The 270,295-nt window shown below is 43.0% G+C and overlaps 6 protein-coding genes across 10 annotated transcripts; 2 read left to right on the forward strand and 4 right to left on the reverse strand.

Annotated features, from left to right (window-relative positions):
* The first annotated feature begins 11,047 nt into the window (after positions 1–11,047).
* On the forward strand, positions 11,048–18,193 carry XPA (XPA, DNA damage recognition and repair factor). Its single transcript, XM_027748074.2, has 6 exons — positions 11,048–11,311; positions 11,729–11,863; positions 13,961–14,066; positions 15,653–15,818; positions 16,459–16,576; positions 17,933–18,193. Exons 1-6 carry the CDS (start codon positions 11,134–11,136, stop codon positions 18,079–18,081), a joined length of 852 nt encoding a protein of 283 aa, XP_027603875.1. The 5' UTR covers positions 11,048–11,133; the 3' UTR covers positions 18,082–18,193.
* A 4,506-nt stretch (positions 18,194–22,699) lies between these two features.
* On the reverse strand, positions 22,700–54,037 carry NCBP1 (nuclear cap binding protein subunit 1). The gene is made up of 23 exons (XM_027748096.2): positions 53,833–54,037; positions 53,613–53,698; positions 52,937–53,037; positions 51,612–51,768; positions 50,427–50,534; positions 49,912–50,033; positions 49,339–49,408; positions 47,626–47,841; positions 46,618–46,715; positions 45,349–45,412; positions 42,240–42,350; positions 40,942–41,006; positions 40,139–40,201; positions 38,423–38,497; positions 37,301–37,404; positions 36,350–36,472; positions 35,009–35,111; positions 33,578–33,671; positions 30,967–31,070; positions 30,525–30,639; positions 26,495–26,638; positions 25,986–26,099; positions 22,700–25,087 (listed from the first exon to the last, which is right to left on the reverse strand). The coding sequence occupies exons 1-23, from the start codon at positions 53,864–53,866 to the stop codon at positions 24,974–24,976; spliced, it is 2,385 nt and encodes a 794-aa protein (XP_027603897.1). The 5' UTR covers positions 53,867–54,037; the 3' UTR covers positions 22,700–24,973.
* Positions 54,038–54,144: 107 nt separating this feature from the next.
* Positions 54,145–68,269, forward strand: TSTD2 (thiosulfate sulfurtransferase like domain containing 2). The gene is made up of 9 exons (XM_027748097.2): positions 54,145–54,235; positions 54,320–54,609; positions 55,573–55,681; positions 57,357–57,482; positions 58,655–58,760; positions 60,429–60,547; positions 61,174–61,332; positions 62,278–62,416; positions 63,742–68,269. The coding sequence occupies exons 1-9, from the start codon at positions 54,176–54,178 to the stop codon at positions 63,999–64,001; spliced, it is 1,368 nt and encodes a 455-aa protein (XP_027603898.2). The 5' UTR covers positions 54,145–54,175; the 3' UTR covers positions 64,002–68,269.
* On the reverse strand, positions 67,737–93,317 carry TMOD1 (tropomodulin 1). The gene is made up of 10 exons (XM_027748100.2): positions 93,280–93,317; positions 83,739–83,902; positions 81,734–81,890; positions 78,250–78,369; positions 75,467–75,556; positions 74,881–75,011; positions 73,245–73,352; positions 71,559–71,702; positions 70,709–70,853; positions 67,737–68,698 (listed from the first exon to the last, which is right to left on the reverse strand). Exons 2-10 carry the CDS (start codon positions 83,856–83,858, stop codon positions 68,634–68,636), a joined length of 1,080 nt encoding a protein of 359 aa, XP_027603901.1. The 5' UTR covers positions 83,859–83,902; positions 93,280–93,317; the 3' UTR covers positions 67,737–68,633.
* A 5,459-nt stretch (positions 93,318–98,776) lies between these two features.
* Positions 98,777–144,414, reverse strand: TDRD7 (tudor domain containing 7). 5 transcript variants are annotated; one of them, XM_027748089.2, is made up of 17 exons: positions 144,268–144,414; positions 139,514–139,738; positions 132,307–132,448; positions 130,981–131,194; positions 125,720–125,805; positions 124,334–124,551; positions 113,280–113,860; positions 109,435–109,621; positions 107,726–107,837; positions 106,668–106,870; positions 106,398–106,532; positions 104,630–104,713; positions 104,335–104,469; positions 103,885–103,995; positions 101,962–102,452; positions 101,477–101,637; positions 98,777–99,250 (listed from the first exon to the last, which is right to left on the reverse strand). In XM_027748089.2, the coding sequence occupies exons 2-17, from the start codon at positions 139,718–139,720 to the stop codon at positions 99,030–99,032; spliced, it is 3,288 nt and encodes a 1,095-aa protein (XP_027603890.1). In that variant the 5' UTR covers positions 139,721–139,738; positions 144,268–144,414; the 3' UTR covers positions 98,777–99,029. The 5 variants fall into 5 exon arrangements, with proteins under 5 accessions (XP_027603890.1, XP_027603888.1, XP_039242752.1 ...); XM_027748087.2 differs by having other exon boundaries at positions 144,240–144,414; XM_039386818.1 differs by having other exon boundaries at positions 124,334–124,527; positions 144,121–144,414.
* Positions 144,415–160,331: 15,917 nt separating this feature from the next.
* Positions 160,332–255,692, reverse strand: DGKQ (diacylglycerol kinase theta). The gene is made up of 23 exons (XM_027748065.2): positions 255,494–255,692; positions 230,397–230,476; positions 220,830–220,929; positions 215,655–215,740; positions 214,833–214,958; positions 213,301–213,454; positions 208,738–208,806; positions 200,471–200,571; positions 198,782–199,005; positions 197,868–197,958; positions 193,168–193,222; positions 191,933–191,994; positions 191,530–191,680; positions 190,712–190,750; positions 188,939–189,054; positions 181,031–181,182; positions 179,533–179,681; positions 178,785–178,966; positions 177,224–177,324; positions 173,089–173,235; positions 171,413–171,524; positions 170,090–170,242; positions 160,332–168,919 (listed from the first exon to the last, which is right to left on the reverse strand). Exons 1-23 carry the CDS (start codon positions 255,690–255,692, stop codon positions 168,821–168,823), a joined length of 2,748 nt encoding a protein of 915 aa, XP_027603866.1. The 3' UTR covers positions 160,332–168,820.
* Between the last annotated feature and the right edge of the window lie 14,603 nt (positions 255,693–270,295).

A 270,295-nucleotide genomic window follows, 5' to 3' on the forward strand; every position in this document is an offset into this window, starting at 1 on the left:
ATTTTGGATTCACTGGCTGTACACACAAAAAATAGGCCTGCACATGTGTCGTGGTTGCCATTCAGGATGAGTGGATATTGGCTGTGCCTTCAGAGATTACTGCTGCATTACACAGCACTACTGTTTGAATAGTGTACCAGACACTGACAAACAGCCCAGATTCTGGTTTTTGGCCTGGACAAAATTTCTGCATGGGAAAAAGGGGACTTGCTTAGAAGTCCTGGTTCTAGAGATACTCTCCAGATACTGAGGTCTCCAAAATTTAAGAAAGGCTACACTGAAATTATACGCATCCTGAGTGGTTGTCTGCTTCTTCTCATAAGCTGGACTACACACTGCTAATCAACTAAGCTGGGGCATGAAGCGAGACAAATGACGCATGACAATCCATGAGGGAGACACTTTCCATAGATGATGATAGAAGGGTTTGGAGTTTCCCTCAGGGGAGATATTCAAGAACTGTCTGGACAAAATCCAGAGGATGACCTTGCTTGAGCCAGGAGGTTGGACCCTTCCAAGCAGACTCATTCTGTGATTCTGTGATTTTAATGTAAGGATTCCAAGTGAAAGTTAGGATCCTGTGAGCCAGCAGGAGGACAACCAAAGGAGGCTCTCTTTAATTAATTGGTTCCTTCCTTCTGACAGGTATCCAGAGATTTTTACCAGAACTATGCCCCTAATCTTTTATGTGGTCTTGTAGCACCTTGCTAGCACCTGTCTTCACTGGTGGTGATAGACACTCCCAACAGAGAGATCATGGGACAGTCATCACTGCCAGCTTGAGAACACTGAATTATGTGCCCATGACTTACACAAGACTTCTGTGCTGAATGAAACTCGTATCAACTACAGAGGGGCACATCACTGCTTGCCCTGGGGAGTGCACAGAAAGGATGCACTTCGCTCATCTGTTTGTGTAGGTTTTAAAATATTAGTAAGAAAGTCTGGGGAATATGCTTCAAAAACAGAGCTGTGGTTTGGGTTAATTCGGCAGCTTTCAACTCAGTTGCTGTGCCTCTCAGGGCTGCCTCCTTTCAGTTTCAGAGAAAGAGAGAAAGAACCAGCCAGAAGCTGGCTGCCTCATTCAAAACTGCAGAGTGTGACTTATGGCGGGAGTAAATCTCACCACCTTCAACTTCTACTGAGGCAAAAATCTCTTTTTTTAGTCTCGATGCTCTTTTGTCAGCAGCATGAACACACAGAAAATTGCATGTTGCTACCATTTTTGGTCTATTGTTCTATAAACGATAGATTCAGAGGAACAGTATTAAAAAAAAAAAAAGAGAGAGAAAAAAAAAAAAGAAAAAAGCGTCTGTCAACTGTGCAAAATGCATTCCTGCACTGCAGGGTGGGTGGTCTGCTTGGAGGTTGTTATGCTGTCAGCACAGACTGCCACAAGAGGTTAGTGATGTGTGTGCAAATACAGCAGCATGATCTCTGCATTTGGAACCAAGTGTATTATATATACCTGTGTATGGAATCATGTTTAACACACGCACTCCACTCACTGGCCGTCAAGTGGGAAGTGCCACTCTAACATCGCTTCTGCTCTCTGTCAGGAATTTCACTGGCATTTTAAAACCAAGCTGGATATACTCTCATTTTACACACAGGGAAACAGAGGCATAAAACTCACAAAAGAAATGATAGATTCTGGGACCTGGAAAATGAGGTGTCTTTGAAAAAGCAGCAGCAAGTTACTTGTCCAATTTCACTGATTAAATTACTAAGAAGATGGAAAGCCAAATCGATGCCTTTTGCAATAGGTGGCTCAGTGCAAAAATCCAACTGCAGCCCTTGCAGTACCAAACACTGAAATTCTTTTTCTTTTTTGGAAAAGACCTGGACGTCTTTTCATTTGGAAATTGGCTTTTGTATCAAATACTAAACATTTTATTGTGTACTTTGTAGGTGTGAGACTTGTAACTAAAGTAAATGAAAATTCAAAATTCTTGCTATTCTTACAGCTGTGTTAATGCAAAAAAAACCACACATTAAAGAGAAGCTGAAGATATTGTCAGGTTTAGCTTCAAGTTAGAGGAAAGTGTATTTGGGTGGGGATTATATGACCAAGCGTAATGGTCAGTTTCAAATAACTTAGCTAGATTCCACTTATGACTAATTCATTTTATTTTTTATAAGCGTTAAACTTAGTTGTTCCGTTGATTCTGAGGATGGAAGTCCAACGGCACTCACGGAACAGTAATTAAGAGCACCCTCTTGTGGTCATTATCACGGATGTTAATTTACTCTTTTATGGTAAGCTGTTAATGTATCTGCTTTGTCATGCCAACACTGTGCCCAGAAAGTTTATTTAAAAATGCACATGAAGGTGCTGTACGTTATTCTTGTTATATCTGCCTAACAGGCACAACTGCAAGGTTTTATCTCGCTTAGTCACCAAAAATTCTATGCAATTGATAAAAATATTTTAACACTTCATGCAGCTTAAGGCTGCCATTTTCAAAACTGGCAAGGAAACCTTCAGGTAGGATACAAAAAATGATAGAGCAGTAAGTCTGGTCTCCATACCAGAGAACTTAGCAAAAACTATTACAGAGGATGGAATTAATGTACAGCTGCATAAAGCTCTGTTGAGACAAATGCAGTGTGGCTACTGTAAAAATGAGTAATTTTTTACATTTTTTACAGATCTGTTTCACTTCTCTGCAGCAATGATGAAACATGAAGACTTCCCATTTAACCATAGCTTAAGATTCCTAAGTATAGCATTTACTAGAATAGAGAAATTAGTATCTGATAGTCATTAAACATAAAACACCATCAGAACACAAGTAGTAGGGGGAAATGTACGCGTGACTTACGGCAGCTTCAGTCAAATTAGCTTTAGTTAAGCTATATGAGAGTTATAGCATGAGAAACTGTCAAAGATAAGAGACAGTTGGATCGAGTCTTTACAAAAGCAGATTAGGAAGAATATCTTGAGTGCCAAGTAGCCAGCAAGCATGCTTTGTCTGCATTTAATTTCCAAACACGCCCCCCAGACATGTACCACAGCACAAGAATTTGCCATATCATATTAGTTTCACACTGATCTAAATTTAATCATCATATTGCATGATCAAGTTAGTAACTAAAACTTGTTATCCGCTACCACGAGAGCATACTACTTACCGGATGGGCCCTCTGGGATTTGCCACGTAAACGTGTGAGTCAAGAGAACCAATGTCCCGTATGAGGAAATTTGCAGCCAGGATTCTGCCTGAGTTAGGACCATTTTATGTTGTATACAAGATTACTGCAGTGTGTAATTCTGAGCAAACGCTTTGGGAAAAGTAAGAAGTAGCGCTGTGAAGTCAGTTAGTGGAATGATAACACAAAAAAGGAAAGTATGCAGATTATCAGGGTATTAGGGAAAAAACTGAGGTTGTACAACACAGCACTAAAATGTCCTAGAACACCACTTCTATGGACAACAGCAGGGACAGTCTCAGGAAATTAGGACATTGGTTATAAAGTATTCCAGTACTTTCGAATGTACCATGAGAAATTACATTGTTCAGAGAAGAGATGGAGTGGCTAGTGCAGATAAACAGTCCAAGTCCAGGGATTTTTGAGATGATTTGTACAGGCACTTTCAGACTTCAGTAGGACTCCGAGGTAGAAGTTAATGAATCTGTGAGATGATGCTGGGACTTCACCAACTCTGCTTTTTTTGCTTTCTCAGAAAAGAAAAGAAAAAAAAAAAAGGTGAAACTCATGAAAATATTTCAAACATAATTTAGGAAAATGTGGAACGTTCAGAACCACAACCCCCACCCCCCCAAACTGGAAAAACAAGAAATGAAAAAATGGGGCTTGAGGAAGATCCAAACTTTGACAGATAAAATTCAAGCTGGTTGAGTTTAACCATGCTGACACACCCTAGAGAAACAGAGCACATGCAGACTCGTGAGAGAGTAACACATCCCACCTGGCATTGGACTGTACCAGTGGTGCATCAGCTGCAGTGGCTGGCAGGTGAGTGTGTCAGATCTCGGTCAGGGAACAGTCAAGTGCTAGACAGGATGCTTTCCTAGACAGGTGAGGATACTTTCATTTGATGGTGAACAGTTTCATTGCCTCCAAATTCAGAGGGGATGTTGAAAACTGGGAGCCGTTGACCACTGTTGTAAAGTAAACCCTGGCTGAGCAAAAAGCAAAGAAGTGCAGTCTCTTGCAACAAAAGTGCCGTGTCACTAGATCACTAACTAGATTCCAAAATCACTAACTAGATCTTAAATCTGGTCAGAAAGAGAAAAAACTCTTTATTTTTCTTCACAAAGAACTTCCCAAGCTATGAGCAATACGTGGACATATCACGCTCTTCCAAAAAAAAAAAAAAAAAAAAAAGTACTATCGAATGGCAAAGCTCAGTGTACCTATGCTAAAAAGAAAGCAAATTCTGAAAGAGAGCAAACCAACCTCAAAAACAAAAGGGAGTATCTGGCTTTACCTTGCTGCTGCTACCCAAAAGTTTGACTTCAACAGCTTACCCAGAAACATTTGGATGAAGGGGAAGTAACACAGGAATGTAATAAATGTCTCAAAGGGGCATCAGCAACTCTTTTTATTTTACTTCACTTATGAACACTTTCAAATTAATCACAGGTATTAAAACCTTTGGAATCCATTTTTCCCCGTTCCAAAAGAGAAATCAGTTAATGTCACATGTTAAATTGCTGTGGTCATTGTTCTTCTTTCTGGAAAGGCTTTCCTGTGGTGGGGGGGAGGGGAAGCAAAAATAAGACAAGAAAATCAATTAACTGAAGAAATCTAGGTAGCAAGTGAAGACCCTGATCAGAAATTATTTTCTGGTCATGCTGAGAGGATGCATCAGGATTATGTTCAATATTCAAATTCTGTAGATGGCCCAGTCCCTCAGAAGCACCTCCCACTGGTCCTGCATTCCTAGGGGGCTTAAGCCATATGCTGACTCTGTATTTCTCTCACAGGGAGGTTGGTGTGAACCTAAAATGCATGGTCCAGTCATTAGGATCAATTCCACATTCTCCTTCTCCTTTTGTGCTTCAGCAGCCTGAACTGGTCACAGGCCTAGTGGTGCATATGGACAACACTGTGAGATGAACTTATCATATGTATGCAGCTAACATTAGGGAAACAAATTGGAAAGAGAGATCTGATCAAACCTGTGGACAATGGCATCAAAATGTTTTGTAGAGATTTGCAAGGACCAGAAGAGACTTATCTTGCTTAAATCCTGGTAACTGGGATATGATTTTCTTGCTACATGAGACTTTGTCAGCTGTTTTATGGTTCTCCCTTCCAGCTACTCTCACAAGGAACAAGTCAGGCTGCCTTGGAAGCAACAGTAAAAAAATAAACCTCTTTATGGTATAGCTTACAAAAAAAAAAAAAAAGTATAATACACTGAATGATATAAAGCAGAAATTTGAAGTATTTCTTCATACGTACTTATCTTTCCCATCTCCTTAAATACTTCGGGAAGGCCAGAATTTTACACTTTTCTCCAGAACACTCAGTCTTTCACCCTCAATACAGCTAGAGCTCATGTCTTGGGGATTAATATAACAGATGATGTACCTATTTTCTGTCTCGCAAATGCTCGACATCCTCTAAATAAAAAGACAAAGTGACAAAAGCCTTGGGCAAAGTCTCTTAATGTTTCTAGTTGCTACAGGAAAGTTCTTGCATGGATTAAGTAACTGTCCGGATAGGAATATTGAGAGGGAGAATAAATCTGCCAATATATAGATTCCTTTTACGTGATACGTGACTATTCCTACACATGATAAGCCTTGCACATTTGAAAAAAAGGCCCCAAAACCTGAATAGTTCGACTTTATTACAGTTGAGACAGGTCTTCAAAGCCCATTTCTGGTGGGGCAAGAATAATCCCAGTACCTTAGTTTCAGAAAAAAGGAAGTATTTTCCTCCAGTGGTTTTATGCTTTGTATCGAAGATACCAAATCGTCAAGGCTGCCGTGCCACAGTTACAGAACTTGTTTGCTGTTTGGACACGGTTTCCCACTCTTTGTGTGCATGGAAGAGAAAGATGAGTCTTTTCTGGTAAAATACTGAAAGAGGATATCTCTTTCTGGATTGCCAATCAACCACAAAAGTGTGTAGCCAGCTTTGTAGCAATCTCTGAAACAGTAAAAAGCAGCACTTTTTCATCATGCCTTGACACTTTGCTGTTCACAGATATGAAACCAGTGTTTTTTATTGATATTAAAAGCAAATATATTAAAGTCCTATTCAGTAAAGAGAATAAAACAGAAAAGTCACGTACAACGCTAGCAAATAAAAGATATTTACACTTTAATTTCACATTCTGTCATCTCCTGTAAGGAGAAAATGGTAACAAACTTGCATTAAGATCTCCTGTCAGAGAAGAATGCCGATTTTTGTCTCTAAACATTTGCACTTTGGTTCTTGCCTACCTGTTCTTTTCAGATCTGTTGCTCAGGCATTCAACACTTTAGGTGTTTACCCCATTATCTGTCTGTTCAACCAAGATTACATACATCAATTGGGGTACAATAAATGGAGCGTGAAGACAGGTCACATTACTAAGAAAATCCCCTCCTACAGGTAGTGAGCAAAGGAGAAAATCTCACGGAGATATGACAAACTTAATTTACTCTGCATGTCCCATTCTGTCCAACAGGATGATTCACTGTGTATTTCCTGATCCTCGAGCTACAGCATAGGTGAATTCAGAGAGAGAACGTACAAATCCAAGCAGGTGCACTGTCTGGTTTTAACAAGTTCACTCCATTTTTCATAGGTCACGTGCTTCTTTTTCACCAAGAAGCCAGAAATACTTCTCCATTTATTTATTTAAGGTAATGTAAGAAATGGGTGTATGAAACCAAAAACCTGATGAGAATAAAATCACAAAGGGCATGGTAGTTTTTTGTCTTACATCCCTAAGGACACAATTGAACTGTTCTCTCCCATTCAAAAAGCATTTGAAATCACTGGACAAAATCCAATGCCTTAGTCATGCTAAGAGGCAGCAACCCAACAGCCTGTGTGTATTAGCTGGTCAGTTGCTGGCTACTGAATTCAAGTGTGGCTAAAACTGATGCTATCACCTGAACCATCAAACAAAGGGAGAGGGAGAGGGGGGGAGGGGATAAAGAGATTTTTCTTCACAGCTGCTCCTTCAAAAGAAAAACTCACAGAAAAGTAAGACCGTTAGGTCTGTTCCTCGTGGAACAAATGTTTTCTACCGAGGAAGGACAAAAAGATGGTTTGGTTGTAGGTATGCAACTGCAATGCAACTGTATGCATATTGCTACTAAGACTTTGTGGACACAGAGATATAAGTGTATCGTGAGGCAAAACAGAAATATGTAGCCCAGCAGTTGCTCTATAATACTCTGGGTACAGATGAATATTGAGTCTGGTTTGAAAGAACCCCATCACACAGGCTTAACGTTATTATGTGGCTCCAGGTGTTTCAGCTTGATCCTCCATGAATACAGAGGAAGAGGTGCATTGCCTCGGATGAAGAACTCATTCAGTCCAACATCCTGTTTCCACCACAGGCCACAGGCCAACGTCAAAGGAAGAGGAAAAGCAAGGCAAATACATGATATCTTCTCTGCAACACTCCCACAGCTTCCAACTGCTTTTAGCTCTGGGAATTTCCTGAGTGTGAGGGGGTGTTCATTCATTAACTCTCAACACAGCCTCTTCCTAATACTTGTCCAATCTTCCCTGCACTGCACCCCAGAGAAACACCCTGTACCCAACATGCCATTCAGAAACACACTGCAGGAAGAACATCTCCTTTGTTTATTTAAGGCCTGGCTCCCATTATCACAAATCTGGTGGTTTGTACTCAAAAAGTCAGTCACTATCCAACCTCTCCAAGTTACTCAGGATGTAACAGGCCTCAGGCGTCCTCCCTCTTGAGAGAGAACGCCAATCCTACTCAACTGTCGCTTTCAAGGGACACAAAGTCAGACAGCTAAGCATCCTTGTTATTCTTTTCTAGTTCCAGCATTTTCTTTCTAAAAAGCAGGAAACCCACCAGGGAACAGTGCTCATCATGCAAACTCAGCACAGACTTCTGGACTGCCATAAATATGGTCCTTCTTTTGTTCTCTGTCCCTTTCCTTAAAATGTGCTTTTTCCAAACACCAAGCTGATGTTCATGCAGGCCACACATACTTAAAAGTCTCACTCCTGGGTGGCAGCAACCATTGTAGGTATTCCTATCTTTTACGTGAAGTTAGGACTGGGTTTCGGCGCACACATCATCTTGCACTTACCTACCCTGTATTTAATCTATTTTTTACTGCTTAATCACCCTCAATTCTTTACAAATGACCCTCAATCCTGCTAACTTAAAAAAGTTTTGCAGAGTCAGCAAACTTCTCATCTTGCTGCTCGCTGTTTCCTCCATGGGAGTGATGAATTGTGAAGCACTGCTTAGCTGCCTTCTTGTGCTCGACTACTCACTGGTGCTGGTCTCTGTGGCTATGAAATAATGCATGTCTATGCTTGCCAATTAACAGTCTACCTTTTAATATATGGCTACTAGCAGCCAAGCAATACTTGGTATTACTTGGCATACAGCACCCGAAAAACTGTGTAAAACACAGATACCATTATGATTATTAACTCATGTGCACCTGTTAAGCCACGTGTGCTTAATATTAAGCATGAGTATTATTAAGCATGACCAGAGCAGTGCATATGAAATAGTTTGTAATGCCTTGCTAATACATAACTATTAGTTTTATTACCTTCTCATGACCGTGAAAATTAGAAGCGCTGTATTTGATTCATTCTGATCGGAAGCAGAGCTGGGGAGAATATTCTCCTTTGATTGCCCAGTCACACTGATCCCGTGAAAAAGAAAAAAATCTCAAACCTCTAGTATATGTTTCTAAAACAGTTTCACTTAATAAAGCATTAACTGCACTGCTTAGATAGTTGCACCCCACAGCCAATTTTATTTGAATGCCTTGCCTCTGAATTTGTTTTTGTTTATGTATTCTGATTTCCTTTTAATCCTAATTCCAGTTTGGTTGCATAACAACAATGTCCTTCTGCCCTTAAAAACCCTTCCACAGGGTCTCATACTTGGCTTTGCTTTAATGCAGTTTTAGTTTGTGAATGATACAGAACTATTTGTTACCCCACAAGCACAACTCAAAAGTTCACTCCTCCCTAAATGTCTGCTCCTACAAAACAAGGAAAAAGAAATTGACATCAGAATAATACAAGGAACACAAGCATATGCGTGTTTGCTTTTCGAGCAAACAATCGCATTTCCAAGTCATCTAGTAAACACTTTTCTTGAATCTTTTTATTTCACTTATTTCTAATGTATTTATTAATCTGTTTGTAACTCCACTGTCACTAAGTAAGTCCAAAGGAGGGAGTGACGAGGTTGGAGAAATGTATGCTCATACTGTATAATTGCATAAGCTACTTCCTGTAGGCTGGGGTAATGATTTGCATTTTCATCTATTAAATACCTTGTGTTCTAGATCCTTCTCTCTGACTGTGAAAGGTATTTGGACATCTCCATTGTGGCACTTTTCCAACTTTATACAAACACTGGAAAGCAATCTTGCTGAAAGCAGACGGTTTAGTATGACTTGGCTATTAATTTTTAAGGAAGAGGCTGTGTGATCTGCGACAAGAGAAGTATTTTAATTGATGGGAGGAACTACATACCACTCGTGCAAGTATTAGAACCACTTAAAATGTCTTCATCTGCATTTCTGTACATATATGTAAATATATAAAAATTTCCCAGAAGCAGGATATTCTTTACACAGCGTTCACAGCACACTCTGCTGGCTGTTGTCGAAAGTTAATGCCAAGCGAGGACGACATGCTAAAAGGAAATAAAATGTTTCAGGACACGGGAGAAACCCAATCCGTGCAGGTAATTACCGGGCGTTCGAACGGAGAGGAACGGGGGACAGTACTCTGGGAGCAGCAGGGAAAGGCTGGCAGGAAACTAGTTTAGTTTCGCGGAAGAGAGAGACCTCTTGGGGGGGGGGGGGGGGGGAGGGAATGGGAGGCTTCTCCCTGCGCTGTGAGGTCATCCCGATTCAGCATGGAGGCAGGGACCATGCATCTGTGCCAGTGCCTCCATTTCCGTTCCTTCAAGGACAGGGCAGGCGCTGCCTGACGGGCGGGCGAGGATCACTGGCTGCTCGGCATTAAGTGGCTTTACAAGAAGGTGGCTTAGAGCCACATTTGCATGACAAAGCCATTTGCGCGCCCCTCGTCTATAGGGAAGGCTGCAGCCTCCATTTATCCTGCGCCGAACACGCGCGACCATGAAAGGCAGGGACGGGGATTTCGGTCGGAAAGCTCTCTTTCCCGGTGCCGAGCGAGGCTGGGACCACCGGGGGCTGCGAACAGCGGGAGCACAAACGGGGACAGGGATCCAGCAGTTTTCTGGGCAGAAAACGTGGCCGGGGCCGTTTCCGGCCGGGTACCAGCCCTGCGCAGGGCTGTGGCGGGGCCGGGCCGGGCGGACAAAAGGGGCATTGCTGGGTGACGCTGCTGAGGAATTCCTGCCGGGCGGGGCGGGATTTATGGCTTTTTTTTTTTTTTTTTTTTTTTTTTTCCACGGGGCCGCTCGGGCCCGAGGCGGGGGACGGTGCGGAAAGCGCAGGGTCATCATCGACTCCCCTCCCCCAGTCCCCCCCCGCCCCCCCCCCCGTCCCGTCGGTCCGCCATGCCGGTCCCAATCCTGACCCCGATCCCGATCCGGATCCCGGGGCCGGTCCCCGCCGCCCACCCCCGGTCCGATTCCGGGCCCCCCCCGGCCCCGCGAGCGCACCTCGCCCCCCCCGCGTGCCACGCGGGCCGCGTGCCCCGCCCCGCCGCCGAGCAGCGCGCGCGGCCCCCCCTCCCCTCCCCCCCCGCGCGCCCTCCCGGCGCGCCCCGCGCGGCGGCGGCGGGGCGGGGCCCCCGCCCTGGCGGCGCGCGGGGAGGGGGCGGGGCGGCGGCTCCGCGCCTGCGCGGGCGGCCTCGCCCCTTCGGTGGCCACCCCCGCCCCTCGCCCTGCGCAGGCGCAGTGCGGCGGCGGCTCGGCGAGGGGAAGGGCGAGAGCGGCAGCCGGAGCGGGGGGGACCGCGGGGCTCCGCCGCTCCCGCCGCCGCCGCCATGGCGGGCGCGGCCCCGGCCCCGCACCGCGACCAGGACCACGACCAGGACGCTTCGGCGGCGGCGGGCGAGCGGCCGCACCTCTCGGCGGCGGCGCTGGCGAAGATTGAGCGGAACCGGCAGCGGGCGCTGGCACTGCGGCAGGCGCGGCTGGCGGCCCGGCCCTACCCTGCCGCAGGTCGGATGGCGGCGGCGGCGGCGGAACGGGCGAGTCCCCGCGCCCCTTTTTCTCCTTTTTCAGGGGGGATTTTGGGAGGGGAAAGGCGGGGAAGAGGTGGGGGTGGGGGGGCCGCCGCTGTGCTTGAGGCGGCGGGGGCGGCGTGGTGGTGGTGGGGGGGCGGCGGGAAGAAGGAGGAGAAGAAGAAGAAGAAGAAGGTGGTGGGGTGGGGGGGGAGAATCCACCGCCGCCGCGGCGCGCGAGGGCCCCCCCTCCCCCCCACACGTGTGGGGGAGGGGGGGGGCCCTCGCACGCGCGCGCTCTCCGCGCGGCCCCCCGCCTCGCGCGCGCGGCGCGGCGGGGGCGGCCGCGCGCGCCCCCTGGCGGCGGCGGCGGCGGCGCTTTAACGCAGCACCCGCCTCGTTTGTGCTCCCGCAGGCGGCGGCGGCGCGCGGGCGCGGGCCCTCCCCAAGGTCGTGGACACGGGAGGGGGATTCTTCCTGGAACAGGAGGAGGAGGACGAGGAGAAGAAGGAAGAGCCCGGCGCCGGCGAGAAGATCGTGCACACACCCGGTAATAAAAAAAAAAAAAAAAATTAAAAGCCTATAGGGAGCGGCGGGCGTTTGGCGGGGAGGCGGCGGGAGGAGGCGTCGCCACCGCGTGCGCGGGGCTGGCGGGGGAGGGCAGGAAGGCGCGGGGGCGACAGTGAGCCGGCTCCGGCCGCGCCAGCAGGGCGGGATGGATGGATGGGCGCCCTTTTTTTTTTTTTTTTCCCGGGCTTTTTTACCTCCTTTCCGTCTTTTTTTTTTTTTTTTTTTTTTTATTTCGTTTTTTACCCTTTTCTTTTTTTCCTCTCTTCCTCTTTCACACGTTTTTCTGGATGTGCTCGATTAGTGGCGCGTCCGATTCTTTTCAGCATTAAATCGGCTATAGCATTAAATCGGCTCGGTAATTAAAAATGAAGAATTTTAAGCCGCGGAAGTGGGACACAGCCAGTGCCCTTGGGTATAGCACGTTTTTAATTTTTTTTTTCCCCCCTATAAACGTTATTTCCATTATATCTTTCGGGGAATTAGAATTTTTAGACCGACATTATAGTAAACCTGCGCGGCTTCGTCGGTTCTGGGAATTTTGGGGTTGATGTGGTTTGTGCCAAAACCGGAGCGCTGCTGCAGTGCCAGCTTTTATCGTTATAAAACGTGCTGGCGCCAAGTTACCGATCGTTCGGTGGAGAATTTCAGCACATTGCCTTGCGATATTCTCCCCTCCAAAAAAGCAAATAGAGAAGTAAGGGTCCCAAAATAGATCCACTTTCTTCTCTGGGATTGTCTTTGTCTTGCTTTGTTCTGCTTGAATCAGCTGCGGGGCTGTTGGTGCAGTGTATCTCTTTGTTAGAAATCAGCACCAGCTTTCATTAGCAGTGTAAACAATTAGCAGCCCTGCTTCTTTTGATGGGCTAACGTTTAACAATAAATTAAAGTAGATCTGGGATGCCTTTGCACGGGGGGTATTTTTTGCTGTGTAATTCATAACGTCATTGTCTTAATAAAATGTCTTCGTGTTCGGGAGCACTGCCTTAAATGATGGAATGTGATGTAAGAGGATGAAATGACTGTGTGAAGTACTGAGCATCCGGCTGTCGCTAGTAGGACGGAATTTACATAAAATGTCGACTTTACTGGATCGGATCTGCTATAAATGCAAACGCAATTAAAATGTATGGTGCTGCATGTCAACCATTAATCTTCTGCTTCAGGTGTTCTTGAAATTCCACAGCATTGCCTTACTTTTGGATCTCAAAACTGTATGGAAATGTGAATTTTTTGCTAGAACTCCGATGTTACCGTTCAAAGAATGTTCCTTATAGCTGTTGTTCTGTGAATCGGTGTTTCTTGGTGTCCCATGGAACATAAAGCAGATGGTGATGACGCTGGAGGTGATCCGCCCGTTGAGGATGCGCCCAGAAGTGATGGCTGGCGCTGAGATGAGTCTGGGCTTGGAGCAGTGCTGAGAGGGCTTGGGGAGAGGATTGTAGTGGAGCTCCATCCCCATTCCACTCCTAGCAGCTCTCTGGCCATCCACCTCCGTTTCTGCCAGCTGGAACGGACAAGAACCTTGCCAACTGCCCCAGGCCTCCACTGAGCACATTTAGGGAGAGGCAGGTGTGGCTGAGCTAGGAAAAAAACTGGAGCAGGGCTGAGAGAACTACAATGCCGGCGCAGCTCCTGTAGTTTCCTGCTTTAGCCACCCTCTTTAAAATGCATCCCTTTCTTTGCTTCCTCATGTTCTTACCCGCGTGTCCTCTATGAATGAGGACATATTTTTGGGAGGGTCAGAACAGAGGAAGTGGAAGGAGGGGATATGAAGTACTTAGTGGGGAAATGGGATTTTTTTTAACAATGGCTAAGTTAAAAACAAATGTGTGAATTTGAATGTTGAAATCAAGTTCTTAAAACTGAACTCCTGAACGAGAACAGAAACGTACCGGCAGAGATGGGATTGTATGGTAACAGGTTTGAATTTGTACTGTATCATTCTGGAAAACTTATTAGAGTGAAACTAGTCTGTAACATGCTATAATGTGAATTTTAGTAAAATTGCCTGTAATACCAATTCTAGATGCTTGTTTTTATCATTGTAGTCCCTTTAAAAAATATTTTTTTCCATTAGCACCCGTACTAGAATTTGACTATCTCATCTGTGGAGACTGTGGCAAAGAATTCATGGACTCCTACCTTATGCAGCACTTTGATTGGGCAACATGTGATAATTGCAGGTATTACAAATAATCAGGAGAGAGAAGCACTATTTTACATAAAAAGATTTCTGGCCATAATTCAGTGAGTTACGGTGTTTATTAAAAAGGCTGTCATCAAAAGAGACATTTCGTAACTTGGATAAAAAAAGTAAGGTTGACTGATGCCCTGTGTATTTTCCATTATGGAATTAAAACACAGCAGTGTCTTGTAAGCCTGCCTTAGCATAGGGGACATCAGTGGCTTTTCATACGACATGTCGTAAGAACGGCTGGTGCATTTGTCAGTGTGAAAAGTTATGTCTGGCTGCACATTACAGCCTGTTGAAAATCTGATGGAACACAAGTACCTGCTCTCAAGTAAGACATTGGTTAGGAGGAGCATGTTTGTGGTCCTAGTGATTTAACCTGAGTGGAGTTGGTACTTAGTCAGCAGGAGCCGGCTGGGAGCACAGCAGCCAAAGGGCAGAGCCCCTGTGCGAGGTTACTGGTTGGCCTGCAGGGTAAGCAGAAGTTCGACCTTGAGCGGAAGGTAGTCTCTGTGCTCTTATCTTTAACACAGAAAATGCTCCAAAGGCCATCAAGATAACCAGGGCAATGAAACCAACTGCAGCAGCGAGCCATCCATGTGTGTAAGAGTGAATTGAGTGAATGAAAAAAAAAAATGCAGCTTGGAGTTGGTTCTGGGAGCCAACCCCTTTACTGCAGGGAGTGGCTGGGCGCGTGCACATGGTGTAGACAGTTCACAGGCGTTGCAGGCTAAGTGGTGTCTCTGGAAGTTACAGTGTAAAGGACAGGACTTAAAGCCTTGGGAGTAGTTTTCCTTCCGACCTAAGTTCCTGCAACTGAACAGCTGAACACTAGAGTCTCCTTGGTGAAGTAGCTGTTACTGTGAACTTTGAATTCTAGTAAAGCTACGTTTACAGCAGTACTTCCTTGATGACTGTTGTTAGCACTTAGCGTTTGGCAGCTCAAGCAATTCAAGTTGCACTTCAGTCAGGATTGCGTAAAAGTAATTTTTTCCATGAACTCATAAATGCTGCTGTGGTTACAATTTTTCATTATCTGTCTGGTGAAAGCTACAGTCTTTTAAGGTCTTTCTGTTATGGTTCCTCTGCCTACTGTCTTGCATTATAGAAACAAGTGCTCTGTGTTGCTAATCAGTTTCTAGGATCTAGAAGCATATGGAGTGTATATTCTCAGGTGATCTGTATCACATTACACATTCTTTCTCTCTTGACCATGTGTCAGGCTGATACTTATACTTTTGTCCTCTTGGATTGCGTCTGGGTTAGGTGAATACCTAAAATTATTCATACTAATTTTACGTTTCAGTTACTCCCTCTAGTAAGAAAGTTGAAGAGCCTTTCTAGAAGAGCAGGCTTCTCAGCCAGCGTTTGCTCAAATGGGAGAATTTTCAAACAGTTCAGTAAATCTAGCCTGGAGTTTAGCTAGACTGTCGGAATCCAAAGTTATTTGCATGCATAAAAACCAGAGGGAATTAGGGCTACCTGTATTTCAGGAATGTTGAAAGGGATGGGGACTTAGGTGTTAATAACCTGTGGTTTTAGGGTGTAGCTTTCTCATCATTATTTTACATCTTACAGAGATGTTGAAGATAAACATAAGCTTATAACAAGGACAGAAGCAAAAGAAGAGTATCTCCTTAAAGACTGTGACTTAGACAAGAGGGAACCGGTGCTCAGATTCATTGTGAAGAAAAACCCTCATAATTCACGATGGGGTGAAATGAAACTTTATTTAAAACTGCAGGTATAGAAACTTACTGGATTTTAGACCTCTTTTTACTTTGTACAACTTTGGTAGCCAAAATGGTGTTACTTGCTGCCTGAATGATTTTGTGAAAGCTGTGTGTTATGCATAGCTTGTTAGAGTTAGATGGTTGTGGTCCAAATTTTTGAAAATGTCTGCGTTTGAGAGCATTTTGAAAATGCTCATGGAGCGCAGCTTCAGTGGGTTGCACAATTCCAAGTCATGAAGCACGTGGCCTTTCGGTGCTACTCTGAAGTGCATGGGGCAGCTGCTGCTCCCCTTGTAGCTGTGTTCACAGCTCTGCCCTCAGAGGCAGCAGGAAAAGCAAGTGAATTTTCGGATTTTCCAGGACTCTTGTCGTTTCTTGTTTGCTGCTTTTATAGGAATGCTATTGCTTTAGTGAAATATGTGCTAAATTAGAGCTGGGTTTAACTTTATCATCAGTCCTGCCTAACCGGGGAGGTCCCAGGTTACATCCAGCTGACACTAAAAATCAACGTTGCCTCTTCTTGTGGAAGGAATGCAGTATTTTGTTGGTCAAGGGCAAAGGCAGAAGAAGATTGGGTTGGCAATTTGCAAGTTAGAGTAGTTTACTTTTATCATTTCGGGGGGAAAAAAGACATTTATGTCCATCCTGTAGGTAATCAAGCGTTCACTTGAAGTGTGGGGTAGCGAAGACGCATTGCAAGAAGCAAAGGAGCTCCGCCGTGACAGCAGAGAGAAGATGAAACAGAAGAAGTTTGATAAGAAGGTTAAAGGTAAAGGGTTAAAGTTATATACTGCAGTACCTGAGATTAAGTACAGTTTTGTTTGAATCTCTGTCTGCATCTGATTAAGGTACTGAGAAAGTCTTCAGGGTGGCAAAATGGAGTTTTTCAAGAACTAGATGAGACTAGAGCGGTCTGGTGTGAGCTCATAGCTGACTATTTTGGGCAGAGGGTTGGACTGTAGGATTGAGATCCCTTCCAACCTGAATTACCCTATTGTCCTGTGGACGTGATGTGACAAATCAGTTATGATGGTTCATTTTGGTGTTCTAATTTTTTGGTATGACCCAGAATGTGCCATGGATTGTTCCTGTTTCTTTTGACTTGTGGAGGACGTAGGTTTTTATGGCATTTCTGTCATAGATAGGCCCTTGGGTGGAGTGACCGTAAATGAGAGTAGAAAATGCCTTTTCCCAGCGTTGCTCACTTCATTCCCCACCGCTGTCTTTACTGCACATTATCCTTGGGTTTTTTCCCGAGAACTTAGTATTTAGGAGAGTATTTGATGGGTGGAACTTTTCTTTGTGACCTGTAGCATCCCTGTTTCCCTCTGGGTCCACACCTGTGGGGGCAGAAAGCTCCAGCTGGGTGTACTGGTGTTGTCTGGAGGAGGCAGAACTTGAGGCTGCACAAATAACCCCTCTGGGCCATTGGTGTTCCGCGCACAGACGCACTGGCAGCAGGCTGTAGCCGAGGTGCCAGAGTTCAGTGCAAGTACAGGCCTTAACGTGACGAAGTTTGCAGCCTGAATGGCTTGGCTCAAAATGTGACCATGTTTTGCTCTTCAGTATGCTTGCCACCCGCTTGCAACATCCGGAAGATATCTTGGGCTCTGCTGCCAGCCTGTGCGCTCTGGAGAACCTGCAGATTTCACTGCAGATGCTGCAGAGGCAACTCATATTATTGGGCATAAAGCTTAGAGAATGCCAAGTCATTTGGGAGGCTCACTGTGACCTGAATGAAAATGACTCTCTCTTGGTCATGTAAAATAAATGAGGTGTTCTATAAAAACTTTTCCTTTGCATTTCACCAACTCCTTTTGGATACCTTTGAATGGCTTCTTGTAAAAAGGCAGTGAGCAACACGTCCTTAGTCCAGATGGAAAATCTTTGCCTGTGAGATCCTATGCCAGTGTACTTCTTAGCCTTGAAAACAGCAGACAAGGTGAGGATTGCCAGGCAAGTCAGAGCTTGTTCTTGCAAGAGCAGATACTTGCCCAAAATTTATGGAAGACAGGCAGCAAGCGTTTTGTCATCTGTAGGCCTCAGAAAGGTGGTTAGCTTGAGTTTTATTAAACGTTATTTAAGATTTATTAAAATCCTAACATTTTCTTGTATATCTCTTTAGAACTGCGCCGAGCTGTGAGGAGTAGTTTGTGGAAGAAAGCAGCTACTATCCATGAGCATGAGTACGGACCAGAAGAAAACATAGATGAAGACACATATAAAAAGACATGCACTGTATGTGGCCATGAATTAACTTACGAGAAGATGTAGTGTTAATCTGGGTTTTGGGGTTTTTTTGGTGATTTGGTTTTTTTGTTTTGTTTTTAATGGTATTTTGTATTAAAGTCAAATAAATGCTAATTATGACCAAGCTGTTGCCAAATTCTGTAAAGAGTTACTTTTTTCAGTTGTAAGAAGCGCTGTACAGAACAGTAAGCTTTGGCTTTTAAGCTAGATCTTAGGGTAGAATATAACACATTTGCAACAGTTCAAAAATTGGTATCTCCTAGGCCAAAAGATAAGTTTGTATCATTGTACTTGATATGCTGATGAAATGAAGGTGAACATTCCACTGCTGGTTTGCTCCTGTCAGAGGAGGAAGACTCCATGCTCCGTATTTTGTCCTGACTTTTGTCTGTTTTTTCAGTTACTGGTCATGGGTGGGCAGAGGACAGTGAGCTGATAAAGCAGCACTTAGGGTGGCTGGAGGCTGTTGAGGCAGGTTCTCCTTTAGCTTGGAGACACAACTCCATGAAGGAGAAAAAGAAAGCTGCCTGCTCCTGGGGAGGTTCTGAAATGTGTCTACCATATTTCACGGGGAGAGTCCCTAAGGATATCCTCTACTTCTTTTTTTCTTTTTCCCAACTTTCAGACCAGAGACCAAGGCAAGGATAAATACCTGTCCTCAGGGGCAAGGGGGGGAAGGAAGTGCCATTCCAAGGTGGAGCTCTCTAAGTGCACCTGAATGACGTTTGCTTTCAGTAGAGGGTGGATTTACTTGGATTTACTTCCAAGTTCAAATCTTCATTCTTGCAGCGGTTGAGGAATGCATGTGGAAGTGGCTGAAGGGCAGGAACATGTTCTAGGTAGTGGCTCTGCATTTGTTAACCATGGTAAATATGGTGGATCTCAGGGAAGTCTTGGGAGACTTCTCTGGGGAGCATGGGCCACTGGCTGTGCAGAGAGCTATGATGTATTCGCCATCACGGAAATGGGGGATGAGTCCCACACCAGGAGTGCTGCAGTGATGGTCATAAGCTCTTCAGAAGGGACAGACAGGGAAGGAGAGGGGTGGCGTGGCTCTGTACTTCAGGGAGCGTTTTGACTGCAGAGCTCAAAGACAGTGATGGTAAGGTTGGGTGCCTATGGATAAGGATGAGGGGGAAGGCTAACAAGGCAGACATCCTGGTAGGAGTCAGTTATAGACCACCCAATCAGGATGAAGAAGCAGAAGAAGTATTTTAGAAGGAGCTGGCTGACATTTTGTGGTTGCTAACCTTGGTTTTGTGGGAGACACTTAACTTGTGGGATGTCTGCTGGTGAGGAGGCAGTCTAGGAGGTTCCTGGAGTGTGTGGAAGATATCTTCCTGATGGTAAGCAACTTGTCCTGATTCCTGCCAGGACAGGGTTCATTTTTGCAGTATCCAGGAGGGGCAGGACGAGGACCTAGACACCACCTCAGTCCATACACAGGGGGACAGGGGGTGGGCGGAAGGGGGTCCCTTCCAGGCGGGATAACACCGTGTTCCTCATGGTGAGCACTCGTGGGGGAATCGCTCGTCTCTCTTGCACACTGCACACTCTTACTAATACTGGCGTGTTACTGTTCCTTTCAGTTGCTGTTGCTGGTTCCAGTAAATTGTTCTTATCTCAGCCTATGATCTTTACCTTTTGTGACTCCAGTTCTCCTCTCCATCCCAGTGCAGGGGGAGGGGGAAATGAGTGAACTGTGCATGGTTTGGAGTGTTTCAGTGGAAACACAATTGGGGAACATCATTCCTAAACCACAACATGAGCCTACCAGTGGTGCCCCACTAGACGTGCTGTTTATGAACAGAGAAGGGCTGGTGGCAGATGTGATGGTCAAAGGCCATCTTGGGCACACAGACCATGAAATGATAGTTTTTGATTCTTGGTAAACTAAGGAAGGGAATCAACAAAACCTCTACCTTGGACTTCTGGAGAGTGGACTTTGGCCTATTCTGGACACTGGTTCAAAGAGTCCTTTGGAAAACAGTCCTTAATAACAAAAGGGTCCAGGAAGACTTGATATGCTTTAGGTAGGCTGTCCCTATGTGCTGAAAGATGAGTTGTGGAAGAAGACAGGCCTGGCTGAACAGGGAGCTTATGCTGGAACTCAGGGGAAATAAGAGAGCTTATGACCTTTAGAAGAAGGGGCAGACAACTCAGGAAGAGTACAAGGATGTTGTTGGGCCATGTAAAGAGAAAATTAGGTGAAAGTTCAGTTAGAACTCAATCTGGGCATGACTGTGAAATATAATAAAAAGTGGTTTTATTACAACAAAAGGAGGGTCAAGGAAAATCTCCATCTTTTATTGAATGCAGGGGGGGACATGGTCACCAAGAATGAGGAAAAGGCTGAGGTACTTAATGCCTTCTTTGCCTCAGTCTAAGGAGAAAGACCAGTTATCCTCAGGGCCACCAGCCCCCTGAGCTGATAGACCCAGGTGGGGAACAGAATAGACACCCTGCAATCCAGAAGGAAGTAGTGACCTGCTGTGGCACTTAAGACACTCACAAGTCTCTGGGACAGGACAGGATTTATACCTGAGGGTATTGAGGGAGTTGGCAGAAGAGCTCGTCAGGCCACTTTCCATCATTTGTCATCAGTCCTGCCTAACCGGGGAAGTCCCAGATGACTGGAGGTTGGCCAATGCGATGCCTATCCACAGGAAGGGCTGGAATGAGGATCTGGGGAATTACAGGCCTGTCAGCCTGATCTTGGTGACTACTGGCAAGTTTATGGAACAGATCATCTCGAGTGAACAACCAAGGGATCAGGCCCAGCCAGCACAGATTAGGAAATGCAGGTCCTGACTGACCAACCTGATCTCCTTTTACACCAAGTGACCCACCTGGTGGATGAGGGAAAGGCTGTGGATGTGTCTACCTGGACTTAAGTAAAGCCTTTGACACTGTCTCCCACAGCATTACCCTGGAAAAGCTGGCAGCCCATGGCTTAGACATGTGCACTCTTCTCTGGGTTAAAAACTGGCTGGGAGGCCAGGCCCAGCGAGTGGTGGTGAGTGGTGTCACATCCAATTGGTGTCTGATCACTAGGGGGAGTTCCCCAGGGATCAGTGTTGGGCCCAATCGTGTTCAATGTCCTTACTGATGATCTGGATGAGGAAATCAAGTGCACCCTCAGTGAGTTTGCAGACATCCAGTTGGGTGGGTGTTGATCCAGAGGTTAGGAAGGCTCTGCAGAGGGATCTGGACAGGCTGGATTGATAGGCTGAGGCCAATGGTGTGAGGTTCAATAAGGCCAAGTGACAGGTACTGCCCTTGGGCCACAACAACCCCATGCAGCACTACAGGCTGGGGGCAGAGTGGCTGAAAAGCTGCCCGATGGAAAAGGACCTGGGGGTGCTTGTCAACAGGAAGCTGAACATGAGCCAGCAGTGTGCCCAGGTGGCCAAGAAGGCCAGTGGCATCCTGGCCTATGTCAGAAATTACGCAGCCACCAGAACCAGAGCAGGGATTGTCTCTCTGTCTTCAGCACTGGTGAGGCCACACCTCCAGTGCTGTGTCCAGTTCTGGGCCCCTCAATTCAGGAAGGAGACTGAGGTGCTGGAGAGTGTCCAGAGAAGGGCAACAGAGCTGGGGAAGGGTCTGGAGCACAAGTCCTATGAGGAGCAGTTGAGGGAGCTGGGGTTGTTCAACCTGCAGAAAAGGAGGCTCAAGGAGAGACCTCATCACTCTCTATAACTCCCTGAAAGGAGGTTGTAGCCAGGTGGAGGTCACCCTCATCTCCCAGGCAACTAGAGATAGGTCAGGAGGACATAGCCCCAGGCTGTATTAGGGGATGTTTAGGTTGGACATCAGGAAGGAATTTCTTCACAGGAGTTCTTAAACATTGGAATGGGCTGCCCAGGGAGGTGCTGGAGTCAACTGGAGCTGTTTAAGAAAAGACTGGATGTCAAGCTGACAAGCTGGTCAGAGGTTGGACTTGATAACCTCAGAGGTCTTTTCCAACCTAATTGATTCTGTGATTCTGTTAGAGGAGGAGACAAGGTGTCTGGGAAGGGCAGATGATGGTTCCAGTAATAGGTCTTTACTTCCCCAGTGCTTCGTTTGCAGCTCCCCAGTAACCTGCCTTCCCGCTAAGCACAGAAGGCCTTTGGGGCCTTGCAAAGCCTAGGAAAGTGGCATGAGGGGTTAGCTGGAGGGCAGATCCCAGCAGGGCTTTTGGAGGTAGTCCTCCATGTCACGGTTTCGTTACCCAGTGTTGTCTTGGGTCCCTAAACTCCTCTCCGGGGCAGCTGGGAGGTGTGCACTGGCTACTGAATAACCTGTGGGCACGCTGCAGCAGCCCTCCCCTCAGCAAGCACCACCAGTCCACACCTTCCTGACTTCCTGTAGCAGCACCTCCCCCTGCCAGAGGACAGGAGGTGGCAAGAGGGAGGGAGAATGTCTGCGTGAGCACCCCCTGGCACCTAGCAGCACATATGTTTGCCTCACATGGCTGTGCAGGTGGGGCAGTGTGTCAGACCAGCCACAGCACAAGAAGGTGAAGGCTTGTGTGTTAGTCAGGACACCAGCACAAGTGCTGGGACAAAACTCCTCCAAACCCCACTGCATTTAACACCAGCATAACCCAGCATGACTGCTTTGTTTCAGTGCCCCCCAAAACAGACAGGACAAACACTCTCAGTAGCAACCTGCTTCACCTTCATTTATTTTTGTCTTTAATTGTGCATTTTTTTCCAATCACACCACATTTCTACAGCATCTTTACACTACCCGCCACCACATGCTTCAGGCAGTTCCAAGTCAGGTGTACACCATTAGACCTTAAAGAAGGTGAAGGTGTCCAACAGGCTCAAGAAATGTAATCAAAGCCCGTGGTCAAACCTTGGCATGATTGGAAATTAAATCAATTTCAAAAGACATTCCTATTTGGTTTTATAACATACGATTACACTCAAGCATTTGCAACTGTATCCCCAGCATCAGTATTTGTCAAGGCTCAAAGAAAGTTACAGGTTTGCAAGTTCTAACTGCATTACAGTTTAACAGAAGTCACATTTATAGTCAAAACCCCCACCATTAATTAATATCAGAACTCTGATACTGACCCAAGCCAGTGAAAAAACTATTAAAATCCAATTAAAACTTCTAAAGTATTAAATGTTTCTTAAAAAAAAACAACAACCAACAAAAACTCCTATTTGATTACTCAAGAACATTAACAGAGAAAGATCTGAAGCACAAGTCCGTGCATGACTGACAAAACTCTTGCATAAAGCAAATTTACAACAAATAACAGTATACTCTGAAAGAATGGAGGGATCAGTCAAGTCAGAAAGGGCAAGCAGAAAAAAGCAGAAGTAACAGATCTAAGTCTATGAGGATATATTCGATTGCTACAGGCCACACAAACTTATGTCAACAGTAAAAACAGAAAATTCTGGTTTTTACCCTCCTTGCTGCATCAGGAGGTCATTGGTCAATGCAATGAAGTGCATTTCTAGGCATAATACTTGAAATAATAATTTGTACAGGAACAAAATTACTCAAAGCCTGTAATTTTCTAAGCTAAAACTAAAATAGCACTGAGTACGGAGTTCTTCTGAACGTTCACCTGCAAAATGAAGAGACCATAAACAGGTTGGAAACACTGCACACTGACGGCAGCTCCTTTGCCACTCACCACTGACACAGACCACTCTGGTTTGGCCTTTAAGTACGTAGTGTTACTTGCATAACTCAAAACTAAGGCTACTCTACTTTCAGGTTGTGTTCTCCCAGTCTAAGTCTCCTCTAACATATCACTTAATTCAGCATTAAAATGCTTTCTCAAGACATGGGAGCAATGTGCTGTTGTCACATATTAAAGCGAGGGGGGCAGACGCAGCCACCGCAAAGCAGTTGTTACCAAGCCAGATGAGGTGGGAGCACTCTCTTCACCCACTGTCACTAACCAGAAAGATTTCTGACGTCCCTGCAGGCCTGCAGGTCCAGCCCAGTGCAAATGTGACAGCCAACTAGTTAATGGCTGAAAGGAAAAAAAAAAACAAGCCCAACACTGCATTGTCCTCTTCCCAGCATCTGGGGCTGGAGCTCCCAAAATCCAGGTAAGGCTTGCAGTATGGAAGTCAGAAGTTTGTTTCACTCCAACTCTTGCTTACTGTCTATCAGTGAATACTGCTACCAGGAGCAGTTCATTATTTTTTGACCACACTGAAAAAAGGATTGCATTTTTCAGAAGTGGTCCATGAAGCTTATCTACTGTTTATAGATACTGTAATAAGACACTAGACAATACATTTTAAAAACAAAATTCAATTGAATTACATGTTCTTTTAAACTGTGAGAATCTATCTGGCTTCATAATAAACAAATCCATAAGCTACTTTGAAAATGTGTTTCACGTGCCCAAAGTTAAGACAGTCTTCCTATGCCATACTAGAGAATTTGCTACATGGGTCACTGAGAAGGTGCATTCCCTTTCCTACTGACAAAACACTATGAACTGTTCTTCATTTCTGCAATTCCTTTGACCTTAAGGGGTAGGCAGAGGTTAAAAATTCTGTTGTTTGGGATTGTTTTTTTCCTGTTGTTCTGAGTTTGGAATTTTTTTTTGGGAGCGGTACAGGGTTTGTGTCTGATTTTTATATAGGCAAGAGGGGAGAAACAAAATTACTATCATGAAGCAAAGAGTCATACTAAATTAAAAGACAATAAAAAGAATTCATACATTACTTCACAAATATCCCCTATAGATCATATCTTTTAAGGCTTATGATGCTTACACAGTTCGTTGTTTTTTTTTAGAGTACTCTATTGTTTTATATAGGAGCACATGAAAGCCAGTTTTACTCAAAAAATTCTTCCATCCCCATGTTAAGTTTTGCCATTAAAAAAAAAAATTAAAATTCATTGAAGTCCTGCAGACGAGACTCTGTCCATGAACAATCCCTCAGGCCTGCAGAGCGCAGAACTGCTGAAACACAGCCAGTATATGGTGGTCCAGTTCAGCTGTAAACAGGAGGTTCTCTAGGGTCACCATGTACTGCTGGATTATCTGGTGGTGCTGGCAGATAAAAAAAAAAAAAACAAAAAAACAAAAATAAGACACATACCTTTACTGTTTTCCTTTATATTTATATAAGAATAAGCAGAGAAGTCAAGACATGTAAGAATCACAAGCCGAATATTTTCATCGGAATTGTTTAGCACATCTCATTTCCACAACACAGCATAACCCAGAGACACTACCAACCACAAGAACACAGCCTGGACCGAAATCCTGCCTTGAGCAGCACTGTGCTCCCTCCAATTCCCACATCCTGAGCTGTGTGCAGGGCACAGGTGTTGTGTCACTGCATAGGAGAATCATGGTATTTCCTTTCCTCTGAAGACACATCTACTACCAGGGAAGGGTTTATCCCAACAGAGAATTATACCCCCCCTCCCATTCTTCAACGTATCTTGTGCTCACACAGGTACAGCTTCCTGTATCTAATCACTTTCATCCAGCCACCTGTGCTTGTTAACTGATTTAATACGGAGCCAAGCATTCAGAAATTATTTTTAATAAATGTTTATGCGCCTTATTAAAAGGAATCCTGCAATAGTTTTATCCACTCATTTAAAATACATCTATTTTAGCATTCTCGTCCGTTCACAACTTTGCCCTTACTATAAACACACAGCTAAGCGGAACTCGGTGAAATTTATAGTCACATCTTGAAATATTTTTCCAGTGTGCTTTCGGTCAGGGAATTAGTCAAGGATCAGTCACTCCACCGGACTGTGGCAGAGGTTTGGCCAGAGCCAGCGCTATGACCTGGCCGCACACCAGCCTTCAGAGAAGACGTGCTGCTGCCACCTACTGCTACTCCCATGCAGCGCTCTTCTCCCCACCCACGGAGCTCTCCCATCCAGCACGGCCCTGCCCACAGCCTTCCAAACCGAGAAATGAGACTTACCTGCAGGAAGATCTGCTGCAATCTCTCTATACAGCTCTTGTACCAAGGTGTAAATACATCGATTCCACCAGTCTCGCAGCGCACCAAGTGCTCCGTTAACAACATAATGAAACGCTGCAGGAGAGGGAAAAATACCCAAACTTACTCAGTCTCGTCAATTGAAAGCAGAATCCTAACCTCAGGTAAGAGGATCTGGGGGCCAGACACTTTGAACACTTTGAACAGCAACGTGAGAATAATTATTTTGCTTGGTAAACACTGAATTTAGTAAGGAAATAAAATCTGGTTGTTCAGGAAACAATGCTAGCAGAACTCCTCTGTTCCTAAGCACTGCTCAGAAGCAGTCTTTGCAGAAGGATGATCTGGATTGACTCTAACCCACAGTAAACCAAACAACCCCTTCCCATATTCTTATCCCAAGAAGATGCCCAAGATGCAAGTGATGCTGAAAGCTTATAAATCCAGTAACTTCAAAACCTAAAGTAAGAAGAGACTTTGCCCATCATTACCTGGAATATAACGAGGAAGAGATTCTTCTGCTCGCTCTGGGCTGACTCTACCTTTTCCTGCAAACGCTCTATCTGCTCTTCTAGTGGTCCATCCTCCCGATCAGTGCTTCGGTCATCATCATCGTCGTCATCATCACTGTCTCGCTGTAAGGGACAACAACACAGGATTAGCCACTAATCTGACTACCTGTGGATACTGTCAATGACCTCTACTTCCACAGGTGAAAAAGTCTGCAGAGCAACTGAAGAGCAGCACAGAATTCAGGACAGAAATTTGGAAGGAAAAATGCCAATACTGGAAAGCCCTGGAAAAAATAAAATAAAATCAAGATTTCAAAGAAAGTAGAGCAAGCCTAAAGATTTACCAGAATTCAGGGGTGTTCCTCTAAGATGGTGACAGGCTGACAGCCCAGCTGGGGTGCCTTTGCACCAATGCATGCAGCATGGGCAACAAACAGAAGGAAGCCACTATGCTGCTGGGAAGTTATGACCTACTTGAATTACTGAAACTGAGGGGAGGAAGGAGAGGGTTGCCCTCTGCATCAAGGGTTGGATTGAGTGTGAAGAGCTGTCTTTGAAGAACAGCCATGAGCAAGTTGAAAGCCTGTGGGTAAGAATGAGAGACTGAGGCAACAAAGGGAACCTTTGGATTGGTGTCTACATCAGGCCCCTGATCAAGAAGAGCCTGCTGAAGCCTCCTTGCTGCAGTCACAGGAGGCATCACACTCACAGGCTCCTTTCCCACTGGGGGACTTCAATCACCCCCACTTATGCTGGAAAAGTAGCTGCAGGCAATCCTTGAGATTCCTGGAAAGCATGGAGGATAACTTCCTGACCCAGGTAATACACATCCCTCCCAGAGGGGATGTGTTACTGGACCTGTTGGTCACCAACACAAGTGAGCTAACTGGGGACATCAAGATTGGAGGCAGCCTGGGCTGCAGCAACCGTGTATTGGAGGAGCTCACAGTCCCAGGGGATATGGGTCAGGCAAGGAGCAAAGTTAGGCCCCTGAACTTTAAGAAGGTAGACTTCAGCTCTCCAAGGAGATAGTCAGTGGGATTCCCTGGGACACTCCCTGCCCTCGTAGATGAGGGAGCAGAACAGAGTTGGCAGATCTCCACAGAGAGCAAGAGCTAGCAATTCCCAGGAGTAAGAAATCAGTCAAGGAAGGCAGGAGACCAGCATGGCTGAGTAGGGACCTGCTGATCAAACTAAAAGGAAAGAAGACAATGCACAAACAGTGAAAACAAGGACGGGTAACCTGGGAAGAGTATAGAGACAAAATGTAGTTGTGTAGGGATGGGGTGAGGAAGGCCAAGGCAAAGCTGGAACTGAACCAGGCAGGGGACACAAGGAATAACAGCAAAGGCTTCTACAGGTATGTTTACCAGAAAAGGGAAGGCCAAGGAGGTGTGTCCCCCCAATAAGCAATGCTGGTAAACTGGTAACTATGGATGAGAACACTGACTGAGGTCCTCAACAATATTTTTACAAGTCTTCAATGGCAACACCTCTTCCCACACTTCTCGAGTGGATGTACAGCAGGACGAGGACTGGAGAGGCAAAGTCCCTCCCACTGCATGGAAAGATCAGGTTCATGACCACTGAAGAACTTGAACAGACACAAATCCATGGGACCCAGTGAGATGTCCCATAGAGCCCTTAGAGAGCCCTTAGAGTCCTGAGGGAATTGGCTGATGTAGTTGCCAAGCCACTGCTATATTTGACAAGACATGGCAGTCAGGTGAAGTCCTGGGTGACTGGAAAAGAGGAAACACTCTATCCCTTTAAAAAAGGTAGAAAGGAGGACCCTGGGAACTACTGATCCAACCCAGGCCATTCTGTGAATCCAGGATTTGAGGGAAACACAAGTGAAAGGTAACTAACTTTATCATTAGCAGGTAATGAACAGCTTTTTAAAAAAATATGGCAGAGATTTTTTCAAATTGCATCTACCGCAGCAGGGCAGACAATTCACTGAATGAAGAGTTTTGAAGTCTCAGGGCTCCAAAAAATAGTGCATAAACTCAAATCAATCCACCTGGTTAGCACAGAAGGAAGGCTAAAGACTGTTGCCAGTGTTGTTGAAGTGGGGACTCCCTATATTCATAATCAAAGAGTGTACTCAGACTAGAAAGGCTCAGCATGGACCTACCTGGATAAACTACATGGATATACTAAGAACATGGCATGCTCTCACTGTATCAAAATCAAAACACAACACCATCAGTACCACCCACAGAATACACTAAAGTACCAGCCTTGGAACTTCAGGTAACTAAGTCTTAAACAAGACAAAAAGGCATATAGGAGGAAAGGCAGAATCTGATGCATTATTGTAAATTCAAGCACAGATAATGCCTCAGTCTCATATGATTGTTTCTATGCAAAAACATCCATAAATTAACAGCTCAAAACTTCAAACATTTGTAAAAGAAGCACATGTAACTTGTGACAACTATAGGGCCGTGTGTTAACTCAACTACTGCATAGGAAATGCAGCTCACAATCAGAAGACAGGTATAGCTCCAAATTAGCGCAGAAAATGAAAATTACTTACCATAGCAAGTGACAATTTAATTTTATTCTCTCTATGGGAACTTGCCTTTCCCCCATCTACAGAGGTTTACTGAACTCAAAACACTAAAGGTCCAATAGAACCCAAGAGAGAGGACCATAAGCCTTGGACTCATTCCACAGTAAGGCAATCCACCTCATGCTGGAGATATCAAAACTTGACAGCTTACTTCCTCTAAAAGGAATGGTCATGCAGCAGAGCAACAGCCTGCAGAACTACTCACTGTTGCATACAAATGTTTCTTCCTGGCATAATACTCAATTAAAGCACTAAGTAATATAGAGCTGCAGCAAGAGACGAGTACAGAAATTAAAACACTGGTATATTTAGAGTTGCCAAAGAAGCTCTTTGCCTCATAGTAAGACCAGTGACTACAGTTAGGTCTTCACTAATCATGGGCATTTATTAACTGCTCATCAATGTAGGCTGAGGATGCAAGCAACTAGGACAGTTGTTGCTGTTAGCGGAGGAAACAAGATGAAGGAGCTGGGATGAACTGACCCTGGCAAACTGTGAGTTATTAGCAATCTCTGAACAGAAGCTTCTGGACAAATGACTGACTTGTGCAGGTCTGTTCAAAAAACATCAGCCAGCTTCTGTCACGTTTTGACATTAACCTCACTCAAAATTTTGGAGCTAGCTAAGGGTTTTATTCAGGTAATCACACCCGCAGACCTCAAAGAAACACAGAAATTCTCTCTTGCTTTCTGCAAGTCAGTATATTTATGAACTGACTTAATTCTGTCATGACTAAGTTCTGCATTCAGCCATGCTTCCTTGGGACCCATCTCTTCCAGCTGCCATAGAAGACACTCACTCGCCCCACTTTATTGTCCCTCTTGGGACAACAGAACACAACAGCAGCTGCTTCCTCATCAGTTTGCTCTATATAGTAATGCAAGATCATGCAACTGTATTCAGAAAAACAAGTTGGAAAAAGGAAGTGACATGCCAGTGTCAGAATCCAGCAGCATCCACCAGAAGAACAGTAACAGCCAATTCTCAGTCGCAAATAGCTGTTTCTGTGCACTTCTGCATGGAAGCCACAAGAGCACTCTTTAAACAGAACTTACCACAAATAATTTTGTAACTGTTCTCATTGTTATCTAATAAGGTAATTGGAATGCAGATTAGAAGGCAAGCGGACAACATGCTCATATTGGAAAAGAAACTTGTGCGAGAGAACTTGAACAGAGCAAATACATATGAACTCCCTTAAAAGATTTTACTAAATTCTTATGTTACAGCTACTGTTAGAAAGGTGGACTGAGAATATGCACCTGATTTTTGATATCTCAGTGCTAGAGATGAACACACGTCTGTAGAGAGCCTTCCCGAAGAACCACATTTATTTGGTCCTCCCCAGAACCAACTGTGTGTCTGCCTGTCTGCATGCAGGTTTGCACATCTGAGTTTAAAATTATTAAGATTTACAAACAAATTACTCACTCTTTTGTGCTGCCTGGCCAATCTTGCCTTAGTCTCCTCCAGTTCTTTGTGAATCTTCAGGACATGCTTATTCATCTTACGAATTGTGGAATGTAAGATCTCCCAGATATAAAACCTAGGAAAGACACAAAGCTCGAAACACTATACTACACACCACCCCAAGACGGTAAACTAAACATAGCTTCTTACAGAAAACTGTAACTGGGAGAACTTAAACTTAGTATCACTTAAGACATCTACCAGAGTGAACAAACACTCGGCATATAGAAAAGCATACTTGTAGTGCAAAAAAGCTTAACAGTTAAAGTATGTATTTTGTAGAAAGAGCAAAAGCTTAATTGCACCTTCTTCTGCTACTGAGTTTTCATAGATTAAACAATGTACTGGTGACCTCAAATAGCAAGTTAGAGATAAATAACAACCCCAAACAAATTCTTGTTACCTGGTAAAATCATGTGCAAGCTCTGAAGAAAAGATCCAGTTTGCTACTGCAGCACAGTCAACAATTTGTGTCCGAATCATCTTGTCCACAAGCACAGCAATCATCTATATTTTGTGAAAGATGATACACACACAGTCTGTGAAAATATTCCAGCCTCAGACAAAACTAGAGATGCTTTGATGCAACTCTACATCAGTGGTATTAGTGGGTAATTTCAAATACTTTAGGAAGCTGGGTAGTCTAGCCTAAAAGATTTCAAATGAGGGGACCCATATCAATTACATAAAGCATTGTTACCTTGTTAACAACATTACCTACTTTTGAAAGTGAGCACTCTTTGTTAACATACCTACTCCCATACAAAAGCAAAAAATACAAGAATCAGAGTTGGAACTGAGGACTTAGAGACACAAGTCTTTGCATTTGGCATCAAAGTACTCAAACCCGAGCATATATACCTATCAGATCACCATAATGAAGGAGCTACTGTTAGCTACTGTTAGCCCACTACCCCTGAACAGTGACGGCCTTCAAACGTGACACTAGAGCTTTCCTCTGAGGAGCCTATTAATTTCAGGGTGGAGCCAGTACCGTGTATCAATGGAAGGGCTTACTTGGTACGGGCACTGCCATGATTCTGGGGGAGTTGCAAGCAATGCAACAAGCAACTGCAGAGGAGAGTTACTGACTACAGAAGTTGCAAGCTGTTCAGAAAAAAGGGCTCATCTTAATTACTCATGTGTTTGAATGCCACAGTATCTAAGAACTGCAGCCTGCACTGTATTTATCTTTACAACCACCCGTTGTCAAATAAGGAAGTGTAACAAAGTTCCTTTTAAGGAAGGAAAATTAAAATAACTGAATGAATCATATGGAGGACTCAGCACTCAACTTTCAAGTCCCAGGATAGCATCCTATGTTCTATTTGTCTTTCTGCATTGCCAGGAAGAATTTCTGATTACTTAGCCTGATCTTCCAAAAAACACACATCTAGGATTTTGAGAAAACATTTAATGTCAAAGCTTCTCTTCATGAAGTTACCACCACAACCTTGCTTATAAATCCAGGGACTACTGACTCCTGTTGTTAAATCACTACCTGCAGCACAGATCAGTCATCAGTGCTACATGCCTTGCGAGTACTGGTGGTTGTCTGAACCAATTCAAAGGACGTTCCCATAGACACGGGAGTGGGGTGAGCAGCCTAAAAACAGACTCTGCCTGCTGTCAAGGCACCATTCCTTCTGTGTGACAACCTCCTTCCTGAGGTTGTGGACTCAGGAATGAAAAAAAAAGGCAAGTGCTAGATCAGAAGCAAAACACTGGAGTGCGAGAGAAGAAAATTTAACTTCCACGGTCAAGTAGAACAGCAGACCTTCCTTACTTTTATACTTGACATTTTTTAAAGTGATCTTGTTTTATTCGTAAAAGTCTAACATGACTATTTAGTCTGGGTTTGAAACCTCCATCTCAGTTTGGTTATGCTGCAATACAAAGGAACGAAGAGGAAGTGGATACAGATATTAGACTGCAGTAATGAAATTTCTTCTGATCCAGTTAAATGGCAGTAAAAAGTAGGTCAGACTGTAAATGTCACATTTTCAAGGTCACTAAACTGGGTAGTAACTTAAATATATGAAAAAAAAATCCTCCTTTTTTGATGTTTTTAAGAGAGGTAACAGCTTGCATAGGTATCTTCTAGGTGCTAGGTTTTTTCCACTAGGGAATGGACCACACATCTAGTAGCAGATGCAAGGATTATCCCCGGTTCTCAGTGGCCTGGCTTCTTAAAGTCTGGCCTGTGCAGCTGCGAGGTACAGTCCACTTTCCAGCACTGAAGTGGAACACAAACACACCAGTAACGAAGACATGAAATAATTAATGCAGGCAAATTCAGCCTGAGTTCCCTATTTATTTCTATTTATAGAAAAATGACAGCTGAGGGAAAAAGCAACTGCTGTGAAGAAACAGAACAGTTTATACAACTGAGGCATTTTTTTACAGGTCTTTTAGGGTGTTATTTCCACTGGCTCAAGAATGAACATAATCACAGCACTGTCAGACTGATCTGTTCTGAAACAGCCACTACTGCAGCTCTACTCACCCTGCCCACACACAACAGGGACTCCAGCATGAGCTTAGTGTAATAAGTGGATGGCTTTCACTAGCACTTGATGAAAAAAAAAAAAAACGACACAGCTCTAAAAAACTCTAGGTTTCCACATCTCTAGGAATGCAGCCTGCTTTTGATATGAGACCTACATCTTATTTCAATTTACATATCTACGCTGTTTTCCAATTTTGAACAAAAACATGATTTTGGCAGAAGTTATTCTCTTGTACAACAAACAGCATAGTATGAATCTGAGCCATAATGAGGCCTTTGCCCTCTCACAGTGAACTATTGAGGAAGAAGCAGCATCACTGATGGGATGTATTTTATGTTCAGCCTTCATTTTAGGCACTAGTAACAACATTAAATACAACCTGAAATTTCCTTAAAACGACAATACACAAGTTAGAGGATATAAAGCAAATTGTACTTTTTTTTATTTACATACAACCTCTCTGAGTTGAGACTCACAAAGATACTTGACATTCCAGCCTCTTACCTGTGGATGATTCTTCCAAACCTCATATACAACTCTCAGCACATGGAGTTTCCCCTCATCACTTTCAGCAAGTGTTTTGAAGACTTCATGAAACCTTTTAATAGACATAAGTAGTCTATTAGTGGAGAGGTTGGGATCAGGTCAGAAGAGCAGCAGATATAAGGCAAGTGGTTTAGATTGGCCAAAATAAAATTTTGTGACTATCTGCTGCATTTCTTGGACAACTGTTCCCAGGAAAACATAACCATCCTTAGTCAAACAGACTACAAAGACATGGCACCCCCTAAAAGTAACTTACATCTTAGTGGTGAATCTTCTTCCTGAAGCTGAGCTATGTTTCTCATGCTCTTAAAAGCAAGAGGCACTTTTCATGCTTCATGTGCTTATCTATACACAGCTGAAGCAAAATTTGCTGCCTTTTGAGCCCTTCCTCTTGACTTGTGTTTCCATAACTTTAGACACTTATCCTAAGTGCCTCTTTTTGAAGGAAATGCAGCTAAAAGCCTCTATTTTAGCAGTTAAGCTGACTGCTAGAGAGCACTCACAGCCCGGCTTATTGTAATGAAACTGTAAAGAGTAAGAGGCTCTTTTTTGATCTCATGGCTGCCACTGATGCGTGTGCAGCAGTGAAAATACCATGGGTCTAAGTATTCGTGTCACCCTGCCTCCTGCTCTCCTGACTGCAGGTTACTACCTGCAGCTTCCTATCGACATTGCCTCTGCAGAGCTCCCAGGCACATGTTTTTGTAACAGCTTTATACATATTTAGGGACAGAAAGAAAAATACCTCATTAAGATGCATGAGACTACCTTTCAGGCAACAAAAGACTTGAAAGCAACTCCGAAACAAAAAGGATTAAAAATGTTATTTTATCTTATTTTGCTAAAAATGGTGCAGTAAATTCTTTACAAGTTCCAGCATATCTTTAAGGGATGAACTCTAAAGTATTTTAGGGTGGATTTTACTTTGCTTTGGTAGACAGAAGTTTACAGCAGACTGTCTTGAAGTTTCATGTTTTCTTTTTCTTTGTTTTTTATACATAAGTAACTGTCCTCAAATCATATTCACAGTCCAAGATATTGTGATGCAGCCACCCAGTCATTCAAATGTAAGAAGAATCCCTTGTTCATCACCGTAGTCAGCAAATAAGTAATTCTAAAATGAAGTAATTTTCCCAACCTGTCTCATTTGTTTGACTTACATCACACGGCTGTAATGTATACATTTCTGCTAATTCCATTCATATATATATAATCTAGGATTTACACTACCATTACTTCAGTAAGCAGTGTCATTAGTTCTCCTAATCATATTGCATTGTGGAGCACCTAAAACACTGCTAACGCTTGCAGTCCATTTCTTTTATCATGCATGTCACTGTCAGAATTAAACTGTTCCGTAAGTCCCAAAATAATGCACATCACACTTACTTTGCCAGGGCACTGAAGGAGTGGCTGAAAGACTTGGCAGCTAGATGGAGCAGCGTCTGAACAAAGACTTCTATTTTCAGAGGGTTGAAGGAAAATCCTTCACCTGCAAGTTATTTAAAGTTGAAACTAATAAGTACTTCGAGTAGAGCAGCGTGTAAGCTACAAAAAACCCCTGTACAGATAACTTCTGGTTTTAGCTCATTTCACAAAAGAGTTCCAACAACAGGGTTTTGGAGGGCTGAGCAGGGAGCTAGTAAAGAGTCTTCCAAAATGTGCAGGTTTTCAGGCTCCCATTTCACCATGGAGAAATGGGAGCCCACGCAGAAAGAATTCCAGGTCAGTGAAGAAGCTATCAGAGACACAGCCACCCTACCAACATACAGCAGTACTGATGGACTGCAGCAGAGAAAGTCAGCACAGGAAACTGCAGTTGTCCACCAAGATGAAGGCCTGGAAGGCCATAAAGAAGGGGGCATGGACAAGGAGAGAGGAAAGTAAGGACATCTAACATACAGAGGCTGACCATTCGGGATATGGAAAGGTCCAGCAAGCATGTATAGCAAATGTGGGTACTAGGATGAATGGTGTCAAGTTCTCTCCTGTACCTCTAGCTACCTTGCAGCTGAAGACAGGTAGAAGGGAGAGCACTAATTATTGGGTAATGCCCAAAGCAAATCAGGAAACATGACAGTGGATCCCAGGGCAAAAAAACTCCACCAGATGGTTGCTGCTCTCTGCCCGCATGACAGAACACTTGCAAATATTAAAGAAACAATGAAGTAGTCCCCATTGTTTAGATCACTTCTAATTCTCTCACACTCCCCATTCCATAAAATATGCAGCCTTTGGGAATCAGTGCTGCCCGTGGCTGCAAAGCTAAGGAGAATGTGAGTGGAGTCTCATTGTGAGTTTTTATCTATGAAGATGACAGTGGCAGGCTGGCTGTCTTATCTGCTGTGAGACTGCACTGAGGGGAGGGATGCTCTCAGGGCAGAAGTACTGAACTTTAGGGGTGAGGATGACAGCATGAACTGCCCTCTGCTGCTGAAGGCAAAGGGAATGTTAAATTCTTTCATTCTGTCAATACTCGCAAGAAAACACACCCGAAGCACCAGGTTACTTGTTCGGTTAGAAAAAACGGGCCTGACTCACCATGTAAGATGTTTACAAAAAAAACTAACAATGGTGTATTATCTCTATTCACTGACAAATTGAAACCAACTACTAGAAGGAAAAGCATACAGTTCTATTAACCACCACACTCACAGCTCCAAAGTGTGGCAGATCAATCTGCCACAGGATAAATTACAGCCTGCCAGAGCCTAACAGAATATATCTTACCATCATCGTCATCCTGGTTTGGATTAGGCACATCTTTTAAAATGCTGAAGATTTCATCATTGCTTGCCTTATTTTTAATGGCAATTGTCAAACAGAGTGCCACAGTATATCCAGGAAGGGACCCTGAACAAAAACAAAGAGGTCAAAAATATGTCAAGGCAAGTAAGTGAGCATTTTTAACATCAGTTTGCCTCTCAGAGAAACCAGTGTACTTCCCAGCTACACCTAAAACTAGCTGTTTCCAATACCACTGTCCACAGCAATATTCTATAAAATCGCTCAACAATTTTCTGGTCTTCACATTAAATTCAAAACTTTGTGTAGAACCTTCAGAGCTGAGGTCAGGTAACCACTTTCCTGACTAAAGCTCTACTTCAGTTTCCACCACTTTTCTAGAAATGCAATACTTCCTTGTTTTTCCTCACTGTACCTGTGATGATGACACTTTTATGTTTAGGTTTGTATTTACACCGAGTAATAAAAGGAATGATAAAGCATCTCTCAATCTTTATGCTGTTTGCTCCCTCTGTATGCTTCATTAAATCAAATTTACTGGTAAAATACTCTACTGCTTCATGAAGTTAAAAAAATAAACTCTCATTATCACTTCAAATGCTGCCTTTGGCATAGTATAGTGGCCAAACAGGGAAAATGGATGAATTGTCCAATTTTAGACTTCTGGTAAATAATACTGCATAATAACACAACCACCTCAGCAATAGTAACTTCACGTGTCTGAAGTTTCTTTTCTTCATAAGTAGCAGAGAGGGTTTCATTACAGTGATCAAGGCTTAATATGTATCAATTGCCCATGTGAAGCACATTCACCCAGATGAAAATCATGCACATTTATTTCAGCTCATTATGAATACAACTGACATTACAGTCAATCTAGTGTGCTCCCTTGCTCTGAAACACTTCAACTTGACCAGTAGTAACTTCAATACTTACTATTACTTTCATCTCCATATTTGTAAATGCACACTGGATTAGCAGGACTGAGGACAGAAAAACTTGCAGGAACGATGTCTATTATTCGCTGATGGTAGGAGAGCCTGCAAACAACAAGTTTCATAGCATTAGAATTAAAATGAGAATAATAATATGGCTAATTTTAATGTGACTGCTGTATAATCACTTTCCTGTACTTAACTTCCATAGAACAAGAATCAGGATGTTTACACAACAGAATGATAGTTTCTGCTTGATAGTACGAGCTAAGTCAACCAAACTTACTAGTAGATGCCTTCCATTTGAACTCCATGATGCTTGAGTTTCATCCTCACACAATTAATTTGCCTTGTGAAAAGGCTGCCTGGTAAGAAGTTTTATGCAAAAGCCTATAATGCACTGCAGAAAACTAGCAAGATGTTGGAACTCAAAGCAGAAAAAATATTAAACTGGATGTCTTCATTTTACTTTCCAGCTTCATTTCACTCCCACAAAGGCTTAATTTGCTACCAGAGTTTTTAGTGAAATGGAAGAGCACCACATAAAAATTGCATTCATTTTGCAGCACACTACTTTCACGTTTCCTATAGAGAATTCACCCCAAACCAGACTGTTTTCATGTAGGATGCCCTCCTATCTCAACAACTTTAAGTCCAGACGCTGATTACCTAGTCTTGTTGTTGGGTTTGGAGATTTTGTTTGTTTGTTTGTTTAAGGGAAATGAACATCAGAGAACACCTAGAAGAACCAAGACTAGATTCTCAGTTTTTGGTATATTTAATGGTCAGTTCCCTCTCTTTCTGTGAATGCTGAGTACTTTCCAAGAATATAGCCTAAATTCTTATTTCTTTCCATGCCTATGGTGAAGCATGTCTTTTTGTAACTACAGGTGTGCATAAACAGCTCACTACCATCTATCTGCATTACCCGTTCCTCCCTCTCTCTAGTGTCCTACAGCAGGTAAACCAAGACAAAAAAAATCACACAAAAACCAGATTCAGCTCTTAACCAAAAATGAATTGTAAGAACAGATGCCTTAAGACCAAAGTCAAGTTAAAAGGACTCTTACAGTATCCAGATGAAACTTTGCCTTGAATGCAACCATCAAAAGACCTTACTTACCGCATGCACTTTTCCAAAACCTCTCTCACAAATTTGGGTTTGGGTTTTTCAAGGTCCTGAGTAAGACAATCCGACCTATCAAAGAACAGAATGCAAAGGCTTTCAGCAAAAGAATTTATGCTTTAGTCTCTTTTTGGCTTGGTCTAATAGGTACAAAACAATCACAGTCTAAAGACAATTGGAGCATTTGACATTTGAGAGTGCAGGCAATTTTAAGCCATTGAAGTAAGTTAATCACTACTTCCTTATTGGCAATTAGCACTCTTGGAATCTCATCTCTCTGTGATACATTTTCAAGTAACTTCCCTTCTCCTACCAGATTAAAAACAATTTGTGGCTATGGTTAGCTGGCCTTTCCTTTCCTTAAGAAAGCAACCTTGTGTGATTTCATGGTCTCTTCCTCCCTCATTGGAATTTTTGAACTTCTGGCTGATTTCAAACGCATTCAGATAAAGAAAAGCCCCAAATACAGTCATGTGCAAGATCTGTGAAAGACAGATCTTTGAAGACTGCTGCCTGGTCAGTTAACATGGATGTAATAACAGGACAGCCATCAAACACTTAACTCCACATAAGGACAATACAAGAAAGGTAAGAAAAGCCACAAAACAGTATCAGAAGAAGGGCTGCACCCCTCTCCACATGGATTCTTGGGCAGATCACCTATAGAAAGCATGCACACTAGCAGGCTGTGGAAGCTACTGCAGGGAGGACTTAACCTCAAGTTGATCTCCCTTGTTACATGGGTGCCTGGAACGGAAAGCTTAGGGAACCTGGGGTTAGACACTGACTGAGTCCAGGGAGCTCCTGCTAGAGATGCAAGTTCAAAACATGGCATGGTAAAAATGGATGGCAGGGCAAGCTCTGATGGAACTTCAGGCCCTAGGATTTGGCAGGTGGGAAACAGACTACAAGGTCTCAAGGACAAAGGTTATATATAATGAAAGGTTTGGGGCAGGACACGGAGAAAAACTGCAGAACGAACACAGGACACAGAGTCAGCACAAACATTAAAAAGGGAATCAGGGAGTCATTTTGAAAAATTTGCTAACAACTGACTGAAAGTGCAGGATACATTAAAGAAATCACATTTCTGCTTCCCTCTTTAAGGAATACTTATACTGGCTTGAGATTTGTCACATGTTCACTAGGGACTAAAGAGATTATCAAGATAATCTACTGCTGAGTGCTGGCGAACAGATTAAGAACAATCTCTGAAGAGCTAGAGGAAAACAATTAACAGGGCCACTATGCCCTTATTCTTCCTGGATAAGTTTGAAATTTTAAGGGTTTTGCAATATCAGGTTTCAATCAAAAGGAGAAAAACTTACTAGTCATTTCACTCCCAAAAGGCTTAATTTGCTACCAGAGCTTTTAGTGAAATGGAAGAGCACCACGGAAAAATTGCATTTATTTTGCAGCACAATACTTTCACAGTTCCTATATGGAATTCACCCAATGGAAGATGCTGAATAACATACACTTCCAGAACATTTTGTTCTCTCTCTCTCCTATATCCCCCTTATCAGCTTTTAGTATAACTAATGGTCGGATCTCTCCATTTCTGTGAATGCTGAATACTTTCCAGAGATATAGCCCACACTCTAATTCTTTCCATGCCCATGGTGAAGCATGTCTTTTTGTAACTGCAGGTGTGCACAGACAGCTCACTACCCTCTGCAATATCAGGTTTGAAATAAAAGGAGAGAAACTTACCAATCTTCCCAGCTCCAACGGAACTGAAAGTTGCTCAAGTGGTGAGAAAACCAGTTAATAAATCTTTATTAAAAGAAAAAGAAAGGTCCATTACATGTCAGAAGTGCAAGAAAACTTTCACTTGAGCTTTTCTTATAAATGCATTCAACTTCTGAAAGGTAAGCCTAAACTCTTTAAGCTGTTACAGCATTAAACAGGCATTTATGTTGACAGATACAAAAGACTGAGTTTCGAAATTCAGAAAGAAGCTTTTATGGGAAAATAGTCAGCTTGTCACGTTCTGTCATTTCATATAAAGAGATGACGTATTAAACTAACAATTAAAATGTAAACTTACTGTGAATATGCAACTTTCACAATTTTCATTAGTCAATAACTGCCTTCCTACACAATGGAGACATCACTGAGAAGGCAAAATCGCCACCATTCTCCTCCTTTGGGTGGCACATACCCCACTAACTCCACTTCCAAAGTGCCCCCCAGACCACTATGGAGCAGGTACCGTACCAGGTAACAGAGCAGTATATAACTGTGGACAGCTCTGGACACAGAAAAGCTGCCACCCATCTGCACTGTCCTGTGTTGACAGACAGACCCCCAGGGGAGTGTTCCTGGCAAGAGGAAGCAAGCTGCCAATCCTCCACGTTTTCTTTAGACTGTTCTAAGTTAGAGCCCACAAAACATCTTGAATAGCATCGAGCGGTTCTAACAAGGGTTTCTGACTACTCTTTCCACAGCCTCTTCATTTTTCCTCTACACTGGACATTGAGGAATGTTTTCCATTATCTCCAAAACATACTTACCTGTCCACACACGTTGTATTCATTGTATCCAAGCGCATGTAGAGCATTTCCGTGGCTTGTGCAAGCTTAAAGTTTCTTATTAAGGTTTACAGAAAAGCACTAGATAAGTCAGATGTTATTCCTTTAAGGTTTTTAATAGAATGTCATCAACCTTTCGCACTGAAATCTCCCTAAGTCTACTCCAAAATCAGGTAAATCCAAAGTGGAAAAAAAGAAGAATATTATGAGTTCCACCCTTTAATCCCAGCCTATTTTTCTTCCATCATTGCAACAAGACTGTTGGCTTCCTCCACAGAAAGACAGAATTCACATCATGCAACAAGCAAAATTGCACTGACATGAACAGACAGCAACATCCTTATGGAGTACTTCTGTAATCTCACCCACAGTTTGGCTTCACAGGCTCCTGCTTACATACACTCAATCTTTAATCATCATTGAAGGCTTGAGAAAGTATGTCTACACGGGCTCTACCCCACAAGGCCTTTATCCTTCTTACAGTGTCCCTATTAACATAAAAAACTTCATGCACGGACATATACCCAATTCTAGGAAGAGACTTGGTTACTCTTTGAGATTATGTGATTTTTCAAACAGTGGGTGGTATCATGAAGTAGAATGAAAATTTTGGCATGAAATTACCAGTGGATAGACATCTTTTGACTGTCCTCCATTCTTAGTCTATAGCTTTATCTAAACCAATGACCTAAGGTGATATAATGGGATGGTCAGAGTCAGTTGGAAGCCATGTCTCTTTTCTCAGCATTTAGCCACCTTTCTGAGCTCACAGATGATTATTGACCTTTTGAATGCTCCACTGTGAGCACTAAGTGGGAACTCAGGCAAGTTCTTTTAAATCACCTGCTACACTTTTTGCTAAAAAAGGACAAGGAGCACTCACACAGCTGTTAGAACAAAATATCAAGTCTGTCACTTTCTTTCCTTCTCAGGCTTTAATGTGTCTGTGACCATGCCACAAGCTGTCCAAACCTAAAGAGGCTGCAGTGACAAACAGAAGTATTGTATTTTACCCCCTTACCAAGACAGCATTTCTTGGGAAGGTTAGAGGAAGTACAAGAACAGTGCAGAGAATGCTGAAGAGTCTTGCCCACTTGGCAAATCTAGATCTCTGCTAAGTGGGCTGTGTTTTTCTCTCATGCTCATGTTACAGGCAAAGTTTTATGCAGCTGCTGCAAAATACTAATACAGCCAGTATTTACTGATATCCCATCAGCTACAGAACAAACAAAATAAAGGCTGCATTTCATAAATGCTCTTCAGCAGCACAGAAAGGATACAACTTGTGGTAAAGAGCCAGGCTGAAGTTTGCACAGTTCAATCAGGAGCGTTGTGTACATGACTTCAATGTGTGGTGGAGATGGAAGTTGAAACAATTCTGCAAATATTACCTGTAGGAGGGGAAATCACAGAATCAAAGCACAGTCAAACATGGCCTGCACAACTCTCAGCTTCACAATAGTGGCCATCAATCTTAAACAACTATCTATCCCAAAAGACCCATATTGTTCTGTCAAATGCATGTTCCAGGAAAATAGAACCATACAAAAGGTAGTGGTAACCCTACACTGTACTAATAAAGTCCACTCTAACTGCCCTTACCATTTCATACTAATACAACACCAGCATTATACATCTATTATGCCTAACAGATATAGCACATAACTGTAGAAATGGAAATAGTTATAATGTGACCTATTGCAGTGATACCACACGATCTGAGAAACACACAAATAAACTGATCCTGTTCAACAGTAAATATCAATATCAAATATATGAAAGGAAGCCTAAGCATTTAATATGAAAGACTATTTGCATTAAAATTACATCTCTATCTTTTCCATCATGTCCTCTCCTCTCCTATGCAAAACCTTATATAAATAAAGCCACAACTTTCAACTGCAAATTACAATCAGCATTTCATACAACAAAAATATATGCTCAATACTTCTTGGTGGAAGGTCCTTCCAAGACAACTGAAAATAATCCTGCCATCAGTATCTGTGCTTTTATTTTAAAGTTTGCCTCTAATAACAGCATGTCAACCCCTTGAGGACTACAATAAAATCATCTCTGCACAACATCCACCTCTGGGTTTCTGTTTTCTTTGCATTCCATTCTCAACTACATTTAAATAACATCAAAGGAATTGGGAATCTTCGATTCATTATAGTTGATCAGTTTCCTCTTTAAATAAAGCTTAAAGAAGTAAGCTTCAGAAAAATCTTGCTTAAGAAATCAACCTCCATTTATAGACTACAAAAACAGCACATGAAAGCACATTGACTAGAACTTGTTTATTCTAAGGAAGGACTTGAAAGCAGAAAGAGACTGTAAGATGCTGGAGAACCCTTCTGTGTCAGCATAATTTGGACATACTGTTAAGACAGATCTGACAAAAACGTAGGGACAACTTTGTTAGGTTAGAAAATGGCTCCACTTCTCAAGATAGGAAATAATAACTGGATGATCAGTTGCTTTCTGTTTGGGATACTGCATAAAGCTGTATTTCTGATACTCATCACATGTTCATTACCAAGTATTCAGTTCAAGTATTTCAAACTGTCATACCATACTTTGTGAAGAGTTCAAGGCCACAAGAATGATCAGGACACTGACGCCCTGAACGTCTCAACTGGGTACCAAAAGCTGCGGGAGCACAGCAACACACAGCAATCCAACAAGCCAATGAGGCTGTCCAGACATCCTCTATTAACAGCTACCAGAAACACCCATAGGTGTGTCTGGAAGAAGCTACTGATGGAAAGGTGTCACATCTCAGTGTTTCACACGGGTTCCAGGCGGCATGGAACACCCTGTGCTCAGAGGGGCCCACGGGGGCCTTGGGACACTTGGGAAGGTACTTACAACTAGTTCCAGGTTAAATTTACTTCTGCCTAACTGTTACGTTCTGAACTTCAAACAACATTTTCCTTTATTTGTTAGACCACATTATTTCTACAGTTCTGTGACCTGCTGACAAAGTCAGTAAAATTTCACAGATTAAACTATTGTTGAAAGCAACATAAAACCAACGTGACTGTTGGTGAGAGATTGTCAGACAGACCTTACAAGGAAGTAGTAGCAAGCAGAATGAACAGAAGTATGAAAAAAAACTATGCTAAGCCTTACAAACACTGAATCTTCATTAAAAGTAAGCAGTCAGACAAATAATAAAGTGAATATCCTAAAGTAACTCAAAATTGCAAGAAAAAAAGGAAATTATTACTGTTAGTCAAAGAATCTGTACGTTAATTTTGCACTTCTTTTCAGGAATTCCACCACTTTTTACAGCACTTCAAGATACTGAAGGTAAAATCACTGAATATAGTTCAGTGTTAAGGCAGAAAATTACTTCTCATTTTAATATTCCTCTGTTCTGAATTCAAAGTGCAAGAAGAATAAGATGATCAAATCTCATGTAACTTTACAGCAATCCAAATATCTGGCATTTTGGTGCAAAAGGAATTCTCAATCCCACTTTTATGAAGAAAAATCTTCTACATAACATTACTTGTCAAAATTAGCTCTGAAATTCCTACTTGCAGTTATTTCTTCACAAAACCTTTATAAGTTGCTATAGCTGAAATCTGTTAATCCCTTTCAAGTTTTGATGAAAATCAATGAAGTTTTACACAGTTCTACAACTTGAAAACAAACTTTCCAGAGAAGGCAGCAAAACAAAAACCTATGCTGCTCTTCTGGTACACGTTACAGTTGCCTAAAATTCTCTAATATGGAGAACGCCCCAGAGGAAACACATTGCTATTTCACTGAAAGTTCTTCTGAGGGCTAGTTGAACAAAATAATTTAGAAGATCCAAACATAAAATGATACAGAATGGCAGGAGTCTAAATGGAGATCAAGTCAGCAGCCCCCTACATAAGGCAGTCACCTAGAGCAAGTTGCTTAGGGCTGTGTCTTGTTATGTTTTGAACTTCTCCAAGGGTACAGACTCCACAAGTTCTCTGGGCAAACTCTCCAAGTGCTCAATTACCTCTGAATTAAAAATTGATTTTTCTTATGTTTAAATGGAGGTTTTTTGTATTTCAATTTGTGCACATTTTCTCTTGTATTTTCACTCAAATTTGTTTTAAACTGAAAGTGACTCAAATGCAGCATCATATGTATAATTTTAAGTTTGAGAAATGCCACAACCCAGATTACTAGTGCATTAAGAAATTTTGGTATTTGATCAAAGCCCCAACGTTAAAATGACAACGAAAGCTCAAGACAACCCGCTCATTTACAAAATGTTGCTTCAATTCAACAAGGTTCTGGCTGATTCCCAAATCAACCTGTAATTTAATGGATCTATAACGGAACTAACTGGGACATGTTACTCATGAAATAATGGAGCTACAAAGAGGTGATACATAAAATCCATACCTCTACGATGTGGTAGTTCAACGGGATCTTGTTATTTCCTGGATAGCTCAACAGCTGTGCAGCGCTGCAAAACCACAGATACGTTCAAACATAACTTAGCAAATGTCATGTAAAGATCAAGTAACATAATTACAGATAATGCTTAATTCTAGGCAAGAGTTCCCACAAAACCAGCACCAAACGCATCAATAATGCTTCTAAAGCCTGTTCATTAAACCAGAGTATTTAAAAAAAGAAACAGCACAAGAACACAGTAGCATTGCCTAACCTATGACCTGTAAGAATTGTACTTTATGTAGTGGTTACACTGCTTTGCTTAAAAAAGTCACTGTGATATGCAATTCTGGCATAAACACATGAAAAATGGAAAGAAAAACTACCCAAACAATTAGACGTTCAGAATGACTTGAAAGCACAATTAAGCTAATGGGTTATGTAAGAAACTCTCATGTTTCAAATGCTTCATCTTTTAATCAGGTCGTTAACCACCTATCATTAGTGTAAAGCAAACAACTAACCTCTCTGGTAGTCCTAGTCTTTTATTGTCTCTTGATAATTAACAAAGACTATCCCAGTAACTGCAACAACACTGAATTTCTAGTTTCTGCTGAACCAAACAGCTGCAACCAAAAAACTTTATCACATGCCATCACCAAATCCAACATTTCTGCCGATTTTTTTGAGTACTATACAGAGTTTGGTAGTTTTCGTACAGAAGTCTGACACCTGTGGCAAACCACCTCGGTTATCAATTACCTACATCAAACATTGCCCAGGCAGAAATGAAGGAAAGTGCCCTGACTGCATCCTGAATTGAATTGACTGCACAGCTGAATCGAAAGTAACGAAATCTACTGGCCCAGCAATGGCTCCCCAGAGCTCAATTATCTCTGCCATGTAATTCCCACAGGAAGCCCAACACAGAGCTGTTCCATAAACACCAAAGCACTGTCAGCTGCAGATGAACAAGCTCAAGGCTCACTGCCCCACCCAACAAATCAGCCCCCTCAATACTCTGGGAAGCGCAACACAATCACACTCTCCATAGTGCTCCTGTGAAGAATAGGGTGTGTCTGCACACTTTTTGCAGCACATTCCATATTATCAAAGGATTCCCTTCTCAGAAGCCACTGTCCCCCTGGATCATACAGACTCTGTTATTGCTCTTGCCTAACCAGTGCAGGACTCTATGCATCCCTGCTGGCACCAAAGCCATGGCAGCATTTAAAAAGTGCCAGGGCCCCTTAAAAAGTGCTGAGCTCCTCCTACCAAGTCTTTCTCTCCTTCCAGTGTGATTTGATGATGCAGTGCAGGTTCTCTTCTATTACAAATCGTTCAACGGAGTGGCTGCCAGGCATGACAGGACCCTAGTAAGAAAGAATGAAGACTCATGAAGATCACTGCTAATGCAGTGGTACAACAGGTAGCAAGGTACCTTAGATACATTTACAGGTGAATAAAAGTGGTCCAACCTCCACATAAACTCAGTGGGGTCTCAGCTGTCCTTTATCCTTCAGGACTGAAAAGGTGATGTGACACAGTTCAACACAAACATCAGACTCATTTTTAAAACAAAATGAATACTAGGACTCATTACAAGAAGAAAGAGGAACAAAACTAGAGAACATCATTCTAAGTTCATAGAGCATCTGCTTCTTCCTTTGCTTTGTGGAGTCATTGGGCAAGCTACCACCATGCAGCCCAGAAAGAAAAATCACAGTTGAGCTAGAACATGATTAAGAAATAAAGCCATAGAGTAGAAAAATATATATTCATGTGTATTCTTTCTTGTTCACTGCAAAAAACAAAGGCCAACAAATGAAGGTAAAAGGCAGCAGACTTAAAGGAAATGGAGGTATAAAAGCATTTGGGGAAGGCAGTACATATTCTTTTCCTGCACTCCTTTGTTCCACAATATGCATCAACAAATTTTAACAGATGATAAACATTGCAATAAATACCCAGCCTGGAAAAAGACTCCAGTCACCAAACTTTTGGAAGCAAAGTCTAACCCTGTGAATGTAGTTTTACTAGAGACATTAGAGAATTCAGTCAATATTGTCATTCTAAGCATCACAACATCTAAATTGTCCTCCCCACAAACTTGGCTTTTACAGTAACTTGGTAACTTCGTTCATTTCTGCAGAAATACCAAAGCAAAACTGTCTTCAAACCACTCGCTATCCTGGGAGAGGGGACATCACATTTGACCAATATCAACCAGCCCAGCAATCTTACAGTGAAATCCACTTGCCATCTCCCACAGCAGTCACATACCTCAGGGTCATCTGTGTAGTCAAACATCCTAAAAATAACCCTTGGCATCGGGTATACTGAATCTTCAGTATGAGGTGGAGGGGTGAACGGAGGAAGATTGTGTTGCAGAGCTTCACAAAGAACGCTGTCAAAAGCCAAGTAGGGCCTCAGAATGTGTCGCTCCTGCCAACGGTCTTTTTTCAGCTTCTGAATCTGAGACCAGAGGCAGTCTAAATACTGAAGGAAAAGAGTGAGAAACATCAGATGCGCCGAATCTTGCAACAAAAATGGCAGTTCCCTGAGCTATCCGAAATGTATTCCTTAAATTCCATACCCCATTCTGAAAAAAAACCCAGTTTCTTAAACTGCTGCTTCAGTAAACTAACAAATAATTTAAGAACTCTAAATACTAGAGCTGCTCCTAGCTTCACACAATGTTGTGTTCAGTAAAATTTAACTGCTGGCAGTTTTTTAAACACCAGCAGGCAGCTCAGGAGTCCCAGTGGAGCTACAGCAGTGAACATCATGTCAGTCATTGCTCTTTGGTGGTATTAAAACAGACATATCACCATTAAAATGAGAAAGACATTCTGTAGGACTGCCATGCTGATCCCAGAGCAATCAAAACTATCAGCTACTGCATATTCAATACATATACAATATTATCAAATATTAAATACCTTTGCCACGGTTTTCAACACAATTTTGAGTCCCAGCATTGTCACAGAGATAGCACAGACATCTGTGCAACTGGCAATAAATAGTCTTGCTTTGTTTACTTACTCCAGGAACTCTGGAGGCCTGTGGCCTTACTGAATGCAAGTTTAAAATTATAACTTCTACATGGAAGTCCTTTGCATTTACTGAAACCATCACACTACAAAATGTGAACATTACAAAACTGGTAACAACTAGCACTTGAAGTGCACAGTCATGTCTGCAAGTATGGGTAACACATGGTCTCAAATGCAGTCAGCTAATCTCTCTACTGAACTAAACAAGAAAATACTGGGCAGGTAAAATACTCATGTAGACAAATTAATCATAATCAGAAAGCCCATCCCTCCAAATTATGATTAATAAGATAATTGTTAAGGCTGTGATTTAATCGGAACAGTGAATACAGCGTAAGAGGGCCATGCTCCAAAATATCCCAGAAAATCAATTTAGATACCCAACATTTGTCCTGAAAGTTAGGGGAAAGAACAACCCTCAACAATATTCAAAAAGGCAAATCCCACCCTAAGCTAGCCAGATGCCACCTCTCCTCTCCATATTTTCGGCTTAATTGTGAGAGATGGCATGGTAACTGCTGCACACAGTTTCTACATATTTGTTTAGCATTCCTAAGGTTGAGAAAACAAAGTCACTACAAATGGAAAACATTTAGGGATAAGTAAGAAATTACGTTCTGTTTTACACAGAAAGTCTTTTAATGTGTCCTGCAACCTGCGGTTCCAAAAAAAACCCACTACAATCTACAGCCATTCCTCACTTCATAACATTTCTTCAGGGGCCTGTCAGCACACAACAAAACACTTCTTACTCCATACAACCTCATATTCTGAACCAATACTTGGAAAAGAATTCCCCCCACACAACTTATTGGAATTAATGTCAAACAGCAGACAATTCGTACTTTTAGAAGTGCTTTTTAATTTAGTGATAAAAGAACACCTTAGTACAAGATTGTTTTTCAGACTTTCTGAAAGAAAGCATGTAAAGTCCAATCACCTCTTCTTGTGGATGTGGTTTATCAGCTGTCCACACCTGCAGCATGGGTACATGAATCTTCTGGCGGCGTCTGTTTAAACAGGAAAGAAAACCTGACTTTTAATGGACTGGTTTAGGGCAGCAATTTTGTTTTTCTCATGAGTGTACTACTACTTGTTCTTTTCAGCTGATGAAGTCTACAGTATATAAAAAACAGGTTTCTGATTACTTAAACTATCAGTACATCTTGACAACAGCATTAACCTGAAGCACCCAGACAGAACGCAGTGACACTGGTTAGCACTAATGCAGCAGTTGATCAGTGTTCACACCACCCTTACAACTCAAGCTGCTCCAGCACGAGCAGAACAAGACCTATAACATACTCTAGAATTAGACATGACAATAAAACTTTTCAAATTCAAAAATCTCTCCACCTCACGTATTTCCAGGGCTTCCCCTCCCCCCCAGACAGTTCAAACCTAAGGCTTTAGAATACTTTTAAGTGAGCAATAATCAAAGCTATTAATTCTTACTTACTTAAATATTTAAACAGATATTTAAACAGAGCATTTCTAATGGGTTACAACTTACTTCAAATAACTTTCTGTCTGAGACAAGAGACGATCCATTTCAGCGTCCTTTTTCTCATATAACTCCTTTCCAACCCAAGGCAAAGATGACAGAAATGCAAACATATACCAGTCACATCGCACCTACAGGAAGGTAACATACAAAAATCTAAGTATACGAGTGAGCTCCAACAGATTTTGTACGCGCATACATTTAAATTTGAAACATCGGCACATTGTTTTGGGGGGACGTAAAGACCAGCAGCTGCAGATTGAAACATCTAATTTTTCGCTTGAACTGTGATAAGCCAACCGCCAAAGTAAGGTAAAATAAATTCACTTCAGCCACTTCACTGGAAAGGACCATACTTTCTTACTGTACGATGCATTTCCCAATTGCCACGGGCTCCTTTTACTAACGCTCAGGAATTCAGTTTGCTGTCTCTAAAAACTTCCTGTTCTAAGCATAAGTACAGGAGACACGATACAGACAAACTGTGAAAACAGCCCTAGAGAGCCCACAGATCTTTTGCTTACCTGGGGTACATCCTCCTCCTGTGTCACACTCACAAAGTTCTCGAACATAGCTACCATGGAAGGTGCAGCTATTACATGACAATTCACAAGATCAGACAAAAAACGAACCTAAAAAAGGAGAAAAAAATTGTTTTAAATGAATACTTTTTAAACTGGCTGCACAAGAACAAATAAACTTTACTGAAATGATTGAAAAAGCCCATCAATAACAGTATAATACCCACTGAGTACCGCCAAGACCGAAATACTGCACAGTGTACAGACCCACCTTGCAAAGCTAGAAAACAAGTTTCATAAGTGCTGCCTAATATATTGTTCACTATAATGTCTGTAATCTGCTCCACTGCCACAATACTACAAGGATAATATTCCTGACTAAGGAGTGATGGGGAACACCAGTATGCATTCTAAGACATGCAACCTGATATTACAGAAGAAAACTCTTGCACTTCTATCTACTCTATACCGTATCAGATCACTAAAATAACAGAAATTCCAGCAATTAGGTCTTATTAGAAAAGTGTCCCACAGTTGAACAGCAGTCTCTTGACTGGAATCTTTATTTTCACCGGTGAGGTTCAGAAGAAGCTGGGAACTTGCCCACCAGTGGGCTTCTAAATCAAATGCTGCTGAAGTTCTAATACCTTTTAGCAGACAAAATCTGTAAGCAGCAAGAATGGAGCCAATGGTTTCAAAGACAGGTAGCACTTAAAACTGCTTGTTTGATCTTCATCTCTCATAAGCAGAATGAAAACAGCCATCAAAAACAGCTTTTAAGAACCAAATTGTTCATTTTCTTTTCAGTTTTTTTCCAAGAGAGCAACAAGACCATTGCATACCTCTGAACGCAACAGAAGCACAATGACTTTCATTCATCTTTTACATTTGACTGAAGAACAGGTGGAGAGAAGCACCTCTTTACCACAAATTTAATTTTTCACCGGAAAAATATACAGTTGGAAGTAAATTTTGCAACTGTAATATGATTTGCTCTCCCTTGAGGAAGGAAATACTTCTCAATTAACACAAACTTCCTCTTGGGAGTATTTACAGTGCACTGCACGTTGATGGCAAAAGAGACTGTAACATACACTGCAAGGCCCAGCTCTTCTGGAACGAAAAGGTAAAGGAGGAGAGGAAAAGGATGAGGAGAAATGCAAAACAAATAGACAAAACTCCACTTACCAAATGCACGGCTTCGTTATACATATTTACTTTCAGACATTCTTTAAGCTGACGAATCATGGCTTCCACAAATTCTCCACCAAAATTGTAGTTCCTGGCATTCAGCAAGCCAACCAGTGTGGTGTAAACAGTAAGCTTTTCTGGTAACAGACGTGCACTGACACAGAAAAAGAAACACTCTGTTAGTTGTTTATTCATCATGTGCCAACTGCATTGCATCTTAGAACCTCCTTCTCTTATTTCATGAGGAATTAAGAAAAGATTGCTAGCACGATCTTACAGTTTTATCCCACAGTTAGTATCTTACAGATAATCTTTTCTGTTTTAACCGCAGCCCCTTAAAAAGGCACGTGCCATTTTCAAGTATGTTTATGGTATTTGCTTTTTATTTTTATCTAATTGTTGAGTATTCCAGAGGGTTGGTCAAATAATGTATGTGATGGAGTTTATGCAAGGACGTAAGAAGTTGTTTTAAGTTCACAATTTAGAAAGAATTTTATTACACAACACAGGGAAAGCCAGGCCCTACCATAAAGAATTAATTTTCCTCAGCCATTTTCGTATGCATGAAAGCTAACCCTGTACTTTCAGAAGTGTCTTATTGCTACAGGTTAAAGAAAAGAAAAGGCCCTATTTGCCTTTTATTAACAAATATTGCTACAAAAATAGATTTTAAATACTTGCAAAACCAGATACTTTAGTGTAGGCTACAGTCTCCCCTACACCCTTCTTTTGTACTTGTCTTACCTCCTACCTTAGACACTGCACAACCCTGCCCTCAGACACCGCTCAGTAACCCTGACATAGGGCACCTCTGCTCCTGCACTTTGCAAGGGAGAGTAAGGAGAGCTGTCAGGCAGCAGAGAGGTTACTTTCTGCTCCTCATGTTTGGGCTTATAAAGACACGAGCGAATCATTGTCAGAGAAGAGGAGAAAGCAGTGAGAAAACATCACAGACAGTAAGACTAAATAAGTGTTGGCAGTCAACAGCTTTGGTGGTCATAAGCACTTCATCTGGATACAGGAAACTGCCCAGCATTGCTGTGTTCCCACAGCTACTGAAGAGCAGCTCTGAAGTTTCTTCTATCTGCTTTGATCCTTGTACACATTTCAAGTCAGAGTAATGTAAAGTCATATTTTACTTGAATTACGCCTACTACGTAACTAGCTTATTCCTCTATGTCTTTCATTTGTACTAAGACAAACTCCATGCTGTGACAGCAGCAAGGAAGTAAAGCCACTCTTGGCATTCAAACTACCCTAAATACTTAAACTTATGCACAAAGAAAACACTTCCCATGTTCCCAGACCTCCCCCATACGTACACAGTGCACAGTATTCTTAGTATCTTGCTTTTGTAATTCGGCAGATCAGCTTCCAAAACACCAGCTAGGCCCTCCAAGTTGCTCTCCAAAGATGAATTACTCTAAAATTAAAATATAAAAAAAAAAAAGTTTCATCATCAACCTGGCAATACAAACCAGCCTGATGAGATGTCACCTCTTTTTTCAGGGCAACAAGCAGTGATAAACTGCTCTCCTATGCCTCAGAGAAGGAGCAACTACTCCTCAGAAGAGTTGCACCTCACCAACCTCCCCCCCCAAGAACTCCAGTAACCCCCTCTTCCACTAGCCCCAAATTCTGTCAGGACTGGAAACTTGTGCCACAGGCAGACCAAGTTTATTCCTCCACATCCTTGGTGGAGTGGGACCACCAACACCCGCAGGCACACAGGTAACAAACTATTCGCTGGCTGTGTATCCCTGCTCGGGAAACACCACGCTACAATTTAAGCACTTGCCCACCACGTGACTTTTCAAAAACCGACAACTTTCAACGTATCGCACAACACACGTGATTTTTATTTTGGGGGGAGGGGAGGGACGGGGGGTCGGGGGGGGGGGGGTGGGGGGGCTACTACAGACGAACCGCTACCACATGGCGCACTGAAGGGGAGGGGGGAAAGGGGAATAAGGCTTTAACTCTCCCGAGCTCGCCTACCTTCTCTCCCACCCTGCAGATGAGCGACTCGAGCCTCTCCTCGATCTCGGAAGGCTCGGAGGTCCTCCGCCTCTTGTGGGGCTGCCCTGCTCCAAGAACACACCGAGCACAGCGTTACCGACGCCGGAGAAACCCCCCCGCTCCTCCATTCCCGCCCCATCCACCCTCCCGGCCGCCCTCGCCACCCGGGGGGATGAGGGCTGGGGGAGCGGGGGCTCACCATCGCTGTCGTCGCTGTGCCGCCGCCGCGACATGGTGGGGAAGAGCGGCCGGAGGGAGCGTTGGAAAGCGGCGAGAAGCCTCGGAAAGCGTCGGGAAGCGTCGAGAAGCACTGGGAAGCGGCGAGAAGCGGCGAGAAGCCCCGGGAAGCGGCGAGAAGCAGCAGGAAGCAAAGCACCAGGACGCCTCTCGCGGGCCCAGAGCAGCGCGCTCCTTCCCCGCCCGCGGCCGCGCTGTTTCCGGGGCGGGCGCGGCACCTCCCACCCGTTTCCGGTCCCTGCCGAGCGCTTCCGGGGCGGGGCGGAGGAGGAGCAGAGCGGGCGCTTCCCGGCGGAGAGGCGGAGATGGTGCCGGCCGAGGCCGGCGCGGCCGGCAGGAAGCAGCGCGCCCTCGCCCGCAGGAAGGTGGGTCGGTGCGGGGCCGCGCAGGGCCTGGGGCAGGGGTGGCGCGGTGACCTCGGTAACGCGGGTCCTTGCGGTGCCTTCCAGGCCTTTTCCCTGTTCGTCAAAGCGAAGGAGGTGCCGGCCGCGTCCCGGTGTCCCGGCGGCGGAGAGGGCGTGCGGTGGCGGTGCTGCCGGCAGGCGTTCGAGGAGCTGCCCGGCATTCACAGGCACGTCGCTCTGCACCACTCCGGGGACGTCGGGCGGCAGGAGGGGCTGGATGCGGAGCCGGCTGAGGCCGGAGGGAGCCCCGCGGACGTCCCGGCTGCTGCGGGCGGCCCAGAGATCTCCTGGGCGCTCCCGGACACGAGCCGCATTAACCACGATGATCCGACAAGGTAAAAAAGCCCCTCGTCGGTTTGCAGGCCCAGGAATGGGCTTTACGTGCCCATCTTTATGCGATCATCTGCCAGTAGTACCTTTTGTGAAATTCAGTCAAGCAACACTTTTAAAGTACAAAAGTGGTCTTCCCCGATATTCCTTTAGCTCTTCGAAGTCTTTGGATATCTTTTATATAAAGATTTACTTCAAAGTGTGATCTTACAGGTTTTTTACAGTAAGAATAAAAAAGTACATCTTACAGTAGGTGCACTGCAGGTTTTTTGATGGTAGTTCAGTCTATTTAGGACACTCACAGAGCTTTATCATCCCATACTGTTAAAGCTGACCTATACAGGTGCTGCTGGACAGCTTGGATCTGTAAGGAAGGAAGGACCATAACAGAAAAGAGCAGAACAGCAGGATATGCTCTGCACATGTTCCTTTTCTCTGCTCATTCAGGTACATTAAGGGCTTGTTAGTTATAAAGTAGATTCACAAAAATGTTCCTGCCTGTGAGAGAGTACGGCTTGTGCTGCACAGGATGCAGGCACACACAGTCTCACTAAAGGTTTTGTCCTTTTAAATTTAGATAGCTCAAGCACTTGAATTTTCAAGTGCCAGTTTGGCAAATTGAGCATTTAATGGGACACCTGTGCACACAAAAATGAGCAATTCTTGTGTTCTGTGTTAAGAGAGCACATGTAGGCTACTGGCAGAAATGCCCCATGCATCACAGATAAGTTCATTTTGTACCCAGTCCTGAGAACTAGAAGTATGAGCGCTTTTTTAGTTCCTTCTCTGTGAAATAAATCAAACCCAGTAGTGCTAATCCTCCAAAGTTTGATTAGTTTTTTTTCTCCATATAACTGCCAGAACAAGATTGTCTGCTTTTTGAATGTTTACTACTAATAGTATGTTTTTGTTCTTTCAAACCCTAACATCCTTTTTCTATTTGCCCGTCTTTACCATGCTATGGGCAGCAAGGTGGGAGAAGTACTTCTGTATTACTGTTATTGTGAGGTGAAGGATCCAGAGAAACTCTGTGCTTGGCAAAAGGCTCTGTGCCAGCATCTGCATCTCACTGGCAAGGTAAGGTTTTAAGCAATGAGTGTATTCTTTAGCAAAAAATCTTTGCTTACTGCAGGACAATGGGGCATGTGGAGAATTGGGTGTTTTGCACCAGAAGATGCTAATCTGTTGCAACCCCATTAAGAGAGGTAGTCAGACTCTGTAAGGTATCTTTTAGAATTCTGCCCAAGAGCTGAGGCTATAAAGGAAAAAAAATACGGATAATCTTATATTTGTGTTGGTGCAGGGAGCCCTTGGCTGTGCAACATCCAGCCAGCCTCTGATCCACACACAGTACATGGTGCAGGCCCTATTCTTGCAAAGGTTACCCCATTTCTGTCGTTTGAACCATTACACATGGAAGCAGAAAAACAAGTTCTTTTATCATTCCTGCTATCAAACAGAAAGTATATTCACGTGAGACCTCCCTGATGCACTTACAGATAAAGGCAAGGAGACAGAGGTGGCATAATCACTGATGTCAACAGAGAGCTGGATGCAGGTGTCTCAGTTAGCATTACTAGGCTGGGTTTTATCCTGTGGCTAAAGGGTACTGCAGCACAACACAGCCTGAAGGCCAAGCTGGACATGCAGCACTGTGTAGTGTGCAACTGGGCTTGCTCTGCTTCATGGTCACATGTATCCTAACTCCTCGGGGCACAGTGATCTTCCAGCCCAGTAACTACACCAACCTGTAATCCATACTGTCAGGAATTAGGTGAGAGCAACTGACATCTTAGACCACACCATGGGAGAGCAGTGCTCATTCCTGCACAGTCTTTGTTCTCCTCATTCCTGGCAGGCCAAAAAGGATGTGAGTTGCTTAACTAGCTGGCCTCTTGAGGCTGTGGGCAAAGATGAGTTTTAGCCTCATGAAGCTGATGTTGCTGTGGGGAGAAGGAGGACAACTCAGAGGAGGAGACTCCTTTTGTCTTGTCTTTGACTTGTCTTCCTAAGTAGGTTCTTTCTATCTGCCCATGGTAGGCACCTTCCCTGTCGTACATCAGCACAGGAGATGTGGGGGTGAAATGTCCTAATGCATTCACTTCTTTTTCTGCTCAGCTCTCTTGCCCCTGGTGGTTGGTATTTTTCTCAAATTTCTTTTCCTTTCTTTTTTTTTTTTTATCTCATCTCTGAGGCAGGTACAGCATTGAGCTTCTTAAACACTTGGTTTTTTCCTTACCTCTTATATTTAGTCTTCCCTCCCTCCCCCTATTTCAGCACTTTTGTTCATTTGTCAGTGCTGAAGATAAAATGACTCACCCTGAAGTTTAATATTAGATATGATATTATGCATATTCACATTTTCCTTTTAGCTGTGTGAGTCATGGGGCACAAGCCTATTGTTCTTACTGAGGCAGGCTTCCAGTGGGAATTTTAATGCTGACTGCAGGATTTGCAGACAGCAATTTCTCTGTTTAGACAGCATTTCTGTTTATTGCCCAGACTCTTCTGACCATCTTGTTATGATTCTTTTGAAATGGCTCAGAAGTGATTACTGGGGGTTTTTTTCCTATTTACTGTCTTCTTTATGTTCAACTTCAGTATAACCATATTTTCCTTCCTTATTCAGTAGTCTCTTTTCTGAACATGCTCTTGTGCCTGCCTTTTTCATCCAGTCATATTTTGCTAATTTCACTGTGATCTGCTTTGCTGTTTCTAAGGCTCAGCCCCAGCTTCTCCTCTTGCCTCCTAGGTACGAGTTGCTTCAGAAGGGATTAATGGGACAGTTGGCGGAAGTAAAGTAGCTACCAGTCTGTACATTGAAGTTATGCTTTCCCAGCCTCTGTTCAAAAACATTTTGTGTCAAGAGGATTTCAAGGTATGAAAAAATAATTTCTACCTAGACATTGTTAATGCAGGTCATTTAATTTTTAAGAAATAAGCACATTCTTCCTGACAGCATTACCTCTGCTGTAGCACCTCTGCTCTGCCAGCACTTACCTAAGCCAAGGGTTCTCAACCATACTTTGTTTAGATATCTTTGCTGGCTTTTGCCAGTGTTAGCAGTTATCATGAGCAGTGACAGCAGCTGCTACAAGCTTTGACAGCTATGGGTGCAGCTGCAAAGCCCCCCATATAGGTGAATAAGGGAGAGTGTTTCAGCCCCGTCATTCTTCAATAAGCATTTTCTCCAGCTTGAGTAGGCATCACAACATACTGTTAGGCAAGGAAAGTATTTCCACACTGTCCTCTTCACCCTGATTTGAGATCCTTGACTGGACGCCTGCCGGTTTAGGTTCGCGGAGGCTTTGGTGTCTGCATAGGTGCATTGTCAATTCCCTGAATTGGATATCCTCTAGAGAAAACACACAGGCGCAGTCAAGAGGTTTCTTCCAACTCCACTTAGTACCTGGCTGGAGGCAGAGGTGCTAACTTATGCTTGGGCCTGAGCATATGTGCTGATGGCTGTCCTGGGATGGTGAAGGCAACTGTGGCTGGTCCACTCTGTGGCATCCTGGTAGGCTTTGGCTGCCCCAGCACTGGAGGTGCTGGTTTCTCTGTGAGGGAGGAAAGCTGTTGCTAAAGCAGAAGCTATTCTTCACACAGTTTTACTTGCAGGGAGAGCTATTTTTTTTCATAAGCAACTAGACCGAAGGAGTCAGTGAAACTGTGAAACTCAAATTCCACATAGAGCTGCAGTGATGATTCAGTCTTAGCTTTTTAACTGTCTGTTGTGCTTGGCTGAATTTCAGGAGGAATTGCATTAGGTACAGTCATATGTAGATGCTAAAACAGAACAGGGATGGAATTTTACTCTGATCTTCAAACTCTCTGGGCATCAACCTTCATGCATGAGTACATTACAGTATTTTCTGTATTTGCCTCAACCTCAGGATTTAAATATGGATTTCAGCAGGAGAGACATTTCTTTCTCTCAGCCACCAAGACATTTTCATGTTCTAATGAGTTGTAGAAATTGAAGTGAGTAGCTAATTTTAATCTTGACACCTGGCAAATGTTGGTGAATTGTTTTTGTGTTTGATTACGTAGAGCAGTGCAGGAGGAGCTCACTGTTTCCCAGACCTTCGAGTTGGAGTATTTAAAGAAATTGTACCTATGGGCATTGATCCAAAGATAGTGTCTTATAAAGAAACTGGTAAGTTTATTTGATGAAAACTAAAGCCTCTCACCCAAGTGAAGCGTAAGTGAAGAATAAAGGAATAAGCGTTATACATTTCCCTCTGCACAATGGCCAGGACACAGGAGAAACAGATACTGATTTCTTACTGGTAGTCGAAAGCTACTAGTACAGAGAATTTGCTGGCCCAGATTTTAGTTTGCTAAGTGTTTAGCTGCCTCAGAAAACTTAATATTAAATATTAAATTCCCATTTTGTGGGAAACAGTTCAGATGACATCAAACCGTTACCTTGTTGTGGGACAGGGACATACCTTGGCTTTAGTTAAGGAGTAAGTCACTGGACATCTGCTACAGGCAGATGTAAGAGGAAACTACGTATGATGGTTAGGAAAGACATTTCTATGCATGAATATATTCATATTTGTTGTAAGTATTCTGTAGGAGTTTGAGACTGCTCAGAAAATAAATCATATAAAGAGCTCCAATGCTCTTGTTGGGGTTATCTTGCAGTAAGAACCAAGCTGTATAAAAAGAGATTTTTCCGTGGAGTTGCCTTGGGGATCCAGTGGGCTCTGGTGTTGTGGATGCTGAGAGCTTTTTCTTTTTTAGAAAATGCTAGAATCGCAGTAAAGCTTCCAGTTGAGTATATGCATGTTCCTGTGTTGTGGACTGCTGACTTGGCTCTGCTCGTTTTGAAGCCAAGCTCTTTTAGTGTCTTTTGCACTAAAGCAAAGCCAAGTTCTCCATGAGGTCAATGCCACTCCCCTAAAACAGACAGCATTTGTTTTGTGCTACCTGTAGCTGCTTAGCATTGATTATGCCTGATAAGATATTCTTGGCTGTGCAATTGCTGTGAGGATGCTTATATAGGTGGTGAGCAGGAGCACAGCAAGTGGCAATTAACTGAGCAGTTTGGGCTTTTTTTTCCACTGAGAGGTTTTATTGGTGCCAAACTTCTACAGCATCTTTTTGTGGTTTTGGGAAAGGATTATTTTTTATCCCCATTATTTTGTAGTTTGTGGGATGTATGTTTGGATATATCTTTCCTTTTTTTTCCCTTTTCCCTCCTATTTTACAGCATTTTATGGAGATGGTTCCTGTTACTCAACCAGGTTGCTTGTAGGGGGTTTTAAGATAAGGTAAAGGATTTTGCTGGGAGATTTTTTTTTTTTTTGTTTTCATTACATTGGGAGTCTTAAGTCCTGAGCAACCTGAAAGCTGAGAAACTTTCTGTAAATTGAAGTTGTACTGAAGTTAATACGTCCTTATGGAAATTTTCTATTTTTATCAAGAAGAGTTTCACTTAAAAATTGCATTTCTGTGTGCTTCTGCACCTCCAAATATAACGACAGATAAGCAAAGGGAAGTGAAACATTTTTCACTCTTTCTTTTACAACAGTAAGAGGTGCCAGGAGGATGCAATAAAAGACCACAGAGACAGGCTTCTGCTGCTTCTTTGTCACGTGGGACAGTGTTGTGTTTTCTTTCATTTGCCAATAGGAAGCCAAAGATGGATAAACTTGGCTGATTGAGTTGGGATGAAAAGGCTGTGAACAATCAAAAAAATCTTTTGTTTGGAAATCTGAGGACTGTCTGGATCAGTGAGATCTTATGTAACATTGTTTTGTAGTTCTGCTTCTCACTTTTCTTCTCCCTTTCTCTCCCTTATTTTTTTGTGTTAAAGGAATCCATTTATCCCCTCAGGAATTTCATAGAGAAGTAGAACAATATTTGTCTCAGGCCAGTCAAGGACAAAGCGATACCATCTTGCTGGATTGTAGGAACTTCTATGAAAGTAAAATAGTAAGTGTTGTTTGCCTGCTTCTTGCAATGTGTTGCAAGTGCTGGCCTGAAGCATGTACCGTTGTGAGGGTGTAACCTTAGAAGAGATGCCATATTCCAGATTGACTGTAATGTGTACCAAGTTTAGTAGTGGATATTAGACACAAGCAGTAGAGGACTTGCTCACAACTCAGCCTGAAGCTTGCCTGGCTAAGTGCTTGTACAGCTTGGCAGGAAGAACACAAAGTGATCCATACAGCATTAGCAGTGAACGTTTCAAGTAAAAGTAGCATAATTTGTAAGGATGTTTTTCAGCATTTTTTGCCTTGTCCCATGTGTAAAAAAGAACAAGGGCATCCTGCTGTCACAACCACACCCCTCTGCATTGTGGTTTGTCCTCTCTCTGACAGTGCTGTTGTGCTTAGCTCAATCTTTTCTGTTTGGATGAGGAGACATGCTGTGTCCAGAATCCTCCTACAGTTTTTAATGTGTTTTAATGCATAAATTCATCTGAGTAGCTTCCTAAAATGGCTGCAGTGAGATGAGTGTTCTGGGCCAAACGTTTGTTACTTCCTCTAGTTTGAAGTACAGACCTTACCAGTAATACTGCTTGTAACCAGTTGCATGGCCATCTGTTGTTATTGCAGGGGCAGTTCCAGGGCTGTCTGGCTCCAGATATCAGGAAGTTCAGCTATTTTCCCAGCTACATAGATGAAAACCTGGAGCTTTTCAAAGACAAGCGTGTCCTGATGTACTGCACAGGAGGGATTCGTTGTGAAAGAGGCTCTGCTTACCTAAGGAGCAAGGTAAGATGTTGTTCTGAGGCACAAGTGTCGGGGAGTTAAGACTGCTCTAAAGGCACCTGTCTGTTGTTTTGCTGGTAAATTCTTACTGTGCACGAACTGCCTAAAGCACAGGTGAGGAAATAAATGCCTGTAACTCGTGCTTGCCTCGTGCTGTCTCTCAAGGATGTGGATAGTTTAATGCAGCTCAGTATAATCTGCATGGTCTAGTGTCACAGCAGTGATTGCTCTGTGAAAATAATTATATAACCCATTTGTTGATAAGAGGTATTTTTATGTCCACTGTTAGGAGTGTTTTAGGAGAGCTTGAGACCATTCTGCAGTGTTTCCACAGACTCTGTCTAGGTTATGCTCTGTGGTCATTACTGCACAGCTTGAGCATTTCAGAGTGATGAAAATCAGCCAGTCAGTGCTTTCCCAGTGTTGTGGAATTAAATCCAGCACATTGCATTGTTCTAATTGTGCTTTCCATCCCACTCTTCTCCTGGATCCTTCCCTCAAGGATCAAGGGAACAGAACACATAAATGTTCTCCAGACTTAAACCTTGTTTGTTTTTTCTCTGCTGCATCAATGTGAACCCTGAGAAATTCTGCTTCTGATAGCAGTTAACTACATAAAAACAGAATAAGCGGCAGTTCATGGAGGTTTAAAAGCATTTGATCTGTGATGCAGCAAACCTCCCTCAGGTGAGGAGGTTACCAGCTTCTTTTGACTGTACAATTAAATGCCCAGCTGGGTTCATGTCAGCAAGCCAACGTTGTGGAGCTGCCCAGTAGTTCCTGATGGCATTGCCTAGAGTTGTGGGTGCATGTGGTGCCATCTGATGGTCATTGGGAAGCTGCTGCTTTTCACTGACCCCTGGCATTTACGACATTTGCTTTGGGAACTCTGGCACACCACCACTGCTGCGGTCTCCTTCAGCTTTTCTGCTAATATGCTTTAAACAGGCAGTGTGCAGAGAGGTTTACCAGCTAAAAGGTGGAATTCACAAGTACCTGGAAGAGTTTCCAGATGGATTCTACAGGGGGAAGCTGTTTGTATTTGATGATCGTTACGCCATTTGTTCCAATGAAGATATCATCTCAGGTAGGACTAGATAACGTAAGTGCAGAAGGATGGGAAGCTATTGCAATCATTTCCAGAGGTGTGCAGGACAGGGACAGCCAAACTGGTCTACGTAGTTCTTCCTCATACTTGGTTTGATCTTTTAGTGCTATCACTTTTCATGATGACTATAAACTCTATGGCTTTAACACATAAAACAGAAATGAGAGAAAAGCGGGTCACTAAAAAGAGTTCACTAAAACTGGAGCAGTGAAAGGAAGTATTCCCTGCAGAACAGCTGCTGTTATGAGCCATCTGCACCTATGGAGAGATATATGTCAAGCACCACTGCTGTTACCTGCTTGTTGCCCACAGTGCTGATCAGACTGTGGTTGGCCAAATGACCCAAGTTTTAAGTAGTTCTCGTGCTGCCAGCAGTTCTCTGCTCCAGTAATTTCACAGAATATCAACACAGGCTACCAGGCACTGCAAGAGTAGTGGCACTGTGCACTACAGCACTTTGTTGTTTTCATGCTTTAAAGTTTTCTGTAGCTGGTAGAATTTCAGTGACCTCTAGTAGAAGTTGTTAAGAACATAGCTTGGTCTTCTGGCTGGGATTGCTCTTCAGTTACTGCAGATGAAATGATCTGCTATCTTGATATCTATATTTTTTTTTTTTTTTTTTTTTTTTTTTTTTTAGGAAGCAGTGCTGTTTTTTTCTCTGAGTTAGTAATTTTTCAAGCATAACTTCTCATTCCTCTGCTGCAATTAGGGTATACATCTTGAGGGAGCCTGACTTGGTGTAGAAACAGAACACACTCTGGACACATCACAGCCATCCCTCCAGAAGTTTCAAAGGGAAGTGTGGTGGTGCAGCTAAATTGGGCTGTAGCTTTCAGGTAGAGAGTTAAAAATTCTGATGTTGTGGAAGGACTCCACCAGGACTGCAAATGACACCCTGAACAAGCCATTGCTTGTAGATGGAAGGAAGTTCCATGGCACCCCTTCCCCAGAGGCAACATTTCTGTGTACTGGCTTAGTTACCACCTGCATATCTTTCTTCTTCTCTTGGCATTAAGAACATTAAGAATCTTTAAATCTGTCTATTCAGAACTAGAGGAAGGACTAGTGAGTACTTTCCTCTTTTCCTGAGAGAAAACAGTCCTAATTTTTTCACATCAAAAACAGAAGTTTGAAAATTAACTAGATTCTAGAAGATCAAGCTAAGCAGGACTTAAAAACCTGGAAGACAATAGATAGCCACTTAAAAGAGACCTGGCAGCCCCCTGGTGCCATAGCAAGCTCTCTTCGAGGAGAACAGCTGGAGCAGTGTGGGTGTTAACTTTTTCTTTTCCTCCTCCCTCCAGCATGCAGATACTGTGGGGCGCTGTGGGACCAGTATAAACTTTGTTCGAGCCAGCACTGCCGGCAGCTTGTCCTGACATGTCCAAGTTGTTGCAACAAAGGTCTTACAGCTTGCTGTCCTGTTTGTCAAGAGAAGGAGCTCAAGGTGACTTCAAGGGCTTCAGGACAGACACTTAAGGAGGAATGTGAATGCACAAGGAGACGTCCAAGGGTACCTATTGAACATGTCTCACAAAGGATGCTGGACACAGGAAAAGATTAAGCTGTTTCATTGGCTGATCTGATGCGTGCTGATGTGAAGGGCTTCTATAACCAGATCCCTATCTGTTAATCAGTTAGGTTTGGGAATCATGAAAATGTGTTGGCTTGGAAAGTCTTGTTCATATGCTGCCTTTAAACCTAGAGTATGCCCTGAAAACCATCCATTACTTGCCTGTATATTACCAGAGTGCCCAACGCGCCACCAGCACTGCAGGATTCCTCTCCCTGGGGACAGCCTTGTAGTGTGGCCTTTACCATGGGGATTTTGGAGCAGAGTATCTGCAGTGTGACAGAGCTGCTCACAATTCAAAAGAAACTTAAGGGACATAGGAACAATTCTGTTCTTTTCTTCCTGCATGGATATCAATCTGTCTGACCTCTCCAGTGATCATGCATTTGCTCCAACAGCTGGTATTAGGGTGTGCAAACTGAAGATTTGATGTGGGTATATGACTAGATTACAGCTGAAGATATTTTCCATGTGCATGCCACCTCCTGCATCTCTTACTTTAGACCAGTGAGAAGCAAGGGGTAGTTACCTGAAGTCGCTGACTTAACTCTTGTGTAAAACTGGCTGAAGGCAGCATAACTCCTTCAGCCAGTCCTCCTCTTGTAACTGGAGCAAAGGCCCAGAGATAGTCTGCCCAGCAATACTTGTGTGATCTGTAGGATGAACAGCAAAAACCATCCTCATTCCAATGCTCAGTCTCCCTGGGAACTGTTGTTTCCTTCAACTTGTCAGTATATGAAATATCCAGGGCTCGGCTCTGCTTGCACTGAAAAAAACCTGACAGCTTGAAGCACTTTGAAACAAGCACACAAAAAGGGAAGCACAGAGACTGTCAAAATACTGGCATTATGGCACTGAAAGTGATGCATGTGGGCATGAATGTCAGCAACAGCTATAAGGAGGTTGCAAGATCCCTTATCCAGGTTAAATAATTCAAGATCTGGGGAGCATTTGTGCTTTTTAAACATGGGTTGAGTTTTTTAAAAGCTGCAAGATATTTATGCAATTTCCAGCACCTGTTAGTGGAGAAATTGTCTTTGAATTTGAAGGAACCTACAGCAAATGAGCTCAAAATACTTTCCCACATGCTGCTTTGTGTGCCTGACGCTGTACAATGTACAGAAAGGATTTATTAATAGTGTAGATGTGTCTTGACTGAAAAATGTCTTTGAAAGGCACTGTCATTCTGGGAACTAAACAGCAGTTAGTCATTTGGGGGTTTTGAACTGGCAACTGCTTTTAAAAGCAAGAAAACAGTTCACAGTTCTGCAGTTGCTTAATAGCAGTTAGGGCTATGTTGTTTTCATACAGATTGTAACTTTCTCCCATGGTGCTATTAATTCAGTAAGGCCTCAAGTTGGCTTGACTAGCAACTTAGATACATGGACATTGGTTCCATGGCAAGCATTTCTTCTTGTTTCCAGTATTGCCATGGTGAAATAATGGTTCAGCAACTGTCTTTTTGACAATTCCATTAAGGAGGCCAAACTTTGAATCTTACGAATATTTCCTTTGAGAATCTTTCGAGGATAGCATTTAATAGTAAATCTGTGAAAATTCCCAGCAGTAGACACCTTCAGCAGAAGTCTAAGCAGTACCAATGTTTCCCTGACATCTTGCCTCCCAGTCTTTGCTGGCCTGTTAACCTCTGTGGTTTTGAGGGCTGGAGTATTTGTGGAGAAGCATGCAAGCTGTACTTGCAGGTCTGGTCTAGAGCACTGATGGGGAGCGTTCCAGGTTGCATGGTATGCTCTTCTGGTGTTAGGCTAAAAAGAAACACAGTTTTGTAATTCAGTCTGTCAGCAGGTCTGAGACACTGTAGTCAGTTCATAAGGCTGTTTCAATATCACCAGTACAGAATGGCAACAACTAGATTTTATATGTAAACTTTTGAAACATCCACGATGATAAATAAGCTTTAATGCTTCCATTAGAATTTTTTTAAGTACTGCACAAATACACTTCACCTGTTGTGTTGGATGTGCTTGATTCTGCCAAGGTAAATGCTGAAGCCAAGCCAGTCTGCCACATGGTAGACCTGGCTACAAGGTACAATTCTACTGAGAGCTCCTGGCAGCTGGAGATTCTACCTCAAAGGCAGAGGTGAGCCATGAGGCCTCTTCTGGTCCTTGCTGTCCTAAGGCAAGGAAGGAGAAGGGTTTGAGATGTGTAGATGGAGTCCCATAAAGTCATGTTCCCTCTGCTACAGAGAACGAAGAGAGGGGTAAGAGACATCTGTAGCCTCCTTCTTGCAAGTTAGCCCATAAGCTGCTCTGTATCCTGTTTTCTGGATTAGTTTTGTTGGATTAATATAAGTAAGGACTTGCCATGTGAAATGCTTTGTGGTAGGATCCGGGCATCTCAGTGGTAGTGCCTGAGAGAAAGCACATTAGCTCCAGGAGAGGGAAGACTTTTCATCAAGACTGGCTGTTGACTGCCAGATGCCGTAGTCACAAAATGGCTTTTTTCCCCCCTTTTCCTGGAGAGCTGCTGGGACAAATACTTCTATAATAGTGATGCATTTGCTCCTAAATACTACCATTTTGTACCTCCCTTGCTGCACAGCTTAATGCCTTTCACCACAAGGCCTGATGCCTCAGCACTGTCTGTCTCTGCTGCACAGCACTCGGCTGTCGGATGCATCTTGCAGCAAAGCGGCTCTGTGAGGATCAGCTGAGGAACCTGGAATGATCCTGCCAGCTTTATATACTTCTGGGCTGCATGGATGCTGCTATAGTGAAACATAGGACAAAGTTCTTGTCTTTTTTTTTCTTTTCTTTCCTTTTTTAAGAGCTGGGTTTTATTTTTCATGTAGGAAAAGACGCTGTAGTAGTATCTGTGGTAGTGCTCCCTATTCTGCAGATGCATCTCCTTGCATATATGGGTTTCTTAGCACCATCAGGACTTTCCAGGATAAGATGCATCTATGTTCTTCTGAAGCTGAGCCTGTACCATGCAAATTTGAGTGGATGGCTTAGCTGAAACTGTGTGGTTCTGATTTGATGATTTAGTTGGCCATTTTGAAGTCTTTGCAGCGCACATGGAAGAAAGTGGCTGTCTGCCAGTTTCTTCATTTTAGTATGTTTTCAAGTGTTTTTCTTCTGCAGTCTCTTCCTTTTCTGATACAGAACTTGCACAGTGGGGAAAAGAAGCTGTAGTGAAGCATTTTATATCACACCACTGGCACATTTATTAAGATCTGAAGAGCAATGGATGTTTCCCACATTGCTGAATAGCGTTTCTCTGCTTTGCTGGTCAGAGCTAAACTGTCCGTGGTGTTTGCGCACAAGCTCTGAAGAAGTAGGTGGGACTTTTGCCAGTATATGTGTAAAAGGCTGAAAAACTTCACTCTTAACAGATGTTTAAAGGGAGATTTCTGTCAAGAGAGAACATTTTCTGAGACGTGTCATCTGACCAAGATTAAGGCTTAAGTACAGCAGCACTTCTTCCAGGAAACTCTTCCTAGCAAGCGGGATCCCACTCACATTAACAGTGAGAGTTTTGGATGTCACAGTGCTGAGTCCAGTCCACTGCATGTCTGGGAGCTACACAGGCCTGTGGGGATTTCCTCCCAGGCTGGATGACGGGTGTAGACTGACAAAAAGTGGTCAGACCATGTACGGTGCAAGTTCAGAGTTGCGGTATTTCACTTCACAGCCTTTCTAGGGCACAACATTTATTCTTGCATTTTTTGTGGACATAAGGGACAGCAGTAAAAAGAAACAATTCCTAGCAGAACAGAATTTAATTAATGGACATGGTCATCTAGACAAAACAGCAAAGAGAGAATTTGACTTGTTTCCAGTGAATATCTGGACAAATGCTTTTAACATAAGGAAACTGAAAGGAGTGGGAATTAAAAGAGAAGGCTCTCATTTGCTGATTAGTTTGGCCATCTCTGTGGGGTTAGAATTTGTATCACATCTCTAAAAGTAACTGTTTTCTTCAGATGTGCATTGAAGGATATTGACCTGTCCTAAACCACTTGATTTTTGAGACTCTGTTTTATAATTGGTGGCCTTAAGTTCCATTTATGCCAGGGGTGGAGATCAGGTTTTTTTCAAAGAAACACAGGGATGCATTTGAAACAGCATCTCCAATTAAATGATTCAGCAAATGTCAGTAAAAAATGGTAGTTCACAATTCTTGAAATTAGCCATGTTTCCAGATGGTAGAAGTGCTTGTTAAACAGTTGCTCCTCTATAGTTACTTGAGATCAACTTGGAAAAAAATAAAGTATTTTTTTAATACTTCTATAATTTGTGTGAAACAATTGTATCTTTCACTCATGCATACCACATCCTAACTTTATGAAACACCGTGCAGGAAGTTTATATAAAATTAAGTCCCAGGTTAAAGTCACTTTTACACTGGGATGTGCTCTAAACTGAGATTGCATAAAACTGACAGGTTATTATTGGCTCAAATAGTTTCCAACTCTACAGAAAACATCACCAGTCCTAGTGGATAAAATCTTCATAAAAACTATAGCCGCTAGTTAATTTAAACTGTTAGTGCATAAAACAGAACCGAGGCACCACAAATACTCTGTCAAGGCACTTATTGCCTTTAGATTTCCACAGTGTAGCACAGATCACCGGGAATGACCTCCATAGCCAGGAACTACACTCCAGTTCTGCACTTGGGAAAAATAGGCCCATTCAACTCTGCAAGTCTTCTCTTCCTCACTGAAAAAGAAAAGAAAGAGGAGTCAGTCATGGCAATGGTAAAATGTGGATGGCAGGCTTCACTTAACTGCTGTGGAAAGGAGCTGAGAGATGAACTTTCTGATAGGAAAGAAACAGGATATTCAGCTTCTGAATTCCTGCTTTAAGCAGCAGGCACAGCCTTACATAGTTTAAAATCAAGGAAGGTAAGATGAGGTTTCTCTCCCTATGAGTTTTTAAGGTCAGAAGCTACTTTTAGCCTTACCTCCCTTATTCTACAGTCAGTTGTATTTCACAGTTTGTCTATGTAACTGGACTTTGGCCAATGCATCATCTGATGCTAACTGATGTAGAAACAGCAGGAGATGGATGCCACAGTTTTTCCTTTGCTAGTTTTTCTCGATCGCCTTTTCAAAATTAAAAAAAAATAATTAAAAAAAAATTCATTTCTTATCCTAAGCCTCTAGGCTCCAGTCCTCTGATCATGGTTAACACGGTCAAAGCAATCTCATATCTAGTCTTAAAGCTGGTTCACACCTCTGACAGCTACACACGACTTTTCAAGAAATGTGTGCAAAGAAAAACAAGAAAAAATTATAAAGAGGATGCAGAAGTTAGCTCATGAGGATGAATGTAAAAGCCTTCATAGTTGGTTCATACAGAACATCTTAGAGAACAGAAGCTAAACCACATTCTGGTAGCATCAGCTAATGATAAGCAAGAGTATTGGAATGGAGCACAAGGAGAGAGCTATTGCTGACAGGGAGGAAAATAAAGTTTTCCTGTACTTATGCATTGTCCATGTGTAGAGCTGAGATGCTATTGCCAGAGACCATCAGACCAACTAATATAAGCTGCAAACAAGAACCAAATCAGACAAAAAATGCAGTTCTTAATGGTCAAAGAGGCAAAATGCACAGTTGTTAACACGGAAGGCAAGTTGTGAATTCATCTGCTTAACAGCAGGAACAATTAAAATATTAGATTTAAATCTTTCAGCTGATTACTTTGAATGCCAGGTGCCACAGAGTCATTCAGAATCTTGCTCTGTTCCAAAGGACGGGAAATAGCAAGCCTTTGCCAATGCAGCTCTCTAGTGACCAGGAATGCAGCCACAGGCAGAATAAATACACAGTGAACCGTAAGACGGGGTATTTTGTGTGATCCCTGAAGAACTGGCACATACCTCGCTTGGCTGTGCTTCCTAGGAGCACAGGACTGGCTGACACAAGGTTTAGTTTTATTATTTCTGTTTAAAACACCACATATTTATCATCTACCCCAATATGACAGCCACTGAGTACAGCATGATGGGTGTGTTAGCTGCATTCAGTACTGCTCTGCTGGCCTGATCCCCAGAGCTCCACAGCAGCCTGTAGCCAAGCAATGGAAAGCCTCTGCCACAAGCTTTGGCTGAAATGGCAGTTTGCGGACTTGCCCACATTTTGCTTCACAAGCACTTCTGATCACTTCATTGAGAGTATAAAGATAACTCAAAGCCACGTGGCTTCCCACATCTCCCTAGAAACAGTTCCAGCTTGTTTCACTGAAGGGGATGGGCCAAATCCTACTGCTGTCCAAGTTCAACTCTGCTACTTTTCATCTCCTTGTTAAAGTGGGAATGAAGCTGGAGGAAGACAAGCAGTTGGCAGGCATCACAAGCGCTAGCAGCTCATAACCCGTGTGCCATATGCTGTAGCACAAGCTGTACCAAACCACATCAGCAGCTCTTTCCAACAACACCCACCGTCACTGCAAAAAACGCTACCTCTTCTTGGAGTTTTAGCTGCTCAGCGTCTCCAAGTTTGGAGCACAACCCATTGCCTGGCTGACAGCAGCTGCATTGAAGAACCAGTTGGTGAAGGCTGCCTCCCTCCTTGAAGGCCAAAGCATCATCAGGCCCTTCAAGAGGTGGATTCTAATTCATAGGCATCTACCAGAGCTTTCATGTGAGCAGTTCTGCCCTAATCCCACCAGGAATTGCCCATAAGAACTTCCCATACTTCCGGGCTTGCAGTCAGCCTGACTCACCTAGGTCGTTGTTATTCATCATAGCGTTGGAGGCACGAAGCCGGGGACCTTGCTGAGTGAAATGGTACCCAAACTTCAGTAGGGAGGTGTTTTTTTCCAGCATATTTGCGATTTCCATTTCTACTTTGTTGCCTAAGGGCTGGCTCTTTTGAAAATAGAAAACAAAAAAATCAAGCAGGTCACGTCAGAGGGTGATTCAGAGTGAGCACTTAGATCTGTCATGTCCATCCACCTCTTCCCTCCTTCTCTGGACCTGTTGGTTCATTTGACATTTCTCACTTGGAGCTAGTAAAACAAACAACTGGCCTGTTTCTGGTACAGTTGAGTGGCTCCAACTCCTCCAGCAGACATTCCCACGAGGCCATTTGCCCAAAGACTTTATTTCTTGGACAGATTAACAGCTAAGGGATGTCTGGAGAAACTAGGATTTTGAACTCCCAATCACCTGTCCCTGAGCTCCACATAGCTCAGCTGCTTCAACCTCTGGGTTTCTCAGGGAGCTAAACTCGCCACAGCATCTGCATACCCTACAGGTCTCCTTCTCTTTCCGTTGCATTTTAGGAAAAATTTCAGTTTTACTAAATAGACATTGTTATTTAAGCCTCTGCAAGAGCTCAATGCAAGGCATGATATTGGACAGGAATATCACTGTTCTCCAGGGCAGCACCAGGAACATGGGAAGCTGCTTGGAGTGCTGCAGCCTTTGTTAAATACTGCGTGTAGTAGCAGATACCACCCAGGAACTGCAGCAGAAACAGGGGGCTGAGAGCTGCCAGCCTCTGCCCTGACCAGCCACTGAGTTCCCTCAGCCAGGACACGTTCCCTTGCCCAGAGCTGTCACTGGCTTTACCTGGTTGTCAATGCGCAGCTCTACCAGCGATGTGTTGCCCTGGAGCGCCTCGACAATAGCCAGGATACCTGACCCAGAAATGAAGTTAGATTCCACATTCAGGCTCTTCAGCGTGTTATTGACCTTCAGCATTTCTGCCAGGGCCTGTGGGCAGAGGTGGGCAGGAAGAACGGGCAGTCAGACAGGCAGAGGCAGAGCACTGCAGGGCAGCAGGGGTTCAGCTCCCCTCACCTCCAGGAGGGCTCCAGGAGGGTCCTGTGTGCTGAGCAGTTTCACTGCCGCCAGATGGAATTGCTCTGTGCAAAGTGAAGGGGCTTCCCCACTGCTGCAGGGGGATTCTTGAACATGAGCATGCTGGAGGCCACAGCAAAACCTTGTACAGACAAACCCTTAGGGCTACCCCAAAAGGTGACAGTCCCCACCAGCAGCTGCCCCGTGACAACCTCATGTGTCCCTCTTCTAAAGTCAGCACGGTGATGACAGGGATGCTGGCCAGCATTGCCCTGCCTCCGTTCTGGTTGGGTCCTTGCCTGCACTGCATGGGGTTGAGATGCTCCCCATTATAGCAGGCAGAGAGAGGAGTGTCTATCTTGAACAAGGGGTTCTCCACATCCAAGGTGTCCTCCCAGGTGGCAGCACAACCATATTAATGACTTTTGCTTCCCTCAGAGGGTAAGACCAGAAGTGGGCTGGAACACTCCCAACCCCCCTGACCTGATCAGATGATCTCATTTCTTACAAACTGTATGGGAAGATTCATCTGTGGCATGAAAGAGAAGGAACAGAAGGTGATGCCCAAGTGGCAGGGCTGACCTGCACCCACAGCACTCAGCCCCACAGCTCCCCTAGCCCTGTACAGTGCCCCTCGAGCCCTCAGATAGCACCAGTGCTGCCTACACAGGCTTCCTCCTCAGTCCAGAGTGCCTGAAATAATGTGAGGGCAGTACTCACCCTCCAAAAAGGCTTTTTTCTAACAGGAAACTGGTGTGCACAAGTGTGTGTGGAGGTAAGTAGGGGTGACCTGGGTGAATAAGAGCAAAAATTAGCTGCCACGGTGCTGGAGAAGTATGCAAAGATGCAGCCTGGAAGGTAGCATGAGGGCCAGGCAGAACACTCAGCACCTCTCTGCATGCCCACTGATATGTAGGATCATGCACAGCAGCCAGAAAGACCCAATATCAACTACAGAGGCCACACATGAGAGTCCTCCTTCTGCACAAACCTGCACAAAGGAATATGAGAAAGAGAGCTGGAGCAGACGTGTGCAAGGGGAGGAACAGCTGTGCACACAGCAGCACACAGCTGTGTGCACACACAACAGAAAGAAACCTCCAGAGAGAGACAGAGACAAAATGCTTTTAGAAAATGCCACTAGGAAGTCAGTTCTTGTCTCATGCTCCTCTTCTGGGACATCCTTGAGGACAAATATGAGACTGAATGCGATTAAAGGATTGCGCCCTGAAATCTCTGTAGCTGAAAAATGAAGTGAAGGGACTAATGCCTGTCAGTTGCTGACTTTCACCAGTGCTCCTGAAACTGAAGCACCTGCACCAAACGCCAGAGGTGTGGAACGTGCCAAACATGACATAAGGTGCAGAACCAGTCAGTCAGTCAGTAACTCCAAAAACACCTTGCCCGAGGACAGCTCCTGTCACAACACTAAGATGATGAGCCCACAGTACTCACAAAAGCAACAGGATCGTTGCTCCGTGTCCCAACTATACTGAACTTCTTCACATACGTGTTGTTCTTCAGCGCTTCTGCAAAAGCCTTTAAAGTCGGGATGGGAATATTCTGTGAAAAGAAGTGCAGACAGCCTGTGTTAGGCCATCATCTGTACGAAGGAACATGCAATACATTTAAAAGATACTTCTAATTTCTCATCCAGGTCAAATCACCAAATGTACTGAAGATATTCAGGAAGGGGTTGATAAGTTCTCTTGCTATAATCAGCGTGGTCTGAGGAGCATGGCAATGCCTTCATCCTGTGTCGTGCTCTGCTAAAAGCTCGTTGCCTTGATTTGAAGCCACGTCTCTGCTATTTGATTTAATTGCCCAGAAAATCAGCTATGTAGGAACACAGGTGTTGTGGGGAGGTAACCAAGGTCTATGAGCCTACACAGTAATGCTCCTGTGCTTCCTAATACAGTGACAGCACTGAGTAACATTCATGTCTTGAAAAGTTCCACCTACAGGGCCTGATCTAGAAAGGCCTGAAAGGATCTCCTTGTAACACAAACCAGACACCTCTGACTGCTTATACAGCATGTTTCAGGTTAACGTGTGCCATGCTAGGTCTCAGCAGAGAAAAAAAAAATCCATGCTGCTTATTCTGTGTTCCTTCAAAATTAGTATTTTTCGCTTATCAAGCACTTTAGATACCCTTTTCAAATGTACAAATTTTCAACTAACATTGTAAGTGGTATCCTCACCTTGGACTTCTTGCCACACCATTTGGATCCCACCATGTGGAATCACTATAACACAGAACCCAGCAGCTTACAATCTCCACTGTCACTCCTCAGTTCTCCGGACCATGTCCCAAAGTCATGAGTTCAACACACAAAAATAGTCCCTGCCTGCCTGCCAGACCCTCAGCCTTGTGTCCTCAAGGGGCAGGGTCACTAGCCAGAATCAAATACATGAAAGTAAAAATATTTTTGTTATAGAAAGGTACAGGTAGTATAGCAAAAATGTCTTTAATGTGCACATGCAGTTAACCATGTTCTTGCTGTTTGGCTATGCCATCATTCAACAGGCCCCATGGAACAGAAATGATGTTTTTCAGTATGTGTATGTGTCCCAAAGGCAATATAAGAAATGGTACTATGTCCTGATTTGCTTTCTACAAGAAGTAAGAGAGTTCCACAGAAGGGATGGGTGGGAGATGGACAGGACCACCTGCAAGAAGGGAGGTTTCTTCATATTTTCATGGCAAGTGTCAGGATTGTGAAGACTTCCCCCCCCCCCCCCATTTTATAACATACATAACAGCCCCTCCATCAAATATGCCTGACTGAATCATCAAAGAAACCTACAATGCTTTTAGCCAGATAGCCTGGAGATGTGTCTCCCCAAATTTCCCTCAACACAGCTCCATTCTTCCAGGCACTTAAAGGAGTCCTTTTGCTACCAACCCCGTGCCTTTGTCCCAGGTAACAATCCCTGTTGCCCACAGGGATGGGAAGCACTGGTGTTTCTTGTCAGGCTACACTCAGTGTTATGGTACAAACTGTGCAGCAAAACAGGCTTGGTCTCTGCCTTCTGTGTATCAGATGTTCCAGCCTGTTTTTAAGAGAGAAGGGTAGAAAGGAGAAAATACCATAATATTGTTAAGGTTGACTTCCTCAAGATCAGGATCATTGCTTTGTATTCGTTTCAGAGTTTCCTCCACATCTGTTGAGTTTGGTTCCTCATCAGGAACTGGTTTGTACTGTGTGGGCTTAATCACACCTGCAAGTGAAAAGCAACACATATGAAAGCAAAAGCACCCTGAGCAGCAGTATCTCTCCTTTGGATGCGTTTCTCCTCTTCCAGAATCAGAGAAGATGGAAGAATGACCTGACAAACCGACATGAGATGAGAGGCCCCTCCAGTGGGGGGAACCAGCACAGGACAGCCAGTGCCTGCTGCTATGTGCTTTCAAGGTCCAAATCTGGGTGACAGAAGACACACTGCTTCTACGGGGCTGTTCCCTGGGCTGTGCCAGCTCCCAAACGGCACCAGGGACATGGCTGAGACCATGCTGGCTCTCACAAGGCAAGGATGCACCAGAGGTGGCCCCAGCAATCACAGGCTGCTCTGACACTCATGGCTCTAACCTTCAGCCTAAAAATAATTCCCACTTTGCCTCTGCTAGCAGCATCAAAGCCAACTACTGCAGCCTGCTAACACTCTAAATCACTTACTGTTGAGCCCTTCTTTGTTCACGATGGTGCTGCTCCCCAGTGCCTCATAGTACTGCTGGTTACTCATCAAGGTGTGCATACCAAGGATGGCTATGATAAAAAAAAAGGAGAACATGACTTATTGCAGGCTCCAAAGCCCAGAAAAGACACATAGATGCTGTCTGGGATGGGAGTCTGTAGTGTACTACCCTTCCCTGCACAAGCTTGGAACAACGTGCAAAGGTCCTCCGGCTGTCATAAATACACAACAGGGCTCAAATGTGCTCCCTTGTTTATTCCAATGTAGCATGATTCATAGGAGAAGAGGAGCATCACCTTATGGACAACAAACAGACAAACAGTCAAGGCCTCCCAGCAGCCTACCTGACTTGGTAACACACAAAAATAGTGAGGAGAAGATATGTACGACACTCAAAAAAATGTGATAGGCTTTAATCCAAGGGGCCCAGTCCAGCAGGAGCCTGCATATTCTTGTCCCCCTTGCTTAGCCAGGCATGTGCCACACACTACACCAGTCCAGTCTGTGAGATGGGCTGTGCCCCACACAGAGCCAGACCCACGCCAAGGCAGCAACATCTGAGGTGACTGTCACCTGAAGTGTGGCAAAGCACATCATGTTTTCACCCAAAAACATGCCTGGGGTTGTGGTGTTGATCTTTGTACTCTTAGAAGTTGATGTTGTGAGAAGCTAAAGCTCTGCTGGCTTGGTTGAAATGTAGAGAGTGATGGTGTGAACAAAACTCAAACACTGTAATAACCCAAAAGCCTGCTAGTCACAGAAAGACCAAGTTTGAAAATAAACTGACCTTTTAACCAACAATTTTTTTTTTTTAATAGCTATATGATTTTCTAAAGAAAAATGCAGACACGTGCAGAATACGTGTTAAAACAAACACATCTTGAACAAATCTTGACCTCTGACAGACACAGTGGTCAAAATAATAAATTTCTCCCTAAAATTCAAGTATGCCACTACGAAGGCACTTTGCTTTCCCATGAGCTCCTCCTCTTAGGCTTGATTGGCACTACTCTGTCACCGTTATCTCATTGATTTGGCCAAGAAGTGCTGGAAGTTGCAGGACAAGGTCATCCTTGAAGCCCAATACATGAATAACATCTGTTATGGTGACAGCTCATTGTGACTCCAGGTCTGGGTTGCACAGGCAGGACACCCGGCAGCAAAGCGTGTCAATGGACTTCCCCACTGGAAGATCCCTAACTGGATCTCACAGAGCCAAGAAGTCTCCATTTGAAGGTCTGAGTGAGGTTGGGCACTTTGAGTTTGCTTGTTTGTATTTTAGCTGGCCCTTTTCTCTGTTGTGTTCCCACAGATGAAATTTTCAGGGGTGCAACACAGCTTAGAAAAGTAATTTGCAGGTTCAGCATCTTGGGGACATGCACAGCCCCCAAAACACAGCTTATTTGGGCAATGAAATCTCTCCATCAGCCAGGAGCATGAGTATCTGGACTGTAGAGAGAGGCAAGATCTGCTGTTATGACCACTCAGAGGCTTTGAGGGCTAGAATTTGTGCTGGTAGACAAAAGGGACCTGCTGTTTCAAAGTCTGGTGCTTACTGTGTATTCTCCAAAGAAACTCAAGCAGAACGAAGACATCCCATTTCTGTCTCTCTCAGCTGACCAAAGGTAAGGGAGCCAGGACTACTTGGGAGCCACCCTGGCCCTGCCAAGGAAGGGATCCAATACATCACAGCTGACAATGATCCCTGCTAAACAGGCAGGAGCAAGGCTGTCACTGTCAATATTGAGATTTCAGGACAGCTTGTATCACATTGGTTCTTCTGCTGCCACTTCAAGTGGCAGCAATTGCAGAACAAGCTGCCCTGAACAGCATTTCCCTGGAAAACTAATTGCTGCACAGACATGGAGAAAGGCGGGTTTTATAAGACAGAGCTTTATAGGACTCTAGGATAATAGTAAAAAAGCAAAATCCAGAGATGCAATACTTGGCCAGGGTGCATATGTTGGAAGCCTTAATGTAGAAACACATTTCTAAGCCAAAACACGGCATTATGATGTAGATGTCTAGTTGGTGTACTTATTCTACAGACTTTCTTACAGACTTCTAGGGAGTATGGAAGTCTGAAAGAGACAAAAGTAGAAGAAGAAAGAAGCCAGTGCCCTTGAAATGTTCATTGACTGCTAGAGCAGCAGGGCACATGTGAGCTCCGTAAAACACCATAGGGTGTCCATATGCTCTTTTGGTCGAGGCATGTCCTGTCCCAGTCACAGAGCTAAGTCCATGCTATGGGCTTCAGCAAGAGACAAATACTGTCATTTGACTGACTGACTGCACAAATCACAAGAAATGCATAGCTTTAAAGATGTGTTGAAAAAGCTCTTTAACAAACAGCAGCCCTGAGTGTCCAGTGAAAGACTTCTCTAACCTGACAGTTCCATTAATAGGTCCCACAGGAAATCCACATTCTCACTGCATCAGCTTGACTGTTTCCTAAGGTTTGGTTTGAAAAAAGCAATTGCTCTTGAAAGGATAGTGAGTGGCAGAGACAGAAGAAGATATCAAACAGCACACACTGTTCCCTTGATAAATTCTTCTTCTCCCTCCTTAGCTTTGGTCCACGCTCCTGATTAAATCACGTGGGCTGAGAGTAACTCTTTTTAACAAAGAAATAAGTTCTGTCAGAACTGACAGCACTCAGATAAACAGCAAAAAATACAATAGCTCCTTTCCCACAAAAGAACCAATAAAAAAACCCCTAGTGGTTGAACTACTTGAACCCACAATTATTTTGAAACTATTTTACCAGCAATGTCACAGAGCTCTGCATCGGAGGCATTAGCAAGGGCTTCCTCCAGTTCCGGCTCCAGAGTCACACTTTCCAAAACAGGATCCATTGGCTTCTGCTTGGGAATCCAAGCTTTTCCTATAAATGCAAAGTGAGGTCACTCTCAGTATAGTTATAGCACCTATTTTGCAGCTAGCTGTGCAGATACATTTCCATGGTGTGAGATTAGAACAGTGGAAAGGACAGAAGGGGCACAAGGACCTAGAGAAAAGTAAGAGAATACACTGAATCCCTTCCCAGCTTGGTCTGAGTCCTGCTGTGACGTGGGCCAGGAGGCACCTGCAGACACCTCCAGCTGTAGAGCTGGACCCTTTTACCACTGCAGCAGGCTGTGTCTGTCTACAGAAGCCCCGTAGTACTTTTGCACAGGATCATGGCTGTTCACAGCACAGCACCCAAATAAAAAAGCCACACACAGCAGGGCCCTGCAGGACTTCAGTTCTTTGAAGGCTGCACAAAAGGGGTGAAGGTTTGCCAGCTCTCACATGGACAAAGGGATGCCAGTGGCCCAGACCCGACACTGTGCGGGATCAGTCCTGCCACCGAGACAGTTCCTGCTGCTAACTCCAAGTGCATGTTGGTAGGGCAGATGGCACATTACTCAAAAGAGGGTGGAAAGGAGGTGGTGGAGGGTCTGGTAGCAGGCAGAGATGGTAGTTCAGTGAACACATGGGATGCAAGGAGGAGCAGGCTTGGGGCAGCTGGTTTAGCTCAACCTTGCTGCAAAGGGCATGCCAGATGGAGACCTCTGTGCTTTATCTCCCAGGACAGCAAAAGGCCAAGGAACAGACCTTTTCCCTGCAATGCAAAGGTGCAAATCAACAGGTCCGGCTGGTAACGCAAAGTTGCCATCTCAGCTGCTTGCTCATGGCCTTTTCCTAAGCGGGGTGCCCAGAAGGACAAGAGGCTGTGTGGTGAGTGGTGCAGCTCCAGCCCAGCTCTGAATACAGTGGGCTCCCTGGCACTCCCCAGTCCCATTTCCCATGGTGATCACCAGACTAGCCACGACCCTTTCTCTGCTGGAGCTGGCTGCATCCCAGGCATGGGGCAGTGGACAGGGTTGGTGGCACTGCATGGCTGCTCCCAGCTCACACCACTAAAGGGCAGTGGATCCCTTCACAGAGATGGAACGGGTCAGGTCTGAGATTTCACCCACCTGTGACTGCCCAAAAATAAAAAGAGAGGCTTGTGGTGTTTTAACACACCACAGTAGAGAGCAGCCTGTTGGGTGAACCCAGTACTGCTGAGATTCGAGTAGAAGGAGGAGGGCTCTCGGAGCACTTTGGAGCAGTCCCCTCCCCTAAAATAGTCCAGGATCACTTCAGAGATAGCAAGTGCAAAATGCTTGGCCTGGCATGCCAGCCAGAACTATTTTTGTCCCCTCTCTGAAACCAGAGTCAGCAGCACCAAAGGGGAGAACAAAGATCCTGCTGCTCAGACATGTGCAGAAAGAGAAGGGGCTAAATTTAGCCTCAAGGAAGAAGCACCGGCACCTCAGGCTCCCCGGTACGAAATGGAGGCTGCCATAAGCAGCCTTTTGCACAACAGCTCACCTCCTGCCTGTGCTCTGCCACCCTGACAGAGAGGGCAGGAATCTGCCTCCTGGGACACAGCTGCTCTCACAAAAATAGGCAGAACGTCATGTGTGCCTGCAGAGCCAGGCATCTTCTGGGTACTCAGCAGCAAAATGTCTGCTCTGGCTTGGTGTGGAGATCTGGAACCCCTATCCCACAGGATGCATGGCTTGGGAGACTGCACATACTATCTGGTCTATGCAACATCAGCAGGGAACAGGAGAAACAGGGCAAGTTTAATTCTGCTGTCATGCAGTAACTCCTTTCCTCACCTCAGTGTCAACAAAATTTCTGTGGTTTAATTCTAAGTTAATTTTAATTAACTGATAGTTAATTCCTAACTTTCAGAAAGTTTTGTGTCTCAGCCATGCTTTGTTATGAGATTGAACTTTAAATGAAATGGTGAATGTAAACACAGTGTTTTATGTCATAATACAGCATGCATGAACAGCCCAACTCCTACTCTGTCCAGCAGCACAGCCAGGGAGAGCACTTCCCATGGACAAACTAGTAAATCACCCTCCAAATGTGGTGATTTATTTACAGCTCTGTCACAGCTGTGAATATGTAATTTACCATCTCTGGCTCACAGTCAATGTAAGAAGTGTCTTCCTCTCAACAGCATGTTACAAGTGAAAATATGTTTAATGCATTTGAGATCACATCAGGCTGAAGCATAAGGAGTTCAGACCAGAAGCTGAAGACTCGAGATGCCTGAAATACCTCTGTCCCCTGCAAAGCACTGCTTCTACCTGCTGGGCTAGGGCATGTCTGAAATTACCAAATTAGTCTTCCTGATTGCACTCAATTTATTCTTTTAATTTCTTTTTCTCAAGGAGTACTCTTTTTTTCTTTTCTCCTCTTTTTTTTTTTTTGTCTAAAAATACCACCTCAGGTTTTATTAAATGAACAGATTTAACACAAGCTCTTCCTAAGAGAGCCATATGAGTCTGTAAGGAGACCCCTTTGAGAAAGACCTCAGTTGGAAAACCTCCTCAATATGCCTACATTTTTGTGCACTTCCTTTTTTGACACAGGGCAACCATTCATGTGAACAGTGCCCAACCAGATCATCTGCTGCAGAGGGACCATGGTACAGAGGGAGACACAACAGCAGAAGAGAGATGCTGAGAAGCTTCTCAAACCCAGAGGCAAGGACTGACCAGCGCATGTCCCATGTCAGATGATATTCAGAGTGCTAATGGGAACAGGGAAGTTATTTGCATAATGGGTCGTGTATGAGGAGAACAGGAAAAGATGCCAGAAGCAGAGGACAGAGAAGAGGCAACCTTGCTCACAGGCCTCAGGGTCATGCAGAGCAGGAGTGCAGCAGCTGCTGTAGGGTATGGTGCAGGAAGACACAAACATGTGACCTGCAGGAGACTGGGAAGTAAAGCTGCAGTTGTCAAGAGGTGATGGAGGTTAGAAAGAAACGGTTGGGACTCATCACAGCTGTGGAGTTTCTGTATGATGAGAAGCTCAGAGTGTTGGGATGGAGTGTGAAAGGAAACAGTGCAACATGGAGCACAGCATGTGGAGCTCACAGGAGGACAGGCCAGAGGAGGAGATAGAAGATGAAAGGATAGAAGGCGATGTCTTCTCCAGAGCCTGATACAGCTGCAGTGGCGTGGGGACAGAATGAGGCTGCACAGTGGTACAGCCTTCTGTCCAGTACTTGACAATATATCAGGTAGTATCCAAATCAGCAGGCCCAGAGACCTCTTGAGCACACCCCAGTTTATCAGGGGTTAGACAGCAGTGGTGTCAAAATGAAGTTTTAGCAATGCAGGTTAGACACAACCCTTCTCCTGTGCACCCACTGTGCCTTCATCATGATGCACCCAGCATGGTGCACAGGATGACCATACCTCTCTTTTCACCCGTGAAAGGAACCAAGTCTTCTCTGTCTTTAATGTCCTTTGCCTGCTTTTCTAGGTGGGCCATGAGTTCCTCCCTTTTGAATGGGCCAGTTGGTGGCTTTTGCGTCTGATCCCGCTGCCGGAGCCCTGCCGGCAGCAATGCGTTCTAGACATGAAGGGGAGAAACACAGGTTATCTCTGCAGCCCATGATCCCCATCCATCAAACACTCTCCCCTCTCCACTTCCCTCATTGCACTGCCTTTCTTCCACATTGCTGGATAATTTGCTTCTCCTTGTGTGAAAGGTTATCTCCATCCAGCCCCACTAATTCCCACCTCATCCAAGACATGTGATGCTCCTTCCCTGCTCCAGTTTCAAATGCTGCCAAGTAGATGTTCTCTGCAACTGCAGCTCCAGCCCTTTCCTCTGGAGGCTCTCAGCCACCTTCTGCCCCCTGTATGAGTCTGTTCAAGTGCCCACACGCCCCATGTGTCCCAACAAGAATCAGTTCAGTGAAATCTCATGATCTCTCACAGAGCAGACCAGAGAGTCATGGTGGTCCCCTCTGCCTTTCATGATCCCTCAAAAACTGCAGGCAGGGTCTCACAGAGAAGGTCACTCGGTTGCAGAACAAGACCCCTGTGAACCTCAGCCTGTTTTCAAGCTGCTTCCTTGTTATTCAGTCACATTAACCACCACGGGAAGTTGCTTTGTGCCTGACACATACGGCACGTAAACACCTGCTTATATTTAAATATAGAACAGCCTTAATGCAGTAAGACTATTCCCAGATTTGACACTAAGCATGTTCTTTAAAGCTTTACTGGATAGAAGTCAACATTTACTTTTTAAGACATTCAAGGTGATGTTGAACAACGCAGTGATTTTTCCATGCCCGCCTGATAAAAGTAGTTCATTACAATTTAAATCTGTTTCAATGACAAGCCTGGGAAGGAAAATTACTAACGAGAGGCAATTAGACCTAGGCAGCCTTGGAGGGCAACAGAGGAGAACTGTGTGAATGCCCAAGCAGGGAGGAATAGGAGACAACTTGCTTCCTCAGGCTTCATGTTGTGAGAGGTAACCATGCGATCTTCAAGCTTAAACTTCTGCACTCAGACTACACCTGTACTGATAGACATCCACAATTATTTTACCCTTCTGCATCTTTCACAGAATGCTGCCTGCCTCTGTGTCTGCTGAGGCAGCTGGAACTGAGGCAGCCCATCAGCCCAGACACTTAATCCTGGGAGCTAGCTTGCCACCTCTTAAATACTTTCCTATGTTGCAATTAAAAATACTGATGATGCAATCTACGCCTCTCATCATTTACTCCAGAAACACTAACTGCATGTTACAGGAACAATTTCTCACTTGGCAGTGCCCAAACTCATCATGTAACATTGCCATAACCCAGAGGCCTGCCAGTTGGCTCTGCACATCCCCTGCTAGGACCATGGGACAATGCTGCCTCCAAAAACCTTTCACCAGCTTGGCACCAGCAGACCCCATGTTTGCATATATGTAGCTCCTGCTGATGTTGGGAGGTTGCTAAAAATAAATTGTCCCACTTTGCAAAACTCTGGGATTTGGCTTTCTGCCTAAATGGAAGGAAATACAGACCATTTGAAGTTTGTTACAAAACCCCCAAAACCCAACAACCCACAAAGCATTCCCTCCAAGGTGCCCTGATCAGAAACAGAGATCCATTTTCTGCAGGTTTACTGCCCTGCACCAGCACTGGCTCATATGCTCACAGTGCTCATCACATCTGAGCACACACACCAGGGAAAAAGCAGGAAAGCAGAAACAGACACACATCTAGACTGTGCTTGCAGTGGCAAAAATTTCTTCTGCTCACCTGCAGTCAGTCTCTTCCACTCTTGCACTGAGTACCAAAGATCCCAAAGGATCTGCCAAGGATCTCACTGAAATAGAGATTACTAATGCAGCCCTTTCCCCCACAACTACAGAGATTTATCACCTAGCAAATCTCGTTCAAAAGTTACTTACATCAGGATCCAGCTCTTCCAGTTCATTCTCTAACTTCCTGAGCTCCTCCTCTGTCAGAGCTCCAAGGATCTTGTCTTCATCCAGGTCTCGGTATTTTTCTAGCTCCTTTCTGTAGGACATCTTAGAGGAGTCTTGTGGATCTCACTTTTATGCTGAAACAGAACCTGAAATGAAAACAAGAAGCGTTAACACTGAACACGTGAAACATGACACTGTAGCCTGTCTGGTTGGGGAACACTGAATACCCCAGAGCTGCAAAAGATTTATGCTTAAAGCACAGCTGATTTCTAAGACAGGACAGATTGCTCAGGGCTCCCCACCCATATCCTACAAGCACTTAACAGCCCATGGTGATGAGAGTGGCACAACTGCCGGCAGCTCATTGCCCCATTCATGGACTTATGGGGCAGCACAGAGGGAGAACTTCATACAGGGCCCTGGTTAGAGATGTTTTCCTGCAAGCAGTGCTGTATGTTACTGAAGTGTCCTAGGCATTTATTTCCCTGAAGGACAGTAAACCAGAAATCATCAATAAACCAGAAGTTGGCAGGTCTCATGTCCTTACGAGCCCCCAGTAACACTTCCCTGCACTTGGCACTCCAGATAACCTTGTCACCAGATGGGAAAACAGATTTGTAGCACCACTGAGTACCTCTGAGCCCTGCAAACCTCCATGAGGCTACAGTGCACAGAACTTCTGCCCGTGTTTTAAAGCCACAAGGAGATCAGGAAGTATTATCCACACATGTCCAGGAGGCTGCCAGTTAAACGTGCTGTTTAGTGACCCACCTTCCCTGAGACAACACATTTGAACAGCTGCTGGCTAAGCAGATGACCTGTTTGCTACTGCACGTTCCAAACCAACCCTGCAAGAAGAGAAGTGTGACTAACGTACTGAATGGCCTACATGGATAATCCCTGCTGACCCAAAAGTTTGGCCCACATCTCCCAATACAAAATGCCGTACACAGTCACACACATGTAACTGGACCCATGCAAGCAAAAAGACTGTAGAGGACCTTCTACAAAGGTCACTGTGTTTAATATGTGCAGGTGGGTTAGAAACACACTCGGTACAACACACAGAAGTGTATCCAACTCTGCTCTTTTGCTGACAGTCCCCTTCTGTTCCATAGTACCGTCTGTACATTTACATTTTTTCCGCTCAGTTTTTGTGGAGAAAAACTGAACTCTAGATAATTTAAAATTGCTTTTCCCAAAGTTTTTCTGTTCTCTTGAATGACATTTACATTAAAATAACAGTAAGGCCTCTGCATTTTTTAAGGAGTCAAACATCTTTCAAATTTCTATAAATGGGCTTTTTTCAGCTCAGTGGAACATCAGAGCCCTACTCCAAGTCTCATCTCTCAAGCTTTGCTTGTCCTCTCAGGACAGATTATGCTCTTATGATCATCACTCTTCATTGGTGGAGAAGTTTCCTTATACAAGTTGCAACACAGTTGCTGTTCTAGACAGGAAAATTATCTTTAGCTTGGTCACAAAAGGGCACAGTAACACACATATTCTCGCTCAACAGCAAGCCCTTAAATTTAGAGCTGTCATTTGGTCAGACATTCGGTTTCCCACTGGTGTGATGGCAACTCCTGCATCACTTGCATTCCTGCCACTCGCCACTTAGGAGGTGAAGCATCAGGAGATGGTGCCTCCTGGATGAGAGAACCAGCCCCTGAAGCTCCCAGAGCTGGGAGGGTGAAACCCAGCTTTTCATTGGGCTGGTTTGTTCCATGCAGTGACCATCAGCCTGTGGGCACCGGAGTCCAGGGCAACAGGAGGGTGAAGGAGGAAGCACAGGTGATGGGACTCCATGGGTTTGGCTAAATGAGGCAGTGGGGCCCCCCACATGCCTGTGCTTTACCAGTGCCCTACAGCAGTCAGTGCAAGGCTCCTTGAGCAGTGAGAGTGGCATGCAGCAGTCGTGCAACCACACACCAGTCAGCCCAGGAGCCACATCCAGCAGCTCGTCCCCTGCAAGACTGCCCTTCCTGCTGGCATAGAGAAGGGCAGAGCCTTTATTGCAGTTACCCATGAACACTGATGCCGGAGACCCTAGAAAAGCAGCCTGGATTTGGATCTGGAGCTGTGCTGCGCCACTGCAACCTTAGACTGAAGTGCATGAACCACAGCTAATCTGTGATTTTTGGTTTTGACCATTTCACTGTAGAAGGAGCTGGAGCTACAAGCAGGCAGGAAGGCAGAGAATAATCCACCCCAGGCTGCTAAATTTCCTGTAATGGCTTAAAATACCTACACCTGCCATGCACATGGCAATCTCTGTCTTGGCTACGTGAGCACAACTACTCCCAGAGGCAGCTGCAGTCCCTTCCCAGCAATCCAGGGTAGTCTGCAAGCGTGGCTTATCTGGGACCAGAGCGCAGCCACCACGGGGCTGACCTTGTTGTCTCGCACCAGAAGGACAGAGATGTCAGCACCGAGAGGCGAAAGGCAGGACAGACGGCGGATGTCAGTGCACACAGGCAACACTTCTGGAAAACGCTTCAGGTTTCAAAGCATCTTGCAGAGATATGAAGCCGGGGCTGCATATAGCAAAGGCCCTGAGGGTTCAGGACAGGTGCAGAGCCTGCTGAAACACAGCTGAAATCCCCGTGGGGAGAATTTCGTTTGCCATCTACCCCAAACAGAGCTGCCAGGAGGGGACAGTGCCCTCACAGCCTTGCTGGTGCAGGCGGATGGTGCTGGCACCTCGCACAGCTCCCGCAGAAAGCCCATCAGGAGCGCTGCTTGACAGGAGCACTAGCCCTGCCCGCGGCAGCAGGACATTCTGTACTGCTCCCCTGCCTGTTGAACGAGCTGTTCAGCATTGTGTCCTCCAGCACAGCCTCCAGGACCAGTATGTTCGCTGGCTCTCCCTTATCTCTACCTCCCAGCCCTCTTCTACCCTATCTTGCTAATGAGTGCTGGGAGAAAAAGCAAAAGAGCCCATCTGCTGTAAATGGCAAGAGGGCTTTGCACTGCCAAAAATAAGAAAGCAGGTAAATTCTGCCTAAGCACAACTGTTCTAGTTTACACAGCGTACTCAAACAACCACTGCCACAAACAGCTCTCCCTGACCTGTGCTAGGGTACAAGCACAGCTTAACACAGGTCCTGCCCCCAACTGAGCTCAAACAAATGAAAAAGATCCTCCAGCACAACTGCAGTGTTATGTTCAGATTTTAAATCCACAAACTGCTAAACATTCAGGGAAGAGTTAACCATAATTCACCACAAATCTCCGTCAAATCTATTTGCAATGCTCAAATAAGATGGCAGCTCTGATTTTTTGTTATTTTTCATTAAACCTGCCACTTTTCATTCAATCAACTAAGGAGGCATCACAAAAGAATACACAAGTAATACACAGAAACCATACAGGACCAACACTATTACAATTTTAAGACCTCAAAACTTTAAAATTCACATAGACTACCAAGATAGCAAGATATTAGGTCCCCTTCATCAAAGAACTTGTCAAACACATGAGATGACAGCTCAAACACTAACACTTGGTAAGTCTGAAGAGCACATAGGTGGGAATCCGTGATGATCATTAAAAATGTTAAAGGAGAAAAATGAAATTGGTTGGGAGAAAGACATAGGTCATCTGCAGGGAAGACTGTTCATGTCATGAATATAGGAAAACAAAACAAAACAAAGGCAACATTTATGATTATGAGGAGGATGGAATAGTTTCTTTCTGAAGGGTCCAAATCTGCTGAACAAATACATGGATGCTGAAAACAAGCGAAAATGAAAAGCATCCTGTACAATACTGGAAATAATTACTGAACCACCACCAAAAGGCAGAGAATGGGAATCCTGCGTACTCTGGCCTGCGAGAGAGCCACGACTGAAAAAATTAACATCCCTGCCTTAGACAACTTTCAAATCTACTGCAAAACTTTTTCTGTGTGCTGAAATTTGAAAAGAGACCAAGGGGCTTGTTTTTGGGCATAAAGAGGTGGCCAAATGTCACCAACTCGGATACTGACGATTCTTGGAAAAACTGCCAAGTTTGAAGGCAGAAGTCTATTCAGGATAAAAACTGTTTTTAAGCAGCAGTGGAGGCAGGAATTAACCTCGTGGCTTGAGAACAATTCCTCACAGAGGATTTTGATTTATGAGGGTTTTTTTAATAGCTTAAGTATAAACGTGAGTCAAAGTTCAGAGCTATTATTTTTGCAATTTAAAAATAACAAACCAATGTCAACCAACCCCTCTGCACTTGCTGTAATTTCTGTTTTTTCTTTTCTTTGATTTGTAGCATAACTTTAAAGATAAATGCCAGAGTTTTTTGTTGGGATTTTTTTTTTGTTGGTTTTTGTTGGTTTTTTGTTGAGGAACTACATATAGCTCAAGTGACCATTTCCTATAAACTCAACAGAAATTAAGTACTTTCTGTGCATACACTTAGACCTCAATAAATCACCCAGGTGTAGATCCAAGATTCATGCTGTGCAGATGAGAGGAGCAAATCAGCTCCAGCTGGTTCCTAAATGAAAACTGTGTTTTTATGTGGCCTATCAGTCCTCTGGGAAACCTTAAAGCCATTCGCTAACCCTCAATGAAATCTCATGCAGGACCCAAACCCTAATTTATTGACCGGCTGCAAAGGGTCTGTCAGCCTGGAGTTCTCCTTTGGACGACAGTCAAGGAATGAAGAAGAGTCGGGGCATTTGCAGGGAGGTCTAAGGGAAAGCAAGGGATACCAGAACCACTTGGAGAAGGGGTAGCTGTAACATGTGGTAGAGCTGGGGCAGACACAGTAGGGATGAAGGATGAAAAAGTCTCTGCTGACTCTGCCGCTCATGGGACAACTTTCAAACCCTGAGCTTGCACCCCAGCACAATTGGGTGCTGGTGTACAAGAACCTGACTCCACAGCCACCCTGATGTTTGAGTCACTGAGCAACCCAACATCACCAGTTCCTTGGAGTTTCAAGAACTGACCAACAAATTATGGCCAGATCCAGTAGCAAGAGAGGAAAAGATGAATATCAGCTTCTACTAAAAACATGAATCTATGTGAATTTTGCAAAACCCAGTAGGAAATCAGAGCAGAGTAGAGGAGGAGCTGGATCCATCCCCAGTGTCAAAACACAGCTGTACACAATCATAGTCTTGACCACTGAGTTCTTGCTATCACCAGTTACCCTGCTCATGAGGGATGTCAGCGCGGTTGTGCTGCTACAGGAATGGTCTCCTCCTAACACACAAGTACAAACATCACACCTGGACCCCACAGTCCCTTCTCTGGTAGACATAACCTGAGCCTAGTAGTGGCCTTACAAGTGATCACTTGAGATACAGGCATTCAGAAGTTTACCCCATTTCAAATGAATACTTTTTTTCCCTAAAAGTCGAGTCTTTGGCTTGGACAAATCAAAGGAAGGTAAATATCTAAAGCCAGGCCTTTAAGGGAATGGTCTCCTGCACATTTTTTTGTAGATTCTTTTTCAGGCAGATCTCATTTTCTCAGAGAGGGAGGAAAACATCTTTTTAACAAGCCATAAACACAGACCCAGGCTGCAGCATCAAGCTGCAGGTTGTTGGCCTGCTGGGGCTCTGCATCACCACCTTGAACACACAAGATGTTGAAACCTCTTGTTAGAGCTACAAGAGACTTCCTATGGACTCTGCACTGGATTTGCAGTCCAAGCTGCATTAGAAAATGTCTAGCCAGGAAATCCACATAGGTGGGTATTCCCCTCTGCTTAGCTCCACTGAGGCTGCAGCTGGATGCTGCATCCAATTCGATGTCTCCTAGTAGAAGGCAGGTCTTCCCAAGCTGCAAAGAGTCCAGTACAGAGCCATCAGGATGGGCAGGAGGCTGGAACACATAAGCTGTGAGGAGACACAAAGGGAACTGGACTTTTTCAGCATTGAGAGGGGAATGCTGCAGGGGATGTAATTGCAGTCAGTCAGTCATGTGCTGCCTAAAGGGAAAGGGTTTCTAAAGACAAAATCAGGCTTTCCTTAGAGGTGCACAGAAGGGGCAACAGAAATAGGCTGAGGCAAGGGGAAGCCTCCTTAATGGAGAAGTGCTACAGCCCTTGGATGGGGATCTGAGAGGTGGCGGAATCTCCATCCTTGGGTATACAACGCTCAACTAGTCAAGGCCCTGGGGAAACTGATCTAGTTATGAGGCTAGGCCTGCTCAGAGGAGAACATCGGACAAGGAACTTCCAGAGGTCCCTTCCCAATCAAACCTTCTCTGACTTGGTCTCTAAAGAATGCACAGGTATGTCCAACTGTCCAGGTTCCTCCTCTGAATGCCAGGAGGTTACACAGGATGGGTACTGGGCTGAAAGCTGACCCCCTCCATTTCACAAAAACTTGTTTTCTGCACTCATCAGTTTGAATTCTGGTTCTAGTTCAACACAGGAGGGAAGAGGGTTTAGTTGCCTTTCCCCTGAAACAGTTAAACCACTACCAGTTCCAACATGACTGAAATTCTCCTTGCTCCTGCAGCATGACAGTGAGTCACTCAGCCTCCAGGAGACCATCATAGTACCTTGTTTTGCAGCTTTCTCACACTGAGAGCCCTTGTGCAGCTTGAGGAGTAGCCAAGCATCATCTGGAACAGTTCTTAATAAAACAGAGCATACAAGAGAGTTGATGTCCCCGGCCCCTGCTCAGCAAGCAATACCCATCAGGTATATCTTCATCTCTTAGTCTTTCCAGGGCAGAGCTGGCAGTGCTAGCACATTCATGCCCTGGATGAGGAGAGTGAACAGAGAAAAGACAGGGGATATTCCAGATGGTGAGAAGCTCTGTCTTGTCAGATTCAGAAGGCAGAGCTTATCATACACTCTCATTGCTTCAGGCAAGCCAGCCATCAACTAGAAAGACTGAGGCCTCAGCCTCCTGGCAAAAAGCTCATGCCTAAGCAAATCCAACAGGGAATCTGCTGGCCCTTCAGGAAACTCAAACTTCCGAAGGAAGGTCTAGATATCCTCTGGTTTGATAAAAATCTCCCAACCAGCAGCTGTAAACCTGACACCCTAAAATTCATGTTTGAAGGGAAACAACTGGAAGAAGGTATTTTGGATCTATTAAAGTACACCATAACTTCTGCCTCTGTCAGTGACATGCCAGCCATGCAGAACAAATGACGTGATTTGGAGTCATCCTCACCACCCAGAACCCTGCAGCAATGAAGTTCAATAGGCCATAGACAAGACTTACTGATGATGCCACATCATTCCTATAGGTATCCTCATGCCAGAGCTGACATTCCCACCCTTGCACATGACAGCTCCACAGCAAACAGCTTGTTGTCTGACGTCATGCACACTCTAGGGAAGGCTCCCTGTGCTCAACCAAAGCGACCTCTCCCTTTATCCACTGGTGCTGAGAAAAGTCTCATGCTGTTTGCCCTCTCCTGGGTCTTCCTCTCAGCTCACCCAGGTCCTAACCTGATATTCAAAAAATGTCTGTATCTCCTAGCCCTCCTCTTGCCAACACTCCTGCAGCCTGCAAGCCACACCACTCAGTACCAGCTTTTACCAAGGGGTTTTTCTCACCAGCAAATAGCCTGGATGTCTGGTGACCAGGCCAAGACCTGCCAAAGCCCCAGCACAAAGCATCCCAGCTGTATCTCCCCCACTTTGCATATTTTTAAGGCACATGCTTGTAAGCACAGTTATGTGTTCTCCTATTTGGAGTGAGGTTCTCTCATGCACCTGGCATGCACTTAGTTGCTTAATTACTAATCCCTATGAAAAGTGCGTAGGCACACTTAAGTCATTAGTGACACCGAGCACTCAGTTCCTGCTCTGTAACTTGAACCTTTCACTTGGAAACTTTGCAGCCAGCGCAATCTCCTCTGAAAAGGGATCCTGGGTTTCTTGCCTGAGTTTCTGTTAGTCCTCAAATGGATACCCCTGTTCCTCTGGCAGGGGACCCGATGGGTGTAATGCCTTGTACTGAGCAGTGTCTTGGATCCTTTGATAGACAATGGCCATGCCAGACTGCCAGGCACAAAGCACAGCAAGCTGTTAGCAGTAACACACCCGTGTCTGCATGTCCCAATCCCACCCCACTGCTAGTGTGGCTGAAGCAGAGGGAATGGAAGCAAAATGTCTCATCGCTGGTGCAGCCAATAAGCCCTGGATAGGTTGATGCCCAATGAATACCATAGCAAAATGAGAATTCCGTAGCAAAAAAAGACTTCCAGCAGAAATGAGTGTGTGGTGTACACTGTGCAACAAATCTGAATGAGGCACTTAACAGAGGCGAGACCATCACACAATCCTCCAAGGCCTGCAGAAATGAAGACACCACCTCCAGCTGGGAGAGCTACTTAAATGCACAGTGCTTGAATGGGGCAGAACGCTGGAGAAGCACCACTTCAGCCTTGCTTCCATGTTTCTCCCCAGGTTGCAGCCAGCGGGGATTTTATGTACACTTAAAAACAACTTCAGCCACATGGCTGAGCACCCTTCTGGCTCAAGGCCCAATACCCACGGAAAGATGTAACACAAGTAGAGAGGACCTCCACATAAGGGTGGAGCAGCTGGCCTAGAAGGGAGGCAGAGGGCAATGGATTCTGTCCACCAAACCATCCATGACCATTTAAAAAGCAGAAGCAGATAGATGAGCACATCAGGATGGCACATCAGTGGGGAGAGAAGCTGTGTCCATCAGAGTGAAGAAATGTTAACTTTGGGACAGGCTGCGCCTTTCAATCAAAGCAGACAAAGTACAGCCACGGAAAATATGGCTATTTCAAGCTGGACAAAGTCTGGCCATGGAAAATACACCACAAGGACTCAAGGAGTCTTTCCTCCTGCTGATTTGTACTTTTCCCTTTCAAAAGCAGCACAGATTTCTATTGATCCATTATCCGGAAAATAATTTCCTAGAAGAGCTCCCAGGACTACAAACGCAACAGCAGTAAAAAAGAACTCAGTGCCCTTTGCAACCCGCTCAGCGTGGTGCGGGGCCCTCTCTTCCCTCCCCGCTCCAGCACCCCCGATCCCCGCCGGGCTCTGCCGCGGACACGCGTGAGCGCTGCCGGCTGCCATCCATCCCAGCCCGACGCCTCTCGCCGCGGGCTCCCGGCTGCTCCTGCCGAAGGACACAGCCACCCTCATCCCGGGGACTCCGGCTGCCTGCCGAGGGACACAGCCACCCTCATCCCGGAGATTCTGGCTGCTCCTGCCGAGGGACACAGCCGCCCTCATCCCGGGGACTCCGGCTGCCGCAGCTCCCGCCGCCGGCTCCGCGCATCCCGGCGCAGCGCACCCAACTCCGGGCACGGCTCCCGGCGGGCAGGCAAGTGTGCTGGCAGGCAGGCAGAGAGAGGCAGACGGACATGCACGCATGGAGGGAGGCAGGCAGGGAGGGAGGGAAGGAGGGAGGGAGGCCCAACACCCAGGCAGTCCCCCCTGTCCGGCGTAATTAGGGAGGCAGCGCTCGCTATTTATGCCGAGCTGGTGCCGCCCGGTGCCGGACAAACGTTCTGCCCAGATATGGGTCGCGCCGGGCCGGGCCCACCACGCCGCCGCAGGCTTACCGCACCTGTGAGCCGAGCCGAGCTGAGCCGAGCTGAGCCGAGCCGAGCTGAGCCGAGCCGAGCTGAGCCGAGCCGAGCCGAGCCGAGCTGAGCCGAGCCGAGCTGAGCCGAGCCCGGGCGGCGCGTCCTTGCCCGCGCCGGCTCCGCCGCTGCCGGGGGCGGGGGTCCAGCCCCGGCCGTGGCCCCGGCCCGGCCGTCACTCAGCGGGGCCGGCCCCGCCGCCCCTCCCGGCCGAGAACAGCTGCTCCCGGCTCAGCCCCCGCCCCGGGTCGGCGTTGGGTTGGTCCTCACCCTCCGCCCGCACCTGGGGTGGCAAACGCGCACCGTCCATCCCCGGGGCAGCGTGGGCGCTGCGGAGGGCGGCAGCAAGGGCAGCGTTTGCTTCCAAAGGGTCTTTCCTGCTTTTTAACGATTCAGATACGCTGAAGGAGCCTGCCTTGTGTCCCATGGCAACTTCCCTCACAGTGCGGAGCCAAACACCTCGGCAAATCGCCTTTTGGGAAACCCCAGAAGATGTGCACGCATCTTCATGGGGATCCAGGTCACTGTAAAGTACCCTGAGACTATGCCTGGAAAAACTCCTTCCCGGGATGAGTGCTGCAGCACTGGGACAGGGGGCGCAGGGGACTCTCAAGGCTCAGCCAGACCAAGTCACAGCCACTCAGACCTCTGGCAGGACGGCACCACTACCAGTACTGCAGGGAACCTGTGGCTGCAAGCATGGGCACTTTATAAAAGCCACTTCCCCACAAACACCATCTGTATCAAAGTACCTATTCATCCTGTCTTACTTTACTCCCTATCAATTTGCCCCATACCTCCAGTGACAGCCACCTCCTACCTAGAGCAGCTTCAAGTCTGCCACCAGCCCAGGAGAGCTGCCTTCCAACCTTATGGTGTCCATAGTGTCGATGTTGCTGCCAAATCTCCTTTCCCCTATCTCACCTTTGACTCACTTTAAAAAGTTATTATAGGACAAATCCATGGGGCTTTAACAAATCTCCCACAAAGTGTCAGCCCCAAGCTCCCCCTCCTCTCTGCTCTCCAGTCTCCACAAGCCACAAGCAAAGAGTGGAGAGCGTCCCAGATTTATCAGAGGAGGGCAGTCCATCTGAATGCTTCTCCAGCCCTATACTTCCCAGACCTAGCGATGACCCTCATCTGAAAATGCCTCCAGTCTCCATGAGATGGTATCTGACTTTTTTTGCATGGCTTGTCATACAGCTGACTTGGCTGGCACTGAAGTTCCACGTCCCATGGCATTTGGGAAAGATCTGCAGTTAGCCTTGGAAATATAGTGCACAGCTGGGCCAAATGAAGAATACAAATGGATTCAGTGCATGCCTTGCTGAGGTGAGCAGGATTATGGCTCAGGTCATTGTCATCATCCCAGCCGCTGGCAGGAGAGAAAAGGGCACTCAGAACCACCCAATTCCCACAAATGCCTGAGTTTGTTCAGGCTGAAGAAGCCTGACTGGTACCAGACCAGACAAACCTGGACACCAGTGTCTATGCCACCTGTTTACCAACTGCCTTTCTCAACGCTGTGCCAGCTGTGAGTGGCTCAGGAAGGGATCCACTGGCACCACCAAGCTTCCCTACTAAGGCCACATTGGTTTGGCTCTCTGAGATACATAGCCACTTATTTTTTATCCCGGCTGGCCGCTGTCACATCTAGCTTTGTGTGCAACAGCAGCTCATCCAAGGTGAGCGCTACAGTCCCTTTAGAATGCACTTGGCCTGTCTCCATCAGGCAAGACATTAACGCATCTTCTCAGCACATTTGTTTTCAGTGTATCAGTGATACTTTTTCACCTGTCTGCCATGACACACTGCAGGAATGAACACTGCAAGTAAAATGTACCATGCAGCACTTTTCACAAGACACTGAGTTTCACTAACTACACGTAGGCTCTAGAGGAAGTGGCTCAGCATGCTTGAACCATGTCTGCTCAGATCACAACCTCCTGCCCTAGCCAACTTCTAACTTCACAGGGCAGAACAATTCTCCTAGACTTCCAGTCCAATCTGAAAATATCAGCAAAGAACAAAACAACACAAAAGGAAGCTCTCAAGCTTTATGAATGTCTGAAGTGATGTTTTTTTCATGGCATGACTCTTCTTCACTTTTCTTGTCTAATACAAGCAGCACATGAGAATGTAGGCTCTCTCCAAGGTTTGCCTCATGCACAGTAACTGTGAGGACAAAGGATGAGTGCGGTGAAAACACAGAGACAAAAGATCCTTGCAACAAAATTCTTCTCAAATGGGGAAAGAGGAGTCCAGGAGTGGAAACCTTGGAGATAAGAATTCATTTTGGGATGGCAAAGAGGGTTCTCACATTTCTCTGATTAAATAAGAGTTCCTCAAAATGACCCAGGGTGAACACACTGGGAGAAGAGAACAGGTAAACTATAACTTTGTAAAGTCAACAAAATACAGCTGAGATAGAATAAACAGAAAAGAAGTGGTTTGAAAGTGCTTATTGTTCACAGCCCTGGGAAAATAAGAGATCTGCTTTGTTTTAGTTATTACAGTGTCATCTGTTTTCCCTAGGTAATGAGCATTCATGCTCATTTTCCATTTTATAAAATTCACTGTGATCCACAAAACATGTCTAACAAAGCTGCATTCTCTTTTTTTGTTTGGGAAGTTATCCTGGGTGAGGTCCCAAGAATTACACATTCCATATCCACATTCCAAGGGAGGATCAGCTGGGCTTCTGCAGATACATCCTACATGGTTTTGGCATTTACAATGAAACTGGAGTTCCAATGAATTTCCAGGCTTTGCCCCTCTATTTAGAAAGATGGTCTGACACCTAATATAAACCTCCCTTTCTGCAATTCAAGCTTTTACATGCCTTATTTTATTTATACATAAAACAGTTATCAGTGACCACTTCTGAAAGTGTTCCCCTCTTTATCCTTCTTCTATCCAGACTAACTACAAATCCTACTTTTTAAATCAGACTATGTAGACTTCCATTGTTCTTGCTTTCCTCTTGTTTCTCTGTGAATAACCCACATCTTTCCTATAGGACAATGCCCTGCCTTCAGGGTTCCAGGAGAGGCCTTTCTAACAGCTGTCAGAATGGAAAGATCATGTGAAACTAACTCCACCACCTGCTGGATTCAGATACAGGCTATGGCAGCACCCCTGGTGAAGTGCCATGCATTCTTGAAAGCAGAGAAACCATTCACAACCACCCTGGAACGCAGACTGCTGAAAAACTGAAGCTAAAAACCATGCAGCATTCTGCGTGAACAACTTACACAGAGCAGCCTAACGCCTCCTGGGATCCACAGACTATCTACTAATTACACTATTTCACAGTTCAAAAACTTCAGCAAGCCCAAAGTGCTCAATGTTGAGCACAGTCAACATCTTCTGCACGTTTTTCAAAGCAGAGCAGCACAAAATGTACTCTTAAGAGCACTAGCAGGTCAATTAGCAAGCGTATCAGAGAATCTTACGGGTTGGTCAGTGATAGAGTAACATTAAAAGCAGGCGTAAAATCATAGTTCTGCAAACAAAATCACAGCGTAAGGAGATGGCAGTAACAGCACAGTACCTGTACTGTAATGGACTAGTAATGGAGACACTGAAGAGAGAGTTTGTCCTGCATAGTGGGAACGGAGAGACATCTCAGTGCAGCCTCTCTGGATGCAGTGCATGAACTGAACGCAGCAATGTGTTAACTTTGGGGTAGGGTGTATGTTCCACGCAGGCACAAAACAATTCACCACATGGAGAGTGGTGCCCCTGAGTTTGCTCATCAGTTACACTGCACTCTGTTTTACCCATGTGAACTCCAGCACTGAGCTGTGAGACCATAGGACTGTTGTCCTTACTTCTGATCTGGGCTTCTTAGCCACTGACAACCAAGGACAGGGTGAGGCACGTTCCAGAAGGGGCAGACAGGCTTGAAAACCATCTTGAGTACAAATGAACTTCTGGCAAAGAGCAGATGCCCAGGCCTTAAAGGATGCAAACACAGCATGGGTATTTCTCATGAAACCAAACTTCAAAATAGCTCCAGCAAAACGCACTGTGCCGTTACAATGGCTTCTAGCCATCAGACTGCATGATTGCAAATGAGGGTGACGTGTTAGACACACAGGTAAATTCTCACTCTCTTGAGGAGCTCAGGGAAGTGCTTGTCTCATCCTAGTGTCCTCTGTCATTCAAATTTTCAGGCTTAGAACATATCCTATGCAAAGGGAAACTTCTGCATGGAAGTTTATCCTACAGTAGTTATCACCCCACAGATTCCTTCACCTGTGTTCTTCACCTACTCTGCTGTGGCAGCTGAAGAAGAAGTTGATTAATATGGAAAAATAACGGTATTTTCATGGTTAATTTACCTCTCTCAACAAGTACACTCAAGATCTTGACTCAAACCTCAGCATACTCAGATATGGAGAGGACCATGAAGTAGCAATTTGCACTAGACTAGCAGTTTGTTAGTTTACCACTGCCCACTCTATTTATTAGGGCTCTGCTATACCCTGCGTACAGTCCAGGCAGAGAGACACTCACCAGTCCCCCCAGAGGACTCCTTGCTGCTTAGCTCAGACCTTCTCCAGAACTATACCGGAGTCAGACTGAGAGTGCAAATGTCTCACATGCTTACATAGCTTGTTTACTCAGAGTACTTGTATGCATTTTCTCTCTCCCACCCTAACATGCACCTCACCATTCAGTCTTGGTTTCCTTTCTGCCCAGTCTCCTGTACTCCTGCAAACAGCATTAAGGGCAGAATTTCTTAGCTCAGCTTGTGCACTACTTGAAATATTATACGACCAGGCGCAGCAGAGAAAATCCCGTTGCTGGCATTCATCGCATAAAGCTTTAATACGGTGCTTAACAATCTGAAGGAACTATGGCAAGCAAACTCCAATCTAGGCAGCAGACTACAAAACATAACCATGTCTACAACTCCTCTAAATATTTCTAAGGCCAAAAATGAAGTAGGTTCTAAAGTAGTCCAAAAATACCATGTTCAGAGGACTTTAAGCACCCATCCACATGCTTATAGGACTCTGCTTGCTCCTGTCTCCAGGGAGCAGTCCTTTAAAGTTTCTCAGAAGCAAACATGAAAACAAGCCATCAAAAAAGTGGGAAAGGAATGCTTCACATTTAGCAACTGGTCAGGGGGGTGGGGTGAGAAGGGGAGAGGAGAATTCAGAGAAATGGTATCACTGCTAAAGAACAGCAAACAGACTAGTGAGCAAACAAAGCGCAAACCCTTCTGTGAAAACTGAGCCCCACAAATGCAGTATCCCAAACAAGGCACTATTCAATGCCTATGAAGTCAAGGAAGGGGGAAAAGCTCACCAACAATGCATGTCTCTGACAACAAATTCAGAAATACTGACGACTGCATCCATGTTTCACAAGTAATAAAAATGTTTGTTAAAGGGAGGACTACCCAGTAAGTGGCTCTGAATAATACTATGAGATAAAAACCCCTCCAAAATTAGGAAATGATCACAAGAACAAAATTCAACATTGTTTTATTGATAAATAACTTCTTAAATATTTTAATCTAAATATTCTAGCATTACAATGGTAAACAACATGAAAATTTTCAGAAAATCAACTGAAGTGAACAGAAACCAAACTTGTTAAACAAACACAGATATTTCAGTTTTATCCCCATTATGTCTTCAAGGCCATGTAGTAGTTATTATTTCTCTTCAAAGCTTGTTACTTATTTCATCACTAAGCTGCTACGTTTCAGAAGTGGTGATTAATCACTCTTTGAAAATTCCACAAGACTTTGTGACACAAAATCATGAATCCATGTATCAATATGTGGAAGAGATGTGTCCACGAGAAAAGTCACTATTTTTCGATCCCAAGAGTTAGTGCTTTCATTAACTGCCTGTATCTGTGCCACAAAGGGTTTCTTCTCTACAAGATTCCGAAACACTATTGATGCCTCTTCTGACCACTGCTGGTTTTTCACTCCTAGGACAAATGTAAAGCAAAACAGAAGGTCATTTATAGACTAGATCAATTTGAATTATTAAGTTTATAAAGAAGTGGGGTATGTTTAAATACTTGAGAAAACAGATGCTAAAGTGCTAATGAATGCAACTTAAATCTAGAAAAGAAAAACAAGCTCACTCATCTCCCACACAAACGAGCTTAATTATTACACAGACTAGGACATCTATTTTTTCTTGAAGTCTAAAGATATGGAGAGTGAAAGGCAAATGCACTGACTCACTGAGAAATTCAAAGCATATCAGCTGCCTTGCCTGATCAGGGCATATCAGGAACCTTTTTGAAAGTTCCTTTCAAAACAAAATTTCTTTGTCTTCAGCCTGAGGATGCTGAAATTATCTGTCCTGTTGGCCTTTCTTTAGATTAAGTTTTCTTCATTCCAAAGCAGCATCAGCTACTAAAACATCAACCAAGCCTTCAAGTCCCAAACTTTCTGCAGAGGGCAGAAACGAATTAAAACTCTGCCTAAATGCCTCACAACTGCTCTTACTTTTTTCAGAGCAAAGTCAAAGTCAGAGCAAAGCAAAGTCTCAAAATCCCTCAAAGTCTCAAAATCCCATAAAGTCAAGTCTGCTAGAACATGAACAGATTTTTAAATACGGCTGTAAACCACCCAGAAAGAAGTGGCTCATGCAGACTTGGGATTCAGTCTCCCCAGACCACTCACTGCCAATGTACAGCATTTAGACACAGGGCCTCAAATATCATGAAGGAATACACAAAAAACAGCTTGTGGGTAAAAGAAGTAGAACAGCAAAGTGACAATACTGTGCTTCTACATTTAGCAGCAGCTTGCCACTGATAGGACAACACGGTAACACAGCTGCCTGAAGATTACAGAAGGAATTAGAAGCCAACAGTTAATCAACACTTAAGAAAGGCTAACTAATGTTAGGAAAGGCTGCTGTGGAAGCAAATGGGATTTTACACTGGAACAAACCAGAGACTAAGAGGTAGGAGACATGAAAACAGAGAGAAAGAAGTGAAAGAATAGCAAGACAATAGTTACCGGTCTTCCAGGCTCAGCTGGCCTGCTTTGACAATATGAAGCATCTCAGAGGCAAACTTAACTAGCTACCTGGGGAACTCTGTGAAGCAGGAAAAGTGGATGACTTGCAGGCTTGCTCAGCTGGATCCTGTACTACCCCAGAAGACAGACACAGCTAGAAATCAGCTTCATTACAGCACTGCACTCCCAGGACCCAGCCTGTCGGTCACACATCCATCATCACTAGCTTAAAGCAACCCCCAAGGTCACACTGAGGCCATACAGGAAAGCAGATCCACAGAAGGAAAACCAGGATCAGAGCACCAACCCTGTGGCCTGTCACTTCCAACAAGCACATTCTGTGACTGAAATCTAGACTAGTGCTGACCAAACAGCGGCAGAAAGCAGGAGCTGACTAAGATGAGATGCATACATCTGAAAGCAACACAGAAATGAAAGAAAAATTTGGAAAAGACAGCAAGAAGAGATCAAGTTTTATTTTTTTAATTGTCTCTGTGCCTCATATTCTCAAGGAAATTTTTTTTACTTTAGCTTATTAAAAGCCCTCACTCCTCTTGTGGAGTTTTTTTATTTGTCTGAGAAAACCAATATATTTCAGGCAATTTGGGATTCCAAGTATGCACTGCAAAATTGCAAATTACAATGGGGCCAGATATATATGTAAAATTTCTTCAGAAATTCAGCATCTAGGTTCCCAACTTTATGCAAACTAGGATAATCAGAACATTACATTCTTATCAACAGATACATCATAACTTTCATACTTCATAGTTGCTTACGTTAAAGGATCCAAAAAACCACTTAGTTCTGATTTCCATGTCCTTTGCATTTAGATATCACACACATTAAATGACAAATTTCATGGCAATAAAAAGCAGTTGCTGGGAAAGTTTAAGCAATCTGCATTTTCAACACGTGATAACTAAAAGTGCTTCATTAAATTAAACAAACAAATAACAAAACAGAATTATCACTACCTATGCCAAGAAGAAAAGCAGAGCTACTCAGATGACACAAACACGTATGTGTTAAGCATGTTTCTGCAAGCAGGTGCACTTCAGAAAAAAAAAACAATTACACCACTAATCTGTGATTTTGTCCACTTTACATTTCTGCTCATTTGGTGTCCCCACTGATGCAGACCTGAGCAAAAACAACTGTAAAAGCTTGCTACCTACCTGCAAGCTGAGCTGTTATAGCTTGGAAAGGCAGTCTTCTAAATGCATCCGTGAGTGGCTGTACTTTCCGAATGCTGACAAACTCATGTTTGCCATAGTCCAGCTCATACACTGACAGAAAACCGTTCCTAAGAATTCCTTTTACTGTGACCCTGTACCACCTAAAAAGGGGGAGAACAAGCACAGACAATTTGAATTCATACTCACACACTGTCAAGGCACCAGAAAAAATAATACACAACCAAAAGATCTTAACCATGTCTGAGGCTTCCCAGATCTGGATTTAGCTGAATAAAAGTCAACTATTCCGACTACAGTGTGGAAGCATGAAGGGACTGCAACCTCATTTACTCCCTTAATCTCTCAGATATCATTGGACATCTGCCACCTGGTTAACAATGCAGACTAAGCAAAGCTAGGCTTGCCTAGCTTAGCAGAGTTAAGCTTGCTTTCAATGATTTTAAGTAATTTAAGTATCTACTTACTCATCTCCAATTTTAGCTGCATACAGCTTGTTTTTTTCAATATTCACAGGTTTCTCTTCTGCCCTGCTGTAGTACAAGATCATTTCTTCCATTAGGGCATACAGATTGTTTAGCTCATTCCAAGGCTGGACAATGAAGTGACCTGGATGGCAGGCCACTGAGACATAGATATCCATGAGCTCGCCAGGCTTTGGCAAGGGTAGAGGAGGAGGCATATCGATAGCAGACACTGCACTGCTGGGCTCCTTGGCTGAATCAGAGAAGCTCTTCTCCAGCTTCCCACTAGTTAACTGCAGAGCTGAAACACCGTCACTTATAACTTTTGTGGAGCTAGTCCCACTGGGTGTAACGCTCAAGAAAACATCTTTCTGATGCTTCCACAAGTCTGCATTTTTGATCTGTCTATTGATGCTTCGATCCATGTCTGGGAAATTCTCTGGAGCGAATAAGTAAACGTGTGCAATTCCCTTTGAACCATCCTGTTTAATCACCTTGGAACACAAAATAGAGTTTAATATCCAGTGAGTAACTATTAAATGCACGTCTGATTTTGTACTGAAGACTAAAGTGGCAACAGTTCATTGCACTTATGCACAGAAGTATTTTCAAGATTCTCCCAAAAACGTTAATGAAGTTGTGGAGAGTAGACCACTCACAGCAGACAAAAAGAGCACTTGCAGCTATTCCACTCACGTAAAGCAAGTACAAAGCTTGAACTGAGCTTTATTCTGCCCAACAGGTTCAATCCCACTACTGCGTTATACAATTCTAGCTTTCAGTGGAACAGTAGCCAGTGTCCACACAGATCTAAACAATTATTAAATATTAACACATAATCCTTCAAAACATCTTCCTGCCATTACAGGAAGCAAAGCCTACTAAATTAAGGATGGGAAAAAAATAAAGATGAACAAAGCTTTCAGGTTTGTATAATGCATAATTTTCAAGCACCAACATAAAAATATTTCATATTTAACATCAGATATGCTAGCATTATTAATAGTAAAGCACTGAAATTTTAATTTGAGAAACTACATAACATTTCTTTAGAGATTATTCCGTTTATGTTCCTAGCCAGGAATAAAAACTTTCCACAATTAAAGCACACATCTGCTGTCTCCTATTTAATCCAGCAAAAATTAGCACCAAACACAAATTCTCTTGGAAGCGGATGTTTAGAAAAGCCAGATGTAACAGGCATAAGCCTCAGACTAGAGGTCTAGACTACAGCAAGCAAAAAAGTTAAGGAAAGCTACAAAGCACTTCTTTGAAGTACTCTGACAGTATATGGAATCAAATTTTTGAGGAAATTAGTTTTGTTTAGTCTGTAGTAAGTAATAGATTTTCTTTAGAAGTGCATTTTCAGTTAATTGAACTGGTTAGGATACATTGCAAATGGAAATAATTTTACCTCAAAGATAAGAAAAATTCTAAGTATACAAAGCAGATATTGAATCAAACTCGATTAGAAAAAGCAAACAAAAAATAAAGCTGATTTCAAAGACAAGAAGGAGAAAAAGCTATGCTCACAAGAGGCATAAAAGTAATTCAAGATTAACTCAAAAGTTGCATATTTTTATGTGCTGAAACGTGAACAACTGTGTTTCTTTCTTATCAGTTGGTAAAATAACTCTAGCTGCATATTTGGACTTAGACAGCAAAATGTGAAAAGCTGCTGTGAAAGTTGCTAAACTCTTGTGGAGAAAAGAGAAGATTCTAACACACTTAAGCAAGTAAGTTTTATGTCAAATGTCCTAAGAAAAGGACTTTGTATAGGATTTATGTCCAATAGCTGGTTATAAACTTTTACATTTCTATAACAAAAAACAACTTGATGAGTTGTTAAATTTTTTAAGTTATTCTTCCAGTGCTCTCTTCCCACGCCTGTGGATTTCAAGTCCCATAGGCATTTGGACTATTTACCTTCATGCTAAATTCAGGGCAATTCATTACAGTGTCTCTCAGCCACAGTACAGCATCTGGAGTCCACATGCCAGTGTTAGGAGGCAGATCTGCTAGGCAGCATTTTAAAGCCTACGAACAGAATTAAGTACACAAGGTATAATTTAGAAATATGAAAACTAGTCTACAAGTTCCAGTTCACAGGACAATGCTGACAGATTCAACAATGTATGACAAACAGAACGGGACAGGGCCAACATGCAAAACCAGCACTATCAAACATACACAACATACTGTCCATATATAGGACTACACTGTGACTTATTTCAGGCAAAGATGCACAGAGAAATACACTGCAATGTTGAATGCTACGAAACAAAACAAAATTTCCTTACATAAAACTTGAAATAGCAGCACTACAAACACTGGCAAAAGAACTAATATAGGTTAGGCTTTAACATGTCTTTATACCTGAGGAGGTATTGCAATTACTTCTCTCAGGAATTGTGGTGGGATTTCTCTGAGCTCTGATACTTTCACAGTTGCAACAGTTCCAGTATCCATGAACTGCACATCCAGTGCCCGTCTAGTGTGAATAATTTTTATCTGAAAGAAGAAAGCAAGAGCATAATTTTGAAGTTAAAAGCCTCACTGACACACACTATAAAATGTTTTATGGAAACTAAAGATTCAGACTGAGTTGAAAAAAAAGAAAGAGACATTTCTATGTGGGAAAACTGTAGCTGTTTTTTTGAATACTTCTTACCTCTACACGTGCCCATTTTCCTTTGGAAGGAAACAAGCAGATTTTGCCACAGAAAGGCAGCAACACATTGAACTCGGAAGTCTGCTGCAAATACAAAAACAGAAATTAAAAAGTGTGGAGCTATTACTATCTGGCACTCGACAAACCATTTCAAAAGCCACACATGACATAAATATTTCTGAGAAGCAAAAACGCTGTTTCAAATATAAAGTCTCTTTATAGACTCAGAAACATATTCTCATCACGTCGTTTTAAGCTTCCCCAATTGGCAAACTTTAATTCCAAGCTCTGTATCTTACAGGGAAACTGAGAGAATACAAAGTGTCAGGGGGAAAAAGCAACACTTGGAAACACAGTATATGAAATCACCAATAATTACTGTACTGTTCTGAGAAGCAAGAGCAGTTTAGAGTTGTGACAGAAAACTGAAGAAACTCCTAGCTTATATTCTAAATCATATAATTCCTTGAGAGATTTAGCAAACCAAATTTACTACTGACTCAAATGAAAGTCTCAGGGGGGTGACATTCACCATGATAATCCTAAATAACATAACAAGACAATGGGCACACTATAAAAGGCAAGAAGAAACTCGATTTGAGGAACCATCCACTGCTTAGTTTGTTTAAACGCCCAGGCAAAATAAAAGAAAAAACAACTCTCAAGATTAGCTGCAAAGTCAAGATTGCTTCTTTTACCTTGTTAACTAAAGAACCTGAAGATCAATGTCTCTCTTCAACAGCAACAAGAACATAACACATACTCTCTCCCAAAACCACAAACTTTTGAAATACCTGTCTGGCTGCCTTCCTTTGTTTTGCTAAGCCTTTCAGGGTTCTTTACTCTTTCAGTGTTGAGCTCGCTTGAAACTGAGTCTTGATAACTGAGACATGTTTAATACAAAATATTTCCAGGTGATTCCACAACAGGTCTAAAGCTTAACTTACACACCTAAAAACACTCTCAACAGAGTAGTGTCACAAGCAGCAGTTCTAACAGGATCTTCAAGGATCTGCATTACATGATTTGATTCTGCAAGGCTCAGCTGAATTATCAACAAATTAGATTCTCTTAAGATCTCTTTGGCATAAATTTTCTTGAGTCTAGAGAGGATTGCTGCATGTGTCTGTTAATGGGTGGTGGAATGTCAGACTTCTCTGCCACACACCCTTTTTAAAGCAACTTAAGACTTCAGAAAATGTCTCCTGTACATCACTTCTAGTTGATATTAGCAACAACATTCAAAAGCTAAGGGGACAAGGGGACAAGTGATGCAGCATATCAGAGCAAAGCCATTGAATTTCCAGGTTAAAGACAGGTTTAAAAGAACAGATCTTGGTTATGCTGCTGCCACTTTGCACAATGTGCTCTGGGCCAGGCTGTTTACGCATCTCAACTCCATCACATAAGTAAAATTTCCAGCAAAAAAAAATACAACAGTATCTCTCCAGGCTTTATAGCAATCTGACACAGTTTCCATTGGAAGCTCCCCATTCAGAGCCATACTGTTGCTGTTCTAACTATTCAAGGAAAGTTTAGAAGTAGTTACCGAAGCCTTAGAGACTGCTTCTGAACAAGAAAGCGTCAAAAGACACTGCTCATGCTGAAAGATGCACCCCAAAAACCCCCAAATGAGGAAGAGAATTTATAGCCTTTTTGAACAGTCTATGGCTACTACAGAAACTTGAACTTATGTACAGGGAAAATGATTGGTACACTCTGAAGAAAGGCTACGTGACTTCACCACTTCCCTCAGCGCAGAACCTACCTTGTAAACAAAGTAGTCTTCTAGTTTCTGCAATATTTCAGAGAGTCTAGACAAGCCTTTGGATGGCACTTGGCAATACAGGGTTCCATCAGAGAAAACACTGGTTACTCTGACATTTGTATATAGTGCATCTACCTGCAACAGTAAGATTTTGGCATGAAAGGGGAAAAACAACCACTTAGCAAATTTCTTAGTACTGATTTTTGTCCATCTAAGACCTCAGCAGTCAATGAATTTTAATGAATTGAGAAGGAAACAGGACAATGGTACCTGCAGGTGCAGTTCAAGGGACTTGTCATACAATGCCTTCAGACAAGTAGCATTGATGTTGATATCATCTTCTCCAGATGTGTCATAGAGAACAAGAAGAGGAATATCACTTTTTTCCAATATTTCCACAGCAAATATCTTGAAGCATGTCTGTGATTCCACAGTCTTTATTAGGACAGGATCATCACAAAAGGCTTCCAGTCCTGTAAGACACACCATATTTTTATGAATCAATGTATTCAAAGGCAAAACCAATAACTAGGTCTGTGTTCACAAGAGGAATATTTCCAAGAACCAGGATGAGGCAAAGAAAAGTTGTACTGCACCCCTACTTGAATTCTACTTAATTTCTGCCTTTTTAACATAGACAGCCATCTTCAGGGGTGGGGCAGAAAAGATCCTCTTCAGAAAGAGTTGAGGCAAATGTGTAGAGAACAAAGGAATGTATTGAAGTATTAAAAAACCAACCAAACAAAAAAGCCAAGCTCATTCGCAGCAATTTTACGCATTAAAAATAAAATATGTTTAAAAACTTAGAAAGGCCTACCAGTTTTAGAAGGGTAAATAAATTCCAGCAGAGTCTAAAAGTCTGTAGGTATGCAAGTATTGAAAGGGGAAGGATCACTTTAAAATAACTAAATAGGCCCATATTTAGAAATACTGCCTGACCTGGTCACAAGAGATGTGCCTCATTTTGGAAAAGGTGTTGTGTTAGTACATTGTTTCACACAACAGTAAATGTTATTTCTTTATTCTCTTATTTCTTTAGGCTCACATACATAAAAGGGACAAAAACATCCAAGTGCAGAAACAACTAAGCTCGACTACATAGATACTGGGTATAATTGTCTTCTAATGTCAAGGGTTCTTTATAAAACTCTTCTTCTTCCCATCCTTTCTTCCTCCCTTTTTCTTCTTTCCATGTCTACCCATGTCTATTTAGATTAGCTGTGCTGGACAAAATCTATCATACACAGATAGATCAAGGATCAAAACTCCCAGACTCACAGATGCTTCAATCCATAAATCATGTACAGTCAGCACTGCCTTTCTCTTACCTGCCAGTTTACACTTTACAGCTTGAAAAGGAAGCGAACTGAACTGTTTCTGTAGTTTGTACACACTGTTGCTTTCAACAAACTCAGTGAAGCCGTGATCAACATAGCGTACCTGAAAATGGAAAAGGGAATAAAGGCATAAGATCATCAATATCATTGTAAATATGTTTTCTTGAGTCTAGGGGAAATGCATTCAGTTACCACATTCTCTGTGCAGCCACAGGAAAATTACAGTTTGCTCATTTAGTAGAATATTAGACCATTAATTTCATATTTATCTCACTGCCTGAATGTTCAGAGTTTTCAGGGAAAACCTCATTCTCAAGATCTCTGCAAAACCATCCTCTTCAACTGTTCTACAGAATCTCAGCTCTAAATAGGACCACTTCTGGAGGGTTCAGCATGCATTACCTCAAACCATGTGAAGAAAGGAATAAAGTGGCAATTTTTGTTTATAAAGTTTTGAAACTGTTGAAAAGTCAAATACCACTTAGGTGCCATTATAAGTTTTGCCTACTGTTTTTACAGCATTAAGAGAATCATTTTGATTAATGCTCGTCTTAACTTTGATTACCACAGTCAGTGCAAGAAACCATTATGGAAACTGCTGATTAGTAGCAAATAACTGGAGCTAAAGTAAGAGAAAGAAGGCTTTACAGGACTTTCTACAACTTTTCTTCTAAACTCTATCATGCAAAACGTCTGATTATCAAATACTGAAAGGAGGTCTGAACACTGTGTTAGAGGATAATCAGAAATGCTTCAATAAAGCAATAGCCTTCTTTTGGCTGGTAGCTCTAGTTAGGGAGAAATTAGAGGCAAGCATGGCACCTATGTCCTTGCCACTTCTCTAAAACCAACAATCTTTCAAAACCAAGTTCTGACACTCTCCAACAAGCTCCAGCTGAAGGGTATCATACTAACTCTCAGAAAATCCTCAATTCTAATACATGTGCTATTTAAGTATTTATGAAATGGTTCAACTTTGTAAGTATGTTAAGAAGACCTAGATAAAAAGTCACCTAACTGGGGGAAGAAACAAAAAAAATAAAATAAAAGGGTATATAATCAGTGTTTGATGAGGCAAGAAATAATTGAGAAATCTTAAACTTCTTTTAAACTTCTAATATATGTTGTAGTTTCACTGCGGATAACAAGAAGAGTCTGCTTGGCCCAGGGAAAGTTTAACAGAGGAGTCAATCTCAGCGGGGTTTAACTAAAATGCATACTACATGTAACTCCCAGAATACCAGATCTGCCTGGAAGGGGAAAATATAACCTTCTCATTTTTTTGCTATTTAGTGCACGTTAGAGATGCTTCAGTACAAGACTTCAGAAAGCTCTAGCAGCAACTGAATTCTGTCCTTCCCTTTCCCTTCCTCTGTCCCACTTCAAATAGTAGTAATACAGCGTCCCTCCTAACAGAGGTAAACTTTCAGTACCAAAGTGCTATAGGGCCCAGCCCCACATAAAACTCAAAAAAGCCCCCAAACTCAAATCATTTATGGAAAAAAACCTGATAGACCATTTAATTTTGGCCATCATATAGCATCAGAAATGTCTTAATTTCTCACATAACTGAAAACAGAAGCAGTTCAGGGCAAGAAAAGAGAGAATGCTAGTGCAGCATATTTAAGAATTAACCAGGTATCTAAAATGCAAGATTGTTTCAATTCTTTCTCCAAGTGCCAAAAGAGGTAATTACTTGCCTTTATTCTGTTGTCTTCTAGAGAAATTATCCGAGCACGCACCCAGGCGTCTTCTCCAGCATGTACTGCAACAAGTTGCCCAACACTCAGAGACTGAGCTGCTGACACTGTGCTATTCTGACTATAGTATGCTTTCATCTCATCTTCCATTTGTTCCTGGGCAGAAGAATAATCTTTGCCCACAAACCTACAGTATTTTATAAAAAGAACCAAAACAAAAACCAACACGAGAGTTAGGATGCAACTTCAAAAAAGCTGAATAAGAACATTTCCATGCATATATGAATATAGGAGTAAATTATGGATGCATACATTTTCTAAGTACACTAGTATTCAAACTCTTTTCCCATTAACAGGGCTATAAAAAAAGAAAGTTACTCCGTCATTAACAAACACTATCTTAATCTGGTTTTCACTAAGGTTGATCCACAATAACACATTTAAAATATTTTTTTAAATCAGCTCTTAAACCATGTGCTGTTTACTCTCTCCCTCCCTATCAATCAGCATTAGGTTGCTGACCTAATGGTTCCTACTGAAGCAGTTTGTACGTAATGAAGTACATAAACTTTCTGAAAACTCCAAATAGGAAGTTCTGAAGGCTTCAGAAACACGTCAGATTAGAGTAGACAAAAGGAAACATAAAAATTTGTATTTAGTAGCTACTGTTTCAGCATATTCATATAGTCATTGATACTGCACAATTCTACAACGTAGTTTAGATCATCATCCTATAAACATCTGAGTTTATTCTGAAGGCCTGCTATATACCCAAAATTAGCGCAGATATTGTACTGTGACATACTATGGTAACTTTATTAAATTAAATTAAATCTGATCACATTCCAGGGGAACCCTCATTTTCCCAAAGACAGCGTCACGCTTTTCAGGATGACAGCCTTTTTATTTCTACAAAACAATGTTCATCTCCTTCAAAGGAGAGATGAAGTGGGGTGACAGTCATGTATGTGCTACTTAAAAGTTTCTTTAACATTTATTTCATAAGGATACCTAATAGACAGTTGGAGTAGCTCAACAGAAAGTAGAAGAATCTCTCAAAATTTCCTGCCTCATTCACTATTTTCTAGTAATTGGTGAGCCTCATACTGAAGAAATTTTTGGTTGCTCAAAGCCAATTGAAAAATTATTTTTCAGATTTTTTTTAGAAAAGAATCCTGTAAAGCCACCTCAAAAATGTGTATTAGAGGCTAATCTATGTGCAGGTAGCCAGGTACTACAAGTGTGCATTCAGCAACATTCTTCTTCTCAACTGGAACCAGTTCACATGTCCAGTAATGTTTGCTGCTCCACTGTGAAAGGAACAGAGGAGTATGCTTCCACAGTAAAACATACAACACAATTTCATCTAGGCAAAAAGACGAGGGGAAAAAAGTATCCAAGCTGTAGCACAGAAACTTAAAGTACCTGAGAATAAACCATGACAGTTAATTATTTCTTGTGAGAATTCAAATGCAGCACCTAGTGCATCATCTCTGCCTTCAATCACACTGTTGTGCATGTACAGCAAATATCTAGGAGTGTTTCTATCACCTCACTTTCATACTGACTACATCGGAATTCTCACTGAATTGTTCCATGTCTCAAAACAGAAATAGCACCGAACCTTCCAGCTTTGCCTTCATTACTACTGCATTTGAAAGGTTTCAGCCAAACAATACTTAGCCACATACTAAAGAGATATTGCTCCCTCCCCAAGACTGAAAGAGGAATCTTGATTTTATTGGTCCTACAAAAACCAACATCAACCAACAGCCCCTAAACAGTCCTTGTGTAGATGAGCAGAAAGGGACTGGTAGGACATGTAAGGACAGATGAGCCCATGCACTGTTCCCTTCCTATACATCCACGTGAACACTTTCTTGTCATGGCAAAAAAACTATTCCCTTCAGGGCTAGTTGCATAGTATCAAGGTAAAAGACCTTGCCCATAACCCTAAGTAGTAATTTCCGTACCCAGGGCCAAGAGACCACTAATTTTCGTCATGTACCTGCACGGAGCTGACAAATTCAGAAACCTTAACACTGTCCAAGAAATGTGGCCCACAATTTGGGAAGTGCTGCTTTGTAGAGAAATTTTAATATAATCACCCTCAGCTCATCAGTGTCATACAGTATTCCTCCCAAATAATTAGTGGAAACATGCCTGAAATAACAGATTAGAAGGCTAAGAACTGTTACTCCCATCTGCAGCAAGTTATCAATGCTGCCAGAATTAAAAGGTGTACAGGGAGAAGGAAAAAGTTTTGAAGAGTTAAGTTCCACCTGCATAGCAAGCTGGAAGTAAGAGATGTAATTTGTTCCTCCTCTTCCCAATGCAAAACATATGCACTGTGTCTGCTTCTGTATCTCTGCGTACAGAATACTTATGTCTCAAATGGGTTGTCTTTCCTACCACTATTGATCTTCATCATATTTCATGTTTTGGACTAATTTCAAAGAGATCTCTCAGGAACAACCTAAAACATAAAGCCTCTTTTTCTTTCTTCTGTGATGTCTTTTTTTAAGCTGAGGGTCACTCAAAAATTCCAACTGTGTCTTCTTTGCTAAAATGATTGACTTGTTCAGCTGGATACAGGACAAATCTTTTTGACAGATGAAGAAGCTTGCCTTAAATTACGCTTTGTGGTGAGACCAGTATACAAAATAAACATATAAACAATGCACACAGAAGCTTATATGAGAAAAAGCACAATATAGGAATGGTAACAGCTGCTAAAACAAAGATGGCTACATTCTCAAATGGAAATTCCTCTGGTAACCCCTAAGTAAGGGGATCTTTGCTACACACTATCAGCCTTGAGACTCCATGACTTCAAGAAACTAAAACAGTGGAGCGACACCTGAAGTTCAAGACAATATATTACTGAGACCTAAAGAGAAAAAGGATATCTAGATTTCAGCTATAAGCCCAGTGTGTTGAATACTGCCAAACAGCAATGAGGAATGGGGTAACAGGATCTGTAAGGAAACTGCACACATACTTAATTCAATCCTCATCTGAGAATGACTGAAGCTATCTAACCAAAGCAGAAACTGCAGAAATTAGTGGGGAAAAAACAGAAATCTGTCACTGTAGCATATGACCACACAGTCGCTCAATTCATCCTCTTGAAGTGACCTATAAACTTTTTAAGACTAGGGTCAATTTAAAACAATTTTAGAAGTGAAATATCCTCTATGAAAATGTTTAGGGTTTGACTCTTTTTTTTAAGCTTTAAAGAACTGCCAGGATTTCTAGTACTTTACTCCAACAATGAAGTATACAAAGCTTATTATGGTATATATCCTGGAACAGTACAATAGCATATACCTAAGACAGCCATTACAATCCACTTCTTACACTGTCCTCTAAGGCTGGACTGATCAGCAACCAAATCAAGAAGCACTAGTAATCTATTGTTGGATGAAAGCTCACCTGTTTCCAGAAGTGAAAATCAAAGTGGAATCTGAGCATACTCAAGTCACGTCTAGTTAGTAGTAAGTCAGTTATAGAAGTAAAAAAGTATTTTAGTAAGAACAACAATAATATCTGAATACTATTACGTGTTGTAGTAGGGTTATTTTAAAAAGTCTTGCAATGGCAAGTCAAATCTGCCTTGATTTCATATAAGCCAGTGATAGAAGCAATCAGTTCAGGACAGAAAAAGTTTTGGAAAATTTCCATTTAGGCAAACAAAAGGATTCTTAAGTTTCATTAGCAAATTAAGTAAATAATAAAGCCCTGAAACCTCCTCTTCAGCAATTCCTTTCTGGCACATCTATACAATGTTACTATGTGGATTTATAAATAAAGCAAAAAAGATAGATTCCAAAATACAAACTTGCCTAATCAGGACCTCATTAGTGTTTTTTAGTTCTAACACCACGATGGACACAGATCCTTCCGACGGAATGATTAGAGAAGGAACAGTTATGTTCTCTGGACACTGGTCCTTGGATTCTTCATCCTGCTGTTCAGCTGTGGCCTTCACACCATCACGACTCTGGACTTTCTCAGTGACATTCAGGTTTTCATCAATGCATCTTTGGGGTTTAGCATAGAGGATAGCCCTTCTGGGGACTTCAGATACATAATCCACCGTACACACATCTGAGAGCAACTCTAGATTACTGAGAACGTCTTCTGGAAATTTTGATTGGTAAGTGTCTTGGTACACTTTGGGAAGTGCATGAGCCCAAAGACCATTGGAATATTTCAGCAAGATGCTAACAACTTTCTGCTTTAAGTCGCTGCTCAGTGATGCAGACGTGGTCTCCATATTCGGTTTTAACAAAGGGTCTGCTTTTGAAGACGTAACATTCTGAGATGCCTTTTCTTGATCGGTATCGCTTTTTGCTGCCGGTGGTATTTTCTTTGCAGGATAAAGATGTTCATCCATCTGATCACCCCTGTGTATTTTCTCCACCTTGTAAAACAAAAAAATAGAGCCAATAATCAGTTGTATCTCTAAGTCTAAAAAGTTTTGCCGATTACACTTTTATGACATGCATTTTACACAGATTTTGAAGTGGACATGCACGGGGAACTAAGCTTGAGGCGGTTACTACAGGGTAGTATTTCTTGTAATGCTTCCTCCTCTATTTTGAAGGGTACCAAACACATATGACTACATCAGTACAGGGCAAGTATCTAATCTATACAATACAACTGGAACTTGCTTCCAAAGAAGTACAATCTCTCTTTTCTCCCAGGAGGACCAGAAGATGATAACGCACTCCACGAACTTAGGTCTTTTGCACGTTACCCCCCCACTACCTTTCACACAAGTAAGCCTATCATAAACAAAAGGGAGATGGGATTTGATTCTATACTTCAGAAACAAGAGGACACTTGCCAGGCAGTGCTGTCAGGCAGACTATTGCTGTCATGCTCAGGGAATTATTTTTCAGTACAAAAGTTCTGAAATCAAGGAAGAAATGTCTGTATCATAATAAAATTTTGTAATAAAACTGATTAGGTCCTTTTAAGCCATGCTCACAAGCCTCCTCCAGAACCAGACAGATGTTTTGCCAGTCCCCATGTCTCTAGTCTTTGCTATGTTCAAAAATAAGCATCTCACATAGTTTGAAGCCACAATCTTGAAAGCACCATTTGAGAACTGTAGCAACAAACTCACAATAAAATTCCGTTTCCTCAACCTAGACAGATCCAACCATCACTTAACAGGAATTTACGTAAAAATTGAGATAACAAAAGCTCTTAGAGTTTCTACATTGGTCCCTAAGCAAGAACAACTCCAGCAGTAAAGAAAGTTATTGAGGTTTATGTAGCTCCACTTTGATGTTCCTTCCTCAGAGGAAACAACTCTCATCAAAGTAATTGTCAGAAGCAGATCAATGAAAAAACATGGAGCAGCTGAATTACTTGCACCTACTCAGGAGTAGCATTTGCCTCCACACTATTAATGTCCATACTCATCAGAATTTTGTAAACCTTGCCCAAGTAATTCTTTGCAGTTCTGCCCTACCAACATACAACAGAAGCATAGTGAACAAGACTTCAGGTATTGTCTTACATATTAAGAATAACACAAGTCACTGATTAGCAAGATAACGCTAACAAGACACAAACACTGAGTTACAATACATGGACAAAAATTTTAAAATGGTCTTTTCCGTGTCTAGAACCATGTGTTTTGTCCTATGTACACCTCATCACACTCAGCTGAAATTGCCACGTGATGACCTGAGTTGAGAATCAACAAATGTACTACAGAAGTGGATTTCCATACACTTGCTCTGCATTACATTGTCTAGGCTGGTGCCAAAGCAAGGTATGAAATGGTTCTTGGGAGTAGGTCTTGGTCAACTTCCACAAACACTAGCATGTGTGCTATCTAAAATCATCACAGAGAAAATAGTTTTCATAGATATAAAAAAATATGAGCCAGGTTAAAGAACTCTCACACATTTTTGGTGTGAATTATTCTTTATTATTCTTTATCGGTGAAAACCAAAATAATAGTATTTTCTGCAAGAATAAGACATAAGAAGGCAAACAAAGCCATCTAACAACCCTCAGTTCCTCAGATTCACGTGAATGAGTCAAACAAGCTTTAAGATTCCAGTCTTTCCAAGTAAGCTCACTAAACCAAGGAGACATTTCTTCTTAATATCTCTGTGGGGGGAGAGGACAGGCAGTGTCCTACAGATATCTACTTATTAAAAAACAGTTATCTACTAGAGGAAAAAATATAAACAAATCATATAAAGGATGGTAAATTCACCAAGGTCTTAGGCATCTTGCTAGTCAGGTTGATATAAGAGACGACAAAACACGTCTGGCCATGCAGTCTAGAAGGATCAAAGATGTCTTCAATGATTCATGACACAGAGAATCTACATCTGTAGGTACACTGATATGGGGAATTTTATTATGCCCCTTGTACCACAGGAGCTTGGTTAAAAATACAACCAAACAGAAACATATCAAAGTCTTGCAAGGGCCTTGATACACAGTCAAGAGACCAAAGAATATCAAGTGACCTAGAAAAAGAAATCAGTGCCCACCACCTTGGCAGAAAATGACATCCTAGATACAGAGGAATTGGTAAGGATGTCCCCTGTGTCTACACACAAGATTGAGTAATTCGTTTAAATAACCAGCCAAAGAAACTTTTAGCTCCAGAAAATACTTGGCATTATCAGGACAACAATTTGTTTGAGAAGGCTGTGTTGGGATGTATGGCAGCTCATCCTGAAAGAAGCTGGATGCAGAGAGTCTACCTTCATGCATCCTTTCTCTTGACCAGCACTCTTTATATAGGGCTGCAACAGAGCTGAATAAATATTTGCTGACAGGACTATAAACCCTTACACACTAAAGACTGGCAGAAGACTAAGAAGAGAAGATCCTCAGAGATCTTTAAGCCTCTTAACTCCAATAATAGCTCTGAGGTTTTCTAGGCACTGAACTTCAGTTTTGAAGAAGCTGTAGATGCTGACTGAGCAAACCATTTAGAGACAGCAAAAGTGCTATTTCAGTAAGTCTCTTCAGATTCCTACACTATAAATGAGCTCAGGTCGACATCATTAGAATCACACAATCATAGAATCATAGAATATCCTGAGTTAGAAGGGACCATCAAAGTCCAACTCTTACCCCTGCACAAGACATCTCCAGGAACCACATCATGCACCTGAGAGCCTTGTCCAAATACATCTTGAACTCTGTCAGGCTTGGTGCTGTGACCACTTCCCTGGGGAGCCTGTTCAGTGCCCACCTACCGTCTGGGTGAAGAACTTTTTCCTAATACCCAAACTAAACCTCCCCTGACACAACTTCATGCCATTCCCACGGCTCCTATCACAGGTCATCAAAGAGAAGAGATCAGTATCTGTTCCAACGTTAGTGATTCCATGATTCTGTTTCTGTAATTTCTTCTGTACTTAACCGAATTGTTAAAATTAAGTCATACTGGGTATATTTTTGTATTTTTTTTTGTAGTTAGACTAAAGGATCCCTATTGTAAAGATACCCCCTGTTCAGATTCAGTTAGTGCTCAGGGCTGGAGTGGTAAGCTCTGTAAAGCACAGGAGTATCTTTAGGTTGCCCCCTTCTGCCCCATCCTCTCTGCCCTCCCACTTCATTACCCTGCACATCATAGTGAAGATACTTGTTCTCACAGTTTCTTGTGCTTTTGAGACTCTGACTTCGGAAAACATACAATTACAAATGAAACTCTAATGCAATAAGAGAGGGGAGTCAATCTAACAACCCTATACTGTTGGTGGCTGCCCTTATTCCTCACATCCATATGCCAGCTCTGAGGATCAGACATCTTTGTCAGCAGTTTTTTGGCTGTACTAACCTTTACCTCATACTGCAGCGAAGCCCTCCTACAACATCAGAAAATTGCAAGATTTAACACACAAGGAGATGCAAGGGTTGCAGGAACAAGGGAAGATGCTGTCAAGTGGAGTATGACTTCATTTGGTGGCTCATCATGCTGTCTAACCACGTATTGCTAGGACTGAGCTTCAGGCACGTCGAGTTATAGCCTGTTCCCACACTGCGTTTGGACAGCAAAGTTATTCTGGATCTTGTGTTCTCAACTGGCTCATTTCCACACATGCTATGACAGCATCTTCTCAGTGAGCTTGATACCAACTGTATTTTGCCCTGTGCTGTAGTATGTACAACATATCTAGTTAAATTTAGGTAGAACATGGCTTGTGTTCACTGAACTCCATTCTAAATGGCTAGTGGCTCTGTGTCTTGTCCTGAGATACCCACTAAAGCAAACTGTCAGATCAAACACTGATTTCTTCAACAAGCATGGCAAAAGGAAGTTATCATAATCCCAGAGCTCATTTATAGGAAACAGTTTGTAGGGCTTGTGTAAAACTGTGCAAGCTTTCATCCATACATGCTACCAGACAGGACAGCCTGCTTCATTGTCTACTCCATGTGCAAAGTGCATTAGAGCTGATTTTTTTATTCTCTCAAGTCCATTTCTCTGTTTAGAATGATGACTTTTGCCTCACTCAGCTAACTGGGGTAGAGGAATTCCTTCCCTGAGAGTAAAGACCTGACAGAACCAAAGTTGCTCAAGGAATACAACCGGCTGTGGCAATCCTTATCTTCTCTGTGCAGACCTGTTTAATTGACTCTGAATGCTACAGTAAAAACTCAGCTGGCACATACAGTAGTATGTAGTACCCATTTTGTTAAGAGATGGTATACTGCCCAAGAACAGATTCAGGAAACAACAGTCCTAATCCTATTTCTGTCAGTTTGTTTACCAGTTGATCCTGCCATCCTCCTAAGCCTGTAGTTTCACTTTCTGCAAACAGTCACAACTTCTGTAAAATATGAAGACTATTCTTAGAACTACAAACAGCTAAAAAAAATAAAATAAACAAAATATCCTACCAGTCAACTAGGCAACATATGCAAGTCCCATTATTGACTAAAAAATCTTCTACCTTCCTGTAATGACAAACTTCACCTTGTAACAACTACTTAAAAACAAATGAACAAAAAAAGCAATCACAAACACCCCAAAAACACCGAAAAAAAGCATGCTAATTTTCCCCTTAGTTTCTCTGATTTTTTTTCTAATTATGTATCTTCAAGAAGACTAACACACTGTGGCACCTGTCCAGCACCAACCCAGACATCCAAGAGATAAAGTGAAGAACACCAGGCTTTCCTTTACTGTGTAAAGCCTCCTCCTCAGAATAAATAGCCAGGCAAATGTTCTCCAGACTAAGGAGCCTTTTCACACAGTATCAGCCAATACAGTGCCTGAGCGCACTGACAAATATGCTCAGGCTAAAATACCCATATTTTTTAGCCAAAGCCTTATTAAAAAGCAGTAAGACAACTGACTGAGAAATGGTAGATTACTGGAGATGAAACTATCCTCTGATGACAACAGACTAATCTGCTATGTAGCCAGGGCCAGTAGGGTATTTTACAAAAAAGAACATCATCTTTGCTCTGGAACTGCTGAAAAGCAGACATATCTCTTCCAGCACAAGTGGAACTTGCAAATTCAGAATGGCAGTGTTATTTTTTTACCAACTCCCTCAGAAAACCAACAGAAAGACTACGGTAGCCACTATTAAAAGAAACCTCTAGAAGCAAGTCTAGAGGCATACATCCCTTCTTTCTGTTAATTAAAAGGTGGCTGCTTAGTATTGTTCTCTACCCTTTTCTAACTGCAAGAACGAACTTGGGAAGACAAGTGCAAAAAAAGATGACAGAAGACAGCTTCACCTGGCAAACAACATAGGGGACTGACATATTTTGTCATCATCTCAGATTGATATAAAAGGATGAAAAAAGGCAGCTACTAGAAAGAATGCAGCACCAAGACTGACTGAAAATTAGAAGCTAAGAGAAGTGGGGTAGTTCAGCCTGGAGAAGAGAAGGCTTATAGCAGGTGTCCAGTATCTAAAGGGACTTATAAAAAAGATGTGGAGAAACATTTCAGCAGGACCTGTTGCCATAGGACAGAGGGTAATGGCTTTAAACTAAAAGAGAAGAGATTTACATTGCATATAAGGATGACATTTTTTACAATAAAGGTAGTGAAACACTGGCACAGGTTCCCCAGACAGGTGGCTGATGCCTGGAAGTGTTCAAGGCGAGGTTGGATGGGGCTCTGAGCAACCTGATCTAGTTGAAGATGTCCCTGCTCATTGCAGGGGGGTTGGAACTAGATGGCCTTTAAAGGTTCCTTCCAACCCAAACAACTCTACAACTCTACAGTCATTACATATAGACAGACTGATTTAGTGCACTGGAACTGTACTGGGTCAGAACAAGGATATTCCTTGCCTAACATCCTATTTGACAACAGCAGGCATCCAGGAAAAACCATAAGTGACAGGATGGTTGTAGGGACTTCTCCTCCTCCCATTCTGGATACTCCATAGTTCAGGCACTACTAGTGACAGTTTCTTTGGAATGAAGTAGTTCATGACAACTAAGGCCAGAGATCACCAGTGCATGTATTCAGTTGCTTTTGAATTCATGATGATTAACATTCCCCATCTACCTTCTTCAAGTCTCTTATTATATTATAGCCCATATCTCCATCTTTCCCCACTTAAATCGTTTAACTCAATTTTTGCTTGTACAGAACTCAGTACTTATGTTTACCTGTCACCCTCTTGAATCATCTTTTCACTCTGCTTGGTCTCTCAGTCAATTTTTGTTTGTGTATTTTTTGGGTGGAGATGGGAGGAACATATTTGATTCTGATATGTGCTTACAAAATAGGTTTCCCTACTGGTACAGTGTTTGCTATTTTGTTCTCTGTTTGTGAGAACAGGGAAATCTTTACAGGGAAGTTTGCTGCCTGGGGCCCCTGGGGCCCGAATCTAGATGAGATGTCACCGGACAACTGAATAGCTTAGTATAGCTTTGGACTCTTATCCACTCCTGCACTTTCACGTGAGTACCAAATATGTTGCAACAAAAAGTTTAAGGTCGATCAAAAGAGATTTCAGAGCCCTGGGAAGAGTGTTTAAAAATTCAGAAGCACAGGCAGTATCTTCTTCAATCCTCCCAGTAATGAAGAGAAGCTCTGGAAAAAATAGATGAACCCAAGAGGTAAATACCTGGCTCTAGGACTGATGCTCGAAGCATTTCTTTACCAAGAGGTGGTCAAACACTGGAACAGGCTTCCTAGAGAGGTGGTTGATGCCCCAAGCCTATCAGTGTTCAAAAGGCATTTGGACAATGCCCTTAATGAAACATTTTAACTTTTGGTCATTCCTGAAGTGGTCAGGCAACTGGACTAGATGATCACTGATGGATCCCTTCCGACTGAAATACTTCTTTTCTATTTATTTTCAAGTAGTTATCACTTCCATTTTTCTGTACTGACCCAATATTTGCATAAATGCCAAGATCTCTTTTCTCAAGCTTAGCAACCCCCCCACAAAACCCCTACATTTTTTTAACGTGAGTCCTTTCTGTCAACAGCTGTAACTAAGTCTCACTTGAAATTTTATGGGCCGGCAACCTGGTATAAGGAGGTTACATAGTTCTTCAGAGAGCCCTGGTCTTCATAAGCCTGAATAACCTTGCATTATTATCCAGCTCAACTTGTATTTGCACCCTTTACCATCTCACTTACTACAGTCCTGATCAGCATGTTTCCATGTGTTGCCTCTGTGGAATCCCACCATGAGTTCCTGCCTTTTTGAAGGTCAACCATTTCTGCCTTGCTCCATTTCTAGTCTTTTAACCAGTTAAACATCCATGCAAGGACTTTCCCTAACATCCTAGAACTGCCTAATTCTCTAAAAGCTGTTGCAAAACACCTCTGGAAATTCAAGTAAATGTTTTGAGAAAATATCTAAAAGTTTAATCTTCTCTTGCACTGCCATATGTGAATCACCATCTTCTAAATCACTCACAGAGTTCAAGTAACTGAGGAGAGCTGAGAATGTGCAAGGAAAAAGTCTTTTAAACATGAATACCACTCAGCAAGGAGGTTTATATTTAGACTACAAAGGGAACCATCAGTCATTTGGTACCATCAGTAAAATAAATTTATTATTACTTTTTGGGCTGTGACTTTCAAAAAAAAAGAGAACTTTTTAATTTATGTGTCTACATCCCTCTCACACCTCTGCTGTAATGTTCTCTCTCCCTCAGGGGTTCAGTTGTCTGCATCCCAAGGATTCAAGGCTGAGCCCAAACACAGCAAAGCTATGTAACTTTGGGTCAGAATTCATAGAAAAGTGCTAAGTTCTGAGACAGACTTGTGAAAAAAATATTTAGAAAGATAAGAAATGAGACAGGGTAGAATGTCTAAATCAGGGATCACTAGCTGCTTAAATAATGACAAAGTAATTCGTCAAACAGAAAGGTAGAAGATCCTAAAATACAAAGATGAAGGTGGGAGGGTCACTACCAGTCATCACTTTTTTCAAAGCTTGAGTCCTGCTGGAGATGAAAGCAAACAATTCAGCAACACCATGGATCTGACTGACATAGCTGTTGAAGCAGATTCTTCTCCTGACTGAAGCCTGTCTAGACAGCAAAGATTTTTGGGTTATTATATAACAGTGGTGAGCATATTTACTGTCAGCCCCACTGCTCATGAAGGCTTGGCTATAATCTGGGAGTCCTTGCCACTACTTACTTCCTTTGTACTTTTGCACTTAGCTGTGCAAAATATGTTGCTACAAGTCAGATGCTCAAGCAAGCTAACCTAAAGAAGGGAGGTAACAGATCAATGGAGAACAAAGTCAGGCTCCATAGTCTGTAATATGTCCTCTTCCCTGAAAGGTGAAGGTTGAAAACAAGATCATCAATCTGCAACCTCAGTGCAGTCAACTACAGTGACTTTTGGAGACTTCAGTTCACTAGATAGGAAAAATGTCCATTAATGATGGTTGTAACCTAAAACAGAAATGACCATTTGCTAGAAAAAAATCCTTCATTTCCGACAGAAGTTTAGGGATACAAGTTATTCAGAAATAATATTGTCCAAAGCAGTGTCCTCAAATCAGAAGCTTGAAGAGGTAGAAAATGTATTACAAGGTCTATTGCCTGCTGGTTTGTAACTATGCTACTACTGATCAGCATGAGATAAAGAAGAGTATCTGCTGTCTCTTTAAGAAAATACAGAGAGAAACATCAGGCATTTTTTTCTGTTCTCAGCCTGGCAAACACTCCCAGTGTAAGTAACCACAAGGTAGAAATAATTCAGAAATTAGTCACGGAAGCATCTTTACTGATACTGGAGACACTACAGTCTGTCCTCTGGCATTTCAAAGTTTCTGTGGACCCGCACACCTGCAGACAATATGTCTGAATCAGGAATAAATGCTGATTATATTTAAGAGATGCACAGTATGGGAAGTCCCAGTTCAAATTTCTCCATGCCTGAGCCATGACTGCGATTTCATAAGTCAGTAAACTGAGACAGGCTTTACAGGCTCATTAACAGCTCTCCACAATAAGACTGAGTGTGCCAAGATAACTTGATAGTTCTGACTGCTGTTGTACTGTGCCCACTGTATTACAATGCTTCCACAGATTTAATGACTGCACATTTACGCTAAAATGACTTTATTTGCTTGCTAGAGAGAAGAGATAGACCCAATAGATAACAAGCAAATGGATAATGAACACAGAGTGAAGATCCTGGATGAAAAGGACTGACTGAAACATTAGCTACAAAAAAAGACAAAAATTTGCTTCATGAATTAAGTAACTCAAGATGTAAGAGCTTGATCCATGGATTATACAGGAACCAATCATCAACCATCAAAACAAATCCTGCTGACTTCATATGTTACTGGTGTTTGTAATAAACTGTCACGAACGCATTTTACATATCTGTGAGAACAGCATATATACATGCAAATGGTGTTATTCCTGAAGAGCAACTATTTGATCTCAGTTAAACCTTTCTTTTTTTTAGCATTTGAAGTTCTTACATGAGAAAATACTTAGCAGGACATACATGAAAAGTCACTTCAAGCAGATAAGTATTCTCATTACTTCAATACTCTTCTGGTGCCACAGTTCGATAGATACTGAAGAAGTTGAAAGTGTTCATTGATATGACTGGCCTGTTAAAGTAAAGCTAAACAAAGATTTGATGCAAAGCTGCAGAGCACCATAAATGTAGAAGGAGAGATAAAAGTCCAGCAGTTGAAGACCCTCAATCCAGTGGTGATGGCAACTCACACAGCAGATCTGGAAGTGGATACTCATCCTGATATCAGTCCCTAATGTGAAGGACAAAGACACCCTTGGTGATCAAGAGGTAACAGACATCAGGAGCAGAGCAGGAAGGGGCTGAGCTTTAGTCTCTCCCCCCAACACTATCACACTTGAATTTCATCTATTATTGTATCACAAGCCTAACTTACACAGTAAAATTCGACAACCTTGACTTAGGATGTGAGAAAGACGTACGGAAAAGTCTACAGAAAAATATGGATGGACCTCAGATGGTTCACACAGGATCTGCTGGTAGCTTATAGGTTTAAGAGGAGATAAACCCACCAACGAGAAGTATAGAAAGCAACAGGGAAAAAACAAAACCCAACAACAAAAAGCATGGCAGGGAGAGCACGTGTCATCAGCTGTTTGAGTTGTCACTATTGGAGTCAGTTAAAGGTGGCAACTCAGCAACCCCAGGCACTTATTTGCTCCAGGACAACACAGAGGCTGACCTCCTTCTCCATAACAATGCTAGTCCACTCAACAATGATCTTCTGGGTTTCAAAGGCATTGTTACAATTTGGGGGGTGGGAGGATTTTGTTTTGTTTTTTTTTTTGTCACATGAAACGATCATGAAATGAAATGTAGGCATTGATAAAATAACATCTGGAAAATGAACACTCAGAAATCTGTAGGGCATTGGCATCTTCCATAAAAATGACATTCAATACTTACTGTGCACACATGAGGCCAGTTCTCAAGCTGATGGAGCACTTCTGTGCTAAGATCCTCCCAGAACATTTCCCGATAGATCTGTGGCATCTTTGACACCTTCACACCACAGCTGTACTTGCTCAGAAGCTCCTTAATGCGACTCTGAAGTTCATTGACATCAGCAGCAGAAGAGCCAGAGGAAACAGTATGTGTCTCTGGAGTGGATGTATTTAAGTTATCTGTTAAAAAAATACAGCCTTGAAGTACACACAGCCTTACCAACAGAGAGAAATACAGATGATCACCTCCTTACTTAAAAATTAAACACCTGAGCTGCCACTGTAACATCAGCTCTAAAATGTGTCTCTCCTGCCCAGCACGGCTAGTTCAGTGACTTTCTATTAGAAAGAGCTATGGAAACCTCAGACATTTAGTAACTGACCTAAAGTTGCATTTTCAATCACCATAGTTATTTTCATAAGATGCTGCTAAATTTTACTTCTGAAGAAATTCTGGAAGAGGATGTAGAACCTTCAGCCCCACTGCAGCTGAGAAGCTGCACTAAGGCAGTATCCCAAGGGGGGCACAAGATAATTTCTTTATGAATACACACACAACAAAGACACAGCAAAACAACTAGGAATGTTCTTCTATATTCAGACAGGCGCACAACTCAGACCAATCATTTCCCTTTCATTCCAAGATATGTCCTGACGAAAAGTCTCCATCCAGCACACAGCCTTTCTGTGCTACTGCATCCAAGGAAGCCCTCCAACGAAGCAGCAAAAGAGACAACAACTGTCCACGTGCTCTGGACAGTTTCATACACCGTATGTAGGAGTAAGACAGTCATTATGTCTGGGGGAGGTTCACATCATTAGCTTGCCTGCTCCCTCATCTCTGCTCCTCTCTTTCCTTTGAAGGAGTATGTTTGCTACCAGTCCTGAAGCTTCACAAATCAGCCTCACAGGTCTCAAAGAAAACAACCATCACTTGGCAAGCTCACTAACTGCAGAACTGTTGTGAATCAGGCAGGTAGGATGGTATTTTCTGGACAGATACATTAGTGCGCTGCTTACTTCTGAAACCCAGGATTTCACTCTTCTACCAGATCCCTAGCCTGGCAGTGAAGTTGAGTTTACTCCTCCTGTTTCCAAGCTACTCACACTAGCTTTGTGATTGGCTTTGACACTTACTACCCAATGTTTTTCATAAAAGACTGAGAGGCAGACAAGCAAACACACACATTTCCTCAGCACAATGAAATGAGAGTGAGAAGGTTCACTCATAGGACTTGGTTTCTCACCCAAACCTATTTCATTCAAAACAAGTACTAAGGTGGATTTTTCTTAAGATGACACCCAGTCTAATATGAGTAGTCAACAAAAATTTTCTTAATGGGCATACCATTTGATTCTGTGGAAGAGCTTCTGGACAGGTGAACTTGCAACTCTTTCTGAAACCGTGGTGGGACTGTCAGTCTCTTCTCAGACCTAAAATTGCAAAGAAAATTGCTTAAAATCATTCTCCTATCTCTAAATATTCCATTTGTTTATAAGACCTATACATAAAACAAATTCCACACACTTCTAGAAGGCCTTCTGCACAAGATCATTACTCAGAATGTCCTTGCTTGGAAGACAACCTGATGAGCAGTAACAGTACAGATCAAGAAGTGGTTTCTAGTTTTTTTTCTTATTTTCCTTATTATTGTGAGAAACAAAACACACAGTAAAGAGGCATTAGCAAAAGAAAAGCACTTAGACCTAGTAACAGCTGACGGTCTTACACTCGATACATTTAGTCTCACTATTTGGTCATTTATCTGGATGGCATCTCAGTCTTGCTCTTGAACATGATTATGTTAATCTGCTTGGTAGCCATGTGCTTCCTGAGAGTATTTGGCTTCAGAAGTCAGAGAGACACACGGCACTTGAGGTCTTTTTCTGGATGCTGTTGCTACCTCATTTAACAGATTCCTCTCTGATGATATCTCCCACTGAAAGTACAAAAATGTCATGCTTGCAGGACCTTCTGAGGTGCCTCAGAGAGCAGCAGCTTTTACTGGGAGCACAGACACCAAGATGAGCTCCTGCCACTGAAGAGATCACAGTTGTGTGTAGCTCACTAAGACGTGGAAACAATCACCTGTGAAATAATTACATACACTGCAAGCAAAAGAGAAAAAAGTTTGAAGACTAGGACCAAGCACTTCCCAAAGTCACACATGCAAGGAAGAACTGTGGTGGAGAAATCAGGGTGGCAACAAAACAGCTCTCCACCAAAACACAGCAGGTTGCTGCGAACCAGGCATCTCCAGACCAGAGCAGACCCTGCAAATGCACTTGGCAGGCTTTGCAGATGACCTTTGCCCGGGGGCCAGTAAGAACACTGGCCTGAACTGTGGAGTTCAGGGACAACAATGAAGCAAAACAAAAACTTCACCAGCTGCAGAAACACCATCTTCACCTGGACTCTCAGAAGGTAGGACAGCTGTTCAAGTATGATGTTGAGACTAGCAGCCATGGGGAGCCGAGACCAAGGAGCTCTATATGCCACCAAACTGACTTTTCACCAGAGCAGATCCATGAATCAGAAAGAGGCCTCCCATATTCACATATGTTCTAAGCAACATCTTAAAAAATTTAACATGAATTTGTCTCCCTTGCTTTTTTGGTGTCCCCATGAGATGAAACCACTGCTCCCTCATCAGCTATGTGGTGTCATCTGTACCAAAAATAATACTTCTGTTCTGAATCATGTCTCACAGCATTAGCAGTGAAGACAGCCACTGCCCAGCACAGCAATTAATAAAACAGGAGTCATGCCCAGAAGTGCTAGACAGCAGCACATGTGTGAAACTCAAAAAGTGCAACAGCAAAGCCACCCACACAAAATCAAAACACACATTCACAACTTGCACTTGTTGGGTATCTGGAAAGACTCTTCCAACATTCTACCTGCATCACAGGAAAACCCTTGACTTTCTGGGCACAGCTCAGATGCCCACACAAAGCAGCAGCAGTCTCTTCTTAGAAGGTGTGCTGTGACTGGCTATGCAGACCCTACAAGAAATCCAAGATCTCACTTCTCTGTACGTGTATGTACCAGTAAGGACAACTCCAAGCTGGATAGACACCCAAGCTAAAGGAAGTCCTCTTAATGGAAGTAGACTCAGAAGAGGCTACTGCCATTGCTAGTCAGAAAGCAAAACAATTCCATGAACTAGCTACATAGAGCTAATGGAGACTGTCCTGCTAGCCATCTCCCAACAGGAATCCATAGCTGTGTTCTAGTCCTCAGTGGCACACATCACTTGTATCACCGTAAGCCACACGTGAGGTGACATGAATGACGTAAGTGCAGGTTAGGGCAGCAGGAACTGCAGCAAGGTTTCAGTGAGGAAAAGGGCAGATGTTCCCCTCTCAAGCCATGCCATCTGGAACACCTTGGAAAGGAACTTGGAACAGATTGATGATTCCCTTATGTATCTTGTGAAAGCTAATTGGATTTGGGATCCTCTCAGTATTAAGAAACTTCACGTGGTGTCTTCCTGTGCTTTCTGCTATGGTTCAACAAATTCCCGTGGAATGAAGTGGTGCTAACATCAGCTTTGAGCCCAGTCACCATCAGTTTCAAGCCCTGCAATTAGACAAGGATCCTGTGATGTGCTTCTTGCTCACACAGATCATGATGGCCTTATGTCCCCAGCAATGAGATGGAACACAGCCAGACAGCGGCAGGGCCAACACACTTCTCTCCAGCATGCAGGTGTGGACAACTGAGCTGCCTGCAAGGCCTCATGTTCCTCAGCTGCTAGAAACCTGCTCCCAGCAAGAGGGCCTCCTAGCCACACCAGAAGTCTGGCCCTTCACAAATGCCTGACCAGCCATGCAGCCCTGCCAAGTCACCCACCTGTAGCTGTAGCTGAGCAGCCAGCTACATCTCACTCTCAGACATCACCATCTCACGGTGAAGGGAACCCATGCCCTTCCCTTCCAACTGCCTAACCTTGGTAAGGCCTGTGCCATCCCAATCTGCTCTTTGGTCCTCGGACAGTGCTATCTCAGCAGCAGGGCCAGGCAGTGGCCACCAGTGAATGGTTTCTGCTGCTTCCAGTGAGGAGGTCAACAAGCATCTCAGCCTGTTCTCATCCATGCGGCTGCTTTCCACCCTCAAGGATCTCTGCAGTTAACCTTACCAGCAAGGTCTCTCCCGGCTTCTGGGGATTTGCAGGTCCACAGTAACACAGTCATGACATGAACTTACTCAAGTCATTGATGCTATAAAGACAGCCTCTCAGATCTGCAGCAGCATCTGCAAGAAGGCCTGGAAGGGTAGCAGGAAACAACCTGGCACAACTGCAGCTACCTTCAGCAACTACCTGTTGTCATGTGAGTGTGACAGAATGGGGAGGACAAACATCTCGTTCCCCTACCACCCAATCTACATAGTCACAGATGCAGCAGTCATGAAAATCTCTGAGAAAAATATCACTGAGTGCTACAGAGGTGGGACATAGACTTTGGTAGTCACAAAGGGAATTGCCATTTTCATCCTCATGGTGGGGCTTCATTACATGATAACAGGCAAAGTCTGTCACTGGCAGGACATCCTGTCAAGGCAAGTAACACAAATCTACCACAGCAGGACCAATGTTCAACAGAAAAGGAGAAAACAAAGACCTTTCAGTGCAACCATAAGAGTACGGATTTGCTACAACTTGGGTAAATGGAGGGGCAGGGTGGGTAACAGAAAACCAAAAACCACAGATGGCCAATGGTTCACCCCAAACTGGGAAATGGGGCAGCCACAGTCTGTCATCTTCAGGACTTGTCTCAGTCAACTTGTGCCGTGAATGCTCAGCCACTCTCACAGGCAAGTGCTGACACCACTGCTGGAACAGTGCCCTCGAGCCTGTGCCAGCTACCTGAGGCTGCTGTGAGCCCAGGACTTCTGAGGATGCTGCTCACAATTCCACCCATTTGCACACTGTTTTGAGCTCAGGACTTGCTGGCACAAAGAAGCCATCCCTCCTGCAACTCCCAAGCAACTGCAGTAGCTCAGGAGTTACAAAACGTCCACAGCAGCAAGGACACTGGCCATGGATCTTGCCAGTCCTGCTTCAAACTGGCCAAGTTGAAACAAATTAATCCAGTCACATGGCCACTACACAACCTTGCATTCAGAGTATGATCCTCTTCTTTCTGAACTCTCCCTTCAGTACGTGAAGCTAACAAGCTAACAGGACAGCATTTGAACCCTTTGCAACAGCACAAGATATCTTCTCCTCCAAAACTACCTGGGCCAAAGCAGACTTCACTTTGTAGCTTCTCCTTCACAACTGGGCAGGAACAGACACCAGAAACAAAAGCAGAACACCTACGTGAAAGCAGCACATGGGAGCAGAGAGATGAACAAAATAACAACACAAGATGTAGCACACTCCATTAGAACACCCGGAATAGGACTGACATCTACTTAATTTTATTTCACACATTATGAATCTTCAAGTACCTGGCCTTCCAGTAACTAACTTGGAGAGAATTGTAAGTGCTGTTTTTGCTCTGCGTGTCTGGGACAAAGGACCTCTGCCTTTTAGGGAAGTGCCACTTAAAAAACTGCAACTCATATACATACACGGAAAAGGGAAGGCCTGTGCACACCTGCTCTCATATTTCTGGATCACAGCAGGATGGCTTGGCCCTTCTCTTCTCTGCACAACAGACATCTGACACACACAGGACTCATGCAGGTGACTGGGACAGGACGTGCCTGCTTTCTGTGGCTCTTCCAGAAACAGCAGGCACCACGGCAGGATTAAGCTGTCGCGCTGCTCCGGGCCACTTCGCTACTGTGCCACCACGGAAGCAGCACACCACTGCCTTTTCCATTCAATGCAAGTCTGGCTTCTCACCCAGCCCGCTGACCTGCAGAGGATTACCACCACAATCACAGCTCCAGCGGACTTAGCACAGCCACAATGAGGGAACAGCAAACACTTTCTCCCCACCATCAGCTGATGGCCCACAGCAGCCGAAAACAACACAGAAAGAGAAATGATGGGGCAGCAGCTGCCTAAGCCACCTGGATTAGGGAGGCTCAAACCGGCCTGAAAACCACCATGGACTGCTAACCCAGCAAAACTGCAGCTCCAGCCCTCGGCTCACTTCACCCAAACACACTCAGGCGGCTCCTGGCTCCAGCACACTGACAAGGGCCACAAACACTCCTGCTGCAACACAGAGCTCAGGCAAGAGGCAAACACCAGCCACCTACACACAGCCATCACCCTGAGCACGCACCAGCACCTGTCCCCTGCACACAAACCTCCTCCTGCCTTCTGTCACACTGGCCACAACAGCTCCCTCCTGAGCCTGGCAGGCTGTGACAGCCCCGCACTCCCTTGCTGGGACACCTTTGGCCAGCTTTCTCCCCAGAAGATGGAGCAGGCCAAGAGCACTGGGCAGCTATGGCAGCATCCACAAAGGCAAAGGGTCATCCCTCTCCTTCCTGGGATACCAAACCATGTTCAAACTTCAGCATCTCCAAGTGTGGCAGCCCGGATTCCCACTGGATCCCAAAACACACTGCTGGCATAGCGGCATCCAAGGGTCCCCCCCACTTCCTTTCACCTTGCTCACACACACACACATGCACACACTGACCTGTTTACCACAGTGACATGCCTCTGCATGGGGATTTCTTTAGGTGATCCACTCCCAGCAGCTGAAGGCAAGGCAGACCGGGCGCTGTCCACAACAGGTTTCACAGCTCCAGACGTCACTTCTCTGCCTCTGGGCAGGCGAGAAACAGGCTTCCTGCTGCCTTCTTCTGGCACACTCAAAGATCGGGGCTGTCGCAAAGTTCCTTTGGGCTTTCCTAAAGAGTTTGCAGATGGAGCCATGAACAGCACTCTCCTCCACCCAACCAGTCTATTTCCACCTCCCTGGGCACCTCCTGCACTGCTGTCCAAAGGGTTTCTTCTTTTCTACTCTGGCCTGCAGCCACCCAAACTCCCACCACAAATCACAGGTGACCAAGTACAACATCCACAGGGAAACACACCACGCTGGCTTTCAGGCAACAGTGGGATAAAGAAGCTCTTGGTCACCTTGCGGTTTATGTGCTGGTTGTGCCACATCAATTCTGGAGGGTTCAAACACTTCTGAGGGGTATTGCTGTGCAAGACAGTAAACCAGTGTGCCTTTATAATTACTGTTGTTTAACTGGGGTATGAGTCACCAGTTCAGCTTCCCAACCAGAGGGAACTATTGGCATGGTTGCAGGAGAGCAAGAAGCAGCAAATCCTTTCTTACAGACAAGAGGAGAATACAAAGACCCACTGTTGCTCCAAGCTGCCAACTTGCAAGCAGATGGGTCTTGCCTGGGCCTGATCCTGGGCCCACTCCCACAATAGCACAGCAGTGAGGGAAACCTGACCCACAACCTTTGGGAAAACACTGCTACAGCTTACACAAAAGGTAAGAGGTAAAAAGAGCAGGCAATGGGCATCAGAACTTTTGTGGCACTAGTGCACTGGTATCAGCAACAGGAGCTGCTGAAAACAGCCACAGATGATGCTGCAGAGACTCCTTCTCCCTGTGAGGGCATGGCTCACCCCTGCCACTCCATAATGGGCCAAAGCCGGCCCCAGAAAATGAGCAGGCTCGTTGCCACATTTCTTGCCCACATCTCAACCACACCTCTCACAGAAGCAGGGACACAAGAAGTGTCACACAAGAAGTGAAGCCAAGAGTCCTCTAAGAACTTTTTTTTTCAAGATCATTTGCATCTCACATACACGCTTGAGAAGGGCTTCCTCTCTAATCATGGCTTTCAAGCATAAGCACCCTTGTCAACAGCACTCCGTCCTCCCAGGAACTCTCCACCAGGACCATGCAGCTCATGGCCATTAGTGATGTACCCTCCTGGTGAAGACTTTTGCTGCAGCAGCTGCACAGTTCTTTCATAAAGGCAGGCCCATGGCTTACCTGATAAACTGACTGGAGATGTGTTCTTCAGCCTCATCTGACAGTTCACCTGCCGGACCGTTTTCTTCTTGGAACTCCTCTGTCGGGCCACCAGTTGAGCAACTCGCACAGTTTCACTGCAACTCACAGCATGGCAAACGACCTTGTTGGAGCACAAAGGGGACAGGGAAAAGCAGTCAGTGAGGCCCAAGCTCATCCACAGCCCTCATAATGACTTGCATCCATTTCCAAGCCTGTACCTGCTGGGTCATGCAGGTCTGCAGGCAGTTCAGGAAAGGTTTCGGCAGACACTGATCTTGAAGACCTCCCTCTCTTTTTGCAGTGAACCTTAGAGAGCAGCAAAGCAGACAGCCAGAGCCTCTCCATCACCTTCCCAAATTAGGCTGAGCCCCTCCAAGAAACAGCCTGGTTTCTCACTCCCATACCACAGGCCCACAATCTTGCTTTACAACGTTGGGAAGCCACCGGCTTCCAGCCTGCTCACGCTCCTCTTGCCAAGGCTCACTAGAGGCTCTGGCACCACTCTGACCCAGAGCTGAGCTGTCTTTGCCCTGCTTACCCAAGAAACAGCACAACTATCCTGGTTGCACAGATCGCCTCACAGGCACCGAACTGGCCCCCAAAAACAGCCCAGCCTTGGACAAGCCCACGGCTATCTCCCTCCCAACTTAATGGCCTTTTGCCTCAGAATCCCCTTGCCACAGGCCATCACTTGAATGGATACAGAACCTGGCTTTGGCAAGCCCCCAAACCACATGTCTCGTCTGCACTTTGCCTCACAAAGAAGATGCAAGCCCAAAGTTTTGGGCCACTCAGCTGCTGCAAAGGCAGGATGAGAACTCCTCCAGGGCTCCGCAAGGACACAAGCAGTCACCCCAAAAGTGAAAAACTGAAGTCTGTGTTCTCAGCCACAGTCTGTGGTGGTGACAGAAGCTGAGAAAAGGTCCCTCATGGGGCCAGCACTGCTACTTTCCTAACTATGCCCCCAACAAACACTGGAGCTGACAACTCAGCACAGGAGAAGGGCAAGAGAAACTCAGGGACTTGGCCAGCACCTCTGAAGTTTAGCCAACAGCAGCTCTAGAAAGGACCTTTTCTCACAAGCAAGGCAGGGCAACCAAAGCAGAAGAACTGAGTGCCAAGGCAAAAAAACCCCAAGAGATTGCTAAACAGCAACAGCTTCTTCAAGGGCTCTCTCAGTCTCCCAGGGAGACCCAAACAGCCCAGAAAAATATGGGCAAGGGATGACAACATTTGGAACCAGGCAACACTCTTGGCCTCCACCACCACACTCCAGCTCATCCTTTCCCTCCTCTTCTTCCTCCACTGCACACCCACTGTGTGTGCTGGGCTGGCTCAACACAGAGCCACAGCAGGGAGGGCCTCTCCTTCTGAGGGACAGCTCTCCTATCCAGGGGCTCCTGCTCAGAAATCAGACCTGCTGTGCAGTCAACACCCATACAAACAGCAATCCACCATCCACACCACTGCAGTGATTAAATGCCAGGAATCATAGAGAAATTGAGGACTACATCTCTGTAGTCCATGTCATACAGCATCTCTGCTCAGAGCAGCATCAACTAGACCTAGTTACTCAGTCAGGTGGTGGAATATCTCCAAGGACAGAGAACTCTCAACCACTCTGGACAACTTCTTCCACTGTTTAGCCAGTCTCACTGTAAAAAAGTGGGTGGTTTAATGTTTAAAAGGAATTACTTGTATTTAACTCTACTTCCGTTGTCTCTTGTCTGTTCACTGAATACCACTGAGAACTGGAGATTGAGTCTGACTCCATGTTTTTTTACTCCCTCCAACAGACATTAGTACATATGGATAAGATTCCCTCAAGTTTTCTCTTCTCCAGCACAGTCACAGCTCTCTGAGCCCTGCATCAAAGCTGTTCCAGTCCCTTCATAATCTTCACGGCCGTTTACTGAACTTCCTTCACTGTGTCCATGTCTCTCTTTGTTTTGGGAAGCTTGCAACTTGAACAATCACCTCCATCAGAGTGCTGGTAACACTCTCCCTAATGAATCCCAGCATGCTGTTATGTCCTTTGCTGCAATGGCACATTGCTGCTCACTGTGAATTTTGTGTCCATCAGAACTCCCAGGAATTCCTCTGCCAAGCTACTTTTCAGCTGGTCAGCCCCAAAACTATACAGGAACATGGGGCTGTTCTTCCCCAGGTGCAGGACTTGGCATTTCCCTCTACTGAACTTCATAGGGTTCTTCCTAGGGTTCCATTGGTAACTGGTCTCCCAATGGGGTTTGTGCCACTGTTATGGGAGAGACTATTAAAAGCCTTACTAAAATTCAGATAAACCACATCCAGTGCTCTCCTCTCATCTATTCAGCAAGTATTCTCATTTTGGAAGGGTACTAATTTGGTCATATATGATTTTCAATTCATAGATTGACACTGACTTGCCTTCTTTTCTTTCAAATGCCTGGAACAACTTTCCAGATTAGCAGCTCAGTAACTTTCCCACAGTTCAAGGTCAGGCTTATCAGCCTGCAGTTCCTTCTTCCCACACTTCCTGGTAAATTCCTTTCAATCCTCAGAAACCTCCTACAAACTATCCTTGAAGATAACTGTCACCCACGGGTGCACCACAACAAACCCATGGACTTGTGTACGTTCACTTTGTTCAAATATTCCCTATCCTAATCCTTTCCCAAGAAGATTATGACTTCCTTGCCCTGCTCTTTCCCACTCTTCTCAGCCCATCCCTGCATATTTCCACAGTGCCTCTATATCCTTTCCACTTCACTCAATTCTGCTTCTGCCACTTGTGCACGTGCTTTTAACGGTAGACTTAAGTCAAGAGCTCCCTCTTCACCATGTGTCCCTCCTGCAACCTTGCTTAAGAGAAAGACTTTGTCATACAGTTGACTGTTCCTGACTGAGTCATAACTCATCTTTCTGAAAGGTGAACCTGAAATCCTTCAGTCTTCACCCTTTCAGAGATGTCTGTGCAACAACCTGTGCTCGACAGCTTGAGCATGGACTTGATAAAGCTTTAGTGAAGCGAAAGACAGCAAAGGGCTGAAGTTCTTCATTTGCTGTACCTTCTTTCTTCTAGATTTTCAGTTGTGCCTGTATTTTCTCCTGTTACCTATACACTTAACCAGCTATTTTAAGGACTTTTTTCAGAAGCATGCTCTCAGAACTGCCAGTGCTTTGGGAGCACTCTGTCTTGGTCTTCAAGTTCTTGAAATGGTCAGTAATAAATGCAGTCTTTCTTAGGCCCATGCACATTTGTTTGGCAGCATCTGTATATTCCTCCCAGCATGCTTTTACCTGCTCCCACCTCATGCATGCTTCCTTTTTATGGTTCAGTTTTGTCAGTGCTCCTGGCTCCTTTGTTTTTTTTCCCCCAGCTGTTGGAACAGACCATTCCTGAAATTGGAGGAGGCAATCCTTGAAAGTCTACCACCTCTCCTGGATCACTCTTCTCCCCAGGATTGTATTCCGTAGGAGTCTTCCAAGTAGATTCCTGAACAGGCTAAAGTCTGCTTTCCCAAAGTCCTGCATTTTTGATCCTTCTTTTTGCTCTGTTTCCCTCATTTCAGGCTTACAAATGTCATCTTGCCACTGCAGACAGGACTGTTCCCAGCCTTTACATCTGCAAACAGCTGTTCCTTGTTTCTAAGAACTGTGTCCAGCAGAGCATCTCTCCTCACTGATTCACACTTGTGTCACGATGTTGACATCAGCACACCCCAGAAACATCCTGGATTGCTTATGCCTGGATGTCTTGTCCCTACAGCAGGTATGGCAGTGGCTCAAGTCCTCCGTGAGGATCAGGACCTATAAACGCAAGGCTTTTTCCGGGTGTCAGAAAAAGGCATCATCTGCTTTATCTACCACTTCTTCCCAGTTAGGGCATTTGTAACAGACAGCCACCACATTGCTCATACACTGTTCTCTCCAGTACTCATAAGCTCTTGCTGTCTCATTATCTGTCCCAAGGGAGAGCTCCCAGCATCCCCGCTGCTCCCTTACTTGGAGGGGCTCACAGAAACCCCTCCTACTTGCCACTGCAGCCCATCATTCCTCAGCAGCCTGTGTCAATCCACAGCAGCATGTCAGTTGTGTGTGTTGTTGTAACACCTTTCCATGACCGTCAATGAGATCACAGCCCTGAACAGCATGCAGGCTTCCAGTTTCTCCTGGTTGTGTCCCAGGCTGTGGATAGTCATGTACCAGCACTTCAGAGAGGTGCCCAGATCCACCCATTTCCAGAGAAGGGTATGAGAGCTTTCCTCATCCTCCTAGCTCACAGGAGTGGATGAATGTGGGATGGATCACCTTGAACCTTGCTCTCAAAGTCTCAATATAAAAGGTTTTTTTGTTCATAGAGCTTATCATAGTTTCATAAATGCACATTTTCACATTTAATTTCAGGTACATTTCAGGTTTTTCCTGTTGCTAATGTTGTAAGTCATTTTCAGCATTTTCTTCCCTTGTTTTCACATCACAGTGATTTTAAGTTTAGCAAAAATGATGGTTTGAGTTAGGATGAATTCAGATGTAAAAAGAGATGGCGTGGATGAGCACAGAAAAGCAGTCTTCAATTTCCTCCTTTGGGAGGGGCTTGGTTATTCAAGCAGAAGTCAAAGTTTTCTTACAGAAAGGTGCAACTACAATCTTCTTGTAAACGAACATGAAGCGAAGCAAAGCAGGGTTCCTTGAAATGATACAATCATCTGTTGCAGGTGCACAGTATTTCAATGTGAGTTCCCTTGCAGCGTTTTCTGTATGCTGAATTTAATTCTCATCTTGTGTGGAAACTGGAAGACATATCTACTGCACGAAATAAAAACTGTCAGCTTTCATCTTTCCTAGATTCAAGACAGCTAAATTAGTGTTCAGTAGTAAAAGAAATAAGGGACAATTTGTATCATTGCCTTCCCAACAGATGCAGTCTGTTCAGCATCAGTTACCTAGCCAATATTCACCTCACACAAATACTTTAAGCAGCATGTATCATGTGACAATCTGAGATCAATTTGTATTATTTATTGCCTACTTTATACTATTCCTTGTTGAATGCAATTTTTATGGTATGTCTTGGGCAGCTGCACTAGCAGTAAGGAAAGTCCTAGCCTGCAGTCAGGATCATCAGCTGCTAGTAGACCCCTCGATGTGCATGCCTTTGCTTTCCTGCACCATTGTTCACAAAGACATTAAAGGAAGAGGCAAGGGTCTTGACAGACATTTTGGAGATCAGAGTATTCCTAGAGTCATGAAGAGAGGCTGACTGACTGCCTGCTCTCACAGCAGGCTTGTGAGGACTCTGAAATATGGTCTCAGCCTATAATGGAGCTCAAGTACTCTGGAGAGATAGGAACAAAGAGCAAAAGCTCATAGTGACATATGGCCCAGGTCCTGTATCAGGAAAGCATGCAGGAGCAGTCCTAAGTAGTTACCAGCTAAAACTAGTGCACAATCACACTTGCCACTCTCTGCTAAATGTCTGCCATGGGGACACTATGGACAGTGGCAACAGGAGGGTCATCAAAAAAACCATGGGATCAGTCTTTGTGCTCTCCTGCCTCCCAGGTATTCACAGGATGATTCCTCTCAGCTGCTTCAGCCATGCAGAGCATAGCTGGCATTCCTGAACCAAAGCGAGTGCTCCTCAACTACTTAAAGAACCCTGTTTAGTCACTTTCTCCTTTTTCATCTCCTAAAGTCACTCTTCACTCTTGTTACAGCTGCTGCAAAGAAGTCACTGCCTCTAGTGCCACCCAAGAGTCCACAAGGCCCTCAGCACACATCGTATTAGAGGATAAACAAGGCTCTCAAGGGAACGGGAGGATACCAGATTACACTCTGCAAGGCCCTAGTTAGAAACAGATGGCTATGTGCCAGAACTACCACGAGGAAGCATTAAATTGCAGGATCACAAATGTTCCCAGACCTGAGGTACTTGCAATCATGCTATTGATGTAGCTGCAGCCAATGCAGGCTTGGAACAAGTGAAAAAGAATCCCAAACGTGGTTGTCTCTTGTAAATGGGTAAATTCTGACAGTTGTAAAAATGCAGCAAGGGAACCTGTTGCTTAAAAACAGCCACATTTCCAGATATTAGTACAAAACCCAGGATGACTCTTGCCACACTCTTCACAGTAATGAGGGAGACTTAGTTCCGAGTTCTCAGATGCCATCCCGATCCAGCTGAGCAAACAAGGAAGCTCAGCCTTAAGTCCTGTGTCTCCAGATCTGCTCTGACAGCCATACATTGTGCCAAACATCTTCTAGCTTTCTGCTCTACCCCAGTCTACACAGACTTCAGGAATCCAGACATGGCTCCAAGTGAGGGAGAGGCTGCAAGCTCTCCACTCCAACAGACCATTTACATGTTATGCAGCTACACCAACTATCAAGAGAATGCATTCTGACTCAAAACCAGGAATGCCACACTATTGGACAAGGAGGTTTGTGGTCCTAGCAAGCTGCTTCCAAGGTGGTAGCCACCAAGAGACACAGGCTAGTGTAGCAAGGCCAAGGAATAAGGGACAACCCTCCCACCACACTAATTCTCTGCTAAGCTCTGTTCCACTGTCTCCTTGACCTGTGTGATGACTCCTTGCCCCTTGCACACTTGCTAAGCTGAGGAATTGCAACTCTTGCACCAAGGCACCTCACTTGCATGGGTTCTTCCTCACCTCAACATGCCTGTACAGTCCTGCCACTCTGCAACTCGTGACAAACAAGTCCTAGGCCCAAAGCAAGCACTGTCAGGCTTATAAGCAACAGCACTCAAAACAGCTTCACTGTAGGAAAAAGACGATGCTAAACCCCATCCAGAAGAGATGGTCAAGCTACACACACACGTAAAAGTTAACCTTCTTTAAGGTCCCAGGACAAACCAACAATACCTCTTCCAGAGTCAGAAATGCTGAGAGAGGAATGAGAGCTCTAAAGCCGCATAAACTATCTTTCCAGCCATAACACACATCTCCAGGAAGACACCCTGCAACTTTACATCTTTTGCATACACAGCTTCACAGCTGGAATGCGTTGGCAGGAAAATAAGGGGCACTTGGTATCTGTGTCACAGCTTCCACTTCTCCCAGCACCATATGCACACTATGGTATTTTTCTCAGAAATCCACAGGACAAAAAGAGATAAAGTTATGAACCACGAACACTTTGCAAACACAAAAGCCATTTCTGAACTGTAACTGATTCTTACCTCTCCCATTTTGTTCTCTTCCATTCTGACCACTCCTGGGATACTCTCCAAGTAGCCTTCGAGTGTGTCATATCCTAGGTGCCTGAAGGGAATCAACTCATTGGTCAGAGATCTGTATTCACTCTGAAGCTCTGACAAACGTACACCATTTTTAAAGGCATGAAGAACAGCTCGCAGTGCTTTCACAACAAGTTCTGGCTCCTGCATCTTCACCTATAACCACCCCTAAAAGAAAAAAAAGAAAAAAGCATTTTTACATACAGAGGCTAAAACTAGCAGCTTTTACTATTCAATCTCCCTCCCTAAACAAGCAAGGATTCAGCAGCTCAGTGGAGACTGTGATACTTCTGGGTAGACTTGTAGGGCCCTGGTTGTGCCAGACAAGCATCATGTGGTACGGAACACACGGGACATGACGTTGTCAAAAAACACTACTGAAGGAGCACAGTAACCCTCATGCATGGGCTGGCTCTGCCAGACCACCACGACAGACCGCATGGCCAGAAGAGGGGCAGGGCCTGCTAAGTAACTGGTCCACCAAAGACAAGTGCTTGGATATTGCACGAGGGACACGGTAACCCTGGCTGCGTGTATAGGGGACGAGATGCTGGAGAGCAGTGCTGTGGAAAGGGCCCTGGGCTTCCTGGTCGATGGCAAGCTGAATCTGAGTCAGCAGTGCCCTGGCAGCCAGGAGGGCCAACCCTGTCCTGGGGGGCATCAGGCAAAGCATTGCCAGCCGGTTGAGGGAGGGGATTGTGCCACTCTGCTCTGCACTGGAGCAGCCTCACCTTGAATATTGTGTGCAGTTTGGGCACCACAATGTAAGAAAGATATTTAGTTATTAGAGAGTGTCCATAGGAGGGCCAGGAAGATCATGAAGGGGGAAGGTACACAAAGAGCAGCTGAGGTCACTTGGTCTGTTCAGCCTGGAGGAGACTGAGGGGAGACATCACAGTCTACAACATCCTCACAAGGAGAAGCAGAGGGGTAGGCTTCTCTTCTCTCTGGTGACAGGACCCAAGTGGCAGGACCCAAGGGTCTGAAGCTGTGTCAGAGGAGGTTTAGATTGGCTATCAAGATAAGGTTTTTCATCCAGCAGCTGGTTGGGCACTGGAACAAGCTCCCCAGGGAAGTGGTCACAGCACCAAACCTGCTGGAGTTCAAGAATTGTTTGGACAATGCCCTCAGGCACATTATGTGATTCTTTGGGCTGTCCTGTGCAGGGCCAGGAGCTGGGACTTCATGTGGGTCCCTTCCAATTCAGAATATACTGTGATTCGATGACACCTTACTACCTGGTAGTAAGAACTTCCACTGTAAGTAGGACAAGGGCCCACCACCCCCCACCTTGGCACCCAGCACTCCCTCCACTCCTACCCCATGGTGACACTATGGCTGCTCGTCCCTCACCTGACCCTGCATCCCCACACCAATGCCCACATGTCAACTCTACCATGGAAAACACATGCACCCGGGCCATGCAATTTCTTACCCACAGGCGCACAATGCCTTGATTCCACTGATGCTCTTCAGAGAGAAAACCCAACAGAGGTCCCCAGGCACATGTTCCTCTGACACTGGGATTTGGTTCTGGCCTTCTGTTTTTGCAGCCTGTGTTGCCCACTTCTGGTAGGGCTGTGGGATGCCCACAGCCAGCCCCAGTGATACGCTCTGCATGACCATCCCATGGGGCTCTGCCCTGGCATGGAGCCTTCTCAGCCTGGCCCACGGGACAGATCTCTCCTGGACACAGGACAGGGCGTTTGCCCAGGCCTGCCTGGTGGCCACCTCACAGTGGTCCATAGCCCTCGGACACGTCCCAGTTCTCTGTGACACTTCTTAGGTGCTCCCACAACACGTCAATGTTTCTCTGCAGCCGCACAAAGTGGGAGGCATGAACCTGCCTTTTACTTTCGTGTCATTACATTTCATTCACATCTAAGGATCATTCCATTAGCTCTTTAAAAAGACTGCTTTATCTACCTTATGCCTATAATTTTACCAGTCTATTTAATTTATATACCTCTAGAAACACATATCATCAACATACCTATGTAGACATATATACTGATACACTCCTTCATACACAGATTTCTAACTCTCTACATACTGTATGCGTTGTATAAAAATATTTTGATATCTGAATACTTCCTGGTACGAGGAAGCAGGAGTTGCAACACTGACAAAATGGCAGCTCCCTTGCACAAAATGGTAGCAGAAACCCACCAGCCAGGGACTCCTGCCTGGGAAGCCTGGGCAGTGCAGGCGGTGGTTCAAAGTGGGGCCAGTGCCACCTAAAGCTCTCCCAGCCCCCTCAGCTCACAGGCCTGCACACACTGGGGGCGTTCCAGGAGCATCCAGCTATGGAATGCCAGGCAGCTCCAGCCACAAGTGCTCCTGCACAGGTGTCCTGTTTGCAGGCCCTCGCTCGCCACAGGGCAACTCCTGCCACAGGAACTGCCCCCCACAGCAGGGGACCAGACCTGGATGGAGCTCTCGCACAGCGCAGGAACAACCCTGCTCTCCATGCAGGCTCAAGTCCCAACACTCATCACACTCACCTGCTTCAAACACCTCGTCTTCACCACCCACCAGCTAATGTCTGCAACACCGGCACAGCCACCAACTCACTCTCCTCCAGATGTTCCAGCTCAGGGCACAACAGCAGAGTCCCCCACTCCCCAGAACACCAAGGTGAGAAACTGCTGCCCACGGACCTGCACCATCGATGCTCTCCCTCAATGGCAGCAGCAGCTGCAGCTGCAGCGCCGCCATTCTGGACTCTGCAAAAGGCTGGGCTGCACTGCTCTCTGCAGAAGCAGCCCCTCTCCTCTCACAGCTTCCCTTCCTGAGGAAATCACCCGGGGCAACACACCAAGTCCAAAAGAAGGAGAAAGCTCAACCTCAGCACATTGCAGGTACCACCACACACACTTCAGTCGCTCCCTTCCTGCACCCAACTTCCTGACGGCCCAACTCAGGGGCCAGGCAAGGAAGGACAGCATCGAGTCCTTTTCTTCACCTTTCCTTGAACAGGTTTACTTCAGGCACACACAGCACTTTACTTACCTGACCGTGTCCCTCTGTGTGTACGCTCATATTTCCACACAGGCACACCCACGTACCTGCACCTACACACACAGCACTGCCTATACGTGTGGTCACACGTGCATGGTTCCTTAAACCCTCTGCCCTTGCTGGTCCAGCGTCCTTCACTGACTGACCGTGGAACAATCTCTGCCACACCTGCCCTCACATCCTCCCCTGCACAGCTACGGGCACAGCGGTACCGCACCCAGGAGGAGGAGCACACGCTGAACTTGCACACCTCCACACGGACACGGGCAAAAGCTACACTGGGCTCTTGGATCCTTCTCTCATCCTTTTAGAGACTTTGCAGCAGGTGAACTGAGCTTCAAAGAGTGAGAAGACGTGGTTGTCACCTGCTGGAAGAAAAACACTCAGGAGGTTCATATCTCCTTTGGATCCACTCATTGTCATGGGGATGTCATGTGTGAGACAATGTGTAAGTGGTTTAAAGTTCTGACCATTTACAAAAACCAAACACTCAAGCATTGAAAACTACACCAAACAATGCAGTTCTGTCTACAGTTGTGTTCCAAGCCACATTCATACAGAAGACACTGAAAAGTTGTTGAGAACCTTTTTTAGGGCCTTTACTCTTCCTTTTAAATAACAGACCCAAATTCTTATTTGGTTAACATGGCTCTTGAAAGTCCTCGTATCCAAACTACCCTGAGTTTAACTTTCTGCTCAGGAAAAGAGTGACAATGAAGAAAACTTACAATAACCTGGGAAGGCAGTTTCAAAATTTTATTCAAATGAAGAAAGTTCACTAAAAAAAGAAAGGGAGTAGGATCATGAAGGAATGACATCATGCCATTATCAGACAGGTTAGTTGTATACCAATAATAGAGAGCTGAATTAGATCAGAAGCAGCAAACAGCATACCATAAACTATATCCTCCTAAACTATATTATGAGGAGTAGTCATGAGGACAATTCCCTTAGTTCAACGAGGTGGCAGATTCTAGGGTACAAAGGTTAAACTCAATCCAGTCTTAACCTTACACCTGACAACCTTCCCATTCCCACCCCGCAATAATACAGAAGGACTTGCAAAGCTTTCAAGTCTGTACCCATTACTCCTTGTAATGATGACAACACCGATAAATTAACACAAAGCTACATAGCTCAGAGTGGTTTCCGAGGCTTTTTAAAAATCCTTTTTGTGGTCAGCTGCTTTAGGATTATGTCATTCAGCAGTTATGACATTCCCCCAGCGGCTCACTGCCTCCGGACAGGAGGACACTTCATTGGAAACACAGCCCGAGCCGCCTCATCACCACTAAGTCAGCGCACATCGCTCAAACCATCTCTGCCAGCATCTGAACCGAAACTTTTTTCAGTTTGCTCAGAACAGATGAGCAGGCTCCGTTGTAAAGCAGCGTCCGCACTGCGGATCATTAGCCGGGCTAAGGAAAAAAAAGGAAGTGCAGACAGCTCTCCCACGCACTCCCTGGTAGCCACGCTTTTAGCAGACTACAAACACAGGTCTCTTCCGAAGGCACAAAGCAGTCACTAACCCGCTGAGGTCGGGACACTTTCTCTGTCACCACGCAGACCCAGAGCAGGAGCCGCCTCCCGCCGGCAGGCAGCGCCCGTCCCTCCGCGCTGCCTGTCCCCTCACTCCGCGAGGACTTACACCCAGCAGGGCTCCGCTGCTTCCTTACCACCTCCTGACCCAGGGGCTTTCAGACACCAGCCAGAGCCTCTTCCCCTGTCGCTGCCGCCGGCGCAGGCCGGGCCGGGGCCGGGCGGAGCCGCCGCCGCCGCCTCTCTGCGCGGGGCCTGGCACTGAGGGACCGCACAGCCGCTCCCGCCGCCACCGCCCCGCGGCCCGGCCCCCGCTCCCGCCCGCCCATGCGCGGCCCGGGCGGCCCGGCCCGCCCGTCGCCTCTGCCCCGCCCGCCCGGCCTGGGCCGCCTGCGGGCTCCGCGTCCTCCCCTCCCGGGAGCCGACGCCTGTCCCGCCCGGGGCCGCGCGGGTTCAGAGGGTGCGGGTGCTTCTGCCCCGGCCGTGCCGCAGCAGGTCGTCGTGCCCGCTTCCCACGGGGCCGGTGAGCCCTCGGTCCTGTCACAAGGCAGCAGCCAAAATCAACTTCTTGAGGGAGAGGCTGAGGAATGACTGTTCAGTGCATCTCTCCTGCAGAGAACCAAAAAGTCACGGAATCTTAAGGGGTTGGAAGGGACCTTAAAGGTCTTCTAGTCCCAGCCGCCCCTGCCATGGGCAGGGACACCTCCCACTAGACCAGGTTGTTCAAGGCCTTGTCCAACCTTGGCCTTGAATGGTGCCAGAGCTGGGGCATCCACAACCTCCCTGGGTATCCTGTTTCAGTATCTCGCCACCCTCACAGTACAGAATTTTTTCCCGACACCTGGCCTGACTTTTCCTGTTTCCAGTTTGTACCCATTACTCCTTGTTCTATCACCACAGTTCCTGATGGAGTCCCTCTCTGGCTTCCCTGTAGACCCCCATCAGACACTGGAAGGTTACTGTGAGGTCTCCACACAACCTTCTCCACGCTGAACAGCCCCAGCTTTCTCAGTGTGTCTTCAGAAGGCTGGTGTTCCAGTCCTCTTTGCAACTTCGTGGCCCTCCTCTGGACTTGCTCCAACTGTTCCGTGTCCTTATGTTGGGGACACCAGAACTGTACACAGTACTTCTGCAGGTTTTAAATTAATTCACTTAAATGCCTTCATTTCTGAGTACAGAAAACTTCACTGAACTTCATCTGTACAAAACCGTTGCATGTTCCATCAAGGAGGTACTGGCAGGTGCCTGTCTGCAGTCCCCTGGGCCTGCAGCCCCTCTCAGCAGCGCTGTGGTTGCTCAGCCCACACCCAGCCTGCTGCCAAGCTCCAGGTGCTGTGCATCTGCATGGGCACCTTGCACATTGCTCCGTACTTCAAACCTGTAGATCCCACAGGTTTGGCTTTGAACAGCTGGTCAGCTGTTGCAAACTGCAACAGCATTCCCCTCTCTGCAGATGTCTACTTCTGAGAGCCAGACTGGAGGCTATATCAGGTCAAGCTGCATGACAATGGAGAGTCGCCAAAGCCAAGTCAGAAACTGGCCCTGCAGAGGGAGCCTGTAGGGACACATGCCAGGCAAAAGGTGGAGCTGCTGAAACTCACCTGGGGTGTGCCTTCAAGGGGCTCCCAGTGATGACTACCACCAATACTTAGTGATAACAACCTTCTGCTATGACCATGACAGCCTCTGGAGACTGGGTGCCATCAGAGTCCAGGATTCTCTGACCAGGCTTTTTTAGATTATCCACACATGGAGGGTCCAATGTTTAATAAAAAGTTTACTCATTTGAAGCTGTTTGCATTGATGAGGGTTTTCCATCCAATAGGGTAATACAGCAGTCATAGTATAAATACACATTAAATTTTGCAGACTATTGCATTTCAAATATATTATGAAATCACAATATAGTTGTCAATCTCATAACTGGTCTCTAGAATATGTGTATTGTTACAACATTGACTGTCTCTAACTTCCAGGAGGGACTATGTATGTTGCAGCCAGCTGAAGCCTGGAACTCTCTCTTTAAAGGTCCTTTGTTCATTGTTTTTGACATTTTTGTACTTAATTGCACTAAATCTAGCTGTCAGAGCTAAAACAAGAAAAACAGAGTCGTAGGCCAAGAGAAGTTCACTCAGAGTAAACTTCACAGCCCGTAGCCTGGGGCCTTGTAAACTCAGTACTCATGCTACTGCCCAGAACTCTATCCTGGCCCTTCAAAAGCAGGTCTTACTTTTTTATTTTTCCTTATCTTGGTCCAGCGTGACCATAATTTTGTAAAGACAATAGTTGGACACACTTGTTCTATGTCAAATAAGATATTTGCAGCACTAACACAATGATGTAGTAAGAGAAATACATGCCTGGCATGATTCTGAAGGCCTTGAGAACTTACAGCAAGAATCGTAAAAGAGTACAGATATGAAGTGGGAAGAGATGGGACACAGACTTCACATTGCAGACTCCATGGCAATTAAGTCAAGCAGGCCAGCATAGAGAGTGTGTATTTGGCTCCTCTCAACAATAAATACAAGCTGAGAACTCATGAAGGTAAGAACTTGTCTAAAAGACATCACAGTGGGGAGCATATTTCATCCCTCTTCGCCCTCTGGGCCTGGTGGAGCAAGCCATATGTACATGGAATCTGAAATTACAATTACTGTGGAGTGTGGTTCTTCTGTCAAGATGTGTAGCTCTGCTCCTCAGGCTTGCCTCAGAGCTTGCAGGAAAAGTCCTGTGCTAAGAGAATGGCAGGACTCTACAGAAACTGTAAAACAATAAGTTAAATACCTGTTATAGTTGCCTGAATTGAAAAAAAAAATTACATATATATGTAGTTGGATTGGAGTCATAAGGTCATAGCATTAAACAGATCTAATGCATACACAAGTTGTGTTATTTTAACAGCAAGTATGCTTCCAAAACTAGTTCTGCATGAAGTTTGCATTTCTTAAAGTCAGAGACAGTTATATAACTATTCTTTATGCTTATCTGATTCAGCCAATCTGTCTGAAACAAAGATATCCTCTGGTTCCCTCTGGTATTGAAATGAGTTTGGGTTTTTTTGCAACAATGGAGTGGTCAATCACTCCATTATTGTCTCCTAAGCCTCACTCTCCTAAGTCAATCACTCCATTATTGCCTCCTAAGAGGATATGGAGCCTCTCCTTAACTCTGCAGAGCATGCCATGCTATATGGGGGGGGAGGGGGGCAAAGGGGTCTTTAAACAGGTCACAGTCCCACGATTGCAGTGGAAACTGGGAGCCTCTTTGGAGCTCACTAGATACTAGCAGCTCTCCTGAAGCTTCCTGTCCTGATTGAACATGAGGAGATACAACCTGGATGATCAGGCCACTGCTGGGGACATACAGCTGTTTCTTTATGAATCACATTAGACAACTGTTCCATGAGCTTATCAGCTTTGCTCAGTCCTCAGGCAGCATGGGTGTCTACAACCACATGCGGCATGCTTGCCTTCCTGATATGCATGAAGGAAGTGCCGTGGCCTGGCAGTTGCCACAGTGATGGCTACACCTCCAGCCCCAGCCCCAAGTGCATCCTAGACTGGTAGCCCTAAGGTCCCTGGGTGCAAGAAGCTTCCCAGCACTTCATGCAGCATCACCCATGAGGTCCCTGCAGCAATGGTCTCCTCAACATTTGTGGGGAGGCTCTGATGATGGAGCATGTTCAGTGTGGCCACATGTGCAAAGCCAGTAGGGTCTCTTCCCCAGACTCCTCCTGACAAAGGAGACCAGCCTGAGCTGCTCTGGCTGCACCCCCACTGACCCTGGAATGAGATGGAGCCAAAGGAGGATATGGTTGGTTGCTATGCTGAGGCCTGCAGCCAAACCTGCTCTGCTCCCAGCAAGAGTAGGCAGTGCTTGCCTGGAGTCCCAAGCTGCCCAGGTGAAGGAGGGCAAGCAGCTTCAAGGTTTCACCATGGCAAAAGGTAGACTTGACTCCAGTACTGGGAGCGAGTGGGGGATTGAAGCTATAGTGCCAACAAGATGGTCAGAAACCAGAGACGGGAGCAGGCAGAGAAGGTGGTCAGGACACTGGCAAGTCACAAGAAAGTTGAAGAGGCTTTTAAAGTTGTAAGAGAGGCCAGCAAATCTGGACTACAGCAAAAGCACCTAAAGAAATAATGACAAAAACTACTAATCTGGAAGAAACAGTGCCCAAAACAATGCAAGAAGATAGGAGTGACAGAACACACTGACGGGTATCAGAAACTTAGGGCTCAGGGTCATGGACAGAAGACATAGAAAGGCCTCTGTGTAGGACAGAGTGAAGGAGCACACTGCTTGTTTCCCCAAGCAGTGAGAGGTCTGTCTTGCATCCTAAAAAATTCTTTCTCCTGTGCTCCTCAAAATGTCTGTGGGTAGGAATTGGCCTAAACTAAGTGTCTACAGGGTGCAGCTCAACTCTACCCTTATCTGTCCAGTCAGGAATCTCCCTCTCTCTCTCTTTCTCTCTCTCTCTCTCTCTCTGATGCATCTTGGTCCTGAAGTCCAAACAAAATTTTAGGGAAAATAACATGTTTCTTCAATGTGAATAACTGTTTCTTGTTTCTTCTGGGCATGTCTACACGGTTATGGTAGTGAAGCCCTGGGCGTGGAGCATAAGATTAACACTTTCACTATCTGTTCGCAATGCTTTGCTGTAGGATTGACCATGAGATGGAGAGGTTGCAGCATGCAAACCTGAACAGCTGAAAGACATTTTAGGAAGCTGCTCCTGGGCATTTCTCAGCTGCTGGTAAGTGAGCCACAGAGGTGGGAAGGCTTGCCTCCAGCCTGGACCAAGCCGATGTGGCTGGAATTGTGAGGAGTGGGTAGGGACAGCTTTGTGAGCTGTCTTGCTCTACTGATTTCTGGGAACATGTCTGTTTGTGCTAGTCCATGGGACATGCAGCACAGTCTTGCTGCAGACTGAGTGTCACACGAGGAGTGAATACAAAGAGCTACTGGCCTACAATGGTTTGGTTACACTCAGTGTGTTCCTTGGTCCCATGCAGGCATCTGAAAAGCAGTGGAAATTTCTGGGAGATCTCACAGAGTTGGGTAGTGCCAAGCACTTATTATAAGGGTGGCTTGTATTTGTCCAGAATTTTAAAAGTCACTGTCTCAATAAACATGCAAAAAAAAAAAAAAAAAAAAAAGAATATCAATATATGCACAAAGGTTTAAGATAGGGCTTGTTTTGCAAAGGCTGCTGGTGCCCCGTGTGCAGAAAAAAGTCCCTCACTCTGCACTGTTTGTGGCGAATGAATTCAAGCGGGACAGACTTTTGTCCAAGAAGAACTCTCTTGTAACTTTATTACTCCATACCTATATACAGACTCTCTACTGACCCTGGGTCCAAGCTCTCCAGGTAGCAAGATGTTTCCTTATTTGCACACATATCATACAGACACTCCCATGGCTGCCTTCAGCCACAGAGAACAACCATGCTTCAAGCAGCTTTCCAGCTTGACCTTGCAATTCTTTTCACACACACAGTAATCTTAGCTCTGGCTCACTCAGGACACCAATATTTTTGCTTTAAGATTTTCTTCTTCTTCTTCTATCATCCAGGTGGCTGGTGTGGTCTGTCTAGCCACTCCTACAGGCTGCTGCTGGCCCTCAGCCAGTCTGAGCAGGTGAATGGACATGTTCACCCAGGGCACAGTCTCCTGCAGTCTTGCATTTCCGGGACTGTGCGAAAAAATTCCTGACAAAACGAGTTTCACAACACAGACCTCATACGCTTTGGTAATCAGATACACCACCAGGAATCGGTCTGATAGGAAGTTTCTGCTGTGGGAAAAGCACACAATGAGAACAACTTTTTCTCCCAGTCTCCTAAGCTCACCATGGTTGTGGTTCTTTGGAGTGCAAAGAACTCAAACCTGGACCTGCAGGGCAGATAACCAAAACTACTGGTAGTGGCAGTGCAGGGCTAGTTCCCTCACATCCTTTAAAGCTACAGCATTCATGAGATCCAGTGATGATCTTAGCATGCGAAAATGGGTAGGTAGATGCACAAGAAGAGGACCTTGAATGTTTTTTAACATCAAAGCTATAAAACCAAGGTGAGACATGCATTTCTCCAAGACATGACATCTCCACGAGTGGGTCCAACAGATACAGAATTCCTGTGTCTTTTTATTCTAGGAGGTGACAACCACATATTCTCACTCTTTGAAGCTCAGTTCACCTGCTGCAAAGTCTCTAAAAGGATGAGAGAAGGATCCAAGAGCCCAGTGTAGCTTTTGCCCGTGTCCGTGTGGAGGTGTGCAAGTTCAGCGTGTGCTCCTCCTCCTGGGTGCGGTACCGCTGTGCCCGTAGCTGTGCAGGGGAGGATGTGAGGGCAGGTGTGGCAGAGATTGTTCCACGGTCAGTCAGTGAAGGACGCTGGACCAGCAAGGGCAGAGGGTTTAAGGAACCATGCACGTGTGACCACACGTATAGGCAGTGCTGTGTGTGTAGGTGCAGGTACGTGGGTGTGCCTGTGTGGAAATATGAGCGTACACACAGAGGGACACGGTCAGGTAAGTAAAGTGCTGTGTGTGCCTGAAGTAAACCTGTTCAAGGAAAGGTGAAGAAAAGGACTCGATGCTGTCCTTCCTTGCCTGGCCCCTGAGTTGGGCCGTCAGGAAGTTGGGTGCAGGAAGGGAGCGACTGAAGTGTGTGTGGTGGTACCTGCAATGTGCTGAGGTTGAGCTTTCTCCTTCTTTTGGACTTGGTGTGTTGCCCCGGGTGATTTCCTCAGGAAGGGAAGCTGTGAGAGGAGAGGGGCTGCTTCTGCAGAGAGCAGTGCAGCCCAGCCTTTTGCAGAGTCCAGAACGGCGGCGCTGCAGCTGCAGCTGCTGCTGCCATTGAGGGAGAGCATCGATGGTGCAGGTCCGTGGGCAGCAGTTTCTCACCTTGGTGTTCTGGGGAGTGGGGGACTCTGCTGTTGTGCCCTGAGCTGGAACATCTGGAGGAGAGTGAGTTGGTGGCTGTGCCGGTGTTGCAGACATTAGCTGGTGGGTGGTGAAGACGAGGTGTTTGAAGCAGGTGAGTGTGATGAGTGTTGGGACTTGAGCCTGCATGGAGAGCAGGGTTGTTCCTGCGCTGTGCGAGAGCTCCATCCAGGTCTGGTCCCCTGCTGTGGGGGGCAGTTCCTGTGGCAGGAGTTGCCCTGTGGCGAGCGAGGGCCTGCAAACAGGACACCTGTGCAGGAGCACTTGTGGCTGGAGCTGCCTGGCATTCCATAGCTGGATGCTCCTGGAACGCCCCCAGTGTGTGCAGGCCTGTGAGCTGAGGGGGCTGGGAGAGCTTTAGGTGGCACTGGCCCCACTTTGAACCACCGCCTGCGCTGCCCAGGCTTCCCAGGCAGGAGTCCCTGGCTGGTGGGTTTCTGCTACCATTTTGTGCAAGGGAGCTGCCATTTTGTCAGTGTTGCAACTCCTGCTTCCTCGTACCAGGAAGTATTTAGATATCAAAATATTTTTATACAACGCATACAGTATGTAGAAAGTTAGAAATCTGTGTATGAAGGAGTGTATCAGTATATATGTCTACATAGGTGTGTTGATGATATGTGTTTCTAGAGGTATATAAATTAAATAGACTGGTAAAATTATAGGCATAAGGTAGATAAAGCAGTCTTTCTAAAGAGCTAATGGAATGATCCTTAGATGTGAATGAAATGTAATGACACAAAAGTAAAAGGCAGGTTCATGCCTCCCACTTTGTGTGGCTGCAGAGAAACATTGACGTGTTGTGGGAGCACCTAAGAAGTGTCACAGAGAACTGGGACGTGTCCGAGGGCTGTGGACCACTGTGAGGTGGCCACCAGGCAGGCCTGGGCAAACGCCCTGTCCTGTGTCCAGGAGAGATCTGTCCCGTGGGCCAGGCTGAGAAGGCTCCATGCCAGGGCAGAGCCCCATGGGATGGTCATGCAGAGCGTATCACTGGGGCTGGCTGTGGGCATCCCACGGCCCTACCAGAAGTGGGCAACACAGGCTGCAAAAACAGAAGGCCAGAACCAAATCCCAGTGTCAGAGGAACATGTGCATGGGCACAGTGTGGAAAAGACCTGAAGGAGATCTCCAAAAAGTCTACATGTGATTCTTTATCCTTACATCACCTCTGTAGATAAAAACCAGAAGACTGAGGATGCAATCAAAACTATCCTGTTGAAGACAGTTATTGCAAGGCCCCTAAGGACTAAAGCTCCTGCAGCAAGAGCAAGTGGATCAGTAAGAGCACTAGGGTATGGAGGTGAACAGCGTCACGTCCCTCGGCCTGGGACAGTGGTCATTGTTGCACTAGTTGGCAGAAAGCCATGGGAATGGTAAGCAGGAGAAGAAGACATGGAAGAAGACACTAGACTGCAAGAAGGACCTTGGTTGCTAAGGACTGTAGTTATTTGTATCTGTTAAAGCATATGCTGAATTACGTGGTTTGAGAGGGTAAGCATAAGTAGAAAATTACCAATTGTTCTGCCTGAATTACCTATTTTTCTGCCTAGGATATATAAGTATATGCATTGTTAAATAAAGGTCTTCGTTTTGCACTGAAACGAAGTCCATGCCCTCAATCGCTACACAGGGGTGTTACAGCTTTTCAGCTCAGATCATGATTATTTTGGGGCTCAGAGAGGTAGGAGAGTGGTGATAAAAGGGCTGGTGGGACCTTTAGTTTTGTATGAGGGATCATACTCTGTATTTTTCTGGGAGTCTTGTGGTGTGTGTGGCTGTTGGGGTCTGACAGATGCAGAACTGCTGAGCAGAGCAAAAGCACATGGCAAGACTATTGTGGTCTTTACAGAGCAGGGTCACAGCAACCCACATCCTCTCGTTAGAGGATGAGCTTCATGTCCACACACACATCATCTTCCTATCTGAGGGGGATTTTTAGGGAAACGACAGCCGTCAATATCCCAAGGCCTGTTCCAATCCATCCATTGAAATACATACTGCAGGACTCTGTTCTGGACAGACACTGAGCAGAGCTGGTGAAGGTAGTTGTGCATTGGCATGGCCTGGTCACAGCCTGGAACAGCTCCTGCATGTTTTGTGTACCTCTTTGAAACATGAAGAGAGGCAGAAGAAGGGATTCTTTGCCTCTCCTCGGTCATGCTGCATGTGTGCTGTATGCCTGATTTGAGTTTAAGCAAAGGCAAAGTGGCCTGTCCAAGCTCTGACACTGCTGGATTGCTGTTTGTATGGGTGTTGACTGCACAGTGGGTCTGATCTCTGAGCAGGAGCCCCTGGATAGGAGAGCTGTCCCTCAGAAGGAGAGGCCCTCCCTGCTGTGGCTCTGTGTTGAGCCAGCCCAGCACACACAGTGGGTGTGCAGTGGAGGAAGAAGAGGAGGGAAAGGATGAGCTGGAGTGTGGTGGTGGAGGCCAAGAGTGTTGCCTGGTTCCAAATGTTGTCATCCCTTGCCCATATTTTTCTGGGCTGTTTGGGTCTCCCTGGGAGACTGAGAGAGCCCTTGAAGAAGCTGTTGCTGCTTAGCAATCTCTTGGGGTTTTTTTGCCTTGGCACTCAGTTCTTCTGCTTTGGTTGCCCTGCCTTGCTTGTGAGAAAAGGTCCTTTCTAGAGCTGCTGTAGGCTAAACTTCAGGGGTGCTGGCCAAGTCCCTGAGTTTCTCTTGCCCTTCTCCTGTGCTGAGTTGTCAGCCCCTGTGTTTTTTGGAGGCCGTAATTAGGAAGGTAGCAGTGCTGGCTCCATAGGAGGCCATTTTTCAGCTTGTACCACCACCTTAAAGGCAGAGTTGAGGTGTGGAGAGCATCAAGTGTGTGGGTTTGCAGTGTGAAGCCTTTGTCTGTGAGTGTTGATTTGTGAGTTATATCTGAGATTTGACCTGTGGCACTTGGCAGCCATATGGCTGTAAGGGGATTTGGGTCTCTTTCGCTGCTGCAGCGTGGTGGTGGAGATTGTAGTTTGTGAGTCTCTGGGTGCAAGCCACAATGTTGTAGCAGGGAGACCCACAGCTGTGGCCGAGAGCCTCCTTCTTGACTTGTGTGAGCAAGGTGAAAGGAAGTGGGGGGCACCCTTGGATGCCGCTATGCCAGCAGTGTGTTTTGGGATCCAGTGGGAATCCGGGCTGCCACACTTGGAGATGCTGAAGTTTGAACGTGGTTTGGTATCCCAGGAAGGAGAGGGATGACCCTTTGCCTTTGTGGATGCTGCCATAGCTGCCCAGTGCTCTTGGCCTGCTCCATCTTCTGGAGAGAAAGCTGGCCAAAGATGTCCCAGCAAGGGAGTGCGGGGCTGTCACAGCCTGCCAGGCTCAGGAGGGAGCTGTTGTGGCCAGTGTGACAGAAGGCAGGAGGAGGTTTGTGTGCAGGGGACAGGTGCTGGTGCGTGCTCAGGGTGATGGTTGTGTGTAGGTGGCTGGTGTTTGCCTCTTGCCTGAGCTCTGTGTTGCAGCAGGAGTGTTTGTGGCCCTTGTCAGTGTGCTGGAGCCAGGAGCCGCCTGAGTGTGTTTGGGTGAAGTGAGCCGAGGGCTGGAGCTGCAGTTTTGCTGGGTTAGCAGTCCATGGTGGTTTTCAGGCCGGTTTGAGCCTCCCTAATCCAGGTGGCTTAGGCAGCTGCTGCCCCATCATTTCTCTTTCTGTGTTGTTTTCGGCTGCTGTGGGCCATCAGCTGATGGTGGGGAGAAAGTGTTTGCTGTTCCCTCATTGTGGCCGTGCTAAGTCCGCTGGAGCTGTGATTGTGGTGGTAATCCTCTGCAGGTCAGCGGGCTGGGTGAGAAGCCAGACTTGCATTGAATGGAAAAGGCAGTGGTGTGCTGCTTCCGTGGTGGCACAGTAGCGAAGTGGCCCGGAGCAGCGCGACAGCTTAATCCTGCCGTGGTGCCTGCTGTTTCTGGAAGAGCCACAGAAAGCAGGCACGTCCTGTCTCAGTCACCTGCATGAGTCCTGTGTGCCTTGGGGTCGGGGTGCCAGACTGGGAGAGGAGGATGTGCTTGGAGCACTCGTTAGAGCAGCAGCTGCCCAAGCTTTAGTGCCTGAAACCATAGTGTTTGTTGACGGCTGATAGCACTGCCTTGTAACTTTCCAGCAGCTCATCCACAAAGGGCCCCTTGCTTTGGCAGTGCCTGTTGTGCTTTCCCAGCTAGTGCTGATGGAGTGGGCAAGTGCCCCAGGAGGAGGAGGCAGTCTTGGGACTGCAGGGTGGATCTGCTGGGGCTTTGCTCTGGGGCAGGGCTCTTCTCAGGGGCAGGAGTCACTCCTTGTGTCTGGACCATGGCTGTAGCAGCAGCTGTTTGGAGGCACCAGGCAGAAATTTGGAGGAGTTAGGAGGCAGGTAGTGATTACTGCAGAGCCAGAGACTATAAAACTGAGGTGGGCATGAGGGGGTAAGTGGCAGGATCAGGGAGGAAGTCAGAGGAGCTGGCATGCCTGTGTGAGGAGTGGAGGTCTTGGAGGTAGAGGCCAGGGAAGAGAGACATTCTGAGAAGGACCAAGCCATCCAGCTGCACAGGAAAGATTTGTTCTGCAGGTCCTTCCACCTCAGGTTCCCCTTGAGCCCAGCACTTTGGGACCTAGTCCTTGGACCATGCAGACCCTGCCCCAGCAACTTCTTGGTGCTTGTGCACCCACGGCTCCTGAGGGCTTTTTCTCACCGCTTTTGTCCAGGCCAAGCCAGTAGTGTCTGGCTGGGGTTGTGCAATCACTGTCCACCACCACACCCATGTGCAGAGTGCTGTGGGCCTTGGCCTCTAGCCATGCTGGGCCATGAATTTCAGGCTCCTACTTGATAGGAGCACTATGACAGTTTCCTGAAGGCAGGCAGACCTTTGCCATCAAGGCTGCCCAACTCTCAGCAACCTTGGAGCTGGCCCTGGAGCAGTGCTGGGCTTAGTTCTCCATTGCTGAATGCTATGGTTTGGCCCTCATGCTTCCCCTCCTCAGGCTGCATGAAACATTGTTTTCTGAGCTCACCTCAAGCCCAGCACCATGAGGGTTGGCTGTAGGGCTACGCCTTGGGCTGCCCTGTGTCCCTTTGCAGGCAGGTTTCAGAGAGCTGAACTCCCCATGCTGAATTTTCCCCCACAGGGGACTGGGTCCCTTGTTCCCTTCCTGTGTGGGCTGCTCCCAGGGCACATCTTGCCAATGCTTCCCCAGCATGCATGCCCCCTTCCAGAGGGGAATGACACCTGCAGAGCAGCACCCCACACCTTCCTGCTGCTCCTCCTTGCCGTGCTGAGTGCTGCTCTGGGGGCTGGGCCACCTCACTGCCTAAGAGACCCAGCAAGACCTGCTGCTGTGTCACCTGTCACCTGCTGGTGACATGCTCCTCAGCATCAACACTGGGAAAGCAGCTTTAGAAACTTATGCCCTCAGTACCCCATCATACTGCCATTTTTTTTCTTCCCCAAACTGATGATAATGTCAGATGCCTTAAAAAAAAAGCGGAATAAATTTTTTAAATCCATGAACCAAACAGTTAAAGCATAAACATCTTTGCATAACTACAGCACAACATTTCTCTTACAACAATTTTTAAATCGCAGCAATTGCACATCCAGTGTCTGTGCAGCTCCTCAAGCCTTCCATAATTCAGGTGAGGGTTTTGCTATCCTCAGTTAGAAAGCAAGAGGGCAGCAATCTCCACTTTGTGGGTTAACTAGGCGGCAAAATCGTGAAGCTGTCAGTGCCCAGCAGCAAACGTCCTTGTTTGTATTAAAAAAGACTCACTAGACCTAAAATCCCTGTTTTAGTAGCATGATACTTTAATGACACTGCTCCGTTTTTGTGCCAACACTTATCATAAAACTTGGCAGACACCTGGGAGAATATTTATAATTAACAGAAACTCAAGCAGCTCCTTCTAACAGGCAGATATAGCTGAGACTTTGGACACATTTTAGCAGGATGCAGTTTAAAGTTTATGATCAGAACTGCTAGCACATCACAGTTACAAACGTAAAGGTACTGAAAAAAAATCTTCACAATGTTCACTTATAACCCAAAGAAGCCTGAAAAAAGTGTTAAATGGGAATGGCTGATGAGGAGTTAGGAAGAGGATGGAGGTACCAGCAGGGACTAAAGGTTGGGAAGCTGAGGTGGCAGAGTGAAGAATTAAAACATGTCACCCACTCAACTGAAGCAATCTCCTTTCCTGTAACAGAGCTGATGGAGGCTCTTCAGTTCTGGCATGTCCTAGATGAGGACTGTTTCCACATCTTCGTTGCAGACATGCTGAGACTCTGTCAGATGGCCTCCTCAAGTTTTTTGTTTAGACTGGAGATGATAGGGTTTGGCTGTGAGGACTGTGGCATATGAGGCTGAGAGTCATAGGTGACTTGCTACCAGTGCTGCTCCGTGTTTTGTAGGGGAGGCTGCTATAGCAGAGGACACCAAGCTGTTGTGACAGAAAGATGTGGGAGCAGGACCTTCCATGCAAGGTTGTGTAGTGGCCATATAACTGGATTAATTTGTTTGAACTTGGCACCATAATCTCTTGGTCTATCCAGAATCTGGCTTTCACACTGCAACCAAGAAATCCACCTTGAAATTCTCCTAGGGATCCGAGAGAGAGAGGAAAGAAAATCGACAACAACAAAACCAGTTATAGACAGAGTTTAAAGAGTAGAACAGGTCAGGCACAGAGTCTGCCCAGACAAGTGCTCTGACCAGGAGCCTGCTGACTTAATATGGGGCCCTTGTAATAAGATGGGGTCAGGGTCAAAGTAGGCTTCAGAAAACATCCAGAGAAACTTCACACAGACAGTGCCTCATCCCAGACTGGAAAATGGGGTAGGGACAACCTCTGTCACCTTCAGGGCTTCCCTCAGCCAACCTGTGCTGTGAATCAAATTGATCATTTATCATAAGCAGCCACTCTCACAGGCAAGTGCTGACACCACTGCTGGAACAGTGCCCTCGAGCCTGTGCCAGCTACCTGAGGCTGCTGTGAGCCCAGGATTTCTGAGGATGCTGCTCACAGCTCCACCCATTTGCACACCACTTTGAGGTCAGGACTTGCTGACACAAAGAAGCCATCCCTCCTGCAACTCCCAAAGCACAGGCAACTGCAGTAGCTCAGGAAGCATAAAACATTCCCAGCAGCAAGGACACTGGCCATGGATCTTGCCAGTCCTGCTTCAAACTGGCCAGCTGCAAAACAGATCCTTGTTCTTTTCTCAGCTCAGAGGAGGGCAGGGGTAGAATTCACTGGCAGATCATCACCAGTATAGGCAGAACAACATTGCATCTTGGAAGTACCTGAGTTCCTGAATGTGTATTGAACTCTGTAAATATGAATTCTTCACTGAAGCCTATGGTGTCTCACTCTGAAATGGCAGGCAACTTGACCTGCTGCCTTTCCTGACTGCACATAGGCCACTTCAGGTGTGCTCCATGAAGTACATGGGGTGCAACCCACTGGGTACCCACACACACCTTTCTCCCCCAGATCCCTCCAACAATTTCTAGGCCATCTGGAGCCCAAGCTAGGAAGTCCCTCCACTTGTATTTCTTTGCTTGTTTTCCTCTTTCCCTTTGGCAGTTAGAGCACTCTCATTTAGGCCTAGGTAAAGGTTTCAAAGCCTCCCTGCACATGGGTAGCACTGAGGTTGTGCCTTTATGCTCAACTAAGCAACTTTAAAGGAGCCACACAAGGCATCACAGCTTAGGTGTGCTGGCTGCACCTCCTGTTGGCAGGTTGGGTGCCACTCCCACAGCTTTGAGGAGGTGTTAGTCAGGTGTGATACCTGAGCCTCTAGCAGTGCTCTGCTAAGAAGGAGGATCATGAATTCATCACTGCTCACTTGTTCCCAGTTACTGGAGAATTAGATCATTCTCTTTCAGTTTCGGGACTATGTATGAAGATGAATTTTTTGGTCATGTCTCCTGAAAAACAAGTTCATATAGCTCCTGCACGCTGTTGTCTCACAGAGGTGTACCACAATCCCACCTGCACCATTTGGAGGGATTTCACCACATTCAGCACCTGCAGAGATACCTTCCAGATACCTTTGTTTTACCTACTAGACAGCTCAGCTGGCTCTTGTATTAGTCTATTTGAAATAAGTGCTGGGTTGCAACATGTAGAAGTTGAAAAGAAGTCCATGTGGTGTGAACAGCATTATGTTCTACTCTGCCACACCACCACTAGGACCTGAGGGAATAATAAGTGGAAAATGCTACTTTGCTTTCCTCAGTTAAGGGAAAAAGAACAATTTCTTCCATTTTTAAGGCAAGCCACTTGGTGTAAAGCTTGATTAAATGGTGAACACTTCACTTGGATGTTTTATGGGTTTTTCCCCCCCCCTACATGAAGGTCAGTACTTTGGATGCTTCCCCTCTTTTCCCACAACAGTAGTCTCAAACTGCAATTTTCTATGTATGGTTTTTAAATATAATTGTAGCTGCTTCAGAGCTTGTTGATTTGCAGTCCAGCAAGGAACAGTAAGGTTTACCCTGAGATGCTAGGGCAAAACCGAGCCCTCCCCTGTTCTGCAATCAGTTGTTGAATAGAGTGGGGAGAACCAACTGCTCACTGCCAGAGGCAGGGTTAGTGCAGCAGGGACACCCCAAGTGGACGTGCCAAGCTGATGGATCCCCCCATCAGCCAGGAAAGGCATATCTTAACCTCCAGGGAGGGGTGGGCTTGTGCACCCAGAGTGGGGCAGTTTCCACCTGGATCCAGCTCACTGCAGAGCCCTCCTACTTGTCCCAGCTGACTCCCTCCAAGCCCAGGTCCATGACGTCTGGCTCGAGTTGTGCAGGCCAGGTCCCCCCACTGCTCACCAGAGCCACGCACAACGAGAGTATGAGTGGGCCTGTTCTCCACAACCTGACAAAACCAGGTCATGTGTTTCCAGAGGAGGGCAAATAGGGCAAGAAGATGTACAAAACTACCCTGGAAAAGCTGGATCATCGTTAAAGTAACTCGAAACACCAGAAATGCTTAACACACTATGGTGCTATTGCAGAAAGACTCTACCAGTTACAGTAAGCGCTATCCACAAAAATAAGGGTTCTAGAGATGCTTGAATGTTGCAGGGTTCAAACTCAGTGTGTAGGCGTCGTCTCAAAATGAAAACATATGAAATCACACTTTTAGAACACAGCCACCCTTTCACAGGGCATGACCCAATCTCAACCAGCAAGGCTAGAGAGTTCCTATAAAAGCAGTGTGCAGCTGAGACAAAGTATGTTTGTCTCTGCGTAAGTGTATTTCACTATTTTTAAAGCATGACTACTTCAAAAACATCCAGGGCAGAAGAGATGTTGTATTTTTCACAGACAAAGTCTAGTTACAGATCTCTGGGAACTTGTAAATTATATTTAGAATACAGAATTTCAAATTGGTGCAAAATGTACAGTCAAACACAAAACACATATTGCAAAATATATACAGAATTGTTCTAAGAACAGAACCCAAGGACAAACAGATGTTTAAATATAAGAGAAAAGTCCACCTTTTATAAATTACTTTTTCAAAAACCAATTATTACACCAGGTATGTTATTTGTAGACAAGTTACCACAATATAGTGACATGTCTCATTTGCAAGGCAGGCATTGAGAAACAAGCTACATCACTCAAAGCCAGCTTCTGAGACCAATCCACAAGTAAACATGTGTGATAATGCATTACTGGTTTGAGGCACACAATGTGTTTTCAACCACTTTAATGCTTATGCTTAGGCGCTTTTTATTCTGAGAATTAGGCAGGTGCACAAAGAATAAGCACTAGACACTAACTTGTCATCTTACATTAGTTTATTGGGCCACGATACTTTATTACCAATGTATTAGAACATTCACAAGAAATGCTATGAGACACCTTAAGAGTATCCTGATAATAAAACAACATTCATACAACTGCATGAATTTGGATAATTTAAATAGTCAGAGGTGAAAAACAGTTATTTAAGCAATAGTGAAGCCACAGTTTGAATTAAGATGTCATAGGTTGTTCATAAGTAGGAAGGACACTGAAATCTATAGCAAACTCTGATGCTTTGCATTCAAAGCAGAGATGTTCTCTTCCAATAATCAGAACTTGCAGCTTCAAGGTATGATTGCTACTAGCTACACCATTGCTAATTAAACTATCACAAGGATAACTTGCTTTGGGCATGTTTGGAATGCTGGAGTTGTACAGCTATTGCTATGCTACAGATCCCCGAATTGTGCTTTAAAATAGCAGTGAAGGCTTTATATGCACCTAAAATTACACGATAAATACTCAGTAATTCTTCAAGCACCTCCTGCTACTCGATTTGGCAAGACCAGCAGCACTAGGAAATGGGTGCCATGGTGAGCCAAACTGCTAGCAGTTTGACTCAGGCACTCCTGGTTTGTGCCTGCCTGCCTGCCTCCAGAAAGCAAAAGGGCTCATGTGGAACACTGTGTGACAGTGAGAGAGAGGACTCTAAGTGCCAGTCACCAGACGTGTAACCTTCCTGTAGTCAAGCACAAGGGCAGGCTCTCTGCTCTTCAACCTGATCCATTTGGGGAGAAGTTCTGCCTTGTAGAGCTGATGTTTATATTAGGAGTTGCTGCCAGAGGCATAGCAGGTGATACACACAATATAAATGAAACCACATCTTCTGAAATCAAGTTGTCCCCTAAATAACACACTTGAGCAGTGCACAGTGACACGCTAAGTGGGTGTGCTGCTAGGAGAGCTCTGAGGGGTACCTACACCACTGACAGTGCCCTATTAAAAAATTATTTGCTTTGGGATAGGTCTTTAATATCTACACACATTTATTTCAAGACTTCAGACCAACTTTTACAAGAACACTGATCTGCTTATAAAACATTCTCATAAATTATCTTCACCAAAAAAAAGGTCACTTTTTCAGAAAACATGTTCAGTACAACATTATCAGTAGAAATTCTGTCCTGTGAGTCCATGGCAGAAAAGTCATAATCTGCACTTAAATCTCTCCAAAGTGACATATGGTAAGCAGAAACAATGCTTCCAAAACACACAGAGTGCACTGTTTCAGTGAACACGTATGCATTTACAATCAATAGTCACTGTCCTGTAAACATTGAAACTGCTGCTCTAACTGCAGGTTAAGATCAGTAATTTGCATTCATTTCACTGCACTCCACACATAAAAAAGCTACATTGTTAAAAAAAAAATCCCCAAAAACATTAAATAGCAAAAGGAATGAAGGCTTTGAGCTGGATCTCTCCTGCAACTAAATGTCAAATCAGTAAATATTGACATTATAAATTAAACTTGAACGTTACTTAAAACCTAAAACTTAGAATAGCAGCCAATTTGCTCAAAAGCATACATGAACTTTCAGTCAGCTGTAAATACATACTGTGATGGGAGGAAGAAGCCATCTCTCATTCCCAAACAGGCTTTCAAGAAGAACACAGTATTAGATATGGATGGGGATCAGGAACACTGCAGTCAGAGAAACTCCTTAACAATTGCATTCTACAAACTTGTTTTCATTGCTACCTGAAAGTGCATCTTTGTATCTGTAGAATCATCCCCATATTTATACAAAAAGTACAAACATTGTGATTTTGTCACAGCCTAAGCCTATCTAATGTGTAGTTTCTAGTAAGTGCAAAAAGTGTAACGAAGTTATATGTGCACTGTGCATATAAGATCAAAGCCTGAAAATGAGGCAACGTAATCACCATGAATTCAAGGTAGTTCAGTAGTTGCTGAGCCTTTACTGCACAGCTGTTAAATGGCTAAAGTAGAAGCTGAAGCAGAAATTAAAAAATAGTCTAAGCCCATTAACAAAGCAGTGTTTTAGAGCAGGAACTCCATTCCCCCACTCACCATGCACATTTACCATCACGGGCTCATGCCTTTAGTACCAGTTTCTGTACAGAGCTAGGCCTGAAGGGCAAGAGGGCAGCCTAGCAGAAGATGTACAGTTACACTGAAGGTTGTGAGGAAGAGGTATGGGGTGCAGAATGAAAGAGTATCTACTGCCAGGTCTCTCAAGGGCACAACTCCAATGCACCCCCATTATCACGAAGTGCTGGAATATGGACCAGAGGCTATGCAGCACAGAGCATACCTGCTCAGCACATTATCAAATACATATGCAGCTAAATCTGCCGTGTCTTCAACATAAGCCCTTTTAAGTGTCACAACAGCTCCACTTGCCTTCTCCTCCCACAAAATGAGGCTTCATTTGATAATGACACGTTTATGTGTCAAGAGACTGCTACAGAGTCACATGCACACATAAATACTTAGCAGTTCGAAACAGCTGGTATTCAAAACAAGTGCGTTATTTGCTCTTTAAAGGAACGAAATCTGTACAATACTTGTAAGAGGGTAACCGTGACGATTAACAAACAATTGTCTAGAACAGTTCAATTAATTTTGTTCCTTAGTTAAGTCTTGCAGTGGACTATGCTCAGCTTTTTCTATATTTTAAAATGCTACAATAGCCATTGCCATTGATTTTAGACACACAAAGACTTGATTAAAATCTAGAAAGAGCAAGAGAAGCTCAAACTGTACATGCACAGAGACTGTACTCTAAACACCGTTGTGTTTTTCACTGTATTGCCATCACGTGTCTTGTTGGAAAGTGCAAGTCCTGCCTCCTGTCCAAAACTGGTGAGAGAAAGATCCAGAAGTGAGTGCTATCAGAATGTCGTAACGGAGCAAAAGCTGTACAATTAGGCACTGTGGAAGGAAATACAATAAGGCGTATTTTCAAAGGGTGTGTGCACATATGTGTATATGCATGTATGTACACGCACATATATACACATACATAAATAGTTTTTGGCAAAAGGACAGTTTCATTTAAAAATCAATGCAGTGAAAACACCAGCAATTTAAATTATACAAATCAAGGGTAAAAGCCACGGGGAAAAAAGCAGCAAATATTCTAAGTAGCACCTGTATCTCAGGGATGAGCTTTTGAATTTCAGTTCTCCCAGTTCAAGGCAGAGGTTTGTTTACCCATCAGAACAGATTTTAACCAACTGATCACCTTCTCTCCTATGCGATATTGGGCTATTTCAAAGGAACCATGGTTTTCAGGACCCTTCTCTCCCCAGCGCTGGCAAAGCTTAAGTAGGACACTAGTAAAAGGTCAGGAGAGTGTATCTCAGCAGGAGGGATGCTAGCTGTGCTATCCGTGCCTGCCATGATTTACAGGCAAGGACAATGGAGAGAGAACAAAGGAGTGTGTATTCAGGATAGCAATGAGCCTGTCTACAGTTACAGCTCCTGGTCCTGTGTCCCTCACATTCATTAACACCTGTCTTAACTAAACTGAGCCTCTTCCCCACCACCATTGCTACTACATTATTTAAAGTACTTGGCCTGTGACCACTGGGTTCTCATACAATGTTACTCTAAGAGTCAGTATGGAGACTCATCTATCTGCCCACTGTCATGAAAATTATACTGCATTGTTTTGTTCAATGTAAAGACCGAGTCTAAATGTTTTGTATTAACTGCAAAGAGTTATCTCCCTCTTTCATTCAAGTCTTACATACTACGCAAGACAATACTAGGCCTTCTCAGACACTATGTGTGATGAAAATGTAAAAAAAAAAAAAAAAAAAAGAAGAAAAAAAATATTCTTGATACACTGGCCTTTACAGAACCTGAAAATGGAACATCTTAATAGAGGGGCTAAAGAGTGAGTTTCTCTTTTTAAAAGTTTTACAGGGGGTTTCCTATCTCAACTGCCCAGGAATCTGTTTTGGCATCAAAACACAATAAGCATCACTTTGCAGTGCATAAAGATCTTAGATGCCAAGTGCCTTTTTCTTAAGATACATTTTCATTCCAGTGTGGCACTCATCTACTCAAACAATATGGCAGTTGCTTTCTGGAAAAAAAAAAAAAAAAGAAAGAGAAAGAAAAACATAACTCAGAGACTTCTTGTCCTGTAGGAGTCGGGTTACAGGAAGGATGCTGGATGAGGCATCCTGGGAAATAAAGGATGTGTGGGAAGTACTCCCACACATGGGCAGTGAGAAACCCATGGTGATGGGTCGAGGGAGTCACGTGTTACTTTGAACCCATATATATAAGGTGTTGTTTCATTTAAATAAAGCGGATTTGGCTCAGAACCCCCAACCAAGCTAGCCAGGTCCGTGTAATTCATTTACGTGTTATATTAATATGCCACATTGTCCTCCGCCAGGACCTCCTCTGGAAAGTTGCAAAAAGAATACATTCATACTTCAGTGTCACATTGCTTCCATGATGCTACCCCGAGACAGGCTTGTAGAGAGTTCCAGGGATGGAAAATCTCCCGGGAAGGACATGCCACAGTAAGGGGACCTCTGATAAAAATACTGTGATCTGCGAGTTTCGTGTTATTTCAGAAAACAGATACTGAGCAAAAGGGAGAGACGGTCAGGTCCTTAACAAGCCAAAAACTTGAAACACTGTCAGCTACATGCTGAAGGGCTATATATGTCTGGAAAATAATAAGACAGGTTTATTTACTTGGGTTGCAGAAGACAGCACCAGCAATCTTAAAATTTATGCACATTTTCTGTAACAAAAAGTCAAGTTTTCCTTTCTGTTACTGTCAGCAACTGGAAAGTAAGACCATGCATTCTTTCTGCTGCCCCAAGGATACAAAGCATTTTCTCTGTCTTTCTGGACAATTATATTTCAGCATTCTATTTCAGATTTCCTCTCTAATTTGTGAGATTCATTCAGGGAGTGCATACCCTCACATACAACACTTAATTCCTCCTACTTGTATTGCTGGTACCAGGATGCCAAAAGAGCTCCAGCTGATCCTTCATGCCCAGGGTCTGAAGCAGACAACCCTGTGTTTAATGATCAGGAAGACAAGGATTTTAGCTCTGTACTATCCAAACTATCTCCTTCATAGCACGAATCCAGTTTGCATGTCAAATAAAAGTTAAGTTGTAGTCCACACTGTGGTACCTGAAGAACATCCCTGAAATTAAATTAAGAATTTAAACAATTAAGAAGAGGTTTCACTGAAAACAGGAGTCAGTCCTCCAATTGCATCTCTACCAGAACATAAGAACAGACAGAATCACTAGATAGGAAGGAGAGGCTGCAGGCACCTGCCATTTTTCCATGGCTGTTTTGTCTCTATAGCTTTAGCTGTATCATTCTGTTGCTATAGATAACTCTCTTGTAGCACCCACATTCACACCTTTGTCTGCACCACGACTGGAAAGTAGAAAGCACAGGTGTTGCTAAAGTTGGCCAAGTGCTTAGAGTACAGACTCATCAACAAGACCCAGTAAGAACTGCCTCAGCACGTAACTGGCTCCATCACAAAATGGCTTTTGCATATTTAAAAGTTAAATTTAAGTCCCCTGAAGCAGCTGGAGATGTTTTTCTAGACACACTGGCAGGAGGAATGCTCCTAAAGCTGACACTTGAGTGATGAATTCATGCCACCCATAGCTGAATTAGTTATTACTGTGCAACAGAGGCCAAGTAAGCCCACTGTCTGGCTGAGTGGGCTCTAGGCAACATGGCTTAAGTAGCTCCAAGCAGCAGATACAAGTGGCAAAATAATGCAGGCCCCACCCCCTGCCCACAAGTGGCTCACAGGGCCCCTTGAGTATGATGATGACCCAAGGTGAAAGGTTCAGTCCCTGGAGAACGAAGGTGAGATGAGCCCAGCAGAGATGTGAGTGAAGAACAACATGACCACAAGCCATGGACAGCAGATACACGTGCATGGCAGGACCAGCACACCTGCTCCAGCGCCAGTCTCTAGCACGAAGCTGTAAAAGGAGTACCAGATCTCCACACCTTCAGCAGATGAATAAACGCAGAGCATCTGAAGAGCACACCCTCATCCAAGTGAAAAAAGACAGCCACTGCATCCCTGGGCCCACACCTGATAACAACACCAGCAACACCATCGAAGACTTGAGAAGCTGTATCAGGGGTTAATTACGCTGATACTTTTGGTCCATGTTTGGCCCAGCCACCTGTAAAAGTTTTGTTCTTTCCCTGCCAAGTTACGAGAAAACAAGCACTGATAAAACGGAAACTTCGTCCTTGGAGAAAGTTCTTGTGTAAACTATATTTAACTGCTATTTTATGATTGTCTGATCGTCCTCCAAGGTTGCTCGAAGGAGAAACCAAAGACTATGGGTATGAAGTAAACCTCTAGACTCATTTGGAAGAGATCCCCCGGGTGCAGTGCGCAGGCGCGGGGAAAGCCATGCATGCGCTGAAGAGATATCACTTGCATCGTGAGGGGTGGGACTGGGGGCCTCTGGCTGGGCAGTGCTGGCCACACCTGCCTAGGTTGAAGTCACTCAGTCAATTGTATAAAAGGAGAAAGCTCTTTCTTGGAGGGTAGCAAGCTTCACATCAAGGATAATGTTGCCTTTTGGCGGGGACGCCTGCCAATTTGTGAACTTACTGACTCTCCAAGGATGCAGATTCTGCAATGGGTAATTATAGGCACGCTAGGTTGGCAAGATAACTTTATGGGCAACAGCTGGGTGACTGGGGAGGTTGTGTTGGGGGCTTATTTCTCTCCTCCTTCTTCACTTTTGGGTTTGTTTGTTTTGTTGGCCACCTCTTGGTAATAAATATCAGTTTTGCTGAGCTTTCAATGGTGTCATGGTTTCAGATTTCAGTATGCTCTGAACCCTCCCTAATAAAGAAGCCCGAACAGGTAAGTGAATTTTCATGATGGCTCCTGCATTCCCAGTTATTTGAAGCCTACAGCATGTTACATGCACACTACAGGCTTCAACACTGCCCAAGGCTCCTCAGAGAAGCTATGCTGTACTTCATCTCTAACAGATGACTGTTCTAATTCACTTAACACTAAGTGGTACTTCTTCTACACTAATTAGTGATGATTCTTTTAGCCTCTGAGCTTGCTGTTATATAATAGTCCAACTGTGACAAATTAATGAAAAAGAAACAGCACAATTAAAGACAAGAAGAAAACTCTGGTGTCAAAGATAATGGTTTCAGTGACAGAAAAAAATTGGTATACCATAATACTGTCTTGGGTATTCTTATTTCTTTTTTACGTTAGCGTTGTAGCTGCTGAAATTCAAATGCCTTCTAAAACAGGCTTTGGCTGACTAATGAGAAACTAAGTTGCAGCTGAAAAATTGTTCTACAGGTTGTTTCCCCTTCATTCATACTGCCCAAGTACTGTTGAAGTAAACTCTCTGAAATATTTTGACTCAACTGTTCTAGTACTTTCTCTCTTTCCAGTGCACTGGGCTCCTTTTATAGAAATAATCTCTCCTGTGTTTTGTGTTTTTCTCTTTACGGTAGTACTGTTTCAGCTGTGCTATTTGGACTGATCCAAGTTCTCAGCAGCTCATGTCTTTGCCTTCTTTTGGTTAGGACGCTATTGCGAACATTAATTTAAAGGAACACATTTTCAATTATGGAACAACTCACCAAAATTTATCTATGGAATGATTTTAAGAAGGAGCTAGAAGGAGGGGAGGAGTCTTTGTGAAGGCAGATGCAGAAATCTCAGCGTCTTGGAATCTCTGTTTGGCTGGAAAATGGAAATGGCTTATTGAAAAGCAACCCAAAGTAAACATTTCAGATGAGACAAGTGTTACATGATATTTGTGACAATGAGGCACTATCTTTAAAAGACAAAGTAGAACCCAGTACTGTCAAAATGTAATGAAAGGCACGCTCGTAGGCAACACTCTTCAGGAGTTGTCTGCACTTGGTTTTACTGAACCAGCTTGGTATCTACAGTAGGTGTGCTGCATCACTTCTGAACACAGGTCTCCACTTAGCGTCCTCCTTCAGAGACTGACATGCTATCCACTTTCATCTCTCTCAGGCTTCCAGTTTTTTTCTGTTTCTGCTTGGATTTTTTCAACATATGGACCTAAAATTGAAAATTTTAAAAGAAAGTGAGTGAGTATTAAAAGACCTGTAGTAAACAATAAGCTGATCTAAGGCAACTAACTAATAACCAAGTAAAATGCTGGAACTGCCACAGAAAAACATTTAAATACACAACTATCTGACGCATCTATCCTTATAAAGCTACAGGATTAACTGGTTTTTTTAACATAAACATATACACACATGTTATATGTATGCATATAGATGTATATGTATGTATGTGCATATATATATATTCCTGTACACTCATATACATACACATATATACAGATAACAGTACTAGTCACTAACTTGATAGAAAGATAAGAAATGTTTCTCACTGAAGGGCAAGTTAGGTTTGTTCTCCCTCTTTCTTTGCATTTCCCTCCCTTCTTCTCAGGAAAAGAATAAAGTTTAACATATTCTGAAACTTTGAGATATGACCCTCTCTTTCAGCCATTTTCCTTCTGCAAGGATCATTGTCCTGGTAGCTCTTCCAGGAGAGCTACAATTCTCTGAGACTGTCAAGACTGTCTGTAGCAACACATTTCTGCAAGTTGAAAAGGCATTCTTAAAGTAGCAGGCAAATGTGTAGACTGGTGTGCACCACAGTCAACTACTGCAAAATGTTTATTTCACAACTTCGAAGTCAATAGAGAAGCTAAATTCTTAGGCAGCTGATACTGTCTTCCTTTTACATACACATTGAGATATCAAGGAAAAACAGACACTGATTACTCCAAAGTTTCTTTTTTGCAGAAAAAGCTCATCCATCATTCATTTTTCTCCTTGGCTACTCTGTGACAAACCTTCCGTTCTCCAGCAAACTGATGCCTACTTTGCACACTGCAGTACTATCATGGTCCTTATAGCTGTGACCTGCTTCAAGGCAAGCAACACTGCCTGGAAATCTCAATACAGAGGAATAAATTAAGTCACTAGGCTGAAGCTCAGGGACTATTTTTTTAAACACAAGCCTCATCTCAGCCGCTGGAGAGACCCCTCAAAATACATTCTGTAGGAACTGCTGTGTATTTATCCAACAGTTACCACATGTGCTGACTAGCTCCTTTAAGGTTGAGCACCAGAACACAACAGACAAGCAAGATAATATGATAACATCCAGTAGAGGAACAAAGTCATCTTGCTAAGAGAGACCTACAGCCAGTACCTTTGGTCCTGCAGCAGAAATTATAATCTGGCCAGGGGCCTGAATCCAGGGCTCTCCATCAACTTGAACTGGAATTGGCTTAAGGAGTGTTACACGAAAATATGAGCCTTGGGCTATGCGGATTCCTGATCGAAAACCACCTTGGACTTGACCCTGTTAGGAAGTAAAAGCCAGGATATCTATGACCCCCAATTAACAAGAAGCACAAATACTAGCTGTGATTAAACTGGGTGGATAGTATCTTATTCTCACCTGACATTCTAAGTTTCAAGTAAAAGAACTTCTTAGGCAAAATCTGCACAGGATGCCTTTAGTGCCCTAGCATTAATTATTTCAGTTAGTGCAGAACTTGGACACCCCTGCAGGCTGCTGGAGGCAAAACAACTTCCACAGCGAAGTTGTTTGTACTCCAAAGCAACAGGTACACTCCTTGCTGCTTCTGCTTTCATGGAAGATTTAAGGATCTCTACCAAAATACTTCTTCAGTGTCTTTTAAAAGATCTAAATTAAAAAATGGTAAAGTTGGCCAACACCAAAGATGGAGCTGCACAAAATTTTAAGCACTCACCTTTCAGTTTTTGGTTGTTTTATAGATTAGTTATCTCTAGTTACCTGACCACATATACTTTTTCAGCAGCAGATTTCTTTAAATAGCGAAAAAAATATGAATAAAAGACAAAAATAACCTGCCGTTCTACAGGACTGTGTTACCAGTAGCAGGCCACTGTATGGCCTGCTACGTAATATGTCATACCTCAAAGAATTAAAGTTCCCTAATTTGAGTCATAATATTCTTTGCAGAATGGCATACCATCTGCTTCACGTAGCATTCAGATCAAGAGTAGCTAGCACCAGATTCTCAGCAACAGGGGCTGGAAACCCTGTGGCAGAAAATTATAAAGCCACCTGTCTAGAAGGAATCTCCACCCTGATTGCGATGAGGTACAACAAGATTTTTTTGCAGATACACTAGGTGAAGAGTGCATGTTTTTGTAGTATTAGAGTAAGATCTTGTTTTCATCCCATGAACTGTTTGGTTCTGACACCATGTTACGAGAAAGCAAGTGCATTCTACAATACATACATATATATGCATTTAATATATATGTAAGTTTCTGGACTTGGTTCAAAGTCTAGTCGAGTTATGAAGCATTGCCCCACCTGCTTTTAACAAGTTCTTCACACTCCTATTACTTCTTATCCAACCTTAACGAAGAGGCATCATTTTTAGGACTACGCACTTGCAACGCACTGTTTGTTACAGAAATGAGCCTGTCTGAAAGAATGTCTGCTTCTTCTGTGCTTACTGGGATTCCAACTTACCATGTGAACGACGCCAGTCACACCAACAACCTCCAGCAGGCCGTCGTCGATGCGCGGCTTCTCGAAGCGATTATCGCTGTCAGAGCCCCAGAGATCGGCTCCAGAGCCCCAGCTGTGAGGAGAACACAGCACGGTCACCACCCACCCCTGCCTCAGGGCACCCTCCCTGGTACCCTGCTGGGGTGGCTGGTTTGACAGGCTTCCAAAGCCAGACACTCTGCTCCCCTCATCAGCTGGCAGGGATTGCAGTTCCTGCGTTGTGAAAACAGCAACTGTTTTTCCTAAAATCTAGAAGAATTCTGATAAGATCTTTTGGTGGTAAAAGAAGGAGTGAAGTAAATAGTTTCCACTGCAAAATAAAAAAATGTAAGTAAGAAGAAAGTAATTCTGAATAGTTTTAGTTTGCTGGGAAATACAGGTTACAGCTTCACTAACCCTTACCTTTCAAGACTTAAGAACTTAACACAGCTCTTACTGGTCTTGACAATATTCACAGAAGCTACTGAACAGAAACTAAAGCTAAAACAAGTACGAAGTTTTTATTCTTGTACCTGGCCAAACTCACTTGCAGTTATTAGCAGGTATTCATGCACTTCAATCCTCTGACATGCTTCTGACAATTAAAACACCATGTTCCTTTCCGTGCAATACTGACCCTCCTCACTCAAATCACTCGCTTATTGTTTTTGTGCACGGACTGCTTGTCACTAATTGTGATTTTTTTCTTCCACACAGTTCTCATGTGCAATGTATATTTGTGTACGTGTATGTGCACAGGTGTGTATACACGTAAAAATACGTATTTGAATAAAAAGTTGAAACGTTTTCAGACTAAAATGCAAAGAGATACGGGTTGCTTAAGATAAGAGGGTACTTGAAAAATAATAGTATGGCAGCACTAATTACCTGCTGGTTTTGTGCAAACAGAAAACCTTCCTCTACCAACAGTACATCTAAGGAAGCCAGAATTCTGCAGATATGGCTTCCTTTCTTCCATGGCAGTAAGTCTAGCTCCCTGCAGGTATCAGGGCAGCACCCACAACCCCGCAAAAGGTAGCTGAACTGAGGGTTTTCAACAGCTACCCAGGCAGCATCACAGGCTCCATGTATATTGACCAGCTGCCTGTATGACCTGGGCAGTGTTTGACAGTTGAATTCTGTCTGGCCTTCACTGTGAAATCCAGTCAACTATTCGAGCAGTGGAGGGACAGGGGAAGATGACAGTGGACAGAAGTCATGGGCCTAGAGCCATGCCTAAAAAGCCATGTTTTGCTAGGAAACTGTGCCAAAAGAATTCTGAAGACCTTTGGTGGGGAAATTATTCCAAATTACTGCTAGGACAGAGAAGAAATAGCAAATGTATGGGGTTTGCCCTGGGAAAACAGGATGGTATAACCTTATTATCATAAAAACGTCACCTTTATGTGGAATGAAATTGTGAGTTTCAATGAATCACAAAACCAGTGTCAAAATAGTATTAAAAACTAGCTCTTTACACATAGTTGCAAAGCCAGCGAGTCATGCAGTAATCAAAAATACCCAGTAATACACCTACTGATCTAAACCGTTTTAACATTTTATCTAACCATCTGACATTTGATGTTCAAATACCAAGCAGCAATTCCACACATACAGCCAGGCATGCCTCCACAAGGGATCCTTCCTCTCCTTTTTACCTGGGTATATTAATAAAAATGAGTCCTTCTATACTTGGTAACTCCACCTCGTGCTGGTCCACTTGCAGCTTTATGTCCTTGTGAAGGTTTCTAGTATGACTTATCTTCTGCAGCCCAACTTTCACGTAAACTCCTTTGTTGTGAAACCTAGGAGCAGACAAGTATCTTGTAAATAAAAAGTGAGGCCCAGCATACCACTCTTCTTGTATTGTCTTCTAGCAGGTATGTTTAAAGACTTTTTCAATTAGCATCCTCTTCAAATTCTTCTAGCTTTACTGCAGAAACAAAGCATAAGCCATGAACTGCTACTTTATATACCTTTTACTTAAGAGAGGATTGCGCTGTCGAAGCATGTGGAGATTGTGAAATTTTATTACAGAAAAATCATCCCTTTTAAAGCATTGCCTGAATGCAATGCCTCTTTGAAATGTAAACTTCTGGGTTGGAAGATTATATTTTTAGAGGTCTTCAGGACACATTTTAAAGTGTTTTCTCATGCAATGCTAGAACACTTATGGCACAAAAACATTTTATAATCTTTGCTCATTAATTTGAAATATACTTAGCTGCAGAAACTTAAAACAGGCTTAGGAATGTTAATTTGTGACAGAGCTCTAACATCTCTAATTTTAGAATTAAAAAGATGAGGATTTTTATGGCAAAATATTTTAAGAATAACATAAACAAATGATAGTTAAACATACAGACTATTTTCTTCTATAATGGAAACGTTTGGATATATGGTCTTCAGGGCAACCTTAAAATAAGAATCATAAATTTTCATTATTTGACCCTACTAGCACATGGGTGTCATTGGAATCCAACTCTGCAAAATCTCTCTAGCATTATGTCTAAATACTGTAGATATTCAAATGGGGAAGACAGACAGTTTAGCATGCAGGTTCTAGTCAACTCTTCAGAGACTTTTTCAGTTATTTTAAATTATTATATTGGGAATAATTAGTCCTGTGTCCTACCGGTTTTAAATAGCACTGAATTAAAGGTACCTCATGTAACACCATTTAACATATACTTCTCCAGACAAGACAGTAACACGTGTCTATGCTAAGAAAGGTTTTGTCTAATTTGGATACAAATGAAAAATACTGGAATATCACTAGGAAACATAATACTTTAAATATCCCCAAGGAGTATTAATTTTCATTGCATGAAGCAGAAAGCCTGCAGAAACTGAAAGAATACAACACAGTGCCCTAACTGCAGAACACTGGTCTAAAACAACTGTAAAACAATTCTAAACGTGCATTAAATTGTGCAGAATATTCTCTCCTGCCATTTTGGATGGCACAAACAAGATGTGGCCTCTTCTGTGACAGGCCATCCTAAAGACTGCTCCAGTGGGAATGACCTGGATGAAGGGGTAGATGCCTTCACTGCTGACACAAAGGTTGGAGGAGTGGCTGACACCCCAGAGGGCTGTGCAGCCCTTCAGAAGGATATTGACAGGTTGGAGAGTTGGGCAGAGTGGAACTGTCTGAAATTCAACAAAGGGAAGTGCAGGGTCCTGTACTTGAGGAGGAATAACCCCATGCACCAGTACAGGCCTGGAGAGCAGCTCTGTGGAGAAGGACCTGGGGGTCCTGGTGGACAACAAGCTGTCCATGAGCCAGCAGTGTGCCCTTGTGGCCAACAAGGCCAATGGTATCCTGGGGTGCATTAGGAAGAGCCTTGTCAGCAGGTTGAGAGAGGTGATCCTGTCCCTCTATTCAGCCCTGGAGAGGCCACACTGGGAGTGCTGAGATCCAGTTCTGGGCTCCTCAGCACAAGAGAGACAGGAGCTCCTGTCCAGTGGAGGATAATAAAGATGATCAGGGGACTGGAGCAACTCTCTTATGAAGAAAGGCTGAGAGAGCTGGGCCTGTTTAGCCTTGAAAAGAGATGACTGACAGGGGACCTCATCTATGCGTATAAGTATCTGAAGGCTGGGTGTGAAGAGGATGGACTCAGGCTCTTCTTGGGGGTCCCAAGCAATAGGACAAGAGGCAACAGGCAGAAACTACTGCACTGCAAGTTCCACCTGAATATGAGGAGGAACTTCTTTACTGTGTGAGTGACCTTGCACTGGAACAGGTTGCCCAGAGAGGTTGTGCAGTTTCCCTCACTGGAGACATTCAGGAACTGTCCGTATGCAATCCTGTGCCATGTGCTCTGGGATGACCCTGCTTGAGCAGGGAGGTTGGAACAGATGACCCACTGTGGTCTTTTCCAGCCCGACCCATTCTGTAATTCTGTGAATGACAGAATCCTGATCATTAAATTTTACACTGTGAAAAGAACTCACACAGTTTGGCACTCAGCAATGCAAAAACCATCACTGCCACAACATACACTATCTGCCCTGCAATGCAAGTTCAGCATTAAATTCCCACAGGGAAGTCGTCACTGCACTTTGAGCTGCTAGCCTGAGCACATAAAGAGACTCCACTGAGTGAGGCAAGAGAGCACACAGCTTTGGGGACATTTTCCATTTTAAGGTCTCGCTTCACAAGAGCACTCAAGCCCATATTTCTTCCAAGGACCACCTGGAATTTCTGCTGCCACAACCTGAAACTTCCTGTTCTGCACTCAGGAGCAGCCAGTTCACATGCCAGCAGCTGCTGCATCGGATACCCTTTTTAGTTAATTTACTAAAAATAATTTTAAAAAAGCGCTAATAATGCTGACAAGACCGTGCACTTGTTTACCATGGGAAAGTGAAAAGCCAGCCCTTTTAACAGTCATTGTCACAGGCAGTCAAAGGTAAATATCCTGTGTCAGCACTGTTAACCTGCACAAGCTGTTTGCCTTCTGTGAAAACGTACCTCAGTTTCAATAATTATTTCATATTTCTTTTCCAGAAATATATAGCCCTTCAGATTTGAGGGAGGGGAAGGGGGAATCATTTCTTCTTTCCCACAAGCCCTTCAAGAATGGTACCAAGTCATTGCCCACTGAGCTGCAGGTGCTGCACACTGGGACTGACTGAGATAAAGATTACAGGGATGAAAAGCAGATAGGACAATAGAAATCAAAGTATAACCCTTATATGCAGTGGCAATAAGAAAAGGACATATCTTTTAAGTACTGTTGCTTTGCAAACACAGAGGAGTTTATTCTGAAGAAAGAATGAAGATAACTCTTACATTATATTAACTGCAAAAGAAAATCTAGAAAAGTTTCATATACTAGAACAGGCACTGCCATACACTAACTTATTGCCTGATTTTACTACCTTTGATGTCTTTAATCCAGCTGACTGAAAATGCAAACCAGTGCCTAATAGTAACCATAGAAACAATATCTTGTGTTATTCAGTTTTTAAGAAAAACACCATGAGCAATGCCTGTAATGACAGACAGAACACGGCAAGACAGGTGGGATTACACATCATTACACTCATAACCAGCTGGAGGATATTTTTAATAGCTTGAACACTGCACACTTGTAACTGACTGTAACTCTGGCAACTAAGACACAAATTAGAGGACATTTAATCATAGAGGAAAGCAGACAAAACAGCTTCTACAAGCAATTACGGATTAATTACACAATTGTGATTTCTTTTGCTCATCAATTTGAGTGATTATGAGAAGAAAAAAAGTCCCATTATTGGTTGATCTGCATGCCAGAAAGGAGGAAGGTCTCTCTCAATACCTTTTTAATAACAGTCTCACTTGAGATGGAGATTTTTTCTTTATCCTTAATACCAGCATGCAGGTGCTACCACAGCACTAAGCAAGGGTGTAAAAGGTACAGAAGTTCTGAAGAAGTTTTGAAAAGACTTTTAGCACGAGATATTTCCACTATCTCAAAATTTCACTGAACTCAATTTCACTCAAAATTTCACTCAAAACTTCACTGAACACTGCAAACTAAGAATACTAAATAACAATGACATGGCTTCCAAAAACTGCTTTGGTGCTCTCTCTTTGTAGAGGGAAAACCCCAAACCAAAGCAAACAAAATTCTGTGCCTACAAGTTCCTGGCTAACTTAATTCCTGCCTGTCCTAGCTCTGCCTCAAGCAATATTGATTTGTGGATAACTGTAGCATTTAAGATTATCAGCTGTAGTGTAAATTGGAAGTAATGCAACACCACAGAGCTGATCTTCACACCTGGTTTCCCCAGGATTACCTGCTATTAAATTTCCCTGGTTCTTCTTCTCTAGCATGATGGAAGTCCAAGCTCAACTCTGCATCAATGCCAAGACCACAGTAATTGTTCATCTGTACAATCTGATAAAAAAAAAAAAAAAGGTTTTATTTCCTGCTTACATTCATAAACGAAGAAGTTCCAAAGTTTTTCAACAAAAGCAAGCTTTGCAGATGATCCTTCCAAGTCACTTGCATCTTGCTAGATTCTGGAAAATATTTTCCAGAAACACTGCACTAAAAATAAAGCTGTAGGAAAAACTGTTGATATGCAGTCATTATTTCCAAAGTATCAGAAACTTCAAAGTTTAATCTTAATTAAAAGTGACAGGCATAATAAGGCAGAAATAAAAACTAATGCAGAAATAAAACCAATCAACCTCTCAAAGCAATTCTTCACAAAGAACTGGACAATAACTTCACAAATTGCTGGACACTAATGCCACTATTATTTTTGGCATCAACCATGGATTTATCATTACATCGCTAGGAAGATGCTCTTCCTTACTTTGGAAGGTGACCAACTTACATCAGAGTGTAGAACTTGACTTCACCTACTCAACTGTGTTTTATATAGCTCCCTATATGCCAGTCTCCAGTTTCTACAGATTTCTACCATTTCTGCCATTAATTCTTCCTTTGCATGCCATAGCTTTTTTATCCTAGTCCTTGACTCTCCCACCCTTCACCTTTAAAAAGCAGATTAGGCACCCAGGGAAAATCAACCCCCGTCTCCACCAAGTGAAAAATAGCTGGAACCTGAGTAACTTAAATCCTCCAACTGACTCATAATGCCTAGGATTTTCCAGTGACCAGACTAAAGGCTTAGATAATTGCTACCATTGTTACGATTTCCTCCTTTTTTTGTCACTCCCTTGTCCAGTTTCTTCTTTTTGTCTGAAGACAGACAGAACCAGGACTCACATACAGCTCTGAAAGTCAACATCTACAACCAACATTTTTATTCTCCTAAATAGAAACAAGTTAATATGAACCAAGGAACAGTGACTTTCATTCAAAAAAGTGCAAACAATGGATGCCACATATACAGACATGCAGTGGCAGTAAGATGGCAGAAGGATTTACTTCCTGTATATGCTAGGAACAACTAGTAATTTCTTATATTGTGAAAGGAAAGATGAGAGTACCTTTTGAGGAGGGGGGTGTTTTTGGGTTGACACTCCAGTTTTACAAGTGTTCTGGAAAGTGTTTGGCATTTTTTCCAAACCTTTCTCTTATTTGAGAAATAACTTTCTTTCCAGCTGAAGCAGACAGGTATGCCATTGCCATGTGAATCTTTTCATTAATCTTCTATCAGATGCTTTTTGCCAAACAGCTATGAAGCGTGCTCTGCAGCCAACCAGTCCTGCCCAGACTGAAACACTATATCCAGATGTTGCTGTATTCACTAAGACACAGCTCAGTGAGGCCCAAGCGCGAAGCCAAGTGAGCAAAAAATTAAACTATGTTAATATCCATCATCCTTGTGGTTTTTGATAGAACAACAGTTCCTAAGAATCAAACCCAAATGGTACTCAGCTCACCTTTGGAGGCTCAGGTTCTCCAATGCCATTCTCTGCACCTTCTGCCGGCTCTTCCGCATCCAAAAGGATAGTCCAGCGGTCCATAAGAACATCATCTGCCTCATCCACAGAAACCAAAATGGAGTATGGGTCCTCCCCACTGTAGCCAGCTCCCCATCGCAAGACCCTCCCCAGGTCATTACCTGGGCAACAACAAAGAATGCCAAATTAAGACTGTACTTCACAGTTAGAGCATCAGCCCTGTTCTACAAACCACATTGCATTAAGGTGCTCCAGACAAGTCATAGTTAGCTTGGAACAAAAAGTCAACAAGCAGAAAAAAATATCTAAGTTTTGTTGTGATTGCACGTGTGCTTACTATTACATACAGACAAATTCTCATCTGGAATGTTTTCACACACACAAAAAAATGGAAAAACCTGTTATTGAGTTAAGATGTCAGGGAGCAACTGAGTTCACTGGTTTAGAGAAATGGCTGATGGTTGTCAGGAGGAGAATATCTTGCTGTCTTCAACTTCTGCCCGCTCCCATATACCCCATACACTCTGGCTGCTTGCTTTTCCTTCAGAAAGCATGGCTGATATTTCCTGGAAAAGCTGATACTGCAATTTACCCTCCAGCACCAGCCAGCACTGATCACAGCATCTCTGCTGCAGAACTGAGTTCTTCGTCAGAAAGAAAAATAAAGATAAAGCTTCTGGAGGACTTCTGCCCTTGGAAGAGGAATGGTTCTTGCTGTGATTCTCACCTGTTCCTAAAGGTAAGATGGCAACCGAGGGCTCTGAGCACACCAGCTTGTGCCTGATTTCCTCGAGTGCACCAAGGACCCAGCCAACGGTGCCGTCCCCTCCGCACACCAGCACTCGGAAGGAGGGGACTTTGGAGAACGTGTGAAACCTTCATTGTAGAACAAAGCACATGGGAGAACAAATGTTACAATGTAATACAGGAACTGCAAAGTCTCCTAACATGCCATTTAAGATAACACGGTATTATTGGAATCCTGCCCCACGCCCCACTTTACCATCTGTTTCAGGATCAACTTCAACAAAGTGAGTGGAAAAATAGGAAATTTTAGGTACAGCTGTATTTAAAAAAAAAGAAAACCACATTCCTCTAGGATTCTTCACTCCTCTTCAAGAGTTAAATGGTTAATCACTTCCATTTTCAAAGGCACAGAGATCTAACTAGTCATTATTTCAGTGCGAACATCTATAACTCTTTAAATCCTAGAGGAGACGTTGATTAGTGGTGGTGTTTTTTTACTCGGTCATAGGAATCACAGTACATTTTCTTCTTCACAGTACTGTTTTCCTGGTGACTCTTACCTTTTTTGGTTTTTCATCCCACATACAAAGATATCATGCAAAGGAATTTTTATTTCCCATTGCACAAGTAGGAGCATTTTGCTGTAAAGCTACAGAAAGATTCCAAGGCCAAAACCAGATGAGCTAATTACTGAAATTCAAGCTTGAACTGCATTAGAAAGACAACAGAATTATACAGTTCTGAAAGAAAAATTAGTTTGGGTAATTTGTTTATCTTGCCTCCTGCATAAGCTACATTTCTTCCAACAAAGCTTTTGTTCTGAAGATCTTGTCCTGACAGTTTTTTATTAAAGCAGTGCTGAAGAAATGAGGAATAGGCTACAAGCAGCACTTTCAGTTTTATGAAGCTGGTAACAAAGTGGGGTTGATTAAATCAAGTCACCAGTTCCTGCCCCCCTACAAGCACATTATGTCCTGTTCCTTGTAGAAATGTTGCAGCTGTGATCAGCCAGGCTCTGTTAATTCTGTAATTGTGGCCAAGTTTCAAGAGTCAAGACAGAAAATTTTATTACACTTTCCTAGTAGTTCCCATGAAACATTAGAAGAAACAAAAGCAAAAAATCAGCTTTTGTGAAGAAATGTGCCACTTCTCTGTCCATCGCCATTCAGATGTAAGATATTTTTAATATTTATTAAAGATGTGCTATTGTAAAGGGCATTTGACGTTCCCAGGACCGGACTCTGCTAGACTTGACAGAAATCTATATATCTGGAACTACTCTATTCTCTTTTCTTTAGAGAACCTCAAAGTTTAAATCTGGTCTCACAGTAAGAACCAATCAGAAGGGAGTGATCCACTGCCCTGGCGTTCAGGCATACAACAGAAGCAATTTAGATCTTCAAAATAAGTAAATCTAATACATCCTTTAAAAAAACGTAACAACGTAAAAAATTTTTTTTAAAAATATGATGACTTACCCAGGAAGTGGGCCCCCATTGGTAAGTTCAAAGACCTGATGTGGGTTTAGCAGCTTTCTAAAACTGTACAGCAGATCCCGACCTTTCAGCCCACCGCTTTTTGGATTCACAAATACAAGAAGTGGGCAGCAATTCTGTGGTATCTTGGAAGCCTGAAAGAAAACAAGAAGAAAAGGATAAGCCAAACCCACGAATAGGAAGAAAAATTACTACTGCATCTCAGAAATATTACCTGATGCTTCCTTGATGCTTAGTAAAAAAAAATCCAGATTCTATAAATAAAAAGAGTCAATGTCCAGAAACGGACAGGTTAACTGCTGTTCTTGATGCTCTGGGAACTGAAGTCTCCTTAACCCACTCCAATTACACAGTGGAGCCAACATGAAACAAAGTCATTGTAAACAGCCCTTTTTACACATTTTCAGTAAACAGTCTATGCCAAAGAACAGCATAAGGGATAAGAGTCATGTACAATTCAAACAGAGAAAGGAGAAAGCTTTTCAATAGAAAAAGACAGAACTTCTCCCCAAACCAGCTGAAATTTTTTTCTTTAGTTTGGTGGTTGTCTTAGAATACATGTTAATTTACAAGGCCAAAACATTTCAAAATGAGGATGTCTGGGCAGACACTGGCATGCCCCTCCCTGTAAAATAAGAGGCTGAAAGCTTCTTTAAAAAATACGTAATTAAAGCTTTTGTATCAGGAGGGTTTAATCGGGAGTGCCAGTATCTTATGCTCTACTGAAGCTGCTGCTGAAAGGGCTCTCAAAGCATGGCCATGCTGCAGTGGAGTCTGGTACCCATCCACAAACCACTGCAAAGGAAGCCACTGGACATGGCAGAGGTGGGATTTCCTGGGGCACTCCATGGACTGCACAAGAACTGTACTTGCAACCTTGCTGGATGTCAAAACTTCCAGCCAATAGAAGCACCCTCTTGGGGCTGGTTTTCAGCCAGCCAGTCTGCCCACAAATCATTCTGTAAAACGACCTGTAAATAGTTCTAGAAAGATCAGAAGACTCTGGCACACTGTTCATCTGTCCTGCCATGGGGCTGGGGGGCAGGTACGTGCCAGAAAAGTTCACTGGACATTTCAACAAGTGCTCTTCAAAACAGAAACGTTTGCCACAGTCCCTAAGTTGTGATAATTTGTATTTACACATTGGACAGGATTCAGAGAACAGCGATTTGTCATGCAGCTGACCAGATGGATTCAGGGAACAGAACAACAGTGCTAAATATAAGTCAATTTAGACAAGAGTGATTCAGGGGGCGGTGAGGCAGCAGCATGACCGCAGCGTGCAAGCATGTGGAGAGATACCAACAGCTACAGAGAGGAGGAGACTGCACCCAGAGAGCCTGTTGACTGCTGTCCGTGAGCAACCACCAGAGAGCACGATCTGAGGTGAACAATGGAGAAATCAGGACAAATTAATGAGTTAAGCTTATGGGGATGCAAAATGGGGTCTGACACTGAGCTACCCCAGACCATCATCTACCTGTGAGCTGATACAGACACTTAAAAACTAATGTTTGTTTGGGGCTTCACAGTACTTGAGAGATTTCCTCTAATCTTCCTTTCTTAAAATAGCTGGCTGCTAATACTCTGCAAGTCACACCCTGCCAGATGTGTCAAGATACCCACAAACACATAAAAATCCCTCTCCTCTAACACTGCCTGCATAAGCAATGCTCTCTGTTATCCAGTGTGAATTGTCCCTTGAAAAAGAGAAAACACACTGGGAAAAGGAACACCAAGCAACTAAGAAGGCTGGTGGAGCAGGCACACACTTCTCTTACCCCTTTGTTCCCTATCCTTTAGATTCTACCAGAGACATTCACTTTGAAAATACATCTGTTCTCTTGAAAAATAAATTAGCCAAACAAGGCCTATTTTGGGGGACAAAGAGCCAAAAGAGCCTCAAAATTTTGTTTTACTGGAAAGGTTCCACTGCTGGCAGAACAAGTAGGTTGGTGAGACAGAGGCTGGAAAGCTGTGCACACAGCTTTCTCCAAAGGAACCACCTTCATGCTGAACTGTGACAACTGGGGTCAAAACACCTCTTGCCTCTATATTCAGATATTATTGGAAAGGGAGAAGCAATTACTCAAAGCATGTCCAACACATAACAAGGGTAATACAGTCATTTCTGTTAAGCACATGAAAAGGATTACTTGTAGACAGCAAAGGAAGTCTATGGAAAACAATGCATGCCGCTGTCACAAAAAGGAAGGACTTCTTGAGTATTAAGGTTAACAGCTCAAGGATCCACACAACCCAGAGAGACAAGTGGATTTCCTCCCCTTGAGCCATTATTCCAGGCAATAATGGAAGAGTAAGCAGAGCTCTGGTTTTTCCAGAAATAAAGGCTATCTTGTTACTCCACCAGTTCCTGCACCACCATCCGCCATATCCTGCCTAGTCCTTTGACAATCACAGAATCGTCAAGACTGGAAGAGACCTTTAAGATCATCCAGTCCAAGTGTCAGCCTGGCACCGCCACTGTGACCCCTAAATCACTAAATATTGTATCACCCAGCACTAGAACATCTCCAGGGACAGTGACTCTACCACATCCCTGGGCAACCTATTCCAATGCCTGACCACCCTGACAATGAAAATGTTTCTAATTTGTAATCTGAATCTCCCCTGTCTCAGTTTAAGGCCATTTCCTCTTGTCCTCTCCCTGCAGGCACGGCAAAAGAGACCGGCCCCCACCTGGCTATAACCTCCTTTCAGGTGCTTGTAGAGAGGGATGAAGTCCCCCCTGAGCCTCCTTTCTTGAGACTAAACAAACCCAGCTCCCTCAGCCGTTCCTGGACGCTTCACGAGCCTTGCTGCCGTTCACTGGACACGCTCCAGTATCTCCCTGCCCTTTTTAAAGTGAGGGGCCCAGAACTGAACACAGTAGTTGAGGTATGGCCTCACCAGTGCTGGGTACAGGGGGAGATCACTTCCCTAGTCCTGTTGGCCACACTATTCTCAACACAGGCCAGGACACCATTGCCCTTCTCAGCCACCTGGGCACACTGATGGCTCATGCTCAGCTGTCTGCTGACAGCATCCCCAGGGCCTTTTGTGATGAGCCACTTCCTAGCCACTCTGCTCCCAGCCTGTAGCACTGTGTGGGGTTAAATCCCACAAGCAACAAAAGGCAGAGCAGCTCTGAAAGGAAACATCATGTCCCATGGGGTAACAGAGCAAACCGTTCCCTTCCTGCACTCTTTGTCCGGCTTCTACTCTGCCCTACCTTCCCTCCTGACCATACCCCATTTCTTCCTCTTCAGAGCTTTTTCTACTACCTAAATATCATCTCCAGCCATTTCAATTTTCTGAACAATAACGGCAATCTGAAACCTCAGGCTTGGTCTAATGCCTGGAAACTTGCAGGCTTTAAAAAATGGAGGTTAAAGAGATAATAAAAAGAAAAAATACTAAGTTCTGCAGCTCAAAGTAAATAAAAACTTTTCCAAGAAATAATAAGAGAGAAAAGAAAACAGCCCAACAATGAAGTCCAACAATTACCTTACTTGAATGTCACAGGAATATTTGATTATCTTCTGTTTTTAAGGAAATCAGTTTCTAAAAATATTGGTTAGGGACATATAGAAGTGACACGTTGAATATGTGTTTTATATTACTTGCTTTTCCAGGCAAGTTCTAATGCTCTAGGTTTAAAACCAAGTAACTAAAATAATTCAAATGGAACTTCAGGGAATTGCAATGATTTTTGAGACATGGTGAACTCTAAAGTATTCAAAAGCACAGCTGTGTTTAGTAAAGTCATCTGAGATCTTTCCCAAGTAAATATGAAGTATTGCAATTATGTATTACAGTTTCTACAAAACTGCCATCTAAACTTCCCATCAAGTGCCAATATTGTACCCTCCCCCCAAAAAAAGAAGTTAAACATATACCCTGAATGCTACTAAGACTCACAAGCAGCTGCAGAGAATGCCTGGAGCTAAAAAAATATCTGTATGTAGTGTATACTGAGCAGTCCTACTACTCAAAACTACTCTCATTCAAGTATCTTCTGATGTAAATTCCTAACTATACTCATTTAGTACTAGATGCATCTATACAGAATAAAAAAGTGTTCTAGAAAGTGTTTATCCTTACCATTAACTTGCTTCCTATCATGACTCTTCATTAAGCTTAAAGGAGTAATAAACGCTGCTAAATCCCTAGATAAAGGCCAGCTTCTAAGAAAACAATTATCTTTTGGTGGGGGTTAAAAACTCTACGGTGGTTTGTACAGCAAAGCAGGGCTGCTGTTGAGCTTTCTCAAAAGTACACTCTCTGTTACAATTACAGATGGTCACAAGGGTAGCACCTTTATGCTGCAGAATCTTTTCAAAACCCTTAGTAAAGCCTCACTGGGGACATACAAATGAGTTTGTTACAGGGCAGAAGACAGTGTGTGACTCACAGCCTGAGGACTCCCTTCCCCCTTTAGCACTGGCTTCAGTGCTCTGCTTGAGGAGTGAAATCTGCAGAGGGGTTTTGTGTTGGCTGGCGTTGAGGAAGGAATTTATTGCTCGTTTCTTAGAGACAGCTGAAGGAGTCTGTGTGATTTAGACACTCTGACAGTCACCCTGAATTGCTTAATTTGTCAGGATTAGCACAACACGGCTTCAGGTTGGGGCAAGATGTTTATCATCTGCACTAATCCCCTTTCTGTTGAGTGCACTGTGTAATCACATCTCACAACAAAGCAGAACAAGGCGTTCTGAGCCACAGGCCTACCAGCATGACAACCATGGCACATCTTCTAGTGTGGTGGGTTGTCTCCAGGAACTGCAGATATCTCTAAGTGCCAAGTAAAATTCAACATCTGCAAGTGGGATGCCAGCAGCACATCCCATTTGAAAGGGCTCACGATGGCCCAAGCACAAACTGCCTCCACCCTGGCCAGAAAGGTCTCATTATCTCATGAGGAATTATGTGCAAGGTGTCTCTATGCATCTGGAGCAGCAGCTGGGCCAACTCCCAAGCTTTTTCTTTACTTTTTGGCATATTGCAGAAATGGAAGAATCATAGAATCATTAAAGATGGAAAAGACCTGCAAGACCATCAACTCCAACCTTTGGTCACCACTTTGTCAACTAGACCATGGCACTAAGTGCCATGTCCAGTCATTTCTTGAACACCTGCAGGGATGGTGACTGCACCACTTCCCTGGGCAGCCCACTCCTGTGCCTGACAACCCTTTCATTGAACGGTGAAAAGGCTGACAGCCTTTCCAAGGGGTGAAAAGTAATCTTGCATGGTGTTTTGGCAAAAAGTCTCATTAAAGTATCATGCTTTTAAGTTGTAAGTATTTGTGTGAGGAATTAGTGGAACGAATAAAATGGAATTTTCATCTATTTAGGAATCTCCCACATCTTTTTCTATTACTCTTAAGGAACCTAAACATAAGAGGGCACTCCACTAGTAAAAGGCATTAGTGATAAAGGCACAAAAACATGTGCTGGTATTGGCCTCATACAACTCTCTGCTGACTTTCTTTCTTGCCAGTGCTGCACAAGAAGTTCTAGTAAATTAACTCTGAATTCAAAGATTCAGCCCTTCAAGGTCTTTCACCTTGGCATGATACCAAAGAGTGAAACCAAACTGTCCCTGCAGTTCCTCACACAGAGCAGCTAAACAGCTTTGTAAAATACTGTATTTTTTTCACACTCCAATTAAGAGAGTATTTTCATTTATTTGAATATTGTGAAATGAAAAAGTGTTTGATTAAATTCTTAAGGGCCTGAAACAGCAGAACAGATCAACACATCTGATAACACTAACTGCTTGACTTTCTAATAAGCAGTTGGTACAAACTGATTCTGCATTCAAACTTTGCAGTAAATTTGAGGGTGAATTGCTTCTGGTAGACCAGATTATGCCAGACTAGAACTGTGCCTCCTCCTCAGAAGGTGTTTCAGACACAGAGTAAGCAAATCTCACCTCAGAAAAATGAACTAGCAGCTTGCTAACCACCAATTTACTTCAGTACTTCTATCAAGTTTTAAAAAGGGTCGTTTTATTGTTGGTGGTTGGTTTTCTTTTCAAATGTAAATTGCAGTTTGCAAAAATCATCAGCCCTTCATTCACAGTTTCTTTGTATTTCACTCACAAAAGGAATGTCAAACGTGGTGTAAATTTAGTATTGTGCTCAGTTCCTGTGTATTTCCTGGTACTGTATTTAAATGATCACATCTATAAACAAAGGCTAATATTATCACAGGATAAAAAATAGTCCAGGTTGGAAAGTACCTCAGGAGGTCATCTAGTTCAGTTGCTACCCCAAAGCAGAGTCATCAATCACTCATTAGCTTACCCTGAGTAACTAGTGAATGGCATAAGCTGGGTGGCCAAATCATATAAAAACAACACTTCAAGTATCATTTAGGCTAACTCTTGTCTTATTTCAGTGAGATGACCAAATATGAACAATACATGCTGAAATGGAAGTACAATGTTTGTGCCCATGTACAGTCCCTCTCTCCTTACACATTCGAAATTAATCCCTAGCAGTCCCCTGGAGTTTCTAAAAATATCTTGCACCAGATAACAGTTAATATTATCCACATTTTCCTGATATCAAGAAGTTCACTTCAAACACATCCAGTCTCAGAAAAACAGACACATGTAATCAACAGAGTGGAGTATGTTCAACTTCACACACCAGACACCAAACATAGGCTCATGATGCATTTGCCTGAAAGACACCAAAAACAAGTATCCAAAAGCAATTCCATCTTCATAATGCCTTCTGTTTCTCATAACAGGCACTGTGAAACCTAGTTTGGACAAGGTGGGGCCTTGGTTTCTAAGGATTTCATAAAACATAACTCCTCTGTATGCGTAAGAACAAGGAGGGGGGATAGCTTTTAATCTTGCCAGTTGCATTTAAGCACTTACCCCCAGTATCTGCTCATACAAAAAAATAAATTTGTCTTCAGAAAACTTTGACAAGTGTAGCACTCATTTCTAAATGGTAAAAGCAGGTATGTAAGCAAGCAACTGTGGCTACTAAACTCGAGACCCTCCCATCTAAAGTTGTTTCATAATTCCCATTAATTACGTAATTTTTAAAAGTTTTTGACGTTCTGTGAAGTTCCAAGAAGTCAAACCAAGACTCTCACTTCATTTGGCATAATGCAACTCCAGAAAGATAGTGAATTGCAAGATAAAGAACAGCTGAGCAGAAACTAACTATGGCAACATTCTCTTTTGGACAGAACCTACATCATATCCTGGCTAAAAATATCACTTAACTCAGTTAATAATTTCTCTCTTTTCACCTTGACTCTACTTTCTTAACATGAAGCCTATTATCAAACCAATTGATTCATATAAAAGTGATTTGTAACCATAAAAATTAATAAATCAGAATCAAGCCTGAATTTGTCAAAGACTTTTCCACTAAGTTTTTCAAAAGCCTATGTTCTTCTGAAATCCACAAGGTCTGAACAAGGTCAGACTCCCTCTGCTACAGAATGGGGAAACAAAGATACTGTGAATGTGAAGATAAGCAATAGTACTTTACCTCATGGTTAGTGAGGAAACACATTTAGTCCCCAAAATAAAATTGTTGTAGACATTTTCAGACATGCCAGCTAAAACTAAAACACCACCAACTTTTTCATCATTGAAAGAAATAAAAAGGGGAAAAAAATTGTTTTTCTCCCCTTTATAGTTGCATAGTTAGGCAGTTGTATATTGACAATTCAACAGCAAAAGGACAAGTGATTTCAATCACAAAAGTATATCATTATGTCAAGTACAGGCTCTGAAGGATTTTTTTTTCATCACACTACTTAGAGAAAATCACTTATGGCCTCTTTAAATAAAAAGTATTTTCATTTAGTTCCAGCAGAAAGACTTTTAGGGCAGTTGTTCAAACCCATCTCTTACCATAACTTCAGGAATCACCACAGCATTCAGAGGCTTGTCATTGATAACAGTATCTTTAACTAGCATATATATTCTTTCAGCTTCAGAAAAACATGAAATTTGGAGTACAACAGCACCTGTAAAGAGGCATCAGAACTATTTTTTATATTTTCTATTATTATCGGAAATAGGTCTCATATATCACAGCAAAAGTTCACTCAGTTTACTCAGAACATTATTCAGCAAAAGTTACTCCACGGTTGTTTGTTATCAGTGAATTGGGCTGTTCTGTTTCCAAAGCTTTCTTCAGAAGCCCAAAACACACCTCAGATTTTTGTTAAAGCAAAGTAGTTTGAAGGCAAGCAAGAACTGCAGCACAGAACTGATGCACATTTAAAGACTTCCTTTGAGCTTCAGAGGCAGGGAGTATTTCCATACTCTTTATCACAACTAATATGCTTTTCTCATCATGTACAAGTGACAAAGGTATCAGGTTTCATTCTGTATCTCATTATTAAAAATCCATTAGTTCCATTCATTAACAGCATCTCTGTAAGAATTACTGCAAGGAAAGATTTGGTTTGAGAATCAGTTTTAGATCTTTATGTTGGCTTAGGTCCTGTACGAGGAAATTGGGGAAGAAGGGAAGACAAAAGAGAAAGATAAAATGAAATAAAAATAAAATAAAGTACTGTTAAGTTAGTTTAAAGTGAGAGACTTAATGAGGAAGAAAATGGGGCAGGATAAGATCAAAGTGCATAACAGGCAGCATATGAGATGTAAACTGGTCACATAACCTGGATGCAATGAAAAGGGAGAGTCAGGAAGTTATAAAAAACACAAAAATACAAACTAAAGGAAGTGACAATAAAAAATCACATACAAACAGAAACATCTAAAAAGCTCATGCATGTAAATTTGGTTCAATGAAGCTGTGACATGAGAAGAGCATCGCAAATCCAATTTTTCTCCACTAAGAAATATTGAAAGGAGAAGGCACATCTGAAAGCTTTATAGTTTTCCTTATGAAAAGTATTAATTAGCCATGTGGAGACAGCAAATACACAAAGGAAGCACACAACAGTCTTCAAAACCATGATATGGAAAGATCCATTTAGCAGACATGTGAAATTTAAGCCTGCCAAAGGATGTGAAACGTCTCAAATATAGATGCCTAAACACGCAAAAGAGAAAATTCCACACTTCTGAGTTTTACCAAATGCAGATCTCCACCTGACCACTGCACTAAAGCTGCCCTGAGCCACTGCTGCTCCAGCTCTCAGAAGCCACATGGCTTCTCCGACCTTGCTGAAATAAAATCCGTAAAGCAAAAGCTCAAGGGATGAACAGAGATGAACGTATTTATTTTCTACAACTTCCAGCTAGCTATTAACACTCTGCTAGGAAACAGTGACTGTGAAACAATCCCATTGAGTCCAAAAGCACTACCAAACTTTAGTATTTTAGAAGTCAAAATAAAGAGGGAGCACCTGAAGGGTTTTCATCAGTTCTGTGGTGTTAAGATTGTTCAGCTGAAGTGCAACTTCAAACCTCATTTTTATGATGAAATATTACCACCTTCTGGTACACGAGGCATGAAGCCAACCTTTTAACTTTTTTTTAATGAGGTAACACTAATCCACTGCTCTTCATAAATACAATGTGTTACATTCTACCTGAAGGGCTTTTTGGTTATGCAGTAGAACTAACATACTCTGAGCTTCAAATCTCTAGTATTAGGCTGCAGTTTTGAAAACAGACATAGTTTGGAAGAGTAAAAATCTTAATGCTTACCTTGTGCTTGATAAACATGACTCACAGATACTACATTTGCTGCAAAGGGTAAAAATATAAACACATAAAACCTTGGGTACATTTAGAGTAAATATTTAAAGTATTTTTAAAAGTTACATAAATACAATATAAATAAATACTAAAAGTTATACAAATATAGGGAGAACCTCCAGCTAACATTTTCCCTCTCCTAAGTTTACTTTGCAAGTAAGAAAAGCTAAACTGATTTTCATAAAAGGTGACTATGAATTCTTTCTAGCATTTTAAGTTTAATTCCTCTTGAAGTTACATAAAAGATTGGGAAAAACGCTTCGTTTCCCGAAACAAAAATCATGATGCATTCCTGCCACTGTTTATAGAAAGCGTTGGTTGAAGGACTATTACGAAAAATCAATTACACTTCTTTGAAAAAGAAAAATAAATTCTTTTCCCTGAGTCCATATATGTGTGCATATATGTGCTTGTCCATATATGTGTACAAACACTGCTCACACTCCTCCATGACCAGACACGAAGTCCAAGAATAATGTGGAGAACAACCCACACAAAAAGCGTCAGAGGTTAATAAAGGAAAGGGACATTCATGTACAGGGAATTAAACTGCACTGGCATAATCTGAATGGTTTAAGGTACGTACAGTTCTTTAAAAGAGTGATGCTTGTAACTCAGAAAAAAAAGCCTCCATGAGAGTACGAGGCAGAATAATTTTTTAAATAAGGTCAGAAAAAATAAAAAAAAATAAAAATAAAAAGGAGCAATAGATGCTACATTTTGTTCTGTACAAGTTAAAGTATCTGAAAATGCACCTGTTTACTTACTTTTGATAGCTAATTCTTCCTTGAGAATATTTGTGTATTCTTCAGCAGAAAGCTGAGGTGGAAGGCCACCAACAAACAAATTTACTTGCACAATGGATTTACTGTTTTCCACAATGTAAAATCTTGTTTGATTCATCTGACGTATTGAAGTCTACCAAAATAAAGGAAAATAAATGACGCGACATTTGGCAAAAAGATACCGTGAAACAAAATCCAAAACAGTTCTGCACTTAGCAATCACATCCTCTATGCCTAAAGAATATCACAAACAGAAGCAAACCTCAAGATCTTAGCTTCTCTACAGCTTGGGGGGTAAATGAACACTCACTTTTTCTGTAAGAAAGGGGACTCTCTATAAAATAAAAGGATCATGGTTGTGGGTTGTTTTTTTTTTCAGATTTACCTTTCGTATGTCCTTGAATCTGTTAAGAATCAGTTCTTGATTGTCCAAAACCATGCGCTGAACTGGAGACAGCAAGAACATTGATGATGTTAGAAAGCAATGTAAATTATTATCAGGCTCAATTAAACACACAAAAAAAAAGAAAGAAAGAAAGAAAGAAAGAAAGAAAAAAATTAGGGGAAAAGTACAGCTCTGCATATAACTAACTTCAACAAAAAAGACCATGGTGACCTGAACTACTCATTATTCAACAGAAAAAACACTTAGTGCTTGGAACAGTCTGAGTTTTTTCACATTTCCTAAACACCACCCTCCTTTAAAGAAAGGCAGAAACAGCCTGGACCTACTCAAAATACAAGCAGTACTTTAATTAACAGTCTAAACTCCTTGACAGAAGATCTTAAAACTATATTCACTAACAGTTACATTAATAACCTACTCCTGTGTTTTATCAAAATACTAAAAGAATTCTAACAACTTCCAGTCAAAGTAAGTTTGCAAATGATACTTTAAAATCGAGCACCAGAAACCAACCAAGGTTAAGACGTTCACAAGGCTACAATAACCTTACAAAACAACTGCCTGATAATGTTCACACATAAAGAAAAGTATCGAGCCAGTTCCTGAACTACAAAGCTATGGTCAGAGATCAGACTACTTCAATGGCTTTATTTATCTCTCTGTACAACCTTAAGAATACTGAAGCACAAAGGGACGTGAACTTGGAGAACACCAGCACAGCTCCTGCAGGATCACAGAACACTTGAGCAATGCCAGGACTGCAGATTTCTGTACTTCCTAACACACACACATATTATTTGGACTATCTATGGACTATCTTAGGACTCAAACTTACTCTTGTTTGGGGGTTGTGTCAGGGGAAAGAAGAGAGATGGAGGGAGTCATTTGAACTTTAGAATTAATCTTTAATAAATAACTGCAATTATGTCAGTCAAACACAGCTCCCCAAAACAGGACAAAGTGTCAATACCCACCAGAAACCACAAGTAAGTTTTTATGTGAGAACAAAGAAAGAGAAGGGAACCTTATTCTCAGAGGGCACACAAAACTGAGGAGGACCAGCATCACTTCTGATGAAGTATTTCAACATCATTATGAAGCTTCATTAGTGTCTTTTTTTTTGTAAAAAATGAACTGCAACTGCGTTGGAATGGGAAAAAAACCCCTTGAAGATCAGTTACAGATGTGTCTTTGACCAATGCTCCTTCACTTACCTTGCTTACTGCCCATAAGCACTTCTACCAATTTGAAATTCTGGAGGCACTCTGTCTGCCAAAAGATGCAACATGTAAATGCAGTTTCTGAACAACATAATTTTGCCAGATGTTTACGTTATTGTGTTATACACTGTACACACAGAGAATGAAAATTAAACAATTTTAAATCAAATCACGACGTTCTTCCTCTAACCAACTCCATCTGAGTCAGGAATAATCTTCATTTTACATGCTCATGGCACCAGGCTCCCATGCCCTTAAATACACTGGCATCCTTGCAGCCACATTATGAAGTGGCACCTGGCCAGCACAGTTAATTCTACTCCTGCTTCAGCAATCAGCAGCTCATCCAGGGTATTTCCTGAGTGCCCTTCCAGAGAAAGCATGCAGCACTGGGAATAAACCTGCTCTTTGAGAACATGGCCCAGGGACTAGGCTTGGCAAAAGCAGCTGACCATTCTCCCTCACCTGGGACAACTCCACAGGCAGTGATCTCTTACATGTGCCACAGTCTCTTCTCCAAGCTTCTGCCAGACACCACTCAAGTGCCTTGCAGCTGGACCAGAAAAGCTGGCACAGTCAAGAGTTGAACCATTTACTACAATTATTGAAACCCTGAAAACATGTGACTCTGAGGACTGAAGAAGTGCCTTAATTTGTGGCCTTGAAACTCAAGAGAAAAATCCTACATGCCATGAATGGGGGTGTTAAGAACCTCAATTTCCTACATGTGCTTTGCCTGATATTTGATGAAAGTGACTTCGAGAGGATCTTCATCATGGGCAAATTCTGGATATTAAAAAGAAATTTCCTGTATGCGCATCTTTTTACAGGGAAATGAGAAGAGCCTTTAAAAATTATCACTATTGGAGAAATCGCAATTGTGCCTAAGAATTGAGTCTTTTACAGCATACAGTCAGCTTCCCAAACACACAGATGTGAAGATCTTTTCCAAACAGAGTATCCAACTATACTGTTTGACAGTTACTTTTTTCAGGTGAGACAAAATTTTGCAGACAGTTGTTCAAATTTTTATTAAGAGGTCCACAGCACTTGAGGAAATGGACTGTCAACAAATCCTAGAACTATGCTGCGGTGCAAAACAAGCTGCCTGCATTACACAGCTGGGTACACCGAGACAGAGATCTACACTTATCACCTACTGCAGAGAGATAGCCACACGCATGTTCCTGTGTACCCTGTCAATAACCACAGAAGGCAGAAGTCACCCTCTGTGAAGCATGGCTGTTCCATGGTGCAGCAGAGGTGTGTTGATCTGCTGGTGTGCTGACAAGCCCCAGCTGCTGTGCATGCTACAGTTTTGTGTCTCCATTCTACTAAAATTCTACTAAAATGTTCCCCAGGGGTCTGTGTTGGGTCCAGTCCTGTTTAATATCTTTATTGATGATTTAGATGAGGGGATTGAGTCCATCATCAGCAAATTTGCTGATGACACCAAACTGGGAGGGAGTGTCGACCTGCTGGAAGGCAGGAGGGCTCTGCAGACTTGGATAGACTTGAGAGATGGGCTGATTCCAATGGGATGAAGTTCAATAAAGCCAAGTGCCGGGTCCTGCACTTTGGCCACAACAACCCCCTGCAGCGCTACAGGCTGGGCACAGAGTGGCTGGAAAGCAGCCAGGCAGAAAGGGACCTGGGGGTACTAATTGACAGGAAGCTCAACATGAGCCAACAGTGTGCCCAGGTGGCCAAGAAGGCCAATGGGATCTTGTCCTGGATCAAAAATAGCGTGGCCAGCAGGAGCAGGGAAGTGATCCTTCCCCTGTACTCTGCGTTGGTGAGGCCACACCTTGAGTATTGTGTTCAGTTCTGGGCCCCTCAGTTCAGAAAGGATATTGAGGTGCTGGAGCGGGTCCAGAGAAGAGCAACAAGGCGGGTGAAGGGACTGGAGCATAAGTCCTATGGGGAGAGGCTGAGGGAGCTGGGGTTGTTTAGCCTGGAGAAGAGGAGGCTCAGAGGTGACCTCATCGCCGTCTATAACTACCTGAAGGGAAGTTCCAGCCAGGTGGGGGTTGGTCTCTTCTCTCAGGCACTCAGCAATAGGACAAGGGGGCACGGGCTTAAGCTCCGCCAGGGGAAAGTTAAGTTGGATATCAGGAGAAAATTCTTTACAGAGAGAGTAATCAGGCATTGGAATGGGCTGCCCAAAGAGGTGGTGGATTCACCATCCCTGGAGATTTTTAAGCGCAGATTGGACGTGGCACTGAGTGCCATGATCTAGTAAATGGACTGGATTTGGACCAAGGGTTGGACTCGATGATCTCGGAGGTCTTTTCCAACCCAATCGATTCTATGATTCTATGATTCTATGATTCTAAAAGTCATGCTATTTTGGCACCAACTCTAAGAAGGACAAAAGGGCAGGCAGATTGAAAAGAGACCATCTTCTGAGGAAAACATGCGCATCTACAAGAGTACAAGATGTATCTAATCATTTCCAAAAGAATATGGTTTTGTTTCAGCCTCAAGTCCTTCCTTGCAGTCCTTGAGGAGTACAGAGATGCTGCTTGCCACCGAAAGGAGAAAATTTCTGCAGCCAAAGCTCTACTGGAGTTCAAGTTGGCCTTGAACTCCAATTGAGTCAAGCATTGTGAAAGACAACAATAAGGGATATTGTCAATATATCACTAGCAAAAGTAAGATCAGAGATAATATTGATCTGTTACCTCATGAGGTTCGTCACCTCAAAAATAGGGATGTAAACAAAGTGGAGACATTCAATGCCTTCTTCACTTCTGTCCAACACCAGTGATGAGCTCTGGGACTCCCAGCCAACCCTGACCTTGTTTGAGACTTGCTGCTTCAGCCCAGGGCACATGAATCAGTAGGGTCAGATGGAATTCATCCAGGCTACTGAAAGACCAGGACAATGTCATCATGGGACCTCTCTCCATTGTCTTTCAATGGTCTAGGGAATCTGGAAAGGTCCCAGTCAATGGCAAGGTGCTGTTCCACTGTTCAGGAAGGGCAAAAAGGAAGACCCTGTCAATCTCTTTCAGTGCCTGGTAAAATCATGGAGATGGTTATTCTGGGGAGTATTTGAAAAATACTGGAGAGACAATGAAGTCATCAGTCACAGTCAGCACGGGTTTGTGAGGGGAAGGTAGTGTTTGACAAATTTAATTTCCTTTTATGACAAGGTCACCTACCTAGCTGACCAAGGGAAGCCAGTGAATGTAGAGGGTTTGGATTTTAGCAAAGCCTTTGTTACTGTCCCTCACAATATCCTTCTGGATAACCTGTCCAGAACAGAGCTAGACAAGTCCATACTGCATTGGGTGAGCAATTGGCTGACGAGTCAGGCTCAAAGCATTAGAGTATATGGGGTTACATCAGACTGGTGGCCAGTCACCCGTGTGGTTTCCCGGGGCTCAATTTTAGGACCATCACTCTTTCATGTTTATATAAATTGTCTGGATACAGGCATCAAATGAACAGGAGGTGAGTTTGCTGATGATACTAAGTTGGGAGAAGCTGTGGGCTCCCTTGAGGATAGGGGACCCTTACAGGGAGATCTGCATAGGCTAGAGAGCTGGGCAATCACCAACCGTATGAAATTTAACAGGAACAACTGTCAGATCCCCCTAGGACGGGGTAAGTAAGCCTGGTTAAAAATACAGACTTGGGGAGGAGAGCTGGAGAGCAGTCCTGCAGAAAGACCTCATGGATGGGGTTGATGGCAAGTTGAATCTGAGTCAGCAGTGCCCTGGCAGCCAGGAGGGCCAACTGTGTCCTAGGGGGCATCAGCATCACCAGCCAGTCGAGGAAAATGATCGTGCTCCTCTGCTCTGCAGTGGGGCAGCCCCATCTCAAGTACAGTGTGCAGTTTTGGGTGCCTCAATGTAAGAAGGACATCAAACCATTTGAGTGTGTCCAAAGCAGGGCGACCAAGATGATGAAAAAACTCAAGCTCAGGACTTAGGAGGCACTTGGCTTGTTCACCTTGGAGAAGAAGAGGCTGAGGGGTGACCTCACCACAATTAACATCTCCCTGAAGGGAGGCAGCGAAGGGAGAAGTGCTGATCTCCTCTCTCTGGTGACAAGTGATAGGACCCAAAGAAAGAGAACAAAGCTGCATCAAGGCAAGTTCGAACTAGTCATTCGGAAAAGGTTCTTCGCTGAGAGGATGGCCGACCACTGGGACAAGATCCCCAGGGAAGTGTTCATGGCACCAAGTCTGTGAGAATTCAAGGAATGTCTGAACAGTGCTGTTAGTCATACACTTTGGTTTTAAGTAGTCCTGCAAGGAACAAGAAGTTGGTCTCGGTAATCATTATGGGTCCTTTACAGCTTGAGATGCTCTGTGATTCTTTGATTTCCTTTGCAGAGCAGCACAAAGAATCACGAGACAAGCATGATCATCCTAACAGTGACTGCCAGTTTTCTAATAAGGTAAGATTAGAAGTGTATGAACACTGATTCTGTGTTCATACAAGAATATCTGCTTGACCCAGAAAGACTGACGGTACCCTCCAGTACAGAGGAACTGTGCCTACCAGGAAAAATGCATAAAGCTCTGAGCAGCGTGCCAGTCACACGAGATCATCTGCCACACTAAAATCATGTACATTAACTGCAAACGAAGGAATTACAGTTCTTCTGAAGAGAAAAATATATGCACCCCACTTCAGGGTCACTCAGGTGGTATATGGACAGGCTTGGGATCTTTCAGTTACCTGCCTTCCAAGTAATGGAAGCACTTCTTTGATCACAGTCTGCACCGTGCTATCCTTATTTACTCGTAGAGAAACATATGCCATTCCCACCCTAAGAGAAAAGAAATACTTATTTTAGGACAATCATTTGACCTATCCTGTGTGTACCTTTTTTACCTAGGTGTCAAATTTGCATTAGTTGAAGAAAGTTGTTCACTGAGACTCATGGCAGATGCAGTATCAGTGCTACAGACAAGAAAAGACTTTCATCTCAAGGAACTGGTAATTACAATTGTAGCACTGCTAATTAGTTTCCTCTTATACACAAAATTACCTTCAAGTCTTTCATAAAATTTGGCAGTGTAGTTGCAACAGCAAACTGAACAAATGGTTAAATCTGATCGATCCCACAGCTCTTCAGAAATGGAAAGGTCACCAGACCATTTTGTTTTCACTGCCAAATATGCTTAAAATTTATACTGTCTCAGTGGTAAATGGAACAGTTATTTTTTTTCCTTTATTTTTTTTCCTCCTAATCTCACATGGGAACTTACACTGTAGTTCTTCCTACTTCATATTTCTTAAAAAAAAATCAATCAGTTTTTCAAGTGACAAGTGCATGCCATCATTTGTTTACAGATATAGTTAATGTGAAGTTGCATCTTCCTGACCAAATACATGAAAATAGAACTGCAGAAGCTGTACACTATGTTCCATGCCTGTAAAGAAACCCAAGACTTTCCAGGCATGGAAATGAATAATATGCATATTACTCATTCAGAGAAATGAACAGAAGGATCCTGAAACACAGAAAAGGAAACTACTTTCTCTGCTATACTTCTGCAGCTTCAATAACTGAAACAAACAGGGCTAGACTACAGCAGACAAATGTAGCCAAGCAGCATAGCCTTGTGATCAAGTAGGAAAATACTCACTTTAGCCAGGCAGGATAAATTCTGATCACTTCCTCGTCCTTTGGTTTGGCTCTGATGATCCAAGCTTCAGGAACGGATTCTCGGAACACTGAGCCCAAGTTGCTGTCCTCTGCAGCATCGTTCCTGTTGATAACATCATCAGAGAGCAGCACCTGCTGCGTGAAGGTCTGCAGCTCGTACTCCTGCTGGTCATCATTTATATAGTACGCCCTCAAAGCAGCCTCCTAAAACACAGCAAGATAAATTAACATCTACTTGAAAAGACACCATTAAGACATGTGTAGACACAGACATTTATAAATACCTTATTTGTGAAATGGACCTTTAATGCATGCTTTAAGCTCAGAGCTGTAGATAAACAGCAATGGCAAAAAACTAAAACAAGAGTGAAGTTTTGAAAACAAATTTTAGTGAGCATGAAAAAAGAAAACTTGAGATATCAATGGATTTGAACACAGTCCACAGTATTTTTGGCAAATGATAGTCATTTTAAAACCAGATACAAAAATTCAGCACCAGTAAAGCTACACTTGCTGCACAAGGAAAATGGTAAATTACATTTGATCGTGCCCAACTCTGCCTACTCAATCTTTTTGCACTAAGGGGATATAGAAAATTAGAGAGTTTCTCAGCCACAAGTCTGCCCTGAACACCTCTGAAGAGGAAAAGTAAGATCTGTCCTTGCAAGATGCATGCAGTCACAGGAATTTTACATCCATGCTCATGCCTGCAGCACCTCTGCTAACACAGATGCTGCAGTCAATACAGCCCAGTAACTCACTTGTGAGAACTGGTATTAAAAACAGCTGTCTGATAAAATGTGCTTGAAAAGCAAGTAGCACTCCTAAATAAAAAAGTGCTTTCAGCCCTCTGCACAGTTTTCCTTAAAGATCTTAGACATGCAGAACACTACACTCCATTTTCAAAATTCCTCTTGATTTTCAGCACAGCATCAAGATAAAAATCTTAATGACCTTTAGTTTTAAACTGTCAAAATTCTGAAGTAATAAATTCTCCAGAATACTCCTCCAAGTCCTTTATGACTGAGACCTCGACATGCTCAGTTCTCCTGTGCACCACCCCCTTCCCCCTCCAGGCTTTATTTCTGCACAGTGTGGGGTCTCTGCCTAGTCCAGTAAATTACGATCTGTACAGTACACCTGATTTAGTACTGAGTAATTTTTCCACCCCAGATGGAGCAGTGGAAAAACCAGTGAGTGACCAGTATGTGATCAATAATTCATTACTTTCACAGCCAAGGAGCAGAGAGAACTATAGTATGCTTCAGTGCTCACAGCTGATTAACTCAAGTGCAACATTGGTGGCTGTTCAGGATAAACACCAAACCACTAACTACTATAGTGAAGGAGTAAGATCCAAGGAGCTGGTTATCCAGTATTGCTCACATTAGTAATATCAGACTTCAGAGTCACACAGAGAAGGAGAATGACTGCTTAAAATGTGATACACTGTGGTCCCCATTATACTAGAGATGTGTAAGCCACCCTTTCTTCAGATGCTCTAAAATAAGAGCACTACATGAAGACATTAATTACATTGTAATTAGACAGCCCATTTACAGATTTTCTTTGATTTAGATTTGTAAAACTGTTAGCTTCTGACTACTGTAACATGTAATCATATGCCCCTTTATCACCTTGGAATATTGACCTGCACCAGGTATCTTACCACAACTTCTTCATTTTTTGCAATCCTCGGAACTGAAATCAGTCGAAATTGATTGCGTTTCACTGCATCATTCCCATCAAATATCTTCAATGTTTGTTTACCTAAATGGAAACAATTACTGTATTTCAATAACACACCCACGAATCATAAAGCTACCTGAATAGAAAGGGTATAATGGAACTACTAAAAATCTGCTTTTAACCCACTGAAATGTTTCTTCTTGACAAGCTTTGAGGCTGAATATTTTAATTTCTGTTCTGTTACTGTTCATTTAAAACATGGGTAAATTCACAGAGGAAAGAGGAAAGAGTATTTCAACTAACTATAGTTTTATCCTGGCTTTTGCTATAAGTGCTTACATATAACTATACTGTTTATGTTTCCACTTCTTCATCCTCACCATTCAAGACTGAATTTATAACTGACCAGTTGAACAACTCAAAGACCAAGACACAAGTGCCATTCCCTTCAGAACAGCTCCCAAAGCACTGACAGTTCTGAGAGCACGTTTCTGAAGAAAGTCCTTAAAATAGCTGGCTAATTGTACAGGTAACAGGAGAAAATACAGGGACAACTGAAAATCTAGAAGAAAGAAGGTACAGCAAATGAACTTCAACCCTTTGCTGTCTTTCACTTCACTAAAGCTTTATCAAGTCCATGCTCAAGCCGTCGAGCACAGGTTGTTGCACAGACATCTCTGAAAGGGTGAAGACTGAAGGATTTCAGGTTCACCTTTGAGAAAGATGAGTTATGACTCAGTCAGCTGTATGACAAAGTCTCTCTCTTACTTAAGTGACTATTTTAAGAGCAATAGCAAAGTGCAATCAAATTCTCAAAGAACAGGAAGCTTTTGAGAGGTTTTAGGAACAAATTAATATTACTAGTCCATTACATGTGTCCTTACCACCTGTATGTGGAAAGGAAAGTAAATTAACCAATCGAGATCAAATAGGAAACTTCAGGAAGACAGACCTTGTGTCCTCTCCTGATCACATCTTTATGAAGATACCTGATAAGATGCTCAGTTTTGCTTGTTCTTTGCAGGTTTCTCTCCCCACAGAGCTCATGCTTTACAGCAGACATGACTATTCTTCACTGACAGAATCTGCCCTTCTTATTGCAGTGTTGGACTGAACTGTTAACAGAAGTCACTCTTTGTATATATAGCACAATGTTACAGATTCTGATCTCATCATAAATCTGTACACCTGCATTCATCACAAAGTAATAAAATCGCTAGAAGCTATCACTTGCAGTCTTGAGATGTTAGAAATATTAAGTGAAAGCCTCATACACCAGCTGCAATGCCTACATGACTGGTTAATCATGCAGTCTGTTAACATGGTAAAGGAGATCCATTATATGCTGGAGTCTACTTTCTTACAGTTTGGAAATACTTTGTAGTACAGAATAAAATACTTCTCCTCTCAAATAACATCGGCATTTAGGTTCAATGGAACACAGGAGCCAACTACCATTTGCCATAGAAGGATTAAAAAGGAGAGCTGTAACTGGCAGAACAAAAACACCAAATCACCTCTAAACCGATGGCTGAAGAAAGCAAGCAAGACTCCCAGGCAGAAATGTGCATCATGGGGTATCTCAATGCTGCAGTGGCAGGGTATGAGGCAAGACTGCAGTGAATAACTACTTTGCAAGGACACTTCAGTGCTACCCTTCTTGAACCACCTGAATGCACACTGTGTCTAATCTTATTCCTGTTTCAGTGCACATTCTGCAACTTCAGTCACTCAAAAGCAGACTCCACAGAACTAAAGGTTCATCTAATACTACGTTTGAAAGCAGTCCTTTTAAAATGAGATTAACCCTCAAAGAAAAATCCTTCTACCTTAATTCTCATGACACTTACATCTCTTTATTTTGAGATGTGAAAGCTACACTTGGACTTCTTTTTCTATGTAGACTTGTTCACTTCTTATGGCCTTTCTTAATTAACAATTCCACTGGGCATGGCACAATGTGTGTACAAGGACGATATCACTAGGTAACAAAGAACCCATTAGACAGCAAAGTAGTCACCAGTAAAACCTCTCATCCTCCAAAGTCTTCTTACTTAAAGCCCCCTTTAAGTATTGACAGGCTGCAATAAGGTGCCCCTAGTGCCTTCCCTTCTCCAGGCTGAACCACCCCAGCTCTCTTAGCCTCTCTCTTAGCTCTTAGAGGGGGTGTTCCATCCCTCTAATGATCTTGGTGGTCTCCTCTGGACTCACTCTGACAGGTCAATGTCCTTCCTGTGCTGAGGATCGCAGAGCTGGACGCAGTGTTCCAGGTGGGGTCTCATGAGAGTGGAACAGAGGGGTGGAATCCCATTCCTTGTCCTGCTGGCCATGCTGCTTTAGATGCAGCCCCAGATGCAGCTGGCTTCTTGGGCTGTAAGTGCACACTGTTGAGTTGCATTCAATTTTTCATCCTCCAGCACCCCAAAGTCCTTCTTGGCAGGGCTGCTCTTGATCCCTTCATCCCCCAGCCTGTATTGATACTGGGGGCTGCCCCAGCCCACGTGCAGCACCTTGCAGTTGTCCCAGTTGTTGAACTTCATCAGGTTTGCATGTGGGCCCACTCCTCAAGCCTGTCAAGGTCCCTCTGTAGGGCACCCCTTCCCTCTGGGGCACCTGCACCACTCAGCTTGGTGTCATCCACAAACTTACTGAGGGTGCACTCAATCCCACTATTTGTCACTGATGAAGATATTAAACAATCTGGTCCCAGCACAGGTCCTTGAGGCCCATTTGTTACTGTTTTTCTCTTGGACATTGATACGAAAGCACAAAGGGTTTAAGCAGGAAGGAAAACAGCTAAATCCTACATGAAAGCCAAACTGAAGGACAAAAAAAAAATTTCCTTCTTTCTACACAGTATCTACAACATTACAGATCTTTGGGTTTCTGGTTGTGCAGGTTTACTTCTGGCCCCTGTCAAGAAGAATGACCTTTGGAAGCACAGCTCTAATTTCTTCTTTCCAATATGACTATTCCCTCAGTGCTCTTTTGAAAGTAGTTATCTGAAACTTTTTATGTCTGTTTAAGGAAAATAATGACAAAATTTCCATGTGCAATGTACACTCTTTACAGCAATGGAAATGAATAATGCTACTGGGGAAGTGAGTTTGGGACATATGGTATGACACACTGTGACTTTTAAAGTATTTTTGTTAATATGAAAAGTAGTATTACCAGTTGAATTTGGATTTTCAGTTCTCCAATTATCTATGCAGTGGTTGCTTCTGTCAAATTCTTTTTAGTCACAATATAAGGAAGATTTAAATACCATCAACTTTTACTTCTAAAGTACCCTTGAAACTCTACTGCCATTCCATTGAGACTATAGCATGCCTCAGAAGATCCACCCCTCTAAACCCTGCTAGATTTATGCCAGACAAAGTGAAAATCTTTTAGAAACAGATTTTTGCCAGAGTGATCACCATGGTAACTGTAGCATAGACAAACTTTAACAAAGACACACTGTGTCCTATGTGACCTTAGCTTTAGAGCTAACACAACTTGAAAAAACACAGCAAACACTGGTTACTGACAGCACAACTGATGTTCTGAGTATGGACTTTAATAACATTATCAAAATCTCCACTGTTATCTCTAGCAATCCAGAGGGTAGACAACCATCTGAGAATAAAAACATTCATCCAAGTTCTAGTACATGTTTTCATTCGAAGTGCCTTTGTAGTCTGCTCTTATGAGATACTAGCTGGCACGAGAGAATCCCTAGCAATTTTAACTGGAGAATTTTTTATGATCTCTCTGTGTCTTAAGGCCAGTCGAATGTTTCAAAAAGCTGGCTTGACTCTTATACATAAAACTGGTTTACAAGGAGAAGTTTAGATCTACAGAGCAGTAGTAGTGTCCTAAGCTCAAGCACATTCCTTAGCTAAATACACATTTATGCTCAGCCCTGTCTCCTTAAGGTAATCTGGTATCCATCACACAAAACAGAAATCATGTTCAACTTTGCCACTGTCCTCCTCACAAGGGACACTTTTACTGCAACCTGATGAAAGACGGCTTGCTTGCACACAAGCTTCTGGGAACACATCAACAAAAGAACAAACAGCTAAATACTGCAACTAGTCATCTAGAAGGACACTTCCCCACTGAAGCAGGGATGTGAAGAGCACATCCAACACATGTAAGTCAAGGGGTGTCTCATGCCAGTCTGATTTGTCTAACTAGCCTTGGCAAGAAGATCAACTATAACCACTTCTAAAGTTAGATAAGGCCTTTTCTTCCACCTGTTGCAATTTTTAAATATTAGAAAATGATCCAATTACAGACATGAAGTCTACATACCCCTACTCAGTATATATATTAAAAATAACAAACTCGGGCTAATATGCAACAGATGCACATATCAAATTTTGGTATTTAAAGGAGTTACTCCCTGTTTTGCAATACCGACACTTCACTGGTAAGTGTCTTATCTTTTCCTGTTGGATTAGACTACACAGTATCAGGACTTTCTCCTGAAAAACACACTAATTTCTTTCTTAGCATGTGATACTGAGCTGAAAATAACCTGTTATTCATGCTTTTCAAGGGGAAATAACTACAAAAGGTCAACCTCAGGCATAATTTACCAAATTACGGAATTTGATTTTGGAGGCTAAGATACCAAGTCTTCCTGGGAAAAGGATAAACAGCATTTGATGAGTCCAAAGTTCATGTTCCCTTTGACTTCCAAATCCCCACAGACAGGACATGGCTTCTGAAAAGACTTATATGTGGTTTGAGACTGAGACAGGAAAATGATGCAGTCCTGAGTATTTTTGCCACTGAAGAAAGCTAGAGGTCTACAGCAAACCTATTGGTGAAATCACTCTTAAAAGATTAAATTCTAGCAACACAGCTTAACAAGAACCATTCTTCCAAACAAAACTTCTGTTATCCACATGCTTTCTGCTCTCCTTCTCTACTGCTGCTTCATATTACAACAGTGGACTAACAAATTTTGGTTTATTTCAGTATTAGTATTCATAAGCTACAAGGCAGCATTAAGCTTTTTAAGAACTGTGTATTTTTTCTCTTATTGGCCTTGAAGACAGTCTTTCAGAATCCTAGGTTCTTGCTTTATCCAGCTCTTCATCTTCCAGGAGAGCTATTTGCAGGTGTGTCCCTTCTCTTAACTTGTTTTCATGAGCAGCTCAAACTCCCCTACTTTCAAGACAATTGTGAAGCACAAATCTGCATTAACAGCCATCCTCCCATTCTGGCTGCCACTTTTTCACCCTTCTCCTCTTGCTTTTCAGAGCTTCTTCAAGCATCTGCCATATGTATCACCACTCGATCTGGTTTCACCAGCTTCAAATCCACTCAAATCATGTTTCAGAGAAAAATGTGACATGTTATCTGTAAGCAGTTAGAGCAGAACACAGTGACCCTTTTTATGAAAGCTGAACATTTTCCCAAGTATCTTTACAGGGAAAATCCCTCCCCATATGCTGTCTTTCCTTCTTCCAGAAAACAGTTTGTTCCTGCTTGCAGGTCTACAGTGAAGGTCTGCTCTGCGCTGTCAGCAGGTTTGAGACAAGACATAAGCAAGCTCTAAGCCAGTGACTTGGGTCTATCTAACACAAAACCATTTTATCTCTTACTCGTCAGGGCAAAACTGAGGCTGTGGAAGGACGTGCTGTGAAACCTATGTTTGCTGACAACACTGCAGTCCCCATTTCTTCCCTCAAAGAGATTTCTCTAAAAACCTCCTCCAGAACGGGTTTTCTCTGGACGGCTGAATTCTGTCCTGTGTAAGACAGACACTCACTGAATCGGACAGTTCACATGGAGCCAGTGAGTGCTGAGAGACTCACAGGGCAGGGACAGTCCTTTTCCAAACCTGCTCCATGTGCCTATCAAATCTGGGTTAAATTTTGTGCTTTTGGTTTCAGTATCTTGGTAGACTAAATTTCATGGTTGATTTAACATATTTAAGCTCCCAGAATTAAGATTTAGATCTTTTAACTTTAGACGTCACTCAACAAGCCTATTACAACAGAAAGAAACAAAAGGGAATGCAGACCACTAATTCAAATCTTCTTCCAGTATTAGTCTACTAGGCTTTGCACCCTTTTCTACTGGCTTCTTTACTATGGAAAAAGCATGTCTTCACATACCAATATTATTCAATTTCTTCTGATTTATTTTTAAAAGTATGCACCCCTAAAACACAAAGAGCTGGAATTAAGAAAAGCTACAATATTCTGGAATATAACTGAGTTCAGGCACTCCCGAGGGAGAGCATGATAACATTGCAAAAGATGTGGCAAAGGTACTGAGTCAACACACAGAAGCTAATGAGCAGCTTCCTCTGGACTCCTATTATACAAATGTAACAAAATTTATAATATTTATTATCTAGAGACAGGTGGAAGAGGTCCAGCCCACTACAACCATGTCACTCGTGTTTAATTTGATAGGTTATGACTTTATACACACAGACAGGCACAAAAGCACAATAGCTACAAGGTGACCCCTAATAACTTTATCAGGTAAGTTATCAGAGAAGCCACGTCCTGAGCTGACTCAAGGTCCTCAATCCCATGGTCTGGGGGTGGCACTCCCCAGATGAGTCCACAGGGGAAGTTCTGGGAGCCACCTCACTGACCAAGGAGGTTGTTCAGGTGGTAGGGCTATATGAGATGCCTGTGAAAAGCATTCCGGTGAGGTATTAAGAGTTGTTTGGGGAAGTTTAGGAGAGGAACCAAAGGCAGGGGAAATGAGAGATCAAGGTGGTTTGGGAAAGAAGTATGGGAAAATACTGGGATAAGGAGATAAAGGAAGCTGGTCACATTTAAAGAGGTTGCTCATTGGTACTGCATGGCATCTGCCTTGCATCTGATCACCACAGTCTGTCCTGTCTTATCATTAAATGCTATTTCTGACTCTTTTTGTCAGTATGGTTATTACTGAGCTTTCTAAATCATAGCAAAGTTACTGGGCCCTGCATTGTCTTATGTTTTGTGAAAACACATTAAGGGGAAGCAATATTTTTAATGTCACTGTTCTATTTAAAACACAAGTAATGGCTTTACACGAGCCTTGAAAATGTACCATCTACTGCTGCTTTCTCCAGTCCAAAGACAGACAGTGTATATGAACAAATGACATTCTGAAGTTTGCATCCTTCCCCAAATTTTCACATCTTTCCCCTTCTTTTGGGAAGGCTAAACTAAAGCTGAATTGGCCTGTACTATTTCTTTCAATCAATCCAGCTGAATATCTGGATACTTAATTTGCTCTCTTTGACAGTCAATAGGGAAATAGGCTTAGTTGTTGAAATGTCACAGTCCTCACACTCAACCACTTAAGCCACTCAAAACACTGGAAAAAGTGAAAGTTTCTTAGATAAACTGCAGTTAGTCAGAGCCTTTTCCCACAACAAGGAAGCATGGTGGTGAATCATTACTTAGAACCATTAAGAGACACTGGTTTCAAATTTTAAAAAGTGAAATAAGAGGATGCTTGAGATCACTTCCATAACTGAATTATTTACTGAGCTGAATTTTTTTTAAATCCAGATAGCATTTGCACAATTAGCCTCCTAATTTTGTAAGAACTTTAGGATTAAAAAAAAAAATAAATTATTGATTTGAAATTTCCTTTTTTACAACAATCCACGCAGCTACATTAGGTAGCAAGCACCATGTTGTTCTAGTTACTAATATGTATATGGGGGTAGGATGCCCTTAAATTGTGGTTTTACTTCATTTCCTGAAAACTAGGAGTTTGGCTGATACCAACCCCAGGCAGCTCTGCAGAGTTGTTTAAGACTTTAACCAAACAGGAAGCAACTAGGCCGTCTCAATCCTGATTACTGCAACATGCCCAATTAAAAAAAAATAAAAAATCCACCTGGTGTCTTTAGTAAGATTTCGATCCAGTAATTCTAAAAGCAAAAGGCTTTGAAAGAAAAGGCTTTGTCTGCCCTTTAAATTAGTTGCTTATCTCTACAGATTGTTAACATCACGTTTTCTTTCTTCAGTTACCAAGGTGAGAGAAATGACTTCTTTGTCAGGATAATAAACAGATTATCAATTATGCCCATCTTCCAGTTGAAAATAGCAGTAAGATATTTGTAAGGCCTTGGATAAATGTGTTGGACTAAAACTTTGGACCTCAAATTAAAACCTAGCATTAGAAAAATAAGCATTTAATATTTTGTCATAAGGCAATACAAGTTAAGATTATATGAATAAGGACTGGAATGGGTGACTATTCACCACTTACTAAAATTGTGCTTACTTGAATCTGTTGAAATCTGGACATCTTTTGCTGATCCCTGTGTTGAACCATCAACATCATCATCTTCATCTGTGAAAACAGAAACATTTTAAAGAAAGGATTTCTGTTAATTTGAACTACGGGGGAGGGAAAAGGTGTTTGTCATTTAAGAGCAATTTCCACCAAACAAGCTAGCACAAAAGGATTCAGACAGAAAAGCACACTTTCTTTTTCTACCTATAGTAATTAATACAATAAAAACAGCATTGAAAAACCCAAATCTGCATTGCCATGTAACTACAGTGAAGGCATACCTGAGATCCTTCTACGATTAGCTTTAATATTGCAACTACTGCATTGCATCCCTTTCTAAAGCTGCAATGTTTATCTATGACTGAAGTATATATGGTTTCCATTAAGTTTTCAATCACCAAATCAATCCAGGAACTGCAGCAATAGCCTTACAGTCAGAAATACAGGTGTAAGTAATTTCCACAACTGAAAAATAAATCTGCAGACACACAAAGAGGAAGAAATTGCTGCTCTCCAGAAGAGGACTTTGACAGCAGCTCATCACTCTCACTGAAAGCTGGGAGCTAACTTGTCAGCTAATAATGCGCCCTGTAAAATTACACATAAAATGCTAAGATTAAAGTAAATGCTATGAACATCTGCTTCTGAAGGTAACAAGCTGACTACATTCTCATTCCTGACACTCAGGGCCATACAAGAAGGCCAGTGCAAATCCAAACATTATCAGTTTTTCTTCTCTAAGGGTAGCAGTAGCATACAACACAAGTCAACTTGGTGTGCTTATCATATAATGGTATTACCCACACCCACTGAAACTCCCAGTCAGTCTTGATTCGGATGCAGGCAAAGCTCTCAAAAGATATAAGGCAGGCAACACCCTTAAAAAAACTATGCCTTGCAGCTGAGGGAGAAAGCAGGAAATCAAAGCACAAAACAAGAATGAAATAATAAAATCAAATCAGTAAAGACAGATCTTCAGAGCAAAAGAGGTACTGGGGAAGTCAAAACACCACAGCAGGCTTCAAAGAACCAGAATCACAGCATGTCAAGAAGGTTGCTAGGCAGGAGTCCTGACACCAGGTAACTTACTGAACATTTATGTATTGCTTTAAGTGACTGCAAGAAAGACCAACAATAACGCTTTTGGGCTGGGGCTTTTAAAATAGAAAAGAAGTGTTGAAATACTTTCCCTGTTACAGCTGACAAACAGATCAAGTTTCAAATTGGAGAGAAATTTAGACAGTATGGGCTTGAAATAACCTGAAATAAAAGGAAGCTGAATGCCCTCTTGAATTTCACTTCAGACAAAGCCAGGTTAAAAAAAGAGTAAGTAAATACAACAATAAGAAATCACTGCTCCTGATTGCTCCCAACCCTCTTCTCAGTTTAGATGGGAAGAAGCTGACATGTTTTGTTACTCTTTCTCATTCAATCAGGATAGTAGGGATATGTATACTAACAGCATCTTGAAACTATTCCAGTGAAGTTCAATGACTTATTTTGAAATTCGTTGAGATGGGAGTCAGATGTAGGAAGGGGAGATAACTACTCTACCATTGCTTCCCCTGGTAGTTCAAGAGTTTTGAAAAGCATAGAGATGCCGGACATGAGGCTCAGCATTTATGCAGTGGCAAAGGCAATCTGGACAAATGGTCCCCAGCAGGTCAAGGATGATGTATGTGATGTATGGGACAAGGCAACTGGCACTTCCTGAACACCATCGTGGGAAGAGCTATGCCTGTAGCACTTAACTCATCCAGGCAACTGCCAACACTTGTTTGGTACCTCAGACTGGTCTTTTCAGGATAATCTGAGTGATGTCCTTTGTCAGCTGTGGCAATAGAAGAGCACCCTCCGAGCATGCCCCTTCTGAACGTGAGAACTTCTGAACAAGTGTGCTTCCACAACAGGTCCCACAGAAGTGCTAATTATTCTCCAACAGAGGAGCACTTTGCTCTCCTGAAACATCCCTAACAGGTACACAATCTTTGAGATCTGTGATTTGCCACCCAGAGCCTATGCCTTCACTTGGAGAAGCAGCAGCAATTCCTGGGACAGCTGTCCTGAGCTGCTTTGTGCTCAAAAGAGCACCAAACACATCCTAACAGAGTGTTAGGGAGCTGCCGGACTCATGATACATCTCACTAACTCAGCACATGCCAGGAGCTAGAGGGTTTTTGGAAGAAAATGCAGGTTTGTTCTGTGAACATGGGCAACAAGAAGGACCACGAGGCCAGAGCACTGAGTTTCCTTGACACAGATGATGTGAGAATTAGTTTAAGACAATTCTTGGCTCCACCTTTGAGGAAGAATCTGGGCAGAGAAAAAGACCATATAGCGATTGTATTTGGTGCTTTTGGTGGGGACCTGCAGACACTTTCAGACAGATTTCCAGCAGATGACTGAGAATGGCAAAACTCCAGCAAGGCTCAGTAGGACGTGAATGGTGTAAAAGGAGTCACATGTGAAGACACCAGACCACTACCTGCACCTTCAGGACCTAGGTGCTAAACCAAGCATCACATACCATCATCAGGCAAGGAAAAACAGAACAAAACACTTTATGCACAGCAGACTGCAAGGTAGGTACCACACCACAAATATTACTCTTCATGCCTTGTGCTGAGTAACAGCTGTGGCCCACTGACCATGATAAAAAGGAAGATGTCAAGTGCTGGGGGCAGCCACCAAATTCACGTGTGTACCATGGATCAGCAGCAGGAGGAAAGGGGAGCATCCACATGGCTCGGCCCCTGCTCCCTCAGGTATCAGCAGCTGCTCCCTACTGGGAGGCTGCTGCCCACTGGATGACAGGGAGCTGAGCCCAAGGGGCAGAAATTCTCACAGGCCACAGAGAAGAGATCTCGTGCTACAAAAGAGATTTTTCAGGGTGTTGCTGTGTTATATGCAGGGTGAGGATTATAAAAATGCATTCTGGCTTTCCAAATATGGTGGGTTTTATTTGCTTTGTTGTTTTTTTTTTTCCTTCGTATCATACTAAATCACTGGAAATGGCACAAATTAAGTTAGTGAATACTTCTCCATCTCTGTGTGTCTGCTTCTGACCACCAGTTAATGGCTGCATTCTCTCAATTCAAATTACAAGACACACATTTTGGCTAAAGAAGTACAAAAAATATTATTACTTTAAAAAGCCTTGAATATAGATAACATAATCTCACATACTTAGCATGTAGCTTAAGTCCTGAAATGGAAAACCTTCTTCCATCACTTAAAATACTGAAGAAAGGGACTAGAAGGTGCTGCTATAACTTGGGTTCTTTCACTCAAGAAGCTCTGTATTAAACTGTTACTAAGAGGTGCTTTAAAAATTAAAAAGTGAGAAAGCTTAATTCTGACATATTAAAAGAGCATACCACTGTTTAAAAGATAAACTTAGTTAACATCAGAAAAATCATACCAAAAGACTATCTAAGAGGTTTGTGATTAACTTTTGTTAGTAATAATAACACATCTCTATTGTCACTTAAGTTTTGGGACACTTGCGAAATATCTAACAATAGACCTGAATCAAAGTTCAAAACGAGTCTTCCAGCAAAATCAAGCCCATCCAGACTGTTTAATTTCTGTTATTTCTTATGCTGGAAGCATTAAAATTCCATGACTTTGAAGCGGGTGCTGTACTTCACCTTCTCCCACTAGCAAGCAAATTCACTAACAAGAAAAATAAGTCACTGAAAAAAAAACAATCCACAAAAGCAAGCTAACGCCTCCTCTCTGCCTGGGCACTTTTGTAGGTCCATTCAGTGTATCTGGGTCACGCAGACCCAGGGTCATGCAGTTTATGCAGAAACAGGACTCCTGCTATAGCTTCTGCACATGAGAACACATGGCTCTTCCTAGCAACCAGCTCCCCTGCCCAAAACCAAACCTACGTGTTCCAAGCAGAAAGTTCAAGAGCAACCTGTCAGGTTGAGAAAAGTGCGGTCGAAAATATTTAATTTTCGTGAGCTATTATTTTGCCTACCTTTTATTTCCTTTCCTATTGTATTTAGGCACTAAAAAAAAAGGCTTTACTAGAGCATAATAACCAAAATATAAATTGGAAAATACTTCAGTAACTGGAAAATACTTAAAAAAGAATTCTCTCGTTCTTAAAGAGCTGTTCAACATTCACTCTAGATGGCAGCAGAACATTACCCCGGCTAGACACATGGTTTCATTTCAGCACAAAGATCTTAAAGGGACAGATGCTTAATTCAAGAGACAAGTCAAAATATCCGTATGCATGATATGACAAACAAGTGTAGCAACGATAACACACCACAAATTTTTTGATTTCAGCTTTTCACTTTCTGTGCACTTAGTGTTTCAAGAACAGTTAACAAATTGCCCTGCACCAGTAAAGAGAAGTTTCTCCTTTCTGCACACAGCGTGCATTTCAAACCCTCTAACCTGTCCCATAAATAGCAAGAAGTTATAGTATTGCCACAAAAGCCAGTAAAAATTAGCAATAATATGCTTCAGTGAATTACAACACTAGGTTAAATATACTCATCAATTAGTTGCACTCAACGTTGAAATTTTTACCTGATTCGGTTTGCAAATTTTCCGATATTCGGAAACAGTGCAATTTGCTGAAGTTGCGAGAAAATAATTGCACACAACTTGGAGGAAGAATCATATTCCTTAATCTTCCAAAGGTACATTCCGGTGTGACAATTATGTAGCAAGCAGCATGAGCCTATAAATAACAGCATCAGTTAAGAACTCAAGTGATACGCAAAGAAAGCAAATCTGTTTATAACAAAATATGACTGGAATCGCATAACTCAGGTCAGGACATATATAGATCTTTCGTTAATCACTTTCATGAAATGAATGGCTCGTTTTTTCACCCTAGATTTTCATTTGTTCATTTCAGTTTTTATATAACCAACAGTGGGAAGCCTTAATATGTGAAGAACTTTCAAGGATCACAAACCTGGTCTATCAAAAACGGAAGGTTTTTATACAGCAACGTGGAGAAGTTTAAAGTTTTGGTCTCAAACTCTGAATCTTCCATTCCATATATTTACTGGGGCAAATGGGAAAGGTGCACAGGTTAAATTGAATAGCAGTATCCTCTTAACTCACTTGCAGATTCAGAGATAACAGTGTTTTAAGTTTTATTCCAAAATACGACTGGCTGGTTTCTGCCTTTATACTGCTGCAAGATCTTCTGCCACTATTGAATACACTTACCTTTGTATCTATGGCCATACAGCATGTTACATTTCTTAGATTCTTCTCAAAGACAGCCCCTCCCACCTCGGAAATTATGAACCAGATTAAAATACAAACCCCACAACATGAAAAAAAATATTCAAATCATACCTGAAATACTGAATAACCTCAGAGTTTTATTTTAAATTATTATTACATAGACTACCTCATCTTGCATTAAGTGTCAAATTAATGATATAGTACACATACTTTTCAGTTCCCACCTCATCAGGTGTTACTTTGCACTTTCGTCATATTTTAACATGAGGTGGCATTAAGTGGACGGGCCAATTGTTATCTACACAGCACACTGTGTATCAGTATGTGAAAACCTGTGGCTTCCATGAAGATTATTGAAGTGCACCATCACCTTGCACAGGAAATAGGTGTCATATGAACGGAAAAACACAGAAACTGATACTGACAACTTAAAAAAATCCCAACCACACAGGCTAAGACCTATTCTATACCGAAATATGAGTAAACATATTTGAATGGTAAGTCTCTTCTTTGACCTTGCAGAATTTACATGACTTGAAAGAAATTCTAATTTAACACAGAAAAAGTGGCTTCAGGCTTCTAAGCACAAATTCATATTGATTAGTCCCTGCTAAATTTTACTTCCACTGGATTTACATAAAGCTTAACTGCAACTTTGAGAGTTGCTCATTAAAATGACTGTGAGGAAGATTTTCCATCTAACACATAAATATACATATTTAGATAAATTAAGTGTATTTACAAAGTGTACATAAAATATATTTATACAGTGTACAAATAAATTGTATCAAGTGTTTAAACAAGCACAGGCACCTATATATATGGTTCCCACAAATATATGCAGCAGCACGACATACCAGGATGCCACACCATTCACATCTCATGCCAGAGAGCACCTCAGAAGACCCACAGGTTTTTTTGCAAACTTCACAACGAGCACTTGAAGAAAGATTTCCCTCTCTCCAGTGGTGGTGGTAAGTATCCTGAGGGAACACATCATGACTTAGCATTACATCAAATGGATACAGAAGCATCTTCAATCCAAGTTTAAAATCAGCAATTCAAACAGCTCTGAAGAAACAGTAACACAGACTAGAACATTAAGTTTTTCTCAAGATAAATAGGAATCTGAACAATCTCACATTTTGCCAAAAGAAGTTTGTTGACACTATCAGAAGCTTATCACAGTGTTTTTTCTTCCTAGGCCACTAAAAAAAAAATCCTTTAAAAAAAATCCTGAAATATCAGAATTTTGCAGTATGTTACTGTAGGAAGGTAAGAAACTAGGCAGTTTTGCCTTGGTCAGACTGCAGGACAAGATAATGTTTGCCAGGGATGCAGTGCAGCCAACAGCTCAACACACAGAGGAAAAAAGAGTTCCATGCCAGCTTCTGCAATGCAAATTTTAATAGAAGATGTTTAATTTTTAAAAAATTTTTAATTGGGACATTGTATGTATTGCACAGACCTTTCAGCAAGGGTTCAAAAGCATCGCGAATATATCGGCATTTAAGTTCATTTCGCTGTCTGTGAGACATTCTGAAAGCATACATTTCCTTTGCGTGCCAATAAAAGTGCATTGATGACTGGCAGCATGTGAAAGACTCCCCCTCCTCTAGTCCAGGTTTTCACACCAAAAATGCATGACCACCTTGCCCTGCAGAGGCATCTGCACTTACGTGGTCCAGGTGCCCATCCTGGTGGCACTGTCGGCAGTCACTGCAAGCAAACAGGATACAGTCTGTGTGCACATGTAGCTCACAAACTAAAAGCATAAAAACAAGAAAACTTCCTTAGGCTGGAAACCACAGGGTTTTCCGCATCTCCCTCCTCCCTCCCTCCCTCATGGCCTCCATCCCTCCAATACTCCTCCACTTTTTCATACCATACTTTCACTCCTTCACACTCTTTACATTCAGAAAAGATAGTTTATCAGCATTGTCCTGTGTGTTGCTCCACTTGCTCTGTGTTAAAAAGATGTAGCAAGTATAAGGAAAGGCTGAGCTAATTTTGCACATTAAGAAGCACTTGTCATGTTTCCTCCAATACAGCAAGTTAAATTTGTACAACTGCTTGGCTTTGTCTTGCAGTTCCACAGGAACTGCTGCCTACTCCAATATAATTGTGCCTGAAGACTACTTTGGTTTAACCAAATCCAAAAAACCACCAAATGATAGAAGCATTAACAGAATTATCTTTCTGCATCCAAATATCATCAAGTCCTGACTACAATACAATGGTCTTCCTGAATCAATATTCCACTCCCTTTAGAAAGCCTTTTCCAAGCCCTGCTGCAGAGCAGGCAAGCACTTGATGAAAGAGTTCAAAGCAGCAGATGCTTTTCTGCTCTCCACTCCTGGAGCTGTTAGGAGCACAAGGAAACAAAAGACAAGGTATGTTTTAGTACCAGCCCCAGCAAAGCAAGGGGCATGGCGCCAAAAGAGCAGGAAGGCTGTAGCCACCTCTCCTGCTCACAGCCATGGTCCACGGGAGACACGTCAGAGGTGAGATCAGCCATGGACCCACACGGCACGTCTGCACCAGCACGGACTTGCTGTGTTTGTGAAGTGAGATGACATCAGAACATGCAGAATGACTGGAGAATGTCAATCCCAGGGAGACTGCAACAGCCAGAAAGCATGTTTTACGGAGGAAATACATCCTTTTTATTGACAGATGATGCTCAATGCATTCAATTTTAGACATGACCCAAATAAACGGGTATATTAATCGCAGATAATTGTCCAAAGTATGTCTGTAATCACCATTTAATCACTGTTTCATTGTCATGGAAAGGAAATAATTTTTTCAGAGCACTCTCCTAAGTAAGCTTAACATTGTCTTCCAAAATACATGTTAGATACTATGGGAGCTGAAAGAAAATGGAACTGCACACACACAGAGTTCGATTTCGGGACTTGTCCACTGATCATTTTTCGGTGTTCCCATTTTATTCAAATCCCCTCGTAAACAGCATCTGGTGTTTTTCTTTTAGTTAACCGGAATTCCCAGGATTGTCCTAAACCAGTGCCTCAATCCCACACATCCACCTCACATCACATGGTGGCTGTGCTCAGCCACGAGAGAAAAACACATGCCACCATGCAGACCGTTCAAAGTGGTTTTCAACTTTGAGAAACACAGCATTCTCTCTTTCAAAGCACTTAGCCAAGGTCGATCCTCCCTTTTGATTCCGATTAACTAAATGCAGGTGCAGGGTGACTCAGCTTGTTCCCACAGACACTGTAGGTGGAAGAAGTTTCAGAGAATCTTATAAAGGTTTAGGCAAGTTTTGGTTTTAAAATAATTTAATTATCTAAAAGCTGACTGGAAATATCAGATGTGAAATAAAAGAATCTGCAGCTATGCCGCAAAGGACGACTTACTAAAAAAAAAATACTACTAAAAGATCTCAATACAAAGCTTCATTACTGCCAGAGTTAGGAAGGTTCTTTATGGACCTCGTAGACAGAGATGGATAAGAAAGATTCTCCTGTAGGTGATTTGTAAATACTTGTGTATACAAGTGTTCAGGGAAGGCATCTGATTTTTCATTAAGTAAATGAAAGCAAGAGACAAGCATCAAATTCTTAAAATATTTTTCTATACTGGTCAAACAGGTTATTTCTCCAAGTATATTAAAAAAATATGAAAACTATAACCTGAAGATTGGAAGACAGCAACTGCACACATTAACCACATTATTTGAAAATACCTTGAAAACAGTATTAAATAAAGTAGAGAATAATATGTTATTTTGAAATCACTCTCTGGACTCTAGAAAAGGTGATCACAACTAATACTGTCTTTTTCTAAGACCACAGAAGATCATAATTTACCACCACACCGAAGCAGACTCTTGACCAACTCAACCACAAACTTTCATGTACAGCTGCCCATATCGCGTGTCTTCGCTGCACTCAAGAACTTCCACATAAGCCGTGACAGTCCCTCCTTCACTCACATTTCTCCATATATTCCCGTTAGATATAACAGAAATATTTTACCATTTTGCCAGTTCAACTAGCAGGCAAGCTAGATGCTTTGAGTCATATCCTTGGTAATGGTAAAAGTATCTGTAGACCAAGTTACAGCTTCAAGGAACTAACAAAAGCCTGCTAGCTCATGCACACTCTTTCCTTTGCTATGCTCTCTAAGAAGACAGAGGGGTTTTTACCCTTAGTTTAATTCACATCTGTTGCTCCTAACACCAATCTAAACTCAGAACTAATAAGAAATGTGTTCACGTGAATGGCAAGAATGTCTCAGGAGTTAATCCCTTCCCCAGCTATCCTGCTATGGGAAAGATGCAGTTTTTGAATGTAAAAATAAAGTCAAATCAGAGGCCCTACAAAAAGAAAATTCATCTTTATCAGCCCTTTCATAGTTCTTTAACTCAGAATGATGATCTTCTGTTCAAGCTAGTCAGGAAAGTAGATTTCTCTATGATTGCCAAAAAACCCAAGCTGATTAATTTCAGATACATAAACTTGGAAGAAGAATGTTTAAAATGTTAGCTGCCTCCTTCTCCAGTAAATCTGCTGCTCCTGGTCAATGCTTAATAAGAAACTTTTGTAAAGGATTCAACACTAAAAAAAATGTTTGGGTTACTCCTATTTCTCTTTCTTACTTTCCAGCCCTTCTCAGAAAGAAAAGGGAGAGCAACTCTCACCATCACGAGTCCAAGTTCAACTGATACCAGAATTCTGGTAGTAAAAATAGCTATCCAAAGCAATTAGTAGTTGTCAGCAAAATGTGGAGTCCAACTATTGTAATTTTTTGCCAATGAACTGCATGTACTTATCTCACCAGGGGTTAATATACATGAATGCTCATTTCTGAGAACAGATGACCTCCTGTGCACCCTCAGCATTTAATATTTGCCTGAAAACTTTCAATTTCCTTCCAGGAAAATTTGTTTTATATTCATTATGATTAAGAGTCCAGGAAAAGTTCTTAATTTCAGTATCAGATGAGAACATCATAACCAAGAGTAGACTTGTAATATTAAGCTAAGCCATTAGAAGTAAGCAAAAAACTGGAAGAAAGTTCAACTTCCTCATCTGGATTTAAAAGCTCTACAGCTCAAAACAGTTGACTTCTAAAACAAATTCCAAAAGCATTTTGAAGAGTAAAGGAAGAATCTTGTTCATTTTATGAACTTCAACTGTCCCTTTTAAGATACACTTAGAAAAGTATCAGAGAAACAAGCTGTAGCCTTGTTGGTATTTGGAAAAAGGAATACAAAACAAGTCACACCACACAAAATAAGAAAACTGTTTAATATATTTGAGGAACACAATTCAGAACCTTCAATGAACCCAGTAACCATTACACCTGATGGGGCCCTGCTCTCCTGGAGATGGATAACACCTGCCTGCTCATGGGAAGCAGTGAATTAATTCCTTGTTCTGCTTTGCTCGTGTGTGTGGCTTTTGGTTTCCTTATTAATCTGGCTTTATCTCATCCCATTTGCTCTCTAGCTGTTACCCTCCCGATTCCCTCCCTGATCCTGCTGGTGGGGGAGTGAGTGAGTGTCTGTGTGGGGCTTGGTTACCTGCTGGGGTTAAACCATGACAAATGGATACAATGCTAATACAGTAGAACTGAGAAAGCAAGAACATAAAAAGAAAAATTTAGAAAGCTTGAACTAAAACTGCTCACTAAACAGAAGCTATTTTCAACAGTTAAGAGGGTATAGCTGGCAAAATTTTTCAAATTTTCTATCTCATGCCACACAAGTTCTGAGTCTTATTAAGACAGATGACCAGAAAATTCTCTGTATCTCTTTGACCATTCCACCAAACCACCCAACTCACTGTGGTAACTATATTAAGTGACAAATTCCCACTAGTCAGAAGAACATAATTTGGTTTCATTTTGCAACTCAGCAGACAAAAGCAGAAACAGAAATAGTGCACCATTATAAGTCTAAATACCCTGATCAAAGAGGAATGTTTCCCCTACAAATACACAGAGAAAACCATATTAAATAAGACATTATCTTTAGCATAAAAGCTATTTTGAAGGCACTTCAATCCCCTGCAGAATTGGTTCTTCACTCATTAGACTCTTTTTTTTTTAAACAGTTCACATGTAATATTCCTTTAAAATACTTAATTCTATTTAACCTCACAACATCAACCGAAGAACAACTAATAGACATTTAAGACAAAGGAGACAAGAGAGAACTAAGGAGCTACTCTACATCAAAAATCAGTCAAGTACTCATGCCAATATGTATTTCAAATAAAAATTCTAGTGTTTGGGTGATTTCTTTAATTACTGTTTTTTCAGAGAATCCAAGTCAGAACACTCAGAGCAGTACTATTTTGACAAATAATATTTTCAAATATCTTTCCATTGAAGGTATCTCATCCTCATTATAAGTAACAGATATTTGAAACTAGTAACACAGGAAATTCTACATTCTTTTCTAGAAACATGAATACCTGATGATTCCCTGTATCAAAAGCTTCCACTGGAAACAGAAATAAATTACCTCAACAGGACGAGTCTTTTGTTATAATAGCTTCTCACCCTTTGCACATCTCAGGCATGCATTCATTGCACACCATCACCACCACAGACTTAATCAAAGTAAGTCGGAGGAAAGATGAAAAGAGCGTACAGGTTTGACAGAGTTCGTGCTTTTATTCAAGGTGACTGATTTATTATTCCTTAACCTGAAGTTTTCACGATCAATGAACAGATAATAAACAAACCAGAAACTTCTCAAATGCTGCAAGAGCATGTGTGTGTATACCCACACACCCTGGAGGTATGCAGTGTAAGGAAAGTGCACTGTCACTGGAGAACACACAGACGGCTGTTACAAGGAGGGTTTAAGTTACCTTCACATCGAAAGGCAGGTGACTCCAGTGACTTCCTGCACACAGTGCAAAACTTTCTTTTGTAATGTCCTGGAGGCCCAAAACAGTGTGCAACTGGAACCTGCCAGTGAAGAATGCATAAGACATCATCAACTTCAACTTCCGAAGTGTCAGTAAAATTCACAGAAGCTGCTTTATCTTGCAACATGGGGCAGTATATACAATACAGACTTAACTAAGCACAAGAATAAATGCACAGGCAAATCATCCTTTAAAAGAAATCATACTTAAAATATATTTTAAATACCTTAACTGTTTTTTAAATCCTTGGGAATTAATATGTGTTGTATATATTTTTCAGTGCTGATCAGCTCCTTGATGATTCACAGCAACATGAATCCAAAGGCTTCCTTTGGGACTTACCTGCAAACACATTTCTTCTCCTAAGTATTCTCAATTGAATCAAGGACAATTAAAGAGTAACAGTTGCAACGGCAAACAAAATACCCTAAAGGCACACTCGAGACAGTTTTTAAAATCTCAGTGTTGCCACGGTTCAGTACTCTCCACATGCCTTTCACCTCTTCTCCCAGTACAGCTCAGCCAACTGGCTGATCAGGACAAAGGCGTTGATTGGTCTTGCCCCACCCCATCCAAAACTTCAAAGGCTGAATGGTACAGAGATCCAGCTCCTAAGTACATCCATACGGAGGTTCCTGTTGACTGTAGATGCAAGATGACACATTACAATACCCTCTTTCAAGAGCTGTATCAATAGCTTTAGCAAAGGTATTTCACTTATCTGAAAATGCAGGGGTTTTTTCTTGCTTAGTGATTAATAATGAAGATGACAGTACCAAAAGAACTACAGAAGAAGAGAAGAAAAATGAAGACTAAGAAACATCCTTAAGCTTTATAATTGTTCTAGAGACTTCTTCCTACAAGATGCACAGCTTTGTTAAACTGACATTCACATTAGAAGGATGGAACCTAATGGCATGTTTAAAGTCCTAGAATCCAAATGAGTTCCATAGGAGGTTGCCATGATTTAGGTATTTAGTATTACACATCTCACAGGCCCTTCTTGCTATGACAAACACATCAGACTTGTCTTCTAATTCTTGCATCACCAAAAAAAAAAATATTTCCAGTAAAAGCTGACAAATTATTATTTAGGCATGACATGAAATTTATCATTTCTGGTAAAAAGTTGGAAATAATGACTAAAGATACACGTAGTCACAGATAGCTTCTTTTCTTCCCAGATGGACATTAAAACAAGCCTCCAAAGTTATTCAGCAGGATTTGAATTTTTCTCCTTCTATGTTAGGGTTTTCCTGAGAACCACTAGCAGCAAATCTGACACATGATTTGATGACCCCAGGGAGTCACTTCCAGTTATAAACGTCTAAGATTCCCATGCGTATTTCTGCCTCCGAAAGCGTAGGGACAGTAACACTAAACAATCCTGTATTTCAAGCAGGCACAAAGAAAGAAGTGAGATAAAGTTTTGCCAGGTGCAATACAAGGAGGAAAGAACATTGCTGGAAGTTTGATTAAGAAAAAACAAACTGCAAAGCATGTGGTTCCTCCAGTCCTCCTCAGAATTAAGCTTTGGGAGATAAAAGAGGATAAAGAGAGGTACAAAATATGCCTATGTTATCCAGCATGAACAAAATCATGCACAGCAGCTGACCAGTGGAAGAGTCACCAACTCACTGCTTCAGTAGACTGTGTTGTCTGAAGCAATTCTTGGTCCCTGACTGATCAGGGAACTGCCTTTCCAGATCTCAAGCTCCACACCAGGCTGGGCTGCCAGCTACCCTACCAAAAGGATTTCCTGTTAGTATCTGCAATACGATATATTAAAAAACATCATTGCCTCCAAAAGCTTCAGTTCTTAACCTAACATACAAGTTTAGGTTTTAAAAACACAGACAAATCCTTCTTGTGGGTCCATATCCTACTCCCATCATTCTTCTGCAGCCCTCCAGCTCTAACTGACATAAAGTTCATAGCTGACTTGCATTATTTTTGGTTTTTTAAATCAGAATTCTCTAGTCATACAATGGATGTTTACAAAAATAATTTAAAAAAAAGAATGTTCTTGGTGGGGAAAAAATATTCTGGAGAGCCTGGGGAACTTCAATTAAACTATCTCAGATTAAGCTCAAGGCTCATAATCTCTGCCCACTCTCCTCGCACTTTCATCTTACTTCTTCAAGAGAGGAAAAATCTAAACCTTTCTGTACCGTAATATAAAAGTTGTCTGGCTCAGCTATTGTGGAGGTAGTGTCAGAGTTGTATTCTTGCTCTAGCGGCTCCAAAAATTAAGGTTTGGTAGGAGAAGGCTACTTCCACGAAATTCACCCTACAAAATGAATTGATGTGCAGAAAGAGATGATGAGAAGAGCTTTGTGAGCACAATCTCAGCCAGACACTGCAATTGCAAGGAGTACTGAAAAGCCCTTTTGGGATTCTCTTCCAGTAAGCTTTTCTGCACATCCCAACGTGTCTTCAGGTTTCAAGTGTCACCTTTAAGTCATGTGCCTGCCCTACCCCTGCCACAGCCCCAGGCACGGTGGAGCCAGATGTCCCCAAGGCAGAATTCCCCTTGAAATCAGACACAGAGGAGACCTCCTTTAGCTCTGAATTGGTGCACAAACTGTGTTGGACACCCAGAATGAGCAACCAATCCCTTCAACAACCTGTGTTTGAAACACAGGGGACTCTTCTTTGCTGGCCATGAGCCTGACAGAAGTCAAACTTATTCAGGGTCTGACTGTACTTATCTAGAAAACTCAAAGGAAGAAGACCAAGTCTAAATTCTGCAGTTGTTCAGACCATAGTGACAATCCTCTGAAGTCTCAAGTCATTGCCAAAAAGAAGGGAAAAATTTGCTGATTGAAATTTTAAGGCAGGTTGGGGGAGAGAAAGGAAAAAAAAAAGGAAAAAAATTTGTTTCTTCAACTTCTTCCCTTATGAAACAAGTCAAAGAATCTTTGTTTATTATATGTGTTATTATTAACTTGCCTTAGAAGTGACAGTTTTTAAACCGCTGCAGAGTCTGATGGAAAATGGGATAGGAATAAGACAGAAAAAGAGAAAAAGTAAGAGCAAGTACAACACAATGAACACATCTATTACATAATGCTTCTCCCAACATTTTTTTGTTGCTGAACAAGTTCCAAGCACCCAATACATTAGGGGGAAAAAAAAAAACCAAAACTCAGTCTGGGAAAGCCAGTGAGGCAGCATGTCAGAATACGAAATGTTAGATATTATTCCTTAGTTTATATCCACCTGTATAACTGCAGGAAAGTACAGAGACATAAGGTGGCCTACAGAGAAGAAGTTAATAATTTATGAGAGTTTAAAACCATTTTTGCAACACAACTACTTAAATTACCTTATGAAAACCACTAAAATCAATTTCCACAGAAAAATACAGACAATTTCTACTAGTAATACCATTAAATGGCATCTAAATGCCCTTGCAATAATTGATCCGAAGCACATCAACAGAAAGTATAATGGAACACTCTGCCATAACCTCCAGAATGACTTTGCACTCATGGACAAGATATACTCCTAGTTCCTGTTCTGTTTCCTGCCCTCTGTTAAGAAATGCAAGGCATTAGAGAATGTAACGCATTTCTGTAAAAGTTCCTATCAACCTGTAATAAAATTTGATCCTGCAGAAACCTAAAACTTAAATTCTAACTCCTTCAGTGCAACCTCTGCAAATGAATGGCAGTTCTGCGTCATAAGAAAAGAACAGCAACAAACTGCTCCTAACATCCAAACTTTGGAAGAAAAAGAAAGGATAGAATTGTTTTGTTTTGGTAGTACCATTTGAAGTTGTTCCTTATCCTGAAAGGCCACAGGGTATCAAACATATGGCCAACAGTTTATCATGAATTTAAGTGCTCTGCCACTAAGGCAGAATCATCCTGTACAGAGCAGCCCAGCTACCATCCACACCCTCTGATTTGTGGGTAGAGTCAGGCCAGGTCGTCTTACTGGTCTGCAGCCTTCAGGATACTCCAGCAAGGGAAAAAGTACGGCTCCAGGAAGGCCTATTTTTCACCCAGCAGCAGTTTCTTTTCTACCAGCTCAAGCAGAAGGAAGTTTTAGTTCAAATTCTAAGGCAAAAACTTCCAGGCTCAAAGGGGAATGAGAGAAATACAGATATACCAAATGCCAAAGTGAGAGCTGCTGTCTTGGGCAGTCTAAAAAAAGAACTACCTATTAAAAACTTTTTCTAGTCCTACACTTAGATATTATTTTGCCCATGCATCTTCTTCCCCATCACATCAGGGTGACTTGCACTTGGCATGACTTTGTAACACACACCAGAGAGATTGAGAAAGCAGGTCAGCAGGACCTGAAGTAGTGTGGAGCTGAACAGCTTCCAAACAGGAAAGGTACACAGAAAGAAGGACACAAACATTCTCAACAACAGCCCCTAGAGACTGAGTAAAAGGAATTTAACTCGAGGTCACTAGTTTTCAGTTCAAAAATGCTGTGTATTTTAAGGATAAGCACAAGGAGCTTGGAAGCAACCATCTTCTTTAAATGCCCAGAAGGGTAGTTGCACCAAGACTGCTTCAACACAGGACCAAAAAAAATTTGCTGGTAACAATTAAAATGGTGTTCCTGAAACAAAAACATGTAGGGATTCTGATGTTTCAATGCAAAAGTACCTCCCTATCTAAAGTTTCTAATGTTCACTCCAACACATAAACCTTTGCTCTAGGGAGGTAGATAGGGTGATCACACCTGACTACACCCCATGACTGTTCTGTCTAGATTAATATTCTAGACTACATCCTCTCTGAGAGAAGCTATCAACTTTGTGATTCAACTTTTCCCGGTATTGACATATTCTCAATTACTTCCTTGTTACTCAGTAATCACAAAGAGCCCTCTTTATTTGTTTGAAACCTCTCTGATTTAGAAGCAAAATATTTCTGCAACTTGAACACACTATTTGCTCTTGAATGCCTTCCCTATTTTTTTCTCCTTTTAGGGACAATGCCTATCAGTTGCATTCAAACTGACATTCTTCCTCTGAGCACTTGATATATCAATCGGTGTTTAAAGGCAACTTAAGTACACATTCTGTATGGTAGTTCTGAAGTGAGATAAGAATACGAAATTAAATGGTGTCCCAACATACCATAGAACAGGAGAGACAAGAAAATCAATTGCTTAGTTATCAAAATATTAATTGGGGCTTGGCTAATGCAAGGGAATAATGCACACATTCATACACAATCTCACCATATCCAGGATTATTTTTCTCCATCCTACAGATCTCTGTGACAGGACATTTGGCCTTATCTACTCTAAACTCTCAAGGACCCTTTGGATGGGAACTACATAATTTCAAACCAGGAATATATGATACTTCTACTCAAAAGTAAGACTTGCGTAAAAGCTTTCCACTACAACTAAGAGTTGCTTGGACTAGTATTTTTTGTACTGGAAAGAAACAAGGATATGCAAAAGTCAGTCACTTCTTGCTTTTACAAGGAGGAAATCAATGTCCACCTCCTTTTATCAAGACAAAGAGTTAAAAGAAACAAACACAGCGATATCCCACAATGCTTCTGAAACTGAAGAGTCACTGATAGAGCTTTACAGGCTCCCAGGCAGCTTGCATCAAGTTTCAATAGAGCATAATAAACTTTCCTGAGTTTATGAACTTAGGAGGTGCTAGCCCTTCCTTCCCCTTAACCCCGAGGGAAGGGTTTAACCCTTCCCTTTAACTCTGAGGTTCCACTTCAGGGAGTAAAAGGAGGAAATATCAATGCAGTGCCAAGATTACCAGGAAGCAGTTTTAAACTTCATTTGGATTCAAAATTATGCCTTGTGGCTGTTTGACTCCAAGCTACTGCCTTGCTGAAACAACACAAGCATGAGTCAGGTGTTGGAGAACTAGAGACAGACCTTCTGGCCAGAAGGTGGTCAGAGTTATCCACCAAGAGCCCAGGTAAAATCACAGAACCGTAAAATGGTTTGGGTTGGAAGAGGCCTTTAAAGGCCACTGAGTCCAAACGCCCCTGCAGAGAGGAGGGACATCTTAACTAGATCCGGACGTTCAGATCCCCATCCAAACTGGCCTTAAGCACTTCCAGGGATGGACCATCTACCACCTCTCTGGGCAAACTGTGCCAGCATTTCACCACACTTATAGTAAAAAATTTCTTCCTTAAATCTAATTTGAATCTATCCCCTTTTAGTTTAAAACCATTACCCCACCTTGTCCTACCATTACAGGCCCTGCTAGAAAGATCTACTTTCAGTTCGTTAGGAACTGATCCAAATAACCACCCTGCCCACAGCTGAATTCAGCAACCAGAGGGAGAGACTCAGGTCAGCAGACAAGGAAAAGAGCAGATTGCCCTGCAAGAGCCACGACCTTCCCATTCACTATCACAGCCCACAAATGCAGCGGCTTTCCTTACAAAGGAAAGTCTTATTTTTAGCATAAAAAGCTTCAGGAGAAGATAATGACCCAGACTAGCATTTTTTCATTATAGTCAACCTGGCTTTAAGAATAAAAGCACACAAGGAACTCTTGTGAGCAGTCCATTAACTCTTCTTAAAACGGAAATACTTAGGAAATCATTACCAATGATACCAGCAATGCACCAACACACCAATAAGGGAAAACAAGCATAGCAAATACTTCAATAAAATATCATTTTTCATATGATCTCATTTCAATTTAGTTTTCAAAGAGCAGTTATATACAAAACACACACATTCTTCTACAGCAAATCTAAGAGGTAAAAAACTTGCAATACAGCTTAAATTCCAACCTAATAAGGGAAACCAAAACTTTACATTTTACACCCAAAGAGGTCTTATTTTTACTGTTATTTTGTTTTGTTTGGGCGTTTGAGGGTGGATTTTTTTTTTTTGTCCCATTCCCCCCTTTTTATTTAAACACGTACCACAGAGTAGGCAAATACTTATGGGAATGCAGAAAAGAGAGGGTTTGAATTTGGAAAAGTTTCCGAGACCTTACCAGTGGAACAAATCATATCCACTGCAAACTTGTTCAGAAAACCTATCTGTGAAGGCTTGTTTTGAAACATCATGACCTGGAATACCAAATGCAGATGATACTGATTTACACTAGTGCAAAAAGTTCCTAGGGCAGCCTTAAGAATGAATTCCTCAAGAGTGATCTGAGGCTGGATGCAGTTGTAGCATGCTTATGACTCTGTGGGCCTTCACTTGACCCTGGGAAGGAAACCCTACTGTCAGGAATAAAAGTTTCCACAAAACATCTGCTGAAAAATTATTTGCTGCTGGGTTGACTTAGTATCAAATGACAGACGCTCAGATGAGCTTTAACAATTGCCATCTTCTCTAAATGAAATCCAGGCAATTAAAAAAAATAATTCCATTTCTGTAATACACTGAATATTGACATAGCTGAAGGAACTATTAAAAAAAAAATCCTGCCAGTGTTCCCTCCTACGTCAGACCTTTTAATAAATAAATAATAAATAATCTGAAAGGAGAGATTAAGCAAATAAATTTTCCACAAATTGTATAAATGATTGTCATTTGTTTTTTTGCTCTGTTATATTCTTTAAGCAAATGCCAAGTTCAGTATTTGGTTTGACAGAGCTTGCATGCAAAACGATATCTCCCATATGGTGGACGTCACTTGTAAAGCAGACCAGGATTAATGCAACTTGGATGGCCACGCCAAGGAGGACAAGACTGTCCAGAACGAAAAGTACAATCCAGAATTTTCAAAACATAATCATTATAGCTCAAGACAGATAACACAGAAGGTTCTTTGCAGCTAAATGCAGCAACACTGAACTGCAGACAGTCTCAAGGACTGACAATGCCACCCAGATAACTATCCTTGCTGTGCAGTAAAATTCAGGCTTAACGTTTACACATAAAATCATAAGATACATTTTATGTTTTGAGGCAGGTAGACTATGGGGACTGCCAAAAGAGCAAAAAAAAAGTTACACTGACATCTACAACTGATGCAGATGGAAACATTAGTAAGTTTAAATGTAGGATTTTTACCATATAAAAGCAAAGGAATAAATACTATTTTGAAAAGTGAATTAAATTTAGAGCAAATCCAAAAAAGAAGCAGTCAGAAATTATTATAACTCTGACCCTCTGAATTAAATCCGTTTTCCAGGGTTTGCCATCCACCCCAAAGGCGCTTACAAAGACACCTATATCATCTGATTGATTACTCCTTTTCTCATGCTACAACGACTGATTGCCAGGATACTGAAACAGCAGTAGATGCTAATTCTTAGTAAAAGTATTTCTCACTACCTACATTTCCCTTTACCAGGGAAGTTCTAAGACTTACAGCAGTATTTCTTACTATTTCACTGGCAACTTTCTATGTCAACCTTTTTGATGCCTAAGGTACACCTCTCAAGTTGAAAATTACGTAAGGAAGAAGCAGCACGTTGGCAAAGCCTGCAGCATTACTATCTAGACAAAGCATATTTCAGAAAAACAGATGGGTAATTTTTCTCTATTCAATTCCTATAACCCAAGCTATATATTGCTTAAACTTTCATGTCTTGGCTCCTGCACAGGCTTCCACAATATAAAGGAACTTGGAAAATGTTTTAGGACACAAAGAAGGGAATCAGCTCCCCTTCACAGGTCTACACAATGGATTCTCATAAATGCTTTTGGTCAGCAAGGTCTGTAATGCTGATTTTACAGCCATGTCTCATCTGACTTTTGCATATGGCTCCTTAAGGTATTTGTAGTGTTTTACTACTTCTCTAGTAAGCTTCTCATGACCTTCTTCCTATCTGTTCCTCTTCTGTCATCCTTTCCCAAGTGAATAATACACTTTGTTTTCTCTTCAATTTAGCTTCTTAATATCTTAGTTGCATCCTATTGTCTTCTGTAAAGTTGATTCATCTTTTACACCCTTTAGAAGCAACGTCTTAAGCATGAAGTCTTATGGGAGATAGTCACATGCCATGTGAAGACAAGTACTTTATTAATTACCAAAATAAATTTTGAAGTACTACCATCAGTTGAAGTCCTGCCCTCTTTTTTTGGCTTTGAAATCCTCTACTTTTAATGTAATGACTTTATTTAGGATGCAGCAATCAACAGAAGACAAATATAGCCTTTTTTTTTAGGCAGAGAAGCTACAGTGTCTTCCCAGTAATATATAACTTCCGTAAAAAAAGTTGCTGATGTGCATAGTTTGTTTTTATGACACATGGTACAGTCTTCAGAGAGCACTGATATCAATCAGTCTCTCCAGTTCATTATTGTGAGATTTCCAGGTAAGGACACACAGTAAGAACACCTAGTAATATTTAAACAAAGCAAATAACTGGTCTTCAAAGACAGACTATCTACAGCTCCCCATAGCAGGGACTTTTCAAAGGAAGTGTAGCTTTGGCTTTGAGCAGCTATAAAAGCCTCAGTGATTACTAACACAATTTATGCATTACGATATTAAAATCCCACTGCTATACTACATCATGTTCATTTGTGATAAATTTCGGCTATTATCCAAAGAAAGAGACAAGCCACTGTGAGCTTACTCACCCTTACAAGGCTGGGAGCAATACACGAGCATGGTATCTTGACATTCTTGAGGCACTTTTCATGAGACATGAAGTTGCAAACTATGGAAATAAAATAAGAACCATGAGCAAATCTTCGCAAGCAAGGGACTTTGTGAAACGCAAACAAACAAAAACCCATATGGAGTAAAAAAACAATTAGGAACACATTTTTTTAATCATATTTGCTGTACCCTGGGTTTGAGAACGTACATGACTGTTGCACTTTGTGGAGTGCGTGAACTCCAACATGTTCCGTTACTAAGATATTGGCAATGGAAAAGCAAAGGAGAGTTTATCCCAATGCATTACAGGCAAGTTATGTCCTCCCACACTCTCTCTCCATAAGTATCAAAACGAGCTCTTAAATTTCAAAAGAAGTTTTAAACAGTCCAAAACAGCTCTTTGATGTAGCCAAAGCAGATGGACATGCTTGAAAGTGAATTATTCTACAAGCTAGTGCATGTGACATAAATAAATGGGAGAAAACAAAGTATTGTTACACACTGAGCAGAACGGATGAAGGAGACAAAATTAAAGGTTACCAGTTGCACGCAGCTTTGAAAGTCAAGAGCAACTAACTGTTTCTCTTATTACAGGTTTATAATTCCATCCAAGCACCAGAAAGCGTGCTTTCAACCATGACAGTGTTTGAAAAAATCACTTCTCATGGGGGGTGGGGTATTTTCCACAGCTTCTTACCATGGATTTGCATTACATTAAGCTGTGCAAAGAAAAGAAGGGATTTTTTATTACATTCCCATCACTTCAGATTAATTAGGAACTAATAAGCCACAAAGCTATGGATTTAGAGTTGTCCTTATTACTCTCTACCAGTTCAAGCATGAAGCCTTATGCAGACGCTTAGGCCCTGACCTCTTGTGTGGAAGTGCAGACCTCTCCCAGTGCCTGGGCAGAGATCACTTGCCAGTGGCAACTGTTGCTGTACACAGGGGGTTTTCACACTCCAAGTGCTTCAGACTTCCCATCTGTAGGCCATTGCTGCCACTGACTGTATTTGCTAGTGCCATCAAAAGCAGTCAAATTCCTCTCCTCCCCCTTCTCCTGCTCATCGACTTCTGATTGCACAACACTGCATTGCACCTTCTTCCATGCCAACTGAAGCATTAAAATCCAGGTCCACTTCTCTAAGCAACTTGCTGCCAGCCCATGCAAAGTAATTTTTCCTTTCGGTAGCACAAAAAGAAGGATGACTACTTTCCCATTGGCACTCATCTTAATGTCAGCAGTAGGCAGAGTTTGTTTTTCATTACTCTACAAGTCAGAAAAAGAAGCACTGCAAGTCACTACTGTGTATAAACATGTTGTTCATCATCCACGACTGAACCCAGAGTGATTACTGCACCAATGAAATAAAGTAGGAAGGAGCAGAACCAAATCTTCTGCTGGGTGACATGAAATATTATGCATGTCTTTAAGGCTGATGGCATTCCTGAGTGGGAATGCCCCCCAAAATGGCATAAATAAGGAGAGGTAATAGTCAAGAAAGGATGACAAAGCAGATTCTCAGAGCTAAAAATGCAAATGTTCAACATATTTGGAGGTGGTCTCTATGGTGGAAGGGGCGCACAGCCCTTCAGTGCAGAGGAGACCGAAGAGAACAAAGTCATTGTCCAGGCAGAAGAATGGTGAATCTCCTGCACCAGAAAACAGGTATAACTCCACACAGGGAACTGGTGAACTCTCATCACTTACGTATGTTGTCTCAACATGGATGTAGTGATAACATACTTAATGATAACACACCAAAACTTACCTGAGGTCTCAGCAATATTTCTACTGATGCTTTTAGGAGGGTCACCTGCTTGCTGTGAGAGCAGGTCTGCAGAACTTACAGGAAAAAATCCCATTATCAGCTAATCTGAAATTTATCACATACATCCCATCACCAGTGGAAGACATCTGCCCCAGCCACTTGTTTAAGTGGCCTCTTCACTATCCCAGAGTGGTGCCCAAAGCTCAGCTGAAACCTGGCGAGGTGAGGGAACTGACCTCTGCAGGCAGAATCATCCTGACAAAGGTCCTGATGGTTTCAAACCACGAAAGGCAGAGAATGACGCTTTGAATATAAACTGGCAGATGTCAAGAAGTTCATGAAGAGGTGAGGTGTAGTCAAAGAGGAAGCAGCAATGACTAATGAAATTCAGTGAAATGACACTGTTTTCCCTCATTTTTTTTTAATTCAGAAGCAGGCTGGCTAGAAAGGAAGGAACAGAGCAAGGTGCTGCAGACTGATCACAGAAATGTTATGATCTGCAAGGAGCAGCAGGCAACTGAAGTCTGCAAGGCCACTATCTTCAATTGGCTACCAGATTTAAGTCCACACAAACTCAATGCAAAAGTAAACTGAGCCCTACACAAACAGCTCAGGGAATTCAGAGAATAACCGATCAATAGATGAGATGATGCTTCTACAGACCTTGACAGATGTTCTCTACTTATTCAGACAACTCAAGTCACTACACAATACCACTCAATTTTCTCTTTGCAGTGACAAACTCAGCAAAACACGGACCTGCATAAAGACAGTAATACATGGTTCAGCTAAGAAAACACCTCATGGCACAGAAAAAATACACTAAACCAGCAGCTTCAGAGAAGCAGTAAAAACAAAAAGTTTCAGACAAGGAGCAAAACAGGAAGGTGCATAAAGGTTCTAACTGTTCAAGTACATACAGAAAAAAAATAACACACAAAAGAGTTAATTCCCTAAGATTTCAACTGAAAAATTGAAGCATTTGCAAATAATACAATTAAGGAATATCAGGAGACAAACAGTGGGAGATAAGGAGTGCCCAAACAGACACGGCAACATTCTCCACAAAAGATTTTCACACATTTTTTTCAGGAGGTACTCACACACTCCCTCCTCTGCTTGTCACATTCCTCAGGAGGTGAAATTACTCCTACAAGTCACCATTTTGTTTTTATTTTCCACATTCCACAAAGAAAGAAATAAACCCAAAATGGCAGCAAGTCAAACTGAAGCATAGGGGTAGAGGGCAGGGGAATCCTGAATTCATATCAATAGTCCCAGAGAGGCAACACAATTAAGCCTGAAGTTCTGACAGTCAGGAGGGAGTTTGTGGGTTTTTTTAAAGGGTGACCTTTTATCAGGGAAAACAAGCCAGAAGACACTGTGTGTGAAGTTTCAGGAGATTAAATGCAAAATTTTGAGGAAAAAGCATTTAAAGGAAGAGGGCAGGCTGTTCTCTTTAGAGGAAGAGGATTTCTTGATGCTACAAACTTAGTGATGAGATACAAGCAGACACAACTATGAATTGCCTACGTCAAAACAAAGCAACTTCAATTGCATCTTTCAAACACACTATACAAAACTGATGGTCTCAGTCAAGCTTGAAAGCCTGCAGCGCTCCCTGCGTTCTTTAGCTAAGCATCTTAAGCACTGTCAAAAGTACCCAACAGCATGGATGAAGGGAGGGACAAACACACAAAGCGTATTTGAAGAAAACAGTGCCTGCAACCTTCAAACTGGACTTTGAATACAAGGCACCTATATCCAGGTTTAAGCCGCATGAAGTTATTCAACACTGACAGAAGATGAACAGCCATGATTTCAAGAGACATTGTCAGAATCTACAAATTCATTTACTTAAAGCTTTAGGGGACTTCACATGGTCTCTCCAAGCACCTAACTATATGCTCAGGCATACAGCAACCATATTTGACAAGTTTCCCTTGTTCCCTTCCTCCATTCAATAGCAAATGACTTCCTTCTTGTGAAAGATTAGTAATTCCCACTACACAGCAAGAAGCCATGTGTCCATCGGGTACCACAGGGCTGCTCCCTGTCCACATCGAGCACAATATGTGGCTTTACAGCAGTCTCTGCCCATAAGCCATTGCTTTTCCTACCACATTTTGTTTCCCTTGGTGTTTTGATAAGATAAATGCAATGTGTACATATGGCAACATTGAGTGAACATGCAGCCAGTAGCCCTCCAACATACACTATAAAGGAAACAGAAAACATCTCTCTCCAGCCCTCCTTAGGAATACAGGAGATAAAATCTAGGAATCACTGCAACTCATAAGTTGTGTAACACATCCTAGAAAAGTGAGGGCTATTTACACCCTCCGATATATCACACTTTTTTCACATGAGCGTTTTTGTCTCTATCCTCAAGACAGATTTCAAAGCAGAACTCAAAAGTATGAAGAAGAAAAAGGTGGATTATGTCCTGTACAGACTCTAGCAATGTATCAGTGTGCTACGCAAATGATGTCTGGGTGAGAATTGCTTATGATGTAATACAAAATTTAACACATAATCTTCTTTCTCTTTTTGAAGAGAGCACCCAGTCCTGAGGAAAAGTGTGTAAGATGTTAAAAACTAGTTTTGTTTCCTCTTTGGGGCAATACCATATCTCAATTTTGCTGTTTTTCAAATATAAATTTATTTGTAAATTTGCATTTTAACATGTTGGCCTTCATTTAATTTTTATTTTATCTTTAACAATTGTATTTTTAAATCTAACTTTACATTTCTTAAACACTTTTAAAAGCAGAGCTACCAAATTGCTTTCCAAGGAGGATAAAGGAATATCAACACAAAACCAAAATGGATTTGATCTCTCCTGGAAATGTGACACAAGACTCACTGTGGATCTATTCACTGTGAGAACTCATTTTGAGCTTAACAAAAGCACCTGCCAGGTAAATTGCAATTCCTCCTCCAACCCCTCTGTTGCCTGGATTTGTTGTCCTGCCTGCCACCTCCTGCCCCTCTGCCTCGGGTTTCTGCCTCTCAGTTAACTTGCAGCAGGAGCCACAATCAGCATCAAGAAACACTCTCCTTCTCATAACAATTCCCTTCGGTTGAACTCACTGCAGGGTGCCATCGCTCTTGGGTTTTGCACGTTGTGGTCTGCTACTCACACAGGAGCCATCAACACTGTCATAGCCACAGGTCATATTGAGGACCCCGAAAAAGAGAGAGCTCCTGCACCCGAAGACAGAGGCAAGTTCCCGCAGCTGAGCACTCTCTACACACCTTAGCCAACTTCAATAACTCCCAACAACACGCTGTTTTGGCCAACTGGCATTGCCTGTCACAGAGCCAGCACAGGGAAAATGTCATACTCTGACATAAACTGACAATACGACGACTCCTCAACATTGCCTGGATGACTTGGCAAATAATAATTTCATTTTGTTTGGCATTACTTACGAGTGTTGTACCTCACTCGCATTTCGCTTGCTTTCACCAACTATAACTCCCAGCAAGTGCCTGCCAATGTTCCTTCTAATCTTTTAACAAAGGTTACAGATTACTGAATGACCTAGCTGACACTAAAGGGCTTATTCTTGCTTTTGAAACAAACCATTAAATCAGTCAGGAATATCTTAGAAACTCAGAACTGTTTTGCCCAGCTATGAGAGCATAATAAATTTTTCATTTCTGGAAAACTTAAATGCAATGCATTAAGGAACATACCCAGTTTATCAAAGTGAATATAAATAAAACTAAATTAAGAGCAGTAATTCTCTGAGGTATCTTGTTAAATATAAGACTTGGAAGCAGTCCCTTTTTTGGAGAGTTTACTGGAATGGATGGCCTGACATACGTAGGAGTATTACATAAACGAAAAATCTCTAGAGTCCTCTACAAAAAGCCCTATTAATGCACATAGATTACGTGAAAGAATTACAAGGGGGATTAAAAAAAAAAAAAAGAAATGAGAATGTGCACACTGTGATTTTATATTATGGCACAGAGCTGGCCATAATTTTGTGTCACTCCATTCTTTTCCTAATAAGATCTAGCATTCCATTCGCCTTTTTTTGACAATTACAAAATGGACACATATTTCCCCAGATGCATCATTACAACTCTAACTTCATTTCCTGCCTATCTGTAAAAGCTGACTCAAGGCCCATCAACTCGTAAGAATACTTTTCCCGCTTCATAAACATCACTTTACATTCAACCACTCCAAACAATAAAACGATAGATTAAAATTAATTCACTTAAAATATTCTTCTGCAGTCCTCAGCAGCTGGTGTCTCACCTCACTACTGGCCTTTATGGAGGGGGTCGTGGGCTGTTAATGGAAGAGTTGTGTAGCACAACACCCTACTACAACACCCCTGACATAAATCCATGTGCAACCTCACCTGAGCTCATTGCTTCCCTCTATTGCTTTTGTCTGACACCCAGACACAGGCATGCAGTCAGTGTCTTTTTATTGCAGCATTTCACACACTGTGAATGCCAACTTTCAATTCCACTGGGAACCTTCCATGCACAATATCCTCCTTTATATCTGTTTTCTGCCATGATGCTCAGAAAAACAAGACTAAGAGAAGGCTATGGTTATGATTAGCAACTGACTCTGGCATTGGACTTGGATAGCCACAGTAATGTTGTCTATATTTTCCTAAGTACATGGAAATTTTACAGGACAAAAGAGAAAAAAAGTTTCTACCAGAATAAATACCTAACAGGTTGGGTTTTTTCAACAGGTGTCAGCAAGTGTTATAGATGATCCCTCTCTAAACAAAACATCTTTAAGAAGTTACCTTTAAAAGAAGATTTAACAGAGGATGGACAAACGTGGACAAAGTCCTCACCAGATACCTACAGTGTAACTTTACTCCTCCTACTCTGAACTGTGTCTCTGCACTCACAGGTTAACTTCCACATCCCAGGAATCTCTCTCCTCCTTTTTCACATGACAACCTTCAACCCAGTGCTACATCTTCTATATCAAATAAAACTAATCTGTAATCAAATTCTTCTTTTTCTATCTGAACAAGTCCCAGGAGCTGCAAGAAGCAACATCTTCTGCCAAAGACTGGCAGGTCTCTCAAAAGAGAGGACTATGCCCCTTAACACTTCCCACCACATATTTCCAGACTTAGCTGTATGTGACTGCAACAGGCCACAACTGCCCCAAATTCTGACTGCCCCAAGAGGGTAATTGTTTGAAGACACTTCTTGTGTCTTGACACAAGAAGTCTAGCTCCTTACAGGTGGCAAAAGGACATTGTGGTAACTTTGGCCAGGGCCTGCATTGCTAGCAGACAGTTCCAAGAACCAACTGTCTCCTGGCTGCAAACTCCAGGGTGATGAGCACCAAGAGTAGGATATTGTTGCTGTTTCTCCAGGAAACTGTTGGGGTTTGATGGACCCCTTGGGAAGGTGACAGCACAGGCATTTTTTACCCTACCACTCACCTGGTGCAACAGACCGCCAACTTGAGCAATAATTCACAGCCATCAAGTTTAGCAGCACAAAGCATAGTGCAGGTCAAGCCTTGTGCTTCATAACCAAGTGTGACTACATTTTAAATGCAACAGATACTACAGCAAGAATAATGGCTCTTGCCATTTACTCCAGAGGAGTAATTCACTCCAGCAGGGTGAATTTTTCAATGTCTTTTCAAGACTTCCAGTAATTTTCATTAACTCCAGTAGAGAGAGCATTACTGTTAAGAGTGCATTACAACTGCATCTAACTACGAGTCTGAAGAGTCAAGGTCAGACTCTCACATACTGTAATCAGCACGATTACTTTCAGCTTGCTAAAAGCACAACAACTTACAGAAGCCAAGGTTCTTTAACTTCAAGTGAATACACCAGATTATAAATTTGACCATGTAGGATATACCTTAATTTATCATGATGAAAGAATGAATTAGGGGTAAACCAAACCCTCAGAACATTACCAGGCTTCCTGTAAAGCTTAATGCCTTGAACAGATAGCCACCAGTACTTCTAGCAACACAAATATTTCTCCTAAACAGATGCAATTGTTACAGATCTTTGTTCCATATGTCACCAACTTATATAAGGCATTCAACAACCCAGAAAAAGAGGAAGTATTTGAATTTGCCTATGCCACAGTTTTTCAAGTGGTTATTCTCAACCCTCCCCTCACTGAAAAATAAAATAGCACTCAGCAAGTGAAAAAACAGCTCTTTTTTAAAAGCACTGTCAATCACTGCTAGAATAAGAGAAAACAAGATGTTCTCTTACTGCCCCTCCTATTCAGGAAGGGGATGCAAACACTTGTTCAGTCCAGCCAACTTCCCCAGGGTTGCCCAGAAACACAGCAGGATCCTCTGTCTTCTGGTGGATCAGCAAACAAAACTGCTTTACTCCAAGACCTGGAAGGGCTTTGAAAATTCTCATTTAGTTTGCCATCAGTCACAGAGATGTCTTAGCTTCCACCTCGGTTCTGCCAGGACTCGCAGTCATGAAACAGCAAAACTGGTTTATATAAAGAGGCTGCTGATGAGTGCCTGGGGAAGGAAGACAGGTACAGAAGATCTGGACATGGAAGAATCAGCTTGCTCAAATTAGTTTAATAAAAGTCCCCTATGCACATAAAGGCAAAGATGCCCGGTGCAGGAGGCATAGCTACTGCAGGATACTTAAAAGACAGGAGGAGGAAGGACAACTGTAGATGGACAGAGCAAAACAAACAAGAAATGTAGCAGAGCCAGGGAATAAACCAAAGCTTCAAAGCTGTTATGCAAGACAACAGTAACAGTCTCTACTTTCCAAACAATGAATCAGTGGGACTTAAAGGGTATATCAGCACCACGACAATTCAGGCCAAGTCAGTCTAACTATCAAAACAGTTTTATTTTAGTCAAAACGGAGTAGGTTATTTCCTCTACTCTTCCTGCACATAGCATGTGCCTGATATAACAGAAGCCAAAATACAGGCTTCATCTTAGAGTGCCTCTGCCCTTCAGGACATCACTAATTTCTGAAGTTGTCCTTGGTGTGCAAGCAGGCTCATTATATTCTGCAGGACTGCCTTTGCATACACTGAAGAGATCCATTGATAGTTAAAAGACAATAGCTTTTAGAAAATGCCCACAGGCTAATTAGTCACAGATTGGAGAAACAGACTATTTTATTTTTAATCCCAATGTTCTTAAATTACATTATATAAAACACACTGTTTGTGTAACCATTCAAGCCAGTGGAGGAGACACTATTTTCTTGAGGAACTCAAAAGCAAGACTTTCATTTCACTAGAAGTTTGTGGGACTTCAATTTTACATTTGTTACACAACTTTGAGCTCCTTTTCCATTGTAGCAGCTTGCCAACACAGATGCACTTAGCTTTTCTGTTTAGGACTGTGACCACAGGCCAGCCTGAATACTGTGACTATTCACTGAAAGGAATGCTGGATGCAGTACACAGACCTTGCCAGCTTATTTCCCAATTCAGTAGAAACATGCACAGACCTGTATGCAATATTGGTGTGCTCTCTCAGGCAAAGACACAACCTAGTTTAAGTTAGAAGTCTGTTGTGCAATGCTTGCTAAATGTCACCAGGAAAGCTGTCACTAGGAGCTTTAGTCTTCCCAGAACATTTCAAACAACGGCAAGACAGGAATGGAAAAATCTCTGAAAGCTTTAAGAAGTCAGGCATTAAAAACACTTTCCTCTTTTTCACTGTGGTAAGAAACCTTGGGCTTTTGCTTGTCCTACAGTTCAGTGAGACCACATTGCAGATCCTCTTCCTCTGAATATCCAGAGGAAATGAGAACCCTGTTACAATTTTCCAGATAATTACTGAGCGTCCTTATAGATCACTTGTATCTGCCAGCTTTATTCTCTGCTTTATTCTCTCTCCAGGACTCTCTGGTCTTGTTAACTAACCAGTCATACCTGCCTCTGCTTTAAACAGAGACACCAGTATATACCCCGTCCAATAAAAATGCAGTTTGACTCCAAGCAACGTGAATTGCCTTATACTGTATATTTCCAGAATTGTCTACATGAGAACAACCTCTATTTACAGGTATAGATATCCCAAAGAAACGTTTTTGTAGCACTTGAGCTCTATAATTTCAAGGTAACACATCTGAATTCCTACTCATTTGCATTTCAGATAGGCTGTTAGGAAACAACAACGTAACAAGACAAGTGAAAACAAGCTACTAAAAAATGAAACAGTCAAATGAGTTCAATGATATACTTGAACGGTCAATCATAAATGCAACAATTTGGTTATAGTAGGTTTGCTTGAATTGTGGTAGCCTCACAAAGCATCTGGGCTACCTTAAGCACCTCTCACTTTCTCATCCATAAGGCTGTAAATATTCTGAAGCCTGATGACAAACTATCTTGCTTCTCCATCCTTCTGGTACAGTAAAATGAGTATGGACAAATGGGCTAATGGAATGTCACCTGCCAGAACAGCACCTTCCCCATCCTCCCACCTCCTGACTTTATCCAGAGCAGGTTCCCTAAATACCGCTAAGCAGGCGAAGCTGGAGCATCCACAGCTGGAGAGACAACAAAGGCACCTGCTCCATGTGCTCAGTTCCACCAAGGCTTCACACCCCAATGAGAAAGTAACAACTGCACAGGCAAGCTACGCCATAGCAGCAAAAGCAGCCATCTCCATTTGGTCAAGACGCTTTTCTAAGTTACAACCATGGTCAGCAGAAAATCTAGACACTGTACCAGCTGTGCCTATACAAAGAAGAGGGGTCCACCCACTCCACTCAAGATGCTGTAGTCCATTCTCCTTCCATTTTGTACAGTATGGCCAGTAAAAAAATGGCCTGTCTGAATACAGCTTTGATGAAAGGAATTAGCTCCATGGTCACATCCAGAGGGTAGTGGCCAACAGTAAACTGTCTGGACGGAGATCAGTAAGTGGTGCCCCTCAGGGGTCCACACTGGGACTAGTACTGTTTAATGTCTTCACACAGACAGCAGCATCAAGGGCACACTCAGCAAGTTTGCAGACCACACCAGGCTGAGTAGTGCCGTTGACACACCTGAAGGATGGGATGCCATCCAGAGGGACCTGGACAAGTTTGAGAGGTGGGCCCATGGGAATGTCAGGAGGTTCAACAAGACCAAGTTCAAGGTTCTGTACCTGGGCCAGAGCAACCCCTGCTATCAGCACAGGCTGGGGCTGGACAGATCGAGAGTAGCCCTGCTGAGAGGACTTGAGGGTGCTGCTGTATAAGAAGCTGAAGAAGAGTGGTCAGCAGGTTGAGGGAGGTGATTCTGCACCCCTACTCCACACTCATGAATCCCCACCTGGAACACTGCATCCAGCCCTGGGGTCCTCCGCACAGGAAAGACATGGAGGTGTTGAAGCAGGTCCAGAGAAAGGTCACGAACATTATCAGATGGCTGGAGCACCTCTCCTATGAAGAAAGGCTGAGAGAGTTGGGACTGTTCTGCCTGAAGAAGAGAACCCTCCAAGGAGACCTTATTACAGCCTTTCAATATTTAAGGGGGGATTATAAGAAAGATAGCAGGGGCCATTGCAACAGGACAAGGGGTCACGGTTTTAAAATAAAAGAGGGTAGTTTTAAGCTGGATATAAGGAAGAGATTTGATTTGATATGATAAAGGTGTTGAAACAATGGCACAGGTTGTCCAGAGAAGGGGTTGATGCCCCATCCCTGGAAGTGGATGGGGCTGTCCCTGGTTGGACGGTGCTCTGAGCAACCTGACCTTGCTGAGGATGTCCCTGAGGGGTGTGGAAGTGGGGTGTTGGACTTAAAGTCCCTTTCAACTCAAACTACTCTATGATTCTATTCTATGAAATTTTATGAGAAAGATGAATTCTACACAGGCTTCACTTTTCCCCCTTGAAAGACAGCTGGATCACACTTCCCTGCAAAACTAAGGTGAGTGCAGAACTTCAGAGGCATGTGATTTTAGTACTGAACAGGTCCCCAACATTAAGAGTGTTTTCTTCTTCTGAGACATGAAAAATGACTCATGTCAAATTCACATTCAAATCCAGAAAACACCGATATCTTTTCTTTTCTTGAGGATTAGGCCAAAGACAGGACAGTACCCTAGGACAAGGCACTGGTTCACTGATGGAAAACCAAAAATCTCCAAGAGGTCTACAACGTCAGGAGAGAGCTCAGCAACTCATCTTCTGACAATTTCATAAAAAAAGATACCACAGAGGAAGAGGCCTCCTACTCACAATGTAAAGTTGCAGAGGGAGGCTGGCAGGACACAGTTTTTGCCCTCTGTTCACTGAATTTATCTTTCCACTGTGTAGTTCCAGCACAGTAATGGTCAGTCACACCCACAGTGCAACAGACCATTGGGATGGTTGTGACTCTCCTTCCAGTGGGGAGAAACCACAAGGTCCCAGTGTTAAGGGGATAGCACTAGTATCCAATGATGTTGAAGACAGAAATCTGAAAAGAAATTGTCTCTGAGCCATAGAAATCTGTCTATCTGAGGGCAAACCACTAAGCATTCCAGTAGCTCTTTTGTACAAGCCAGATACAAGACCATGTAACACAGCTATGACTTCTTCCCAGGTCTTTCAGACTACAGCCTTTACACAGCCAGAAAGGGTCAAGCCAGTTTGAAGGCTGAGAGAAAACTTTTGATCACGCTCACTGCACATGCAGTGAAAGGCTCCTTAACAACCTTCAAGGGAGAGGAAAGGTCCCCCAATGGCACCCAACTCAATGTCATCAAGATGCCATGGGGGTAAGAAGAAAATCAAGTACCAGATACCAGTACAGACAAGCCTCTTGAAGACCACTTAAAGATCAGCAATTTCCTCTGGCTCTGTCTTAAGCTGGTGCCTCTTTTGTCTTCTGCTGCAGACTGCCCATGCAATCAGCTGAACAAGTGGCTGGAACAAAGATGTGCCAGCTCTGCAGCACCTGTAAGTGCAACAAGACAGCAGGGGCAGAGAAACATGCAATGGTTAAAAACAGAAGAGTGACAAGAAAGATCCAGCTGGTCCACAGAACCACCTGTTGCAGGACACACACATACCAGCATCTTTGCCATGCTAAAGTCATGGTACTCAGCTCCCTGCAGCAGTTGTCTGCAACAGCTTCTCCAAGTCACTGGTTTCAGGATGATGCTTTACAAAGAGAAACTTTGTCAGTTGTTTATCAGCACCCTCCAGCTGATTCACAGCAACTGGTCAAAACAAAGAGCTATAGCTTACAGCATTCAGAACAGAACAGCACAACAAAAAACACAAGGCAGACTGATTCAGCCCTCAGTTTAAAGGAAAATGCACTAAAACAACTTGACATTTACTGCAAGTGTTCTTGCAACTGAAACTCATCATAAAATCATGGTTAGAGCTGGAAGGGACCTTAAAAGATCATCCAGTTTCAATCCATCCTGCCATTCACTAGACCAGGTTGCTCAGGGCCCCATCCAACCTGGCCTTGAACACTTGCAGGGACGGGGCATCCACAACTTCTCTAGGCAACCTCTTCCAATGCTTCACCATCCTCTGAGCAAAGAAATTCTTCCTAACATCTAATCTAAACCTGCTCTCTTCCAGTTTAAAACCATTGCCCCTTGTGCTGTCACTATCTGCCCACATAAAAGGTCCCTCTCCCTCCTTTTTGTAACCCTCCTTAAGGTACTGGAAGGCTGTAATGATGTCTCCCTTAAGCCTTCTCTTCTCTGCGCTGAAAAGCCCAGCTCTCAGCCTGTCTTCATAGGAGAGATGCTCCCTCCCTCCGATCACCTTCGTGGCCTCCTCTAGACCTGGTTTAACAAGTCCATGTCTTTCCTGTGCTCAGGACCCCAGATTTGGACACAGTACTCCAGGTGAGGGTTTCACAAGGATAGAGTAGAGGGGGAGAATCACCTCCCTTGACCTGCTGGCCACGCTGCTTTTGAAGCAGCCCAGGACGTGCTTGGTTTCTGTCAATGTGCAAGTGCACACTGCTGGCTTGTGTCCAGCTTTTCACCCACGAGAGCCCCCAAGTCCTTCTCCACACAGCTGCTCTCAAAGGATGACTTTTCCTACTCTCTGCTCATGTCTGGGATTGCCCCAGGCCAGGTGCAGCACTTTGTACTTGGACTTGCTGACTTCATGAGGTTATCGTGCCTAGGCAACCTCCATAAACACTGCAAGGTTCCAGCCCTCACACATGTGGCCTCCTTCACCACTATCACTGGTTACCCAGTACAGCACACATAAATTCACACACCACCGTGTAAATGTCATACTTCAGTAACAACACAGATGTCTCCAGTGAAAAACCAGTCCTGTTAATACTTCTGCAATGTTAAGACATACTCAAGCCAAAACGCCTCTCCATGTATAAAAGGGAAATAACAGTAACACATCTTACTTTAAAAAAGAAGAATTTGAGTTACTTAAATAAACAGAGTGGATTGCAGCCGAACTTAATGCACAGTAGGACTTCATAAGCTGTGACAGCATTTTGTCAGAAAAATGTGATATTGACACAGTTGCCTGGACACTCTCACAATACTCAAAGACTTGGAGACATTCTCAACACTGGAGCATTCAGACCAGCTGTAACATAGCCCTCACCTATGGGGCCTATCACCAGAGGCACACAATGTAAGCTACACAGGTATCCCGTAGAGGCCCAGTGCGTTTGCCCCGTGCTCTTAGCGGGAGGGGAAACCAAGAATTCCCTCCAAAACACACATAAGATATTGAGTGGACTAAGGAGAGACAGGCAGTGTTTCACATAAACCCAGCCCTTTCCATTTCAATGATGTAAACAGGATGTAAGCAGGAGGTTTGCAATCCCTCTCCTACCTTGCCTCCTAAAAATTGAAAAAAGAACATAAAAATATATTAAAAAATCCTGAAGGTACTAGAACAAAAAACACTGCTAATCTTAGCTACAATAACACACACATACCTCCACAGCACTGTTACAATTTTTAAAGAAATGTTAGATACAATTAAATGTAGGTAAAATTATTAATCTACATAACCCCAAAACAAGCTTTCTTCAACTTTTAATGTGGGTAATCTCAGGTTTATCTAGGGCATCTCAACACTTCCTACCACCACAAAACAAAACAAGCCAGAAAACAAGACACCCCAGTTGCCATAGCAACCTCTACTTCTCATTCCTATAGGGCTTCATTTCCAAGCTGCATCACATGGAGAAGTGTATAAAACTACAGTATTTGACTAAACAAAAAACAATCCTGGAAAGAAGAGAGAAAAAAAATGCAAAAAGCTAAGAAACAGTCCTGTGCAAACCGGGTAAGTACATTCAGTATTTTCTCCAATCTGGTTACTACAAAGCTGTTGACATGGTCAGGAAACAAAAGGCAAATGATTCACAGAGTGGTGAACCAGGAAAACAAAACACACAAGGCACTATTTCCAGAAAGGCTAGCAAATTGAAAGCGTTAATCTCTGTGATTTTTTTTTTATGCCTATTCTTAATTTTATTAACTTCAAGCATTTTAATAAGATTCCTGTTAAGAAAGTGTGAGGATTCTAGTTCCACCACTTAGGCTTGAGTCATTGATGAGATTCAGGACTATATTTATCTTGAATTAAAAGAACAGTCCTTTCACATCAGTAAGATCAGACAAAATTCATAGATGCTGAGCATTTACATCTATCCAGAGAACAGAAGCCTGCAGTGACAGGTTATATAAACCATTGACAAATATACCAGTACTTTCAAGGCATAATAGCTTTGCTCACAAAACAGTAAAATTCAAAATCTATCCCTGAAAAACTATAAATCTTTCCGAAAAGGGACCAAATTATATCAAGGTCTTGTTTATTTTGGTTTGGTGTTGTTTGGTGTGGTCCTTTCAGTTGATCAGGCTGACAGGGCAAGTTCTTGTAGCACTTGCTCTTAATTTACTATGCAACAGCATCAGCTATTAATTTATACACATGAATTACCAACACATGTTCAAAGGTTCTTGAGGCTTCCCATGAGAGCAGATTTAAGAAAAAAGTTGCACTGAGCAAAAGTAAAAGTGAAAAAGTTACACTGAAAAAGTGTAATATATCTCCATTATCTTATGGATTTATTTTTTAAATAATCTGTTTGCCCTTCTTGAAGAAAAAGTGCTTGAATGAAAAATACAATAGCTTCAAGAAATCTCCAGGCACGTGCCATACTGGAGCTATTCTGGAGCAAAGAAAATATAATAGGAATAGAATAAGAGAGGTCAAAACCAGAACGGACACAACAATATTTAGCTGTTTTGAAGTGTATTTTTAACATTACAGTATTTTTATCTCCTCCTCTGGCCTATTTTTGAAAAAAGGATTCGTCTGGTGAGGTCTAACAAGTCTCAGCTGCTGTTAATTAATTTCTTCACATAAGAAACTACAGGCATGTAAGTCAATGGCACAGAAATCAAAACAGGAATATTTTAATTTGTTTTTGTTTTTAAGGTTACATCTATTATCTTCCACACCTCGTCATTTTGGATCACATGTCTGGTTTCTCACTCAGCACCTTCTGTTTACAGAGTTAAGTCTGCCCAGCATCCAGACAGAGGGTTAGAGCATCAAACATAATTGCAAGCACCATTTTCTGGAAGTCTCAACCCCCTTCAGGATAAAAGAATTGTGACTACTTTTTGGAAGGGCTGCTATTACCACCAGTGACAACCCTCCAGCAGTGAGGGCAGGCACACCGCTCACAGCTCACGTGCACACCTTCCAGGCACGACTTCCAGTGTGGCACTTATGCCACCGGCGTATCCAACAGCATCTACGGCCACCCAAAATTTGGGCATCAACTTGCAAAAGTGTCTTGACAGTTTCAAGTTATCTAAATATTTGTGAATATGTGAAAATTTTGAAATCAGCTTTTTCAGTACTCCTTATCACACTGTTTTGAGAAGAGCTTGAATGTGAAAAAGCGGTTTTGCCTAGGTCATTACTCAGCCCACATCTTTATTTCAAGTCTGAGGGCTTCCTTCTACAGCAGATACATTCCAGGACTGCTAGTCCCAGTCAGTTTCCCATGCAAATTTTTATGTATGATGACTTACACTCACTGTCGCCCCAACTAAATTCTGAAGAAAATCTGTCATCTCACAAAAGGTAATTTTTATTCTGAAAGAAAGCATCCACAGTCTCAAATAGGACTAGCCTTTTCACTTTAAGTTCAGATCCCTCCCTCACGCCATCTTCATGCTGAGAGGAATCTTAGCAATTTCCTTGTATTCTTCTGCCTTCTTTTGAAGATTCCAAGCAAAGAAGATCCCAGCCATGTAATGATTTCAGCACCGAGGAAGTATTTTTGTTTGAAACACTTAAGGAACTGGATGGTAGAGTATTCCTATGTTCAGTGGCTAACGAAGTTTATCAGTTATTATTTCCACACTCTGTAGAGAAAGTATTGTAGAAAAAGGATAGACTGAATTACAGTATGACAAACCAAGACACTAAAGAGTGACACTATCTGCCCAGCAGAAAGAAAAGCAATAAGGAACAGAGATATTTTTTAAAGTATTCTTGCACTTAAACTGGATGTCCAATTTTCTAGCCACTGTAATCTAATACTACCCTGCAGAACAACACAGTGCTCCCATTTTAGCACCTGAAGATCAAATAATTCATTTTCTTACAAGAAAATCTGTTTAGCCAAGTATTCAGAATATCTCTAACACTATTCTGTATATAAATCTCCTGAGATGGATTAAATTGTGGTTCAAATACAGCATTGCTTATTCTATTAGTTTCTTTAGATCTTAAATAACATTACTTTTACAATAGTAAGTGACATGACAATTATATCATACAACTGGTATTTAAAAGGAAGCCAAGTAAGTGAGTGATATCAGCATATTACATTCATAATCCTAAACATATTTCCAAGTAAATAACTCATATTCAATTTTAAACAGGATAAAAAGCAAACATATAAAAAAGTTTCAAATACATGTGTTCTTCACATATATATGAATATATATGTATGAATATATACACAAACATATGTACACACTCCCATTCTTCTAGAGTCAAGCAAATAAAAATATTTAAATAAAAACAGGAAGTGAAATTAGAGGTTGACTGTACTCTACTGAATAACAAACTCCCACACGGGAGACAACAGTAGTCAACAATACGGTTTAAAAGGAAGAATGCTGTGGTAGCACACTTAAAAAAACAAAACAGAACAAAAGAAGTACACTTCCAATGCATTTTTTATCACACTGTGATACACACGTTAGCTTTTGTGCTCTGCTTGGGAGTGTTTCCTAACAGGCTCCTCTCAAAACTGAAAGGTGCCATGAAATAAAAACGCTGGGGGAAAAAAACAAACGAAAAAGAAAAGGAGTTGATCAGCACATATTATTTTATCCCTTAGAAAGGTGTATATGCTATACATACAACCTACTCTTTCCCCACTGGAACGGAGTCAAGTTAAACACGTTCAGGTAACTTATTCACCTGTTTTCCACACATGTTGCAAAAGCAGTTTTGCCAAAGGGATTTTTGTGAGCCAGCTCAGGATGGACCTAATTGAGCAACAAGTAGCCCAGAAGAAAATCAGTTGGAGCTACTGAGATGCAGAGTTAGAAACAACTCTGGAAGAAAACAGTGACGTAACCAAAAAGCAAAGGTCCCCCAGGGATAGCCTGACTGAATGATAATTCAAAGCTTCCCCGTGAAAAGAGAGCTCCAAAATCAGGAAGAGAATCCTGAAGTAGCAAAGTAACTTACTGACAAGTTATAAAGGCCTTGGAATGAAAAAGGAGAAAACAGACAAACAAGCAAAGTGACCCTGCCCAGAGGTAACCCACTGGAAAAAATAAAGCAAAATTCCTTGTCCCTGGACTAATAATTCACAATTAGTCTGGTGGTGGGTGGAATAAACAGAAACATTTGTTACGTGCTGCCAAGAGGAGAACAAAAAGTAAAAACCTTGTATGCCTTGTATGCCATTCTCCTGGCAGAAGCAGGAGGCCCCCACCTTGGGTTGCAATTACAATTGGGTAATGACCCAGACTGGGTTATAAAGCAATTGTCAATGCAAAGTGACTGCTTAATGGGCTTATTTTACATGGAAAACCCCAGGACACTTAAATTACTGGGAAAACATCGAAATAAAAATAACATCACCACTAGAAAAGAACTGCTGAACAATAAACTGAGAAATCACACAGAGACGTGCATTGCTGAGGAAGATGCACCACAACCTAATTTAATACAAACTTCTACATCAATAAAGAAGGAATGCAGGTCATCTTCAGAGCAAGGAACGATGTTACTGGTTTCCAAAAAGAAGGCAAATGTGAAGCAGGGAGTGCATCAGCACACACCAAATACACATAAACATCACAGAAAATCAGAACAGGCAAGTGCTTCTCCATCCATGAAGTACTGAAGTCACTTCTGACTGCAATGCTGCACAAGTTTTACAGAAAATGCTGTTAAGTGGCTCAGTACAGTACTTAGAAAGTGTTTTATGTGGAAACCCTTGGAGTTTAATGTTCTTTGTTTATCACAAAACTAGTCAGGCATTTATCTCCCACACAACTGCAAGAGAGAATTAATAGCTTTTTAGACCCTTAGCACAGCACTGCAAGAACTATGGTCCATGGGAAACTCCCCAGAGGAAGACTGAAAATTTTGTGCAAGATTAAAACAACCAGTGGATATTAGCCTTAAGAATGGCTGAGGAACACCTGAACATAGTAAGTCTAAGCAATATTTGATGAAACATCATCTAGAAAGAAAACCTGCAGAGCACCATCAGCAGCCAGTCTGTACCATGAGGGGTTGATGAGTACCACCTTTAGTGCTTTTGGAACTCATCGCCGAGTCAGACTGATGCAGTAAAGCAGACGATACATGAAAGTGCTGTGCAAAGCTTGGTATTGGATTACTGGCTTTAGCACTTTCTGCAGTAAGTTATTTACTGCCTAATTGAGTTTCTGGACTGAAATTTGGACTAATGCTATCAACACAAACTATAGCTTCCAGCTACAGAAGCTGTGTGCATCCTCACAAACCTCCCTGTCTTTTTCTCTGCATCACTGATGGTGACAATGATATTTTCCTCTGATACACTGTCAGGAGGAGGCAGGGAAAAGAAAAGCATAAATTCTCTTCTGTACAGAATGCATTATCCTTCAAATCCAGACCAGTAAGTTGCATTTCTCAATGTGTCAGTCAATGCTACAAACATTTTCCCCAACATGCATTTCAGCTTGACCAGAAATGAGCCAAGTTTCTGTGTTAGGTTTTATTTTGGGGAGTGTTTTTTTTGTTTCAGGGGTTTTTTTTCTTTTTTTTGACAGTCTGTGTTTGTTCCCAAGATGAATTCAGAGTCATGTGGTTTCATCTACGTTTTAAATGCAGCAAAGTCACATCCACTCAACAGCATCTCAACCACAAACTCAAACTGCATCTCAACATCAATCATCTTAGTGTTGCATGGAAAGGACCCACCACTGACAAGGAAACCAGAATAAAGCCAGCAAGTCTTGAAAATTCAAACTGGTTGGAGGATAGAAGCAATATTTTACTATGGTTTTACCTGCTTGCAGCTGTTATATTTAGTTCAAAATGCTTCAAAAGCAAGCCAAGCTCGTCACAAGAAGGAAAGAGTTTGTCTTCCTTTTGAACTGCAAGCATTAAGACTTTTGCGGGAATCTCATACATTGCTCACTTCCCTTCAAAACAAAGCTGAATGAAACCTGCAGGGTCAAATATGTTTCAGATGTCTATCTCAACAACAGAACTAACTGGAAAGGATGAGAGTTCAAGGGGATTGCTCCTTGTCTCCTTATTCTCTGCTACTATTTCTGTATCTCAACAAACTCCCTGTTCATCTGACTCCCAGCCTTAAACAAAAACACACCTTCCCTACCTAATTTCTTAGAACAGCCTTTAAATATAGTAGACTGCATTCAAAACATGCCCAGAATATGCACCTGCAGACCGCTGCAGAGATGTTGTCTGAACATCTCCAGACTCTCCTACACCAGCAAGGAACAACATGGTTTGCCCATATCTGGGACATGCCCACACGAATCACAGCAGCTTTAAGTCTGTCTTGCCAAATCAGAGATTTATGGCACAAATATAACTCAGATTCACCATTTACATTTTGTTCTGGAAAAGCTGCACTGTTGCCAGCCAACACCTAAATCAGATTAGGAGAAACAAAGATTTATGTGTCTTGGAATATATTTGGAGGTTCTGCTTTGAATACAAAGCCTAAAAATAAAAATAATTTCAAAATGCCCAAAACCTCAAAAAATAAATACAAAAACAGAAAACAAGGATGCTGCTTCCCAAAGTATTATTTGACTTAGAGCTTTCATATCAAGACAAGTACCCTACCTGCTTAAATGACATTTCCCTAGTAGAAACAGACACAAAACATACCGAAAAGTCCATGACAGCAGCTTCCCATAAATGTCCTTATTAAATATATATAGATACAAAGAACATAAAAATGCTTAAACAATTTGCAAACAAAGTTGCTTATTACTTAAATCCCTTACATTTTAGCTTTGGCTAAAATAAACCAAACAGAAACATTTTCACATTAGAAAGTTTTATAGTACTGGAAATATCTGCAGCCATCAAAATGTACAGATTCACAATTCTTCCTACTTTTTTATTCTTGAAGTGTTTTACGTAAAATAAAAGCACTGTGAAAAGTGCTTTTATTGATGGCTAAAAGTAAACCCAAACTCCAAATTAAATATCTGCTAGCTATCTTTTAGTGTATGAAATTGGTTCTTCTGCAAACTACCAATGAGAGCTCTCTTTACTTCTTATAAAGACTTCATATATTTAATATTTTTCATTTTTAAGATGCATACACACCTGCACAAACCCTAGCCACTTACACTGCCTTTTCCTTGCCAGGCTTGAGGAAAATTAAACCCACTCTTACCTGAAATGACCTGACTTTGGAAAGCAAAGGCAATATAAGAGAGCAATTTTTCATGTTACAATTCAAGCATCACTTATTCTTTCACACGTGCACACACTTAACAAAGGAAGTCACAGCTACAAATAGTAACGTGGTAAGAAATGTAGTCATTTACAAAGGGTTTACAGAAAACAAATTTGTGGGGTAGAGGAGGGCGTGAAAATAAACCACAGATGCAAATCTAGTTGGCTGATATTACAATAAGTACATGCACAGAAGTTTAATACTGTAAAATCTTCAGACCCAACTGGACACGTAATCCACACAGCAAAACTACTGCCTTCCCTGTAAAATTTCACTTGTAAAAACATCTTGTTGATCTAGCAAGGGAGCTGCAACTGTCCCCTGGAGTACCTTCAATCCCTTACAAAGTGCTGGCAACAGTGGTTCTGGCCTTGAACTGGAGAGGGAAGCAGTATCTTATATCTAAAAAAAAGTGAGATGCAGGACACTTTGTGCCTTGCACAGAGAGCATCAGAGCATCTCTTCTACGTATCTTTCCGAGTTCACAAGAAGGAAAGACCACTTATCTTGGCCTGCACTGTCCGAAGTGTTTTGAGAAATCATTTTATTTACTTGTATTTCTGCTACGCAGCTATGTAAGCCACGTGGGCATATGCCAGTCTGCTGAGTAGCTGACACATACACCGAAAAACTCCATAGACTTGGTAATTCACACACACACACACACACACACACACATATATATATATATTCACATTTCCAAGGGTCAATCACAATTAAAACTCAAATCCAGGTCACTTAGGCCACATAAATACTCAAAATAATAACAGCTAAGAGGGACTGGGGCTTTTGTTTGGTTGGTTGGTTTTGTGTGTGTGGATTTTTTTCTCCTTTCTATAACTGATGGAGTCTTGTCATCAGCATGCTTGGTCTGCTTCACAGTTTGAAAACTTTCTGTTTTGAAGAGACGACCAACTTAAGTGAACATCAACATAAACAGCATCAGGAAACTGAACATCTGAACCCAAGGATTTGGAACAGCAACCATTGTAAATTCACTGAGAAAAAGGTCCCTCAATGGCTTAATTTTGAAGCCTGTGGATGGTTTATCAAAGGGAAACCAAATATCAGCTCAGATGCAATTACACTTCCAACCCTAAACTCTCTGTGGAGAAGAAAAAGGAGATAGGAATTGTCTACTGAGTTTTTCAAATCTATAGCAAATGTCTTCTTCGCTAACAGCTGGGTGAGTTATTTAATTTTTTTTAGCAGCATAGCACTCTGAGAGATCACCCTTTAATCACTTCCTAAAGAGTAATGATAAACTCCATTGGTTACGGTAAACATGACAAGGAGGTAACCATTAAACAGAATTTACTTAAAATCATTCAAGAAATCATATTAGCACTTATTAAGTAACTTGTCAAAAGCAGCCACCTTGAGCAAATGACTCATCAGGTATTTTTTAAAGTCGTTTTTTAGAAGTAAGTTGTTTGAAGGACAAACATAACACTAGGAATAGCTGGGTGAAAACAGACAAATGAGTCGGTTCTTCACCCAAAAGCAACACTGATGTGCCAGGTGGCACTATAGGGTTTTCTCACATGCTCTGAGCAAGGAATGTCAGTTAATGAAAACTAAGAGTATTTCCTCACACAGGCGACTTGTTTGGGGTGGAGTTTTCAGACGTGGGCTTAAAATACATATATCAACAGTGCAACTTGGAAGTGCCTCATCAACATATGGTCATTAGACAGTGATGCTAGTGATCCTTGTCCAGAATTCTGCCTGAAAAGCCAAAGGGGAAAAACAATTCCAAGATACAAACTGTCAGTGCAGTTTTCAAACTAGGAAAAAACCCGTAAATTCAATTTGCAGCTGTGCACTACCTTTTAGTATATAATGAGTGAATGGAAAAAAAAGTGAGACATCCTGGGCAAATGCCTGTCACATTTTTCTATCTGTTACCATTACCAAAACCATTCAGTTCTTCAAGTGACAAAAGTGACACCTGAATGCGCACTTGTTTAACTCCATTTTTTTTTAAGTCAGCGATAGAATAAGAGACCACAGAAGACCGGTTTTGTGCATTTTCCCAACGTAAGAAATTTTCACTTGAGTTTGGGGTTTTTTGGCTAATTAGGGTAAGCAGTGACTTTCTGCTATGCAGTCAGAACAACACATCCCTTGGAAAAGTTTTAGGCAAATATTAAACCATTCTTCCAGGACTTGCTTTGCACCACACAGAAACTACTTCCACGCAACTTAACTGCGCACCCTCTTTACCCACAGCAATGACAAAGGCAGGAGATATATCAAGAACTGCAAGGTACTTGTTCTACACCTACAGCCTTGTGTGATACCCCACCCAAACAATGAGGCTCTTGTACAACCCCACTCTTTCGGATGTGGTTTTGGAGCTGCAACCCAAGCTGGCTGGGCTGCATAGGCTCACGAACACATGAGGGTGCTGTTTTGGTTTTGTTTGGGTCTTTTTTTTGTTTGGTTGGTTTGGTTTTTTGTTTTTCTTTAAAGAGGGACACAGAGATCCCCTCTTGTCCCTATGACACCACTTGATTTTGCTGCATCAGAACGAGCCATGATTTTGTCACCTTTAAGAATCTCAGCTGAGGTCATGCAGGCGGACAAGGAGAGCTAGTGATTCCTTCTCCCCTCCCTGGCGTCAGAAGAGGTTTAAAAGGTTCAAACTCCACACTGGTCTCAGCTCCTCCATGCCATCAGGCATTTCTGCAGCTAGGGGCACGCCTGGGATGGATCCACTGTGAACTGCTGAGGTGGTTGGTGGCTCACAGTGGGTCCACCCCAGGATGGGCCGTGGCACTGCTGGACCATGGCAAACACCCGAGGTCGCCACAAAGGAGTGAGCAGTGCCACACCTCCGACTTTTTATTATTATTGTTAGGACTTTTATTATCATCATTACCAGGGTTGTAGTTATTTATTATAATTATTAAAATTATTATTGCTAGACTTACTATTGTCAGAACTAATTCTCATCACTTGCTAACAGGAGTAGAATTTTCAGTATTGTTGTTTCTGGACTTGATTTCTGCGATTTACCACTATTACTATTAAAATTTTTATTACTACTGTTAGAATTTTTTTCGTAGAATGTATTGGTTTTATTATTAAATTTTGGATAGTATTTTAGCACCATATTTTATTAACATATTTCAATATTATATTTCAGCCCTGCATTTTAGTATTACATTTTTGGACTGGTTTTAATTATTATGCTTTGTTAGTATATTTTAGTGTTATGCACTTTGTTGTTAGCCATTACTATTAGAGTTTTCATTAGCAGTATTTTTAGTCATTTTTTTTTCCTCCCCCCCCCACACCTGGCCCCGGACGCGTCCCCAGCCGGTCCCGCCCGACCCCCGCGGCGCGCCGGCAGCCCCTTACCCTCGCACTGGTAGCCGGCCAGCCCCCAGATGAAGTCGGTGCAGTAGTGGCAGAAGGTGGGCTTGGTCAGGGTAACCCTGCGGAACCCGTGGCCCGGCGGGCTGCTGCCCCCCGCCGCGGCGCGGCCCCGCCCGCCCAGCACCGGGCTGGAGGCCGGGCTGCCCCCGCCGCCGCGCAGCGAGCGCGCCCCGTCCGCCATCCCCGCCGCCCGCCCGCCCGCTCCGCGCGGCACCGGCGCTGCCCGCGCTTCCGCCCCGGCCGCTCGCGGGGGCGGGCGGGGGCGGTGCCGCGGCAGCGCCCGGGCGGGCGGCGCCGCGCTGCCCCCTGGCGGCCGCGCCCTCAGGGCCGCGTCCGCTCCCTGCTCGGGCGCCGCCTCCCCGGGCAGCCCGTTCCGCAGTCTAGCCACCCTTTCTGTGAAGAAATTCCTCTTAATGTCCGAACTCAGACTGCCCTGGCACAGCTTGAGGCTGCCGCTAATTGCCTGGGAGAAGAGGCCCACCCACACCTCCTTTCACGTAGTTGCAGTGAGTGAAAGGTACCCCCCGAACCTCCCTTTCTCCAGGCTAAAGAACCCCAGCTCCCTCAGCTGCTCCTCGTGAGACTTGTGCTCCAAACCCTTCGTTGCTCTCCTCTGGACTCAGAGGTGAGACCTCCAGTGTCTTACCACAACATTAAAATGGAGAGTTTTGCTACCCCATCCTCGTACTGTTTTAGAGCACACAAAGCTCCACCTCAGGATTTCTGATGCTACACTGGGAGAAGATGATTTGCCATAGGATTTGCCTTCTAAACTCGACATCTCTGCCTTTATGAAAAGACATAAGGGGTTCTGGTGAGCAGTCTCCTTCCTCTGAAACATAGGGGGTTTTGTCCTTTATGTTCACTTCTTGTTGCTAGTTTGGAAAGCATTTAGAGGCCCGGGTGTTTCTCTGTTGCTAGTGTCCGGAATGCTTGTTTCTTTGAATGTTATTACATTAGACAGCTAGAGTAGGTTGGGACAAAAGAGGAGGCTACGCCTTTGGATTTTGTGTATATAGATGTATGCTGTCCATGTCTCTGCTCGTCAGACTGGGTCCTTGATCTCAGCTTTTGACAATCTCTTTTGACAATCTGAAACACATCCAGATACATTCATTAAGCCATGAAGGCAAGAAAAGAGTAGTTAAATTTTTCATTCTGGGCCCTGATTTATTTGTATTTTGGTGAAAGGCGTAATAAACCATCCTGTTGTCCCGTAGACCAGCAGTGAAGTCCTTCTAAAACTTCTTCTAATTTCTCCTACTCTTATTTTACATCTCCTTTCCACGTTGTTAATATGAATGTATTTATGATCAGGAGGATTTGACCTTCTCAAGGAGAAACAATAGAAACAACTTAAGTGACCAAAAAAAGCATAACATGACCTTTTATGGTTGGAGAAAGAGTGAGCAATTAGATACAAAAGCTTTGAAATATTTCTAATTGCTCCTAAAAACATGATTTAGAAAACATACCCAAGATACTTTAGAGATTTATCAAGTCCCAGATATACAAGACAATAGGGAAGAGGGAAGCAGTGTGAAACCTTTGAAGGTGTTTGCCACCTTCAAAATGAATGAGCCAAAGCCCTTAATGATAGGTCTCATCTTCCACAAACTCAGCCTTGCTTTGGTCTTTGTAAAGGCCATAGTGCAAGGCCTCTTGGAACATTTCTGGGCACAGGGAGGAGAAGACGATGAGGAGGAGCCAGTAATGGATTTGCCAGCAGTCAGTGATGCCTGACCAACGTGATTGCTTTCCATGACAAATGGATAAATCTGTGTAGGAGGGGACACCAGTGGAACCTTGACTTCAGCAAGGTTTGTGATTTGGTCTCCCACAATACACATGTACCCAAACCAGAACGTTATGGTCCAGCATGGGTGGACAACTATATGGGTAAAAAACTGGTTAGATGGTTGAGCACAGCAGGTAGGGGTTAGTGGGTCACACTTGAACTCCGCCTGGAGGCCCATAATAGGAGGAGTACTACAGGAGTCTCTCCTGGGACCTGTTGCATTGAAGCACCTTTATCAAGAACATAAAGAAGATGATGGAGAGCAGGTTTGAACGTGACACCAGGCTGGGGGAACAGTCATTACACTTTTATCCAGAGGGACCTGAACAGGCAGGAGAGATGAATGATATCATAGAATCAAGGACTGGTTTGGGTTGGGAGGTACCTTAAAGATCATCTGACTGCGTCTGCCATGGGCAGAGACACCTTTCATTAGACCATGTTGCTCAAAACCCCATCCAACCTGACCGTGAGCACTTCCAGGGATGGGACATCCACAACTTCTCTGGGCAACCTGTTGCAGTGCCTCACCGCCCTCATGGTAAAGAATTTCTTCCTAATATCTAATCTAAATATACTCTCAGTTTGAAGCCATTCCCCCTTGTCTTATAACTATGTGCCTTTGTAAAAAGTCCCTCTCCAGCTTTCTTGTAGGATCCTTTCAGATACTTGAAGGCTGCATTTAGGTCACCTGGGAGCCTTCTCTTCTCCAGGCTGGACAATCCCAATTCTCTCAGCCTGTCCTCACAGGAGAGGTGCTCCATCCCTTTAATCAGCTTGGTGATCTCTGGACTTGCTCCAACAGATCAATGTCCTTCCTGTGCTGAGGACCTCAGAGCTGGACCCCAGAGTGTTCCAGGTGGGGTCTCACCAAAGCAGAGTAAAAAGGCCCCTCCCTCACCCTGCTGGCCATGCTGCTTTTGATGCAGCCCAGGATACAACTGGCTTTCTGGGCTGCAAGTGCACATGGCTAGCTCACGTCCAGGCTCTCATCCACCAGCATCTCCAACTCCTTCCTGGCAGGGCTGCTCTCAATCCCTCCTTCCCCCAGCCTGTGCTGATAGCGTGAGTTGCCCCAACTCAGGTGCAGCACCTTGAACTTGGTCTTGTTGAACATCATGAGATTCCCATGGGCCCACTTCCCAAGCTTGTCTAGGTCCTTTTGGATGCCATCCTGTCCTTCAGGTGTGTCAGCCGCACCACTCAGCTTGGTGTCATCTGCAAACTTGCTGACAGTACACTCAATTCCTTCATCTGTGTCATTAATGAAGATATTAAATAACACTGGTCCCAGTATGAACCCATGAGGGCCAGCATTTGTCACTGATATCTATTGGGACTCTGAGCTGTTGACCACTACCCTCTGGATGCCATCAATTTCTTATCCATCTAACAGTCTACCAATCAAATCCATCTCTCTCCAACTTAGCAAGAAGGATATTGTGGGGGACCATGTCAAAGGCTTTAAAGAAGTCCAGACAAATGACATCTGTAGCCCTTCGCTTGTCCACATCAGTATTTGGAAATTGAGAGATAATGTATTGGCTCATGAAATGAAGTGGCTCATGAAGTATCAGCTTCGTAGGCAAGAGAAGTTTCAGATTTGTAGCTTTTTTACCTCTCCAAGTTGGTGATGTCTGAAAAAAAGCAAATCCTGATCTTCATTTAAATAGGATACCTTTTTTTCCCCCAAAAAAATCTCACAACTGAAGAGATAAGGAGAATGTTAGATCACATTTGTGCACTCTTTGTCTGCAATGGAAAACAAAAGACAAATTCAACTTTTTATACCTACACTACAAAAAAGTATGGGAGGTACCTAGTATGTTTTCTTTTTTGCTTCATAGTAGCTTTACTTCCTGAAAAAAAAATTCATTACGACAGCTGTTCTGATCACACTAGAAATAAATCAAGTACAGACTTGTTAGTTAAAAGCACCAACAACTGCCCCTGACTAAGAGAAGCAAAAGCTCTATATGGAAAGCTAACACAAAGTTCTGGCTCAGTTCTAAGTTATGCAGTAAGATAGCCGGTATGTCTTTCAGCGTTTTATTTATTTCTTTATTTATCCAGATTAAGAGATTATACCTTTTCAGATAAAAGGTATAATATAGAACACATTAGACTACACAATCTAAAAAAAAAATTACATATTAATATTTATGTATCGAATATATACCCACTTTTCACATGGGTACAAGAAGAAAATGCTCCAATTTAAATTGATCCATCTCCTGTGGGGAAAAAAACCAACCCTACAGAGGCCACATCAAGTAATATATCTTTATTTTACCAAAATCATTATAGTCAGCGCTAGTAGAAAATTTAACAAAAAGGTAGAGAAATTTATCACAGGCAGACATAACTGCTGAACTCATATAATATTTTAGCATTTACACTTCTTGCTATCACAGGAGCTTCTCTTGTTCTGTTAGCAAAAGTGAGATTTGTAAATAATAAGCCTTATAAGAACTGAAAGTAAAGAAAACTATGTAACAAGATAGCCAAGTCAAGAGGCTGAAGTTTTATGTCCAATCAGCTAGCAAATATGATGATATGACAGGCAAGCTATTTGTGCTTCAAATACACTGATTTTAACATTTAATAGCTTATTTCTGGCTCTTACATTTTAGAACAAATAAATTTCTGACAAAGAGCATAAGAGATTTGCTCAGAATTAAGGAATCACTTCTCTGGGAGAAAAAAACAACCAACCAGCCAAACAGAAAACCAACTACGGTTTGTTTTATTTATTGTAAAGGATTCTTAGTTTAATTTATTTGATCATGTTTTTCCTCTGGACGTAGGGAACACGTAAGCAATTCTTGTGAATAGAGTAGCTTAGTCAGTGTGTTTTGAACTGTGAAATATGCAGAAACATCCACATGTTACAGATTTTTGTTAAGGTTTGGTAAGGGTTGTGCAAACTGAAAATAAAATGTCCAAGTCTGATGTTGTTAGAACCACATAGCAGCTTCTGATTCTACACTCTAATCATGTATCAGAAACCCAGTATATGAAACACCATTTATATATATACATATACATATATAATTTCTTTCCTATATATATACACACACATATATATACATACATATACATATTTATATATAGCCTTATTTCTGTTTATGTCTGATAGAACCTGTCAGTCCACAGGATAAATGTACTCCTTCACCAGCAAGAATGTAAGGAAACACCACCTGTGCTACACTCCAGAGCGATGTGGTCACACATGAGACACTCCTTTGGCTGTGTCACTGGTGCCCACATGGCTGACAGGAGGTGATGGTCTAAGGGCATCCCAGACTAAGGGTCCCGGCAAACAGCAAACTTTTTGAGACAGTAACTATGGTCAGCGAAAGCAGAGTCTGCAGCCACCATCACTCACTCTGTCCTCATGAGGGGATGGGTTTCAGGCTCAGACGCCTTTCCTGACTGAGCTTGTTTCTGCTTAACTGTTTTCGGAGTGTTGCACCTGAGTGTCCTCAGTTCATACCTGCATGAGCAAGAGGAGCCATTCTCCTCTTGCCAGGAGTCACAAGTTCCTAACCTTCCCACCTTGGGAGTCCCTGCCTACTACAAACTCAAGCTTGCCCTTTAGTCGTCCTTAGCTGTTGCAGATGAATTCTTTCAAGAATTCATCTTCATGAAGTTTAAGGGGTTTATTGATGGTTATAAAATTAGAATTAAACAGTTATTAAATTATAATTAAGTAGTAATATAATTAAAAAATAGCTGTACAGGAGAGCTCAATGGGCTCAGGGTGGGGCTACAGATGTCTATAGCGTAATGAGATTGATTTGTAGTCAACTTGCTTAGGTGCAGGAGTACAGCCAGAGGAGTTGTAATTTTGTCTAGTCCCACCTCAGGCTGATTCTGTCACCTCCTGATGAGCTGTGGCCTAGGTTCCTTGGTTCCTGAGAAGATAATGGCCCATCACAGTTCTCTAGGTTTGCGCATCAGGGCTGATTTTGGTTGGACCTGCTTGTCGGTGCTGCCTGAACCGAAACGCTCTCACTGAGGTCAGAGCACATGGACCTGCCACCACAGCACAGGGCTCCAGCACTCACCTCTGCACAACTACCTCCTCGGAGCGATCCCATTGTTCTCCTGCCCATCTTCTCTGATGATGTGTGGTGTGCTGGCCCCCTCCCCATAGCTTCCACAGCAGACAGCCCTGCACCTCAACCTCCCCTGGATGAGGCCAGTATCATCCTGGGAAGATGGACAGGCACTCCATATAACCTCACACCTGGAGGGCCTCCCATCTTCTTCCGGAGCAGCATTTGGGCTGGTGCTAAGGGGCATGCTATTGTGCTGGCTTCAGCTGTCCTGCACAGTCTTCAGCAGTATGTCTGTGTCCCTTTGGTTTCCCTTGTTATGGGACTGCTGAGCCAGCTCCCCTGCACCAGCTTGATCACTACTTTCCTCTGGTACAGCTGGACGGAAACAAACACCCCCTGACCAGGAAACCACTGACTTGGATCTGCTGTGTTTCAAAATAAGGAAAACAGAAGCAGGAGCAGAAGCATATGTGAACAATAAAAAAATGGTCTGTTAAGTGCTAGGTCCCTATTTGCTCCCCCTGGTTAACATTAGACTTCATCCTTCTACTCTGTAATAAAGTTTATAGCTAAGGTGGATTCTGTTGATTCATGGAAAGATACATCCTGTGAGTGGTGCTGAAAGCACTGGTTTTGCAGGTGTCTATTTCACTGAATAACGCAGGATAGGAGAGGATTCTGGAGCTCAGAGCAGGGGCAACCTCAAAGTTATATCCAGCTTTGGTACGAAAGCAATTCCCTGCTTTCTCCCAGGAGGGCTGCTGACCTGCTCTATCACCCTGTTACACAGACAAAACTTTACAATGTGTAACTCAATTCCAGATTTCAGAAAGAATGTGAGTTTTCCAATCCATGCTGCAAGTAAAACAATTAAAAATCTGCTTGTGTGCCTTGTGATGTAACTGGGCGAGAGAAGCAGGTGATTGTGGATAGAAGCTTTAAAGGTGTGCAGGGTAGCCAATAGCTCGGACAACAGCAGGCCAGGTAGGGAAGGCAGTGTGGCAGTGACCCTTATCCCTGCATAGGCTGATGTCCTTAAGCACCCTACAGGCCAGAGGAAATGAACACCCAACTTCAAAAAGTAGTCCATTGCTAGGTTAACAGTGATTCTGCACCAGTGCATTACAACCTGGGCACAGGCACCAGCACTTCCAGCACCAAGGCTGTGATGGGCCTGGAAGCAATTCCTAGGAGAGTAGCTGAGAGCTTTTCTGCACAGCCTAAACCCAGGGACCCATCTGCAGGCTGCTTACAGGGCAGAAAAGCCATGAACCATTCAGATTCCCACCACAGATCACTGGCATCATAGAAGTCTAAGCACTGGAGTGCTGAACTGCATTAAAAGAAAAGTGAATGATTTCACTGATGGAAATGAAGCATTGAGAGGCTCATAACACACAAATTAATGTTTCATAGTAAGTCCCATTGGATAGCTTTCTCTTGACACAATCACTGCTTTTGATTAAGGTCTGTGCTGAATAAGGAAGTCTGTTCACTGAAACAGAGATTAACAATGGAGGTACTATTTGCACATAGAGCAATAGTAGAGGATTATCCATTCTCATGGCATCTAAATGTTGTGCTAAGAAATAGGGTAAAAAACCCCACCAACCTCTGTCTCCTTCGCTATGTTATCCTCGTGTTCAGTGTGAGCCCTGTTGGTTGGTGCAATTACTGAAGCAGAACCTACTGCAGGCTTAGTTGTATGGAATGGTTTTAACTACTTGCAAAGAGGCAAAATAAGACAACTTTTAAAAACAGAAATAGTATTGCAGTACCTGATGTGACGTGTAATTCAGCTCTGTGCTCTCGCTTTCATTAGGGGGCAGGGATACATTTACTATCTGCCCTCAGAGGCAGGAAAATATGTCAGGGAAATATCCATCCTGACTGTGCCATATCATAAGTGATCTGCTTTGGTTTGGTCAGTGGAAGCCTTGGAAGAAACTAAGTGGTATATTCTTAAATTGCGACTGCTGTTTTTATTTAACGTGTTAACTTGCTACAGGAAAATTGAGAAATCAGAAAGCAAAGTATGAGTACAAACATTTTTTGAAAAATAGGCAATATTCAATGAAAACATTGAAAAGTAGTTAAAAACAGGTAATCAGTCATGTTCAGGTATAAAGATAAGCAAAATATTATGGACAAACATAGTCTACCACTAGGGTGGAGCAAAGGAATTTCTGATGCTTTTCTCTGCATCTTTGCTCTTTGAGCAAAACATACAGATGTAGGCAGTATAAACTTTGGCCTTCTTTTCAAGAAGCGTGTTTTTTAATGCTTTCTATAATGTGCCACGTTTTTTTTACAGCTAGGATTAAGTGTTTGCCTTTCATATGGGTGTCAATTTTCACACTTTGAAGAAATTATTTCATCAGCAGTTCTTCTGGTATGAATATGTAAATGGATAATCACAGGAGAGAATGAAATCCTGGAAAGTTAAGAATTTCAGGTTGAAAACAAGTTTTTCTATCACTTCCCATACTTTAGAGAGATCAGTGAGATTTATTTTCAGATGCTTTCTTCTCCTCCTCCATCTCCATGTAAGTAGGAAGCAGGATAGTGAGCGTCTGCTCTTAGCTTCTGCGCTGAATCTGGCTCCACTTTCCTCTCAGTTCTGGAAAAAAAGAGTTTGGCACAATTTTCTACAGTGAATGAATGAGTTGTCCAAGGGTAAAAATGGTATATGGCAAATAAGGCCTAAATAAGCATTGAATTGAACATCAGCACAAGGTGTCAGCACACAGATGAATGACACCTAAGGAAAGTGAAATACTCCCTGCTGCTGTTCTTGCGTCTTTCATTATTAATGTGGTAGCTTTTATTTGTTATTAGATCAAGACTTTACTGCTCCATTTTAGTACTATTATTATCCACAGGGACTCCAAAGGTCACATATAAATGCAGAGCCTTTGCTAGGTTAGTAAGACACATCTGGATGTTTTTTCTGATCAGAAATCAGGAATCAGAGATACAGGAAGAAGAACGCTGTCCTCAGGCCCAGGTGCTCAGAGGTTTACGGCAAGTTTTGTACATAATTTTGTGCAATAAGTCCCTCACTGCAAGGTAAAATATCATCTGAGCAGTCTGTAAAAGGGAAAAGTGACAGTATGCCTTGGCTGGTGTAAGTCATAACAGCTCCTCTAAAAGCGAAGTAGCTACAACAGTGTGGATCTTATCAAGTTGAACTACAGACTTTGAGTTTTCAGCCGGAGCAAAAATAGTTAATATTTGTTGAATTAATTACTATGAGACTTCTCCTTAGTTTATGGCTAGTATGGAGGTGAAGAAAGACATAACTAATGAAGTATCTAGGCCTCTACCAACCCAGATTAAGACAGCCTTTGAGATTAGAGACTGCACTGATTTCAACTGCCTTGCTAAAGGTAGGTCACAAAGGTTCCCTCTTCTCCCTGACTTTGGGATTAACTGATGCCTGAAAATTACTGTTTCTTAAAGGGAAAAGGCACAGGATTTTTCAAGTTTGTATGCTTTCGTTCGCTTACGGAAACAGCACATCACTTTGGCTAAATGTGTAAAATTATGCAGCTCTTGTAAAATATTCTGAAATACCAGCTAGTCCTAACCCATGATGCACACATCATTACAAAGAACTTTGAATGTGAAGTTGTACCTGCATTGCAGCAAAAATGTAAAGTAAAGCAAAGTGTTATTGTTTCTCCCTGCTGTTTAAGTGGAGTAACTCCTGAATTGTGAGCTATAAAAAAGAAATTCATCATCACTTTACGTCTTAGAAGGGAGAGAACCTATTGGAACAGGGCCCATGAGAAGTGGGTAAACCAAGTTCCAAATGTCAGGGCAACTACAAATGATTACTAGTCATAGAATCATAGAATCAACCAGGTAGGAAAGACCTCTGAGATCATCAAGTCTAACACTTGATCCAACACCGCTGTGGTTAACAGACCATGGCACTAAGTGCCACATCCAGTCTTACCTTAAAAACCTCCAGGGACAGTGAATCCACCACTTCCCTGAGCAGCCCATTCCAATGTCTGATTACTCTCTCTGTAAAAAATTTCTTCCTAATATCCAACCTAAACCTCCCCAGGCACTGCTTAAGACCGTGCCCTCTTGTCCTACTGCTGGTTGCCCGGGAGAAGAGACCGACACCCACGTGGCCACAACCTCCTGTCAGGGAGTTGTAGAGAGTGATGAGGTCTCCCCTGAGCCTCCTCTTCTCCAGGCTGAACAGCCCCAGCTCCCTCAGCCTCTCCTCATAGGACTTGTGCTCGAGTCCCTTCACCAGCCTTGTTGCTCTTCTCTGGACCTGCTCCAGCCCCTCAATGTCCTTCCCGAACTGAGGGGCCCAGAACTGGACACAGCACTCCAGGTGTGGCCTCACCAGCACTGAGTACAGGGCAAGAATCACTTCCTTGGACCTGTTGGCCACACTGTTCCTGATCCAGGCCAGGATCCATTGGCCTTCTTTTCCCCCTGGGCACACTGCTGGCTCATGTTCAGCTTCCTATCAATCCAAACTCCCAGGTCCCTTTCTGCCTGGCTGCTCTCCAGCCACTCTCCAGCCTGTAGCACTGCAGGGGGTTGTTGTGGCCAAAGTGCAGGACCCGGCACTTGGCCTTGTTGAACCTCATCCCGTTGGAATCAGCCCAACTCTCCAGCCTGTCCAGGTCCCTCTGCAGAGCCCTCCTGCCTTCCAGCAGATCAACACGCTCCCCCAGCTCGGTGTCATCTGCAAATTTGCTAATGGTACACTCAATCCCCTCACCAGATCATCAATAAAGATATTAAACAGAACAGTATAGAGAATGTAAGGGTAGTGCTGTACAAATGCTTGAGGCTGTTACGTTTACCAGTCACCAAATGCATGCAGAGAGCATGTAGTAGGAGGCAGGTCCCTCCTAGGTGGGGGTTAGTGACTGTGTGCAAGTTCTTTAGGCAAGTACAACAGCAAAGTGAAAGCAGGTACCTTGGACTAGTCACATGGTAGACGGTAGAGCAGCCTGGGCTCCAGAGTTTGTTTTTTCTACCAATTTTCTGCGTTAGATTTCTCCCCTTTCATCTTTTTTCAGCTGTATCAGACGAGTAACATTTTCTGTCAGAGTCCTGAGCTCAGTAAGGGAGTGTTAGTGCAATTGCAATACAAACTATGAACAGTACAAGTCCAGGCTAACTAAGATTATTATACATTGCAGATACACAAAAAGTTTACAGAATATTTGAAATATGGGTTGTTTTCAGGTGAACATTCCCAGGGATTTAGTCCGGGTTAAAGTTGTCTACACCATTCCAGCTATGCAGATAAATACGCTGGTGGTCATCAAAAACTTCTGCATTTACTCCAAGTTATACAATGTCGAAAGGGACAAGAACATTCCTTCCACTTCTACGATGTGAACAGTTTGTCTTTCTAATGCTCAGCACAGCAACTATAAGAGATTACGGCAACTGGTCAAAGGTTACTCACTTTGGAAGAAATTCTCCAAAAGCATTGGCATTGCCTGGCATTGAAGGCATGGTGAGGACAGTCAAGTGACAACAGTTTTGCTTGTCTCAGACAAGGTACATAATCCCATCCTCAAGTACTTTTTCTTCAGTTCGTCTGTCAGAGTCCAACAAGTGCTTTTATTCTGCAAGAGAACTGTACTGTTCCTTGACAGTGTGAGTTTCTATTCAGGAGCAAGATCAGGATCTGAGCCCCCAGGTCAATGCTCTCTTTCTAGTAGTGAGTGATACCACACCTCCGCTTAACCAGTAGATGGCAGAACTTAAATCTCTGTTTTGCTACTGAAATTGAAATTCAATAAACATTACGGTAATTCTGTGAAGATTTATTTTAAAATAGAAAATTAAGTAAATCAGTGCTAAGACCGGAAGCAAATTATGATATATTTGTTAAAATATGCCAACATAATTTCCTTTAGAGGATGCACAATCATCTAATTAAAGAGGGAGATGCAGCAGGTCACTTAGGTCAATAACCAGAACCCACTCTGGTATTTCTGAGATGTCTTCTGAGAGATATTACACTACATCTTTTCAGACTTGCACTACTGTTGTACAGCAACAATTCAACACAGCTTAAAACAGTTATGACTGACAATGAAATCTGGGCATGAACTCCTTTGTGAGCCGCCAAACAAATTTATTTTCCTGTACTCAGGACAAGCTGTAGCCCATAACCTGCAGGCTATCACACCGGTTCTCACACTCATTCACAGATGGCTTCCTGGAGTGAAACACCTTTACCAAGTGCTGAATTCATTTGAATATATAAATTCATATCATGCTCTGTAGGACATACTACATTAAATGATGTACCCTTAGGTGCTGCTTATGGGGACACAGCACTCCAGAACAAACCTCATCAGGCATTTTCATTATACTGCACAGAGCCAGGAAAAGCAGGAGGATACAGGCAGACACTTCTTTGGGATGACCACTTCAAAGGACAAACAGCTCTGGGTCCTCTAGGCTGACAATTCCATTTTATTGCCTCCCCCTCATCTCTGTCCTAGCTCAGTTAGAGACTGATTGCAGCAATCCTGTGACTGCAGCAATCATGTAATTGCTGCAACCTCAGTGATCAGCTGAGACTTCATGGAGGATTGCCACAACACAGAAGTCTACTGCCATATGTTAAGGCTTTATTGGCTGTAATAAGCTGAAAGCTGCCCCTTGGGAATTCAAAGTGTTTGTAACTTCTTGATAGGATCAGAAAGAGTGAAATATGTTCAGAGACAAAAAAATGAAGTCAGATAGGAATTAAACAGACATTATATGCTCCCTGGACTTCTAGGACACTGGTGAATAATCTTACAGAACATTCTAGAAGGAATCTGAGCTTTGACTGAGCTTCTGGTAAATGGATTTCAGTAAGACAGAAAGGACAAAGGACTGACACATAGTTCCTCATCTACTGTGAAATAATTTAATGAAAAATCCTAAAAACAGGAAGTCACGAGCAGTGGGATGTTCATGACTGCAGTTGTTGTTCCTATCTGAGTTCATTTTCACTGCAAGAACCGAAAGTAATTGTCTTTAACCCTGATTTAGCTCAGTGCATGATTGCCCAGGAAAACTCTTGGACATCCTTGCAATCTGATTCTAAAACCAAGAACCCATTTCAGTAAACATCTTCCTCACAAACAATGGATCTAATGTAGTTCTCACCTTCTAACAGACTTGGGAGAGAGGCAAATCCTAAAACAAACTTTAAGTTATTGTAAACTCATCCCCACTGGGAAGAAGGACAGCCTCAAATACTCATAATGTAAGTGTCAGCCTGCAATAACCTTCAGACAGCATTACCATAAACCCTTGAACAATCAGCCTGTCTTGCAATCCCCTGATGACCTCTGTGTCCTTATACAGAACCAACAGAGGCTGAAGCAGTTTTGCCTCTCTTTCTGTTGTATAAAATCTTCCCTCCTACCCCTCAACCTCAGAGGCCTTCCCTCCCCACAGAACAGAAAATACAAACCTTGCAGATATGCAGCGATAGAAGTCAGCCCTGATGTATGGATTTCCCATTTCTGTTGCTGACCTGTGATTTCACTAACCTTTGCTTTTTGCCCAGGAGACTTTAGGTTAATCAGATTTATCAGGTTAATCAGCAATTCCTTTGGTATGTAAGTATGAAGAATGTTATTCATGATTCAAAACTTAGTGACAGATGTGGGCCTTGGTTCTGTTAGAAAAAACAACAACAAAAATATCACAATCCTTTTTTTTTTTAAAGGAAGTGACCCAAAGAGTTATTATAGGACTTTATATCACAAAGAGGAACACAGTTGAAATGCTTTTATTACTATTAATTAAAAATATACAAAAATAAAAAAATCTATCCAATAATGAAATATCTGCAGTTCTAAGGAAAGCACTAAGAGGTTTTAGAAATTCTTTGGTTTTTCAGACCATCAGAGTCATCTACTATCTTGGGGTGTCCTGTAGAAAATATGGGCCTTCACCTTCAACAGCCAAACTACACACATGACTTTGTTCTACCAAACTCAATCTTGTGAGCCTCTCTGGCCAAAGATGTGAAAAGAATATTATTAATGAATGTCCAGTTCCATGTTAACCATGTGTTAAAGCAAATCCTATGTTCTAAAAACTAATTCAATTCTAAAAGGAGAATAAAAAAAAAAAAGTGCATTTGAATTAGAGCATGTGGTATTTGTGCTGAACGGAAAACAGGTCAACCTGGAAAAGATTTTGAACGATAACTCAAAAGTACTGTATGTTGTAGATTACAGGCCATTTAGAGGTATCAAGTCAGAGAACAGCAGGTTTAACTACAAGGGGCCCCAGAAGTCTTAACTGTTACAGTAAAATCAGTAGCAGATGTGCCAAAGCCAGGATTCAGTATTTAGTTAAAAAAAAAAATCCTACACAACCTGTCTTGTTGTCCAGACCATGGGGTCTTTACCACTGATTTCTCCTGGTCTGCCAGTTCCAGCTAGACAGTGTGTGTTGGCAGGAGGATCTGCCAGCAGAGGTTGGTGTGCAGGAATGCAACCCACAAACAACCAGGAGAGACACTGTGGGCATTTTCTGTGTTTCATCCTTCTTTCCAAGTAGAGCTCAGTACTCCCATTTTCACTCTTTGCATCAGTTTGCTCACCTGAGACTTGCTCCTCTGCAGCAAAGCCAGCAATCAACTCAGTTTGCTCTTAGCCTAAGTTTTCTTCAGGTAAAAAACAAAGCATTACTGGTCTTTTCCTTAACTCTCATTGGTTAGCATGTCCCCTAGCCACTGCCTTCCAAGAGCTTCCCCAGACTTGTAAGACATTTACATTCCTTCCATGCAACTTCCCTTTACTATGTATGCAATTATTTTCCTAGAATTACATGGGTTTTAGTTTACTTTGTTGCTAAGGAAACTTTCCTGTTTGACCATCCAGGAGCCACTCCGGCAGTCACACTTGCACCACG

This window comes from Pipra filicauda, unplaced genomic scaffold (genome assembly GCF_003945595.2).
Source record: "Pipra filicauda isolate LSUMZ 115617 unplaced genomic scaffold, ASM394559v2 scaffold11_size5308982_pilon, whole genome shotgun sequence".
Lineage (NCBI taxonomy): Eukaryota > Metazoa > Chordata > Aves > Passeriformes > Pipridae > Pipra > Pipra filicauda.

Coding starts and splice junctions, on each gene's coding strand:
- XPA (XM_027748074.2), top strand. CDS start 11,134: ATGGCGGGCGCGGCCCCGGCCCCGCACCGCGACCAGGACCACGACCAG. Junction 11,864..13,960: donor GAAGATCGTGCACACACCCG/GTAATAAAAAAA, acceptor TTTTTCCATTAG/CACCCGTACTAGAATTTGAC. Junction 14,067..15,652: donor GCAACATGTGATAATTGCAG/GTATTACAAATA, acceptor TACATCTTACAG/AGATGTTGAAGATAAACATA.
- NCBP1 (XM_027748096.2), bottom strand. CDS start 53,866: ATGTCGCGGCGGCGGCACAGCGACGACAGCGATG. Junction 50,535..51,611: donor ATAACGAAGCCGTGCATTTG/GTAAGTGGAGTT, acceptor CTCCTTTTTTAG/GTTCGTTTTTTGTCTGATCT. Junction 50,034..50,426: donor AGGAGGAGGATGTACCCCAG/GTAAGCAAAAGA, acceptor ACCTTCCTGTAG/GTGCGATGTGACTGGTATAT.
- TSTD2 (XM_027748097.2), top strand. CDS start 54,176: ATGGTGCCGGCCGAGGCCGGCGCGGCCGGCAGGAAGCAGCGCGCCCTC. Junction 61,333..62,277: donor CTGCTTACCTAAGGAGCAAG/GTAAGATGTTGT, acceptor TGCTTTAAACAG/GCAGTGTGCAGAGAGGTTTA. Junction 62,417..63,741: donor CAATGAAGATATCATCTCAG/GTAGGACTAGAT, acceptor TCCTCCCTCCAG/CATGCAGATACTGTGGGGCG.
- TMOD1 (XM_027748100.2), bottom strand. CDS start 83,858: ATGTCCTACAGAAAGGAGCTAGAAAAATACCGAGACCTGGATGAAGAC. Junction 78,370..81,733: donor TTTCACGGGTGAAAAGAGAG/GTATGGTCATCC, acceptor TTGCATTTATAG/GAAAAGCTTGGATTCCCAAG. Junction 71,703..73,244: donor GCAACGATCCTGTTGCTTTT/GTGAGTACTGTG, acceptor CTCTGCCCACAG/GCCCTGGCAGAAATGCTGAA.
- TDRD7 (XM_027748089.2), bottom strand. CDS start 139,720: ATGCAGGAGCCAGAACTTGTTGTGAAAGCACTGCGAGCTGTTCTTCAT. Junction 104,470..104,629: donor GAAAATGGGCACGTGTAGAG/GTAAGAAGTATT, acceptor TTCTTCTTTCAG/ATAAAAATTATTCACACTAG. Junction 99,251..101,476: donor TATAACAGCTCAGCTTGCAG/GTAGGTAGCAAG, acceptor CATTTGTCCTAG/GAGTGAAAAACCAGCAGTGG.
- DGKQ (XM_027748065.2), bottom strand. CDS start 255,692: ATGGCGGACGGGGCGCGCTCGCTGCGCGGCGGCGGGGGCAGCCCGGCC. Junction 191,995..193,167: donor GCTTATGGGCAGTAAGCAAG/GTAAGTGAAGGA, acceptor TGCTGTCTCCAG/TTCAGCGCATGGTTTTGGAC. Junction 179,682..181,030: donor AATGGGGGCCCACTTCCTGG/GTAAGTCATCAT, acceptor TCTACAATGAAG/GTTTCACACGTTCTCCAAAG.